The sequence below is a fragment of the Ahaetulla prasina genome, chromosome 3, assembly GCF_028640845.1.
Source record: "Ahaetulla prasina isolate Xishuangbanna chromosome 3, ASM2864084v1, whole genome shotgun sequence".
Lineage (NCBI taxonomy): Eukaryota > Metazoa > Chordata > Lepidosauria > Squamata > Colubridae > Ahaetulla > Ahaetulla prasina.
Genome location: NC_080541.1, coordinates 83,790,585 through 84,078,942, shown reverse-complemented (window position 1 = coordinate 84,078,942; position 288,358 = coordinate 83,790,585). Strand labels below are relative to the sequence as shown.

The 288,358-nt window shown below is 38.7% G+C and overlaps 3 protein-coding genes across 6 annotated transcripts; 1 reads left to right on the top strand and 2 right to left on the bottom strand.

Moving 5' to 3' along the window:
- The first annotated feature begins 56,903 nt into the window (after nt 1-56,903).
- EXOC2 (exocyst complex component 2) lies at nt 56,904-151,427 on the top strand. 3 transcript variants are annotated; one of them, XM_058175030.1, is made up of 28 exons: nt 56,904-57,087; nt 58,362-58,517; nt 61,316-61,492; nt 62,597-62,723; nt 77,047-77,160; nt 78,380-78,504; nt 80,960-81,040; nt 85,125-85,270; nt 85,358-85,439; nt 86,090-86,192; nt 93,568-93,686; nt 108,560-108,685; nt 109,137-109,261; nt 113,521-113,589; nt 114,653-114,810; nt 118,508-118,629; nt 119,527-119,588; nt 120,336-120,416; nt 121,349-121,408; nt 123,087-123,148; nt 123,793-123,859; nt 125,802-125,918; nt 128,902-129,043; nt 138,741-138,796; nt 139,433-139,555; nt 141,133-141,194; nt 144,416-144,475; nt 151,057-151,427. In XM_058175030.1, exons 2-28 carry the CDS (start codon nt 58,406-58,408, stop codon nt 151,148-151,150), a joined length of 2,772 nt encoding a protein of 923 aa, XP_058031013.1. In that variant the 5' UTR covers nt 56,904-57,087; nt 58,362-58,405; the 3' UTR covers nt 151,151-151,427. The 3 variants fall into 3 exon arrangements, with proteins under 3 accessions (XP_058031013.1, XP_058031011.1, XP_058031012.1); XM_058175028.1 differs by lacking the exon at nt 56,904-57,087 and adding an exon at nt 57,138-57,201; XM_058175029.1 differs by lacking the exon at nt 56,904-57,087 and adding an exon at nt 59,696-60,012 and having other exon boundaries at nt 58,387-58,517.
- Nucleotides 151,428-170,751: 19,324 nt separating this feature from the next.
- IRF4 (interferon regulatory factor 4) lies at nt 170,752-199,662 on the bottom strand. 2 transcript variants are annotated; one of them, XM_058175031.1, is made up of 9 exons: nt 199,526-199,662; nt 191,884-192,193; nt 189,116-189,302; nt 186,904-186,992; nt 184,274-184,415; nt 181,129-181,239; nt 178,364-178,717; nt 175,628-175,740; nt 170,752-173,601 (listed from the first exon to the last, which is right to left on the bottom strand). In XM_058175031.1, exons 2-9 carry the CDS (start codon nt 192,151-192,153, stop codon nt 173,458-173,460), a joined length of 1,410 nt encoding a protein of 469 aa, XP_058031014.1. In that variant the 5' UTR covers nt 192,154-192,193; nt 199,526-199,662; the 3' UTR covers nt 170,752-173,457. The 2 variants fall into 2 exon arrangements, with proteins under 2 accessions (XP_058031014.1, XP_058031015.1); XM_058175032.1 differs by having other exon boundaries at nt 181,129-181,236.
- A 47,879-nt stretch (nt 199,663-247,541) lies between these two features.
- Nucleotides 247,542-287,696, bottom strand: DUSP22 (dual specificity phosphatase 22). Its single transcript, XM_058175033.1, has 7 exons — nt 287,420-287,696; nt 278,172-278,205; nt 273,208-273,290; nt 266,651-266,700; nt 259,783-259,857; nt 258,415-258,586; nt 247,542-248,668 (listed from the first exon to the last, which is right to left on the bottom strand). Exons 1-7 carry the CDS (start codon nt 287,438-287,440, stop codon nt 248,537-248,539), a joined length of 567 nt encoding a protein of 188 aa, XP_058031016.1. The 5' UTR covers nt 287,441-287,696; the 3' UTR covers nt 247,542-248,536.
- Nucleotides 287,697-288,358: the final 662 nt, after the last annotated feature.

Sequence of the window (288,358 nt, the reverse complement as noted above, 5' to 3'; positions counted from 1 at the left end):
TTGTGTAAGTCTTATGATTAGAGATTTTTGTTGAAATGCTCACAAATGCAAATGGTTCTTGGTATGAAAGTCACTTAATCAAGCTATTTTCTTTTCACCACTGTGGAAAAACTAAGTGGTTTTCATTATTAAATGGATGAAATATTTTCTGCAAGATAAAAAGTCAATGTCTCAACAGTAAGTACAGTAAAGAGTAACTACTGTATAGCAATTTGGTTTTCTTCTGAAAGAAGCATCATGAAAGGAGACCACGGTCTGGCCCTATATGTATGTCCATATGGTGTGGACATTTGCAAGTAAGACCACTACATTAAGGATAGGAAACTTATGGTACACAGACTATAGTGAAGGATCCTGGGCACCATAGTTCAACAATGTCTGGAAGACTACATATTCTACATTCCTGGTAGTCTTAGCTTCAATATGGATCTCTAAAATTGTTTGGTTTGGATTCCAGCATCTACAAAAGACTTTGTGCATAAAGATGTTTGAGCAGACAAAATCCCTTTTCTCTAATCAGATCTGACTAGATCAGGGGTCTAATTATCTGACTAGATCAGGGGTGTCAAACTCAAGGCCCAAAGGCAGTGGTGGGATTCAGCCAGTTTGCACCACTTCAGGAGAACTGGTTGTTAACTTTCTGAGCAGTTTGGCAAACTGGTTGTTGGAAGAAATGATTAGGACAGAGAACCAGTTGTTAAATTACTTGAATCCCACAACTGCCCGCAGGCCAAATCCAGCCCATGGAATGCTTAGGTCTGGCCCACAGGATCACCCTGGAAATAGCTGAGGGACCAGCCCGCAGTGCCTCTGCCAGCAAAAACAGAGCTCGGGAGGCTGCAACAACCTCCTGCAACATTTTGCCAGGAAAAATGGAGCTCAGGAGGGCCGGACACAGTCCTTCTGAGCTCCGTTTTTGCTGGGAGAGGGTTGCAGGAGGCCGTCACAGCCTCCTGAGCTCTGTTTTCGCTGGCAGAGCACTCGGGCCACCTCAGGTATCCCCAACACAAGTGATGTCGAGCTGGCCACACCCACCCTGGCCATGCCCACCTGGCATCCAAGGTCAAACACAACCCTGATGCAGCCCCCAATGAAATCAAGTTTGTCACCCCTGGACCAGATCCTGTAAATCTATATTTGTAATTTCATCACTAAAGTCAATACAACCCTATTAGATAATCTCTCTCAGGTATGTAATAATGCATGAAAAAGGCTTACGTCCAAGATTTGACAAGCACTACTATATAGTGGAGCTCTTATAGCCTAGAAAATACGCATTGGGTTTTGAAGAGGTTACTGTAAAAAGTGATGTTACACACATTTAGGCAAACAAATATAATGAACAAAAATGCCAACTATTCTTTGTTTTGAGTTTTACGCTTTCATTTTAAACGATACATCTTAAGTACATTTTAAGTTTTTCATGGCTATATCTTAAGTACACTTTAAAGACAAGAGTGAAGAATTGGAAAGCAGCTTTAAAAGAATCCTTGTCTTACCATATCTCATCTTCTGGCTTTATAATATACAAAATAGATGAATATTTGATGATGGGGAGTTAATAATCACAAGGTGCAGCTGCCAAACAGTGTGGATTTGACCAGAAATAACATCTGGCAAATTTGGCTAAGCTTTCTAAGCTACCTCATCTCACAGCTGTTTATTTCCTGAGGTCATTTCATATTCTTCTAGTGTTTCAGTACTATTTTGGGACAGCATCTTGAGAGCACCATTGTCATTTTACCCACCACGTAGTTCTGTGCTGTGCTGATAACTTTTAAACTGCTGGCCTTAAGGAAAAATCCAAAAATTTTACAATACAATAATAATATTAACAGTATGAAATCAGTTAGTCGCCAAAGATGGCAACATTTCGAGAGCAACATTCCTCTTCGTGTGATAATATGATACAAACAGCAAAGGAGGTGAATCAGATGGGCGGAAGGAAGGATTACCTCAGAACCGTAATTTGAAATATAAGAGCATACTGCAGACATTCAAATCAGTACCCAATGCTATGATGTAGCACCAGGAAAAGCCCTTGAACTGATTGCATTGATTTGCTAGAGTGAAGAAACAAATGGCTGAGGCCCATGTTTATTTAAACACATAAACAAGCAAGGTATTAACTGATTCACAAGGAGGAACTCTTTTTTTTAGATGCAACTCATATCTAATTCTATCAAAACTAGTCAGACTTTTACTGGCGATTTCCCATAAACACACACCCAATTGAAATTAATGAATCATTAATGTTCTTAGAAATTAGCCCATTTATATTCTAAAAAATTCAGTCCATTGTAAATGTAGAAATAATTTTTATTTCTATTGCATGCACATTAAAATATTTATAGAATGTACGATTGGTGGAGGTTTATCAACTTCATATGATTCACAGGCACAACTTGATCCTCAAAGAGTGCGATAAAATTGTGGTACGTTTGAAAAGAGAATATTTCCTCAATTTTTTCCATGAGATTCCCTCTCAAGAATATATCAGTAGATTCAACAATTTTGGGCAATTTTTATCCAGCCTCCAACCTCCCTTTTTTTAAGGAAGGTTATTGAGAAGATGTTTGGCCTTATAGCACCTGGAGAATATCCTGGAAGAAATAGATTTGCAGTTTGGCTTTTTGGCTCAGGCATGATGTTGTCAGCCTTTCTCAAATATGGATACAGCCTTTGGTCATACTTGTTGATGTCCTCAGCAGAGGCAGGATAGATATGGTATAACTATCCTAATTTTTCTTAATATTTCAGCGCCTTTTTGTTTTCAAAAACAAAAAACAGCGTGAGCCACACACTAAGCGGTGTGGCTCAGGCTGTAAGATAGCCTGTTATTAAACACAGCTGCCTGCAATTATTGCAGGTTCTAGTCCCACCAGGCCCAAGGTTGACTCAGCTTTCCATCCTTTATAAGGTAGGTAAAATGAGGACCCAGATTGTTGGGGGGGCAATAAGTTGACTTTGTATATAAATATACAAATAGAATGAGACTATTGCCTTATACACTGTAAGCCGCCCTGAGTCTTCGGAGAAGGGTGGGATATAAATGTAAAAAAAAAAAATCATTTACTGCAGCACTTTTATCTTCCTTTCACAATGAAGTGTTGGGCATTACAATTCTCAACTTCAGGATGGCTTACGAATTTTGGTTTTCTACTGTCATATGACAACATTAACATGGCACGACAACATTTCAGTGCCTTTTGATGCACCAAACCTGGTATCCTTCTGGGGCAGCTACAAGGTCTGAGGGGGGAAGGGGCAAAGCGTTATGGTGGTTCTCCTTTCTCCATGGTTGATTCTATTCCGTGTTCACAGATCAGGAAAGTTTCAGCTTGAAGCCCCTAATATGTGAGGTATCTCAAGGCTTGATGCTTTCCCCTCAAGTTTAACCATCTGCATGAAAGTGCAGGGTCTGGTCATCTGTTAACATGAGTCGAGGTATTATCAGTATGTCAAAGACACTTAACTGAACAGCTTTAGAATGTATCAGCTCTACACAATAGACCAGACAAGATACTGTATAGTCCTAAAACTACTTTCCGTAGAACTAATGGAATACTGCACGACTAAATGCGCTTCCTCTCCTCCCTCAGTTATCCTCATGTGAAGTGTGGACTGGATTTACCTTGTAAGTATTAGAGCACTCTCTTTTGCTATGGGTGTAAAACAAATTTGTCTAGTTGTTGAGTTGTTGCCTTGATAATGGATCTTCCCTCTCTCCCTCAAGCCATCCTCTCTGCTCCCTACAAGAAGGAACAGGTTCACATTTAACCCTGACAAGACTGAGGGACCTAAACATTATCTACACAGTTCTTCTAATTCTAGTCAGGGTCCATTTTTGGTTCTGAAAATGTTTGCAGTTCCCTATTCAAAGCTGGGATGCAACTTGAGGCCTTTGGGACTCACAACTCCTGGCCAATGAGAAGATGGCAGCTTTAGTCAGAAAAGCTTCACATTTTTTTTTATTTTTTTTTTAGTATCCCAACTACACAGTTTTCAGCACTAGGAGTCCTTCCTTACAGTTCCATACTTATTGGTCAACTCAACTGCAGTTGGTCTAGTATCTAGTGCAGTACATAGGACTGCCCTTGAAGACTGTTCAGAAGCTACAGCTACAGCTGGCTCACAAGCATGTTATGAGTGGACCTTGATATATTAATGCTTCTGCTTCATGAATGTCAAACATTACCAAAGAACTTCCAGATACAGTTCAAGATGCTGGTTACCACCTGAAAAACCCTTTATGGCCATCTAGAATATATCTGAACTGCTCCAACTTTGCAAGCTTATTTAGACAATCTGTAAACACTTGACTTTTTCTACAGTTGCCGGGATTGGTCAATAATGTCCATTTGACTGGTATTGTTTGTTTCGGCTGTGCTGTGTGTTTTCCATATTACATAATGTCCATTTCCTGTTTATCTTGATTGCTTTAGAAAGACATTGCACCGGTTTCGATTCTATGTTGTGCAGGGCCAATTTGGATTTGAGGAGGATAGCCTTAGGAATCGAACGAATAAATAAATATCCCAAGCAGTCAATTCTCCCACTTGATTAAGCCTCACAACTCTCCCTTATGAAATAGACTCTCGGAACTGATGAGCGATGCCATGCTAAAGATGGAATTATTTAAGTGAACCAGCAAAACAAGACTGCAAGTACCTAAAAAGTAATTTGAGGAATAGCTTGGTTTGCAACGGTTGATTGTTCTTTTGTGACCTCTAGTGGCCAATTCTAGTAATATTTCTTCAAAACGAGATTTTAAAAACTCCTTAAATTTTCAAGTTATTAGTACCTTTTCCTCAGTTGAAAAAAAAAACACGAATGGATCATCATTTTTGGCAAGTCCCTGCACTGTTCATGTCTTCAATTTCATAGGCTTTCTGCATTTTGCAGTACAGGATTTGAACTATCCACGAAAGGTACTGGTAGTAAATCTTTCTTTAACTGTCTTTTTAAAGTTCAGTTGAGTCTTTTTTACCTTTGGCATGCAAATACATATATATATATTCAGAAGCAAGCCCTGGTTCTATTGTCTTAAATAGGGATTACTCCACATTATACATTAATTATATTGCTAAATTAAGATGATATACCTTCAATTAAGTCAGCAGTTCTACAAATCCTAGACTTATTCATCTCCTTGCAATGTGACTGATTATTGAGATAACATTTAATTAATTTTACATCCTGACACTACATATTAATTATGAAAAGTAACATACATAACATTTCATATAATGGTATTAGTCACAGATCTGTGTGATTTCATTGATTGATGTCTCTCTAAGTCAGTCCTTTGCTGAAAATATATGCTGGCTGAAATGCATATAGTCTCTTGCGCAGTTGCAGGATTTGGAAAAAAAAACCCAAGTGAAACTTGAAAGTTATTGGCATATATATATGTGTACACTTGATTTTGGGTAGGTTATGTAATTCCTATATCTACATTGGTGATCAAGGCCCATTTAGGACTTCATACATTTTAAAAGTCTCTCCTTCAGTAGTGAGACTTCCTTATTCTTCAGCAAAGAACTGTGGGCAAGCAAATGAACTCAAATACCCTCCATCTATTGTTGCATGCAGGAGGGTTGAGTAACTTTTGTTCGGCATCCACAAATAGCTGGACCAAGCTTGTAATCTTTAGAAGAGCTAAAAGTAAATGGAAAAAGAAACAGAAGCACCAAGGCAGTAAGGAGGGGTCATGTTCCTGATTGTTACCATCTGGGGTAAGGTTCCACATAAAACAGGAATGGGAATTGTATGTATAAACACAAGTTAATTGGTGAGCAATGCGGAGGAACCTGATCCTGCATTAATGAGGGAGCTGCTGTCAGGCCACCAAGAGACAACTGCTTGGAAGCAGAAGGAAGGGCTAGTCACGCATCTTGTGCAAGTGCCATCACCAGCAAACTGGCCAGGTGTTGCTACAGCAAAGCCCTCCCTCCGATGGCTTCTCAGCTTTCCTTGAAAGGAACAACAAATTAACACTGAGCGAAATATCTGAGAATTGGCAAGTTGCTAAGGACCTCCATGGGCAAACGCTGAAAACACTTGAAAAAATAAAGAACCGTTTCAAATGAAGCATTGCACGTGATCTCACTGGCATTGAGGTGAATGAGGAATAAATACAAACACTTGATGGGATTTGTTTTGAGCCAAGAGAATTTCTAGTAAAGAAACTGCTGTATGGTTTTTTTAATGCTAGCTAACTCCCTTGGACTGCAAGGCGATCAAACCAGTCAGTCCTAGAGGAGATCAACCCTGACTGCTCTTTAGAAGGCCAGATCGTGAAGATGAAACTGAAATACTTTGGCCACCTAATGAGAAGGAAGGACTCACTGGAGAAGAGCCTAATGCTGGGAAAGATTGAGGCCAAAAGAAGAAGGGGATGACAGAGAACGAGGTGGCTGGATGGAGTCACTGAAGCAGTAGGCATGAGTTTAAATGGACTCCAGAGGATGGTAGAGGACAGGAAGGCCTGGAGGAACATTGTCCATGAGGTTGGACATGACTTTGCAACAACAATAACAAACTACCTTGATGCTGTTGCCCTTTGATAAATGGAGGGCTGCACGGGAGAGAAAATAATCCAGAGCTCTCCGCTCCTCCTCCTCCTCCTTCTCTTCCTCCAAAATGAATCTTATCACTAGGATTTTGACAGATATGGCTTTTTAGCCACCTAACATCAAGAGTGCCTCCTTAAAATAAAAATTACAGAACATCAAAAAGAATGGAAATACTGACGTTCCAGTGGAGTAATTGCAAATTAAAGCAAAATCTCTTTGCAAATTGTTAAGGGAGATATTGGACAAGTACAAAAGGTCTCCAGTGACAAAGAAGAGATCCAACATTTTTAGAATTGCGGTAATTTTAAAAGCCCCTTTTTCATCCTGAAAATAGCATGTCAGTGAGACAACCCCAGTTTCTCCTCGAATGTACAGTTCATTAACATTCCTGTTAGATGGATGATCAAAGGATTTGAATTGCTTTGATTTTACATTCTTCTTTCAACATACTCCAAGCCTTTCCAAAAGCCAATGTGTTGTTATTTGTCGACAGACCTTCCTGACCATTTCCCACTAAATACTGAGAGTGAAAAGCAGAATTTCTGCTTTAAAAAAAATTTAAAAGGTTTTGGTAACGCAGTTCATGGGAGGGGGTGAATGCTCAACGTGACTTAGCAAAATGACAAGCTATAGTTACATTCTTCCTCCCAACTTTCCCTACTCCCAAAAGAGGTCTGAACCTGAAATCTTCTAGTTGCTATTTGGTAGACATATTTAATTAAATTGCAAGGACTGTGTTGATCAGGATCTTTTGGCTCCCTGCCCATAGCATTTAAGTACTGTTGCTGAACAGGGTGATCAGTTTGCGCATTGCAATAGATACTCAGAGCTCTGTGAACTAAATCAAAAGTGACAGATTTAGATACTCCGATGTCATAAAGGTAGTTGAACCTTCTGGAACGAGGTTGCTTCTTTCTAAGAAAAAGAGGCATGTGTTCTAGAATTTGAAGGCAGCCCATTTTTGCTTCAAGAAGGTCTCTGGGAATGACGCACCGCTTCCAGATGTGTTCTATCCTTCTCAGAAATAGCACTGCTAAAAATTGGCCTTATACTGACTGTTGAACTAGTGAATGCTAAGGGTGGGGGGAAAGGAGATAACTCTCTGCAATAGCATGGGTGTGGTTCTGAGCTCTTGGAGAAAATATGAAAGATAAGGTGAGTAATTATCTTAATCCTTTTTAATCCATTTAATTGTGATAATACCTGCATGCACAATAGATTAAACCAAATTATATTTTGTTCCTTGCTCTAAATTATCATGGCTACCTCTAAGGTTTTACAGTGTGGCCCCCAATTTGTCACTCCAAAGCATCTGTGGTACCTCCCATTAACAAAAAAAAGGGCAGACCTGTTTGTTGAGTGTGGTTGGTTCAAGGCATTGTTGAAATTTGAATCTGGGAAATGATGGAATAATTTGTGAGCTCTTTTTTTCAGAAAACTGGACAAGGATGTGTGCTTTTCTACAAGGAACCATTTGCCATCCAACTGAGCTTTCCAGACGCAGACGAGAAAAGATATTTTCTAATGAAAAGAGCAATTAAGTTTCAAGGAAGCAGTAATCAATCACTAATCTAAAAAAAAAGACACTATAAAAGTGTTTGGCAACTTTGTATTCAAATTTAAATTTAATTAAATATCAAGCACAGTGATACAGAGCCTTAGACTGCAGTCTTTCACCTATATGTACAAGAATGAAGAAACATACTAATAGTCACGGAAATATTTGCATGTACAAAAGTAATAGCTACTAAGGGAAATTTAAAAGGAAACTTTAATAAAATGACTTATTCCCAAATTATTCTCTGTATACAGGGTTAATTATGTGTATAGAATCCCAATATCAATGGAAGCTAATTTATTTATTTAATTCTACTGAATTGTTGCCCAGAATCAGCTGGAATCAGGCAGTGTCTAAATTTAAATCAAGTAATCACTCTGCACTAATACAAGGATTTTGCTCGTTCTGTAGTGAAAGGTGAATTATAGATTTTCTTCATAGGTTTCCTTCATTTTATTAATACAATCAGAAGTATCCCTGGGACCTAGTATTTTCATCTGCAATGAAATGGAATGGCTCAATAAATGATAGATTCTCTTCTACGGTAAATAAAAGCAGAATGGCAATCTGCCAAGAGGCTATAGTAATGCATTTTAATATAGGGCAGACGGTTGCCTTAAATGATCTCCAAAATCCCATCCAAGCCCTTCATTCTATGAGTCCTGGCACCTTGGAAGCATACTTCAATCAGTGCCATGCCCCTGGGCTCTCTCATGGCAATTGCCTTTATTTGGCTGCTGTCCTGGTTAACTTCCAGCCAAGCTTTGGCTCAGGGATATCATTTAAAAAAAAAGTTTAGAAGCTGTAAGTCTAGAGTTTCAAGGTAAAGTAAGGGGTAGCGTGAACTCCTATTTATCTTGGCTACTTACTTCTCCCTGCCTGCTGAAGCTCAGGGGCTAAAATTCCACACTGCTGCTTTTTTGTTTGTTTGTTTGTTTGTTTTTGTTTTTAAAGGGCCAGAGGGATAACTTTTGAGAAACCCACCTTCCAAGCAACTAGTTGAATTATTATTTTTTTAATTGCTGAACTAATCTATAAGAAAGAAACTGAGGACCTGGAAGAGTGTGCACAAGGCTGGCTGGTCCTGCACTCCCTAACTGGTTTAGGTCGGAGGTGGGTTTCAGCAGGTTCTGATCAGTTCTGGAGAACCGGTAGCGGAAATTTTGAGTAGTTTGGAGAACCGGTAGCGGAAATTTTGAGTAGTTTGGAGAACCGGTAGTAAAAATTCTCACTGGCCCCGCCCCCATCTATTCTTTGCCCCCCAAGTCCCAGCTGATTGGGAGGAAATGGGGATTTTGCAGTAACCTTCCTCTGGAGTGGGGTAGGAATGGAGATTTTGTAGTATCCTTTCCCTGCCAAGCCAAGCCACGCTGCCAAGCCACGCCCACAGAACCAGTAGTAAAAAAAATTTGAATCCCACCACTGGTTTAGGTGGAGGGAAGAGCTCCTGAGGAGTTCTCAATGTTACAAGGACATCAGGAGAAGACATTTGAATAGAATAGAATAGAATTTGAATTGAATAGAATTTTATTGGCCAAGTGTGATTCGACACACAAGGAATTTGTCTTGGTGCATATGCTCTCAGTGTACATAAAAGAAAAGATACGTTCATCAAGGTACGACATTTACAACACAATTGATGGTCAGTATATCAATATAAATCATAAGGATTGCCAGCAACAAGTTATAGTCATACAGTCATAAGTGGAAAGAGATTGGTGATGGGAACTATGAAACGATTAATAGTAGTGCAGATTCAGTAAATAGTCTGACAGTGTTGAGGGAATTATTTGTTTAGCAGAGTGATGGCCTTCGGGAAGAAACTGTTCTTGTGTCTAGTTGTTCTGGTGTGCAGTGCTCTATAGCATCGTTTTAAGGGTAGGGGTTGAAACAGTTTATGTCCAGGATGTGAGGGATCTGTAAATATTTTCACAGCCCTCTTCTTGATTCGTGCAGTATACAGGTCCTCAATGGAAGGCAGGTTGGTAGCAATTGTTTTTTCTGCAGTTGAGTGGCAGCTTACTTGTTGGAGACAAATTGTCATGGCATGGGACGAAGTCAGTTTCTAATAGGAAGCATACATGGGCCTCTAATGAAATACCAACTCTTGGGCCTAACCTCTTGGGCCCACACAACGTTTACCTCAGTTATGATAAGGCAAATCACCGGTGGTCTGCTCAGATGTGAGGCACAGGCTGCCCAAAGAAGGACAGTAACATTAGCATGAAGCCCGTAGCATGGAGGTGTCAGTTTTGTCAACGTCTCCTGCTGTGATTAAACAGAGGGCTATTTTTCCTACATTAATGAAGCTGAAAGATATTTGTTTTGATTCCGTCACTCTCACCTCATTAGGCAAGAGGAGAGCTAACCTATACACAGGGTCAGATTCGCCTGAGGTTCTGCTGACTCTTCCTAAATTAACATGTTAATTCGCTGTAATAAAATTCATGATTTACAAAAAAGATACCCAACACCTTGATCCATTGCATCCCATAATGCTATGGCTTCAGGCTCTGCTCTGTTTACAAAGCAGCTGGACAGAGGACTTAAAGGCCTCCACAAGTCATGTACGATTCCCTTATGGAACACAGACCATTTTTAGAAGTGGGTTGAAGAGAATCACTGGAAATTTCATATCTGACCTCTGGCTTCACAGCTATTTCTGAGAAAATGGATTGAAACTGCACAGCTTGTCACCTGCAAATTAAGCAGTTTGGTAGAGTTGAAAGCCAATTCGAAAAAGAAGCAGGTCTGCTTTTCTTTCTTTCAGTTTACTTGCTTCACTTTCTAGTTGTTTGACAGATTAGCAAAGTCATATGTTTCATCCATTTATTTCTATAAGTTGTTACACTTTAAGGAACTATTAACTGCAATTGCCATAATCCCATATAACAGGCCAGATTGGGTTGGGTTGCAGGGGATTTTAGTCCACAAACATCGGGAAGGGTACGATTTTCCCATCCCTGTTTTAGGAGAAAAAGATATATTTTATGCTAAGATATATTTTATGCTAAGCATCCCTGAACTATCAATACCCAAAGGCCCAGTGGTGAGATTCAAAAATTTTTACCACCGGTTCTGTGGGTGTGGCTTGGTGGTCATGGCTTGGTGGGCGTGGCAGTGGAAGGATACTGTAAAATCTCCATTCCCACCCCTTTCAGGGGAAGGTTACTGCAAAATCCCCATTTCCTCCCAATCAGCTGGGACTCAGGAGGCAGAGAATAGATGGGGGCGGGGCCAGTCAGAGGTGGTATTTACCGGTTCTCCAAACTACTCAAAATTTCCCCTACTGGTTCTCCAGAACTGGTCAGAACCTGCTGAAACCCACCTCTGCAAAGGCCCTTACAAGGACCCCAAATGTTTCACCCCTTTTTCATTCTATCACTCAACTCCAAATTGTAATGCTATGAGTTAGCAACATATCCCATTAGCCAAATATTAATGAAACAGGATAAAAGAAAGTCCAATAACCTCAAATTGGGGCATATTGAAAATAGTGTTTTAAGCCCAAACATTATTTTTCAGAGAATTGAGATATAATAAATATATGGCAAGTTTGTATTCGTTGCTCGCTAAATAAAAGCAGAATGGCAATCTGCCAAGAGGCTATAGTAATGAATTTTAATACAGGGCAGACGGTTGCCTTAAATGATCTCCAAAATCCCATCCAAGCCCTTCATTCTATGAGTCCTGGCACCTTGGAAGCATACTTCAATCAGTGCCATGCCCCTGGGCTCTCTCATGGCAATTGCCTTTATTTGGCTGCTGTCCTGGTTAACTTCCAGCCAAGCTTTGGCTCAGGGATATCATTTTAAAAAAAAGTTTAGAAGCTGTAAGTCTAGAGTTTCAAGGTAAAGTAAGGGGTAGCGTGAACTCCTATTTATCTTGGCTACTTACTTCTCCCTGCCTGCTGAAGCTCAGGGGCTAAAATTCCACACTGCTGCTTTTTTGTTTGTTTGTTTGTTTTTGTTTTTAAAGGGCCAAAGACATAACTTTTGAGAAACCCACCTTCCAAGCAACTAGTTGAATTATTATTTTTTTAATTGCTGAACTAATCTATAAGAAAGAAACTGAGGACCTGGAAGAGTGTGCACAAGGCTGGCTGTTCCTGCACTCCCTAACTGGTTTAGGTCGGAGGTGGGTTTCAGCAGGTTCTGATCAGTTCTGGAGAACCGGTAGCGGAAATTTTGAGTAGTTTGGAGAAACGGTAGTAAAAATTCTCACTGGCCCCGCCCCCATCTATTCTTCGCCCCCCAAGTCCCAGCTGATTGGGAGGAAATGGGGATTTTGCAGTAACCTTCCTCTGGAGTGGGGTAGGAATGGAGATTTTGTAGTATCCTTTCCCTGCCAAGCCAAGCCATGCTGCCAAGCCAAGCCAAGCCCACCAAGCCACGCCCACAGAACCAGTAGTAAAAAAAATTTGAATCCCACCACTGGTTTAGGTGGAGGGAAGAGCTCCTGAGGAGTTCTCAATGTTACAAGGACATCAGGAGAAGACATTTGAATAGAATAGAATAGAATTTGAATTGAATAGAATTTTATTGGCCAAGTGTGATTCGACACACAAGGAATTTGTCTTGGTGCATATGCTCTCAGTGTACATAAAAGAAAAGATACGTTCATCAAGGTCGACATTTACAACACAATTGATGGTCAGTATATCAATATAAATCATAAGGATTGCCAGCAACAAGTTATAGTCATACAGTCATAAGTGGAAAGAGATTGGTGATGGGAACTATGAAACGATTAATAGTAGTGCAGATTCAGTAAATAGTCTGACAGTGTTGAGGGAATTATTTGTTTAGCAGAGTGATGGCCTTCGGGAAGAAACTGTTCTTGTGTCTAGTTGTTCTGGTGTGCAGTGCTCTATAGCATCGTTTTAAGGGTAGGGGTTGAAACAGTTTATGTCCAGGATGTGAGGGATCTGTAAATATTTTCACAGCCCTCTTCTTGATTCGTGCAGTATACAGGTCCTCAATGGAAGGCAGGTTGGTAGCAATTGTTTTTTCTGCAGTTGAGTGGCAGCTTACTTGTTGGAGACAAATTGTCATGGCATGGGACGAAGTCAGTTTCTAATAGGAAGCATACATGGGCCTCTAATGAAATACCAACTCTTGGGCCTAACCTCTTGGGCCCACACAACGTTTACCTCAGTTATGATAAGGCAAATCACCGGTGGTCTGCTCAGATGTGAGGCACAGGCTGCCCAAAGAAGGACAGTAACATTAGCATGAAGTCCGTAGCATGGAGGTGTCAGTTTTGTCAACGTCTCCTGCTGTGATTAAACAGAGGGCTATTTTTCCTACATTAATGAAGCTGAAAGATATTTGTTTTGATTCCGTCACTCTCACCTCATTAGGCAAGAGGAGAGCTAACCTATACACAGGGTCAGATTCGCCTGAGGTTCTGCTGACTCTTCCTAAATTAACATGTTAATTCGCTGTAATAAAATTCATGATTTACAAAAAAGATACCCAACACCTTGATCCATTGCATCCCATAATGCTATGGCTTCAGGCTCTGCTCTGTTTACAAAGCAGCTGGACAGAGGACTTAAAGGCCTCCACAAGTCATGTACGATTCCCTTATGGAACACATACCATTTTTAGAAGTGGGTTGAAGAGAATCACTGGAAATTTCATATCTGACCTCTGGCTTCACAGCTATTTCTGAGAAAATGGATTGAAACTGCACAGCTTGTCACCTGCAAATTAAGCAGTTTGGTAGAGTTGGAAGCCAATTCGAAAAGGAAGCAGGTCTACTTTTCTTTCTTTCAGTTTACTTGCTTCACTTTCTAGTTGTTTGACAGATTAGCAAAGTCATATGTTTCATCCATTTATTTCTATAAATTGTTACACTTTAAGGAACTATTAACTGCAATTGCCATAATCCCATATAACAGGCCAGATTGGGTTGGGTTGCAGGGGATTTTAGTCCACAAACATCGGGAAGGGTACGATTTTCCCATCCCTGTTTTAGGAGAAAAAGATATATTTTATGCTAAGCTCCATCCCTGAACTATCAATACCCAAAGGCCCAGTGGTGAGATTCAAAATTTTTTACCACCGGTTCTGTGGGTGTGGCTTGGTGGTCATGGCTTGGTGGGCGTGGCAGTGGAAGGATACTGTAAAATCTCCATTCCCACCCCTTTCAGGGGAAGGTTACTGCAAAATCCCCATTTCCTCCCAATCAGCTGGGACTCAGGAGGCAGAGAATAGATGGGGGCAGGGCCGGTCAGAGGTGGTATTTACCGGTTCTCCAAACTACTCAAAATTTCCCCTACTGGTTCTCCAGAACTGGTCAGAACCTGCTGAAACCCACCTCTGCAAAGGCCCTTACAAGGACCCCAAATGTTTCACCCCTTTTTCATTCTATCACTCAACTCCAAATTGTAATTGTATGAGTTAGCAACATATCCCATTAGCCAAATATTAATGAAACGATAAAAGAAAGTCCAATAACCTCAAATTGGGGCATATTGAAAATAGTGTTTTAAGCCCAAACATCATTTTTCAGAGAATTGAGATATAATAAATATATGGCAAGTTTGTATTCCGGTTGCTCGCTAAATAAATAAAATATGCCAGTAAGCACACATTACCAGTAAGCTGTAGGCTTTTATTGGCTAACAACTGTTACCATATTGCACCTTGCATTCCAGGGTTTTTCAGGTTATGGATGCCTATGGCAAGTTGCCCCTAAGCATCTGATACCTTGATCCAGTGGTGGGATTCAATTTTTTTAACAACCGGTTCTGTGGGCGTGGCTTATTTTGGGGTGTGGCTAGCTGGTCATGTGACTGGGTAGACGTGGCTGGCTGGTCGTGTGACCGGGTGGGCGTGGCTGGCTGGTCATGTGACTAGGTGGATGTGGCTATGGGCATAGAAACTACTGAGGGCTAAAAAAAGTCATTTTTGACCAGTCCTTGCACTTTTGACCAGTCCTCGCACTTATGACCATCCTCACATTAATGCCCATTGCAGCATTTTTAGCAACCATGTCACTCATTTCACAACTGCTTCTCTTCACCACGGTTACAAGATAGGGCGCAAAATGTAAAATGTGAGGACAGTCGTAGGTGTGAGGACCGGTCAAAAGTGTGAGGACAGGTCAAAAATAACTTTTTCAGCCCTCTGAGTAGTCCCTATGCACAAAATGCTGCAAACAGGCATAAATGATGACCGGTCATAAGTGTGAGGACTGGTCAAAAGTGCGAGAACCTGTCAGAAATCACTTTTTTCAGCCCTCTGGGTAGTCCCAATGTGCATAGGGACTACTCAGAGGGCTGAAAAAAGTGATTTCTGACAGGTTCTCACACTTTGACCAGTCCTCGCATTTACGACTGTCCTCACATTTTACGTTTTGCACCCTATCTTGTAACCGTAGTGATGAGAAGCAGTTGTGAAATGAGTGACAAGGTTAAGAATGCTGCAACAGGCATAAATGTGAAGATGGTCTGTTCAAAGGTGTCAAAACCTATCAGAAATCACTTTTTTCAGCCCTCTCGGTAGTCCCTATGCACATAGGGACTACCCAGAGGACTGAAAAAAGTGATTTCTGACAGGTTCTCACACTTTTAACACACTTAACAGAATCATCAGTGCTTGGAATACTTTACTTGATTCTGTGGTCTCTTCCCATAATCCTAAAAGCTTTAACCAAAAACTTTCTACTATTGACCTCACTCCATTCCTAAGAGGACCACAAGGGGCTTGCATAAGCGCACAAACGTGCCTACCGTTCCTGTCCTATTGTTTTTCTTTTCTTCTTCCTATATATATATATGCTTATACCACCTTATATTTACTCATATATGTGTTTATATACTATATACCGTATATACTCGAATATAAGCCGATCCGAGTATAAGCCGAGGTCCCCAATTTTACCCCAAAAACTGGGGTAAACTGGGGACTCGAGTATAAGCCGGTGGAAATGAGGCACCTACGGTTGAAACCCTCCCTCCCTCAGCTGAGAAGGCTGGCGGCTCCCCCGCCCCGCCCTCTCACTGCACCGGCAGGGCTTCCGTCCGAAAATGTGAAAAAAAAAAAACTCGAGTATAAGCCGTATATACATAGTATCGAGGGCTTAAAAAAAAAAACTCAGTATAAGAAGACCCGGTATAAGCGAGGACGTTTTCAGCACAAAAAACGTGCTGAAAAACTCGGCTTATACTCGAGTATATACGGTAATCTTTTTGTATGATACCTACATTTATTGTTGTGACAAAATAAATAAATAAATAAATAAATCATTTGTGCCTGTTGCAGCATTTTTAATAGCCATGTCACTTGTGTCACAACTGCGGTATTTCATGTGACCAGGTGGGTGTGGCCAGGTGGTCATGTAACATAGCTTCTTTGCCCTAATGACAGTTTGCTGCAATGTTCATAAGTGTGAAAAACGGTCATAAGTCACTTTTTCAGTGCCATGCTTGTTAAACCAATTACCAGAACAAATCCATTCTCCCTCCCTCTTTCTCTCCATCTTTCTCTCCTTAATCTCTCCTTCTCCCTCCTTCTCTTTTTCTCCATCTTTCTTCCCCCCTTTCTCTCCTTCATCTTCATCTTTCTCTCCTTCATTTTCTGCCCCCCTCTTTCTCTCCATCACTCTTTCTCCAAATGGGGTAGGGTAGGCTGGCCCTGCCCTGGTATTCTAACATTTCTTGCCTGAGAATTTCCTGTATATGAATCCTGTTGTGGAGTCTCATAAAATGACACTGTTTTCCCAATCAAGCAGTTATGTACGATTTTTTATTTAAAATGCATCACAGTAATTGTCAATTACACCTGCCCAGAGAGTCATCTCAGTTCTTCCACAATTGTTGTGGCTGAATTTATAACCTGGCCTTTAAGTTAACTCAGTTTCTGAACAATAAATCGGCTGGGTTCACGTCACATTCTGAGCCCCCCAAAAACTACTTGCATCCAGTTACAACTCCAAGAAAGCTAAAGAAGGTGTGTGTTAGCGGGAGAGAAATATGAGCAAGGAATCAAATAGTTCGGGGGGTTAAGAAGAAACAAAGATAAGAAGGGAGAAGAAAGAAAACTCATGTTGCCGGAGGGAGCAGAAGCAGCAGCTGTTTGGGAAGAACGGAAGGAAAGAAATGCAGGAGAAGAGATGCGGGGGGGGCTACGATGGGGACGGAGACAAGAGACCGCAGTGAGTGATGGGTGGCTGAAGCCAGAAGTCGTTGCAAAAAGGGATGCTGCCTAAGGAGCTGGTGACACCGCTGGGCCAAGGAGAAGGGGTGAGAGGAGAACGGGAAAAGTGGGGGGAGGGCAGGAAGACGAGGGGCTGGGTAGGAGGGGGAGAGAAATAGCGAAAGGGGGGCTTCGAAAAGAGGGAGTCCGAGGAGAGGGGCGACGAAGGGTAGAAGAAAAGGGAGGGCTTGGTTCAGGATGGGCGCGGGGAAGGGAAGCAGCGCCGGTGGAGGAGTGCGAGGGGCTTCGCTCCTTCTATGCCCACCACCCCCTCCTTCCTTCCCTCGCTCCCTCTGTGGCCTGCATTCCTCTCCGCTTCCCACGCACCCAGGTCAAGGCAGAATTAGCAGGCCGCGCCTCAGGCTGGCGCCGGCTCCCCCTCCTCCGCCCACCCCCGCCCCCATCACCCCCATCGGCCTTCCCTTCCCTTCTAGGCCATGACCGAGTCAGCTCATCCCCGTCACGCCGAGGCCGGGTCTGCCACGTAAGGAGACGAAGCTGAACGCATCGGCGGCGGGAAGGAGGGAGCGCAAGCGGCTGCTTATGCGCCCGGTGGTGCCGAAAGCTATGGGGAGAGAGGAGTGGGGGTTTTTTTTTACCGTGCTGAGAGCTCACAGCCTAGCGGAGTGTAGAAGCTGCAGCAGCTCCCTGCTTGTCAGGGTGATGGAAGTGGCTGCTAAATTTTGGGGGGGGGAATTGAATGAAAAAGCTGGGATGAAGATGCCCCTCCCCACCATTACTTACCGGTGTCTGTCGGCGGCCACGTGGCGCTTGGATCGGGTGTGCTGGGAGGCCACCATCCAAGCGTCTCTCTAGCCAGCGATTAAAGCGCCTCGCTGGCCAGTGAGGCGCTTTAATCGCTGGCTAGAGAGACGCTTGGATGGTGGCCTCGCAGCACACCCGATCCAAGCGCCACGCGGCCGCCGACAAACACCGGTAAATAATTGTGGGGAGGGGCATCTTCATCCCAGCAAGGGGCGGGGCGAACCGGCAATTTAACAAACGGTTCGGTCGAACCGTCTAGAACCGGTAGAATCCCACCACTGCCTTGATCCAAAGCCAAGAGATTTGACTAGACCAACTTTAGCTTTGGTTCCTTAAAAACCCTCTCATGCAGAATCCTATTTTTACAAAGGGAGAACTGGTGAAAATCAAACCATACTTTTATCATTTTTGTAAGAGTTGTTCAGAAAGTAGGTGTAGCTCCTAGATCAAATATTCATTTATCTAAAAATTTCATTCCTTAAGGCCAGATATCATAGATGGGAGCTTCGTCCTTGACCGAACAAAGCAGTTATCAGTCTCCTCCGTGAGATGGATTTTTCCTTATCACACTAATTTAGTATAGGATAAGAATTGAGGAAAGATGTGGTAAGATGTGGAATCACAAAAACAGGTGATCAACAAGTCATTTGGGATTGTGTTACTATACTAATTGAAGTCTCCTATTTGCAGAGACTTTCTGACTTGGGTGTTTAAGACCCTTCTTGGAAAATACATTGTGACAGACAGTGATTCAGAATGCTTCAAATATCCAAGCAGATGATCTTTCTCCAATCATCCTCTCTGCAATGGAAATCCAGAGTTTATTCAAGAAAAAAAAGAAACTAATTTGATATCTGAAATTTTGCATATATGATAATTGCATTCACTTCGCTACATTAGTTTCCTCAATAAACTCCTTTTTATATTTAGCCGTGGTGATGTAGTGGTTAGAAGGCAGTACTGCAGGCTAATTCTGCCAACTGCCAGCAGTTCAATTCACCAGCTCGAGATTGACTCACCTTCCATCCTTCCAAGGTTGATAAAATGAGGACCCAGATTGTTGGCAGCAATACGCTGACATTGTAAACCATTCAGAGAGTGCTGTAAAGCAGGGGTTCTGTGGGTGTAGCTTGGTGGGTGTGGCATGGCTTGGTGGGCGTGGCTTGGTGGGCCTGGCAGGGGAAGGATACTGTAAAATGTCCATTCCCACCCCACTCCAAGGGAAGAATACATGGATGTATCCATGGAAGGATGATGAAACAGTTAAAGCAAACCTCTTCAACACATTCTTTGGCTCAGTCTTCGTTAACAGTAATGGCTCATACCCGACATTCCTCAGTCGTACCAACAATGAGTACAATGACCTAGCACAAATAGATTTCACAGAAGATAATGTTGAAAAAGCCCTTCGCAAACTGAAACCATCCCTATCTTTTGGACCTGATGGACTATGTGCATACTTCTTAAAAAAGATTTCCACTAATATAGCAGAACCCCTAAGCATAATCTTTGAAAAAGCTTTCATGACCAGCTCCCTTCCCAAACTTTGGTCACTAGCCACGGTCATCCCTGTCTTCAAAAAAGGAGACCCCAGCTTAGTTGAAAATTACAGATCAATCTCTCTATGCAGCGTCACATGCAAAGTAATGGAATCTATCATCAACAAATCCATTACCCTCCATCTAGAAACAAACAACCTACTCTCTAAAAAAAATTTGGTTTCAGAAAAAAATTATCATATAATTTACAACTTCTTCACTGCAAAAACATATGGACTACAAATCTTGATCAAGGCAAAGCAATAGATGCAATTTACATAGATTTCTGTAAAGCACTTGACTCAGTGGTACATGATAAACTTCTCCTAAAACTAAAATTCTACGGCATCTCAGGACCCCTCCACAATTGGATAACAGCTTTCCTGTCAAACAGACAACAAGTGGTCAAAATTGGCAGTGCCCTATCAAATCCTGTTCCTGTCAATAACGGCGTTCCCCAAGGCAGGGTTCTTGGACCAACACTCTTCATATTATACATTAATGATCTCTATGACCATATTATAAGTAATTGTGTTCTCTTCGCTGACGATGTCAAACTATTTAATACCACCAACAATACAGCTACCCTTCAAAAAGACCTTGATTTTGTGTCAGAATAGTCAAAAACTTGGCAACTCCAAATCTCAACCAGCAAATGCTCTGTCTTACACATTGGAAAAAAGAATCTGAACACTAAATACAAGCTCGATGGACATTACCTTACAGATGACCCCCACCCTGTTAAAGACCTTGGAGTTTTCATATCAAATGATCTAAGTGCCAAAGCCCACTGCAACTACATTGCCAAAAAGGCTTTAAGAGTTCTAAACCTAATCTTGCGTAGCTTCTTTTCCAGAAACACTACACTACTAACCAGAGCATATAAAACATTTCCTAGACCAATTCTTGAATACAGCTCGCCTGTCTGGAACCCATACCTCATTTCAGACATTAATACAATTGAACGTGTCCAGAAATATTTTACAAGAAGAGTTCTCCACTCCTCTGATTACAACAAAATACCTTATGCCACCAGACTTGAAATCCTGGGTTTAGAAAACTTAGAACTCCGCCGCCTTCGACATGACCTGAGTTTAACTCATAGAATCATCTATTACAATGTCCTTCCTGTTGAAGACTACTTCAGCTTCAATTGCAACAATACACGAGCACACAATAGATTTAATCTTAATGTTAACCGCTCCAATCTTGATTGCAGAAAATATGACTTCAGTAACAGAGTTGTTAATACTTGGAATACACTGTCAGACTCTGTGATCTTTTCCCAAAATCCCCAAAGCTTTAACCAAAAACTGTCTACTATTGACCTCACCCCTTTCCTAAGAGGTCTGTAAGGGGCGTGCATAAGAGCACAAGCGTGCCTACCGTTCCTGTCCTAATGTTTCCTTTCATTATGTCCAATTAATATAGTTATTACATACCTATGCTTATATATATGCTTATATATCGTATAGTTATTTCATGCTTATGCTTATATATACTGTTGTGGCAAGTAAATAAATAAATAAATAAAATAAAAATAAATAAAAATACTGTAAAATCTCCATTTCCTTCCCAATCCAGGAGAAGGATACTGCAAAATCCCCATTTCCTCCCGATCATTTGGGACTCAGGAGGCAGAGAATAGATGGGGGCGGGGCCAGTCAGAATTTTTACTACCAGTTCTCCAAACTACCCAAAATTTCCGCTACCAGTTCTCCAGAACTGGCCAGAACCTGCTGAAACCCACCTCTGGTCTCCAACCTTGGCAACTTTAAGACTTTTGATTTCAACTCCCAGAATTCCTTAGCTGTCTGAGAATTCTGGGAATTGAAGTCCACAAGTCTTAAAGTTGCCAAGGTTGGAGACCCCTGCTGTAAAGCACTGTGAAGCGATATATAAGTCTATTGCTATTTTTAGATTTGGCTTCCCTGGTTTTGGAAGAGTATTTCTCAATCAAACCTCTTCTATATGCAAGACTGCATATCTATTGTTCCACAACTATCTAGGATTGATACAACATTTGTTCCTTCTTTCTTCCAATATTGTCCAATCAACAGTCTTGCTATATACAACATTTGTTAAATTCTGTATGTTTGAGAGTTGGACTGGAAGATTCAAAGCACCTTCCTATCCTGTTTTCTCACAGCAGTATTAGTCTTTATAGAAGAGAGAAAAATCTTTGAAGTTACCTATTTATTAATGAATAGTATATACACAACAGTTTGAAAAAGCATGTGTAACCCAATCAGGATCTTCATCCTGTGGTAAAAATATTGTTTGTTCCTAAATAAAATAAGAGATATTATAGAATTTTGCCAAAGCAAGTAGCACAACACTGAGGAGAAAAACTATATTTATTGAAATGATTGTTGGGTTGTGTTCCACATCTGGAACAATGGAAAAGCAAAGATTTTTTTTACAGAAGTTGAGGCTACAGTGCAGGAAAGCCTAAGGACCTAATTTGTTGGCCAGTTCAGGGAAAGCTAGGTGGGTCCTTTTCCCTCTACCTGAGGTTATTTTTATTTCTGTTGCTAGGCAAAGCAGCCCTTTCAGGAGAGGCAACAGAGCTGGGGAAGCCCATTGTGAAGGGGAAGGAATGTTGAGGTAATCAGGGCCGTGACACTGATTAAAGTTGGAAGGTTGGAATCTTTCCACAGTATGTTGTAATTCCCTTGTTTGGGCTGCCTTTTGGTTGTGCTGTGAACTGGTTAGGAGGCTTGTATCCTTTGGGTCTCAATGGGATTGCAGAGTGCTTTCAAGGGAACAGAGAGGTTCGGTTTGGGTCTGACGGAGTCAGGCAAAGCGAACAGCTGATTTTGATCTTGTTCATATCCACTGGAAGCAGAGCAGGGGTGCAATTCAGCAGGTTCTGACAGGTTTTGGAGAACTGAGAAATTTTGAGTAGTTCGGAGAACTGGCAAATACCACCTCTGGCTGGCCCCAGAATGGGGTGGGAATAGAGATTTTGCAATATCCTTCCCCCAGGAGTGGGGAGGGAATGGAGATTTTGCAGTATCCTTCCCCTGCCATGTCCACCAAGCCACGCCCACCAAGCCACACCCACAGAACCGGTAGTAAAAAAAATTGAATTCTACCACTGGAGTAGAGGGAAGGGTGTTTGTTAGGTTTATTTTCTTCACAACATGAGATATATATATAAAATATAGTGATCATTGTTACATTACACATATGCTTGTGTTATACACATCGAAATGCTGTTGTCCAGGGGCTTAAAAGTAAAGATCTGTACCCCAGTGTTTTGAGTACTACCATGTGATGGAGTGAGCACCTGTCACTTCCCTCAGCTCCTGCCTACCCAGCAGTTTGAAAGCATGCAAATGCAAGTAGATTAATTGGTACCACTTCAGTGAGAAGGTAACAGCGCTCCATGTTTCACCACATATTCTGCACTGCGGCATGATGTCTCATGACTGTGGAAATTTCTTCAGACAGTGCTGGTTCAATGACTTAGAAACAGAGATGAGCACCAGTCCCTAAAGTCAGCTACAACCATCAGAATAAAACCAGCAGGAACTCTTTACTTTTACCTTTAATGTTATACACAGCAATAGCAATAGCACTTAGACTTATATACTGCTTTCCAGTGCTTTACAGCCCCTCTCTAAGCAGTTTACAGAGTCAGCATACTGACCCCAACAATTTGGGTCCTCATTTTATCCATCTGAGAAGGACGGAAGGCTGAGTCAACCTTAATATTGTAAGGGAATAGATATACTGAAATACTAGAATTAGTAGAAACTAATTGTTTCTTGCAACATATATATATATGATTTATGATGTCTTTGTATACCTGCATGCTGTAAATATCGGTTTCCTGTGACACTGACATATATATTGAGGGGCGTGCATCAGAGCACAAACGTGCCTACCGTTCCTGTCCTATTGTTTCTTTTCATTATATCCAATTAATATAGTTATTACATACTTATGCTCATATATATGCTTATATATTATATAGTTATTTTCATGCTTATGCTTATATATACCGTTGTGACAAAAATAAAATAAAAAAATAAAATAAATATTATACCCTTTGTAGTTATAACACAAACATGCCACATTGACTAACTTCCTGGACTGTTATTGAGGTCTTTTGTGAAAGTATCTGGCATTTGTCAAACTATATGTCCCATCATTTGATCAGAGCTTTATCTCTCCCCATCCTGCCTAATCTTTGATCTTTTGAGTTCCCTCCACTCCAGGGGGCTAAATAGCCAAGTGTGAACACAAAGAAGATGATCAGGAAAGAGATAACATTAAATGATGCTCATTAAGAGGCTCTACCCTGTTTCAGGGGATATACAAACCAAATTCCAGGATACACAAATCAAAGATGCCAGAATTGAAGGTTTATGACGTTCCTAAAGAATATAAAAGGGATTCGGATTCCCTCTCTTGTTTGTAGTTCTTCCCTGCATGTAATTTGTATGTGTTTGGAACAGCTAACCATTTAAGCTTGATCAAGATTAAATGCTATTTTACTCAAGCCTCTGTTTAAGTTTCTTGTTTGGCATTTACGAGCTTAAACATATTAATATTGGACCTTACAATATATACTGATATACGCATTTTTTGTTGTGCCTCGCTCGCCCCCCCCCCCCGAGCCGGGCCCCTCTCATCTCCTGCTATCTCAGCCAGAGGCTGATAGTACAGAAGAATGTCCTGGCATGCCTCCAGCCCCCAGCCTTGGCACCATGCCTGGACAAACCGAACAAACAAACCTCCCTCCGATAGCATGTGCGCCTGAAGCCAGCCACGAGCTGGGATTACCAACAGCTGGAGACGAAACGATGCAATGGATAGATCCACGCTTCCGGAGAATGGAGAGGCGACGTCAGCAAAAGGAAAGGAGGGGCAGGCCTGGATAAGTGCTGAGTCATGGAGCCACACCCCATGGCCTATATAAAGGATCTGCTTTCTGGCATTCTCTGAGTCAGGCAAAGTCTAATCTGGATTGCTGAAGTCACACCTTGGATTCCTACCTGCCCTGAGGACTCTGATAGGACTTTGGCAGAGCTGCAGAGGCACGCTTAATATGGACTTCCCCGACCCGGCCGTCAGAGGAGGAGTGGGACACGACATCTTTTCTATTGTTGTATGTAGCCCTCAGTTGGGACAATAGGTGCATATTAATGCATTGGCAGATAAAAGGGAATAAACATAGGGCCGCGGTGTGGCTCAGGCTGTAAGAAGCCTGTTATTAAAACACAGCAGCCTGCAATTACTGCAGGTTCTAGTCCCACCAGGTCCAAGGTTGACTCAGCCTTCCATCCTTTATAAGGTAGGTAAAATGAGGACCCAGATTGTTGGGGGGGCAATAAGTTGTCTTTGTAAATATACAAATAGAATGAGACTATTGCCTTACACACTGTAAACTGCCCTGAGTCTTCGGAGAAGGGCAGGATATAAATGTAAATAAAAACAAAACATGAATGAACAAGGATTTTTTGTTAATTTACTACAATATGGCTTCCTCCTGTTCTTTAAATGGTAGGCACTTTTTTAAAAAAGGAAAATATATTTGCAATGGACTTGATTAGATCCATGTAGGAGAACAGAAGGGTGTGGAAGGATTGGCATAAGTAAACAACTGGCAAATGGTTCATAATTCAGAATCTGCCCAGTGGCTTTTATGTTTTCACTCCAAGCCTTTTAGAAATTAGAAACTGCCTGCCAGATGTTGTAGTTCTTTTTTTTTTTTTTTAAATGCAATTTAACTGTTAAAAAGTTCAGGGTTATAATATTTTCCTGATGAAAATGTCTGCGTTTTGTTATATGTTTATTGACTATTATAAAGATGTTAGATTTACTGCTAAATGATATTGACAGTTTTGGAATATAAAAGAGGTTGGTTACTCCTCCTTTTTTAAAGGGGATAAAAAATGGGGGAAACATCTGGTAGGAGCCTTATGTGTGGCATTGGAACAAAAAGCACTTTGGCAACATTTCCCTTGAGTGTGTGCTTGTGAAGAAAGGATACAGCTTGTGTAGCCTGTGCGTGATTAAGTACAAGACCGTCTTGCTATCGGAGTAATGTTTAAAGACAAGTCACCAATAAATCCTCTGTGAGGTGGTTTGTGAAGCTAGGCTACCTTAGCTATGAAGCAGCTGTTTCTGAAGCAATAACCCAGCTGTTTGGCCCAGGGAAGAGATCTTGCGAACGTTATTAATCATGGCATTAAAACCAGAAAGCCAGAGCACTAGAGGAAAGCCTGTGTCAGAGGTTTGAAAGGGCAACAACTCCACCACCAGAAGGAGTGTGATATTCATCATGAAGGATATTTTGCACTTGTCAGCAGGATTGAGTTTGCAAGTCTTGATTGAAAGATCTCTTCTGTTTCACATCTTTATTGTAGAAGGCCTGAATCTCCTTTCTTCTCTTTAGGGGATTGAGGAAACCCTTTTCTTCTCATAACATCTTGAAAAATCTTGCCCATTTATGGCAAGTATCTTCCAGGGCCCTGATGGCGAACCTCTGGCATGCATGCCAGAGGTGGCACGTAGCATTCTCTCTGATGGCCTGCGAGCCATCGCCTCAGTTCAGCTCTGCCATGCATACGCAGGCGCCTCGCAGCCAGCCAGCTGGTTTTCAGGTCCCTGTCGCGCATGCACGGGGTGGGGCGTGTGTGAAGGGGGTGCGTGCATATGCGTGGGGTGGGGGACATGCATGTGCAGGGGGCGGGGTGCATGCACGGAGGCCGGGCGTGTGCGGGGGGTATACACACATGAACAGGACAGGGCGCATGCATGGGGCGGGGCGCATGCATGGGGACTGCACATGCACTGTATTTGGGGGGTTCAGGCAAACACACATTCGCACACGTGCACGTTTTGGGCACTCGGTCCGGGAAAGTTTAGCCATCACTGTTCTAGGATCTTATGTGACTGAAATTGTTTTCTATCTCCCTGGCCTCTTGCCTCATCAAGATGAATTCAAATGAGCAGTGGGGTAATTGAAGATTTTCATGTTTGTGGATCTCTCCTGGCCTTATGCAAGTGAAAGACCGGAGGTCTGCTTGCTTCTTCTTTCCATTCTGTCAGGCCTGGAAACCATACTAGACTTTAGGGTTCCAGACGCTGCCACATTTTTCCCCTGAGGGGAAGAAGGGGGGTTGAAGGGTATGGTAACATTCTTCAAGCGGTCAAGGTCGGATGGTGTTCACATCTGCAGGAAGAGTAGCGAGAAGATATTCGAATGAACTGGGAGAATGTGGGACCATGTGACCATCAAAGGGGTCAGGGGGGTGGGACTCTTGGGGTTTGTATAACTGGGAAAAGAATCCGGAAGTTCAGTTTTGGAATTTCACTCATCGTGTGCCAGTTTCCTCATGCTAGTAAAGAACTCTGAAAAACAATGGCTTCTGAGTTTTTTTATGCAGAAGAGGTTTTTCTGGAACCTTGACACATTCAGCATTCTGATTATAGTGTTGGACTAGTAGTAGAGAAACTCAGGTTCCTCTCTTTATCAACAATAAAGCTCACAGATGCAATTGCTTTTTCTCTGCCTAGTCTTCCTCATTCTGAGGACCCTCTATAAGTGCCCTTGAGCTGCTTTAAGAAAAGACAAGAGCTCCAATGTCTGCTCGAAAGTCACTGGCTTAAGCTACATTATGGTTGATCAACCTTTAGTTCTGTAGGCTACCTTTGATGCAAAAGAATAGATTAGGGGTGCCATATGTTTGTGAGGGGGTGTATCTGTGTGTTCACACACGTTTTCTTTTCCTAGACTGAAAAGGACAACAATTTCTTTATTCCAACCAGTTGAGAGTATGCCTCCCAATCTCACCAAACTGCTATCAAGAAGGCTCAAATGAATGTGATAGACCTGGGAAAACATCAAGCTTCTGGCTGGAGGAATTTCTGTTCCAGAAATTCTGATTGAAATAGTTCTTCCCTACTGTGAACTTGGCTATAGAATACAACTGAGACAATTGGGGAAGAGTTATTAAGCCACTTCCACCTCAACTCCATATGGACCAAGATTATTGACCACTGATCTTGAAGAAGCATTTATTTGTTTGTTTGTTTGTTTATAATGAGTTAAGTAACCGACTTAAGATGAACTTTAAAAAGCTAAGCAGGATTCAACCTGGTTAGCATATTAATAAGAGACAAACCTCCAGGATATTCCAGAGCTTTAGACTAGGTTGATAATTTAAAAAAAAAACATTCCAGAAGTCAGTGACAAACCACTTTTGTACTGTTGCCAAGAGAATTATGTGCCTATATCCTTGTAGTCTTTAGGAGTTCAACTTAAGACTGTTTTTCTCTCTTCTTTTTTCAATAAGGTATTGGCAACATCCCACCGTAGAAGCAATCTTATCCCAGTTAGAATTCTTGCTTCTCGTTTATCTGAACAAACAACATTCATTTATCTTAAATCAGACTTATCTGGTCCCTATTCCCAACTGTATCAACTTTCAAAGATCTACAGCGTTCCCGTCCTGCTATGTGAGGTCAAGCGGTTGTTTGTGTGAGACAGTGTGTCACCAGCATCTAATAAAAAATTCTTTAGTTAGATATGCATTAAAACTGTGCAGTTTCTACTGAGTTCCAGTTCCTTGCACAGAAAATAAACATCTGTACTTCTGAATCTTTCTGTTACAAGACTTTGCCTCTAAAATAAAATGGATGGAACACTGTGTATATGTGCAACAGGAATGGACAAGTTGTGAATCCGAATGGACTTCTGTGAAAGAATTCGAGTAACCTGACAAAAGTTTATAATTTCCAATTTTGCAACCCCTCCCACTTTCCAAATTATTCTTCTGAAGTGAAGAAAAGTGTGTGGTAGACTAGGAGATGTTAAGTCTGGCATGGAAGGACAATGAGCTCTGCTCAGGGATGAAATGCTACCGGATCGGATCGGATCACACGATCCGGTAGTGATGGTGACCAGTAATTCAGTGATCCAGTAGCGATGGCGGAGCAAAGCTCAGCCCACCCACCTGGATGTCATTACTTCCCGGTTTTAACCAGGATGTGATGTGTTTTTTACCTTCTGCGCATGCACAGGTTTTGCGCATGCGCAGAAGATCTGTGCGGGCATATGACGTGTGTGCGTGGCGTGCGCATTTCTGAGCTGGTAAGGAAGGTAAGTAGATTTCACCCCTGGCTCTGTTCCTATTTGTTTCTACAAACAAAATCCTGGGATCAGATATATTCTAAATGTATTTGAAATGTATGCATGTTGTATAAGGTTCTGATTAGTGGATCTCAGTATTCTAGGAAAAGCAAAGTCAATCCTGAAATTTTCAACCTGTGTATCCTTGATGTAGAATTTATCACAAGAGTCTTTTGTCTTGTGGATACAGTAGGTGCCAAAATGACTTCAGGCTAATTTTAATCACAGTGATATAAGATATCTTGACTGTCCTCATCAATCTTCTCTCAAATTTATCAAACTCCCATTCAAGTTAGTAGCTATCATATACGTCATGTAACAATGAATTCCACAAGTTAATTATGAACTATGCTTCGTTTTGCCTGTTTTAAGTCTCTTTCCAATCAACTTCAGAGGAATGCTCTGCTTCTTGCGTTTTGAGAGAGGGAGGAAACAGTTTCTCCATGATTTTCACACCTTAATCACGTCTCCCCGGGTTGTCTTTTTCCAAACTAGAGAACTAATCATTTCAGCTTTTGCAACCGTAAAGGATTTAGTATCATGTGTAAATTTGGCCAGCTAACAGCTTACAATTTACACTGAAGCCAGAAGCACTCATGAACTGCTAAAAACACTGCCCAATAGACAGCCTTGGGGAATCTGTATTTCTTACTTTCCTTGAGAAAATGGACAATTTTTCTTACTCTTTGCTTTTTGTTTTAACCAGTTAGCAATCCATAGGAGAATCTTCTTATCCTATAGCCACTAAGTTTACTCAAGTGACTTTTACCAATTTTGTCAGTGTCTTTTTTACAATTCAGATAGAAATGTTAGAATAGAATAGAATAGAATAGAATAGAATAGAATAGAATAGAATAGAATAGAATAGAATAGAATAGAATAGAATAGAATAGAATTTATTGGCCAAGTGTGGTTGGACACACAAGGAATTTGTCTTGGTGCATATGCTCTCAGTGTACATAAAAGAAAAGATACCTTCATCAAGGTACAACATTTAACATTTACAACACAAATGATGGTCATAGGGTATAATTTAAGACTTAATGATAAGCAACAAAAGTTACAGTCATACAGTCATAAGTGGAAAGAGATTGGTTATGTTAGTAGTTTCCAATGTTTTCCTAATACCTACTACCTGTTTGCAATATAAATATACTATCCAAGAGCTATATTTTAACCATTGCTGAAAATTGCATACATTAATTAATAAAGAAACATAATACTGTACTTCTCCACCCCAGGCTGTAGCTGTATTTCTCCACCCCAGGCCACCCCAACAAAGCTATCAAAGTACTGTCCCGGTGTCTGGAAGCCGTACGGGTCTGGATGGGGAGAAACAGGCTCAAGTTCAATCCCTCCAAGACGGAGTGGCTGTGGATGCCGGCACCCCGGTACAGTCAGCTGCAGTCGCGGCTGACTGTTGGGGGCGAATCACTTGCCCCGGTGGAGAGGGTGCGCAACTTGGGCGTTCTCCTGGATGGGCGGTTGTCTTTCGAAGATCACTTGACGACCGTCTCCAGGAGAGCTTTTTATCAGGTTCGCCTGATTCGCCAGTTGCGCCCCTTCCTTGACCGGGATGCCCTATGCACGGTCACTCATGCTCTTGTTACCTCTCGCTTGGATTACTGCAATGCTCTCTACATGGGGCTCCCCTTGAAGAGCACCCAGAGGCTCCAGTTGGTCCAGAATGCAGCTGCGCGGGTGATAGAGGGAGCTGCTCATGGCTCCCATGTGACACCACTCCTGCGCAGGCTGCACTGGCTACCTGTGGCCTTTCGGGTGCGCTTCAAGGTGTTGGTTACTACCTTTAAAGCGCTCCATGGCATAGGGCCGGGTTATTTACGGGACCGCCTACTGCCACCGATTGCCTCCCACCGACCTGTGCGTTCTCACAGAGAGGGACTCCTTAGGGTGCTGTCCACCAAGCAATGTCGGCTGGCGACACCCAGGGGAAGGGCCTTCTCTGTGGGGGCTCCCACCCTCTGGAATGAACTTCCCCCTGGACTTCGTCAACTGCCTGACCTTCGGACCTTCCGCAGCGAGCTGAAGACTTATCTGTTTATTCGCGCAGGACTGGCATAGGAATTTTAAATAGCTTTTAATATTTGATATAAATTTTATGGGGTTTTTACGGTTTTAAATGTTTTAATCTGGCCTTATATCTAATAAGTTTTTTAACTATTGTTTTATTTGTATATTATTGCTGTTTTATCTTGGCTGTGAACCGCCCTGAGTCCTTCGGGAGAAGGGCGGTATAAAAATCCAATAAATAAATAAATAAAAATAAATAAATAAAATATAGAGTACAGGCACTAAGTGGATCTGTTGTGAAGCAAAGAAAAAAGTATTGAATAGCACAAATGAACAACACAGATGAACAATAAGGACAGGCAACTGAGTTCAGGAAGCAAATCAAAATGACCAACTGAAGCAACTGAGAAAAGGAAGAGAAGAAAACCCACTATGATACTTCAGAAAGCAAAGAAAAGTCAGTGATGAAATGGAACAAATAGTATTTGACTAGTTATTTGACTGATGCCATATAATGTAATCAATTAGTAATATGGGTTTGCAATTGGAGGTTGTTGTTTTTTTTTGCAATTGGGGTTTTCATATCCAATGATCTAAGTGCCAAAGCCCACTGCAACTACATCGCAAAAAAGACTTTAAGAGTTGTAAACCTAATCTTACGTAGCTTCTTCTCCAGAAACACTACACTGCTAACCAGAGCTTATAAAACATTTGCTAGACCAATTCTTGAATACAGCTCGCCTGTCTGGAAGCCATACCACATTTCAGACATCAATACAATTGAACATGTCCAGAAATATTTTACAAGAAGAGTTCTCCACTCCTCTGAATATACAAAATACCTTATACCACCAGACTTGAAATCTTGGGTTTAGAAAACTTAGAACTCCACCACCTTTGACAGGACCTGTGTTTAATTCATAGAATCATCTATTGCAATGTCCTTGTTAAAGACTACTTCAGCTTCAATCACAACAATACAAGAGCAAACAATAGATTTAAACTTAATGTTAACCGCTTCAATCTTGATTGCAGAAAATATGACTTCTGTAACAGAGTTGTTAATGCTTGGAACACACTACCTGACTCTGTGGTCTCTTCTCAAAATCCCCAAAGCTTTAACCAAAAACTGTCTACTATTGACCTCACCCCATTCCTAAGAGGTCCGTAAGGGGTGTGCATAAGAGCACAAACGTGCCTACCATTCCTGTCCTATTGTTTTCTTTCATTATATCCAATCAATATAGTTATTACATACTTATGCTTATATATTATATAGTTACTTTCATGCTTATGTTTATATATACTGTTGTGACAAAATAAATAAATAAAAATAAATAAAATAAATAATAAATCAACGGGCAAAAAAATAATTGTTTATTCATTGATTGATTGCACTGATTTTAACATAAAAGAAAAATAAATGACATTTAGACTAGAGTTGCCTTCCTACATCTTTGGACTACCCTAAAGCTGGTTAAGTTGCCTTCTTTTTAACTTCAGTTTTTTTTAAACTGAGGAAACCCTGATAACATTTTTTGTTTTATTTACATTTATATCCCGCCCTTCTCCGAAGACTCAGGGCGGCTTACATTGTGTAAGGCAATAGTCTCATTCTATTTGTATATTTATATACAAAGTCAACTTATTGTCCCCCCAACAATCTGGGTCCTCATTTTACCTACCTTATAAAGGATGGAAGGCTGAGTCAACCTTGGGCCTGGTGGGACTTGAACCTGCAGTAATTGCAGGCAGCTGTGTTTAATAACAGGCTATCTTACAGCCTGAGCCACACCGCGGCCACATTCTTGACACCATCATAGCTTTAAATAAAGTTTGCGTTTTCATTTGCTAACATATGATGTGATATAGATAGATAGATAGATAGATAGATAGATAGATAGATAGATAGATAGATAGATAGATAGATTGTATTGATACATATATATGTATATACAGTGGTGGGATTCAAATAATTTAACAACTGGTTCTCTGCCATAGTGATTTCTTCCAACAACCAGCTCACCAAATTGTTCAGAAAATTAATAACCGGTTCTCCCAGAGAGAGAGAAAGAGATAGAAAGAGAGAAAGAGAGAAAGAGAGGGAGGGAGGGAGGGAGGGGGGGAGAGAGAGAGAGAGAGAGAGATGTGAATGTGTGTGTGTGTGTGTGTGTGTGTGTGTGTTATAATGCTCTATTGTGGGCAATCATTTTCATAAATGTTTTTCATACTTCCAAGACTTACACTATTTTGAGTTCACACATGTGAAATAACAAGTACATCTTGCCAAAAAATATATTCATCAAATGGGGTACATGCAGTAGCTTAACCTGCAAAGTTTTCCTAAATCCCTTGCATAGAATAAATGGCAGCACATGGCCAGAATATGCATATTATATAAACTCATCTCTCCATGATTCTGTTAGGAAAAACTGGTGCATCTGATCTTCTTGTCCAAGAACGTATAATTCACAAATCAAATGATGATTATTCATCTTTCATGGAAGAGTTGCGCTAATAAGGCTTATTGCTTGCTTGAATTTACATCATTGATTGATCTAAATTAGAATAAAGCCTTGTGAATTCAGGGGGCTTCACTTATAAAATAAATTCTTGCTATTTGAATGGGAGACCAGGCCATGTTTTCTAGTAGCTCAGTTCATTGTCACATATGCTGATGAAGGAGATCTAGAGTGGAGAAACTCTTCCAATTGGGTAGGATCCTGTGCACAGGATTTAAACCCTGTTTTATGCACTCTCCTTTGAAGGATATAATGCAGTATGGTGAGACTGGAATACAAGAGAATGGGGGAAATAAGCCAGAATACAGCCTAGGTATGTTTAAATTTGATAGTCAACATATACATATAGTTCCTTGATTAAACTCATCAAGAACTCAAACCACAATGTTGTGTTGAATAAAATTCTCATGGCAGAAGAAAGAACAATATTCATGGACAAGGCAACCTGAAATATAGACACCTCTAGTCTTGCAAGTTGCCACTACATCTTTCAAAATAATCTTCTGCTTTGTTATGCTACTCCAATAGCCAACCGCTAATGGAATATTCATGCAAATAAAGGCTGATTTGTTGTATGTAAGTGGCACATCCAGACAGCTGGTTTAATGTACTTTCCTTCTGCAGTCCATGGGGCACAGTAAACCAGCACTGAGGGACTATCCCCATAATCTCTCTCTACTCTGCCTTGTTAGTGAGGTAAGCAAGTTCTGTTTTCCTGATTGTTTAATGCAGGCCAAGCTAAGGTGCAGTGATTGATGGATGCATTTCCTCTCTCACCTGCCAAACCTGGGGTGGGGGTGGGGAGATGAGAGGAAGTGAGGTTTGACAGATGGCTAGGCTCATGGGTTTTAGGTACCTGTCAGCATCTAATCCACATGATGGATAGGGAATTTCTGCCTCATTCTTTCTTGCTCATTCTTTCTTTCTCCTTCTCTCTCTCATTTTTTTCTCACTCACAGATCTGTCTTTTGAGCTAGTGCTTTGAGCTAACCCTAACCGTAGCTCATCTCTCTCTCTCACTATCTTATTTGCCTGCTCTGTCTTATTATTATTATTATTTTATTATTATTATTTATTTGATTTCTATACCGCCCTTCTCCCGAAGGACTCAGCTGGTCTTGCTGGTCTCTCTCCATCACGGTGTCTTCATAATCGTGTGATCAAAATTCAGGCACAAAGACACATGGCTGCAGTGTCCCAGGCTGTAAATCAGGCATGACTACTCAATTAATGCATCACTTAGCACTAGAGATTTTGATCCCAATTGTGATTCTAAGTCAAGGACTAATTGCATCTATGGTTTTTCTTTGAAATACTGATTTCTCATTTATGTTGCCCAGAGAATAATTGTCAGGGTTCCAAGTAACACCTTCAACCAAAGAAAACTCTGAGGCCTGGGTTTCTTCAAAGTTTCATTTTATTAGAGTTTGTCTTTAGACATAATAACATTCTTCCTGTCAGTTAAGATCAGGTCGATCCTGCATCGACTGAGGACTGAGGGGATTTGTTTTGGGGGTTTTGATTTACTGAGGAAAAACCCAGACCTCTCAGATTTGGGTTTTCCCAGATGTGCCAGTTTACCTATTCTACTAAATGGACCTTTGAAAGATGCTTGCTTCAGAGTTTTAATTGGAGTTGAGGGGTTTTCTGGACCACTGACAATTGGCATATCTGGGAAAACCCGAATCTGAAAGCTTTCAGGTTTTCCCCACCCAAAGGCAAGTCCAAGTCCCTGCCCAGCACCCACATGTCCATCGCATGGTCCAATCACCAGACCATCCCAATTGGAGATGCCTCCCAGTTCCAGCCCTCCAGGTACAGGGCAAGAAGTCCTTGACTCTCTGAGAAAGGAATGTTATTATGACTATATATCATCCTGACTCCATACAATCCCCCCTCCCAGTTTCCCACAGTAGTAAATGTGGCAGACCTGAAGATCCAACAAAAAAGATGGCTTCCAGGTCTGACAATAACTTTGGGAAGAACACAGGCTCATTATAAATAAACATCCTCTTATAAATATTACTATCTTGTTCATTTTGGACCCTGACCTCATGGAAGTCTAACCCTAATCTTAGTTAGGATTTTCCTTCCAAGATAGGGTTTTCCCAGTCATATCACTGAGGGAGTAAATTTGAGAAGAATGGATTTCTAAGAGGATCCATCAACGTCTTCTATAATTATGATGGTGTGGTTTGTTTTTAGACTTGATTTCAAGGAAGCCTCAACCTAACTCTAATCCTAGCTGGGTTTTCCTTCCAGATACTGGTTTCCCATTCATAATTCCCAGGGTATCAATTTGAAAAGAAATGACTTCTCAGTGGCTCATTATCCAAAAACATCCTCTACAAATCTTTCTGTGGTATTCATTTTGGCCCTGAATTCAAAGAAGCATAACTCTAACCCTAGCCCTAACCCTAGCTAGGGTTTTTCTTCTAGATAGAGATTTCCTGTTCACATTATAATATCACAGGATATTAATTTGGAAAGAAGTGACCTCTCAAAGGCTCAGTGTCCATAAAAACCATCCATGAATCTTTCTGTGTTGTTTGTTTTTGGCCCTGACTTCAAGGCAGCTTAACCCTAGCCTTTGATGGAGTTTTCTCTCCAAATGTGATTTTTCCATCTACAGGACCTAAGTTTGGGTAGAATGAAAATTAAGAAGCCAACTATCAATAAACAATATCTTGCACCTGTTTGGGGGGGGGGCATGGAAGTGTGCATTTTTGAAAGATGTTGATTTTACTCCTGCAAAAAATAAAAATAAAAGCAACTTTTAAAAGATACTGTCGAAGTTTTGGAATCAAAATAAGATAATGTCAATACAACTGCACCATTGATCTCCATATTTATTCAGAAGTAAGGATTGCTATGTGAAAGTTAACAGTAAGTCAGGACAACTTTTAATTCTCAGCCTAATTTCCTGTTCTTATGTCAAAAGCCTTCTGCAAACTGTTTTTCTGTAAAGCACACACTGTCTTTTCTTCTATAGTTTAAAGCAACCTAAGAAGACATTCCCATATATGTTGCACTTTTGCAGAGTCTGTCAGTTTACAAAGCATTATAGAAATATGGTAAGAATTAAGCCAGTGGTATTCAAAGTATTGTTTTCAAAACAAAGGGCAAAGATAATACACATCATGTTGCTCCATACATCATTTTCAAATCAGTAAAATTGCATGTTTTTCTCTTTTACCTTTTTTTGTATCGCTCTGTAAGCGTTCTCCCCCTGTTCTTAAAATCACCAGAGGGCTGCGCTGCAATAATGTAACATAAACAAAGGTTACTTTTGACATTTGGAGATTCTGTTTGTCTTTTATACAGTTTGTATCCGATAATACTTCAAATACACTATTACAATGATTTGGCTATGAAGGACTTCTGCATGGAAAGGTCCTTTCAAAGATTTTAAACATGGCTATAAACAGTGAACCTTGATCCTATATGTAATTTAACAAATATGAAAGCTTTTTAAAAGTGCATTTGCTATTCTGATTTTCTATGCCCTTCTTGAAACGCCACTCAGCATAACTGATGGCCAGTATGAAACTTTCAGTATACCCTAACAACACAGATCGAATTTAGATTGGATTAGGCATTATTTTTCAACTTGATGAACTAAACATCAAATACAGAGATAAGATACAATCATCAAATATTCTGGATGCCTGAAGCCCTAATCCTGAGGCAACAAAGCCCAATGGTCATATAAATGATTTGGCATGGCATAGGTCCGGGTTACTTACGGGACCGTCTACTGCCACCGAATGCCTCCCACCGGCCCGTGCGCTCTCACAGGGAGGGACTCCTCAGGGTGCCGTCGGCCAGGCAGTGCCGACTGGCGACGCCCAGGGGAAGGGCCTTTTCTGTGGGGGCTCCCACCCTCTGGAACGAGCTTCCCCCAGGACTTCGTCAACTTCCTGACCTTCGGACCTTCCGCCGCGAGCTCAAGACACATCTATTTATTTGCGCAGGACTGGACTAGATTTTTTTTAAAAAATTAAAATTTTAAATGTCTAAATTTTAGATTTGGTTTTAAATTGGGTTTTATTGTTTATATGTCTATTTTAAATTTTGGCCTATATAATAAGTTTTTTAGATGAATGTTTTACTTTGTATATTTATGTGTTTTTATATGGCTGTACACCGCCCTGAGTCCCTAGGGAGATAGGGCGGTATAAAAGTACGAATAAATAAAATAAATAAATAAATGAATAAAATAAAATAAAATATATATCTCTATATATGGTATCAAAAAAACTATTTTTTGTGCATTGAAATTCCTTGCCCCTTACCCAGTAGTACAACATGTGCAGCCATCTTTGCATAATTGATATTTTTCACCATTTCAATGGTCCCTCAGATTAATTAATTTGTCATTTTAGGTAATAGTCAATGCCTTTCTAAAAAATCTGGACATACACATGCAAATATTCTCTGTTCTATAATGGATGTGTAATACTAAGGAGATCTCCTTGAGTTTGCAGTCCTAAACCTAGAAGCACTTCTGCTGAACTTACTTGTTTCTACTGAGAGTACAAAAAATGGAGACCTACTTACAGTAAATAAATAACAGAATAACAGAGTTGGAAGGGAGCTTGGAGGTCTCCTAGTCCAACCCCCTGTTCAGGCAGGACACCCTATACCAGGGGTCTCCAACCTTGGTCCCTTTAAGACTTGTGGACTTCAACTCCCAGAATTCCTCAGCCAGCTTTGCTGGCTGAGGGACTCTGGAAGTTGAAGTCCACAAGTCTTAAAGGGACCAAGGTTGGAGACCCCTGCCCTATACCATTTCAGACAAATGGTTGTCCAATCTTTTCTTAAAATTTTCCAATGTTGGAGCATTCACAACTTCTGGAGGCAAGTTGTTCCATTGATTAATTTTCCTAACTATCAGGAAATTTCTCCTTAGTTCTAGATTGCTTCTCTCCTTGAGTAATTTTTATCCATTGCTTCTTGTCCTGCCCTCAGGTACTTCAGAGAATAGTTTGACTCCCCCATCTTCTTTGTGGCAGCCCCTGAGATAACAGAACACTGCTATCATGTCACCCCTAGTCCTTCTTTTCATTAAACTAGACATACCCAGTTCCAGCAACCGTTCTTCATATGTGTTGTGTCTTGCCCGCCCTCAGAGCAGCCGGGACCTTCTTATCTGCTCCCGAACACGGAGGAATGTATGCCTCCCGGCCCCAGTCCTGGCTCCATGCCCAGACAAACTGCAGAAGAAGGAGCACCTCCCGGCCCCAGCCCTGACTCCATGCCCAGGCAAACGAAGCAGCTAGACCCCTCCCCCTCCTCCACAGCATGTGAGCCTGAGGAGGGTTTATTACCAACAGCTGATTGGAGTGATCCTCGCATCAGAAGATTGGATAGGTGGAGGCAACAGAAGGAAGGGAGGGGCAGGCCTTAATGAGTGCTGAGTCATGGAGCCACACCCCATGGCCTATATAAAGGATCTGCTTTCTGGCAGTCTCTGAGTCAGGCAAAAGTCGAACTTATCTTGCTGAAGTCACTTACTGGTCTCCTGCCCGCTCTGAGGACTTTGCTAGGACTTTGGGCAGAGCTGCAGAGGCAAGCCTGATTCGGATTTCCCTGACCCGGCCGTCAGCGGAGGAGTGGGACACGACAATATGCTTTAGCCTCCAGTCTCCTAATCATCTTTGTTGGTCTTCTCTGCAGTCTTTCTAGAGTCTCAACATCTTTTTTACATTGTGGAGCCAAAAACTGAATGCAGTATTCCAAGTGTGGTCTTACAAAGGCATTATAAAGTGGTATTAACACTTCGTATGGTCTTGATTCTATTCCTGTAATGATGCAGCCTAGGACTGCGCATAAATAACCTGAGAATGACCTAAACGTAAAAAAATGGATCATTTATTTCCTTATCTGTTTCTGCATATTATGATGCTTGCAAGGGAGGGCAAAGAACTCAGTGAAATACATTTGGAGATTATATAAATCAACTGGAAAAAATTCCATTCAGATTTCTCATGGCTGGAATTCTGCACTAAGAACATACAATTTAATGTGGGCATGGAGGAATAAATACAGGAAAATATGCAGTACTCTGCACGCCACAAAAATAGCGCTGTCCCTTGTGAGTTTTTCCGTTGTGTGTAGAATAGCCTAAAATGGCTCCCTCCCACCCACCCCCATGAAAGGCTGATTGGAGACCAAGGAGGTCTCCAATCAATCCTGAAATGTTACATTGTCCTTTCTTGTTCACAACCTTGTCCAATTATTGCTGTTTCAGGTGGCCAAAAATATGTTCCTGGTTTTTAACTTTGGAAAGTTTAGGAAGCTTAAAGCTGTACAACCTACAATGCAGTTTGAACTCTTCGGTGTTATTCTATCAGCAGAAAGGCACCGGTCTTTGAGGCTTGGCCTTTTCAGAAAGTAAATTCCAGCTTGTAATACCCAGGCTGTATGTTTCAGGAAATCAGCATTAACCTATTAGTATGCCGTTTTCCTTGGAGATGGGCCATCTTCACACTGAGCCTCTATTCCTTGCTGCAAGCTTTCCTGTCACTGTTCCGTGTCCACGACCCAGCCTGAGGCAGCCTTTGACGGCTCTCGAGCCACTTCCTGCATTCTGTTCAAGCACTAATTGAAAATTTGGGTGGCCTTGCTTATTTATTTTCATGGAATGTAGTAGGTTATATTTTCATGGCACTTTCTCAGCAGTGCAATGTTTCAATTTCAAAATCACTGCAGCATGAGGGAAAGCATACATTGATGGTCCTATACTCACTCACACACACACACACAAACACACACTCATACACACAAAAAGAGACAGCGTATCTCTGATTAGGCTTTGCAAATCTTTTTTCATCAGTTGAGGTGGTTTTTAGAGGCCAAGTTATTTCAATGGACATTAGTGCGAACATTAATCTGAATTTTAGTTTAAAAGAAGCAGATGCCTAGAACATAGTTAAAATTAGATCCAGATGATTGATTTTTCAGTTTTTGGAGGCATGAAGTTTTTGGTCAATATATTTTTTCCCATTTTGGTGAAAACAAACAAATAAATATAAGTGAAAAGAATATTAGTGGTAGATTAGGAACGGTCAAAAACCTTTGTTAAATTCCATGATTTTATAATTTTTACTGAACAAAATACTTTATTATTCTTGTTTTTCATCCATTCGATGCCAACAATAATTTTAGAAGTGGACTATGCACCCTACTCGTTTTCTAAAAATTGATATCACTAAACGTTTGTGTTACTCCATGTGGGATTAGCTGAATTTGAAATCAGGATTTCCAGAACAATGTAAAAATGTTTTTCTTTTGTAGAAATCATGTTACTTCTTTTCATTTTAACTAATTTTGCCATTTTATACTGAAATGTGCCATAACTCTGTATTATCAAGAGTTAGATCCAATGAAGCGTCATTATTAGTTAATTATGTTTTGTGTTCCATTATTTTTTAAAAGCAACTCTTCTTTCTTTTGACCACAATAATTTACAATTAAAGCAGCTTCACAGTCCCTTTATTATTGGACATTGTGGGTTAAAAACAAAAACAAGTCTCGAAAGATACCCTGAATCTTCACATGTATCGGCGCCAGTGTTTCCAGAAGCACTGCAGCTTTAAAGAAAAGAATACATTTAAAGTGGAAAAACCATCTATTCCAAACTGTCTCAGAAAAGGTGAAGTTGCTCAGCAGCAGCAGACTATAAGGTGACCAATCGTGCTCCTTTAGGGAGGATAGTCCTTCTTTTGTAAGTTCTGTCCTCTTTCAAAAAGTGTCCTCCTACATGTTCTCCTTTTCAATATTTGAAGACTAATCTGTAAATCTCCGTATTCGATCGATGCCGATCCAATCCGTTGCGTGTGATGCAACGGTAGTATTTGTATTTGACATGACGAATCCTCCAGGCTCGGTACAGTGCGGCGAGACGCAATTATGAGACGCATGTGCTCTGCACAGGAGAATTGTTTTGAGAGAGTGTGCTGCGCACAAGAGTGCGCTGCGCGCAAGTGGCTTTGTTTACTTCTTACAGAAACATGACACAGCACACATGCATGAATTAAACTCACTTCTTTCTCAGTGAATATTCAATCATACACAGGTGAGCACAATAATTCACGTTTTATTAATTCATTATCTATTTAATAATTTCCAAATATGTATAATTTTATTTACAAGTTTATTTATTCAATGGAAAAGTACTCATTTAAATAATAATTAATAGGCATGTAAGCATAATTACAACATAAAATGTTATTGTTACAAATGTTTTTTATTATGCACTTATCATATCAAAGTGTATTCTGTATTATTGTTGCAAGTAATAAAATGTTTCTTTTGTTTACAATATTTTTTTTCTTCAATTTATTTGTGTCCTCCTTCTCACCTTACAGAACAGTAATTGTTGATGGAAGCAAAATGAAATGAAATCCCTTAGAAGGGGGCTGGAAACTTTGCAGCAGATTCTCGTGATGCAATGATTGTTTTAATTATAATATATCCTGCTTTATGTGTGATCTATAGACCAAAGGCAGGTTTTATACTGTTCAGTGTATGGACATCAATTTAACAAGTGCTTATTTGTCAACAGCCAATTATGTGTTAGGTTTCCACAGCCTTCAAAGAATACCACAATACATTTCTATAACTGGTTTCACAGAATACTTGAGGCTGTAGTTTACTTAACATTTTTTTATGAATGATATGCAATTAGTTTTATTTACACAATACATTAAACCACAAATCCTAGTTTATATCCAGAATGGCTGTGAAGGCCAAGCTCCAAAACTACATTTGGTTTACTCTTAAGCATGAACCCATGAACTATCATGTGGCTGTGGACATGAAAGCAATATTAACTTAAATCTGTTTGCTACTTGGAAGCTCTCCAGAGTAAGTAAAACCCCCGATAATAAATTAATTATAAACAATAAAAAAGAAGAAGAAAAGAAACCGTTAAGAGTCATGTTTTCTTCAAACAACCCTGAAATTAGAATATACAAAATAATTATCAACAGGCTTTTCAAGCCAGGTTTCTAGCTGCTTAGCACAGATATTATACCCATTAATTTATTCTTTCTTCTGGATACATTTCAGTTACATTCACATTACTTTGGTTTGTTTGATTTGTATGCATAGAGCCAATTATGATTTATTCAGTATAATAAAATGGGGCAAAATTCATTTAACAACTGTCTCACTTAGCAACAGGAATGTTAGGCTTAATTGTGATTGTAAGTCAAGGACTAGCTACTGTATATACACTATTACTATTACCTTTACAGAATAAGGCATATTATATGATGCTCTATTGCTTTAAGTCAGGGGTGTCAAACTCAAGCCCACGGGCCGGATGCATCATGCGCTGGCCACACCCACCTACCCGGTTTAGTGATGGAGAAAAAATTCGCAATACGTCATGTTATGACAACATGACGCCGTGAGTTTGACACCCCTGCTTTAAGTTATGCAGGAAAAAATTCTCTAAATAAAAGTTTACCTGTTCTAATGCAGTAATTGTAATGCTATAAACCCCACAGCTCTAAGGCAGAGGATAGAAACAGTAAACAGTAAAAACAAAATTTACTTGGCAACTTTCTCCTTTGAAAGTTAAGCTAAACAGATTTAAAAGTTAAAATTAAAAAAAAAGAAGAAGAAGAATTGGGAATATCATTGAGGCATTTCAATCCCAGAACCCTGTAAAAATTGCAGTCTGGAAGAGAATCCTAAATATATTAATTTTTCAGGAGACTGTCTAGGTTCTTAATCTCATTTGTGTTTGCCAAACTAGCCCCTGTGGGAATATGAAAGAAGCCATTTTTGCATGTGTAGGTCAAACTCCTCTAGGTCTGAATTAGACCACTGTGTTCTAAACAGAGCTTTTAATAGGGAAAATGGTTCTTCCAAAAGAGTGGATAAAATTTCTAGAAGACCCAAAGGTCCAACATCACACCAATTTTCAATGCAATGTGTAAAGTGAGGTAACATTTCCATTAGGGTTAGAAATATACGTGATTCTCAACTCTACAGTATATATTGTATAACAAGCATTTTTCCCAAAGTAGTGTTTAAATTGACCCAGAAGAATTGCAGGATACAGACAAACAACATTCTTGCCTAATCTCTATGATACGGTATTTAGTACTGATATTTTTAGCTGTACAGAATAATATGAATAATTTTGAGAGATTTGTTTGGCTTCCAAAAACAATGCCTCTGGGTCAGGAGTGCAGGTTTTCCACATAAGCCTTTCAAGAGGGAAAAACAGAAGTGCTCCACAGCTGACAGATAAAACAGTTGACTAGTGGATGCTCTTTTCTGGTGTTGCAGATAAATTGACTGTGCGTTCTTCTTGATTTGTGGGTTTCTTTTTTTCTCTCTCCTAATGACGTGCCAAAAATAGGTTGCTTCTCTTTAATTTCTAGAAATAGAACACTTTGATTATACTGTTATGGCAGTGTTGAAATCCAATTTTTTTTTACTACTGGTTCTGTGGCTTGGTGGGTGTGACTTGGCTTGGTGGGGGTGGCTTGGGTGTGGCAGGGGAAGGGTACTGCAAAATCTCCATTTCCACCCCATTCCAGGGGGAAGGCTATTGCAAAATCTCCATTCCCACCCCACACTGGGGCCAGCCAGAAATGGTATTTTCCGGTTTTCTGAACTGCTCAAAAATTCTGCTACCGGTTCTCCAGAACCTGTCAAAACCTGCTGGATTTCATCCCTGTATTATGGATGGGGAAAGGGAGTACATGATGTTTCAGCAGGCTTTCATTTCTGTGTTTCCTCAAATTCTAGGCTAGGAATCTTGCCAGTAGATTGCAAATGGCTCCGGTTCTAATGTCAGCAGATGCGGCAGGGAGAAATGAGGCAGAGATTGTGTTCACTACACAATCCTCAAATGTCACAAAATCTACCCACTTTGGGCTTTGGTTCACCCACCAGCAACTATACCTTAATTCCCTTTTCCTGTGGTTTAATGACCTGTCATTGGAAAAATGTTCCTCGAACCTGCTGTAATCCTTTAAAATGTTTTCTCAAGTGGTTTTGATGGTTAGAATGTATTTAATGAACAATCATTAATTATCCATGATACTATCCACTACACACACTAATAGTGCAATTCTATAAATATTTATCTGGAAGGTAGTCCAACTCCATAGAATGGGGCACTTAATATATATTTAGGATTATGCTCTAAGACTGCTACGCCACATATGCTAATTCAATCCAAGGTCTAGGCTCAAGCCAAATGTTATTCAATATAAATAAGTAATTCAATATGGAAGAAAAAAAATCCTAATTTAAAACAATTTCGCATGCATGCTGGTGGGGTTTGAGTTGATGGAGTTTGATCAAGAAAGTGATCTTGGCATCTGTGGAATACATATCAACCAGGGTAAAACATCTGATAGCCCTGAGATCTAGTGACGCTAAAGTGCCTAGGGATATCCTACTTCCCCACAAGGGCTGCTCATTGAGGACAGTGGAAGGTTCCCAGGGTAGTATCATTGACTCTGGAAGATGAAGAAGAAGTGTTCCAGAGATACAGTATGTCCTGCTGGGTTTCAGATGTGGCATGAGCCAAGATTCCCGGAGTGGAGGTATGGCAAATGCCATTTGGAATTCTCTTATGATTTTCAGGAGTGTTGCACCACAGATCACCAGACTGGCTTGTCCCTGGCAGCTGATGAACCTGGATGGGTTTCAGAGAGAGAGTTGAGAACCATTCCTGCTGGTCGGCTGCACGGTTCATCTGAAGGCTTGGTTTGCCCCTTGGTGGCTGAGGTGTTGGATCTGATGACGCCCTTGCAACCTCTCCCTTTTGTAGGATTCCCATCACTCCCTGGTTCATGGAGGAGTTGAGGAAGAAGATGCTAGTGAAAAGAGAGCTCTAGGGTATTGCTGGAATTCAACATGGGACGAATGTGACCAAACACAGGTTAGAGTCACTACTAAGGTCTACTCTGTGTCCCAGAAGACTAATGAAATTTTAAGATGGATCCATTACTGTGATTAATATTCACTCCTGTGCCTTGTGGTTTTACATTTTAATGATGATCATTTTATATTTTTAATAACAATAAATAAAAAGTATAAAAACAATAAAAATTATAAATAATAATATTTTAAGAATTGTTGTATGTCACCCAGAGTCACTTTATGTGAGATGGGTGGCCAAACAAACACAAAAATAAATAAATAACTTTATTTAGATGTATCACACAACCAGTAGTGGGTTTCAATTTCGGCCACTACTGGTTTGCTCTTGGGCATGCATGCACGTTGCTTCTGCACATGTGCAGAGACATCCGGGCAGGTAGGCAGAGCCTCCTACTGCCGCTACTGGTTCACCCGATCCAGGGTGAACCAGTAGCAACCCACCACTGCACACAACCATAACTAGAATATTACATACAATCTTAGCAGTGGTAGGTCGCTACCGATTCTCCCCGGTTCAGGAGAGCTGGTAGCGGAAATCTTGATATGAGAGAGAACCAGCTCGCTCCTAACGTCAGCTGGGCCCTCCTGCCCATCCCCCGCGCTATACCTACCTTTATTCCTTTGTTTTTAGCTCAGCTGTAAGGCGCAGCAGAGTGGATTGCCATGCCTCAGCTGTTATTTTTACTCAATGCGCTTGTGCGAAACAAAAGTTTGGCACTTGTGCGAGTAAAGCGAGCATGCACAAGGCAACCGCGCGCAAAGCGCATGCGTGATGCAACCGGTGGTAAAACTGGTTAGAACCCACCACTAAATCTTAGTCACTGCACTGAAAAATAAGTATTGAATGATTAGAAAAGAAAAAGGAAAGGGAAACACTATTTATTAGGGAACTTAAGCAATTAAGTGTACCAAGATAATACTATGTTTTGGAAAAAGTTATATATAAGGGCTGGAGATTCAACATGTGGCAGCATCTGGCTTGACCTTATCTGCACTAAGGAGGTTAGGACCATTTAGTACTCAGGGGATTCCCAGGGAATCCTAGGGTTAAAGACTAGAGGAAGAAATTAAAAAAAAAAATTCCAAAAAGTGGTAATGGTAATGGTTTCCACACTGGTGGCATACAAAGCTTCAAGGACACTTCATGAAATCACTAGCAACTGAGCTTGATTTGAAGGAAACTATATTTTTAAATTTTCCCTTAAAATAAAAAAAACTAATAGAATAAACATCTCTTGCCAAACAAAAAAAGGTTGCTGAATCTAGAATTGGAGATGCTTTAGTATGAATTCCTATAGAAATGTTTCCTCAAAAAACAAATCTTGAAAAAATAGATCTGATTGGTTGCAAATCAATTATCATGCAAAAGTTACGATAATCATCAGGAACAAAAAAAATGGAAAATGCTGCTAGAAGCTTTTTAGCTGGAAAGATGAGTTTTTGGATCATAATCATGTGTGGCAATGTAATAAAATAGACTGCCTATGACAGACTATTCCTTTCATCACAGCATAACCACAAATTGGTTTACCCATCTGGGTTTAAGCAGGAGAATGTAAAAAGTGTTGATTGGTTTTACTCCTCATTTTAGCTTAAGTTTGTTTAAAGCTTTTTGCATTTTGTACAGCATTTAAATCATTCACTGTTAGACATCTTTAGCATTCCCTTGAGTTGAAAGGCGGGATATAAATCACCTAAATAACAATAATAAACTTAATTTGTCTTTCTGGTTTCTGTCATGTTCCATTAAGGAGAACAATGATACGGACATAATTTTTTAACAGAATTGGTTCCACAGCCATTGGAAATAAACAGGGTAGGTTTTAAAAAGCCCCTTTGCACTGAGCAAATAATATTGTTGAGATCCTATTAAAAACAATGATTTTGTCGTGACATCATCACCTTAGTCTAATCTTTGAATGGATCTTGTGGGGGCTTGTAGGAAAAAGATGGAGATAGCATATTTATTCATTCTTTACTAAAACACACAGCCAAGATATTTTATTGTATGAAAGCCATCCATTAGACTTGGTACTTTTTAAACAACGCCATGGATTTAATTGTTTTCTGTTCTGATTAGTTTATTTTGAAATATCCAATTCCAATCATTCTGATTTTTGCAGCTCTATGAAAAATTATTTATATTTTCACCAAGACATATCCTTAATATTGTATTTAATATATTTCCCTTTATATGATGGCTCCCTTACCAAAAAGTAATTAAAACTTATTTTAATCACAATAAAAAGAATTGGGTTAAAATACTTTAAAAAGGTAATAAAATATTGTGACAAATTGTCTTATATAGCTTAAGGCTATTTTGCTTTCATTTTTCTTTATCTTTTCATCAAAACATTCTAAGTAAACAAATGCAGGCCTGTAAGCAAAACAAGCCACATTATATTTATACAGTATATTGAAATGTAATTACTTGCTGTCTAATGCATATCTATAGGCAGGGGTGGGCTTCAAAAATTTTAGCAAGGGGTTCTCTGGCCGGTTGCTGGGTGGGCGTGGCCATGGTGGGCGTGGCCTAGTCGGCCTCCTGCACCACAGCAGGGAGGGGTATTTTTGCCCTCCCTGGGCTCTGTACACTTTTTTCGAGCCTCCAGGAGGGCGAAAACAGCCTCCTCGGGCTCTGGAGGCCCTCTGGAGTCCGGAAAGATCTTCATGGACATATTGATGCAAGGATATGACTTGTTTGGAGGTCCTGTTCGTATGAGTAAAGGAAGCACAAGTAGCATTTTTCACTCATGTAAAATACACAGATAATAGGACCAAGAGACATTGCTGTGAAGGCACCCCAGTGTACAATGATTTTTGACTGAACACCTCTACAGGTAGTCCTTGACTTACAACCATTTGTTTAGCAGCTGTACGAAGTTACAATAATACTGAAAAAAGTGACTGATGACCAGTCGTTGCACCTACAACCATTGCAGCATTGATCCAAATTTGGGCGTTCGGCAACTGGCATGTATTTACGACTGTTGCAGTGCCTTGAGTCGATGTGACTACCATTTGTGATGTCCCCAGCCAGCTTCTGACAAGCAAAGTCAATGGGGGAAACTGGAGTCACTTAACAACCGCAGGATTCATTCAACAACTGTAGTGATTGAGGGACCATGGCAACCATGGCAAAGAAGGTTGTAAAATCAAGTGTAATTCATTTAACAACTGCCTGGTTTAGCAACAGAAATTATACTCCCAATTGTGATCCTAAATAGAGCACTTACTGATTTTGTCACAAATCCAGAGTCTGAAAATGTTTTCTTTTTGTTAAATATATGCAAACACACATGCATACTGAATGTATTGAGATTATACATATTGGGATTATTCCAACATGCATCATAGGGTCAGAAAAGGTTAACTTACTTCACCTTTCTGAATTTCACTGGCTATGAATCTCATCACTTCTTCACTGTCATCACTCTGATCTCACCACCTCCATTTTTCACACCTCAATTCTCAGGGGCAGTTTGAAGCAAGTTTCTATTTGTCTTCACAACTCCTGCCCTTGAATCATCAAGGAAATAATGAGCCAGCCAGTCCTCCATCCAAACTACATTTATTTATAGGTTCTGTACATTTCATTGAAGATTTCCAAAAATTGAACAGTTGTTATTGGAGCATGTACGGTGGATGCAAAGAGAGCATTTTTCTACGGCACTTTAAACTCCTAGGAAATCCTGGTACAGGGAGTCCTCGACTTACGATCACAATTAAGGCCAAGATTTCTACAGTTAAGTGAAACATTTGTTAAGTGAATTTTGCCCCAATTTATGACCCTCCTTCCTACAGTTATTAAGTGAATCACTGAGGTTGTTTCGTTAATAACATGGTTATTAAGTGAAATTGATTTCCCCCATTGACTTTGCTTGTCAGAAAGTCACAAAAGGTGATCACATAAATGATCATAAATATGAACAGTTGCCAAGCACCTAAATTTTGATCACATGACCGTGGGAATGCTGCCATGGTCATAAGTGTGAAAAATGGTCACAAGTCCCTTTTTCCAGTGCCGTTGTAACTTGAAATAGTCACTAAACGAACAGTTGTAAGTTGAGGACTACCTGTATCTTATATTATAAGATATTATAATAGTTGAACTTTTGTAAGGGAATGAGTTTCAACAAAGTGAAATTGTTCAGATATGGCTGGAGATGCACCATGCCTGAATTAAAATAAATGGACTCAGTTAAGAAAGAGAGACAACAACATGAGATCAATATGTGCAAGTTAAATTCAGCAGCAGAAGAAAGCCCACACATGAGGCTGGAACCCAGTGATTGTGAGTTTTTAAAAATGTATTGGCAAGTATTGTTTTAAAGTGTTACGGATTGGGGGTTGGATGTTAGTTTTTATTGTTTTCATGTTATGACTGTTGCTGTGAACCGCCCAGAGTTAAAGCACATAACATCGGTAGCTATACACATCTCTTAAATAAATAAGCATAAATAAGGAGGTCTCTCTTTAAAGTATTTATTTCATAGTTAACACCAGCATAATTCTGGTTAGTACTCAAAGGATTTTGCCCAAACTAATCACTGTTCGGGGTGGGGTGGGAATGGGGGTTTACAGGTAATCCTGATCAAGTTTTCCAAAGGCTTGTCTGTGTTTTCAGCAAGGACCAAAGGACCCCCAGTTTCTTCTGCAAGCCACACAGAACTCCAGCCAGCTGCAAAGATTGGAGGGGGAAGGCGACAAGCAGCTTTCTTAAATACACACACACTTTCCCACCCCCCATCATCCCAATAACTCAGCTGAGTGACAGCAGCTCCATGTTGCGTGCGACTGAGTTCAGCTGGCGCTGTGTGGTCTGGGTGTGTGGTCTCCAGCTTGGCCGAGAGGCTGCTAACAGGGTGGATGAGAGAGAGCAACACTGTTTACTTTAATTTATTTCGGATGCCGGAACTGTGCCCAGGGTTTCTCCTGAGCTTGATTCCACAGTTAGTGGCAGCAATCCCTCACAGCTGCAGCACAGTCAAAAAATATGCCCTGAACTTCTCGATCAAGTGCTTTTGTAGCATCTGCTTCAAGTCCAGACTGCTAATCCCCTGTGACTCAAAAATCTTAATGGCACTGCTGAGTGCTGCGATTATTTTGGTTTTCCTATGTCAAAATAGGCTCTCTCTATATCCTGGATGCTGAACTTGGGGGCAGGGGATTATTTAAAAGGGAAATTAAGACATTCGCTTTATGGGAATTATACAAATTTGTTACAGCGTTTAAGATTTTAAATATCTGCTTCAGAGCCAAAGACATTTCAATTTAGATGCTATCACTTTTTGGATCACATAATGGAACAAGGCCCATATTAGAGCACGATATTAAATTGGGTGACCTCAAATCCTTATTCTTTTTAAATAATTTTTCCAGTTTTTGAGGTCACGTATTCAACTTCCATAAATTGGTTCGTGAGATCTTGATTGTCTCTTTGAGCACAAATGTTAGACTCAAATTGCAGTAATATACAATTTTATTATATTTTTACAATGTACTTGGGGAATATATTATATTATTTTTATAATATACTTGAGTTCTGATTAGAAATTAGAAGGATTGCACTCTTAGAAAAAGGTACTGAAATCAACACATCAGTCATTTGCAACTATTACCTTGACACAAATGTAATTTATAAGAAGAGAAATTAATTCCAGTTATTTCTTTTCTTGTACTATAATTACCTCCTATTTTATTTTTTCATTTCAAGTAGTTTAGAGCTATATAGAGGGTTTAAGCGAAATTTAAGATTCATCACCAATTCTGATTCAAAATGACAACTTCCCTTACTTTTTAAACAAACATGCAACCCTCATAAAATGACTTGGAAATTCATCATTGTTTAGCTTATTCATTCCAAGCTTCTGCTGGACAACGTGTAGAAATAAATTTATTATGCAACAACAAGATTTATAATATTCATAACAGCAGGGAAAGCTGTCATGAATCTGGCTCTACAATTCTTTAGAGGGATTAAAATTAGATTTTTCAGATAACTAGAATTGCAGGCTACCTTGACTTATAACCCTTTGTTTAATGGCCATTCAAAGTTTACAACAGCAGTAAAAATAAGTGACTTACAACCAGTCCTTGGATTTATGACCATTGTAGCATTCCCAGAGTCACATGATCAAAATTTGCTTGGCAACTTGTATTTATTTGTAATGGTTACAGTGTCCTGGAATCATATGACCATCATTTTCAACCTTCCCAGCCAGCTACTGACAAACAAAGTCAATGAGAGAAACTGGATTTACTTAATAACCATGGTTTCACTTTAACAACTGCAGAATTAGAACGTTCTCCCTTTTAGGGAATTTAACGCATGTATTTTTAAATTCATTTTCTTTGGAAATTCACAGAAATTTGTATCATGTTCTTTGATAGTTAGCATCTGAATTTTGGTAGCATGATCTTGGAGGGCTGGGAAGTCTCAGTAGAAAGCTGCCTGTAGTTATTGGATTTCCAGTGCCTGGAATACAAAGATTTAGATTACTATGTCCTGTTTTTTCTCCTCTAATAGGGGACTATTAATATTTATTTAATATTAAAGCTGGGCATTAATTATTAATTAGATGAGTTAAGCAAATTCCCTAATGCATTTTATATTAATTAATTTCACACAATAGCATCTTCTTTTACCCCATTTTCTTCATCTCAATAAAATATTTTTAATCTAGCTTTTTGAAATTCAATTACTAAGCAAACCTATTTAGGAAAGAAAGCTGCAACCTGGGTGGCACAGCTAGGAATTTCTGCTGGAAATATCCAAGTTCCTGTTACAAGCCTCTGCTTCCTGCATGGTTAAGGAGAGGGTACATTGATAACAGAAGCAGCAAAAAGAAACTTTGTGATCAGAGGAGAGGACAAGCGAATCAAAGTGAATAGACATAATCAACGGGTATAGGAAATTTACTGCAGGCGAAAAACTTTTGGCAGCTTTTGACACCTTAAATAATTATAGAAATAAAATCAAAATCTGTATGAATACTTTTGCAGACAAAGGTTGTCCAAATGTTTCATGTTTATTTTTTTTAAAAAAATACCAATCCTGTTAGCTTATCAGTTTCAAAGAGTGGTCAAACCAAAACCCGTAATGCTTTAAGTCTGCTTCATGCTCATCATTCCAGTGGGATTTTTTTCGAGTGTTCTGAAATAAGCATGAAAACAGTTGATTAGAAATAGACTTTGAGAAGCTCAACATTTTTATTACATGTATCCATATCATAATGGAAAGACATACAGTCTGCCAATTTTTAAAATCCTCTCAAGTGTACTGCTATTAGCTCTAATATTATTGTGTAGTTCCATTTAATTCCAATGGTTATCTGCCCTAAATGCCTTGCCAGCACAGGCTAGAGGAGCATGAAAAAAGAATGGAGTGAATAATACACACACACACACGCACAAACCCCACATACTTATGTATTTCCTTGTTATTTATTTTTTAATCCACCAGATTTGTAGTCTTTTATTTGTTTTATGGTACTATAATTTCATTCCAAATATTCAATAATCTTCCGATGGGCACCTGTTTTGATGTAATTAATGTCTCCAGTGTATTGTGTTGCTGTATTTTATTATTCTCAGTAACATTCCTTGCTTTATAGATGTCAGAAATATATAGAGGTTTTCTTGTAATATAGTTCCATTATTTTCTTATACATAGGTCTTCTACTAAAATTTTAAACACACATTTTGTTGAAGCATTTTTCAATCAGCAGATACTTGAAAAATATACTACTTTCCTACCCCAAATATTAATTCAATGCCAAATATCTGAATAATTTAATTTTAGTTGAATTCTATTTTACTATGTAAACCCTTTATCATTCTGCACAGCTATTTTCATGCCATTTTTTTCCCCAGAAGCATTAAGATGTTTGCCAAGCAAACCAAATGGGGATGTCTTGCGTGAGATTTTTAAACTCTTCTTGAACTCTTCTTCTAAATCGGAAAAAGCAGCCGAAGGAATGAACAGCACTTCACCATCACCACCATCAATTAACAATGTAAAAGGTCATATATTGCTAAATATTGTTTACAGGCCACTCTTCTGGTAATTCAGTACTAACTGCTTTCATCAGCATGCAAAATGATGACAAACGAATTCTCCTCCAGAGATCCAAATTCCAATTTATCCTAAGTCATGGAAGTATACTGGGTGACTTTGAGCAAGTCATCCTCTGTCAGCCAAATGTACCTCATAGGATTATATTGGACATACAACACAGCAACAAAGAGAAATATTATGTATGCAGCCTCAAGCACTTTGACTGTAGGACATAAATTTAAGTACTACATTAAAAAAAAAAACATCTGCCAAAATGAATGTGCACTTCATTTTTTCCAGACTGTTTTTCCGAAGCATAGATCAAGGGTTACAGGAACTGGGCATGGCTAGTCTAGTGAAGAGAAGGACCATGGGAGAAATGATAGCAGTATTCCAATATTTGAGGGGCTGCCACAGAGAGGAGGGGGTCAACCTATTTTCCAAGGCACCTGAAGGCCAGAGAAAGAATAATGGATGGAAACTGATCAAGGAGAAATTCAACCTAGAAATAAGAAGAAATTTTCTGAGTGAGAACAATTAACCAATGGAACAGCTTGCCTTCAGAACTTGTGGGAGCTTCATCATTGGAAGCTTTCAAGAAGAGACTGGACTGCCATCTGTTAGAAATGGTGTAGGGTCTCCTGCCTGGGCGGGGGTTGGACTAGATGACTTACAAGGTCCCTTCCAATTCTGTTAATCTGTGATCTGTAATCATGTGTGATTTAAAAAAAAAAAAACATGGAAAATTTCTACAGATATTCTCAGACATCCGGGTTATGGTTGTCCCAAAGGTGCTTTTTTTCAAGAGGCACCTGGACTTTCTGGTTTTTCTTTGAAGACGTTTCACTTCTCATCCAAGAAGCTTCTTCAGCTCTGACTGGATGGTAGGGAGGGGAAGGATTTAAAGCTGTCTACAAGGAGTATAAATCCTTCCATTCCCCACCATCCAGTCAGAGCTGAAGAAGCTTCTTGGATGAGAAGTTTCTGAATTGAAGAAATTGGGTGGAAACTAATCAAAGAGAGAAGCAGCTTAGAACTAAGGAGAAATTTCCTTTTTAAAAAACAAACAAGTTTTTATTGATTTTTTAGTTCCCCCCCCCTACACACATACATAATTTATGAACAGAGTACCGGCCATATCGTATCTTATACAATTCAATATATTCAAATATATTGGGCTGCGGTGTGGCTCAGGCTGTAAGAAGCCTGTTATTAAAACACAGCTGCCTGCAATTACTGCAGGTTCTAGTCCCACCAGGTCCAAGGTTGACTCAGCCTTCCATCCTTTATAAGGTAGGTAAAATGAGGACCCAGATTGTTGGGGGGGCTATAAGTTGACTTTGTAAATATACAAATAGAATGAGACTATTGCCTTACACACTGTAAGCCGCCCTGAGTCTTTGGAGAAGGGCGGGATATAAATGTAAACATATATATATATATATATATATATATATATATATATATATATATATATATATATATATATATATATATATATATATATATATATTTTCTGAGGTTTTCGTGTTTGTATGTAGGTCTTTGGTTATTGGGTTTTCTCCCATAAAATTGGAAGTGTCTTGGCGACGTTTCGTGAAGTCTCATTGTCATCTTCAGGCTTTAGCTTAGTGCTTCTGGGAGCAATGGGTTGCAACATTGCTCCCAGAAGCAAGCTAAAGCCTGAAGATGACGAATGAGACTTCGTCGAAACGTCGCCAAGACACTTCCAATTTTACGTGGGAGAAAACCCGAATAACCAAAGACCTATATATATATATATATATATATATATATATATATATATATATATATATATATATATATATTGCTTAGTTGCATTTTTTGTCGAAATATTTTTTCATAGTTTTTATTCATTTCCTAATATTTCCTTGCTCATTTTATCAAGTCGCATCTTCTTTTGCCCTCGAGTTCTAATTTCTCCATTTTTATTCTTATTCATTCCCTTTCATTCTTTTTTTAAACTATTTCAATTTTTATCCTAATATATTCAAATATATTCGGGGTTGTCTTTCTTCCATTTTATCTTTTCCTTTTCACAGCAGTCCTTTCTTCTCCTTTCGCTTCTTTCCCTCCCTCCTTTCTTCCTCCCTCCTTTCTTCTCTCCTCTCCTACTCCTTCTCTACTTCCCCTTCCTTTCTCCACCCCCCACCATCTACTTCCTCCCTATCTAACCTTTTCTCCTACTCTTATTTCCCCTAAATTGGGTGGAAACTAATCAAAGAGAGAAGCAGCTTAAAACTAAGGAGAAATTTCCTGACAGTTAGAACAATTAATCAGTGGAACAACTTGCCTCCAGAAATTGTAAATGCTCGAACACTGGAAGGTTTTAAGAAGAGATTAGATAATTATTTGTCTGAAAAATATATATATATCTCAAAATACCTTATTCCACCAGACTTGAAATCCTAGGCTTAGAAAACTTGGAACTCCGTCGCCTTCGACAAGACCTAAGTTTAACTCACAGAATCATCTATTGTAATGTCCTTCCTGTCAAAGACTACTTCAGCTTTAATTGCAATAATACTAGAGCAACTAATAGATTTAAACTTAATGTCAACCGCTTTAATCTAGATTGCAGAAAATATGACTTCTGTAACAGAATCATCAGTGCTTGGAATACTTTACCTGACTCTGTGGTCTCTTCCCATAATCCTAAAAGCTTTAACCAAAAACTTTCTACTATTGACCTCACCCCATTCCTAAGAGGACCATAAGGGGCGTGCATAAGCGCACAAATGTGCCTACCGTTCCTGTCCTATTGTTTTTCTTTTCTTCTTCCTATATATATATATGCTTATACCTCTTTATATTTACATATATGTGTTTATATACTATATAATCTTTTTGTATGATACCTACATATATTGTTGTGACAAAATAAAATAAATAAAAAATAAATAAAGTGGTGTAGGGTTCCTGAGTAAGCAGGGGGTTTCTAAGGCAGGGGTCTCCAAACTTGACAACTTTAAGACTTGTGGACTTCAACTCCCAGAATTCCTCAGCCAGCTTAGCTGGCTGAGGAATTCTGGGAGTTGAAGTCCACAAGTCTTAAAGTTGCCAAGGTTGGAGACCGCTGCTCTAAGGTCCCTTCCAACTCTATTATTCTATTCTATACTGAAGAAGCTTCTTGAATGAGAAGTGAAATTTATTATATATATAAATATAATGAGAAGTGAAGATACTATATCTTCAAAAAAAAAACAAGGAAGTCCAGTTGCCTCTTGAAAAAGCACCTTTAGGGCATGGGAAATTCTTTTTTATTTTATGGTTTTACTCTTGAAATGATAATAAAGAAAAAAATAGCACCCATGTCGGCCCTCTGGATTACGATTAACGAATTGACAGTTTTCTAAAATAAAATACTACGAAACCACCCGCTTCGCCTCAAAAAAGCAACTCCCGCCTTCGCTCACCGACCACCCTCTCCCTTTCACTCTACCGCCCTCTCCGTCCCTAGCTAGAGAAATGGGAACGTCCGCTCACCTTCCCGCCCCTCTTTTGCCAAGCCACTGGCTGGAAGTCACTGAGTGACAGCTCGGCCTCAGCCAGTTACAGCACTTCTCCTGGAGTCTCATCGCGTGCGCTCTCGGGTTTTACGCGGAGGCTTCGCCGTCTTGGGCTACTTCCTGTCACGTGCCCTTCCTGCTCCGCTCGGCGGGTTGGGCCAATCTGAAGTCTCCGCCCCTTCCGAACGCTGGGGGCGTAGTGGGGGGAGTCAGGCTGCCTCCTTCGCTAACCGGTAGGTCGGCTTAGGTGGGAATGCGGGGAAGGGGGACGGGGGGGGGGAGGCGGGTGGCGTGAAGGGAGAGGCTGGGATGGTGTTGTGTGGCGTTGCCATTGTCCTTTTTTAATGGTGAGCCTTTTGTCAGCGAGGCGAGAGTGGCCGTCGACTGAGCTTTATTTTGCCTTAAAGACACTTGAGGGTGCCGTATTTTGCTTTATAAAGAAGGCAGGGGACGCTTTTGTGCGTACCGTAGTAAACGATTAGCTGGCTCGGCGCCTCGAAAATCGATTGCCAGCTCTTGGACCCAGAGTCATCTTAGAAGCAGGAATCGTCTTCATAAATCCTGTTTTAAATCTCACGGAATCAAGTTAAACCTGTCAACAAGCACTCGAGCAGCATCCCTGCAACTCCACCCTTTGATTTGATGATCTTGGGGTTGGAGAGGGTTTGACATAAAACAGTCTTCTCTGGAAACAGCTGAAGGGGTTTTAAATGTTATACCTGATCTCTCTCCATTTATTTATTTATTTTTAATGGTACCAGGCAATTTTGCAGATAATCTTTATGGTTTGAGGTGCAGAAGATCATTTGGTCCTAGTTTCATGTTTAAAATGAAGTTGCCAGTAGTCTTAATAGTCTATATAGGAGTGCTGGAGAATCTGTGAACTTTTGGATTTTGTTTGGACCTACAACTCCAGTCATCCCCAAATGGTAATTTGGTCTCATGGGAGTTGGAGGCCAACATCTGGAGGTCACAGGTTATTGTTCTGAAAGTACAATATCTCCAGTTGGAAGTGAGCAGACCATAGAATAATGATTTTTAAAAAAAAATCTAAATTCATATAATGATGATGGCTTTAAAAAATGTCCCCTTGATATTGTAGGAATCAGTGCATCCATATCAAGTTAACTTTCATGAAAAAAAACCCCAATTCATAGAGAACTGGTACTATTTGTATCATCAAATATAATCTGGAATAAAGATCTTATGTTTGGGCTTTTGTTAAAAATTGCATTTATTTATTTATTATATTTATATAACATCAAAATTTTATTAATCTTATAATATCTATAGGTTTTCTGGTTTAGTGATTGAACTGTAATTTTACATGTACTGTTAATATTTTAATTTCCTTTTATTGTATGATCCATCAATGGTTATCGGATTGTATCAAGGTAGAAATGCAACAAATAATTGCAATTTAACAAACTATATCAATTGAGTGTTTTATGTATATTATCAAGATGGTTTATAAATAGCTTATGTATTCTATGTTTTTGCTAATTAGTGTGTGGAGTATTTGCATCTTTTGATCAAAGAAGAAAGACAACTATGTCTCGTAAACCTCCCCTTGTGACGGGCATTTCTCCTAATGAAGGCATTGCATGGACTAAGGTCACAATTCGAGGAGAAAACTTGGGAACGGGACCAACAGATCTGATAGGTAAGTTTTTTCTTTTGTGAAGATTCATTTTGTGTATCAGGAGAGCACAACTGCTCATCTTGTCTTTGGATTATCACAGTGTGCCCATATGGAGATGGCTTTGAAAACCACTACGAAGTTATGACTGATCCAGAATACAATAGAGTCAGTAGTTATTGGCATGACTCAATATCACATACTGGTATTACACTTCTTCATGAAGTACTCCAGTGGGCTTCAAGGTGCAATACAAGATGCTGGTAGTCATCTATAAAGCTGTATATTACAACATGGATGAAGACCTGGATATTTGCGGAACCAGCCTTCTCTGACTATTTCTGTTCATCATGTAAGATTGGATATTGTCAACATAATCCGGATCCCATCAATAAAAATATATTATCTTTAGCTACCTTTGGAGCACCAGATCCGTTCCTCAGATCTATGTCCCTGGCCTTAAGAAAGCATAAAAACAGTTCTTTCCACAGGCATCAGCCTAGTGTGATGGATGAATAGGCTGAATGTTGCATATGTCTTTTTTTATTGGCAGCTTTTATTATTATGATATTATTTTTAATATGATAATATATTATTCTGTAAACCACTTAGAGTTGCCAGGTAAGATGGCAACTTAAAGTTGAAATAATAAATAAGTAAAAGTAGTAGAATTCATTCCACCCTGCTTCATCAGCGAGCACCAATTACCATTTTTAATAATTGTGTGTTAAGAATTTGAAGAAGTGTTGCCATTCATGGCAACTAAGCTAATCATAATAGATAAATAGTCTTTGGTTTATGACATTAATGGTAGCAAAATTGCCCTTGCCTAGTAATGTGCTCTTAAAGTTTGATGTCACATGACTGCATGGCTTTGCAGTGGTAGTTCTGGTACTTTCTCTCTATATATGCACAATACTTTTTAAACAAAAGGAAAAAAAGGTTTAAAAATCCTCAAAATAGAAAACACAACTGAGTAAATAATATGAGAATGCTGATTTTGAGTTTCAAGTATTCCAAAGATACAAAAATCAGCACACTTTTTCTTCCTTAGGTAACAAAGGGATCTCAAAACTTGTTCTTTGTTTCATCCATCCCTCTTTTTCAGGTAGATGGAAGTAGAAATTCATGCTAACTGCTACATACTGTCCAATGCAGAGAAAGTTTAAGAAAACAATTTCTCTTTTTTTCAAATTTCCCAGATCAAAAGGAGCAGCAGTTTAAGCTTTCTTTTGCTGCCTGATTTGCTTCAACAAACAGAATGGAGCCCAGCAGAGAAACAAAACAATGGATTCACTTTAAAAGTGTTGCCCATGAACTGATTCTTCCTCACCCTTTCTCCAATCCTGTCCTTCCAACCACTGACCACAAAGATGGAATCTGTTCTTGAAAAATTTATTTACATGTTATATATCCAATGTCAGATATCTGATAGCATGCGGGCTTGGAATCTGTTAATCCAAAAACAAAATCTCTGAATTCTAATGAGCAAGGTTAAGAAGGCTAATTCTTAAGCAAGGTTAATAATATAAAAAATCCAGCAAATGCTTTTAAACTGTGGAACCTTTAATATATAGGCAAGTTAGGGAAGGAAAGTTCTTGGGTGCCCTCCATGTAAGGGAGGGAGTGGTTTTTAGGTTTTTTGTGAAGGAGAAACAGCCCAATCTGTTGATGGTTTTGGAATTAAACTTTGCACAGATCAAGGCACCTGCCATTACAGGTAGTCCTCTACCTACAACCATTCATTTAGTGACCATTCAGAGTTACAATGATACTGGAAAAAATGACTTACTGCCATTTTTTCTCAAGCTATACAGCATCCCAATAGTCATGTGATCAAAATTCAGGTGCTTGGCAACTAGAATATATAACAGGTGCACTGTCCCAAGGTCATGTGATCATCATTTGTAACCTCAGCTGGCTTCTGACAAGCAGAGTCAATGCAGGAAGCCAGGTTTGCATAACAACTACATGATTTACTTAACAATTAGAGTGATTTGCTTCACAATTATGGCTGTTGTGTCTGCGCCCCCCCCCCCCGAGCCAGGGCCCCTGCCAGAAAGTGACTCGGAAAGTGAGGGGGAAGGGCCATCAGGACTTACCTCTGGAGCACTGGTTTCTCTGGCTCAGCTCCAGGAGCCAGAGGCAGGCCAGGTGGAGGAGATAACGAGGCCTCCGTCCCCTGTCTCTTTCCTCCCCCCCCAGGCCATGCCTCCAGACCCGGCTGATGGCAATCAGGCCTGGCTAGACCCTAGGTTTCGTAGGCAGGAGAGGCGGGAACAACAGAAGCAAGGGTGGGCAGGCCTAGGAAGTACTGAGTCATGGAGCGACACCCCACAGGATATAAAAGCAGCAAGGGCTGCTATACCTTTGTGGCAAGCAAATCAGCTGCTTAACTAGAGCTGAAGTACTGTTTGTTCCTGGGTGACTCATCGGTATCAAGGGAGATAACAGAGTCACTTGGCAGATGCTCGCTAGTTTGCTGCCAGAAGCTGATAGTTGCCGGCTAATTAAGTCATCGCTCGGACGGAGGCGAGGGGGACAGAACAATGGCAAAGAGGCACTTTTGACTTTTTACATGTTTATATTGTGTCTTTAATTTCATTTTCAGGTGGTGAGTAAAGCTGAGCAGATCTAGTTTTTATGTGTAAAACATCCCCTAAGATTCATTTAAATTATATGTTAAAAGTGTATCTATAAACATAATATTAGTCTCATTTGTAAATAAAAGCATTTCAGATATATTGGAGATAATGACATTTTTAAAATTCTCATAAACAAATTTTGCTTTTCTTCTTTTCTCTGAATCTTCATTAACCAAGGCTTGACAATCTGTGGACACAATTGCCTTCTCACTGCTGAATGGATGTCTGCCAGCAAAATTGTGTGTCGAGTAGGTCAAGCAAAGAATGACAAAGGAGACATTATCGTAACTACGAAGTCAGGAGGGAAAGGGACTTCTACCGTTTCTTTTAAACTTCTGAAGCCTGAAAAAATAGGTGTGTATAAAAATACATATATCCATACTTGTATATAATTTTTATAACACTTAATATGTTAAGCTTTTCAAAATTAACTATTGATGAGATCTGGATGTGTGATTAATTCAATAAACAATTGAATTGAATTGAATTGAATTCTTTATTGGCCAAGTGTGATTGGACATGCAAGGATACATGTCTTCGCTGCATAAGCTCTCAGTGTACATAAAAGCTGTAAGTGGTAAATCATGATCAGAATCATAAAAATACACTTATAAATCATAAGATACAACACTTAGCGATAGTCATAGGATATTAAATAAGCAATTTGGCCTTTCTAGGTTTCTTGTTTGAAGTTCCCTGAATGAATATATTGGAATTAAACCCAAGATTGTGTAATGTATTACTTTACCATATAGTTTGAACCCTTCTCTGAGAAAAAGGCTTAAATTCAATATAAAGTTATTGATCATGATTTAATTAAGATATTTTTGAGAGGCCAGGAGTTTGGGCGCCTGCCTGTTCTCAGGCTAATATCATAATTCCCAGATTTATGAACAATTAATTTTGATAAATTCAGATGAGAGTTCCAAATAATAATGCTATGATGACACAACTTAATTGTATGTTTGCTCCTATATCCTATTTGTTATCCTATCTTGCGCTATTTGATTCAATTTGTGATATTGAACAGTGGAAAAAGGAGAAAGCATGCAGCTTTTTTACCTGTGAGTTAACTTTTTTCCTTTTACATTTGCATTATAGTGGCAAAAAAACCCCAAATTAAATATCTGTGGAGATTCTCAGTCATCCAGGTCATGGTAGGCCCAAAAGTGATTTCCAAAAGACAACTGGACTTTGCAAAAGCCAATTGGCTTTTGAAAAAGCACCCTTGGAGCAAAAATAAAATAGTACAATGCATGTGAAAGAACTATTTTTTAAAATAAAATCCATTAACAACTGTTTGTAAGATTGTATCCAGATTAGATTCTTCCTGTTTTTCCCAAGCTATTATATATAGACATATATTTTAGATTTTTTTAAAATTCATTTCAGCAAATCAGAACCTCATGAGACTGGGCAGAGTTTATTGTTATAACAATGTGTGTTTGTTTTATTTAGGTATCCTAGATCAGTCTGCTGTCTGGGTGGATGAAATCAACTACTATGACATGCGCACAGACAGAAACAAAGGGATGCCCCCTTTGTCTTTACGGCCTGCTAATCCTCTTGGTATTGAGATAAACAAGTGAGTACTCAACACTTATGCATATTCCTAGGAATTTTACCTGCATGAATTCCATAAATTTTAGAATCTGGGATTTGAGGAAAATAATATAGTTAGGGAATTTGATTTAATCATGGAAAACATTTCAATTTCCCATTTGATAAAAGATGAAGATGGCAAACTATTTGGAAATATATATTCAGGTAAATTTGTTTGCCATCTGTTGCCATTTGTTGCAAGTCTAATACAGTGGAGAGTGAATGATCTTAGGCTGTAATTTATTGGCAACATATCCCAGACCATAATCAGATTTTGGTTTCGTATCCTGGTTTATAAAGTGTAGACTACCTTTAATTTTCGGGTTTTCCAAGTTTGGAGGTGATTAAAATATATGATTTCAGACACCATGATACCAGCATTGATTCTGAGAATATTGAGTTAGAATTGAAGAAGGGCATTGCATTTTTAAAGGTTAATTCTAGGTCACTTTATTGGCCTAAGATTATAACATCTGAATTAGGCTTCAGTATCAGCTCTTGGTTTGTTTTGCATAATCTGCAGAATGGACCCAAAATAAGGCTAATAAGTTACTAAAATACCATAAAAATTGGAACATGGGTAGGAGTTTCACCTTAGTATAACAGCTCTGTAAGTGATAACCTTGCCTAACACTAATACTCCAATTTTTGCATTGTATTTTTAATAGATTATATTTTATAGTAGAATATATTAGATAATTAATATTTTAGCATTACATTTCAATCAGTATGCATTTCTAGCGATGAAACATATTTCTAGCCATTATGTATTTTAGTTTCATTGAAATCTTAATGGTTTTCCTAACCATAAATGCTATTGTTCTTGGTAGTGTTCATGTTAAATTCCTATAAACATTACGACAAAGTTTCAGTAGTGACATTTTGATAAATTAGCACTGATTTGTTGTTTTGTTAAGATCTGCTTTCATAGTATAGATAGGAATAATAAACCACCGAAGCTTGTGAGCTAGCCATAGTGTAACAAGTCTTGTCATATATGCTGCAATTACAAAGTAACTTAAATGAGAACTGAATTATGCTATAAATGTTGCACATTTGCTGGCACTATTGTTTCTTATAAAATAAAATGAAATCCTATCTCCAATAATATTATTGACTTAGTATTTTTACTGCCCGTTGGAATAAATGTTAAGCATATATGTAAATTCCAACTATAGCAACTTTCACTATTTCCAGTATGTGGCTCACCTGTGTTTTTATAAGTTCCTTTAATTATGATTGATGTTTTAGAATTGCCTTCCCATTAAAAAAGATTATTGTTAAATCTTTGATACGTCAACACTTTTCTACTAATCTCAATGGATTATAAATTATTTAGGATTCAACTAAAAAAAATTGCATCTTTTATTGCAAGCACTATAGCACTGCAACCCAAATACCCTTGGCTATTTTACAGTTTATTCTGGAAAATAATTTTATATGTAACATAGATGAAGAAAATAATTAATTTTAAATGAAGGCAGTATGTTTTCGTACTGTTGTGTTTGTTAGCTTAATAATGGGATTGTTGCCTTGTCTATGAAGTTACAATTATAATAGGAAGAAATGAAAAGATCTGCATCCACAGTAAAAAGTGGTCTGTTTTAATACAAAGTTACATATACAAAGCATATATGTAAATTCCAACATTGGCTTTTTAATTTTTGTTCATATTCTGGAATATACAAACTTTTCAGTATTCTGAATGTTTTTTATAAAGGATTATGATCCTCTCTAAACTATTTTGGTGGGGGAGCTCTTTACTTTAGCCCTTCAGTAGCAAATTTTATTTTATGGCCTTAAGAAACCAAAAACACGATGATCTTATTTTTATGAGGGTATTTCATTCTTGATTAGTTTATGCAGTAAATATTTTTGGGAAAAAAAGCTTAACTATATTCATTGTGGGAGATTTCTCCCCGGTTCCAAGTATTTTATTATAAAGTTGAATATTTTATACTGAAAATATATTCATTGGTCATTTATTTGGTGGAAACCCTTTAAAGATGTGAGAGGGCAGACAAAATAAACAGTTGCTTTGAATGGTCAACTGCGATTTTTTAAAATTTATTTTATTTAAAGTACTGAATGAAATCTATGGAATGGATCTTTACCATCATTTGAATGTTGCTTGCCAGGCTCTGTTGCTTGTCAGGAATTCTTACTGTGAGCTGCTCAAATAAAAAGATTGTGGATGTAGCTGAGATTTATAATCAGAGCCAGGTGATATGTCTGCTGCTCTGTATAGCTTCACATTGCAACTGAAGGATCAAATGCTTGGTCCCTTACATAAATTTCTTTTCCTTATATTGCTATAGATATATATAACTACATTCATTAATATTTTGGGAAGAGGATTCTGATCTTTAATTATTTCAATGTATTTATGAAAATTGGTGCATATTTTACAAAAATTCAGATTATGTGAGTGTGATCTATGAATTTATGTATTTGAAAGCTTAACTTGTTCAAAGGGAATACATAAATATTTTTTTTCAAAGGCATATGAAAAAATATATTAAAGACAGTATTTAAAGACAGGAATTAACTTCACCTTGGCATCTTCATCTTGTAATTATTCACAGTGGAAAATAAGATAGGATACCCTACAAACAAGTGAAAACAAGAAACAAGAAAAAAATCTTAAAAGATATATAAAATATGTTTGCACAGTTCTTACAGAAAAAGAATATCTTGATAGTCTGTATCAAGATATTATTGAAATATCTTGATACAGAAAGGAAGGGAAAAGTAAATTTTCTTAATTAATAAAATACAAGGTATTTAGAGCTGTTTTAACATGTTTATTAAATACACATGTTGCCTGACTCCCAGCAATTCTGAGAAGTTTATAAAATATTAAAAACATTAAAAGAAGGTAACATAAAAAAGAACAAAGGTGGCAGAGAGAACAAATCCAGATAGGCAAAGAAGAGGAGGAGGAGGAGGAAAAGAAGAAGAGGAGGAAGAGGCTTCAATCCTGCTCACAAAAGGCTAGAGTGGACATCAAGACAGTAGGGTATGGGCTATTGGATTCTTAGAAGGAACTTCATTTGAGACCGCAGTTGCTACAGGGAAGGGGAAGGGGAAATACCCAAAATTAAGTTTTAATTCTAAGATAAATAAAAAATAATTAGTCAAGTTTATCTATTCTTCAGCAACTTCCCACAAAGCTTCTTCCTAAGGAAAAAAAACTGACTTAGATAAGATTATAAGATAATTACCTTCCTTTGGTAAGGTAAGAATCAGTCTAAGAAAAATCTGATCATGATTAAAAGTAATGTGCTTTAGCAATATCTGCAAAGGTTCTTTGCTACAGTAATAAAGTTACTATATAGCCTCAGAGCCACAAAAGAAAAAGGCTATTTCTGCAAGCAAGAAGCATCTTCAAAAAGGCCTCTCCTGCTAATCTGCAATCTCCCTACCAACAATGCCTCTACCTTGTCTGGATCTAACTTCAAATGTTTTCTATTATCCAGTCCATTATCAAAATTCAGTAATGTTCAAGAATGCTAACTGCTTCAAGCAGAAGAGAAAAGGAGTAAAGCTAGATCTCATCAGTATATCGGTGTTATCCCATTTCAAATGCCAAAGGATCCCCCTGCCCCTAGCAAATTTCTGCCTGTTAAATAATGTTTAAAACAAACAATCAAAATATTTTGTAACACCACAAGTCAATGACCAAATAGTCAAACAGTAATTCCCCAACACCACTTCTTGAGCATATTTGATAGGAAAAAATAGCACCTGTCACAACAGTGCCACCAAGGCTAGGCTTGCAGGACAGCCTACATATTATGGTTTATGATTAGAGTAGCCCCCGGCAAGATAGGTGGCAAACAAATTTAACAAATAAATAAATACGAAAGGTCATTGATGAGAGATTCAAAAAGAACTAGCAGGGCTGTACCCCTCTTACCTAGTTTCCAGTGTAGATCGTTTTTCAAGCCATCAAGAAAATCCTGTCCTCAACGAAACCACGATTAAAATGGTTCCATCAAAAACATTTTACTCTAATGCACCACAGGCTATAATGTTACAATTTTCTCATCACCTTTCTGAAGAATGGAATATCTGAGATTGCCCTATAGTTAGAGAAAATATCTGGGTAAAGAGAAAATTTTGTCAGTAAATATTTTAAAATACAAAGACACATCTCACTTTCAAGGAATGGTTAATCACATCCCTTAATTATCAACAATGCTAAGAAATCAGGCTCTATTGAGTAACCAAGCTCCAGACTTTTAAAATGTGCATTTCATACACTTAAGAAGAGTAGGACCTCAATTGCCTAATTTTGCCTGCCATTTTGACCTAAGTGGCATACAGCTCTTGCAGACATCCACCTGTCGAGTTTAATAAGATAGGAAAGGCAAGCATTGAACAAACTAGTCATCATGCCCCCTGTCAAAACCCTCAAACTCTGAAGGTGAGCAATAGCCACATGACTCTAACTCTAATTGGTCTAACAAGCAATTGCTGAGGTTACTTAAGCTCTGGAACTCCAAAGAAAGTAAAACTGATGCAGGTTATATGCAAAAAAACAACAAATGTTTCTCACATTGCACCAATTGTTCTGTCTCCCTTGCTGCAATTATGAATAGAGATGAAGTACAGAATAAATAAGCATAATTGACCTGATTTATACAGATAAAATGAAGTAACACCTCCTTGCTGCACCGTCATAGAGAAGGATTTTGCATGAGCCTGAAAGAGGGTTCTATTCCATTGTGGCTCTGATTTGTCACGAAAGTTCCTCCATTTGTGCTCCAATCATTTATCTGGATGTTTTATTGGTCTCCAGTTCCTTGGTAAACCAAGAAGCCAGGTGACTTGTGCCAGAGGGAAGAGGTGCCTACTAAGAACGTGCTCTGTCTGCATTCCACTGGTCAGCCATGGGTTTCAATAGTCTCCTGACATATGAGGTGGGAAATTCCCCAAGTGCTTTCAGCCGTTCCATCAGTACCCTGACTGGATCATTTTAACCAGTCTTTAACTCCTGGAAATATCATAGCAACTGCTAATATAAAAATTACCAGGGACTGATTTATTCATGACAGCATGAGTTGCGGAAAACTTAAGATCACCAGCATCTCACCAAAAAGTCCAGCATTTGCCCTGCTGCTTGCATAGGGGCACATACTGATTGGAACATGCCAATAGCTATCATGGCAGCCATAAACGTCTGAGCTAATAGGCAGCCTCAGCAGAAACATTGAACTCTCTGAAGATAAGACTCACCCAGAATTAAATCCTCAGTAAAATACATTTCTCTAGGAATGTGTTTTAACTTTAAAAAACAGGACCTTTAATTTGAATGTTTCACCTTTGCAGTCTAAAAGAAAGGCTAGATACCAGCCTACTCTCCTTTTCTGTCACATTGAGATTCTATCTTCTCACTCTGTTTCCTCATGTCAGTACTACTGTAATGTTCATTTCAGGCCAAACACACACAGACACACACTATCTTCCTCTCTCCCCCACACACACAAATAAGTCAAGATTATGAACATATCCCACACATTCTTCCTCCTTTTTTCCCCACAACAACAACCCTATGAGGTGAGTTGGGCTGAGAGAGAGTGACTGGCCCAAAGTCACCCAACTGGCTTTCATGCCTAAGATGGAACAAGAACTCACAGTCTCCCACTTTCCAACCTGGTACCTTAATCACTATACCTAATTGGATCTCTCCCACAATTTCCCTAACACATTCCATAAAGCCAGCAATTAAAACACCATTGGGTTTTAATTCCTTAAAACCCAGGAGTAAGGAACAATCATAAATATGCTTCATCTGTCTAGAAATAGCTAGTGAATTCTTTGGGATTATGTTACTTTCATAGCAATAACTATGAGAGAAATGTAATTGCAGTGGAAGTTTGTATTTTATGGCTAGCTTAGTTTCTTCAAGGCCTAATTTTACTGATCGTGCACTGCCACCTAATGGAATAGTAGAATCCTTTTAGTAATGACAGAAAAGTTTACTCTTGGGTAGAGTAAACTTTTTTTTACTTACGCATGCATGCGCACATACACACAGTTATTCTTGCAAGTTCAGCTGAGTTGGTGCAAATTTCAATTGATTGTTACCGATTTAGAATCAAAATACAGTCACAAGGGCAAAATATTTGCCTACATAAGACCAAATATCATTATTGTTTAATAATATTGATTTCAATAGAAGAAGTTCCAATGAAATGAAAAGCACAGGGATTTTCCCAGTTTATAAACAGTGCAAATATTTATTAACTATTTAAGATACCCAGTCACTTTTCTGTAATTTCCTGCTGGCTGTAGATTTATTTGGATGCATTGAAGTGATGTGTCATATCAGTGTTTTACTTAAGCTTGGTCCAGATTTGCTATTAGTTACTCTTCCAGAGAACATCCTTGTCTTCTGTCCTAGAACTGGAGAAAGTCCCTGTTAACACCTATGGGTTTGTCCTGTTTAGTCTGCCCTAGCATCCTTTCTGTTGGTCTCCTGCATGCTTGACTAACAGAATACAGCTGGTACAACTTTTGCTCCATGGAGTCTGGCTGATACCAGACAGGGGGAATGTGTATGGTAACTTGGTTTGTTTATGGTGGTTGCCATTCAGAGTTTATTTACTTAAAATGGCTCTTCTTGACCTATAAAATCCTCTAGAATCTAGTTCATGCTAGTTTTTGCTAACAGTATCCAGTAGAACTGCTTACTTTGAATTTTAAATAAAGTTTACAGAATCATGTACCCAAGAATCATTATCTTTACTTGATTAAAAGCTATATTTATGAACTTTACATTTACATTTCATTTTAAATGAAAGCACGTAAAGGTATCAAAAACTACTTTATAAATAATTTCCAAAGGAAGCTCCAATATCTTTTAAAACACTTGCTTATGTTGAATATTTTCTTATAAAATGTCAAAAAATGTTACCGTAACATATTATTTGTACAGGATCTGGTCTGGACTGCTTTGGCTGGTATTGTAGATGGATGAACCTTCTGGACCATATGAAATTGGCTTAACTAGTGCTATCCAACATAGGCTCTACTTGGGTTATGTCTGAACTTGCTCATTTCTTAAAGGCACTGGGCTAGAAACTGAGACAACAGAGTTCATGTCCCACTTTGGGCACAAAACCAGCTGGGTGATTTTGGCCAGTCATACTCTCTCAGCCCTAGAAAGCAGGTAATGGCAAATCGCTCCAAAATCTTGCCAAGAAAACTCCAAGCACATTTTCCAGATAGTTGCCAGGAATCAGTACTGAAAATTTACTGTGAAGAAAATGAAATATAATGTACACATCTGGACTGAAATGGGGGAAGTTCTTGAGGTTTACAAGAATTATGTGATTTAACACTTTAAGGAGTAACAAGATTATTTAAATTAAACTAGGAAGCAGGTAGCCACTATAATTAATGAGTGAAACATTCCAACCCTCAAATTTCATGGTTCTGTTTTATATTCCTTTCCCCCACTTCCAAATGTCCCTTTATTATGAATTAGACAACCTGTGCCCCATTGGGTCATTTCAGAAATATTTCCTTACCTAAGCAGAGAATAGAATAAGCAGAATAACCAAAGTAAGGCCAAAAAAAAAAAAAAAAGCAATGGCCAATCTGTCTTCCTGCTGATTTCCCCATGGAGTTTCCTTGTGGGAATTTGGCAGGGAGCAGAAAACTTCCTTTTCCTTCTCATAGGTAAGTGGCTGCTGCTGGGTGGGGGAGGGAGAGAGAGAGATGGCTGAGAAACGGTAATAGAATGTTGAAAATGAAGCAAGCATCTATTTCCCAAGTTTTGTTCTCTCAGGAATCATGGGTCATGAATTTTGAATGCATTCTATAAGTAAGCCCATTTGAGGTAACTTCTGATGTCACAACTCCTGTGATACACTCAGTTAAAGATCATGACAACAAGAGTTATGGTAGTATATAGATGAAGTAGTAGTAATCACATTATAGAGCAGGGTATGTCTAAGAACATGTATGACCCAAGCTCCTCTTTTTTTCTTCAAGGAACAGGTTACAACATGTAACTTGCTAAAACTAGTAAACATAGTTGTTACTTGAATATACAGGGGGAATGAAGGGTCCATGGGTGGCACAGCGGTTTAATGGACTGCTAATGGACTGCTAATGAAATCCAGCAGTGGATTTCTGGACTGCTGACCAGAAATGGTTTATACTCTAGTGGTTTGAGCCTGGCTCCATGACAAAGAATGAGCTCCCATTGCTTGTTCCCTGGCTCCTACACACCCAGCATTTTGAAAGCATATTGCAAGTAGATAAATGGATACCGTTCGGTGAGAAAAATCTAGAGGTGTTTGTGTGTGCAAGAGAGAGAAAGCCAGCACTGGATCTGGCCGATGCAAGGCAAGGTGAACCCGACAGAGGAGCCCAGAAGAGCCAGCAACCCAAGTGCCACTAATTAGCTGGTGTAAAGCTAGTTTTCCCCCCACCCATGCACCAAGAGTAGGTGTGCAAGTGACAAAAAGAATGAACTAGCAATCTATGCTGCCAGGACTGCATTCTGTCTAGCATTTGTAGATTTCCTTGACATTGTATGCTGTACGCTAAATAAAAATAAGGATCTAGGACCATCCACAAACCTGACTCCTTCCAAGTAGATCTTATTCCAGCAAAATACATCTGATTAATATCACCAATATCACCAATTATATAAGCCAATACTGAATTTGTCCCATTGCTTCGATTACCTAGGCAATATGATTATGGAAGGTATAGTCATGCATAAAAGTTTCTTAACAACTTAATATTTATTAAGCTAAGAACGTTATATATGACATAATCCTTAAAACAAATTGCCTATATATCCCAATGTTACCTAAAATATAATATTTTCATTTTTATTATATTTTAGAATGTTTTAAGTGGAGAACTTGTATAATGATAGTTGCAAGTTATATTTAGCTAGTTAATTTCTGAAAATCGTTACTTGATGGCAACTGTGGCAACTGTAAAATCATTACTTGATGGCAGATGTTTCTGTGGATGAACTATGAAAAAGCAAAATTTCATAAATACAATTAATTTTGCTGCAGTGTTTTTTCATTGAAGGCAGTTCAGACAGTCTGATATAAAATGTTGAGAAATCATTTGATGATAAATCTAGTAATTTGTGTGAATATGTGAGCAAGCTCTTTACAAAGTGTTTTATGGGGCAATTTACCAAAATTTTAAATGACTTTGACTTTTCATATATTTTCAGTGGAGCTAGCAACACACACATACACACACACACACACACACTCTCACACAAAATTTAGGATTACATTTTTCTTGCCATGACATTTTTATTTTGCTTTAGAATGACATTTATCAACATAGTTTCCTTTTGATTACTACTTTATGTTTGTCACCTAGTATTTCTTCTTACCACCGAAATAAGATTACATCTTACTTACCCTAGACTTGCTATTCTCCTGGTATAGTGCTTCAGTCAGTAAGCAGTTATGTGGAAATTGATGTGGCAATGAGATTTAATGAAAACATAAGACACTGCTGAATAGAGTTTATCATCATATTGCCAGCCAATCTATATGGAGGCTAAATTTTTGATTATCACCTTTAAAGCGCTCCTTGGCACAGGACCGGGTTACTTACGGGACCGCCTACTGCCACCAATAGCCTCCCATCGGCCTGTGCGCTCCCATAGGGAGGGCCTCCTCAGGGTGCCGTCAGTCAAACAATGCCGACTGGCGGCCCCCAGGGGGAGGACCTTCTCTGTGGGGGCTCCTGCCCTTTGGAATGAACTGCCTCCGGGGTTGCGTCAACTCCCCGACCTCCGGACTTTTAAACGCGAGCTCAAGACTTTGTTATTCCATCTTGCGGGGCTAGCCTAATGAAATTTTAATGGGAGCTTTTATGATGGTTTTTACCCTAGTTTTAATTTTTTGGCCAAATTTTAGAATTAGTTTTTTAGTATGTTTTTAACTTTTGTTTTGCCAGAAAATTTGAATCAGTTTTTTAAGGGTTGTTTTAATTATGGTGTATGTTTCTGTTTGTATTTTATTTGCCTGTTCACCGCCCTGAGTCCTTCGGGAGAAGGGCGGTATACAAATTAAAACATTATTATTATTATTATTATTATTATTATTATTATTATTATTATTATTATTGTTTATTGCTATGTTGTTTTTATATTGGCTGTGAACCGCCCTGAGTCCTTCGGGAGAAGGACGGTATAAAAATTGAATAAATAAAATAAAATAAATAAATTATCGAACTAGTTACTAGATTGTACTTCTGGTTATACTCTGGAACTTCTTTTTATAGTTTTTATTCTCTTCAAGATGATACTTTTTTGATCATTATTTATTTCCAAATGCACAGATAAGGTGCGTTATGACATAGAATTCAACGTTTTTTAAGACTGAGGTTTCATTTTAAAAAATATATGTCCTTGGAACAGTATTCAAGTTCATAATACTGGGCTGAGTATTTTTGCTTACTTACACTTTCCTCCTTACATATAATTAAAGATTTTTTAAAATATAATTTTAGGATACATCTTTCTTAACTTAAATTATCCCATGAAGTTAAATTTATTTCACATTCTATAGCTCACACTGAAGATACAGTACCATTTGGCACAGATTCAATCTTTTTAGCAGTATAGTTTGCATATCTAAAAGGTTTACTTTTAATGCCTTTGAGAAGGATTTGATTTCATGTTTTGTATTTTATCCCAGTTTTTAAAAACCTTTAAACCAAACATTATTGCTTTTAAAGTATTTTTGAATAATTTTGTAACTCTTCAAGGCAGCATTAGGTAGAATGCTTAGCATATATATCTTGTTCGTGAAAAACAACATAACCTTTGCATATTTCCTGAACAGTTATTTCTCATATGCATTATTCACTTCACTGTTTTATAATAGTTTTATCAGTAATGTTCTTCATTATTTGTGCTGAGTGAAATGGTGGAATAAAAATGAATATTATCCATCCTTATATTGCGGGTATGTATGTTTCCTACTTCGCTATCAGTAGAAGCATTGATCTTGTTTCAATACCTAGAAGGATATAAATATTATCTGTTACCTGAAGAACCACATGAGAGATTTGCAACCTAAATATTAAACAAATATGTGTAGCATTGTCACTTAATGGAGAAGGATTACCTTTTTTCTTACATTATTCTATTTTGCATCTCTTCTTGCTGGAAATTGTGGGTTAAATAGAGTGTGCCATATACTATACTCATTCCACTGAGATCAATTTTTTTTGCCCATTAAAATGAGCTGTCATGTCTTTGATAAGAGGAAAGGAGTTGTGCATCTTCCATGCTTTTTCCTCCATAGGTTTATTTTTTAGAGTAAAAGTAGTCCTCGACTTACGGTCACAATTGAGCCCAAAATGTCTGTCGCAAAGCAAGTTGTTAAGTTAGTTCTGCCCCATTTTACAATCTTCCTTGCCACAGTTGCTAAGTGCTATAAACCACTGCAATTGTCAAGTTCATATAACATGGTTGCTAAGTGAATCTATCTTCCCCATTGACTTTACTTGTCAGAAGGTTGCAAAAGGTGATTTCATGACCCCGGGACACTGCTGCTTTTGTATGTATGGGTCAGTTGCCAAGCATCTGAATTTTGATCATGTGTCCATGGGGATGTTACAACAGTCGTAAGTCTGAAAAACGGTCATAAATCACTTTTTTCAGTGCCATTGTAACTTTGGTCACTAAACAAACTGCTGTAAATCGAGGATTACCTGTAACTCAAATATTACTTCCAGCTATGTAATGTTTCTTCTTATCTTTCTTGTAAAGAGCTTCTGAGCTACATTCATTTGCATTTGTGATATTAACCTCAGTATTATCTGGGTACAGTAACATGTACTGTAATTTGATGTGGGAATGGCCTTGGGAGACGAGGAAGAACCTCAGACTGGATAATCATTATCTAAAAGATATCTCAGAGGAGGAGAAGATGGGGAGCATTTCAGAAGGGACCCTCCCTAATTTTCTGAAGAGTAAAAGGACAGGACGGGAGAAATACTTTCAGCTTATAAGATTCTATTAATGTAGCCATACAATAAATATACAGTAGAGTTTGTACACATAGTTGTGTTTCTTGGCTGGATTACCTCAAAGAATAACATTTGTTATGATGCTTCCCTTGCCTCCTGTTAGTGGATGGATGGATTCTGGATCTAGTATCTCACAGTTTTAATTCAGTAAGGTTTTCCTTGACCAATTTTCTCCCTAAAACACTATGCTTTATTCCCAGTTTAGAGGGATATACCGTAGATCAGAAATGCATGTATTGCATCTTATGTCTACATTCCAAAACAATGACAAGCAAATGTGATTGACTTAATTATCAATGTAGATATTTGAAAGTCAGTGGGAAATAAAGTGGTTCTAAAACAAGTTCTCCCTTCCATTTTTTCCATTGCTATAATGCAGTAGAATATAAAGGAGAAATTAAATTCATATTTCATAAACAAAGATTATGAGAGCTATAGTTCAGAAATGTCTCACTTCTTTACTTCATTCCCTTTCTCAAGGCCATTATTATTTTTAATGAAAGAGGAATACATACACACATACACACACACACACACACACACACACACACACACAGGAAAACAAAGTGATGTGGTTCCCTTAGAGTACACTGATCTCTTCCACATGATCTATCATCACTCAAGCCGATAGCATTTAAATGCAAAGCCTATGAAGGGCTGGTGATTAGAATACTTTCCATTCCTCAACAACACTTTAAGGAACATGTATAAAAACTGGATGGAAAGAGAATTATGCATTTATTATTCAGTAAGCTCTTTTTTAACCGTACTTTTCAGAGTATAAGACACACTTTTTACCCCCTAAAAGAAGGTGGAAATGTTGGTACGTCTTATACACCAAATACAGCGATTTTTGGTCTCCTGAAACCCTGCCCTGCACATCCCATTTTTGCCAAAAACAGGCCCATTTTTTCATATGGGATGTGCAGAGGGTTTGGGAGGCCTGCAGAATGCTCCTGGGGGCTGGGGAGGGCAAAAATGTGATGCATGAGGGGTTTGGGAGGCCAAAAATGGGCCCATTTTTGGCCTCCCAAACCTCACACATGTCATGTTTTTGTCCTCCCCAGCCCCCAAGAGCACTGTGCAGGCCTCCCAAAACCTCTGTGTGTCCTGTTTTTGCAAAAACGGGATGCACAGAGGGTTTGGGAGGCCTGCAGAGTGCTCCTGGGGTTTGGTGAAAGCAAAAACCGGATGCGCAGAGGCAAAAACTATTTTTTTTTCTTGTTTTCCTCTTCAAAATCTTGGTGTGTCTTATACTCTGGTGCATCTTATAGTCGGAAAAATACAATATGTCATATATAACAGTGCAGCCTTTCTAATGATATATATATCCCTCAGTGTTAGAAAGGCACTGTTGCATGAATAGATTGTTGCTGAATTTCTAAATCTAGAGTTAAAAATAGGTATATAAGTAATAAGTATGAAATCTGTAATATATATATGAGCAATTTCTTGGGAAGGAGCTGTGAAGCTCTCTGATTGACATGCAGTTTAGATTATAGCAGTGGTTTATAATTATGTGGAACTGCTTTGCAATACACTGAAAATTTTCATTTGGTACATGTACTACATTCTTAAGTGACATTTATTAGACAGAATACATGTTGCCACTTCTTAATGGTTCATTTTAACCATTAAACTATAACTGAACATCTACCTTCTGCATAAATACACAAAATCATTTCTCTGTAATCACAAAAATTTCATTTTTTTTGCCAGGCCAGGAACTTTTGTTTTATTTTTTGCACTGTAAAATGAACATAAAAATAATTCATTACTATGTTAATTTATGACACAAATGGCCAATCCATGGGCCTCAGATAGAGCCAGTCCTTCTGTTCATAGCCCTCAAACTTTTCCAAGTGGGACTTTTGTTTTTGTTTTTGTTTGCTTGTCTGTCAAATGGGTGCTTTAAGTTTACAGAGGTGTATACCATACATTATGCCCCTTTAATGCCCTTTAAAAATTCAATTCCCCCCAAATCAGCTCTGTTTTTCCAACTCTTATGTAAGGTGTACTTAAATCCAGTGATATTTGTGTATATTGATCTGTGTATGAGAATGCAGCCTTAATGTTTTGATATTTTAATTTTAAGGAATGAATATATATATATATATATATATATATATATATATATATATATATATATATATATATATATATATATATATAAAAATAAATAAATAAATTTGGTGAGTGTCTCTCCCTATGTACTGACTTATCTTCAGATCCATCATTTAGTCTTTGTTTCTTATTGACTTGTCTAGAGGAAAGATTCCGCAGAAAGAATTAGAGACACTGTTTCCTGGAAAGAGTGCTGATTTTACAAGTGAAAACTTTTCTGCTGCTTGGTATTTAATAGAGAACCATTCAACAGCAAGGTTAGTGTGAATTTTGGGCTAATATTTCTTTTTCATGTTTAAGGAATGTCACCAATACGTTTGGGCAAAGAACTGTGGGTCACGTAACTGCAAGTCAGTCCCTCTGAAACGGATGAGACTTATGATCTGGATGAACTTTGTTGCATTACTTTAAGCGGAAACTACATTTTTCTAATTTAATCTGGATTCATGTCTCTGCTCATAATTGTTTTTCAGTGTGGATTTATTATAAAACACCAAATAAAGAATGCAGTTTTTTAGAAATGGACATTTTTACAATAGGCAGTGCCTTGATATTAGCACACTTTTAAATAGCCCTTCAATGTTTTACTGCTTATTTAGGTGAAAAATTGTGTTTCCTATTTCACAATTCCATTGTAACATCCATTAGTCCAAAATTTCCCATATTTGAAACAAAAAGCTTTTTTTTTCTCCTGGAATTCAGTCATCTAGACAGTAGCCATAATTCATAGTTGGAGTTCATTGTTATATGTTTACTCATTTACATTGAATATCTCTTCTCTTGGCATGTTTGCTGAACTAAATGCATTTGTCATTATGACAAGAATAAACAAAAGTACAAGGATAGAAAAATTAAAAGGCAAAGATCCAATTATTGTTTTAAACCAGCAACAGCAACAAGGAGATGACAGATTTGTATGAATGACATTTCAGTCTGCTATATCGTTCAGCTGTAGGCAATTTTGTTAATTTGTCTATTTGTCATCTTCCTATTTTAGGGAGAGGGATTCTCAATTTCTCTCTCTTTCTTTCTCTCTCTCTCTCACACACATACGCCACACACAGTCTCACTCACTCTCTCAGGCAGAAACACATAGAGTAAAAAAACATATTAATGACCGATACAATAACTCTGGTTTCATGCTCATTTAGCGGATACTATACAAAGCTTTTGTTCGCATAGAGACCAACAATATTCTGCTTTTTCTACCTTTCCTGAATTATTTCCATGTATTCCTTATCTTCCTGAAGGTGAAGTTTTCATGCGTTACCAAACTTTGAGATATTCTTTCAGTTTGTATAAAAAGAACATACTGGGATTAACTGGCTTCCACTGGATTGGTGGATTACAGCAACTCGTCCTATATTTTCTCTAAATAGAAAACTGTTGGTCTTGATATTTTATTAAGATAAATATGACCTGTCATTTCATCTTTATTGCCTGAATACCGTCTGTCTTTTTCTCTTTTGGTTTTAGTTTTGATCAGCTTAAAATGGCAGTGATAAATCTGAGGAAACAAGCCAATAAGAAAAACGAGGGCAATCTGCAATATGTCAAAGGAGGTCTCAGCACTTTTTTTGAAGCACAGGATGCCTTGTCAGGTAAGTCTCAGGACTACAAAAGGAATCTATGAATTCTAATGGACTGAAGAAATCGTAAGGGTTTAAGTGATCTAAACCACTAACAGCAGTGAAAATATCTGATATCATCTATACAGCTATACATCAATTAATAGAAAAAAAAGTATGATGTTTCATAAGTACCTCTAATTTACCATTAGTAAAGATGCAGCTGATTATATTTCAGTATCTGTTGATTCTACTGTGGTGATTGAGTCCTCTGCAATACTGAAGTATGAATCAGATGTGTATTTTCTGTAATTAAATACATAACTAATCCCAACTATTCTACTAAATTTTACCACAGTTATATCACATTTCCTAAGCAAAAGATCTTTACATTCATTTATCTTAGTATTCAATCTGAATGATACAAGAACAGCATAGCATTCCACAGTTTTAATCTGGCAGTGCATAGAATTAAGAGGACAAATGTAAGATAATAAAGCAAGAAGTTGAAACTGAACCAATAGTTTTATTATGTTATATATATACTGAGTCCTTCGGGAGAAGGGCGGTATACAAATTTAAATAATAAATTTAAATAATAAAATACTGAAATGTGAAAATGATTCCTTCGCTCATTGGGTGAGAACTACATTTCACAAAGGAAAGTTTATTCTTTTCAACATTTCCTTTTTAGATGTAGTATTTTATTAGATATCAATACTGTCAGTTATACATAATTTTGTCTTTTGCTTTTCATTACATTGCATTTCTTTGCTTGCCAAGAATGCTCTGTAAGTCATGTGATCCATGCCTTTTTTCTTATAAAATAGGCAAATAATGAACAATTTAAATCATTGCAGCTAAAATATCTAAAATTGAGGAAACTTAGATTCAAAGATTTTTTAAGATAAAATAGAATGTTTATAGTTAAATTTCCATCTTTGCTTGAAATTTTGTTTATAATTCTTTGGGTTTGATAATGTAAAGATGTTACTGTTACACGACATCAATTTTACAATATAGCTGAAGAATTTGTAAATGTATTGAAGATTTAACAAATGCTTGATAAGCATTAAGTCTTGGATTGCTCTGTCATTAATGCAGCAATTTCTCAGTTTGCAGAAGCTCATTTTCCATTTGAGATTTAAAACAGTGTTTTTGAAGATATTTTACACTATAAATTGCTACAGTAGTTTTAAAATAGGAAATCAGATATGAGATGTGAAATGCAGTACAAAAAAACATAACTTTTTGGCATATTTTTGTTTTATATAATAATTTTTTATTCCCAATATTCTTTGGCAATCAGGTTGAAAATGAGCCCTGAAAAACAAAGCTCCCATTTTCCTGTAACAGAAATTAATGAAGACTTTAACACGTCTTTGGAGGGAATGACTTCCATTAATATTCTTGCAGTGCATTGTAATTGAGTACAATAGTGCAAGTGACTAAACTAGAAGTCAAGCAAGACTTCCATTGAGTAAACTAGATTGTTACAATGTTATTTCAGTATCCATCTCAAAGACATAAACTACCTATGGAAATTCATGAACAGAATTCCATTCTTCATACTACTTCAAATTTCCCTGTCCACTCCTGCCCCTAAATTGTACTACAGAGTAGCCAAGGGAAATATATTTAGTAAGAACCTGAGGAGAAAGGAAGCAAATAATAAAAGTTGGAATTATTTTCATATGGAAGTTACAGTGCAAACGATTCCTTCCAGGATTTTTTGATTGTTTGTACATGTACCCTGAGGTAATGTAGGAAGGCCCACAGAACATCCAAGCCTTCAAGAAGACATGGCACCTTGATGTTTCAAGTGCTTCCAACACTTCCTAATCCCCACCATCAGATGGTTCACAGACCTTAGGAGCTACATTTGAAAATTTATCATAAAATAAAAACAAATAAGTAAATACAGCTAAGGAGTGGAAAATTGCTAGAGTTAAGACAATGTTCCCAACTACTGTTCGTGTAGACCAGTGGTTGAAAAAAGAATGGAAGGGGAAAATATACAATAGTGAAATAATAGTTGTTTGATTTGTCATATCCCAAAATGTCATATTGGTATTTCTGACTCTTTCAGATTAGGCATATATGATCATGGCTTTGCCTGCATAATCTAGTATAAAAGGCATTTGCTTCTTCAAAGTCAAGTAACCAGCGACCTTTTAGCCAGTGTAAAACTAGAGCTACTTTAAGTTCCACACAAGAAAGTGAAATATATAGCAGAACTGCCATGGTAATTAGAAGACTAAATAAGAGAACATACTCATGCCCAGATGATTAACTTTACTGCCAAAAATCATAGCATAAGCTTAGCAGCATTGTGAAGTTTAGAAGTCTGGAGGATCTGGCTCTTATCATAATGCCTGTGTCACTAGATCACAAATTATCTTGTAACAAATATGTGCTGTTTAAATCTATGACTATAGCTCGTTCATCCATTAAAATAGTTGAAATTTAACAAGTAGTTTTATTTCAGCTATCCATCAAAAACTAGAAGCGGATGGAACAGAAAAAGTAGAAGGATCCATGACGCAAAAACTAGAGAACGTTCTCAACAGTAAGTTTTGTACAACTATATATATACTTCAAGGCTACTTCTTTTATTTTAAAAATAATAAAAATGAAAATTTCCCCAGCATTTGTTTCTAAATTTTAAGACTATGTAAAACTTGATATTTTACTACTTGAATTCTGACGGCAATGCAGGACTGATGCTTGAAATTTTTAAAAAAGCAAAAAATGTTCTGATGCCCTGTAGTATTCTGTAAGCCTTTAATAACAAAGGGGTAACGTGGGTCTATTTGTTTAAACCCTATCATTTAAATTGAGGAAATGGATTTAAATAAATGGTGAGTTGAATCTATGTGACTGGTTTTTAAAGTGAAGTTTCCATAGAAAAGGGTTAAGTTTCAAGCAAGATATGATCAAATGCAAATTTATAGGGCAAATGGGAGTCTAGAAGATGAATTCAAAATCATCAACCATTTTATTTCTTTAGCCTCATCTATACTGAATTTCAGGTTTCTTTTTAAAACTAAATTAAAACTTTTTAATTTTTGCAGCTTTCTTTGTAACTTCAAGAAGTTTTTATATCTGACTAGTTATTTAACACATTTAATTCAGTTATTCTTGTAGAATTTAAGATTTTCATATAGTGTTGTTTGTTGTTGTTGTTTTTTTGACTAAGCAACTCTTCCGTAAATGAAAATAAGAAATGTATATTTTTAGAATGGCATTTTGCAGATAGATATTTATGACAGACTTTAAAACATTTTTTCAAATTAGTATTTTTTTTAAAAAAATCTATGGAGAGTTAATCAAATAACCTCAAAATGACAGATCTGAAAAATATAAGAAAATAGCAATAAAGTCTTAGATGTACCAGAAAATACGTTTTCTCTAATTTACTGTTTTTCTTTGCATAGCTTTGAATATATTAGCTTTCTGCTCAGCTTGAATAAAAGCGGCATGCCTCACTCCCAGAAAGAGAAGTGGCTCATTAATTTTGCCTATATCTTTAGTAATTCCATATTGCCTCCAATACTGATGCTTTGGACCCTATTAATAGATTGATTAAATTCAGGGAAGTAAAATACTAGTGGATAAAAATACTCTTCATAATAGTAATTTGAGTTCCAGTCTAAAGAAATGCAGAAATTAGCAGAGTTGTGCTCATGTGCAAGGAAGTTGTTTTGGATCTAATCTTCATTTCTTTGTATCCCTCTGTGTTATGAAATACTGTGCAGAAGGACTCGAGGATCCTCTAAGGAACATGTGAAGTCCTGAAGGGCTGCAGGATGAATGAGTGAATTGGCACCAATCCCTGCCTGCCCTGTCCTTTCAGCAGAGAGCATGCCCCAGACCACTTTTGGCTCTGTGAATAGCCATTAACTTTCAATTGAGGCATTTCTTTCAGTTTCTGGCAAGGAAGAAAAGTTATCTGGAAATGAATTTTATTTTTCGTGGGTCTTGGACTGACTTGATCTTTCTTAGGAAATCAGGTTAACACTATAGAGAAAATGTATACAATACATGGATAATAGATTCCATATAAATTAAGCGATTGAACTATTTAAAGTAGGAGCGGTATGTAATGTTGGATTTCACTTTGCCAATTTAAGAGACATGAATGCATCTAAAAGAAACAGAATGTGAAGGGAACTGCACTTGTTTAATTTCAAGAGCTGCTCTCTCTCTCTCTCTCTCTCTCCCTCCTTCCCACCCTTCATCTCTCTCTCTCTCTCTCTCTCTCTCTCTCTCTCTCTCTCTCCCTCTCCATATACACATACATATGCACATAAACACACACTTTTTTTACAGAAAGAGATTTCAGTGCAAGAAAATGCACATTGTGTGCATATTCAGATTATTTTGTTAATTTTTTGTGGAGGGAAAATCCCAGAGAAGCTATTTTCCTTTGTTCTGTTTGTATCGTGATCTGAGGATTCTTTCCCTTAAAGTGTTATTCACAATTTTAGAATATGAACATAGTCTGTGAAACATAGAGAGTAAGAGAGAAAGGTGAAAATATTTTTTATCCATAATCCTACTTTTTGTGTCATTATATGTATTATTTACAGCTTATAAATAGAATTACTTCATCTCAGCTATACAAAATGTGTGTGTGTTTGAGATAAATAACTAATTTATCTCAGTATTTAAATGCTTGGGTGGGAAGGGCACATACTTTTTACTAACAACAATAATATGCATTTTATTAATTTTTATAGAAGAATAAAAGTAATAATTTTGAGAATTCTATAAAGATGAGGTAAAATTGCTAGTATAAAATTAACTGAACTTTTATTATACCAGTCCTTTTGAAAGAAAGTATATGTGTGTGTGTGTGTGTATATACACATACATAAAATAGCTGTTAATAAAAACTAGAAGAAGCTTTATATTATCTGAAAGCAACAGTAATTTTTACCCAAAGCATTTTGAAAAAGAGACTTTACTTAAATACACTGGGAATAGGGTGCCGTAGGAAAGTGAATTTTTATAGACTATTTTTTCTTTGTGAACATCATTTTTATTTTCAGTAAATCTGATAGAATATTTTTTTGCCTAGTTCCTGGTTCTTTTTACTGGAATGGATACTTTATACTATTATTAGAAGGGTTTTTGCAGAAGTTCTTTTTAAAAGCAAGTTCTACGTAGCTTGTAGCCTTTGAAACAGTTGGGAAAAAAATAAAAATTATCCTAATGCTCTTGAAGATTCCCAAGTACGATTATTCATGGTTTAAAATTTTTTAAATTAAATAACCAAAATATATCAAATTTGAAACAGGAGACAAATAATGCCATGAAATTACTGTTTTTTATTAAATACCTTTTTAAAAGCATTTCTTGAGCATTTCAATTATTTTACTATTTCCTTATTTCCTAACAATAGGAAATAGTTCCTTCAACTATTCATGTTTGCTAATCTTTTTAAATCATAAGACATTGAAAATAAAATGATTAGCAATATCATGTTTGAATATGAGATAATTTTGTCTCCCTCTTCCTACCAAATAAAATGTAGTAGGACCAATTCTCTTGACAAAACAAAGTTTCTTGCATTAGGGTCTTGAAACATCAACAGTGTTTAAACACTATTTAGATATAACAATTATTTTACAAAGGCTACTTTTAACATGAGCCGGCCACCCACAGTGTTGACGAGAGAAAATGGCATGCAAGCCACCCAGTGAGACTGATGTAATTTTTTCATCTTTGCTTAAATTATAGTCACTAGACCAGATAATGTAGAAAGTTTTACAGGCAGCCATCAAAAGGGATAGAAACATTCACTTTTTTTCTGGTAAATTAAAGATAAGTCACAAGTTGGGGAAAATTAACATATTTGACACATCTTTATTATGAGAAGAAAAAGCAAGGGCTTTTTTTTTAGTAAGGTTTAACTCTGAAGCATGCCCATCCAGTTTTAAAGACCAAATGCTCTTAAATGTAACAAGTAAATTTTTGAATATTTTATTTGAATAGCTTAATTCAGAATTTCTCAGTCCCTGGAATCATTCTCACATTCCTGCTTGAAACCATACAATGTTGCTCAAAATCATGGAATTTGTTATAGAATAGTGTCAGAATTTGTGATATGACTGATGGTTTAAATCGTTATTTTAATGAAACGTCCTAATGGAGTTCTTCAGTGAAAAGAAAAAAGTCTCTTTCAGACACATTTTGCTCAAAAGTCACAATATTGGTACTCTGTCTTTTCTGTACTCAGTGAATTCTAAGTTACACTGTTTGTATCAGTAAAATTAAATTCATGCTTATTTCATTGTGTTCTGTTACAAAGGAGAATATTAATAATGATCAAATTGCCTACAAGACATAGCTGGAACCATATAATTCAGTTCTGTAGCCAAAGGAAACTCTAAAGTTACGCAATGAATTTCAAGCATTTGCTGCAGGAATGGAAGATGTTTTAAATGCACTTCGGTTTCTACCGCGCAAAAAATCTAAGCAACGAGTAGTAAATATTGTTTCAGAATATTTATAAGCCAAAACATTTATAATATAAACACTTACCATTGTTGATGTATGTTTAATTTATATTAAAAGCTTGACAAATTTTTGATTAAATTTAGCAAGAGCTGCAGTTTATCTACTTCTTTGTCTCCTTTTCTTAAAAGGGGCGAGTAATACCGCAGATACATTGTTCCAAGAAGTTTTGGGCCGCAAAGACAAGGCTGATTCAACAAGAAATGCCTTAAATGTTTTACAGCGCTTCAAATTTCTTTTCAATCTTCCATTAAATATTGAAAGAAACATTCAAAAGGTACTAACATTACAAAATGCAAGTTAAAGTGTTTTGCCCCAAATTTCCGGTACAAATTTCTTAAAACTTGTTTTTTATGTTTTTAAGGGAGATTATGATGTTGTCATTAATGACTATGAAAAAGCAAAGTCACTATTTGGAAAAACTGAAGTTCAAGTCTTCAAAAAATGTGAGTTTGACATTTTGTTGAATTTGATTTTAATTTTAGTAGGGAAGATTAATAATATGAGAGCAAATTCAGAATTCCTATTTTTGCTGAGTAGTTTTATCGTCTGCTTATATAGTATTTGTAGCATTTGAAATACTTTCTTAAACTGTGTGTGGCAATGCATCTGCCTCGGAAATATTTTGTACTGTGCATAACAAGACTTGAAGCTGTTTCATAAGGTAGATTGACTATGTGGATGTCTTTTAAATGAGTTCAAAAATTGCAGTTTGCCATTTATAAAATAGTTTAATGCATATTTACTTGGAATAAACTTAAAACTGAAATTTCTTAGTCTCAAAACAGACAAAGGGCTCTTGTTATTCTGAAAGTACAGTATGTATTTCCGGAGTGATCAATTAATAGTTACATGGACATTGAAATGAATCGAATTATAATATAAATTAAAATTTTCTGTCTAAAAGATCAGAGAAATTTAGGAAGACTTGAAAGCCAACAAATTCAAATACAAGACAATGATATAATAGTGATACTGGAGTAATTTCTTATAGTCTGTTCATTTGAATTATAAAGCTTATAAAAATAATTTTATACTTTGGTAATTAATGGCATTTATTCTAGGGTTGATTATGGCATTGTGTTTTAAATTGTAGATTATGCTGAAGTTGAAACACGAGTTGAAGCGTTAAGAAAACTTCTTCTTGATAAATTACTTGAGACACCATCAACATTACATGACCAAAAACGCTACATAAGGTTACCTTTTTATTTATTTATTTATTTATATTTCTCTATATAGGCAGAAACATTTCCTTGTTATTATATAAGAAAACATTCTTTTAAAGAGCAGTTAGATATACCGTATATTTTGTATCCAGAATACTTTTCTGCAAAGCGAAAAGTTCTTTTTATTAATATTGTAAAGAGAACCAACAACGGCACAAGCTTTCCATTTCAAAGAAGCAGTTGATCTGGCAATTTTAGCTTTTCTTTCCTATTCATTCTCAGACTATAGCACTACCTCAAACATTGCTTTCAACACTATAAGCTATAACACTATTTTTATTTTATTCATTCCTGCAGATTTTGAGCAGTTTCTAGAGGCTGTACTACATTACACTGCAGAATTTCATTTTCTGTGCATGTAGGATATGGTTCACTGCTCCATTGTCCTGTATAAAATAGAAATAACATTTTCATGTTTAAACTGTTTAAGAGAATTTGGAGAAAATCATTTTTGAAAATGTGCGAAAATTTGAAAGGTTTGAGAACTTGGCTCCCTGATATAATACATTCCTTTAATATGAGCCAGACTGGAGCCATTGTATGTTCTATGAAAGTATAGAGCATTTGAATGGTATTCTCTACTTCAGTCAGTTATTCAGTGCATCTCCTGGTATGGGAAAAGAAAGGGACATTCTGGTCTTTACTCCCTATTCTTCTGGTTGTAATCCTATTATTAAAAAGAATAATGACGTATGGATTACTGCATTAATCAGTGTCTCATTGCCATTTAACCTGTATACTTCTTCATGCCGGGCAATCCTAATGCTAAGAAAGCATGCCAATAATAGGTTTGCCAGAGGAGATAATATTTAAAACCATTGCAGCAGAAGTGGGAATTTGTATGAGGTTTGAACTATAAGACCTTCTGAAGCACTTTTGTGTATACCTCATCCCATATCTCCTGAAACCTCTTTATATTTTATATATCTGACAGCTCAGAATATACACTTTCATGCTGTCCTTCTCAAAATTTATACTGTAAAGAATATTGTAGAAGCCAGTGCTGGTTTATTTGAAATTTGTTCCCTATATATGTTACAAAATCTGCAGAACACAAACCTTTTTCACAATCAAAATCTTCCCCTAAAAAAAAGCTGTTTCTTCACTTTTCAAAGCTATAAGGACTAATATTGTAATATAAAATGTCCAAATTGACATTTGTTCTCTTTTAAAAATCTAAATCCCAAAAGTTTTGACTTGTCTATTTATGGATCTTTCCTTCAATTATGTACATGTAGGACAGTTTCCCCATGCCTGACTTGATTTCCAAAAAGGGGAGCTTTGCTTAGTAGTATACAGGTTGTTTTTTTTTATTTACATTTATATCCCGCCCTTCTCCGAAGACTCAGGGCGGCTTACAGTGTATAAGGCAATAGTCTCATTCTATTTGTATATTTACAAAGTCAACTTATTGCCCCCCCAACAATCTGGGTCCTCATTTTACCTACCTTATAAAGGATGGAAGGCTGAGTCAACCTCGGGCCGGGCTCGAACCTGCAGTAATTGCAGGCTTTGTGTTCTAATAACAGGCTTCTAACAGCCTGAGCTATCACGGCCCCTTACAGGTAGTTCTTGACTTACAACCACAATTGAACCCAAAATTTCCATGGGTGAGCAAGTCAGTTAAGTGAGTTTTGTCCCATTTTTATGACTTTTTATGTTATTAAGAAAATCATTACAGCTGTTAAATGAATCATGCAGTCGTTAAGTGAAACTGGCTTCCCCCATTGGCTTTGCTTGTTGGAAGCCAGCTAGGAAGGTTACAAATGATGATCACATGACTGCGGGATAATGCAACTATCATAAATACATGCCAGTTGCTAAGTGCCTGAATTTTGATCATGTGACCATAGGGATGCTGCAACAATCCTAAGTGTGTAAACTGCTCATAAGTTACACTGTTGTAACTTCTAACAAATGGCTACAAGTTGAGGACTGCCTATAGTTTTGAATCTCAGTTTTAGGCATCTCCAGTAGAGGAGTAAAAGAACTACTGTAGGTTAGAATAAGTGCTGAGTAGATGGTCAAAAAGTTTGATCTGGTATAAAGTATATTCTATTATTGCTCTTTTAGGGTAAACTATCTGAAGGATGAAATCAAATAAAAACGACAAGACTAAAAATAAACAAATGAGTAGATCCATGCTACTCATTAAGAACTTTCCCTGAAAGTTCTTAAATGGGTCAAATAAAAATTTGATTTTTGAATAAAATTTTGGTCCTAAATTTTTTTTTTTTGTACTAGGACAGTGGAAAGTAGACAGTTAACATCTTTAGAAAGGAGGTGTAACATTCAGGAAATTGCAAACAATTTAATCTATTGTCTCTTTCAAATCAATTGTGGAAAAGATTATTGAAAACAATAATAAGCATTTAGGAATGTTACTGAGGTGCTGAACTAAAATGCAACCTGCATTGTTAATTCTTGTCTCACTATGCCTTTAGACTAGAGTGTCAACAGGTAAATGAAAGCAAACAGCTATTGAAAAAAGTGCCTCACTAAGCTCAATAATCATGAAGTATTTGTTTGAAATTGACTGAAGACAAGAAACAAAAAGTTTGAATAAAGTTCTTAGTTGAGTCAGATCAGACGTTTTGGTCCTCCCGAATGGGAACAAGTGCTTCCTTGGCTAGTTTATAAGTTATCTGGAATTAGGATGAATTGTGTTGAGAGTGATTTAGAGTGATGAAGTATAAAGCAGCTGCAAAAAAGATATCATGAATGAATATACAACATTATAGCAGATGGAGTTCAGTCAGAATTCCAAAGTAATCCTTACTGGCACAAATACGGTATTTTTATCTTCATATTAATATCTGAAGAAAGAAATTTGATAGCAAGTTTTGAAAACACTAAGTGTAGAGAAATCTCAAAGAGAAGAAAATAGTAGCTGTTTTTGTACACAATTCTGTACAAATCAAAGGCAAAAACTGCCGACAATTGCAGTTGCTGTATTTGAAAACTGTATTTGGAATTGTGAGGAGGCTGAAGCAGTTTGCCTCTGAAAAAAAGAATAATCTTTTTTCCCCATTGTAAAAATGGTAGCTCTGATAAATGCCAAGAGCTGAAAAGCAAAACTTGCACATTAATTGGTGCCATAGTAGACATGCCTAGTCACAAGTATGCCAGAAATCAAACTGGATTGTGTATTTTCCCTACAACCAATTTAATATTAGGGGCATAACAGCTATTTCATTTATTTTCAGAAGTATTTCAGGTTACTTCTAGGCAGATGGTCACATTTTTAAGTTAAAGAAATGTAGCCCTCCATAATATTTCTTTTATAAGAAATGGGGCCCCATGTATATGTGCCCACATGAAGCCTTATAAAATGTTATAAATATTTTGTACCTATCCTTAATATCCTTGGGAATATTAATTATATGGGCATCTGAGTCTTTGCAGTCTTTCAGTTTTCCATTTGTTTACTCACTTTTAATTTTAAAAATCTAAAAAATTCTTATGAAAGTGTTGGTTCCAAAATTGTGATTACGTATGTGAAGTTGAACTATTAAGAAAAGGACAGTAGGGAGGACTAACAGGGTCAAAGAAATGTTTGGAATATTCTATAAAGAACTATGGGCTTTTGCTAAAGACTAATCAAAATAGTAAGCATTTGCCTATGAAGCCAGTAAGGATTGGGATGGACTCAATGACACCTAACGTAAGAGATAGTGGTAGAAAGAAAGAAAAAAATTTGCTTACTTTTTTTTTTTTACAATTTTGAATGAACTAGAGAAAAGAATTTACAGAAATCAGTGAAAAAAATTGCATGTTTTATTTCTCTAACATCAGTCATGGTTACTAGTTTACATAATAGAAAATGGGGAGGGAGTGGTTAGCTCTGATGTCAGTGTACACCTCCAATATAGGCAACAAGAGATGCCTTCATGACTTGTGGGTAATTTCCCAATAGCATCTGCTTAAAATTTTTGTTTTTGTGTTCTAAAGCTTCTTTAAGGAGCCACATTTAGATGTTATGCATTGCTTAGAAAAATACTACCTTATCAAGAAAGCAAAATCAGCATTAGTCTAAACTGACAATTTGCTTCCCTAAGAGATACGATTTAACATGGGGAGAGATTACAGCTCAGTTACATCAGGATTTGAAGGAACTTTGAATAACGAATAATAAAAAGGTGAGAGGATAGTGGCATAAGTATAATTTATTGCTAATACAATCACGTAGAACTGCAAACGCTTCTTTATTAAGGATCACAGGATCACTTGAAGATTCATATATTGGCCTCTCATTCTCTGTGACTGTATATAAAGCAGTGAGGATGAGACAAACAGTGCCATCTCTTGTAACTTGTAACTAGTTTGAGAAATTTACTTGCTTCAGACCCAATAGTAATTGATGAGCAGCAGCACTCATGAATTCTATCACTGCATTTAGTGACCTTGTATATGAGTGTGTGCAAAATTGTCAGGATTAAACAGTTTTTGGTGAAAGATCACTTATTTGGCCTTCCTAACATTCAGATTTGGAGACGTATGCTTGTTTTTCCAACAAAGAATACAATTTGCCCCATCTGAATGAGGGTGCTATGTGTAATTTTTTCTCCTATGTCATCTTTCAAAAATGGATAATGAATAAATCTTCTACTGATAAACACTTTCTAACTGAATTTTCTGAATGAACTGGAGCTGTTCCAAGAGCTTGAAAGAGAGTTGGGGCCTTCTCCATTTTTATAAAATATAGAAATGAAGTGGTGCTAAGGCAGAGCAGACAGTCGATTCAGCTGCTACTCTGTGCTATTTAATGGCATAGGTTATAACTATGCCACTATTTCTATCTTTAAAGGAGTAACTACATCAGTTTGTATTGACTTTTTAGCTTTCTATTGCAAAGACAAAATCTTGAATATGTGCCAGTCTTGAATGAACATGGGCTGGCTTAACTATATTAAATAACGCCAAAGCCTCCAAACCACATAGAATGAGGGGACTTAATGAGGCTTAAATGATTAATATTGCCTTGATATGTTATTAGGATATGTCACATAAGCCCCTCCTATGTTAAAACATTACTTATGCATTGGTAATATGGGTTTGTCATTAGTTTAGGTCCCACTGGCTGCTTTGATGAACATCGTAAACATGGCATGCAATATTAAGAGAACCATAATAAACACAGCAGGTCTGGGTCTGATTAGCGCCTGGGTGGAAGCATAAGCCAGAACTCCATCTGTATCAGCTTCCATTCCATGGAAGAAAGGCAGGATATAAATCTAATAAACAACTGCACTAGGATAAGGATGTGAAAGCTACTTTACTCTTGGAAAACAGCATACTGGTACACTTGCCAATTGAACTGTTGAAACAGTTTCCATGTCACAAAGAAAAGATATATCTAATTTAACTTTAAAAAAACAAGTTCGTGAAATGATGGGGCTTGTTTTCATAGCTATAAAAGGAGCTGCCTGCTTTTTGGGTGCCTTTTGTTAAATGTGACCCTGACAAACATTGGATAATGAAGGCCACACAACTCGCATTTCAACTATGTTTCCCTAACTACAGTATGTGCAGCTCTAAATGCGGAAACTTATTTCTGAATGCAAAAATTAGATAAAATACTCAGACATTAAAAATTAATCACACTTTGTGAAGAAACAATTTCAGATTTTTGGCTGTCTTTTTAAAGGAGTATCAGAGGTGAAAGGAGGAAAGAAAAACAAAGTTCCTAATAATTAGGGAGTAATCTCAGTAAAACCTAATCATAAGTCTTGTACATTAAAAAAAAAATCTGTTTCTACTTTTTATCCACCCCTACCCCCCATGTATGAAAATAATGAAATGGAAATGGCAGATTAAGTAGGTTTATGCAAGTTCATATTAAGAAGCCCGAATGAGTTTAAAACAGTGCAATTTAAAACAGTGCAATTTAGCAAAATAAAGAGAGAAGCATATTAGTACTACAAGATACATAAGAAATGAAAAATGTTTGAATTTTTAAATCCAAAATCTAAATTAGATAGCAAATTATGAAAACACCTGCCAAGTATTCTGATCAGTTCCAACTGCCTATATAAAAGCAGTTCTTGACTTACAACCATTCATTTAGTGACTATTCGAAGTTATATCAGCACTTGAAAAAGTGACTTATGACCGTTTTTCACACAGCATTACAGCATCCCCATGATCAAGTGATCAAAATTCGGACGCTTGGCAACTGGCATGTATTTTGGATGATTATAGTGTCCTTGGGTCATATGATCCCTTTGTGCAATCTTCTACCTAGCAAAAGCCAGATTCACTCATCCACCATATTATTAACTTCGTAACTGCAGTGATCCATTTAAAGTTTGCAAAATGGGGTAAAATGCATTTAACAACTCTCTTGTTTAGCAATGGAAATTTTGTGCTCAATTGTGCTCATAAGTTGAGGACTACTTGTACCTTATTTTTGATATAGAGGAGTTAAATAGAACAGTTTCCAAAATGACTCATGGACTCCAAATTGGACCAAGCTGTGAATAAATATTCATAGATTTTCACTGTTGTTAATGCATCAGCTTATGTATAATTAGAAGATGACACCCCAGATAAATTGCTGGAAGCAAATTTAAATAAGTGCTCATATTAGTAATTTCCAAATAATAGTCATTTTAATCTGTTGCGGCTGTAAACGGCCTTGTAGTCATTTAAAAGATCAGCAAATTTATTCAGGCTTAAGGTTTTGTGGGCTAGAAGCTCAATTCATTAAGGGTTGACCTAAACTACATGTAGATAGATTGCCTGGTATTTTGCAATGGTGAAGTTGAGGGCAATGCCCCCCCCACACCCCTGTGCATGTGCCCCGCCATCTGTGCATGTGTGCCCCCGCCCCCACACATGCACACATGCCCCCCTTGCATGAGCCTCACCCCCCGTGCATCCATGGCAGAGACCGGAAGACCAGCTGTCTGGTTGGAGGCGCATGCGCATGCATGGCAGAGCTGAACTGGGGTGATGGCTCGCGTGCCGTCAGAGAGGGTGCTGCGTGCCACTTCTGGCACACATGCCATAGGCTCGTCATCACGGTCCTAGTCTAAGCTACAACCCTGGAATTTCCTGTGCTCTCCCAAGTACTGGAAAATCTGACCCTGAGTACTGTTTTTTATCCCTGCTTATTTAGATTAACCAGGGGCTTCTATTTAATGGGGATTAACATAAAATAGTGTTAATAAATAATAAATGAAATCTTATCCCATACTTAATCTTTAGAGTTGTGTTTCTAAAAACAATTTTATACTGATTTTCCGAGAAGTAAGCTCAATTGCATTTAGCAGGAGCTAGGAAACACAAGGCCTGCCATATGTTGCATTCCAAACCTCCTTTCTTCAAAATTACAATGTTATAGATACCTTTCGGACCTCCATGCAGAGGGAGACCCAGCTTGGCAATGCATTGGTGCACAACATAAATGGATTCTGCAGCTTATGCACAACTGTAAAGAGAGCTACATTAAAGAACAAAAAGGTAATTATATTTTTGTTTAGGGAAGTATCTGATCTTACAGTGCAGCATTTCTCTTCATTCAGTGTTTTTTTTTTTCTGTAACATTTTAATCATGGTTTGCATTTGAACTGAACTTTATAATGTTTTTATGTTTCCTTTCAAACCGGTAGGTCTTGCAACCTTAATTATTTTTAAAATTAAGAAGATCATTCAAAGTTAGGTTTACCACAAGAAGAAAGGAATTGGATCTCTCTGTATGAGAAGCAGGCTGAGATGTTTTCCACTGCTGTTTCTCTTACCTTTCTTTTCCTTCTACTGAAAAAGATGAGCAGTGGTAAAGAGCTTGTGTGTATCAGTTGCTTCTTTTGAGTTCATCCTCGGGTTTTAGTTCCTAAATACTGTTGGTAGAAAGTGAATTTGACTTATTGCAGTGTATGTGAAGTTTATCATCTTGAAAAATATATCTTCATTGAAAGAGGCTTTATCTAAGTATCTAAAATGAAACTGTGAACAATTGTGCAATAATGAAAGCTGAATCTGTTTTAATTTCGTATCTTGATAAGTCAGCATGTTTCATTTGCATCTCCCCACCCCCCATGCAAGAAAGAGGGTTGTTTTTTTCCCCATTGTTTTCAAGCTAAGGAACAACCCACCCCACCAGTTGTGTTTGAACCCCTGGTTTCAGTGTTCAGAAAATCTGTTAATGCATTTCTGTTGCCAGACTTTTAATAATTATAAAAAAAATATGGCTCAATTTATTGTTAATTTTTACTAGATTCTTTTATTTATGGTTATTATGTTTGTTTTTTGTTATTTATTTTTTTAGCCTCCTTAAATATTTACCAGAGTGGAATAATGAGGTATTAAATAAGTTGACAACCTGCAGTTTTTTCGACTTACACTCTAAAATGGAAAGGGAGGGGACAGGATTGAGTGCACAGGTACATGAGTGGTTTTTTGTGGGTGAAAACAACAAGTGTGAAAACAGCATATCAACAATTACACTAACTAGGAAAGCTTTATGCTACATTAAGCCATCATGTGACTTTATTCCAGCGTAATGGATTTATAAAACCATCAACTAGTTTTGTACATAATTTTTTTTCTTGGAATGAATCTACATGTTATGGTAAGTCTAAAACAAAATGAATTACAATAACCATAAGAGTACTGTCAATCAGAATTCCCCATGCTGATTAATGTGATAAAACTACTTCTTCCAGTTTGGGAAGAATTATAATATGACATGATTGCTTGGTCTGTAATTTTTGTTGTTTTCATTTTTCTACTGGTAATAGAATAAGCAAAAAGGTCTTCAGGCTAGCTTCTCCTAATTTGTATATTATTATAAACATGTGGATAGAAGGGCTGTATGATTTAGATAAATAATTGGTGAGATTATTTGTCAAGAAAACTTGAGTTAATCCTATTATTAATTATAAAGGAAAATCATAATTCCTTTACAGTGTGTTGCATACTTTTATATTGCATACTTCTTTTTTAAAAGGTAGGCAAATGTTTCCGTCCTTCTAGTAAAAAAAAGCTTTATATGAAATTACTAATAGTTATATCTAAAGACTAGATAATCAGAATACAATATGACCTTTTCTTGTTTTATGCAAGATTTATATTCACCTTGCAATGTATGGTATATTTTTATTTGATCAAATAGACCAACATGGTCTGTGTTTAAAAAAAGCTTTTAAAATTTGTTATCCTAGCAGCTGGTTCTGTTGTCTTTATATAGTGTGCATATGGAGGAAGCGCTTTTACAGCTGTGGGGTATTTTATGTCTAACCACTACCCCCCCACTCCTAATAATAAGAATATAAGAATATTTTTGTAATACGTTATGATAAGAAAAGCCTTGGCATGGTATCAAAAAATAACATGTTAATTATTGAAATGATTGGCAAAGCTGGTAAGTCTTCATCAAATTTAGCATAATTTTAAAGACTCTTGAGATGATAATTTCTTTCTTTTAATTTCATTTTAAAAACAATATGAACCTAGCCATGGCTGCTTCAGTATAAATCTATGAATGTTAAATGCATAATAAAGGGAAAGCTAGGGAAACTCCTGTACATCTTAACTAGGAATTTTGTCTTGAACTTTCTCTGTGGAGAAATACCTCCCTAAATCCTGTTTAAATTAATCCAGTTCCAACTACTATGTAGATCATGCAAATGTTAAGACAAGCATTCAGCAGTCAATGCTTCTGTATAACTTCACATGTTAAATGTGATAAATGGTTTCATTTTAAAACTGGTAAACTTTGCTTCTCTACTGGCATCAAACAAACATGAAATCATACACTCACTACAACTTTCATAAATGCTCTTAGCAGTAATTGCAGTTGGATTCAGAATATTTTCTCATCTCTTAGAGATTGGAAACAGGAGGAGAAAATTAATATGCTGAGCAACTAGATCTTATTTTCTAATCGCAACGATATCATTTGGTCCCAACACATTTGGAGGGGGCCAGGTTGGGGAAGAGTATTATGGTTCCTATCTTCTCCACCATCTTTGAGATGCAAAGCCAAAGAATTGGCTTCTTTCACATCAAAAATGTCATTTTCCCAGTGCAATTTAAAAACTCCCAATCAGATCTGAATGAATAGATAGGAGGGCTTGTTTGGCACTATATTATTCCCTTAAAGCATTAAGAGAAGCAACATAAATATTAAGAATAGGCTTTATTTCCTCCTTTCATAAAAAAAAATCTCATGAATTTTTTTAAAAAATTCCTTTATTACTACAGATACTTTTAAGCCATTGGATTGATACAAATTTAGTTATAATTAACAAAGAATGACTTAAATATAGGTTCATTTAATTCTTGGGTGGGAGGATTTCCAGTGATGTAACTTAATCTGAATCAATACAGTTTGTTCAATATAAAAATGAAGTTTGTAATTTTAAATATATGTTAAAAGTTTTTTTAAATGGAAATAATCCTTAATAATAGCAGCAAACAGCATAGTGAGACTAAGTAGCCCTTTTAGTGTGCATTTTTAATATCTCTCAGTGTTCTCCTTTAGGTTTGAAACGATGCGGGGTTATAGGGATATTTTAAATGACATATATATATATATATAAAATATATATTAAATGATACAGGGTAGGGAACAAACCAGCATTCTAAAATGTATTATTGCTTCCGATTAATTTTAACGGAACCTCCTTAATTTCTTGCTTCTGAAAATTGAAAGTCTTCCATTTGAAAGGAATCCTATCCTACTATTGTTGATGTAGACTTTAGGCACTGCCTGTTTGGTCAACAAGCAACAGTGGGTGGTCAGGCTGCAGCATGGGACAAGGGCCTGCTGTGCTTAAGAAAAAAATGTTCAGAGGTGGCATACAAAGGCAGTAAGGAAGTCTGCTACCCTTTAGAGAATCCAGCAGCTACAGATCAGTTTTTCTTCTTTGTATTGTACTCTTTGTGAATGCTCAGGATACAGTGCACAAAGAGTAAATATTGTGATTTTTCCTATCATTTTAATAGATAATTTAATTTTATTGGAATGGAAAATTATTCTTCATTTATTTTATGGAAAACAAATTTTCCATAAAAATCATAGTGCTCCATTACATAACAATACATTATCTAATATACTGCGATGGTATTTTCTTTTTATCTGATGGGTTTTTCCTCATTTAAATGAAGATATTCAAACCAGACTATCACATAATGGAAACAAAATGTAATAATTGCTTTTAATGAATGGCAGATAGTATCTCTTAATATTAAACCTTATTCATCAGCTCTCTTCAACCACTTTCAACTGTCTCATTTCAATACATAATAAAACTGCTGAATTTTAATGAAAAATAAATGCAAGCTAAAATGTTCTGGGGGGAAATGATTGTGCAATCCTTCTTTTAACACTAGAAGCACATGGTAAAACTACTTTTAATAAGCATATTAGTAAATACAGTCAAACTTCTTTTAGAGATAGTGGCAATGTTAATCACAATTTTTAAATTTGTGCCTATTAAAATAACCTATTAAGTCAATCTGCATGTTACATTCAGAGATGTTATCATGTGTTTATTTTTCCAACACATTTGCATAACTAATAGCTCTACGTTGGTTGAAAATTGCAATCTCAATAAATGTCATTGTAAGTAATATAACAAAGTGTTAAAAGAAATTATATCAGGGTTTCTATTCACATTTCTTAAAATCGTCTTGATTAGAGCATTGTTTGTAGACATACATTCTTAATTTTACATCTGTGCTCGATTACATTAAGTATCATGAATACATTTTTATATAAACATAGCAAGGTAAGAATATTCCACCCAGAGTGAATATCATACATTTTTGCATATATTATAATTGCCAAGATTTTCCTTTTGTTTATGTCTAGAACATCTTGTATGGCTCATCCCAATAATATCTTACAAATTAGGGGAAAAAATCCAACATTTCATCTATATTCAGTGCTTTAAAAAAAATTCCACTTTTACTTGTTTTGAGAGAGAGAGAGAGGAGAGAGAGCTGTTTTAGGACCAATTTGTGCAGCAACTCTTTCTTTCCATATATATATATATATATATATATAGTCCTGAAGCGCTATCTTCTGGACAACTTGGTGTGTGTGGGGGGAATCAGCTTTGCTAATGCACTCCAGATGTTCATTAGTCCTGAGGGTATATGTGCTTGTTGTACTTCCCTGCTTCTGTGTTGTACTTTCTTGTAATGCTAGACAACCAATTAAGAAATTAGTTTCATGTTAAACTTTCTTTTCCTGATACCACTGCGAGCTGATGATGTGGTTTCTAGTGGAACAAGGGAGTATTCTTTGCCCTGTTTTTTGTTACTAATGAATAAACAAACCATTGGGGGTTTTGTTTTTGATTTTTACTGCCAGCGTAGCCATTGACTGGATTCATACTCTCCTCCTATTAGTATGGCATCAGACACATTATTTCAAATGACTCTGAAGAAACAGTCACATTTTGAACTGGGTTCCCCCCCCAAAAAAAATTATTACATCTCTATGTTAAACTTACTTATTTTTGAATTCTTAATCATAAGAAATAGGTTCATGTAATATACAAATCAAGTTTTATGAGGTGCACTAAACAACACATCCATTTTAAAATCAGTAGCGTGCAATCTTGTTCTCTCATCTAAGCTACTAAATTTCTTAGAAGCTTAATAAAAAAAAGCCTTTTTGAAAGCTACTATTGAATTGGGTGCTTTATTTTTAATGAGAATATGCAAAGGGCATGTATGCGTAATGTATGAAATAGTGTGTTTCAATTGGAAAAACCCTTGCTAACTGAATAATTTTGTTTTGTCTTGTTAGCTTTTTTCAACAATTTCAGGAAATTTACAGATTATTTGGCTAAACTTTTGCATACTGAGCCAAACCATATATATGTAAAGTGAGTGATTCAAAGCATTTAGAATTTCAGTGAGGTTTCTAGAATACCCATGTGAATTCTGGGCTGAAGGGGGAAACTATAATTAGTATGCTTTCCTTTTTTTGTTTGTTTGAGTTGGTTTTCCTGTTTAAGAGAGGTTTGGTTAACACTAATTTAATTAGTTTAAAAATCATTCTGCAAATATTGGTTGGCTGGCCAAACTCTCAATAAATACATCTGCAGGGGTAGATGTATTTTCCAAATTATTTTCCAGATTATTCTCTTTTATTTTTTTCCTTTACATATTTGGGGCTGTGTTTTCTCTTAACTTTTTCTTTGTTCAGTGTTACTATTAACCATAAAATAGAGGATGAAGTCCTGAACCATCTTTTACTTTATCTTGCTATAAATACTAGTTTTCTAGGTACAGCTGTGATACCAAAGCAGGATTGGAAGAAAATTATATAAAGTGGTGCAGAGTAGTATGAGTAGGTGATGAAGAGTGGTATTTCACTCTATTTAATACATATAAAAGATGAAAAGACAGTCCTGGATATATGAATAAATGTTCATGCAATTCCATCACTTCCAGTTCCAGATGTTTCTGCATATACATGTATAATGTCTTGTTACAGAACAAAAGGACAGGAACATCTGTGTTGAGGTAAAAGTTTTTTAAATCATTTCTAATACATTTCAAAATATACTGTCCTGCAAATTATTAACAAAGGAAATTAAAATATAAATAATACCGACATTCTTCAGTATCAAGTGTACATGAGCACATGTACTGCATGCCAATCTAAAGCAATTTAAAATATTTGAATAATCCAAAGAGCCCACATTGCTGATATTTAAGCCTTTATGGAACTCAAATCTTTCATGTTCTCTTCAAACCAGACTATCACATAATGGAAACAAAATGTAATAATTGCTTTTAATGAATGGCAGATAGTATCTCTTAATATTAAACCTTATTCATCAGCTCTCTTCAACCACTTTCAACTGTCTCATTTCAATACATAATAAGACTGCTCAATTTTAATGAAAAATAAATGCAAGCTAAAATGTTCTGGGGGGAAATGATTGTGCAATCCTTCTTTTAACACTAGAAGCACATGGTAAAACTACTTTTAATAAGCATATTAGTAAATACAATCAAACTTCTTTTAGAGATAGTGGCAATGTTAATCACAATTTTTAAATTTGTGCCTATTAAAATAACCTATTAAGTCAATCTGCATGTTACATTCAGAGATGTTATCATGTGTTTATTTTTCCAACACATTTGCATAACTAATAGCTCTACGTTGATTGAAAATTGCAATCTCAATAAATGTCATTGTAAGTAATATAACAAAGTGTTAAAAGAAATTATATCAGGGTTTCTATTCACATTTCTTAAAATCGTCTTGATTAGAGCATTGTTTGTAGACATACATTCTTAATTTTACATCTGTGCTCGATTACATTAAGTATCATGAATACATTTTATATAAACAGCAAGGTAAGAATATTCCACCCAGAGTGAATATCATACATTTTTGCATATATTATAATTGCCAAGATTTTCCTTTTGTTTATGTCTAGAACATCTTGTATGGCTCATCCCAATAATATCTTACAAATTAGGGGAAAAAATCCAACATTTCATCTATATTCAGTGCTTTAAAAAAAATTCCACTTTTACTTGGTTTGAGAGAGAGAGAGAGAGAGCTGTTTTAGGACCAATTTGTGCAGCAACTCTTTCTTTCCATATATATATATATATATATATATAGTCCTGAAGCGCTATCTTCTGGACAACTTGGTGTGTGTGGGGGGAATCAGCTTTGCTAATGCACTCCAGATGTTCATTAGTCCTGAGGGTATATGTGCTTGTTGTACTTCCCTGCTTCTGTGTTGTACTTTCTTGTAATGCTAGACAACCAATTAAGAAATTAGTTTCATGTTAAACTTTCTTTTCCTGATACCACTGCGAGCTGATGATGTGGTTTCTAGTGGAACAAGGGAGTATTCTTTGCCCTGTTTTTTGTTACTAATGAATAAACAAACCACTGGGGGTTTTGTTTTTTATTTTTACTTCCAGCGTAGCCATTGACTGGATTCATACTCTCCTCCTATTAGTATGGCATCAGACACATTATTTCAAATGACTCTGAAGAAACAGTCACATTTTGAACTGGGTTCCCCCAAAAAAACAATTTATTACATCTCTATGTTAAACTTATTTATTTTTGAACTCTTAATCATAAGAAATAGGTTCATGTAATATACAAATCAAGTTTTATGAGGTGCACTAAACAACACATCCATTTTAAAATCAGTAGCGTGCAATCTTGTTCTCTCATCTAAGCTACTAAATTTCTTAGAAGCTTAATAAAAAAAAGCCTTTTTGAAAGCTACTATTGAATTGGGTGCTTTATTTTTAATGAGAATATGCAAAGGGCATGTATGCGTAATGTATGAAATAGTGTGTTTCAATTGGAAAAACCCTTGCTAACTGAATAATTTTGTTTTGTCTTGTTAGCTTTTTTCAACAATTTCAGGAAATTTACAGATTATTTGGCTAAACTTTTGCATACTGAGCCAAACCATATATATGTAAAGTGAGTGATTCAAAGCATTTAGAATTTCAGTGAGGTTTCTAGAATACCCATGTGAATTCTGGGCTGAAGGGGGAAACTATAATTAGTATGCTTTCCTTTTTTTGTTTGTTTGAGTTGGTTTTCCTGTTTAAGAGAGGTTTGGTTAACACTAATTTAATTAGTTTAAAAATCATTCTGCAAATATTGGTTGGCTGGCCAAACTCTCAATAAATACATCTGCAGGGGTAGATGTATTTTCCAAATTATTTTCCAGATTATTCTCTTTTATTTTTTTCCTTTACATATTTGGGGCTGTGTTTTCTCTTAACTTTTTCTTTGTTCAGTGTTACTATTAACCATAAAATCAGGGGTGAAATGCTCCTGGTTCGGACCGGATCGACTGATCCAGTAGCAATGGCAGCAGGTGGTTAGGAGAACTGGTAGCAAAAATCCCATGTCCAACTGAGACACGCGATCGTTAGAGCCTCTTTTTTTTTTACTTTTAAAAGCATTTTTTTAACATCCTTTTCAGCCAAAAAGGTTGTAAAAATGCTTTTAAAGGGTTAAAACAAGGCTCTGACAATCCCACTGAAGTGCCTGCTCGTCAGAGGCTTTTTTTTTACTTTTAAAAGTATTTTTTAAAAGAGAAAAAAGCTGAAGCCTTCTAGGCAAAAAATGGGGGTGTGCTTATTTTGAGAAAGAGAGAGAGGAAGGAAGGAAGGAAGGAAAGAAAGAGAGAGAGAGAGAGAGAAAGAAAGAAAGAAAGAAAGAAAGAAAGAAAGAAAGAAAGAAAGAAAGAAAGAAAGAAAGAAAGAGAGGGAAAAGGAGAGGAAGGAAGGACTACAAACCTGACACTAGACACAGCTTCAGAGGATAATCCAGGGCTAGAAGGGACCTGGAGGTCATCTAATCCAGCTGGCTGAGGAACTCTGGGAGTTGAAGTCCACAAGTCTTAAAGGGACCAAGGTTGGAGACCCCTGATCCAACCCTGCTCCAGTAGGACATTGTTAGTGAGTTTCTGTCTTTTGATCCCCCAGTCACATAGCCATGCACACCCAATCACATGACCCCCCCCTCACCAAGCCACGCCCACAGAACCGGTAGGAAAAAAGTTTAGATTTTATCACTGCATAAAATCCAATTTTAAAATCTGTATGTAGTATTAAATGCATATTAGTAATATCTGAATAAATTAAAGGGTCACTTTAATTAAACACTTATACTTTGAATATTATAAATTCACTCAGTCAACCCCAAATATAAATGAAATTTTCTCCTCTGAATGACTAGACTAGAATATATTCAAAAATCTATTAGTGTCTTAAACTTTCTCTCAAAGCAAAGGCTTCATATGCCTGATAGAGGGAGTCATAGAGTTGCTGTACAAGTTTACTTGTTGGCAGAAAATGTACATCCAGCCAAGGAATCTTCTAGATGTGATATGGTACATATGTGTTTCATTCATGTCTTTATAAATGTATAAAGCAAGGATGGGGTTTTTTTTTACTTCATTAAATAGAGGATGAAGTCCTGAACCATCTTTTACTTTATCTTGCTATAAATACTAGTTTTCTAGGTACAGCTGTGATACCAAAGCAGGATTGGAAGAAAATTATATAAAGTGGTGCAGAGTAGTATGAGTAGGTGATGAAGAGTGGTATTTCACTCTATTTAATACATATAAAAGATGAAAAGACAGTCCTGGATATATGAATAAATGTTCATGCAATTCCATCACTTCCAGTTCCAGATGTTTCTGCATATACATGTATAATGTCTTGTTACAGAACAAAAGGACAGGAACATCTGTGTTGAGGTAAAAGTTTTTTAAATCATTTCTAATACATTTCAAAATATACTGTCCTGCAAATTATTAACAAAGGAAATTAAAATATAAATAATACCGACATTCTTCAGTATCAAGTGTACATGAGCACATGTACTGCATGCCAATCTAAAGCAATTTAAAATATTTGAATAATCCAAAGAGCCCACATTGCTGATATTTAAGCCTTTATGGAACTCAAATCTTTCATGTTCTCTTCAAACCAGACCTATCAAAACTTTAGAGATGGTTCTTCCAACATTTAGTTCTCTTTTGCCAAAACAAATTTACAAAGGAACTTGAAACACATCATATTGAAGTCTTCAAATTTTCATTACCACTGTACTCAGTTTACCTTTTGATGGACAGGGAAAAATCCAACCTGTTAAAGAAAACAGTATTGTTTCAGTGCATTAAAGCAGGAGCTGCTTTAATTTGATGAGTTTGGTAAATAGACTTTCAATTTCCAAATCTTGATTCTCACTTTGTTAGAAATATTAATCCCCATGGTTTCATTCATTCTGTACTTATAGCCAAAATTTACATATTCAACAGATACTTCTTTTGATTCATAAAGAGCACTCCTAAAGTGCAAAGCTGTTCTTTCAAATGACTACAAATTTATTGAGACCCAGACTCAGAGATTGGTTTCATGTTGGCCAACGTGTTGAATTTCAGCTGCTTCTCTTTCATATCTTTATTGAATAAGATGTGGTTCGGCTTTGAATAACTATGCTACTAGTTTTGGAAAAACTTTTTTTTTTTACAATCTGCACTTATCCTCATTTTTGTGTGTGCTCAGTGTAGCATAGAATCTTTAGTAAAGTAATATTCTATTTTGTGTGTACCTAATCTCACAGATATTATTCTAGGATATATGGAATTCCCTCCCAGAGTTGGTGGAGCTAAAATTGTTGGACGCATTTTGAGAGAATTGTGAATTAAACAGACAAAAGAGGTTTCTTAAGCTTTGCAGAGACCTGATGTCAGATTGTATTCTGAGATGCACAGTACACATTTCTGGAATGAAAGATGGTCCTTGGTCAAGTTATAGAGACAGATTACCCCCCAGCCTCTCCTCTGCTAAAATTTAGAAAGATTTGGTCTTGGTACAAAGGATAGAACTCAGCAGAAATCCAAGTGGAACAGTTTTGGTAAAGAGCAGGATTTTCTGTCATCCCAGGAGCCTGCAGTTAACATACTGAAATCTCCAAGGAACCGGAAAATGTAGATAATTGAAGCATTGGCTTCAGGAAGCTTCTGTTTCTTTGAAAATAGATAAATGCATATATTCCTAATTCAAGTCAGGAATTTGTTCAATTTTTGACGTTACTTTGGTGTGTTGAGCTCAATCTAATGTCTTTTATTTCTCTGGACAAGTTATGGGATTGGTTACTTAATGTCCATCCACAGTCAAATCTCAGACTGTATTTATGAAAGTAGAATTTTTATTTAGAAACTTCTGGTAATCTGTAATAATAATTCAATAGTAATAACCTGCCCAGTATCCCTATTCAGAGATTTGTCAGAGAATGCATCATTTGTAGCACATTGGTGCCACCTTGTGGATTTCCTTTACATTTTTCTTTTTTAAGAAAATTTTTAGCTGATGTTTTGACTACGGCCTAACCCTACGTTGATATGTGTGGAAGCTAGTGTTTTAACTAAGGCAATTTCCTCCATGATTCATTGGGATTACGGAGAAGGAGAGGTAATGCCCAGTGAGGCTTGAAAGAGGCTACTCTTGGGTAGATCAGATCAGGAAACTGACTCCATGGGAAAAACTTATGATGGATGGATGGATGATTGGATTGAATTGAATTGAATTGAATTTCAGGACCCTGTCAGAGTCTCTTCTGAACATGATCTTCCTTCCCAGGACTTAAGAAACGTTTCCATTCTCTTTGCTTATCTAACAGCTTGCTTATTTCCTTCAAGGCCGATTCTCCCTGGTTCTCTACAATCTGCAATTCATCTTTTTCCACATTGGATGCTTTACATTTTGATAGCTGCAGTTAGAAAATTACCTTTCATATTTTTAAAAAAATAAAGCTTGATTTTGTTTGTCAGATACTGCTTTATCTTCCAAAGTGATAAAAGGAAGCACTCCACTCACTATGTTCTGGCACTGTTGAAATTAGTTTACTTCCCCCCCCCCCAATTTGGTCTTCTAATGGTCAGTTTGAAAGCCTTAACTCTCTTATACTTGAGAGTTATAGACAGTAAGAAAGATGGTGCCTAGAAGATAGTTGGTAAGCAGCAGAAACTATCAAGCTACTGCCTCAAAGCTGTAGGTAGAGGCACTAAACAGGCTTTGGGGAGAGAAGATTTTAGTCTTCTAGCCACCTACTATTTGGGCCTCAGCAATTTATTACAGGTAGTCCTCGACTTGCGACCACAATTCAGCCCAACATTTCTGTTGCTAAGGGAGACATTTGTTAAGTGAATTTTGCCTCTTTATGACCTTTCATGCCAGTTGTTAAGTGAATCACTGCACGTATTAAATGAGTAACACCGTTGTTAAGTGAATCTGACTTCCCCATTGGCTTTGCTTGCCAGAAGGTCACAAAAGGAGGATCACATGACCCCGGGTCATAAATATGAGTTAGTTGCCAAGCGTCTTGAATTATGATCACGTGGCCATGGGAATGCTACAATGGCTGTAAGTGTGAAAAATGGTCATAACTCACATTTTTCAGTGCCGTTGTCACTTTCAATAGTCACTAAATGAACTGTTGTAAGTTGAGGACTACCTGCACAGCACTCTGTAAAAAATCCTCCACAGTTGGATTGATTTTTCTAGTTGGGAGGTGGGGTATAAAAGATCAAAATAACCTCGGGGATTTGATTTGATCCTATTTTCCATAATGATGTCCTATTATTACCACCATACTCTTGTAATCCTTGGAAAAGTCAAAAGCTCTTATTGTGGTCCCCAAACAGACAAAAATGGCTCATTCAGTAATTCACTTTAACCTTGCTTTAAGTTTCATTGATTGATATTTCAAGGAATTCCTTGGTATCCTTATCACCTGTTTACATTATGGGACTTTTTAAAGTACCACATGCAAGAACACTTGTATTAGATTGAATCACCTAATTCAACTTCCAGTTTCCATTAAATCAGGCAAATGCTCATTAGAAATGGACAAGCAAGACTATGAAGGCAACTATTCCTCTCAGTACTTGACCTTCTAACACAGAGAACAGTAAAGATTAAAGGGTTTAATGTTTGTTTCATTTTTTTTATATCACCATGTGAATTAAATTATGGGACTTTCATGCACAGGTATGTATGTTATATGGAGGTACTATAGAATTACATCTTGTACATTTTAATTACAATTTGGTCTTCTAATGGTCAGTTTGAAAGCCTTAACTCTCTTATACTTGAGAGTTATAGACAGTAAGAAAGATGGTGCCTAGAAGATGGTTGGTAAGCAGCAGAAACTATCAAGCTACTGCCTCAAAGCTGTAGGTAGAGGCACTAAACAGGCTTTGGGGAGAGAAGATTTTAGTCTTCTAGCCACCTACTATTTGGGCCTCAGCAATTTATTACAGGTAGTCCTCGACTTGCGACCACAATTCAGCCCAACATTTCTGTTGCTAAGGGAGACATTTGTTAAGTGAATTTTGCCTCTTTATGACCTTTCATGCCAGTTGTTAAGTGAATCACTGCACGTATTAAATGAGTAACACCGTTGTTAAGTGAATCTGACTTCCCCATTGGCTTTGCTTGCCAGAAGGTCACAAAAGGAGGATCACATGACCCCGGGTCATAAATATGAGTTAGTTGCCAAGCGTCTTGAATTATGATCACGTGGCCATGGGAATGCTACAATGGCTGTAAGTGTGAAAAATGGTCATAACTCACATTTTTCAGTGCCGTTGTCACTTTCAATAGTCACTAAATGAACTGTTGTAAGTTGAGGACTACCTGCACAGCACTCTGTAAAAAATCCTCCACAGTTGGATTGATTTTTCTAGTTGGGAGGTGGGGTATAAAAGATCAAAATAACCTCGGGGATTTGATTTGATCCTATTTTCCATAATGATGTCCTATTATTACCACCATACTCTCTTGTAATCCTTGGAAAAGTCAAAAGCTCTTATTGTGGTCCCCAAACAGACAAAAATGGCTCATTCAGTAATTCACTTTAACCTTGCTTTAAGTTTCATTGATTGATATTTCAAGGAATTCCTTGGTATCCTTATCACCTGTTTACATTATGGGACTTTTTAAAGTACCACATGCAAGAACACTTGTATTAGATTGAATCACCTAATTCAACTTCCAGTTTCCATTAAATCAGGCAAATGCTCATTAGAAATGGACAAGCAAGACTATGAAGGCAACTATTCCTCTCAGTACTTGACCTTCTAACACAGAGAACAGTAAAGATTAAAGGGTTTAATGTTTGTTTCATTTTTTTTATATCACCATGTGAAATTAAATTATGGGACTTTCATGCACAGGTATGTATGTTATATGGAGGTACTATAGAATTACATCTTGTACATTTTAATTACAATTTTTCCCCAATTCTTCCTGACTATAAGAAACACACTCAAATATCAGCATATTAGGATATATTGGAGTTCCTGATTTGGGATAAGTATGTAGGGATATGTAAAATCAATCCTGTTTGTTGTAATCAGTGGCAGAGATACTACTTTTATCTTAATCTGTGGGGTTTTTTTTTCATTTGGCAGATAAACTAACTCAAAAATGTGTGAACAATAAGGCGCTCACACTATGTGCAGCCCTTCTGACAATTAGAAATTGAAAAATTGAAGCAATTTCAACGGTACCAGAAGCATAGATTATTAGATTATTTCTTGTGCATTTTAGTAACAGACTTTTTTCTTTATTTTCTTGCTGAGTATAAGAAATTCAATCAAGTAGCGTATTAAGATACATTAGAATTCCTGAGCTGAGTTATATTAGGGTATGTATATATGATTAAACAAAACCAATCCTGTTCGTTGTAATCAGCTGCAAGAATTATTTGCAAGTTTTTTTGTTTAGTGATAAGAGCAAATTATAAAGGATATTAACTGTGTATTAACTAACACCAGTAATTAATATACTCTCCCATTTAGTCAATCCATTGATACATAGTCCACTGCTTGATCTGGATGGTGAAGTTCGCCCATCTTCACTTGGCCATCTTAGTCGGAGTGCCTCGTTGAAAAGAGGCAGTAGCACTCAGTCCAGTCGTGATGAAAGTAAGTCCAGTCGTGATCACTTTGCAGTTTTGTGTGCTGGATTTCCTTTCCTTTCCATTCTGCAAACCATGGAAGAATATTTGCCTTGCTGGCGTAATACATTAGGTAAAACTTTGAATTAGGAGGTCGCCAGTTAAATGTCTGTTCTCATTATCTCAGTCTTAATTTGGCTGTATTTAAGTATATTGACATCAGATTTTTAAAGAGCAGCTAATTGGATTAATTTATTTTGAATCACAAATGTCAGTCAATTAAACGCTTACTATGAGCACTTCTGTGATACTTAAATTTGCAAAGTGAAGCAGTGTGGTGCCAAGTCTTATTTAACCTATTTAGCATATTTATTTCTTTAGCATTTATGAATTACCACCCTTAATGTCAATCACAAATACAATTCCTCTTTAACAATGTTCTAATAATGAATTTGTATCTTGTATTGTACCTTTTTCAGATTGGCGATTTAAAACTCCTCAGCAAGTAGCATTTGTCGAAAAGTTAACTAAGCTTGTAGTAAGCCAGCTTCCCAACTTCTGGAAACTTTGGATTTCTTATGTGAATGGAAGCTTATTTAGTGAGGTAAGAGTATTTGCATTTGGTATTTAACATAACATAACATAACATCAGAGTTGGAAGGGACCTTGGAGGTCTTCTAGTCCAACCCCCTGCCCAGGCAGGAAACCCTACACCATCTCAGTCAGATGGTTATCCAACATTTTCTTAAAAATTTCCAGTGTTGGAGCATTCACAACTTCTGAAGGCAAGTCGTTCCACTTATTAATTGTTCTAACTGTCAGGAAATTTCTCCTTAGTTCTAAGTTGCTTCTTTCTTTGATCAGTTTCCACCCATTGCTTCTTGTTCTACCCTCAGGTGCTTTGGAGAACAGCCCGACTCCCTCTTCTTTGTGGCAGCCCCTGAGATATTGGAACACAGCTATCATGTCTCCCCTAGTCCTTCTTTTTGTTAAACTAGACATACCCAGTTCCTGCAACCGTTCTTCATATGTTTTATCCTCCAGTCCCTAATCATCTTTGTTGCTCTTCTCTGCACTCTTTCTAGAGTCTCAACATCTTTTTTACATCGTGGCGACCAAAACTGGATGCAATATTCCAAGTGTGGCCTTACCAAGGCATTATAAAGTGGTACTAATACTTCACGTGATCTTGATTCTATCCTCTGTTTATGCAGCCCAGAACTGTGTTGGCTTTTTAACAGCTGCTGCACACTGCTGGCTCATATCTAGATGGTTATCCACTAGGACTCCAAGATCCCTCTCACAGGTACTACTATTGAGCAAGGTACCACATATACGGTACTGGTGCATTTTGTTTTTGGCCTAAATGTAGAACCTTACTTTTTCACTGTTGAATTTCATTTTGTTAGATAGCCCAATGTTCAAGTCTGTCAAGATCTTTCTGTAACTTGAGCCTATCTTCTGGAGTGTTGGCTATTCCTGCCAGCTTGGTGTCATCTGCAAATTTGATGAGTTCCCCATCTATCCCTCGTCCAAGTCATTGATGAAGATGTTGAAGAGTACTGGGCCTAAAACAGAGCCTTGGGGTACTCCACTGCATACTTCCTCCATGTGGATGTAGTTCCGTTGAGGACTACACGTTGAGTGCGGTTGGTCAGCCAGTTACGAATCCATCTGGTGGTGGTGCTGTCTAACCCACATTTTCTACTTTATCTAGTAGTAGGTTATGGTCTACTTTATCAAATGCTTTACTGAAGTCCAAGTAAATTATATCAACAGCATTCCTCTGGTCTACTAATTTTGTCATTTTGTCAAAGAATGCGATAAGATTAGTCTGGCATGATCTGTTTTGACAAACCCATGTTGGCTTTTGGTTATTACTTTGTTTGCTTCTAGGTGTTCGGTGATTCGTTGCTTGATTATCTTTTCCAGAATCTTCCCCGGTATTGAGGTCAGACTGATAGGTCTGTAGTTTCCTGGATCTGTTTTTTTTCCTTTTTTGAAGATGGGAACTACATCAGCTCTTTTCCAGTCCTCTGGCAGCTCCCCTGTGCTCCAGGATCTTTGAAAGATATAGTTCAGTGGTTCTGAGATCACGTCTGCCAGTTCCTTCAGAACCTTGGGTTGTAATCCATCCGGTCCTGGTGATTTGAACTCGTCTAGGGTAGACAGGTGTTCACTTACCATTTTCTTCCCTATTTTAACTTGTGTTTCTAATCTGTTTTTTGTAGTGCTGTTTTTGATAGGTTGGATTGTTTTTTCCTTTTGTGTAAAAACAGATGCAAAATATGAGTTAAGTAGATCTGCTTTCTCCCTGTTGCTTGTCATCTTCTTGCCACTTTCTCCCAGCAATGGGCCGATTGTTTCCTTGACTTTTTTTCTTGTTTTTAACATGTTGGAAGAAGCTTTTTTTGTTATTTTTTACTTTTGTCGCTAGCCTTTGTTCATTGTGAGCCTTAGCTTTCGTCACTTCATCTTTGCAGGCTCGGGCTATTTGCTGATATTCTGCCTTAGTTATTTGCCTCTTTCCACTTTTTATATTTGTCCTTTTTGTCTTTCAATTTGTCAGATAGTTCTTTATGCATCCATGCTGGTTTCTTTTGAGATCTACTATTTTTCTTCTTCATTGGTATTGTGTTAGACTGTGCTTTTATAATCTCACTTTTCAAAATTTCCCAAGCTTCTTGAGTTGTTTTCCCCCTGAGGATTCTCATCCATTGAATCCTTCTCAAGCTCTCTCTAAGTTTATTGAAATTAGCTCTCTTAAAGTCCAAGACTCTAGTTTGACTTTGTTCTACTACTTGTATTTGCTTAATGTCGAATTCCAATATTGCGTGGTCACTTGCCCCCAAGGTTCCTGTAGCTTCAACTCCTTCTATCATTTCATCTCTGTTAGTGAGAATTAAGTCCAATATGGCTGATCCCCTTGTCGCCTTCTCTATTTTTTGGGAAACAAAGTTGTCTGCTAGGTTTGTTAGGAACCTGTTGGATCTTCCACTTGGTGCAGAGTTTGTTTCCCAGTTGATGTCAGGGTAGTTAAAATCCCCCATTACTACTGTGATGTGCTTCCTACATACCTTAGTTAGCTGACTAGCAAAAAGTTCATCTACTTCCTCTGTTTGGTTGGGTGGCCTATAGTATAGACCTATGGCAATATCGTTTTTCACCCCTTTTATATTGACCCAAATACTTAGACAATATGCAGTTTATGGGGCCTATTCAAACATTCTTTTGCTTAAAGATCAAGTGTGATTTAATCTCTTGTTATAATTTTTTGCTAACAAACCAGGTGTTTAATTTTCTGAAAACCTAAGGAAGAACTAACTGGTCAGAGAAGTTGGAGCGGGTGTCTCGGATTCAAACTTCTATAATCTTCACTAGATGTCCATAATCCAATCCGCATCTCTTCACCTGTAATTGATTTGGGAATTGCAGGCAGATTGAAATATGAGAAGGAAAATAGAATATAAATATATTATTGTTCCTTTATAGATTGCTTCTGCAATTCCTTCTGCATCAAAAATGACACTAAGCAGCTTCCAGGTTTTATCACTCTTACTTGCCTTCTCATCCTGTATAATACTGATAAAACAGGACTCTCCTTTATTACCAATCTGCCAGCATTTATACAATCACCTAAAGAATGACAACTCTTCTACCCAGCCATTTCTATCAAGTGTTGAGAGTTGAATGGTAGTTGCACAGCAGCAAATTCAAATTAACTGCTTTTTCTACTGTGTTTCTGTCTGGCAGATGAAGAGGCTAAAAAAAGGTGCGTGCCTTATTGGTGGACACCTGGGGCTAAGGAATTGGAAGATGACTGCTTTTTATATCCAATTCTTTGATATCCAGGCTTAAGTTCAATATTCAAACTTGTTTTAAAGATTTAAGGTTGTTTTAAAATGTTTCCATGCTTGGAAGTAGTGCAAAAATATATAAATGTTGGATTCCATTTTGGCCAGCTGTTTCTCTTGTTTGTGTTACTTTAAAAGTAAGAAGCCACTTGAACACAGACATAATGGTTCTCATAAAAGTTGTGTTCAACATAGGATATAATTTAGTCATGGAAGTAATGAGCAATCATGGAAAAAACCAGTAATAAAGAAGCTGAATGACTTAGTCTCACTACTCGTAAAGATGACCTGCATATTTTTAAAAATCAGTTAAGGATTATCATGGTTTTACTAGATTTAGAAAGTTAGTAACTGAAGTGAAGAGAGTTGTTTATAAATGTGGTGAATGTTCAAGTTGTAACCGTTGGGCTTACCTCAGAAATTTCTACAGGAAGGGGTTAACCTATTCAACAAAATTGAAAAAAGTGTGAAGAGGGGAAATAGTTTGGTGAATATATTTATAATGTTCCTAGATTCTGTAGATCTAAAAAGAAACAAAGATCATCTAATCTAATCCCATATTTTTAAAAAAATAACTTCAATTAACCAGTCCCATTCTCCCTTGATTCCCCTAATTAATGACCTGGGGTCTAGCTTTTGTAACACAATCAGGAATTCACCAAAATAGAGAATTGCTATATATTCAAAATGTATCTTCCTTTGCTCAGCTAAACATTTCTAAATGAAGAGGATATGCTTTGGTTTATTCTTAGTAGGCAGACTACATTTAGTTCTTTGGAAAGCTGAAAGGATGGTTGGTACTGTATATTAAAACAATATTTTTAATATACTTTGAACTTATTAAAGCATGCTAGAACATTAATCTTGTTTTAAAGACTCTTTTCAACTTGCTGCAAAATCCTTACAGTAATTAGACCCTTGTAGGTACTAAAATTGAATGCATAGAATAGTTCATGTGTTCCTGATAATACTAATGTGGTAAAATTGGCATCTCTTTTTCTTTTATAAGACTGCTGAAAAATCTGGCCAAATGGAAAGATCAAAGAAGAATGCCAGGCAGAGGCAAAATGATTTCAAGGTAAGGGAGCAGGCATCCATTTATTAGATGGTTTTTGAAAATCAGAAATGATTTTAAATATTTTTAAACTAGGAGTGAGCCTTGTGTGTTAATATTTTAACTGCATTTGAATGCAGTGGCCCTTAGGGCTTAACCTCAAAGGATGTAGAAAAGCCTGAGGGGTGGGGGAATTGATGAAGGACCCATCCAGGACCCAGCAGAACAAGTGAATAAAAACTTGCAATCCAGATTCCAATCAGGATGTCCCTAAACGCCTTCTATATTCACTGAGTGATGACAGCAGGTACAGATTTAGTATGCTAAAAGGTGCAGAAACATCAAGAATATAGAGCAGGGCTGTCAAACTCCCCGCCCATGGGCTGGATACATCACACACTGGCCACGCCCATGCCTAGTTTAGCGAAGGGGGGAAAAGTCCCGATACGTCACGTGATGCCACCGTGATGACATGATTTTGACATTCCTGGTTTAGAGTGAAGGTTGTTTGTAGTGATAATCTACTGAGCAAACCTGTTGTTCCCAGATACACATGGAATCCATATTGAGCTTTATGGCATAGGCTTAAAACCTGCAATACCATTCTGGTTAATGGGACATAACGCAGTGCTGGATGTGTCTTCATGTAATGTGCTCCTGTGTCCAGCTGTTAGAGCCCTAGTCTTGTTCCCTAGACCTAACTTGTACCTTAGCCTCATTGGTTCCCGGAACCCTATTATGTGTGAGCATTTTTTGTTAACCTTTGCCAATATAAATCCTATCTCTGTTTCACTTCTTGGCTGCTGGCAGTTGTCTGATTATAGAATGAAAACTTAGCAAGACTAATTTCCCAGCCAAAAACTCTTCTGTGGTAACACAGCATTTAAACAGATTGACTAATATTAGATTGGCTAATAAAAAAACTACCCTCCACACATTAAGTTATTCAAATTGCTGCTACCTTCACCCAATCCTGACAGAACTTAATGAACTGTTTTATCAAAGAAAATGTTCCTTTGTTTCCATATACAATGGTTTATGTACAACTATCATTGCTCAACATGATGTCTTTCCTTTTCTGTCCTAGATGATGATTCAGCAAGTGATGCAATCACAGGTCAAACTGATACGTGGCGCTCTGCTTCCATTCAGCCTTGAAGAAAATGAACTAAAAGAATATGGTGGCTGGGACATGAAACCTGAGCTTTCTAGTCAGTGGTTACCCCATGTCATTCAAACTGTTAGGTTAGTTTGATCTTAAATCAGTATCAGTTTTGGTTTCTTTCAGCAAGTCTCATCTATTCTGAACCAGTTTTGAATATTCTGTATGACCCAAATAATTTGGAGTTTATGAAACTACAGATCTGATTGAGACAAAGTACCCACAAAAATAGGATGCCAGAATTATAAAAAGACATTTAGGCAATTGTGTCCAATCTCCTTCTCAATGCTGGAATCAAAATTAAATCTTCTGACAAACCTCCACTTGAATGCATCCATTGAAGATGATCTTGCTATCTCTCTTGATAATTCATTTCAAACTTCACTATCAAACTGCTCTGACTATTAGATAGATTCCTTTTAACCTCAAACCATGTTCTACATTCTGAGATAATTAAAACTGATCTTTATTTTCTGTGTGATATCACTTCAGATTCTTAACAAGTGCTGTTGTATCTCATCCTCATCCTTCTCTTGTCAAGGTTAAACATAACTAATCCCGTCAGTCTTCTCTCGTGTGATTTAATTTTCAAACCACTGATCAAATGCATCTGTTACGATTCCTCTGAATCTTTCATTCATGTAGTGTGAGAACTGAGCACAGTACTCCAAGTTGGAGCTGACCATTATATAATATATGGAACTATATTGTTTAGGCAGAGCAAGAGCAAGTTCTGATAGTGATCTAGTCATAAGGGTTACACTGAGGCAACACAAGATGTTTTAGGCTTTGCTTGGATAAGTTGGTTTCTCCAAGTAGAGTGCAAGTCACATCTCAGAGTGACCCTCAGACATTTCCAAAATTTTAACTCCCTTCAAATGTGCTTATTATCACCCTGAAAAGTCAACTTCCTTAGGAATCTCTGTTCAAGAATATTAGCTAGGCCAACAAGTTTGCAAATAAGCATTTACCTCCATAATTTCATTCAAGTCATGAATAGAATATTGAAGAGTACTGAGCTCATTAGTACCTGGTGGTCTAGGGCTTCCTGCCTAAGTAGGGGGTTAGACTAGAAGACTTCCAAGGTCCCTTCCAACTCTGTTATTCTATTCTACCTCATAGCTGTTTGATGAAGTATTGACAGTGTCCCTTGAGTATCCATCTGTGGGTCCATAGTTAACTAATTTGCTAATCAGAATATGTTTTACCACTTAATTCCCACGGTCTACTAAAATCTGTATTAAAATCTGTATTTTAAGAAATTAAAATAGAAACAAATCAGAACTGGCTACATTGTTTTTATGAGCTTATAGATCAACATCAATCACTTGATGATGTTCCCTAGCATCTTCCCATGATTTCTTATCACATTGTCTTATTTTGGCTTCCAGGGTTTTCCTTTTTCTCTGTTTTGCAGGTAAATGCCAGTCAGAGTTATAGATGCAGGTAGTAAGGAGGACACAGACAAAATGAATATCATGACCCAAATTCTGTCACATGTGCTGCGATTTTGCATGCTCCAAAGAAGTTGAGTTTGTGTCATAATATCATGATGCTCATTTTATTATTCTAACAAAACTATCAAATTCTGCAGATGCCTTTGGTACCAATCAAAGTACAGGTAGTCCTTGACTTACAACTACAATTGAGCCCAGAATTTATGTTGCTAAGTGAGAAATCTGTTAAGTGAATTTTACAATTTTCCTTGCCACATTTGTTAAGTGAATCACTGCTGTTGTTAAGTGAATCTGGCTTCCCCCATTGATTTTGCTTGTCAGAAGGTCACAAGAGATTATTATATGACCCCGGACACTGCAACTGTCCTAAATGTGAACCAGTTGTCAAGCATCTGAATGTCAATCACGTGACCATGGGGATGCTGCAATGGTCATAAGTCACTTTTTTCAGTGCGTTGTAACTTCAAACAGTCACTAAATGAACTGTTGTAAATGGAAGACTACCTGTACTTTATATATTCTGTGGTGTTTCTGAAAAATAATGTGTAGAAATTAAGTCAGATTATTCACATATTTCCTAATCACTGCAGGGCTCAGTTTATATTTCCTAAAGACAACATTCATCCCAAATCAAATAGTATTCCTCAGCTATGGTTCTATGAATATCAGTCCTTCATTCAGCTCTTCACAAGGCTCATCCTCAAAAAATAATTCAAAATTGGAGTTGAGTAGTTCTGTTTTTCAATGTTATCTATTACCTGATTTCCCTATTTGCTTTGTAGCTGATGTGCTATTTCTTTTTTTTCTCTTCCTTTTATTTGAACATAAGGTTCCTACCATTCAAATTGTAGTCTTTATGTATGTACTCCTTTTTCCCTCGGTTAAATGTTCTGTTCAGATTTCCATAACATCTTGGTGCATTCTGTTAACTGCTTCTGCTTTCTTTAAATTTCTATGCTTACTATGCTTTTAATGCATCTAAAATCCCTTTTTCCATTAGCTTTTATTGCCATGTAATCTTACTTAGTATTAATTTATTTTTGTTAAAATATGCTTTGTTGAATTCAGACTATACATTTTATTTATTTATTTATTTAATTAAACTTTTATACCACCCTTCTCCCAAAGCACTCAGGGCGGTGTACAGCCTACATTAAAACAATTAATATACACACTAAAATAACAATTAAAAAACTTATTCAATAAAGGCCGAAATTAAAACCGTCCAATTGACTATATAAAATACCCAATAAAATTAAAATTGAAAAATTTAAAATTGAAAAATTTAAAAATCAGGCCAGTCCCGTTTGGATAAATAAATAAGTTTTCAGTTCCCGGCGAAAGGTCTGAAGGTCGGGCAATTGGCGTAAACCGGGGGGAAGTTCGTTCCAGAGAGTAGGTGCTCCCACAGAGAAGGCCCTTCCCCTGGGGGCCGCCAGCCGACACTGCTTGGCGGACGGCACCCTGAGAAGACCCTCTCTGTGCGAGCGTACGGGTCGGTGGGAGGCATGTGGTAACAGCAGGCGGTCCCGTAAGTATCCGGGCCCTAAGCCATGGAGCGCTTTGAAGATGGTAACCAAAACCTTGACTACTGTCAACTTTAAATTCCCATACCAAGCATTTCCTCCCAAAATTCCTCTACTATTCCTCACGCTTGAGTCAAGGAAGTACTAAAAGACAGAGTTTGAGAATTGCAGCCTGTCAACATCTACTCAAGACTATATGGCAAAGGTGACCAATCCAAAAATATGATAAACATTGTGAGAACTTGGGAACTACTCGAAAATACGGTCCGTCCTGCTCTCAGCGAAAGTTGGCTTTTAGTCCTGTCATGCAGCTATGGCAGAAAGCAAAAGTTTGTGCACTCAAAACATTAGTGTTTTCACTACTAAATTACTTGAAACTAAATCATAATATGCACTCATAGGAGGAAAAGGTATGAATATCTCCAGAGTCTGAGGGTGAGATTACTGGCACCATCTTAGCCTGCTGACAAGATAGTGATACTATACTGTTTATCTATACATGGGGAGAGCTGTGTCATAAAGAAAGTGGCCATTTTCAGACCTAGATTTCACTTCACGCTGCTGCTGTTCTTTTCTTGTTTCCTATTTTTTTGAGTTACAATTGTATTAAATATCATTGGGACTTTTCCTAGGCGTTTGGCATTGCTGAAAGAAAGGGCTCCACTGGAGGAGGTACTAAGATGATTTTTTTTTCTATTCACACACATATTACACACCCCATTTGAGGATATTTTGACATCAGAATCGCATAATAAACAAGTGGGCTCATTATAAATTTCTTTTCTTTGGCTTTCCAGACTTAGCTATGAATCTCTTACTGCACTTGAAATACCAAATGATATGCTTCAAATCATCCAGGATCTCATTTTTGACCTGAGAGTCCGTTGTGTAATGATTACATTGCAACATACAGCTGAAGGTAGTTATTGGTTTTTTTGAAAATTTCTTATCAGTGGTGATCTCTTATTGGTTTTTCTTTTAATTCTTTCCTGTGATTTTATTTTCACATACAGATAGTCCTTGCATACTGATCGCGATTGGGACCATCCTCTCCATCACTAAGTGTAAAGTGGGTTGTACAGTGAAACATTGTGTGACTTACAATGTCAGTTCCAGTTGCAGTTCTTAAGTGAATCACCACAGTTGTGAAGTGCAGTGTCATTTGATTGCAGCTTGCAACTTCCTGCCAACTTCCCTGTTGATTTTGCTTGTCGGAAGCCAGCTGTGATAGTTGCAACGGGTGATTCTTGGATACTGCAACTCTTATAATGGCATACCAGTTGCCAAGCACATGAATCGGGATCATATTACTGTGGGGACACTGGAGCTATTCCCAAGCTTGAGGACTGGTTTTAATTCTCATTTGGCACCATTGTAACTTTGAAAAATCACTGGCTGAGTAGTCAGTAAACAAGAACTATCTGTACCTCTGAATTTACCTTAGTGATGGTTTTGTTCTATAGTCTTTCATTAAAGAGTATGTAGAATATGGAAATCGTTCATTTCAGTAATGGTTTTGCTTCTTAAAACATTTTCAAGTAGAATGAACAAGATACATTATTATTATTTCATTTTTATTCTGTCTTTTTATGTATAACTCAAAGTAATGAACATAACTAAGGTATTATAACAATTAATGCACAATCTTTCCAATACAGGTTGAGTTTTCTTGCTGTAAGCTTAATGTATAAAAACTGTTGCCGTTATTTTTTAATATAACATTGACAACATTCTTAAATGATAAATCATTTCAGTTCGTAGTGTAGGTATATGCTATGCTGAAGATAACAGTTTTGACATTATTGCTTTTTTACAGATGTGAAAAAATTGGCTGAGAAGGAAGATTGGATTGTTGATAATGAAAGCTTAACCAGTTTGGTGGGTAAATTACCATTTTTTTTCAGATATTGGTATTATATGATGTGATGTTAAATTTGGGTTGGTATGTCTGGAAATTGAATATGAAAAAAAATCAAGTTCCATCTATTTAAGAAGACCAAACTAATGGCAGCACTAGAAGCTGTAGGCTCAGAGCTACCACACCTGAAAGAATTGGGGAACATCACAGGAGTGAAGAGCTAGAATATCATACTGAGAAAATCTGGAGTCAAATCCCAGGTCATTCACCTTTACCGGCTGTTTTTTTCTCATGGTTGGCCATAATTTTAAACTAAATCACAGAATTGTTAAAGGGAATAGTAAAGTGTGTGTTCCCATTGAATTTGTAGTATATATTTTATAATAGGATTATAATTAATGAGCACTTTCTATGAAAGCTAATTTATGAAAGTTACCCTTAATGTAATCCTCTTTAAATACATTGGTTCTGCTGGATGAAGAATTCTGAAAAATAAAAGGCACCATATTGGAAAAAGTTTGTTAAATTATTTCAGAGACCTCGATGACATTATATTATTAGATTTACACACAATTTCAGATATATTATTGTGTACTCGAACATTCTAATAAGTAGTACACACTTGAGTTCTTCATTTTTAAGTGGACAAATATTTGAAAGTATAATTAATTAAAAAAATATGATACAGTGATTTTATAAGCAATTAAAAAATTATAATTTATAAATGATTTTATAAGTAATCAACAGTTTCCTCTTTCTCCTTTTAGCCATCACAGTTTGAACAATGTGTTATACATTCTATCCAGTCACTTAAAGGAGTTTTGGATTGTAAACCTGGGGAGACTAGCGTAAGTAATGTTTAAGACATTTCTTTTGTTCCATTTAATGTAAATAATATAAAGCAGAGTTTAAAGGTACACTTTGCAGGTGAAACTTGGTGCAGTCTACTCATATCGTGTCAAATAATTAAATATTCAGTAAACGTTTACCTTTTTTGCAAATTAGAATAACTTGTTCTTCAAAATAAGTATTTGATTCCAAGACTATTTCAAAATGAGAAACCACTAAAAAAATATGTAGGTAACTGGTTCTCCTTCCAGGTCTGTGTAGCATAATACTTGAAAGATGTGGTAGAAATTAAATCTAGTTTCTGGTTATTGCTTCTTTTAGAGAGTGATTTGCACTCCCTATTTAGAGAGTGCATTGTGTAGCTGCAGTTTGTTAGTTAAGAGCAAGACAAATGCTTGGCTTTTTCACTCAGTTGTTCCAATTATTGCTACCAACTTGCCTTCCATTGAGGACCTGTATACTGCACGAATCAAGAAGAGGGCCGTGAAAATATTTGCAGATCCCTCGCATCCTGGACATAAACTGTTTCAACTCCTACCCTCAAAACGACGCTATAGAGCACTGCACACCAGAACAACTAGACACAAGAACAGTTTTTTCCCGAAGGCCATCACTCTGCTAAACAAATAATTCCCTCAACACTGTCAGACTATTTACTGAATCTGCACTACTATTAATTGTTTCATAGTTCCCATCACCAATCTCTTTCCACTTATGACTGTATGACTATAACTTGTTGCTGGCAATCCTTATGATTTATATTGATATATTGATCATCAATTGTGTTGTAAATGTTGTACCTTGATGAACGTATCTTTTCTTTTATGTACACTGAGAGCATATGCACCAAGACAAATTCCTTGTGTGTCCAATCACACTTGGCCAATAAAATTCTATTCTATTCTATTCTATTCTTATTGTTTTACTTTAGGTTTTTCAGCAGGCAAAAATACAGGAAGATGTGTGTCATCTGAGCATTAATATCATGCAGGTAATGTATGGCTTAAGAGAAGGCTCTAAATTAACAGGGTCTTCATCCGTCTGAGGTCGGTAAAATGAGGACCGAGATTGTTGGGGGCAATATGCTGACTCTGTAAACTACTTAGAGAGGGTTATAAAGCACCATGAAGCGGTATATAAGTCTTAAGTGCTATTGCTATTGCTACAGTAATAGGTTTGTTCAGTTACATGTGCTTGAGAAGTTACTGTTTATAAATATCATCCGTTTCTTGTGCCACTGGTACTGAACTTTAGTATTAACAAATTTGTATTGAACAGAATAACTGAGGATAACTGTAGATAACAATACAGTTATCTAGAACTATAGAGAATAATACAGTTAGCTAAAACCAACTACTAAAAAAACTGGGTTATGTTTTTTTTTTAATGCATGAAGTTGCTAGACAGCTGAGAACAGATCCAAGGTGATGATTTATTTTTTGTTCACTATGTAAACAGTATCTAGCTGACCTTGGCATGCCTAGACAAAAGAAAACAATAGCGAAGTATTTCTGTTTTTACCAAGCAGAGTACATGGATGAGTCAGCGAAAAAGAACAGAGTGTGGTAGCACCTTTCCCAACTAGAAACGTTTTCTTAAAAGGCATAAGATTTCATTAGCTACTGTTCACTGTATCAGATGCAGAGTGGCTAGACAAATGTAGGATTTAAATAGCATGTGAGGAAGATGGACAAGAATGGAAGGAGAAATTAGTTTAGTTATACAGATTCGAGGTACACATAAGGCCATTACAAGTACCTTATCAATTTATAGTTGTAGTGTCTTTAAAAAAATCATTCAGTTTGTGGAAACCTGAACATTAGATCTATGCAGTGCTTAAAATCCATAGCCAAAAATTTTCCTCACAGCATGCAGAGAAATTAATGTCTCTGCACCTTTCTGCAATTCCAAGGAAAGAAGCAGATGTTTTATAGAGCTGCAGACAGCTGTTAGAAGGGAACCTCTTGTACACCAAAGCATCTCTGCCGTCAAATCCAAAATACTATATTTTTCTGTTAACATTTGTATTTGAGATTTAGAGACATATAAAATAAATATTGGGGTGGGGTGGGGGACAAGAAAGAGGAAGTTATACGACATTTCCTGCTATTATGAACTTCCATTTTTCTGTTTTCCATACCTGTTTCTGGTTTGAGGGCAGGGTTAGATGAAATCCATTTAAATATAGATGGAGAATTGGTGAACTGAAGAAAGAAATACCTATTAAATATTATATAGTTTGTCTTAGAAAGAAAAAATAAATTAGGGAATACATGTTTCCAACATATCTTCCCATTTCTTTTGGGGGACACACACGTACACACACACACACACACACACACACACACATGTTTGTATAGGAAAGCAATGAAAATCATCACATTGTTTGAGGTGTAGTGACAATAAAATCTCCATTTTGCTTGTGGATTGATGTAATCTTTAAAGCCATAACTGTTAATTTTATTCAGTTTACCAAGAATAAGAGGTAGAATTAAAAACAAATAAGATAATTAAGTTCAGCCAAAATTAAACTGTTTGAATGAAATAGAAAATACTCTGTAGAGGTGAAAAGGTTGGAAAATACTACTTACCGGTAAATTCCTTAGCTTCGTTAGCACTACTTGTAATAAATGATGGTATCAGATATATTGATTTTATTTCTTTTGCAGGTATTCATTGATTGCCTAGAGCAACTGAGTACGAAGCCTGACAGTGATATAGATACTACCCAGTAAGTGAAATAATTTGGTGATGAGTTTTTTTGACAGTAATTAATTCTAGAATCTGGCAAACTTCCAGTTTTCAGTCATATTTCACCTTGAAATGATTATTAGGAACACGTTATTCATAGATCACTAATTTTAGAGATTCTACAAACAATTTGTATCATTTATTTGACATACCTAAATAATTTAACAACTTTCACATTGAATCAAACTGACCAAACCATGTTTAGTACAGTATGATGCAAACAGTCTATGTTGTTAGCTTATGGTTCTTATTACCAAACATTTGGAAAATTATTGTTTAAATAAGGCTTGACAAATCATAAACTGTAATTTCCATTTTTATTATATAACTATATGTTTAAATTCGCTACCCAGCTCTAGTGAATTCCTGTTCTTTGATACAGGAAAAATGCAAAGTGCAAAGGAAAAATGACCCTACGTTAACTTCAGGCCTCTTTTAAAAAAAGAATTAAAAACTTTTAGCATGGAAGATAAGAGCTTCCATCTATATATTTAACTGTTTTTTTTTAAAGAATCCATGTCAGTTAAAACTCATTTATTTATTAGGAAACAAATATAAATTTATAAGGCAGGTTTATTCGCTTCCAAGATGGGTTAATCACTGACTACTTGCAAAATCCCTTAGTCTTCCAGGTGACATCTCATCTTCAGATTTATTTGGAAGCATCCATGAAGATTTTAGTTTATCTGTAGTAAGTATTATTGCAGTTCATTAAACCCAAATTAAGAGAAATGATTTCAGCAATGTGTTATAATTCACTTAGAGGTATGTTCTATTGTATATTGTACTAATTTTATTTCTTTTCAATATGGAAATATTACAAGCAGAGCATATTTTGCAAACTGTAATATAATAGAAATTCATGGTTGGCTAGCCAAGAATTTAGATGTCTGCTTTAGTTAAAAGCTTGTGCAAACACTTAAATTGGCTCATAACTCCAGATCAGTTGATTTATTTGCATATACAGTTGTACACAGAAGTTTAGGCATCTATGGTTAAGTTGTCTGTTTGATCAATCCCTAAATGGACAGAAGCTGATACAACCACTTCATGGTAGAAAGTTAAATGACATCTTCCTGCACATTTGAATCCATATTAACTATTTATATCCTATCATTTGTTGAATGGGAAAAAATAAATGCGGCAGATGCAGAAATTTGATCCCGTTTGCAGTTAATTGGTTCTGCTATTTTCAAAGCTGAAGGTGGTAAAAAAATAATTGATTCATTAAGATTAGCTAGCTAGATACTTTATCAGGTGAACAAATACTGCTATCTTTCCCTCTCCGATTGTGGTGGTTCTTCTGTCTACTTTGCTCCTTCTAAGCAACGTATTTGAAAATCACACTTAAAAGTAGGAAAAAGCTGCAAAAAACCAAAACGCCTTCTGCAATGGAAAATCTGGAATACCAAGTAAAATCTCTGCTAAAACTGTCACACAACTAGTCAGATCTGTAAAACAGAAGCCATGAATCATTGGAAAGAACCTGCTGAAAAATTTAGCTGACACTAGAGTAATTATCTCTAGGTCCACAGAAAAGCATTACATGTATAACCATGATCTAACCTTTTCTTTGAAATCATCACAAAATAAATTATCTAAACTATACCTTCCCCCTCAGAAAAAGCCATTAAGCCTGAAACATTTAGGAATATAGTTCTTTGGACTAATGAAACAAAAATTGAACTATTCAACCATGGCCACAGCCACACAAAAATTTGAGGGGGGGGAGAGGAATGTGAAGCATTTGAAGAAAAGACTTCAGTAGAATAGCATTAGAATAGTCCTGTCTTTTGGAGGTTTTCAATGTCCAGGAACACAAGAAATATTTGTGAGGCTGGAAAGAAGAATAGACTGTAAACATCAACTTGTACATGATAGTATTCAGTACTCGATGAAGAAACCGAAGTTGAAAGGTTAGATATTTCAGTAAGACAATAATCCAAAGCATACTTTAAAATTAATCATGAAGTATTTATAGGAAAGAATGATGATTGTTTTGAAATGGCTTTCAAAATATTGAATGTTGCTGAAAATCTGTGGGAATATATAAAGTATGCAATGCATACAAAGAGAGCCAAGTATATATTTGAGCTAGAAGAGTTATGCAAGGAAGTGTGGGGGGGAAAATTCCAAAATAAAAAAACAACGAAACAACCCACTCTTAACTGGAAACAGGAAGCATTAAGAAGCTATCACTTCCTAACAAAGATGTTATAAAGTACTGACTGGAAGATGTCCAGATTGCATTGCCATGCTCACTGTTTTCTTTGTTTGATCGGTAAGCAGGTGTGCGCTCAAATTTGATGTTTCAAATCTCAAAATACATTTGATAAATGATTCCTGTTATATTTCTATATAAGAAGAACGATGCAGCTTAAGTAACTGCTCCCTTTTGGAAGAATAGTTTTTTATATAAATTCAGTGATGTTATATACTCTGTTGTAAATATTTCATGTGTCAAAGGTTCTGGTTTTTCTGGACATATAATAAAATTAATAAAGATGTTAAAGATCATATTTAAACTTTTAACTGGTTAGCATTTGCATTTTCTTATACCATTAGGACAAACTGTTTGGTATGTGCATTTTCTTCTTAAAGGACTTCCCTTCTTGAATCCTTTTTTGATTTAGGAACGAAGGCTTTTAATTGTCCTCAGTAATTGCTGCTATTTGGAACGCCACACCTTCCTTAATCTAGCTGAACACTTTGAGAAGCATGGTTTCCAAGGAGTGGAAAAAATTATTCAAGTAAGTATTTTCTGACTACAGATGAACAGCATGATGGCCTAGAGGTGAAGACGCTCACTTCCCACTCAGAAGGTTGAGAGTTCAATCCTAGGCAGCGGCAGATGTTTCTCTATCAGAGCGCAAAGAAAAAATATCTGCTGTGAACTCCACGTAGGTGTCAGGAAGGGCATCTAGCCAATAAACACTCAGTTTGACTCAGTTGCCCCAACTCCACCCTAAAACAAAGGGATTAGAGGATTCTGACTACAGATATTCAGATGAAGTAAATTCATAAGATTAGAAGAATTTACAAAAAATGAAGCCATTTTAGAACGTTCTCATTTTTAAAATTGCCATACAGGTTGTCCTCAACTTATGACCAGAGCTGGGACCAAAATTTCTGTTGCTCAGCAAGGCAGTTGTTAAGTGAATCACACCTGATTTTACAGGTTTTTTTTGCCATTGTTGTTAAGTGAATCACTGCAATTGTTAAGTGAATCACACAGTTGTTAAGCATATCTGACATCCTCCATTGATTTTGCTTATCAGAAGTCAGCTGGAAAGATGGCATTCACGTGACTCTGAGACCATAGCAAATACATGCTGATTCCCAAGAGGACGAAATTTGAACATGTGATTATGGGGATGCCAGGGCTAGTCATAAGTCACTTTTTTTCAGTGCCACTGTAACTTTGAACAAATGGTTGTAAGTTGAGGACTACCTGTAATGACTTTTTAAAACTTTAATTATACATTGGTGATTTATGCATTTTCATAGAAAAGCAGGATTTACAAATTGTAAAATGAATCAAGAAATAAATTGATCCCTATGCTGTAATTTGTTTAATGAAGAAGGGAGGGGCAAGAAAGGGGACAAAAAATGTGGGAACTAGATTTGATCAAATACTTTTCAGGATAAAGGGATGGAATAGATGTTTTGATAGAAAAGGGCGATAATAAAATTTGAAGAGGGGAAAGGGAAACATTGGATAAAAGATACAATGAGGGGGTGAAATTTGAAATTTGTTTAATTATGTACCCGACTGATATCTTGTTCAACAAAGATTTGTATGTGGTTTTTTAAAAAAAATATATAAAAAAACTTTTTTTAAAAAAAGAAATAAATTGATCCCAACTGGTAAAACTTATTATTCACCTATTTTCAAAATACATTTGTTAAGAATGGAAAATCAACAATTATGATTCAGTTTGGTATCCTCCACACTAATCACATTTAAGTCTGAAGTTTAACCTAGCCTGGGTATAAAGTCTTCAGTACACAGAACCTCAAGCAAGACTGTATTATGACATTTTTTGTCTTTGAATAGCAGTAGCATTTAAACTTATATACCGCTTCACAGTACTTTACACCCCTCTCTAAGCGGTTTACAGAGTCAGCATATTGCCCCCAATTACCTGGGTGCTCATTTTGCTGACTTCAGAAGGATGGAAAGCTGAGTCAACCTTGAGCCAGTTACACTCAAACTGCAGGCAGCCAGCGGTCAGTAGAAATAGCCTGCAGTACTGCCTGCACAGCCCTATTATCCACTGTATATCAGTGTCAGAGATCTGATTACTGTTATCCATCTTACTTCTGGAAGAAAAACATACATGGCAGGGCTGTGAATGCTTCAGAAATAATTTAGAAAAAAGAACTTGAGCAAGCACAGCATCACTAGGAGACACATTTTTTTTCAGGCTTTCTCACAAGTCTAAGAAATGTTTACAGTGGTACCTTGATACACGATTGTTTCAAAACCTGTTGTTCTTGAAGCATTTTAATACACGGATTTGTCCCAGTACTCAGCCTTTGTCTAGTATTCGATGTCCTGCTATAGGAAGAGGAGGATAGTTGTGTGGAACGGACAGGATGTCAGCCACACTGGGAAGGTCGCTGCAAAAGGAGGGGGATGGCCACAGAGGGTGAACAGGAAGTCAGGCGTGCTGGGAAAGTCACTGAAATAGGAACAGGGACAGACAGAAAATTCTGCCCAAAATTGGTTTGGGACTCATCCTTTCTAATACCTATTGCAACTCCCAGAACACCAAGTATCAAGGTACCACTGTACTTTCAGAGTTGAATTAATGATGCTGCTGTTTTTAATATTTTGATTCATTGAAAAAAGCTACATCATTTTATTTAAGGATAGATCAGCTCGCGAACATTGCCCTTATTGGATGCCTCTGCCTGTCACACTGGAATTTAATGTTTCCCATTGTGAAGGAAAGTAAACATGACTTTGCCAGTGAGGAAGGAATGAGTGAGCTGTTAAGGGAGTGACTTTAAAAAAAATTAGTCTTGAGAAAGAAGCAAGCAAGCGAAATTTGAATTAATTTTGTTTGGCATTAGATGGAAAAAACAGAAACTTTGAGAAGTTTTCAAGATTCCTTTTATTATATCCTACAATAATCAAATACCATTTCTAGTATGTCTACAATTCCTGTTCTGCCTACCTTGCCAATTTTGAAGGAATGACAGCCATAAAGGTTTTTCCAGTGTCGTGTGCTTCAAATCATACTAATAAAATACACATAGCACATTATTTCAAATGCTTTATGTCACTTTAGTCAATCAAATTCAAGTGGTGTAAGGCTATGAAATACTAATTGCTACACCATGCATCTTGCTTTATGCTCTGCTGGGTAGTCTTACATTGGAAAACATTACTTTATCTCTTCTTCTTGGGTATCATTTTCTAGATGGGAATCACAAGCCCAAAACAACAGTAACAATAAAGAAACAGACAAAATCTTTGTCCTGTTACTTGCTTTTCCTGTATACTAATATAACTTGATGCCTTTTGCTCATTGAACCAGGTTGAATTTTGGGAAAATTGCCCAATATCTGTAACAAGTTAGTTTGGTTTATATACAGTCAATATGTTTTATATTGATTACCAAAAAATGCAATTAATCTAACTAGTACACTTGTAAGATTAAAGGATGTGACATATAAATTCTTTGTATTAATATTATTAATGTCACTGTTATGTCTCTATTTTAGGTTAGTATGGATTCATTAAAAGAATTAGATCTGCGGCTATTTGAAATATACATTGAGCTAAAGGCTGATCCCATAGTAGGTTCATTGGAACCTGGAATTTATGCTGGTTACTTTGATTGGAAAGATTGTCTTCCTCCAACAGGTAAGTATTAGTAGAATTTTTGGAATAAATAATATGGGTAAATATGGTTTAACAGTTTCAAATATTCTGCATCCTTGAAATCTCTATACAGATTTATGTATGTATCTATGCATTTTTATTACAGTACTCATTATTTGAGACCTCATAGCTCAATGTCTGGACTGGTTCAGGGTTCATAGACTGACTCATATTATAAGAATCCTGATTCATTTTTACATTCAAAGATTCACAATACTGCTGTTGGCTGAGTGAATTAGACATGTAACTGTTTCTGCACATATAAACCGCTTCAGTCAGTTCTGCAATTCTTAAGTGTAGAAAGTTACTTAAGATAGAGGGATAAGATAGTTCAGAAATGAACTAAGGAACCTGAGATACATAGATCTCCTGATGATTTAAAGTAAATTAGCAAGAATCTCCCAACTTCCAGTTGTTTAAAAACAGCAAAATTAGATCACATCCTATGTAGATGCTCAACTTCTCCAGGCTATGATAAAAATAATGGGCCAGTCGGCTAATAGAGTGACATTTCTGTTTTGAGTTGTAGTTCTCAGGGACATTTGCAGACTTAATCTGGATATGAGTAGACACCTTGCATGATCAGGAGACCTAAAAATTGGCAGTCCTTGACTTATGATTATAATTATAATAGAGCTGATCCATTACAATCGTAACTTGTGACGGTTATAAAGCAAGTCATCATGTAACCCACCTGATTTTACAACCTTTTTTGCAGTAATCATTAAGCAAATCACCATGGTCATTAAGCTGCCATTGTTAAGTGAACCCTTTTTCGACCATGGCACATTTTTACTAAAAACCAAAAGTAAACGCCACCATTCATCAAAAACAATGTAAATCACAGTCATGTGCATGAGACGTCACAAATGGCGTAAATACAGATCAATTGCCAAAATGTAGTCACATGAGGGGAGGGCGTGCAACCATTGGAACTTTGGAATCAGGTTATAATCAGGTTTTGTAGGGTCCTTGTAACTTTTAACAGTCACTAAGCAATCAGTTGTAAGTGGAGGACTCTCTGTGGAGCTAGCTTATATGTTGCTGTTCTGTCCCCACCAACCGCAACCAAGCAGACACGCGAGCTGACTATATCTGCCAGCAATTTACTCCGACGACAGATATCAGTTCTGGCAACAAACCTGCGATTTTCTGCCAAGTTCTCTTATCTCCTCAGACCAGCGTAATTGCAGTTCAGGAATAAATAGAAGCCAAAGTCTTAATCTCAAAATATTGCAGCCAAAGTTTCCAAGAGTCAGTTTTTGTCCGTCACAAGAAGCTATAGAGCAGCTCCTCCTGTTTTTATACCCTGTGGGGTATGGCTCCGTGACTCAGCACTCTCTAGGCCTGCCCCACCTCTTCTTTTGTTGTTCCTGCCTCTCCTTTCTGCGATGCCTGGGATTTAATCAGGATGGATGGTCAGCAGCTGAGTCTTGAGGCATTTCCTGGAAGGGGGAAGGTGCGGGAGAAAGAGGCCTCGTCATCTCCTCCACCTGGCCTGCCTCTGGGACCTGGAGCAGAGCCAGAGAGGAAGGTCCTGCAGAGGGAAGCCCTGTCGGCTCCTCCCCCTCACTCTCTGAGTCACTCTCTGCCAGGAGGCCAGGCTCGGGGGCTGAAGACACAACAGTTGCATAGTATTTTCTATTAATTTTTTAAATAAAACATGAGTTTAAATCTTCCTTCAGGCCCCAGGTTCCAACCATGATTTTGATATCTAGCCTGTACTCTCCCCAAATTTCAGGATTTTTATTTTCACAGTGAATATATTGATATGTCTTGTTAGAATTTCTGGGCTGTAGTTGCTCACATTGGAGATTCGAATTTGTATATACAAGCTGGCTTGTGAATAATGAAATTCAGGAGGTAATTAGTTCTGTCACATAAGGTGTCCCCATATTGTATCTCTTTTCACTTTATGGATCTTTAGTTTTATAAAAACAGAATACTTTCTTTTAGAAGACAAACCAGAATTCTGCTTTCCCATGTTATACCTAAAAGCAAGACTATTTTAGCTTTGACAGAATCAGGCAAAACAGGTCGAGTATGCAATGTTTGTTTCCAAAGCAAAGCAAAGCACAACAGGATGACTTGGCTGTATGTACAGTATTACAGCACATTTCTAATGCAAAGATTATGGTAAGAAGCACTTCAAAACGTTATTAACATTTGGCTGAGATTAGAGTTTTGCATTGAGATTATAAAAAATATTCTTCAAAATGTTCAAATCACTAACTGTTAACAGGTAAAAAAACAGGTAAAAAATTCTTCTGTTTCCAATTCTCTATTTCGTTTATAAGCTTATTAGACAAGTCTGTTAATTTTTTAGCTATATTTATCTCATACAAAAAAAAATACAGAAAATATTTTATGTTGCTTTTTTAATATTCAAGCTGATGAGTTCATTTGGGTGATAGTTCTTTAAGAGGAATGGAGAAGTTTATGAATGACCAGGAACACTCATAATAATGTCCAAAAGACAACACAAATAAAATATTTTGTGTTTACAACAGTAGTTAAAATTAAAAACTCCTTCAGGATAGCCTCTGCTCATCATGGCTCTATTGACATGTCCATGTTGTTTTTCCTGCAACAATATGGAAATGATTTGCCATTATCTTTTTCTGGGTGTTTTTAATTTCCCGGTCTAGTCTTCGTTTCTGGGATTTCCTGATGGCCTTCCAGCCAAAACATGATCCTAATCTTTTTTTCAAGATTGGTTAATGTCAGCTAAAAACTGCCTCTCAATTCAGATATAAATGTATCTATTGTTCCTGGCATTTAACTCATTGTTTATTTCTCTTAGACTTGCTGCAAATGTACTCATCTAAACTGAAAGGTTTCCTTTCCAAAAAAATATAATCTTTGACCACCACCCTTCAATAAGTTTTAATTGACCTCCACAGAAGTATGCATATTTTCCTGCATTTTATATAATCTAGAAAATAGATGGGGGATATTATTACTACTTGATTGCAAACAGTAAATTATTTCACAATTAAAATAAAGCAGCAGATTCTCACATTTATTATTTTGGCCCTCATTTAGCAACTGCCTAAGTACCCATTCACAAACATGACAGTAATAAATGGTAATGAGAAACACTTTCTGACCAATGCTCTCATATTGCTTATGATAATAAAAGCCTTTGGTGTGAAACTGATTAAGTCTGGTCAGTTTCAGACAGAATTCTAAACAACTAACTGAATTCACACAGCTGGGCTTTTTAGGAAAGTATGTCACTGCTGAAAAAAGCAGTTCAGGAATAGATCGATTGTACTGGTCTACAAGGAAATGGAAGTAGCTTAATTTTACCAGAATTGGGACACTAATAAAGGAAAATTAAATCCTGAGTATTAATTGGCTCCAGTTTCCAAGATACAGTTTCAGGTCAAAATTGCATCAAAATAATTCAAAATTATGAGGGGATGTGTGATTATGCTCCATAACTTTTCTGCAAAATGTGATATAGCAATGAGGATGGTGCCATAATACCAATCATCATAAATGTATCTTTTTACTGATACCAATAACATAACCTTCCATTCATTTATTGGTTTTTAATGTAACATTTTCATGCTTTTTGCAAGAAAAACTAACAAGCTCTAGCATCAGATTAAACAACAAGGTTCCATCTTTATTTGGTATCTAAACTGCGCTGTTTGGCTTTTCTCTTGTGAACTGCAGTAGAATCATCCCTGGGGAGATTCCAGCAGTAATCGGCAAGCATGAATGGACTCCATTTCCCTTAGTAACTTTTCTCAATGCCTGCAATATCCTGATAGAATCTCTCTCCATGCTCATCACTCACAGTTCAAAGGGAAATAGTCTAAATGTGAGTGTAAGAAGTGAATTTTCAGTGACATGTTTATACCAAGTGCTTTATAGGACCTAAGCAAATTTTCCACATGTTTTTCATTGTCATTTGCCTTGCTGTTCTCAGAGTAAAGATAAATGTATACACTTACATGTGGTACCATTTTCATTGTTGTACCATACTTTGTCAAGAAATTACGAGGCCTCATGATCATTTAGATACCTCCCTCCCTTGTAGGCAAATATACTCGCCTGTGTATAAATCTTTATTGTGAAATACCTTGAAAACTTTAGCCAAGAGCACATTTATCTCCTGTTTTGTAATTCATTTAATCAAAATATGTAAAATTAACACATTTTATCTCGGAGGTCGGTAATTTCCCAAAATTTGTAGACAATTTGTAGATTGTAATGTTATTCAAGCAACTCTCTGCCCTATGAGTGGGCAAAAAAGGGGAGAAAATGAAGCACAGATATAACAGAACTTTATCTGATTAGAATATTTGTTCACTTAGTGACCATTTTGCTTAACCAATTGTTGTAACAATTGTTGTTGGAGTTGTAACCAATTGCAGTCACTTAACAAGGAGTACCTATATGGCCCAGTGCTTAAAAAGCATCTTTTTCATCTAATATGACTAAGTATCATTAAAAAAAATCCTATGATTACAAATCGAAACACTGACCCATTCTAATCAAGTGGTTCAATTATTTCCCTGTTGTTTTGGGGTTTATTATGAGTAAATTACTACGTTGCACTGTAGAGAAAGATGAAAGCGCTGAATTTATTTATTTTATTTTATTTTATTTAATTTTTATACCGCCCTTCTCCCGAAGGACTCAGGAATGGCCTGATTGGCTCTCTGACTAGTAATTATTTATGGGGGGGACTATATATTTGGTCTTAGTTTTCATGGCCTTATTCATTAAATGAAGATGAGCACTCCTTTAACTGTTACTTAATAAGCAGACAGTCTTCTGACTATCTTGTTTATGATTAGTTTGAAGAATAAAGCAAATACCGTGTTTCCTCGAAAATAAGACTCTGTCTTATATTTTTTTGAACCCTGAAATAAGTGCTTGGCCTTATTGCCATGCGCTCAAAAGCCCGATTGGGCTTATTATCAGGGGATGTCTTATTTTGGGGGAAACAGGGTAATATTATGCAGAGAGAGAAGATTAGTTAGCGAATGATCCAGGTATTTATGATTGGTTATACAATATGCTGTCTATATCTTTGTCAATTTGGCATTTTATGGGAAAATTAGAATATATTTTAAAGTTAATTGGGCTTCTATTATCTCCGTGGCATTCCAGGTATTTTTGTCAATGTAAGCCTTTCTCAAATCAGCAGATTCCCTTTTGCATTTTCCTTAAAAGCTCTAGGATAATATTCATAAAGTTTGAGTGACAAACAAAATAAATTCATAAATCCTACATATCTTAAAGTCCATTTTTCATTTCAAAATAGCTGTCATTTCATCTTGCGAAGACAATGACAGGCCATTATTAGGGCAATCGCAGGTTTATGGACATATATCATATTAAACTATTTGGTTTGTTGAAGAAATTGGTTTAATAATAATAATAAATCACATTTATGCAAAGCAAAAGTATAAATTAAATTTATTCTGTATTTTTCAGACTTTTTCTTAGAAGTCTGGAATGACTGAGGAATTGCCTCCAATTATATTGAGATTATCTGTACAAACAAGTACAATTTATTCATCTAATGAAAGCTTGGTCACTCCTTTTTTGTAGCCATTACTGGTCCCACAGTGGACTTGCCATTTAATTATTTATTTTATTTTTATTTTATTTTATTAATCAAACTTATATACCGCACCATCTCCCGTAGGACTCAGGGCGGTTCACAGGCATATTAAAACAGTATAATAAATAAACATTAAAACCCAATTAAAACTAAATATTATCATGGCCTGATCACTAAAACAGTAAAACCTATAAAAACCTCATTAAAATATGCTAAAACCTTCTATCTTAGGCTATTGAGAAAATTGGTCTCATTGTTAACATTTACATTTTTTTCAAGCAAAAATTAACATTTGAATTAATTTTGATTTTATATTTGATTTGTAAGCTACATCTGATATTCCAGTAGTCAGCCCTCTACATATGTAATTATATAGAAAATAGCATGTCTTTCTAACCATTTTATTTTTAACATATAAAGAGGGGGAAAACCCTAAGATATAAATAACCCACTTTCTGAAATTTATTTTTGTCAGGCAGGTAGAGCTCGTGCTAAGTTAAGGGGTTAAAAACAGGAAATGTTATTATAGGTGGGTTGTCCTTATGAAGACTTTCCAGAACTTGCCTACACAGTTAACGTTTCTTCTGACAACAATATCGAAGCAAAATTGAACTATCACTTCTTCAGATCCTTCTTTGATTAGTGGTGGAAGATTTCCAATAAAAGCAGGAAATTACTCACACTGAAGAGAAAGAAATGAACTTCTTACATGCAGATGATCATCACTTCCAGCAATTGTTTTTTTCTCTGCTTTAAGTAAGCCGTATTTTCTTCATACGAAGTAACACATGTTTGAAGTTTTAAATTTTAAATTGTAATACAAGATTTCCTATACAGATTAGTTTGGGTTGTGCAGGCTAGTACATTTTTGTCTCTTTGACAGTATTCTTTAAAGAATAAATTTACTATCTTAAGGAGTTGCTTCTTATATTGTAGTTAAGCACAAATGTATTAAACACTCTATAAATGAATCTGCCTGCTAACTGCTAATGTTGGTTATTACAAATAACTGCTCTATTTTTTAAAAAAAAAACTTCTTTGGAGTTTTTCACAATCAAAAAGCTTTGAAGAAGGTGTTGAACAGGGCAATGTAAATGAGATTAGCAGTGCTGGCTTAGATTTGATAAAGAGCTTCCTCTTTCACTTCCCATTGAAATAGCATCCAATTGTAGGGCATTTCACAGAGTTAAATGTGATTTCAGTGGAAATAAATGTGGCTTTAAGTTCTGCTCTCTCTGACACATGTACTCCACATATTAGCTGCTCAGGTTCCTATAAGCATCAAAAGTCCCTTCAATCTTTCAGTATGGTTCGGGAGGTGCATATTTACTAATCCTGGTTCGCAGATTCCTAATTCCACAGATTTGGTTTAACACATTTTGGCTACATCGTCTGTGTTTGTGAGGGAGTTCAGCACAGTATAAGTCATTTTATGCCAGTAGACCACTTGCATAATTTTCAGTTGTTAATTTTGCACTCTTTTTTGCAATTGCTTATAAAGTGGGGAAGGGAGGGGTCTTCGTTCCCAACTAGACAAGACTTGAAGAGATTGCTTACTTTTAAATTACATTTTTGAAGACATGAATGCACCCTGATTTCACCATCCAAATGTGATTTGAGGGGAGGAAAAGGGCTTAAGAAAGAGCACAGTGGAACGTTTTAGAACTGAGACTCTTCCCAGTTCTTCTAATGGCAATGTGGAAAAAAGATAGATTAGTATTACTAGTATGCCCAGATAGAAAGATTAGTATTACTATTTTAAGAAATATTTTTGTTTCATGTACACTTACATCTAAATGCAGGACTCTGCTTTTTATTTCATTTGTTTTTCTGTTTTCAGCATGAATAGATTTATGCTTAAGCCACATCATTTGAAAGAGACCTTTTTCTAGATAAATACTGACCAGTCACCATTTTCATGCTTTCCTGGGCTTCAAATGCTCAAGACAGACTTTTGCTGTCTTGTTCCTCTCCACCCATTCAGCAACCTGCCAGGACGTAAACACTAATACTGTTCCTATAAAGTAGCCTGCGGGGCCGTGCATAACTTTGCAGTAGCCTTTTTAGCAACCGTGGTTTGACACGAGTACTTTCATTGTGCCATCCCTTTTCTACTGCATTAACTTCGCTGTACTAGACAAAAATGGCCTCCTGGCACAAGCATTGCAGAAAACACTTTCCATCAAAATGAAGCAGCTGTGGCAGATCCACTCCGCTTCAGTGCTTGTGTGAGATTGAACACTCTTGCCTCCAAGAGGCATTTTGTCTTGTTGAGATGGAACAGCGCTTCAAGGGAGATTAAATCCTAGATGACCAAGTGGCCACCTTATCCCTCCTTAAAAGTATCTGGTCAAAGGGAACATTTGATTCCGAGATTTCAGTTTCCAGAAATTATTTCAAGATCCTTCTCCAGATCCCCAATCCACTGGGGTGATTTGACTTTCCTTTTCTCTGGTCACGGTTCTCAATGGCCTCACCGTTTGCTACGCAAATGCAACTGTGGATGGACACTTTGGTGGCATATCTTTTTAAAAACAAGACCATGAGCAGATACTTTTCTCATGCGGTTACGATATCATGAATGCATTTATTTTAACCAGTAAATTTGTCCCCGAGGTTTTCCAAGGATATCAAGATGGCTGTTAGAAAAAGAAGCGGGGGAAGCTGTTCTTAATCTCCCTAAGCAAAGCAATTGCTATATCCTGCTAGACTTCATAATTCCTTCCTTTTATCCAGTTGCTCAGTGAGGTAATCATGTCTGCTTAATGCCAGACAGCATATTCTGTGCGTCCCTGGGGAATTTCCAAGATAGAGTTCTGCCTTTTTTACTAAGTGAGTCAGGAGGTATGTGGGTGGGGACAGTTCTCTTGAATGCCATGACATCATGTGGTGTCTATGACTGTCTTAGAGGTTTATGGTTTTTTTTATAAACCATCACTGACCTGTAGAATAATGGCAAAATATTGAATAAGTAGAATCCATAGAAGCACGCATTCAGGTTTAATAAGACTATTTCTGTATGAAATACTGCACTCCTGTTTAAAATGGATAGGTGTAACTCTGTATCTGTGTAGCTCTGTGTATCTTTTTTGAAGGGGCAGAGACAAGGCAAATGTCTGCAAATGAATGTGATGATTTTATTTTTCTTGAACTGCTTTAGCTGGTCTTTCCCAACGGCAACTCAGTCCCATTTCTCATACCTATCAAATATAATAGAGCTTCACTAATAATAAATAGTCAAATGAAAATTGTCATGTTGAGTTTACCTTCTACAACAACTCACTTTGGACAGACGTTTACACATAATATATTCCTCTGTGTAACTTAGTGTAGCAGATTATTTTCAGAATTCAAGATTTCATTTAGTTAAATGTTCTTGTGCTGTAGTTTGATCATGCAAGACCTGATCACTGATTTAGAAGAACAGTGTTGTACATGCTGGTTTTCTTAAAAGTTGAATTATATTAGAGGTAACAGCATTTGGGAACTTTGCAGTAGCTGTCATGTTTTTTAAAAAAAAACGGAGGAATTGTCTCAAATAATATATTGGGCCATTCTTTGAATGCAGTCCAAAATTAACTGCACTACAAGTTTCTAGCTATTTTAAACGGAAATATTTTAAATTCTCAGTATAGATATTTTAATTGCACAAACTATTTAAATACTACCAAGAGTTCCATCCTATTGAAATCTGTGTGTCTCTTTTATTGCCAGAAATTCATCTCATAAAATAAAGTCACAACCAGTTGTAGCTGCCTTGTGGTTGTGTATTCCATAATTGACGATGAAGTCATTAGAATCAAAGCTCTCTATTATTGAATATTCATATACATAAACATAAACAAAGTGTTTTAAAGAAGGAAGGGAAAATAGTGCCAGACGAGACTAGGAACTTATGGCTAGTAATCTTTGCAATAAGGAAATGTGCCTTTCCCCATTTTGTTTTCAAAAAGGAAATAAATGTGGCAGTGTGGTTGGAAGAAGCTTTCACTTTCTGTATGCTGATACTAATTTTGCATTTTTATCAAAGAAGACAGCATGGTACAAATAAATTGAACAACTTTTTATGTGTTTGTCCTTTTTTATTTACAGGTGTCAGAAACTATTTAAAGGAAGCTTTAGTACACATAATTGCTGTACATGCTGAGGTGAGACTAATGCAACTTATCCACAATAAGTGCCAAAAAAAAGCATAAATTACCTTTGTTTTCCAGTGCCAAAAAATAGAGTTAAAAATGTTACACAAAAGGTAATTGATTGGTCTTCAGTTGGTAGTTATGACCCCTTGTTTCATTTTCACCAACACTGCAACTATCTTTTAGAACAATTTTTCTCAACCTCAGCAACCTTAAGATGTGTGGACTTCAACTCCCAGCATTTCCCAGCCAATGGGAATTCTGAGAGTTAAATATAGTAGAATATAGTAGAGATAAATGAGGGACAAATCCTTTTTGTTGTACATTCCTGCATGTTTAATTGATTTTTCAATTCTTTGCCAGCTTTATCCTTTTAAAGATTAAGTAAGAGAAAATAATGGTGTCTGATTTTGTCCAAATTTAAAACCAATTTTAAAATCCACAGCAGAACGGTGCCTTTAGAAGAATCAATTGAAGGTATATAAGTGTGTGCAAGCTTTAGATTTCTTCAGAACTTTATCAGGAAAGGGGTTCTAAGTCATAAAGCTTACCTTTTTAAAGCTGCTGTCCTGATAGCAACTATAGGAAAATACAGAGAAAGAAAAATAAATGCAGAATTTTACATTGTGTTTCATTTGAAATCTGCAGGTATTCACTATCTCAAAGGAGCTTGTACCCAGAGTTCTGTCAAGGATTGTTGAAGCAGTTGCCGAAGAACTCAGCAGACTAATGCAGTGTGTTTCATCCTTCAGCAGGAATGGTGCTCTACAGGTAGTCAAGTTATGGGATGTTATTGTTAACAAATGTGTATTTCTGCTACAAGCTTGAGCACTTCCAGACAGACAATTCTTTTTGATGCATTTTTCCTAAAATCGCATGGTTGTAGCTGGTTGAATTCACAATAAGTGTGAAAAAAAATACCTTTGAGTTAACCCAAAGGTGCTTTTTCTAGAGGCAACTGGATTTTCTTTGAAGACATTTTGCTTCTCATCCAAGAAGCTTCTTCAGCTCTGACTGAATGGTGGGGGATGGAAGGATTTATACTCCTTGCAGATAGCTGGTCATTTGCATTCTTTTAGCGAGTCGTTAAGGTCACCTGGAGATTTATCTGTGTCACCAGGGTCACTGAGTGGTGCAAATGGGTAAGGAGCTTTCTTGGAACTATTTTGGAGGTTGTAGATTGGAGATAGATGATCCGTATCCCTCCCCCTCTGTTGAGGGAGGGCTTTTTCAATTTTGACATAGATGGCCTCTTCTCTGTCCAAAATGTGGACTTTGCTGTCTTCACCCATGGCCTGGATGACTGAGAATCTCCAAAGTCATCTTTTGAGTTAAGATCTGCATCAGATAGCTAAAAGAAGCAAGCAGGCTACCGTAATTGTGCAGGAACAAATTCTTTTAGTTCCACATTGTTCTACAAACATTAATACGATAGCAGCCAAATGCAGTCAAAGAATAATTACCTTAGCACTTTTAATACTATATGAATTTTCTGAAGCTGTTCCATAAATATATAAATTGTGATACCATATATTTGGTTGTAATTCTTCCTTTGAAATCTATTAACAGGGATCTGTAATAATTAAAAAAACACCAGACTCTCCTTAATCCAAGGAATAACTTTTATGGTAGTTTATTCTATCCACGAGTCAAAAACCTAAGATGACTTTTTTCCAAAGAGCACATCCTTTGAAATTGGATGGTTAAACTTTTGGATTTGAATTTACTTTCAAAACCCATTGTACCACAGTAATATGAAATGGGTAATCTATATATAGTGGATGCACCTTAAAATCACTCACCTGAAAAGTGGGAAATGTTAGTTTTTCCCCACTGCCATTTTCCTTGGCCTAATTAATAGCCTCTTGGCATTTTAGTCTCAACATAAAGCTAGGGAAGGCTACTGTAATGGGGGGAAAACAAATCTTCCTGCTTCTCTTTAGGCTTCATGCATGCATAATCATATACAAACACAGGTTCCCCTCCCTCCCCATGAAAACAAAATGCAGATTTTACTTGAACTTCCTTCCTCTTTGGTAAATGATGTATTAAGAACCCGTATCATTTCTGGGTGCAAAAAGATATTAAGTACAACCATAATCTAAATATGGAAACTTTATATATAATATTCAGATTTACTTTAATTGATATCTGAATGTCCAAATCTATCATTGCCCTTAAATTTGTTAAATGAGATCATATAGCAAAAAAACCTTTTTTTTTCAGAAATTAAGGCCTCTTATTCGTGCTTGCTGCTATAAAACTATCCCTAACATTTATTTAGTAGATCCTAAATGTTGTAAAATCAGATGCTGAAGATGTAACACTGGAATATTTGTATCCTGCAGGCTCGACTTGAAATTTGTGCCTTGAGAGATTCTGTGTCTGTATTCCTCACCTCTGAAAGCAAGTAAGTAAGAAAAAAAAGTGACAGCATCAATTAACATATTTTTTATTAAAAAATATTAAAATATGCTCCAAATGAAAAAGCCCTTTGTAAAATGTTTTAAAATGGGTTACTTGAGATTCCCAATATCATGTTTGTGACCTCTGGAACTACTTCTAATCAAATACAAAAAATTATTAGAGGCTTCCTGTTAATTTTGAGGAGGAAAATACACACACACACACACACACACACACACACACAGTGTGTAAGGCTTAATGGAGCCTCACTATAATGGATAAAACTTTTAAAAAGCTTCGACATTACACACACACCCAAATGGAAGAAAAAAAAATCTTGATTTTTACTTATTTTGCTGCAGTACCCTGATCCATTACTTTCATGGTCACCACAAAACATTAAGTTGAGCCAGGGGTGAAATGCTCCCGGTTCGGACCAGATCGCCTGATCTGGTAGCGATCCTGGCGGGTGGTTTGGAGAACTGGTAATGATCCCAGCGCGAGGCTCTACCCACCCACCCAGTTGTCGTTTCTTCCTGGTTTTAACCAGGAAGTAATGTGTTTTGTACCCTCTGCACATGCAGGGATACATGCTGGAACTGGTAGTTAAAAATGCTTTAAATTAAAAAAAAAAAAAAGTTCTGACGATCGTGCATCACTCAGTGATTGTTGGAACTTTTTTTTTTTTTTTTACTTTAAAGCATTTTTTTACTACCGGTTCGGGAAAATAAGTAGTAAAAAAATGCTTTAAAAAAGTAAAAAAAAGGCTCCAATGATCACAGCTGTGCCGCGCGATAATTGGAGCCTTTTTAAAAAACTTTTTTAAAGCATTTTTTTACTACCTGTTCACCAGAGCCAGTAGTAAGGAGGAGGATCACAATCGGAGGATCACAGCTGTGGCGCACAATCGTCGGAACCTTCTTTTTACAGAGGTGGGGGTGGGAGGGTCCACTTTTGCTTCCAACAGGCTTCCCTGAAGCCTGCTAGGGCAAAATGGGTTGTGGGGGGGTCCATTTTTGAAAGAGAGAGAAAGAGAAGGAGAGAGAAAGAAAAGAGGGAGGGAGGGAGGGAAGGAAGGAAGGAAGGAAGGAAGGAAGGAAGGAAGGAAGGAAGGAAGGAAGGAAGGAAGGAAGGAAGGAAAGGGGAAAGAAAAAAAGTGAGGAAACAAACCTGGCACTAGACGCAGCTTCAGAGGATAATCCAGGGCTGGAAGGGACCTGGAGATCATCTAGCCCAACTCTGCTTCAGCAGAACATTGTTAGTGAGTTTCTGTCTTGATTTCCCCAGTCACATGGTTACATAGCCATGCCCACCCAGTCACATCAGCCCACCAGCCACACCCCCAGAACTGGTAGAAAAGAAATTTAGATTTCACCACTAAGTTGAGCCCTTGTAATCAAATGAATTTATATATTTCCAATTCAGCTTAAAATTGCATATGACTTGGTAATTATTTGATAGCTTTGTTTAATTTAAAAAAAAGGATGGGGTTAGGGGTGAACCATGAGTTTGGTATGGGATTAGACTACATCCCTTCCTTAAAATGTCTGTAGGTATTTAGATTTTGCAATCATTCCCTTTCCAGTCCTAAAATCATTCTACCCAGCCTGTTGGGATTGGAAATGAAGTGTCAGCCTCCACTCCAATCTTCGTATACTTTTGTACAATTTATATCAGTAGATAGAATGTGAAATGTTATTTCTGTATTATAAAACAGTTAAGGAAATGAGATGTATCATAGCACCATATAGGGTAAGGGAAAGGGGCCTATTAAGAGTGTCGGCTGACATAACAGTGTGGGAGGGGTGATTAACGGCTGAGTGTTAAGAGCGCGGGCTTTTCCAACAGAAACGGCATTCCTAAGATGATTGACAACTAGAGACCTGTGGAAGATTACCATGAGGGGCCGAGAAGGAGTTGGCATTGGACCAGACCAGCCTGACCTCCTGAAGGAGGAGGGACAATTGGGGGGATATGATATGTTAGCCATATTTTGTCTCAGATCCAACTTTACTAAGCTGCTATCAAGACTGTAACTAGTAAAAGTACTTTTCTTTATTGCAAATGAAGTCAAGGTGAATTCTTTCCTAGTTATAATCAGAGGCAGTTTGACATGAAGTGCCAATATATATATAATGTATTTAATTCAAGGTAGTGAATTAAACCTAATGGTCCTGCTTTCTATGCCAAAGGAAGGCCCAAATCTCACAGTCTCCTGATTTCTAGCCCAGCACCTTCACCATTACACCAGACTGGCTCTCATGAATGGTATCATGACTACTGACTAACAACCGACAATTCATTTGCTTTCTGTTCTCAGGAGTGTGTTTTCTTGACTATTGTGAAGCCTTATGATATATGGAAAATCAGTAGAGCGAAATTTCATGTCTACCTATTACTAGTGGGGGGAAAATAGTGTTTATTATAAATGGATAGGTTTTTATTTTTTAATTATTTCCTTCAGTGAAAATTCATTAGTGTCACAGGTCCATCTGGATTTCTCAGGAAAAATCCTTGAGCAGGGTCTTAGCCAGTTACAGACCTTCCTGAGTAAATGGCATAAATGGCAGTAAAAAGGAATATTCTTCCTATTCTAACCAATTGCTGTTATACTGGAATAGTCCTTAAATTATTGGCTAAGGGTTAAATTTCATCAGTGTGCATGAGGCTTCTTAGATGAGCTTGAAGGCATATCACAGATGTTTAGCACAGATTAAACACATTTCAATAGAAGCATTCCATTTGTTTTCTGTCACCATGAGGAGAGACCAGTAAGTCACACGAAAGCCACACCTCTATAATATAACATCTATTTTCATATAAAAAAGACTGTCTTTTTTATTAAAGGATAAGGTTTAGAAATATCCACATAAGGAAGATAGTTTTAGAAGACAAGATAAAATTGCAAAGTCAAAATGAAACTGAAAACAGAATGATGATTCTGTGGAATAAAATGAAGACATTGCATGTATATATGTGCAAATATGTATGTGTGTCTATTTGTGCTTATGCACATGAACTCTGACAGCTATCCAGAAATCATTCCTGTAAGTGGCTCTTAATTTGTATTAATTTTAATGGTAAGTATTATGTAGGAATTTGCAGGTTGCGTGTCTAGCTTCAAATGCAAACACATAATAAGGCACACACTTAAATAACATAGAGAGACTGGAAATTAATAATTTTGATCAACTTGTGTAAGGGAACTATCTGTTTAATTTACAGCTCAAGCTTTAAGCAGGCTCTGGAAGCCTTGCCTCAGCTGTCAAGTGGTGCAGATAAAAAGTAAGTTGGTATCCTTTATGATTTAGAAGGTGCATTTTGCAAATATTACAGCGGTTGAAGCATTCATTCCTTGAGGAGAAACCTATTTTTGATCCAAGGCATGGCAAATACAGTGATAGTGGTAGTGTTTCCATTACACCATTTTCCATGCACAGACTACATATGGACTTTAATGTGATTTATCATTATAACAATTCTGCAAAGATTACAAACGACTGACTTTTTGAAACATCAGCAAGACACTGGAGAGCATGAAGAAATTTGCTCTTGGATTATCAATGTCCAAAATAGAACTCTTTATTTAATTCATTACAGTTGCCTTGAAATATTCCCTTATTTGATCATTTCCCCTAAACTGAACAAAACAGCAAAATTTTCATGTCAGTATTCGAAGAAGCTGGAATCCGAATTGCTTCCAACTCCTCAAAGAGTTATTGATACGTTAAATAATAGTTTTCTCCCAGAATGCAATTTATCTGCTAAAACACACATATGTTCTTGTTGCTTCTGCAAGATCAAATTGCCTTCCTTTTTTTTTTAGTTGGTGTATTTTTGTCAGGGGCACTAAATTTTTGGATCATGATTTATGATTATCAGAATATTTCCTGAATGCTGGATTTAACCAGTGAAGTAAACAAACAATAAAAGGAAAACAAGACACTAAAGTGAAGGGCAGACAAAACAGTTCAGTTTTGATTGTGCAATACAGTTTGTATATAAAGCAACATTAACTAAGATTCTGAATTTAGGTCACATGACCTAAATTTTCTTAAATTATGCCTGCCCTTTAAATGATGTTAACCTCTCAACCTCATATATCACGGGTGTTAAACATGTGGCATCACATTGCCATGATGTGACGTTTCACGACGTTTTTCCCATTCGCGGAGCTGGGGTGAGCGTGGCCTATGCCTGCGGGCCGCCAGTTTTACACCCGTCATATATGCTTAATGTGGATAAATTCTGCAGCATTCAACAAGACTCATTTCTTAGGAAGCACTAAGTTCCACTTAAAAGCTAAGAGCAATTATCTCCCCGTACAGTATATTAATCTACATAAAATTATTCTCAAGGATATCAATATCTTTGATTATTAGGAAAGAGCTAAAAATATTTGTATACAAACTATTATGTTTTGTATCTACAGTTTATTTTGAACACATAAAAGGCTGTTGAAGTTGTGAATCTTATTCCACCAGGACTCAATCTGTATAAATGCACTTGTATTCCTCAGGAAACAACAAAAAAAAAGGCATAAGGTTACACACCTATAAATAATGCATCTGCCTATATGTAGTCTTATTGATAGCAATTTCTCACATCTTGGAAAGACAGGCTAAATATTTTGGGAGAAGTGTTTGTAGATTACTCTGAATTACTGAGATTGCCTGATAGAGAACAGGTTTGTTAAAAAACAGGTTGCATGGAAACCAAATTTAAAGACTAGAGACCACGCAAGGATATTGTTAACAGTAACACAGATCCATTTTACAAATAGTCTAAACTCAGCATATCATTTCATGTGTCTGATAAAATGCTCTGTAGTTCTCAGGAATCTATTTCCCCTCCTACCACCCCCATTCCTGCCTCCACCTTGTGTGGTAGAATCAGTGGCAGACAGGAAGGAAGCTCGGTAGAGGAAGTTAAAAGATATTCCAGCGTGGACTCCATAGGTGGGAGGAAGCACATGAGATCAAACACTGAGGTCTATATCAGGCTTTCCCAGGAAAAACAGGCAGTCTGGTGAGATTGTTGCGAACTGGGGAATCAGCAACAAGGATATTTAGGCTCTGCGCATGCGCGAGAATGGTGGCGGTTTAGAAGAGCTCGAGTCGGCGATGGTGGCTTTCCCAGGAAATGGAGACTTCGGCTGACTCACCAGGCTTCTCCGGTCCCTCGGTGTGGGTATGATCTATCTGGCTGCCGCTGGAGAGGTTTGTGGCCTCTCGGGACATACGGCAGCCGAGAACGGGCCGAGGGCGGAGGCGGTCGGAAGGCGGCCATTTTGGGCGGCGAGGAGGAGGCGAGAGAGGCGAGGAGGCCTGCGGCCTGCGGCTTGTTGCGGGCTCCGGCCTTGGCTCGGCCCTGCCCCAGCGGTGATTTCGGCCCTGCCCCAGTGGCGAGGAGGCGGCGAGGCGAGGCGAGGAGGCCTGCGGCTGGTTGCGGGCTCCGGCCTTGGCTCCGGCCCTGCCCCAGCGGTGATTCGGCCCTGCCCCAGTGGCGAGGCGGCGAGGAGGCGAGGCGAGGAGGCCTGCGGCTTGTTGCGGGCTCCGGCCTTGGCTCCGGCCCTGCCCCAGCGGCCCTGCCCCAGCGGTGATTTCGGCCCTGCCCCAGCGGCGATCCCAGCGGCGATTCCAGCGGCGACCCAGCGATCCTGGCCAAGTTCCAGCGGCGGAGATCGTCGGCGGCGGTCCAACCTGGCTCTGACAGCTTGGGTTGTGGATTTGAATCGACCCGTTTTCTGGCTGTCAGTGGGCCTGCCAACTCCGTTGGCGCCAGTTCCATCGGCGCCAGTTTCTTGATGCTGGTTGGGCCCGGCGAGCCTTGTGGACTGCGGCGCCTGCCAGCGCCCTGTGTGCAGTCCCACCAATGGATGGGTGTGGTGAGGCCCTGGTGGGAGAGGAGGCGGATCCATGGCTGAGGTTTGTCCCTCTTGTGGCCTGTTTTGCGTGTCATCAAATGGCCCTTGGAGGCCTGGCTTGCTCCATCATATTTCTACCTCCCTTCCCCCTCCCATACCGGACTTTGATCACCTAAACTGGTCGGTCATGCATGTCCATCTGCGGGTTATGGAGAGGATTGGACTGGATTGGAATAGCTTGGACTGGTCTATGGACCCGGACAGACCGAGCCATTTCTACTTGACTAAGACCTTGTAGAACTATTCCCCATAGGCACACTATGGAGATTGCCGGCCTGTCTGTTCCTGCTCTGTCATCGCTATCCGGTCCCTGCTCCATCTGTCCTTTTACCAACTGGACTCCCGCTGGAAGATTCACCATTTTATTTCTTTGGGATTTTACCATCTTAGCATCCCTCGTCGATTCGCACTTTTTCTATGCGCTACACTGTACATGAACTCTTGCGCCTGCAGTGCCCCGCCGCAGGAATGGCCCATATCGCTACCAAGGGCCGGCCTCAATGACGGGTCTTGGGACCCACAGAGGTGGCATGCGAGAAGAAAGAGCCTTTGGGGGTTTTTAGACAGGGCAATTTTAAGGGGTGGGAGGGGTAGGGCGGGTGATGGGGGTAGCCCGTCGGGAGGGAAACCAGTTCCAGCGCATGCTCGTGGCGACTGTCAATTGGGTTCGGAGGTTATGGGGAGTGTGTTCCTTTGTGTGAGGTGAGTCTATTTGCACGGTAAGTGGGAGGGGCAGATATGGCGGAAGGGGATCGTATCGATGCAAGGGGTCACGCGTTCGATGTATGCAGGCGATCGCGTGCCCCGATCCCCCTGACTTCACCCGTTTCCCGGATGGTCAAGACTCTCAGAGCCTGGGCCTTCGTCTGATGTTATACAACGCACGGTCCGTGGCCAATAAGGCCCCCCTAATATATGATCTGATTCAGGGGGGTGCCACGGATATTATAGGCGTTACGGAGACCTGGTTGGGTACTGAAGGGGGCGTGCCCCTGGTCGAGATGTGCCGAGCGTGTTTCCGTGCATTGCATCAGCGGAGGCCCAGGGTAGGGGTGGAGGGTGGCGGTTGTTATTAAAGAGAGTCTAGAGCCGAGGAGACCACTGTACCTCAGATTGCCGGGTGTGAATCCCTCTTTGTGAGGTGGGGTCGTAGATGTCAGTTGGGCTTGCTGGTCGCGTACCTGGCTCCTTGCTGCGTGACAGCTGCCCTGCCCGAGCTTCTAGAGGTGCTTGCCGGGGTGGCAGTGGAGACCCCCAGACTTTTAGTCATGGGGGACTTTAATCTGCCATCTGCTGGCTCGTCATCGCCCGTAGCTCGGGAGTTCTTGGCTTCCATGACCTTGGACCTGACTCAAGTAGTGGATGGCCCCACTCACATCGGGAGGCACACTGGACCTGATTTTTGTCTCTGGTCAGTGGTTGAGAGATCTGGACTTAAAGGAAATAGTCATTGAACCTTTGTCATGGCCAGATCACTCTCTCCTTCGCCTGGACTTTCTGACCGCTACCCAACACCGCAGGGAGACGGAACCATTACGTTGGTACCGTCCCAGGCGCCTAATGGACCCAGAGAGGTTTCAGACGGAGCTTGGGCCACTTCCTGAGGGTCTGGCTCACGGCACGGCAGAGGAACTAGCTGCAGCCTGGGGGCGGGCTGCGGCGGGGGCCTTGGCCGGTGCCGTGCCTTTGCGGCCTCTGACCCGGCGCAGACCCCACCCGGCCCCTTGGTTCTCCGAGGAGCTGAGGGGGATGAAACGCCGGAGAAGACGCCTAGAGAGTTCCTGGAGGTCCAGCCGTTCAGAGGCTGATCGGACACTAGTTAGATCCTATACTAGGACCTACCTAGTGGCACTGAGGGAAGCGGCGTTGCTCGCCTCCTCCCTCATTGCGTCGGCAGATAACCGCCCAGCTGCCCTGTTTGGGTGACCCGCTCCCTCCTTCACCAGGGGAGCGGGATGACCCGATGCAGGGGCGTGCTGAGAGTTTAACGGTTATCTATACGATAAAATCGTTCAGCTTAAGGACGGTCTGGACCAAAATTGTGGCGATTCGGATGGGGCGTCCGAGGCGGTCTTGGTGATGTTGTCTGGGATGAGTTTGACCCTGTGACTCCGAGGACATGGACAGGTTGCTGGGTAGACTGAATGCCACCACGTGTTTACTGGACCCGTGCCTCCTGGCTGGTGCTGGCCACTCGGGAGGTGACACGAGGCTGGCTCAGGGGATTACAGTGCTTCCTTGTTGGAGGAGTCTTTCCGGCCGCCTTGAAAGAGGCGGTGGTGAGGCCCTCCTCAAGAAGCCTTCCTGGACCCGGCTGTTTTAGGTAATTATCGTCCGGTCTCAACCTTCGCCCGGCGAAGGTTGTAGAGAGTATGGTGGCATATCAGTTTCCCCTGCACCTGGAGGAAACTGTCTATCTAGACCCGTTCCAGTCCGGTTTCCGGCCGGTTACAGCACTGAGGCGGCTTTGGTCGCGTTGGTGGATGATCTCTGGAGGGCCAGGGATGGGGTTGTTCCTCTGCCCTGGTCCTATTAGACCTCTCAGCGGCTTTTGATACCATCGACCATGGTATCCTGCTGCGCGGTTGGGGGATTGGGAGTGGGAGGCACCGTTTATCGGTGGTTCTCCTCCTATCTCTCCGACCGGTCGCAGACGGTGTTGACGGGGGCAGAGGTCGACCCGCGGCGCCTCACTTGTGGGGTGCCGCGGGGTCGATCTCTCGCCTTCTGTTCAACATCTATATGAAACGCTGGGTGAGATCATCAGTGGTTTCGTGTGAGGTACCAGCTGTCGCTGATGACACTCAGCTGTACTTTTCCACACGGGCCACCCCAATGAAGCTATCGAAGTGCTGTCCCGGTGTTTGGAAGCCGTCGGGTCTGGATGGGGAGAAACAGGCTCAAGCTCAATCCCTCCAAGACAGAGTGGCTGTGGATGCGGCATCCCGGTACAGTCAGCTGAGTCCACGGCTGACTGTCGGGAGCGAGTCACTGGCCCCGATGGAGAGGGTGCGCAATTTGGGCGTTCTCCTGGATGAGCGGCTGTCTTTTGATGAACACCTGACGGCCGTCTCCAGGAGAGCTTTCCACCAGGTTCGCCTGGTGCGCCAGTTCGCCCTTTCTGAACCGGGATGCCCTATGCACGGTCACTCACGCCCTTGTGACGTCTCGTCTGGATTACTGCAATGCTCTCTACATGGGGCTCCCTTGAGGGGCATCCGGAGGCTACAGTTAGTCAGAATGCAGCTGCGGGTGATAGAGGAGCCTCGTGGCTCCCGAATGACACCTATCCTGCGCAGGCTGCACTGGCTGCCTGTGGCTTTCGGGTGCGCTTCAAGGTTTTGGTGAACGTCTTTAAAGCGCTCCATGGCATAGGGCCGGGCTACTTACGGGACCGCCTGCTGCTACCGAATACCTCTCACCGACCCGTGCGCTCTCACAGAGAGGGACTCCTCAGGGTGCCGTCGGGGGGACAGTGTCGTATGGCGGCGGCCAGGAAGGGCCTTCTCTGTGGGGCTCCCGCCCTCTGGAGCGACCTCCCCAGGACTTCGTCAACTTCCGGACCTCCAGACCTTTAGCATGAGCTTAAAACTTACTTATTTATCTGCGCTGGCCTGGGTTAGTTTTTAAATTTATGGGTTTTTAAATGGGTTTTAGTTTTAAATTTTAATTGTGGCCAATTTTAATAAGTTTTTTAAGTGTATTTTAAACTGTATTTATATATTGTCTATTTTACTTGGCTGTGAACCGCCCTGAGTCCTTCGGGAGAAGGGCGGTATACAAATTTAATAAATAAATAAATAAATAAATAAATAAGCCTCTTGACCTAACCTGAGAGTAGTTCTGATTGCTTGTGACTGACAAATTGGCTCTTCATTGTTCTTGTAACGCATCTAAACTCTTCAAGTCCGTCAATATCTTAATTTATTTTTTTTTACAGATTGCTGGAAGAACTACTGAACATATTCAAGAGCAGCATGCAGTTTCAGCTCACCTGCTTTCAAGCTTCTTCTTCCACAATGGTGAAGACCTAATTCTGAAACTGAATTCTTTTCATGAATAGGGAACTGTAAATGCCATCAGTCTTGTTCTCAAGTAACTGTACTATTCTTTTCTGTGACCTCATTTTCTTGAATCAAAATTCAGAGTAAAATTATTAATAGATCTATTGCTTCTAGAAATAGCAATCCCATTTTGTTTTGATGAGAATTTACTCTGAAACATTTTAAACAGCAATATATCATAGTATGCTTAATAGCTTGGCAAGCTGGTTGTATTTATTATCCTAATAAAGGTTGACAAGTGATGCCACCACATTCTTTAAATTTCAGAGCATATTTACCAAAATGTTCTACAATTCTCCGTATCAGTAGAGATGTTTGGATCATTAAATGATGGCATGTGTACTTGTATCATCATCTATCATCACGCACAGACCTGAATATCCATTGTTGGCCTCTATGGAATGAATTCTTTCAATCAGATGTACACAGTGGTATGTGGGAAAGACCTTGGTGAGTAGGCCAAGAGACACTGCCAAGGGAATGATCAGATAAGAGACAGTAGAGCCCATAACTAGATAATGGGCAGGACAAGAAACTCAGACGAGACCCTCCCTACTTTCTCAAGCTGTAAAGGAGATTGGGGGGAGAGTTAAACTTTGAAGCTTGCAGGGTTCTGTTAATGTAGCTTTACAATAAAGTTGAATTAGCTTATCTACTTGTAATTTGTATCTAATTTACCTGTCAAGGCTAACAACATGCTGCATTGCAGTAGACCTCTTATCAATGAATAGATTTTGTGACATCAAGTCACAATTGATTCTTAGCAACCATATATAGATAGATCTCCAGGTTGATCCAGTGGTAAAATTGAGTTTATCCACTTTTCTGCTGGTCATCCTCCTCTTCTCTTTCTTTCCATATTTCCCAGCACTTGCAGACATCTTCAGATCGCTGGGTTTTCACATAATGTGTCCAAAATATCATAATTTGAGCCTTGAGTGAGAACTCTGGATTGACTTATTCATTTTTTTTTTTTGGGCTGGCCATAACATTGTCAGAGTTTGTCTCCAGCACCAGCATTCAAAGGTGTCAATTGTCTTTATATCCTGCTTCAAGTTCAGTTTTTGTTTGCATAGCATCACAAGCTAAACCACTGACTAAACGATTCATCAGTAAATTACCATTGAGATGATGCACAAGTTGCTTCTGTATATATCCTTAAATATGGCATTCCAGAATATTTTTGGATGTATTTTTGCTGTTTTAATCTGGAAGACAGTTTGTGAATCTAGGAAAAATAAACCAAGCAAACTAAATACATTTCGTTTCTACATTCACATAACTGAAGTTATATGCATGTTTACAACTATTAAAACCTCTTTTACAAAAAAGATTATAAGATTTGTAGATAAACACACAATGATGTATTCTAAAGAACCTGAAAAAGTAAAAAGGATTCCATTTTTACTCAGCTTTTCAAAATGTTAACAAAATGTTATGAATCACAGTACTAAGGAAAAAAAATCCAGTCATCAAGGCCATTTCTATCTTTCAAATGGATTAATGTACATCAAAAACTTATTTCAAGCCAGGCTGCTTATTATTACCTTTACAAAGTAATCATTCAGGTTTTGAAATTGCTACCTCAAATTCAGACTTGGAAGCCCCAAATGTGTATTCATAAACATCTGCTTCAGTATTTTGCTTTTCATTTATCTTGTGGCCTTAACAAAGTGAAGTCAGTTATCTTGATAACAACATTGAAAATAATACAGGTATTTTCATTTGTGAAGTATTTAGCGAGAAGTTAGAACTTGAAGCAATGTGTCTTTCTCATCAAGTTTTCCTTTTTCTCCCATTCCCCAAGTGAAGCCATTATACAATAATTGCTGAGCAAGGATGATTCAGTAATTGTTATTACATACACCATGTTTTGGCACCTTTTATCAATCCCTGTCATCGTCTCCTCACACATCCCTTCCCCCCTTGATATTTATATATGAATTCATACAACTGCTGAACTCAAATGTTGTGTCCCTGGACAGTGTACAAAAAGATTTTAAAAAACCCCGCTGCTAATGCAAACTAAGATAGCTCATTTATACAATAAAATGACAGACAAATTTGCAAACCCACATTGGAGATCCGGCTCAACCTGACCCTAAAGCGAGGGGAGGAGTCAGGTCTTCACCACCTTCTTGCAGGCTTGTAGAGTTGTGGCCAACTGTTTATATCTAGGGGAGGATAGGGATTGCCCCAGAGAAGACAGACGTCCTGGGTCCCATAAGATACTGTTTTAATGAAGGGATCCAGAGTGTTTACCCTTATTGGAAAGTGTTGGATGGGCCTATACTCTTAAGAGTGAGTAATCCTCTAGAAAAACATCCTATGTTATGTAAGACTTTTGATGGTGAAAGTCCAACTAATTTCTTCAATCCAACAGGGATGGTCTACATAACACTCTGGAAAAACTATAATAATAACGATGGCATTCTTTGAAAGGAATAATACATATAAACATCTCAGTTTGCTACACTTATCGTCTGACTCTCCTTTTCTTTCTTACAAAGACAAGTAGTCCTCAATGAACACATTAGAATGAGCAACTCTGTCACTATATGCCATGGTGTTAAACAAGGTCTCACATGACTGCAATTTTACTGCTGGCTTTTCCATCGACTCTGCTTCCTGTGGAAGCCAGTTACGAAATGCACAAATGGCAGTCATGGGACTGTAGGACACTCCAACTGTTGAAAATGCCCATTGGTGGAAAAGTTCTTGAATCTTGGTCACAGGACCATTGGGAACTTATCATAAAGTTCCATTTTAGCACTGTCTTGATTTTGAATGATCGCTAAAGAGGGCAAAGATTACCTGACTGCAAGTCATAGATCTAAAAGGAAAAGAAAGCAAACCAAGATCTGTCAGCTCTGCTTTCTGGGATTGTGGCTACTGTTAACTAAATACTATGACAGGGGTCTCCAACCTTGGCCACTTTAAGACTTGTGGACTTCAACTCCCAGAATTCCTCAGCTAGCTTTGCTGGCTGAGGAACTCTGGGAGTTGAAGTCCACAAGTCTTAAAGTGACCAAGGTTGGAGACCCCTGTACTATGAGATTAATAAGTGATGTCCACTCTGATGGACATGTAACAAAGCAAAGAAATATTGGAGTAGGATTCACATCTTAATATGGAAGATTCTCAAAGTGAATATAAAGATAAAATCAGAAACTTTTCTTATGGATTTAATGGAAAAAGACTTGGAAAAGAATTGGAAACTCTGATGTTATAAATGTTGATGGCAGCAAGATTATTTTATGCACAAAAATGGAAGCATATTTTGATTCCCACAATGGATGAATGGCTGCAGAAGTTGGAGTTAGTGGAGATGGTTAAACTGACTGCTTTTATTAAAAGACAAAAACACAACTACTTTTGTTTCTACTTGGAAGCCGCTACGGGACTCGAGATAGAAAAAAAATGAAACTTTGATTTTGGGTTTTACCGATTAGATAGGTTTGTTGGTACAGAAATGGCTAGTTTATACTATTACGTAAAAGTAAAAAAATTGAGATTTGATGTTATTTTATTGCACCAAAGGGAGTCGGAAGTCAATGCCTTTCCTTTCTTTTTCCGCTTTTTCCTACATTTTCCCTTCCCTTTTCTCTCTCCTATCTTTCCTACTATTTTCTTTTGTATTTTTGTATTTTATAGTATGAATAAACTAAAAAAATTAAATAATTGACGTCCATGCATGTATATACATATAGTGACACTATGTATAGCATTCACAATGCATTTCTTTTTCATCTTATTTCTCCTTCAGCGAATCCTGGAAAATATAATTTAGCCTGATTTGTTTCTTCACCAAGGTTGCCACAATTGAGCTAGCATTTGTTTCTAGATAATATCTTAGTAAAAAGGTTAAGAAAATCACTTGCCATTTACCTGACCTTCAAAAGTAAGTGACAGTTTTTGAAGGGGGCTTTTCATGCATTTTTGAGAGGGAAAGCTAGTTCTTTTTGATCCCCATTTGTGAGGAAAAAAATCCTGGTTGGGGCCCTTAATGATGAGAGAGAAAAAACCTAAGGAAAGCTGAATATAAATGGCTGGAGATCTGAGCTCTAGATTTGTAGGCTATCTTTTTAACCAGAGTCTTTCTCTTCAGTAGAGTTTATATCAAATTGTTAAGGAAAACCACAGAGGACTACTTAAGGGGCAAGCCATGAACTGAGTACCTCAGTACCAAGTGCATGTATAGTAAGAAATACGGGAGGGAATGTATCAAGCCTAATTGGAGTAGTATATGTGGCAAATTGTAACTGGGTAGCCATGTGATCTGCTTCACGGAAAACAGCCCTGCCTTTGCGTTTCAGAGGAAAGTAGCACCAAGCTTACTATTAATTGAGATGGAGAGAGTCATTAGGATGCTGATACAACAGCTATGCTGAAATAATTTTCAATTCCTAATCTAGTAAACTTCTGAACATGCAATAAGGAGACATGCCACCATTTTGGATAAGCAGTTGGCCCTGAGCTACTTCTACAGGACTATCTCTTGTCTGAAGACCTGAGCAGTTCACATTTGATTTAAAAATGAGGAGCTCATTGTGTATGAAATGGAACAGATTTCTGGAAGATTCCATTAGCCCTTTCTATGACTTTGATTCAGTTGTTTCGACAGTGGTCTGATATTTTTTCTAGAAGTTACTCCTCAACTGTAAATTAAATGCAATCACCCATATACAGGATTCTGGACAAAATGGAAGCAGACCATATCCAGAATACCACAATCCAGATTTACTTTAGGAAATCATAATCTTGCCACTGACAGTTGAGAGGAAGGAAGGAAGGAAAGAAAAGGGAAGGGAAGGGAGGAAGGAAGGAAGGAAGGGTGGGTGGTCCTGCCATGAGGATGATCATATTTAGCCTCCAAGCAGAAATTCAGAAATTGGGATAGGATAAATATTAGAATGGTTGGAATTAGATATGTCTAGTCTATTGAAGAGAAAGACTTAAGGATGACATGATAACAATCTTCCAACATTTGAGGGGTTGTCACGGAAAAGAGGGCGTTGACTTATTTTCCAAACCATCTGGGGGCAAGACAAGAAGTAATGGGAGGGATCCTGTTGTAACTTTGCTGGATGCTACCATTTAGAATATACAATCTACTGTAGAAAAGCATGGTTAATTTAAAAAAGAAAGACATTGTTCAGGAAATTTTCTATGCTTTTGCTGAACCAAGGAGACAACACTCCCAATATTGGAAATGTATTTTCACATAAATATTGAGCAATTAAATTAGCTCTTGGACATCTAAATAAAGATTGAAATCCAATCAGTTATGATCTCTGAGGGAAGATTTTAATTTATTCATTAGTTGTGCCATCATATGCCAAAATAATAGTTAAAAAAAGAACAGCAGTGGATAAAAAGAAGAAAAAATAAAAATAAAAATGTGTCTTTGTGTGTATACACAAATATTTTTTTATTTTTTTTTGCATTTATATCCCGCCCTTCTCCGAAGACTCAGGGCGGCTTACACTATGTCAAGCAATAGTCTTCATCCATTTGTATACTATATACAAAGTCAACTTATTGCCCCCCAACAATCTGGGTCCTCATTTTACCTGCCTTATAAAGGATGGAAGGCTGAGTCAACCTTGGGCCTGGTGGGACTTGAACCTGCAATATTGCAAGCAGTTGCTGTTAATAATAGGCTGCATTAGCCTGTTGCACCACCAGAGGCCCTGATATATGCAGACTTACATGGGAAAATCAATTTTACTATATTAACTAGTATGTCAAAAACCGTTCTTGACAGTACTACGACTCTAATCACAATGGCACAGTATTTCCTGACTTTTATAGATATGGCTGATCTCTCAATAGGAAAGATACAAAGTCTGAACTTCTGCTAACAAGATAGAGAACAGCTATAATCATAAGGTACAGGTAGTCCTCAACTTACAACCACAATTGAGTTCCAAATTTCTGTTGTTGAGTGAGACATTTGTTAAGTGAGCTTTGCCCCATTTTATGAAATTTCTTGCCACAGATGTTAAGTGAATCACTGTAGCTGATAAGTTAGTAACCTGGTTATTAAGTAAATCTGGCTTCCCCATTGACTTTGCTTGTCAGAAGGTTGCAAAAAGTAAGCAAATGACCCTGGGACACAGCAATGGTCGTAAGAATGAATCAGTTTGCCAAGTATCTGAATTTTGATCACATGAGCATGGCGATGCAGCAAAGGTCATAACTGTGAAAAATGGTCATAAGTCACTTTTTTCAGTGCCATTGCAACATCGAATGATCATTAAATGAATCGTCGTAAGTCAAGGACTACCTGTGTTATTTATAAGGCAGCCCAAACAATCTGACTAGATTCAAAGCCCTTCTTGAAAAGCAGAATAAATGGATTCAAATTTCTATCTTCTGCTATAATTCACTGTCTTGCAGACTGCTGAAACATTGCCTCAAGAGCTCCCAGGATAGAATAAGGTAGATCTGAGTTTTAAAATTGCTCATCAGTGGTTTTGTGTCTTCTCATTCCCAATCAAAGGCATCAGCTTAGCCTTTCAGGATGTGTGTCTTTTTAATTCTTTGAAGCTGAAAAAATTCCCTTGTCTCTTAAGATCTGAAATGAGAGCCAATACCGCAACATCAACTCTGCAACATCAACCTTACCAGAGTGAAAGGGTTTCTAAAACCTTTTGCAGAATTCTTCAGGGAAACAATGAAGATTCATTCCTTCTGAATAGCAACTGGAAGTTGCTGCTAAAATCTTGACAATTTTGGACATTTATTCTTATGACTGTGAACAGCCTCAGGAGTAATTGAACTCAGGGCTAAGAAAAAAAACAACCTGTTTTAATCGTTCAAAAGAAATGATTTAATGCAATCCATCAGTTAAACCAGCCTTATTGGTCATGGACTTGTGGCCTACGGAGTGATGTTTCAGTTCCATTACCTTAACATTCCAGCACAAGGATCGTCTGTGTTGTTTTTGTTGTTTTATTAGAGATTCTGGACTTACTTCTCATTGAGGCTTAGAAGCATTCTACTTAGAAGTAGAAGCTGAGAGCATTTATTTAACTTTGAAGAAAAATCCCCCCCCCCAAGACTCTAATTATCTCTCAACTTTTGTTTGAACCACGCAGTGATCTTAAGTAGATTACCTTCATCTCCGTGAAAACATCACAGTTGAAATGTCATACCTTTCTCTGTTTTGCTGGTTCCTGATAAAGCAAGAGTTGAAATGACCCTGCAGTACTTACTCAACTTCAGCAAAAGGCCAGGATTAACCACAAGAAACCACAGCCTGAAAACAAGCTAAGTCTTCGGGTACAGCAAATGCCAGTCAAGAGATCAAGTTCAAAAGAAATAACTGAAGCCCAAGAGTTGGTTTGCAGAAGGAAGGCACAGCTCCTCTCTTGACACAAGGATACTCTTCTCCAAAAATGCCTTCTACAAGCTGATTTCCCGAAGCCCCAGGCTGTAGGAGGCGATGGAATAGCTGTTAATATCAAACAACATTAACTATCTTTTATTTTGTTTACATATCAGCTCCCATACAGTAATAGCAATAGCTCTTAGACTTATATACTGCTTCACTTTGCTTTATAGCCCTCTCTAAGCAGTTTACAGTCAGCATACTGCCCCCAACAATCTGGATCCTCATTTTACCCACCTTGGAAGGATGGAAGGCTGAGTCAACCTTGAGTGACCTTGGTGACATTCGAACTGCCAAATTGCAGGCAGCCAGCGATCAGCAGAAGTAGCCTATAACTTTGGTCCCTTTAAGACTTGTGGACTTCAACTCCCAGACTCCCTCAGCCAGCAAAGTACTGCATTCTAACCACTGCACCACTACGGCTCATTCTTTAAGGCAGTGTTTTTTAAACTTGGCAACTTTGAAGCAACGTGAAGTATGCTGGCTTTGGAGTTCTGGGAGTTGTCCATCCATCTTAAAGTTGCCAAGTTTGGAAAACACTGCTCCAAGGTCTCCACCAATCTTTCATTCTTTTGATTATTCATCAAAAGACCAGTAATCTAAAGACAACTTGCAAAAAAAAAAAAGCTGCATTCTAAACCTTCACCAACAAGATAGAACCTAGAGATGATAAGGCTTCCTTCCTCGGGTTGAACCTGAGATCCTCCAGCTGAGGTGAATTTACAGTCTGGATCTTCAGTAACCTTTGGCCAGTCTGCCTCAGCTGATGGAAGGCAGTTCAAAACTTTGCAGAACACCAGATTATAAAAGGCAGTGATAAACAAGATGGAAACAGGGTCTACAAGATCCATAGAAAAAATCTCCAAATCTCAAGACTGTAAGCAAGGACAGATTTCTTGAAGGCCCCCAAGATGATGAAAATCATAATAGGTGTGACTTTCATAATTTGAGGTCCAGCACAGAAAATGAGCCTGTGGAGATTACAAAAGGCAAAGGTCTCAGAAATAGGCAGATTTATCAGAAGACTGGGGTGGGGTGGGGATAAGTGTGTATGATTTCACCTCTTGAAGGACATGCTCAAATGGGTGTATTTCTCCTTTTCTTCTTTTTACTTCTTTTTTCATAGTACAAATTTGTCCAGAAATCAAGCTAGAACTTGTGTCCAGTCCTGGCATTGCTGCCTCTGAAATTATCACAATTTTCAATCACTTCCCTAATGAATATGCAATAGTTTCTTTTCTTGTTTAACACAATCAGCCTGTAAACTGCCTCATTGGTGATGTCTAGATGAGGTGAGCAGCTTGTAATATAAACCCAACAAATAAGAAAGAGAGAAGAAACACATCAGTGAAGTGTGTGTGTGGGGGGGGAAGAACCCTGAACACCCAAAGGAAAAAGAGCCCAATCTAGCACTCTGACTCAACCTTTCCCAGACTGGAAGCAGCAGCAGCTGTTGAAATGCGATGCACAAGCACAAAGAGCCATCTTAAAGTTGTACAGGAAGCTTTAAATAAAAGAGATACGGAGTTTAAACATTCTCACATCTAAATGGATGAGTGTCATCTATGCAACAGCATGTACAGTAATGTTAGTACATAACTGGGATATGTGACAGGAACATGACATGGGTTACCCTACTTTATAAAAACCCTATTTTTTCAACTATTCAATATGCCAGAATGATGCAGAAAGGACATGTGCATGCTGCTATTGTGATGCCTGACATCCGATACAAGCATGTGTGACACACTATTTGTGTGATGATGTTTCATCATTTGCCCCTTGTGGACATACATGGACACCAGAAATAGGAGCCTGGCCCTCCGTGAGCAGTTGATGCTTCAAAGTGGGCTATGTTTTGACAAAGGAAGCTCTTGTTATGAAGTATGGTAGCATTTAATAGAGGCTTGCTTGCCATAAACTCCATTCCAATTATTCTTCAATCAGCTCAAGCCCACAATATGCTTTAGAGACAAGTTTGCTTCAATTACATTTTATTGCCAGGATTTTGTCATCACTCACATGGTTTGTTTGCTTTTATTTCTTGAGTAGCCATGAAAATTTGCTCGAGGGGGTGAAACTGCTGGATTTAAAAGAAACTATTTGAGAATGAGAAAAACATTTCTAGTGAAAAACCTACTCTGCATTTAATAGTGGATTGCTGATGGTTTTAAATGCTCTCCCCAGTCTTCTCTTGCAAGTTGTTTTAAATAACAAGATTTTTGAGAGTTTCCTATGAAAAGAAAAAGAAAGCCACTGCAAATGTATCTAATTACAAATAAGTTAAATGGGATTTCCTTTTCTCACCTAGGACTATTTTCAAAATCCCCCAAACATTTCAACCAGTACATGTCAAATTAAGCAAATATAAATCAAAGAGCATAAAGGATTGTCATACTGAACTGAAACATCGTAATTTCCTTCAGGTTTAGCAATATAACCTAACTCTGAGTATATTAAACATAATCTCTCAAACATCTACACAGTACTACTAATCCTTTCAATTGGGAACATATGTGAATACAAGACTATGTCATAAGCATGACTGCAGCACAATCATGTATGTTTTTATTTATTTATTACATTTATATGGCTGCTCATCTCACACTTCTGATGCTGGGTGGCACATGCAGTGAGAATAACAAACAAAAAGCCCTTACAATGCAACAATTAAAATTTTAAAAAAACCAATTAAGACAGTTAAAAGCTCCCATAACAAAATTGTAGGATAGTATATGAAAATCCCACTGAAGTTAATATGTCTGGAGTCTTTGAAATTTTGCGTAATGCTGCAATGCATGAATTATATCAGATATATATAGTCATAAAAGTTAGGGATTTTCCAATCCCATTGGTCTAGATAGATAAGTTTAAACTCATGTACAGTCTCCAGTGGAACTTATTTATTCAAAGTATGTCCTGCACATCTTAAGTGCTTAAAGCATTCTGCACTTGAGGTAAGATAGTATAATAACTGGGAAGAAAACTCTAAAACAAAATAAAACCTTTATCGAATGACAAAAGTTGTCTAATTCTAAGGATCAGATAAATCAAAACAGTATTTCTTTTTGCCCCAAATATATCCTAAATGGATGGATGAAATGAATGTTAGAAAGCTATCTTAAAGGAAAAGAAGAAACCACAATCGATCAATTGATCGATCGATCAACAGATCTATCGATCAACAGATCGATAGATAGATAGACAGACAGACAGATGGATGATAGATGATAGAGATAGATAGATAGATAGATAGATAGATAGATAGATAGATAGATAGATAGATAGATAGATAGATAGATAGATGATAGATAGATAGATAGATAGATAGATAGATAGATAGATAGATAGATGATAGATAGATAGATAGATAGATAGATAGATAGATAGATAGATAGATAGATAGATAAACAGGAGAAGAGGAGGAATGCCAGATATGGCACCTTAGGTTAAAAATGAACTTTATTTCGCATTTGGTTCCAGTTCTGGGAAGCAGACTTATGGAATTGGAAAAATATATTATCTTTCCACCTGCCTTCTGTTGAACTTCCTTACACGATTTTAAAAAATCCTTGTTCAGTCCAATCTAATCTTTATTATGGTCATAGACCAGCATAAGGAGGATGTGGTACAAGTCAGTTAAAAATCATAGAAGATACTGGACTTCTGAAGAAGAAAGACCAAAGACAGGTCCAAAAAACAGGGCTGACAACCAAGGTGGAATGGAGAGCCAACGAGTTGTCTGGCTCTTTGATGACTCCTCTCCAGACAAGGACACTACAAGACAGTGAGCTTCAGTGGGTTTATTACAGCTCTGAGAGATGAGAGAATAGCCAAATTACTCAAGCTGCAGACAGTGCCTTTGGAAGAACACTGGGTTTGTATACTTCCTTTTCTAATCACTTTTAGAAAGTGTTCATTAACTGCTTTTCAGCTACTAGGAACCTTTGGGTTGACAAGTTTGATGGCACTGGGCAAGTTTCCCTCAAATCTTAGCAAAAGAACATTTTAACTAGAAGTTTAAAAACGTTAAAAAATGAGAATAAACAGCAAAGGCGTGATTAAAACATTGCTTTTAGAAAGCTGTAAATAGTCTGAGGTCAAACAAATTTGAAATAAGATTTAACTGCAAAAAATCTTTCCTGTAGGAAAATGCTTTCGTTTTGATTTTTTTTAAAAAAGATATGACATTTCAAAAACTGGATGCTGGTGGGAACTAGGAGGAACTGAAGATTACAATTACAATTAAACTCAACTTACAATTAGATTTATAAGCAAAATGTTTTAACAGAGTGGAGTGGAGTGGAATGGAATGGAATGGAATGGAATGGAATAGAATAGAATAGAATAGAATAGAATAGAATAGAATAGAATAGAATAGAATAGAATAGAATAGAATAGAATAGCACTCCAGTAGTTCCCTGAGGATGGGCTCCAGCACAATTCTGAAAGCAAGGAAGACTAAACCTCTCACCCAGTGGCCGGACCAAATTGGATCCTAGAATAGAATACTTTATTGGCCAAGTGTGATTGGACACACCAGGAATTTGTCTCCAGTGCATAAGCTCTCAGTATACATACTAACAATGAAGTAACATATTCATAAGATGTAAATAGGAGAAGGTAGTAGAAAAGATGAAAAGAATAATAGTAATACAACTATATTACATTATTTTATTTTCTCATTTTACAGTATTTTATTCTCCTTATGAGCACTGAGAACATACACACACTTGGCCAATAAAGAATTCTATTTTATTCTATTAAACATCCTTAGAAATAAGACAGTAATGTGGTAATCAGATATTCAGCAGAATAATGGCACGAGGGGAAAAAACCTGTCTTTGTGTCTAGTTGTTAAGAGATGTTGAAACAGTTCAGGAGTTGAAACATTGGACATATGGACCCAGAAGTTAATTTTAATAGCATCTACCTCTATAGATAGTGTCTAAAAAATGTTATGGAACAAGTTCTACCTGACAAAATCAAAACTGATATACAAGGGATATAGAAACAACAAACCAAGAAACAACAACAAACCTGGATAATTTTCTTATATTGGATTTAGAAAGAAAAAAAAAGCTTTTCAAAGTTTTGAAGACATTTGTGAGATGGGACAGAAAAAAATAAAATCAAGCTATATATTAATAACTTAACTAAAAGTTAAGATTGTTTGAAGTAAACAAAGGACTATAAAGTTGTTGTTGTTTTAATCACAGTTAAAATGGGTATATTGTCATCTCTGGTAACCTTTAAAGGACTTTTGCTGACATCAGGATGAACCAGTGGTGGGTTGCCCCCAGTTCGGACCGGTTCTATAGAACCGGTAGTAAAACCGGTGTGAGGCTCCACCCACTGAACATCATCAAAAGCGATTTGCACATGTGCAAAAGAGCGCATGCGCGGGCACAATGCGAATCGGTAGTAAAGGTAAGTAGAACCCACCCCTAGGATCAACATGGTAGTGCTTTATAGTGATTTGTTTATAGACAAGAGATAGGGTATAAGAAGAGATCAAATGTTATATTTTAAGAAGAAAATTATATGTTATTAAAATTGTTTATATAGGTAGTCCTCAACTTGCAACAATTGAGCCCAAAATTTCCATTTTCCGTTAAGCAAGGCAGTTAAATGCCTCCTTGCCCTCCTGTCCATTGTTAAACCTTTATTCTCATTCCTTTGTAAGACATTTTACTTGTAAATGTGTGTGCATCCGCCTCCCTTAGTGCTTTTTAAGTTTCATTTTTAAAAAAGTATCTTTCAGGCATGAAAAGGGGAAATATAAACCGAGAGAATAAAGTAGCTCTGACTTTGTGTTGTTTTGAAAGTCTGAAAACATTTTATGAAGGTAAGGAAAAACAGCATCATCCACAAAATGAATTTAAAAATATTGACATTTTCGTTTCTGTTTTCTAAGATGAACTAAAGAGTTAAAGAAGCCATAAGGAAAATTGTGTGAGTCCATTGCAGCAAAAACAAAAGTATTGTGGGATAGCCTTAAAAAAAAGATCACAGCAAACACTTGAATGGACTTTATCTGTGTCTCTTGCGCTTTGTATCTCTCCCATCTCAATACTGACACATTTTTTTGATTTATATCCCTCCATTTGAGCGCTTGATGAGGCATACATAGCATTCTCCTGGTTTTTTTCTTGCAACAACAACCCTAAGAGGTAGATTGGGCTGAGAGTGAAACTACTAACCCAAAGTCAACCAGTGAGCTTCTGTGGCTAAAACTGAACTTGAACCTGGGTTTCACTATTCCAGAGTTGAATTTTTATATTCATAAGATAGGAGTTTGTTGTTTATTCAAAATGCAGCATTAAAAAAAAAGGCCGATTGCTGCTTAAAAAAAAAATAGGGGACATATCCAAAGCACGTGGGGTGGTCAAACTACATTTTGAAGCTGAATGTCAAAAGATTATGATCTGTGAAGAGGATGGGATTTATTCCTAAAGAAAGAGCCTTAATTTGGCTCTTCGTGAATATGAAGAAAAAACAATATTAGAAAAAGAGGAAGTGGCTTTTCCTGTGAATTCATGGAAAGAAGCAAGGTAATATGCCGAACAGTCAATGAAAACATTTCTTCTAACAGGACTGTAAAGTAAGCTGATTTGTCTTTCATTTAAAGGAATTCACATTTACAATCTCATTCTAATATATACTCTGTAGGCAGTGGTTTTGTTTTTTCTTCTTCTTCCCTGAAAGCTGTTTGAAGAGCCCTGATGGTGTTTCCCCCACCTCCAGGGCGGTGACAACTGCTGATGTAAATAGCATATCCATTTGAAAGATCAAAGAAAACCTTTACTCTTGCTACAATTTTCTTATTTGAGGTTAATACTTGGGAAATCTATTGCTCATAAAGAGTACACAGGGCCACGTTAACATCATATCTGCCTTATTACATATTTAATTGCATGCATAGGCACTTACGTTTCACTGAAAGAAAGAGCAAGCTTTGTCTGGATACCAGCCATGATGGCCAGCAATGGGTTTGTCATACAACCACATATATTTATACAACTTACAGTATTGGTTTCTTCTAAGAAATTGTAGTAAAATGTTTGATCTGGGCAAAGTTGTTTACTTCGACCAGATAATGTGTACAGGGGGAAAAAAACTGCTTAATTTTCATTACACAATGCTTCAACCAAAAACTGTCTACTATTGACCTCACCCCATTCCTAAGAGGTCTGTAAGTGGTGGGATTCAGCCAGTTCGCACCACTTCGGGAGAACCGGTTGTTAACTTTCTGAGCAGTTTGGTGAACTGGTTGTTGGAAGAAATCATTAGGGCAGAGAAGCGGTTGTTAAATTATTTGAATCCCACCACTGTGTAAGGGGCGTGCATAAGAGCACAAGCGTGCCTACTGTTCCTGTCCTATTGTTTCCTTTCACTATATCCAATTAATATAGTTACATACTTATATATATGCTTATATATTGTATAGTTATTTCATGCTTATGCTTATATATACTGTGTGACAAAATAAATAAATAAATAAATAAATAAATAAACTAATCCTCTACTTACGGCCCTTTGTTTAGCAACTATTTGAAGTTATCACAGTGCTGAAAAAGTGAGTTATGACTGATCCTCACACTTATGACCATCACAGCATCCCCATAGTCACACGATCAAAATCTGGATGCTTGGCAACTGGCCTGTATTTATAATGGTTGAAGCCTCTCCGGGAGTTCTCTCTGAGGTTACGTGATCAAGATTTCAGCTCTCCCACGACTGGCTTGTATTTAAAATGGTTGCATTTAAAATGGTTGTCTGGGCTCATGTGATTCTCATTTATCACTTTCCCAAGGAGCTGGGCACCTTGAATTATTTATAACAGTGATGGCTAACCTTTTTGTCCTTGAGTGCCGAAAGCGTCCGCGCATGCCCACAGCCATAATACAATGCGCGCACAACACACACCCCTGCATATGCATGCACCAGCCCCACCCCCTGTATGCGTGCGCGTGTCCCACGTCCCATTTTGGGCCTAGCAGGCCTCCCTGAAGTCTCCTGGACCAAAAATGGGGCACGGGGTGGGGGTGGGGGCGCCACATACCCCCGCCCTCCCCCGCATGCCTACGCTGTTACAGGTGTTATATGTGCCTTGTATGCAGCTTTATTCCTCTCTATCATTCATCTCCATTGTTCAGTGATGCATTTCCTGTCTCTCTAGAGAATATCTACTCTATCTACTTCTGTGAGGCACTTCCTGTTCCTGTTGGATGTATATAATTATATTCTTGATGGCTTATATAGTGTTTTAACTGCATTTTGATTAAACAGCTGCAGAGACCCGAAAATCAGGTGGCTGGCAGACCAGGGCTCGCGTGCTGGCAGAGAGGCCTACACGTGCCACCTGTGGCACATGTGCCATAGGTTTGCCATCACGGATTTATAAAGTAATAAAGGCAGGATAAAAATTCAAAGTCAAAGTCAATGGAGGTTGTTACTTAACAACCATATGATTCACTTAATGACTATGATGATTTAACAGAACAGAATAACAGAATTGGAAGAGAGCTTAGAAGTCTTCTAGTCCAACCTCTTGCTCGGGCAGGGACCCCGATACCATTTCAGACAAATGGTTGTTCCATCTCTTCGTAAAAACTTCCAGTGTTGGAGCATTCACAACAACTGGAGGCAAGTTGTTCCCCCAAGTAATTGTTCTCACTGTCAGGAAATTTCTTAGTTCTAGGTCGCTTCTCTCCTTGTGTCGTGTCCCACTCCTCCGCTGACGGCTGGGTCCGGGAAATCCGAATCAGGCTTGCCTCTGCAGCTCTGCCCAAAGTCCTAGCAAAGTCCTCAGAGCAGGCAGGAGACCAGTAAGTGACTTCAGCAAGATAAGTTTGACTTTTGCCTGACTCAGAGACTGCCAGAAAGTAGATCCTTTAGATAGGCCATGGGGTGTGGCTCCATGACTCAGCACTCATTAAGGCCTGCCCCTCCCTTCCCTCTGTTGCCTCCGCCTATCCAATCTTCTGATGCGAGGGTCACTCCAATCAGCTGTTCTTGGGAGTAAACCCTCCTCAGGCTCACCTGCTGTGGAGGAGGGGGAGGGGTCTAGCTGCTCCGTTTGCCTGGGCATGGAGTCAGGGCTGGGGCCGGGAGATGCTCCTTCTTCTGCAGTTTGTGGGGGCATGGAGCCAGGACTTGGGCCGGAAGGCATACATTCCTCAGTGTTGGGGAGCAGGTAAGAAGGCCCCGGCTGCTCTGAGGGCGGGCAAGACACAACACCTTGGTTATAGTTTCCATCCATTGCTTCTTGTCCTGCCTTCAGGTGCATTGGAGAATAGTTTAACCAACTCTTCTTTGTAGCAACCACTGAGATATTGGAACACTGCTATCATGACATCCCTAGTCCTTCTTTTCATTAAAGTAGGTGTACCCAATTCCAGCAACCAAATTTTTAAGAAGAGATTGGACAACCATTTGTCTGAAATGGTATAGGGTTTCCTGCCTGAGCAGCGGGTTGGACTAGAAGATCTCCAAGCTCCCTTCCAACTCTGTTATTTGCTTAATGACTATGGCAAGAAAGGTCATAAAATCAGGTGCAACTCACTTTAATAACCACATCACTTAGCAGTGGAACTTCAGATCCCAGTGTGATCATCAGTCAAGGACCACCTGCATTTAATCAAAAAACCAACTACTCAGAGTCTAGATGGGTATTTGGTGAACCCCCAGATTTCATTTCAAAGCCAGTCTTGCACAGTTCAATAACACCTATGTCACAGAATCACCCAAGAGTCATGATTAAGATGTTATTTTCTTCCAACTTTCTGGTTAGAATGGGGAAAATGAGGTACATGTTTAATTTTTCAACTTCACTTTTCTAGACTTAAATGACTAACAATGAAAAGCACTCTTAACCATTTCTCATCCAATTAATTCAGCAATACAGTTGAGCTGTATAATGCAGATTAGCCTTGTACAACTTGTCAATCAAAGCAGGCCATATTCAGCATGTTTAATTGAATGGCATTGCTAAGATGAAGTCACTCTTACAGTTACTTTCTCGAAGATTGGGAATGAGGCTGTAGGACTGAAGTTGAGAAGAACCACTGAGCCTGAGTTTCCTCCTACATAGTACATAAATGACTGCATTGTCCCTAGTATATTAACACAGCATTGTTTATCTTCCTGAGAGCTGTACCCAAAGGTGCTTTTTCAAGACGCAACTGGACTTTTCTGGGTTTTCTTTGAAGATGTTTCACTTCTCATCCAAGAAGCTTCTTCAGCTGAGAGCTGAAGAAACTTCTTGGATGAGAAGCAAAACGTTTTCAAAGAAAAACCAAAAAGTTTAGTTGTCTCTTGAAAAAGCACCTTTGGAACAACCATGACCTGGATGACTGAGAATCTCCATAGACATTCCTGAGAGCTGCTTCTGCATAAGATGCCTGAAGGGAGAGAACTCTGGTAAAAGCTGGCATATTATTACTATATGCTTAGAGAAAAATCCATGATCACATGGTGTACGTAAATCAAAGTATTCTCACAGATATTCACATCCACTTTTTGAAATACCTCATATTGTTCAATATTAGAGATTGCATGTTATCATACAGCTTAAAATAAATTCCTCATGAGATCAAAACTTTCCCAAACTGTTACGGCCCTGATGCATTTTTCTTCCAAAATCCATTTTCTCCAACAACTTTCTTCTTGCAAGATTCTAGGTATGAGTTTAGTCTCACCCAAGCAGAAAGTTTTGTTGGGGGGAGTGGGGGGACCAGCATAACTTGGTTAGCAGGAGAAAAAATAGCTAGCAGTTGGGGGAGGCGATCATACTTTCAAGGCTCCTTTGCATTTTAAAAAATCAAGAAATATGTATATATAGTTTTCATTTTGAATTTGGAAATAGCTAATAAGATAAGGAAAGCAACCATATGAACGGTTATTATGAAAACAGTTGGTAACTGTTACCAACTCTATTCATAAGGGTGCTTTTCTTGCCCAGTAGTACTAAAAATGCATTTTTAAATTTTTTATTAAAAATAGAAAAACAATTCCAAGTATTTTGGTAATTCTAAAAAATTTTTTAAAACATTTTTGAAACACAACTATAGGTAATCCTCGATTTATGACCATAATTGAGCCCAAAATTTATGTTGCTAAATGAGACATTTGCTAAGTAAATTTTGGCCCATTTTACTACCTTTCTTGCCACCGTTAACTGAATCGCTGCAGTTATTAAGTTAGTAACATGGTTGTTAAGTGAATCTGGCTTCCCCATTGACTTTGCTTGTCAGAAAGTCACAAAAGGTGATCACATGATCCCGGGTCACTGCAACTGTCATAAATATGAACCAGCTGCCAAGCATCTGAATTTTGATCATGTGACCATAGGAATGCTGCAGCGGTCATAAGTGTGAAAAATGGTCACAAATCACTTTTTTCAGTGCTGTTGTGATTTTGAACAGTCATAAATGAATGGTTGTAATTTGAGGACTACCTGTATTCCTTATTTGTAGAAACAAGCAGACTTTAAAAGCTTTTTCCTCATTTACATCCCTTGGAAATGCAACTTAATAATTAAAATTAAAATTAAGCTCAATAATTAAAACAAATGAACGTTACTGCATGAAATAACAGTTCGTGTTATTTCTGTGTATGTGTATTTGGGCATGCTGAAAAATGGTTTGGAAAAATGCTACAGGCCTCACATGAATACATCACTTCTGTTCATCAAAGCACATACCACATTATTTTAGGCTTCTGCACATACCTGGGGAAAAATGTGACTCATATTAAAGACACAATGCTTTAACAATTTGATTCATTTAAGCAACATTTGATTTCACATTTATATGAAATTTCCTCATCTATGGTTGCCAGGTCTGGGCTGGAAAAATCTGGATAATGATTACAAAGCAGCACAGAGCAAGAGTTTTGAATTTTTATTTCTTTGTGGACATCTAGTCTGAATTTTTCCAGCCCGTGGATGGTAGTTCTATGATATCAGAAAAATCATGTGTACTTTAATGAACAGCAGAGACGTCCTGTACTTATGTGAAGCACTTCCTCCAATGGTTTTCAAGTCTACAGTACAAAGCCGATATAAACCCATCAACAATATTCTCAAGAAAGTGTGACTCAGTAATAGGTTGCATTGAAATCAATAGAAAAACCTTCCAAATTTTTTATTTTAGGTCAACATTTGTTCTAGTTACATAAATCTCTCTTACATATAATACAAAGTGTGATAATCAAACCCCTGAAACTATAAACAGTCTGAGCTTGATACTTGGCATATCAGGTATCATTCTGATATATAATTACATGAAGCAGCCAATATGAGAAACTAAATGCCAAGACCACAAGAAATATTGTAAGTATATAGGCGTATAGGAATAAGGCTTGTAGCCTAAATGGATTAATAATGTATATTGACATATCAAAGAAACCATCAAACAAACAAACATGAAAAGATTCAAAGAGCTATGTGGAGTTATCATTACCATTTTCCAAGCTTAAAAAGAATTAATAGTGCAACCTATCCATGTTTATTGAGATATAACTTCCATTGAATTCAATTTGTTTACTCCCAATATGTGCTAAGGCCTGTAACTAACTATATCCAGGAAAGAATGTGTCAGATAATAAGGAATTTTCTGGGAGAAGAAAGAAATGGATATTATATCCCAAGGCATCATGCATCTTTAAGATGTATAAATTCAGGAACCTAGTGCCAACTGACTAACGAACTGTACAATATGTCCCTGATTAAATATTCAAGTTCAGTATATTTTTAATTACAAGGTAGAAATCTTTCAGTAGTGGATACTGAAATACCTGCCACTATTTTTAAGAGAATGAGATCATATTGAGTGTTCTTCCTTGATCCAAAAGTTATCTTTGCTTTTCAAACTGTAACCTCAGTTTTCCCACCCCAGGGGCGATAAGAACTCTAGTCTAAATCAACTGAGCCCAACAGATTGAAGAAGACTGCTGAATATGTACCTCAAAAAAACCTAAAAGTCCTTTATTTTTAAGTAGAAAACAAGTTCCATCTATTCTTCTATACACCATTTAGAACAGTACACAAGTGGTCCACAATTACTCTTTACATCTGCACATTAACCCTCCGAAATAAGGTCAACTATGTCCAAGCACTGTTTGACTATTCAGATTAAAGTCCCCTATAATATGTTTAAATTAGTTCATCAAGCTTGTTCAGACCTAAGTCATCATGGGGTGGTTTGTTGTGGTTTGGCATAGGCATGAAGCATAGTTAATGAAAAATGTGGTTTTCTCAATAAACTACAGTTAAGCAAAACATAGCACAATGTGCAATCCTATTAAAGCAAAACATAGCACAATGTGCAATCTCAATTTAACTTTTTTTTTAATTTTATATATTTTTATTCTGCCATTATTATTTTTACACATAAGTTAAGATGGCGTACATATCAAATACTCCTTCGTCCTCCTATTTTCCCCACAACAACAACCCTGTGAGGTGGGTTGGGCTGAGAGTGTGTGACTGGCCCAAAGTCACCCAACCGGTTTTCATGCCTAAGGTAGAATCAGAACTCATGGTTTCCCACTTTCTAGCTTGGTGCCTTAACCACTAGACCAAATTGGCTCTCAGTTTTTACACATTCACTCTTTACTTGTGCAAACTTAAATATTCAAATATAAGTCTCAATGCACTAAATTGGTCAACATGTCTAATACGTTCATTTTCTCAGCCTGAAGACTGCTAGATGGATAATACTGTCAGTTCCATGACCTCTATACAGCATTGTAGGAGGCAAAGTTAAGTCCAGCTGAAAATCACTCTCTGGTCTATATAAGAATGAAACCTCAGCGTAACAGTTGCTATGAATAAACTTAGCCTATTGAATTTAATACAAATTAAATGATGTAATGATATAAATATTGGACAATGATATAACACGTTGTCCTGGGAAGATTTCTGATAGACTCCACAGAATTTAGTATCCATGCGCATTTCAGAAACAGCAGCAACAGAAACAGCTTTTTTAACATTTATGAGGGGGGAAAAAGTCTGAAATTAACTTTTCGACATACACAGCATTCAATATTTCAATTGTTTGAAGCTTTTTTTAAGAAAGTATACTTATCCCTTTTTTATGAATAATATACATTTTTATGGCCTTACACCATTGTAAACTCTTACTTAGGTTTAGAATTTCCTGCCCTGAGATTTCAAATCAAATAAATAACAAGAGGCTTGAAATAATTTCAGGTTGTCTCTAAGACACTGTCCTTATTTAAGAACATGTAAACATATCAGCCATTTTTTCATTAATCCCACAAGCAGAGGACAGCTTTCCAAAAGCACGGCAGAACTCTCATTCGGGATTCTAGATTCTTACGTTGACTGTATCCATTGTCAGCTTTGGAAGCCATACTAGGCCGAAGGCTTCCGCGCTGCCACTTTCTCCTGTGTGGGAAAGTAGGAGGGGGGATTTGGTAGAAGGGGCCATTAGAATAATATATAGAATACATAGAATTATAGTAACATTCTTCCTGCCGGTCAAGGTCAGGCCGAGCCTGCATCTGGAGAAGGAGTAGTCGGAGTGATGTCTTGAGATGGGACGGTTGGCGATTGGAGCATGTGATCGGCAGAGGGGTCGGGGTGGTGGTTTTGGAGTGTGTTTCACTGAGGGAAGACCCGGATCCCTCAGATTCGGATTTCCCCAGTTGTGCCAGTTTACCTATCCTAGTAAAAGAACTTTGAAAGATGCTTGCTTCGGAGTCTTTACTTGAAGAGGGGGTTTTCCGGAACGCTGACATCCATTCCGTGTACATTTCCAGTTGGTGATGATTTCTCGGGAAAATTTGAAGCACTGATTTGCATTCTTTTGCCTCTCCAAATGTAATTCAAACTTCCGTGTTCCTGTGTTTATTCCTGAACAGAGGAATGGTGGATGGATCTATGATAATCTTCTGAAGTAGTTATCTGTTCTGATATATCGTAGCCTCTCAGAATAGGTCCGGTGTTTTGCTGTGCAAAATAGTACAGCTGCCTAGCAAACACTGGTTCAACCTTAACAACAAATCAGAAAATTAATGAGTTTAAATGGTGAATAACATTGGAATAACAATGTTCTTTAATTAGAGTGTTCTTAAATTTTATTTTATCAATTTTATAGCAAACAGCAATTCATAAAAATCTCACCATAAGTATGCAAACAAATAGCTTGCCAAAACAAAGAGAATTTATCCGCTATTATGATAGTAAGGTGATAAAGTTCTGGCAAATTTCAATATACAAGACAAAATACATAGGGTTAAGAAAGCAATGTGGTATATTTTTTTCTCTTGAATATTCCTAATTTGATATAAATGAATGAAAACAATAGCAAATGATTATCTGAGATAAATGCTTATAGCTTATAGTTAGAGTGTATTTATTTTTCAAGGATATGACCTAAGGAGGAGGAGAATTTGCAATGCAGAGCCATTGCCATCCTCTGAAGTAGGGTGAGGGACAAATGGTGAAATACAACTTGTGATATCTTGGGGGGGGGGGAACCCTGTAATACTTGCAACTGACATTGGTGTGCAAGTAAAGGCTGAGTTTTGCAGATACACTGTAGCACTATTTCCTCATTGTACTTTGTTCTTGGTACCTATAACCAAACTGTTCCACAACAATGTGTCTGCTGTTCCATTTTGTTTTTCTCCCTAGTTTCCTAGGATAGACTGGGGAGTAGTTTACAGTGACATTTCTGGAGTGAAGGATTAGCCTCCTTGCAGCCACATATACATGGTAGTTCCAGCTCAAGTAGACTCATTTCAAAATTTGGGGGGGGGCGTTGATTTTGCCATTTTGTTTTTAATGGAAGTGCTCAACAGTGCAAAGAATGCAGGAATATTGACCAAAGAGGATGAAAACAACTGAACTATGGCTGTCATTAATCTATTGTGTTAGGGGTTCATTTGCTGAATGACAGTCTTAACTGTTGCCAAAAGATGCTCAGTTTGCTACACAATCATAATCATGCACCCTTAACATATTGTTTGAACTCATGATTTGTAAAATAGAATTTATATCTCAGCATGTTACAGGAATTCAGCTCATAATTAAATAGAGAATTCACTTTTTAATGGCTCGTCGCAGTCACCCAAGTGTTGAGACTGAATTTGGCATTTTTATCCACCTACTGAGTCCTTCTCAAGGACTTGGGATAGGCAAATGTTGATGTTTTATGATGTTAGAAGTATCGTTGCAGGATGTAAGCTGTTCCAAGTAAAGCTGCCTTTTGCAATTGACTGGTGGTGAATTTGTCAAGGCCAATGATGTTCAGCTGATATTTCAGTTTCTTGGGGATTGCACTGAAGTCACCATATTATTATTTTTATTATTACTATAACATTAGGGAGCACATCTAAACAATCACCTGGATTACAGTGAAATTGTTTAACCTGTTTGCAAATTGCAAAATCCCCACACACACACCAAGGGTCAAGTGATTCTAAAAGGATTGGCTTGGTATTGTGACCTTATATAGTCTTTATTAAGCTATTCATTATTATTATTAATTTATTATGCTATTCAAAATTCTTTTTAGGGAAAATGTTAAAAATAAATTTGGTGATTTCCAGTAGTGCCGTTTGAATCTGTAAGTAAATTAGCTGCAAGCTCAGACAGAGCATGGAATATACGATAAGTTTCATGTAAGGAGGTTGCATTTTTGCTGCCGATTTATTAACTGAAATTTCAAATTGTTTCTAAACATATGTTTAGCATTCACTAAAAGTGAAGATATCATTGTCAATTACATAGGAATTAATATTGTATATTGCGTGGCAGTATAATTAGAGAAATTGTAATTATATTGTCAAGAAGTCTTAGTTATTTACATCTGTAGCTTTGGTTTCAGGTTGATCTGATGGTTTAGGAAGAGCTGAACGTTCCTGAAACTGAAAATCATTTGTATTCTACATATTGATTGATCAAGCATTTGAATATCGTAAATCAATTTCATAAAGCATTTATCTACTTTCTTATTAGCCATGGCTTTAGCATTTATATACTGTATTACATAAATCATTTAGCATATGCTTACATGGGCTGTAATTTGTTTTCTCTGTCTTTGTGGATCAGGAAACTCTTCTCCAAAACATAACACAATCTGGAATCTAGGTAATGGACGTCCATGGTGGGCAAATATTTGTAGTTCTAGAAAACAAACAGAAATATTATACTTTGGAGGCTACATTTAGGACAGTGGTGCAATAATGCATGAAAAATCATTTTACCTAAATTCATCACATTAAAGATTTTTTTTTAAAGAACCCTATTATCTACCTGGGTTTGAAACAAATAGATAAACCCATTGTCAGTTTGCTTTTCCTTCTATCTTTAAAAGAAAAAATTACAGTTCCTTTCATCTAGTATGATTCCAGGGCAACACTTTTTGTTTTATATTGTACTTCCTCCCTTTAATAAAAGCAGAATAATTTATAAAAAGAATAAAACATCCTAAAGTGCTTACAGATAGATAAGACAAAATTAATAAAATTTTTAGAGAATACAACAATTAAAACAATTTCATTCTTTAAATTCACTGATTTTGATTTCTTCAAAATCACTATTATTGCCAGTTAATGCATAAAGTTCTAGGCTAAAGGCAAGCTAGAATCAATAACACTATTTAAAATATTACATAACATCCAACAATCACACTGATGGCCTTTTTTAATAAGGCAGTCATAAGAACAGAGCTCAAAGTAGGTTATGAAGTAGGTACCAGGCATATATTTTCAGCAAGGTATCCCAATTCTTTGTGACTCTGATAGCAAAGACAACAAGAATTCAGTAATTTTAATAATGGACTTTATACAGGAAGAGAGAGCCTTGTAAATATGTACACTTTTAAGAGACTGAGATTCTTGAATTTAGTCAAGAATTAATAGGTAATCCTGGGTAATTGGTTTAGAATTATGTACTTCAGTTACATTCTTGGCTGCCAAATTATGTACTTAGGTGAAGTTTATGAAAAATGTTCACCAGCACTAACACATCACAATAAACTTCAAATTAACAGATCATGAATAATCAAGACTTTAACTCTAAACACAGCAGTAGCTAGCAATCCACCATTGAATTTAACTGGGCTTCTAGTAGCAAAAATTGGATTTAGGAATGTGCCTAAAATATGAATTCCTCTTTCAAGAGAAGTGTAACTCCATCTAAAAACAGTGGAACTCAGATGCTACAAATCAAATAACTCTCTATTTGAAGTCATATTCTCATCAGTATTCAGCTCAGAGGCAGCTGCAGATGATGGAGGACAAGTGGAGTGAATGACAAAATTATTAACACACTATTATGACCAAAATATTTCCCCTTTATTTCATAAATTCTGATGTCACATTTATGTGTGAAAGGGACAGAGCTTGTATCCTGATGGCATCATGCTGCTATTGTAATTTTGATTAAAGTTTTCAACACTGTGGACTCTTTAATTTAGCTGTATTGTTTTGGCAGTCATCTGGTCCAGTACTCAATATGGGCACTAGTCTTTTTCTTTTTAATAAATTTTAGATCAAAGCTTTATTTAGAGCTCCACAAGGTAGGCCACAAAGTGGTGGAATTCAATTTTTTTTACTACTGGTTCTGTGGGTGTGGCTTGGTGGGCATGGTGTGGCTTGGTGGGCGTGGCAGGGGAAGGATACTGCAAAATATCCATTCCCATACCACTTCAGGGGAAGGATATTGCAAAATCTCCATTCCCACCTCACTCTGGTGCCAGCCAGAGGTGGTATTTGCCAGTTCTCCGAACTACTCAAATTTTCTGCTACCGGTTCTCCAGAACCTGTCAGAACCTGCTGAATAGCACCCCTAAGGCCACAGCAGAAAATCAATTTCAAAGAAGGCTAAGATTACTTTTATTGAGATTGGTTATAACAGAATCTTGAAAGTCAGATTGTGCTACACCTCTTCTTAAAATTCAGTGAATTATAGAGGTGTCTGCCTGAGATACTTCCAGATATTATCTCATAGATCTGGGCTTAAAAATGGTTCACACTCCTGCCTAGATAACACTTTTTGTTCATCTCCATTAAGGTCATTCTCCTTGCTCTCAACATTTATGCATTAATCTTGGTAAAAATAACAAATAATGTGAATTATAGTGAGAAATACAGAACACTATAGGAGAAACGGGAGCTTGGCTGTATTAAATTTCACAGAAAAGGAAGAAAATGAGGCCCACCACAATTATTTTTCTGCGGTAGCTATGTGTTCATGTAATAAAGTTTTAGCTAAATCAAAAAGACTATGCTCAAAGAACATGTCTAATATAATATTTATCAGATTTTTAAAAATGAAAGTGACAACATATTTTAAAAGTTCTTGTGTAAACTAATTAAAAATATATAGCTATCTATTGAGCATTAAAATGGAAGAAGAGCAAGTAAAGGAGATAATGATAGTATGGGCCAAAAATTTTGGCTACACAATAAGGGAAAGGGAAAGGCTCCCCTCGCACATATGTGCTAGTCGTTCCTAATTCTAGGGACAGTGCTCATCTCCGTTTCAAAGCCAAAGAGCCAGCGCTATCCGAAGAACTGTCCGTAGTCATGTGGCCGGCATGACTAAAAACCGAAGGTGCACAGAACGCTGTTACCTTCCCACCAAAGGTGGTCCCTATTTTTCTACTTGCATTTTTTATGTGCTTTCAAACTGCAAATTCTATGTGTGGTTAGTGGAAACCAATATTTGAAACAACAAAAGAACCAATTTTAAAGTCAAAATCTTAATTGCAAACACAATGGTAACTTATATTTTAAAAAATTACCTGATAAAAATTTCTGAGTATCGAAAAGCTTGCACGTCTGCTCTCTTTCCAGTTTGTTAGGCCGGTCACTGCAGAATGCCAAAGGCCCATCCCAATATATCCTGCTTTGACAAAGTCTCTTAGCATAGAGGCCATCATGGGTCATCCAGAGTATTACTCCTCTTTCCAGGTGAGAAAGCAATTTTTCAGTCGTTTTTCTCTGGTTATGGTCTTCTGGATAAGGGAACATAACTTGGTCCATGCCGCTGATCTCATAGCTATGACCGTGAGATATCCTACAGCCCTCAGGACTTGAAGTTGTGACTTCTTTTACAAGAGTTTCATGATAATACAAACAGATGTGCAATCGACAATCTGAAAACATATTTATGCAAAGTTATTTTTAACATTTGGTATTGGACAGCTGCATTTCCTATAGTTTAGCAGTATAATGGACTTGAGAGATAAGTTTTCATCCATTCCTTATTTACTGAATAAACATTATCAGAAACAGGTCCCATTCGGTTCAATGGAAATCTGAGAAAACCAAAGGCATATTCTGAATCTCAGGTTAACATTTACTGTGGAAATTATAATTATTGATCCTTCAAAGAGGCTATGATAGAGATTATAGCGGATAAAAAATAACTGAATTCAAACATTGCATAAAGTAATATTTAGTTTTGGCATAATGCATTGTGTGAACTTAAAATACTGTGGCTTACTCAACAAATCATTGTTAAGCATACTTTACCTTAGCATGAATCCAATATATGTGCATGTGTGTGTATATAACTACATGTTAAAATAGATAAACTATTCTATACAATATTTATATTTTACAATACAATATTTTACTTCTCAGGCCAATTTTTAAAATAAGTTTTTTAACTGCATTTTAAATTTGTATATTGTACCGTTTGTTTTATTCTTGCCTGTACACCGCCCTGAGTCCTTCGGGAGAAGGGCGGTATAGAAATCAAATAAATAAATAAATAAATAAATAAATGTAATAAAGCTAACCACTGCTAAATTCAGTAATGCCAATAGGCCATATTGTGTGATATTGGAGTATAATTTCTTGGTTTATTAAGAACCAGCTATGGGCTCATTTATAGCACAGATGAAAAACTACTTAGCACTATCATAGCTTAAAGAAATATAGCCAAAGAAAATATGAGTAATGTGAGAATAATCATAGCTTTAAATACTGCTACAAAGTAAACGGCCTAATATCCCTGAAAAATGATTTCCTGCTCATTCACCAACTGAAGTATTCAGTAAATATCAATTTTCCCTGTTAGGCAACAGCGTAAACAGCTATGAACCATATTCTGGGGAATAAGAAAGGATCTGTTTGTAAATTAAATTATGAAATTGCCAAGCAAAAGAAGATTACATTAGCTGAATTGCTTCAAAAAACTATGGTAATCTCAGCGTTCTGGACAAAATTGCATACCTAAATAGAACCTTTACTATCTGGTAGACTACAGAACAGCATTTGTATTTAATGAGATAATCAAAACATTATTTCTAATATTATACACTTTAATCAATTTAATATGCATCCTGTGTAAATAATATTTATTTATATATTTTTTCATATTTTACAATCCACTTGCTCCTAGTAAAATCAGCTTGTAGCAGTTAACAATATAAGACAGCATTAGCAGTAAACTCTAACAATTACAAAATAATAATTACATTCATAAAATGTAACATAAAACGGACCAATAATATCAAATAATAGATTTTAAAAAACAAACAAACTACAAGCACAATCCAACCACCATCCATAAAACCATAATTCTAAATGGAGGTATACAATAGATTTTTAGCCTCTTCTTGAAGGGAAGTAGGACAGATAGGAAGTGATCAGTATTATAAGTGGAAGGGAATTCCACAAAGCAGGTGCCACTATGAAAAAGGCATTTAGCCCTGTATATTCCAACCATTCTTTGAAGTATTCTTTCTGGCTATCAACCACAAGGAACCTTTTGAAGATTCCTGGCACTTCTAATTTGTAATATAACATAGTGTAATAAAATTCTCAAATAACTTAATCTATAATTAACTTAATCTATAATTAAAATTTTCCCTTTACCCCCCAAATTTATTCATTTGTATCCTATCTTTATTATTTTTATAAATAATTCAAGGCAATGAACATATTCAGCACTCTTTTCTCCTCTTACTTTTCCCCATAACAACAACTCCGTGAGGTGGATTGCGGTGAGAGAGAGTGACTGCCCCAAAGTTCACCCAACTGGCTTTCATGGCTAAGGCAGGATTTGAACTCCCAGGCTTCTCGTTTCTAACCTGGTGCCTTAACCACCAGACCAAATTTATTATGCATTCCTTTCTAAATTCTATCTGACATACAGAGTGACTCTATGGCAGTTTTGACAATTTTAGAGTCAATTTGGGACTCTAACAGCTGCCTGGACTAGCCCCTGCAGTTTTTTTGGCAAGATTTTGGAAGTGGTTTGCTATACCTAGCTTCTTAGGGATGAGAGACTGTGACTGGCCGAATGTCACTTAGCATATCTCCTGCTTAAGATGAGACTAGAACTCATGGTGTCCCAGCTTCTAGCCTGATAACTTAACTACTACACCCTGTTGGCTTTCTTTCAATTAAATGTGCATGTATTTATATACAGAAGAACAAATGCAGATGAATATTGACTTTTTTTCCTTCTGGGTTCATAGAATATTTATGAGCATTTTTTTCAATCAAAAGTTCGCTGTGATTTATTAGATTTATTAGATTGTGACTGTATACATACCTGACAAGGGAAGAGCTTCACTAGTTCTGATGTTTCCCTCTATTGGGATTCCAGAAGTCTGTGTCTCAGGTGGCGCACAAGCATAAAAAGTCCCAGTTACTTGACAACCTACTTTCATACAAAAAAAATTTTTTTTTTTCACAAAGCAAAATGAACACGACCAAACAGCCAATAACATTCAAAACTGCTAGAATTATCAATATGTAATACTCTCACTCCTTTAAATATTTTTGATTGTTCATTCTTAAAATTGATATATTTTCCTTATTAAATCATAGTTTCTTTGGTGAATCATCTGAAGAACTTCCCACTAACTGACTGTGTGAAACTTCTATAATAATGCTTTTATCCCATCTGAGCCATACTATGAACATAGGAACTGGGGAGCCGGGTGAGGGGAAGAATAACTAAATAGGGGTTTAATACTAACTCACATTAGTATTACATTCATAACAAGATTGGATGGATCTTCTCATTTTCTACTTTATCACAAGTAGTGGTTTTTTGACTGACTTAGACACAGAAGGAATTTGTTTCTGGTGCGTAAGCTCTCGATGTAAATACAACAATATAGATCATTTACATACTCATTGTAAAATTCATTCATCATAAAACATTAGATACAACTTTTAGTGATAGTCATGGATATTGAATAAGCAATCAACGTAAATCATACTATGATACTAACTAAACAATATAAATCATAACATATAAATCGCAATGTAGGGTTTTATAGAATTATATTCCATTCATTCTGTGTTTTTTTTTTCTAACTCTACAAGCAAGTAGCTGGCCAAATTTAAAGTAAAGACATCCTGGCTCAGTTTATACAATACGAGACTAAAATGGGATCAGGTATTGGTTCATATAGGAAAGGAAGCATTTTGGCACATTGTGTAAACATGATAACCACATTTAGTCATATTTTATTGTTGTGGCCTAGCATGTTACATGAATGTGCACATTCTTGACATGGCTTTAGAGTTTAGCATATTGTATGAAGTCAGCGATTTTTTTATCTAGTGTTGGCTGAGCACCATGGCTGCCTGTGGTCTTTCGGGTGCACTTCAAGGTGTTGGTTACCACCTTTAAAGCGCTCCATGGCTTAGGACCAGGTTATTTACAGGACCGCCTACTGCCACCATTTGCCTCCCTTTGACCCGTGCACTCTCACAGGGAGGGATTCCTCAGGGTACCGTCAGCGAAGCAATGTCGTCTGGCAGACCCCAGGGGGAGGACCTTCTCTGTGGGGGCTCCCACCCTATGGAACGAACTTCCCCCAGGACTTCGTCAACTTCCTGACCTTTGAACCTTCCGCCGCGAGCTGAAGACATATTTATTTATCCGCGCAGGACTGGCATAGAATTTTAGATATTTTATTTGGTTTTAATTTTACTTAGTGGGTTTTATTGTCTTAAGGGTATTTTAATTTGGGCCAAATTTAATAAGTTTTTTAAAACATTGTTTTATCTTGTATTTATATTGCTTTGTTTTAATCTGGCTGTAAACCGCCCTGAGTCCTTCGGGAGAAGGGCGGTATAAAAATCTAATTAAATAAATAAAATAAATAAATGATGTTCACCTTAAATTATCATTTGTAGCTTTCAAGTATTAAAGTGAAATTCCCAGAAAGCCTTGATTTTAATTAGATAGATTGTAAATGCAGGGATTGGTGGCAAAGTTTCTTTTCATCACCATTGTAAGTGTCAATGGCTGCTAAGCAAGGCAATTGCTAAAGGAGAACTACCTGTACTTGATGGGTAATATGCAACCACTTTTCTCCTTGCAATTCTTTCTTCTAATCAAAGGAATCTCCATATTTGGGAAATCAGAGTGATATTAATAGGTGACAGTTCCATTAATGACAGGAGAAGATTTGTCTTATACACAAATTTATGCTTTGATGCTCTGGGTGATAAATTCAGACTGCAAGTGTCCATTTTCTCCCATAATAAAAGCAGATCATAGCATCATTTCCTTCCAGAATCCAGGAAATCTGTACCTTATCCAATCACCCATCAAGCCCTTATCACAAAATTTGCACAGGTAGACTGCAACCATAGCAAAGTGCATAAGTATACACCATTCAAAAAGAATTATAATGGTTCATTAATAGTCAAAAAATTGACATGTAATTTATCAGTCACTAAAATCCATGCAGTTCAGAATTGCTTAATTTTTGTTTTGCTGTGCCTAATGCTAGTTTATTTGTACTGCATTAAAATTGATCAGGTCTATTCATTAATAAGCATATAGAGAACAGACAAAGAAAGAAAGCATTATCTTTTGTCTATTTAGTTTTGTGCAACTTTTTAAGTTTATGAAGGTAAAGAATAAACTGTTCTCATAGTAACTAAAAACCTTGAATACATTCGTAATCAGAAGTTGGCTGTTCTTCCTTATCTGCTTTGTTTTCTCTTTTATTTTAGATTTGCACAGTACAGCACTCCAATTTTCATTGAGAACATAAAATTTGTTCTATGCATTTAGATACCTGCATAATGTAAACCACACTTAACTGTTTTTAATAGATTTCAGGAGTGCTAAACTATTCAAGTCACTTTCCTTTCCCTGAAATTTGATATAAAAGCAGTTTCCTTAGGTTGTATCATAATGTTCTTCTTTATATTGTGCCAAAGTTTGGCAAATATAGGAACTGTCAGACACATAGAAAGTTCTGTCCTTGACAGAATTACCTCACTCATTTTAGTAGAGATGAAAACTACATGCAAGCCAAAGCATGCGTGGCGTTCTACCCTCTGCTGCAGTAAACAAATCCATTTTTTAAACATTTTCCTTTTCTTGGGTTGGATGGAATCCTAAATCAGGAATCATCCACTATTTATTTATTTATTTATTTATTGCATTTGTATACCGCCCTTCTCCCAAAGGACTCAGGGCGGTTAACAGCCAATTTAAAAGATACAATAAATATACAATAAAAACAAAACTAAAAATTTATATAAATAGTGGCCAAAATTAAAAACTAAGTAATATAAAAACTAAAACCCCATTTAAAATTACTTAATCAGGCTAGCCCAGCTCGACGGAATAAAAGAGTCTTCAGTTCACGGCGGAAAGTCCGAAGGTCTAATGTAAATAAAAATACCCTGCAACTCTATTGAACACAATAAAAATTGCTTACCATTCTGACATGACGGACTTTGCCAGTGATGATTACGAGGTGGAAAAGAGACACTTGTACACTGGTATGAAAGATCAGGATGGGACTGGTCTGGTACATATTCCCTCCAGTTACGGTCATGAGGTACCATGTAGTTTGGAACCTGCATATTTTATTAAAATATAACATCTTATTTGCAGCCATTTACTAAATTAATCAGTGCCAAGTTGTTTTCAGCTTTCTAATTATATATCCCCTTCAGTTATCTGTAAAATGAAAACTCGGACAAACATAGTAATTGAGCTTGCTTATAAGTAATAAAGAGTTTCAGGAGAGACACAGCTATATATCTCATTAATATACAAGCTTATCAGTGTCTCTTCAAAAATAAATCCCACTGAATTCAGGCACCTTTCTTCCTGGTAAATAAAATAGGGTTAGAATTCAATTATTATCCTTTTACTTCTATCAGGCTTAAACACCCACAAACACACCCAGCCAGAGGTGGGTTTCAGCAGGTTCTGACCAATTCTGGAAAACCGGTGGCAGAAATTTTGAGTACTTCAGAGAACCGGTAGTAAAATTTCTGACTGGCCCCGCCCCATCTATTCTCTGCCTCCCGAGTCCCAGCTGATCGGGAGGAAATGGGGATTTTGCAGTAACCTTCCCCTGGAATGGGGTGGGAATGGAGATTTTACAGTATCCTTCCCCTGCTACACCCACCAAGCCATGCCCACCAAGCCATGCCACGCTCACCAAGCCACACCCACAGAACCGGTAGTAAAAAAATTTGAAACCCACCACTGCACCCACTCCATTGAAACTGAATCCAGTTAATATCTAATATATCCAATGCAGTGAAGACTCAATAATTCCCGAAATTCTTTATATGATTAGAGAGAATAAACCTTTATTTTCCAGATGACAATGTTTCATGTCCTTCTTGAATGGTTATTCTTTCTATGAAGGCCCAGTTTACTGTAGATATATTTGTAAAGTACAGGTAGTCTTTGACTTGCAACCACAATTGTGCCCAAAGTTGCTAATTAAGACAGTTGTTAAATGAATTTTGCCCCATTTTATGACCTTTCTTGCCACATTTGTTAAGTGAATCATGGCAGTTGTTAAGTTAGGAACATGGTTGTTAGGTGATTCTGGATTCCTCATTGACTTTGCTTGTCAGAAGGTTGCAAAAGGTGATCACACTGCAACTGTCCATAAATATGAATTAGTTGCCAAGCCGCTGAATTTTGATCATGTGATTATGGCGATGCTGCAATGGTCTTAAGTGTGAAAAACAGTCATAATCATAAGATCATAAAAATCATAAAATCATAAGAGACCTTCAAATTTCTAGGTTCTACCATATCGCAAGATCTAAAATGGACAACTAACATCAAAAAAGCACAACAAAGAATGTTCTTTCTGCGCCAACTCAGAAAGCTCAAACTGCCCAAGGAGCAACTGATCCAGTTCTACAGAGGAATTATTGAGTCTGTCATCTGCACCTCCATAACTGTCTGATTTGGCTCTGCAACCCAACAAGACAGACACAGACCTCAGAGGATAATTAGAACTGCAGAAAAAACAATATTTATTCATTCATTCATTCATTCATTCATTCATTCATTCATTCATTCATTCATTTATTTATTTATTTATTGCCTTTCATTGAGGACCTATATACTGCATGAATCAAGAAGAGGGCCGTGAAAATATTTGCAGATCCCTCGCATCCTGGACATAAACTGTTTCAACTCCTACCCTCAAAACGACGCTATAGAGCACTGCACACCAGAAGAACTAGACACAAGAACAGTTTTTCTCTGAGTGCCATCACTCTGCTAAACAAATAATTCCCTCAACACTGTCAAAGTAGTTACTAGGTCTGCACTACTATTAATCTTCTCATCGTTCCTATCACCCATGTCCTCCCACTTGTGACTGTATGACTGTAAGGATACAGTCACAAGTGGGATACCTCCTTATTGGTGGTATCCTTAAGATTTATATTGACTGCTTCCCTATGACCATCATTAAGTGTTGTACCTTATGATTCTTGATGAACATATCTTTTCATTTATGTACACCAAGAGTGTATGCACCAAGACAAATTCCTTGTGTGTCCAATCACATTTGGCCAATAAACAATTCTATTCTATTCTAAGTCACTTTTTTCAGTGCTGTTGTAACTTTGAACAGTCACTAAACGAACTGTTGTAAATTGAGGACTACCTTTATATGCAATGTTTCATAGAAATACAAGGGACTCAGGGGAGACTTTAAACTTATAATGTATTGAATATATAAAGTGATAGCTGCTGACAGTGAAGAATGTATTGAAGCAGTCGAACTATTTATGCCATGAATACAACTGCACAAAGTCAGTGCTATTATTGAAAAACAAAAATAAAATACTTCAGTTATAGTTCTCTAACAGGAGAAATGAAATGAAATGGTAATAGTTATAATACTAATCAATAATACTATAACAAGAACACCGATAAAATCCTTTGAAAATATTAGGTTATATTGGATATTTGGGGGGCATTTGTTTTCATTATTATCCTCTTAGTACAAGGAAACAAACATGTCATCTCTACATTTTCATTCTCCAAGATACAAAACTAAAACAAATTCACGGGTCACACCTGAGGCTGTAGTGCAGAATATGATGAATTCAGAGTGAAAGCGTTGTTCATAATCATCTGTGGATCTTCCATGCTAAGTTGTTTTGATCCTGTAAATTATTTGTAGACAGAAACAGGGGAATTTATGTAACTTTGTAAAAAAAATAGTACCTTGGGAGCATTTAAAAATGAAATCCCTACAGTTAATTTCTAGCAGAAATAATAATTCAGGCCACTTTGTATTGTTACAAAAAAAGGCAGAAATCTAAAAGTGTGCAATGAGAAAACCTATATATATACATCAGTGGTGGTTTTCAACCTGTGTTACCACTGGTTCGCTTCATGCACTCTTTGCGTGCACATGCTCACTTCTCTCGCATGCACACAGAACTTGAAGCGCATTGAAATTCAGAACAATCCGCTCTGCCGCGCCTATCAGCTGGGCTAAAAACAAACGAATATAGGTAAGTATAGAGGAGGGGTGGGTCGGAGGGCCCAACTGACAGTGGGAGCGAACCGGTTCGCTCTTACCTCACCATCTCCGCTACCGGATCGCCCAAACCGGGGGGCGGGAGGGGAACCAGTAGCAACCCACCACTGATATACATAAACATAGACATACATACATATATACAATTACTTTCATCATATTTGACAAAAAAAATCTGGTTGAGTATTCTTAGGTTTTGAATCCTGAATTTAATAAACTCTGTTCACTCTTTCTTTCCCCTATATCCCTCCTCACATGCAAGGAACTAGTAGTCATGTATGTCCCCATAATGTCTTAGGGCATCCAATTATCTTGGAAAGCTAACTTAATTAACTAGCAGAGTTAATTGGCTGACCTCCTGTTCCACTGCAATATTTTACAGTGCTTTCTGTGATCTATGAATTTGGTAACTTTCTTCTCTTGGTAAATCCTGCTTCCAGAATTCTTTCTCCTCTCCTTCTTCCAGAAGCTGGGGGTTCTCCCCACTCTCTCTGATCCAAAAAACCAAACTTGTTGAGATGAAAAGCAAGGATGTGGGCAATGTGTTGGGTGACTTTTGGTGGGTTTTTTTGGACTATTGGATATCTGGCTGGCCCAAGAAGATGAAATTCAGGGGTGGGTAAACAGTGGTAGAGCACTGTATAGTGGCACAGATATTATTTTTATGGTGAGAGAGGTAAAGCTGGTGCCCAAATGGAAGAGGACTTGGAGTCTATGGAGATTCTCAGTCGTTCAGGCCATGGTTGTCCCAAAGGTGCTTTTTGAAGAGGCAACTGGACTTTCTGGTTTTTCTTTGAAGACGTTTTAGTTCTCATCCAAGAAGCTGGGCCGTGGTGGCTCAGGCTGTAAGATAGCCTGTTATTAAAACACAGCAGCCTGCAATTACTGCAGGCTCGAATCCCACCAGGCCCAAGGTTGACTCAGCCTTCAATCCTTTATAAGGTAGGTAAAATGAGGACCCAGATTGTTGCGGGGGCAATAAGTTGACTTTGTAAATATACAAATAGAATGAGACTATTGCCTTACACACTGTAAGCCGCCCTGAGTCTTCGGAGAAGGGCGGGATATAAATGTAAATTAGAAAAAAAAGAAAGAAAAACCAGAAAGTCCAGTTGCCTCTTCAAAAAGCACCTGTGGAATAAGACTCCAAATTTGAAAGGGGGAAAGCAGGTATTAATGTAACAGAGCTGGAAGGGATTTTGGAGGTCTTCTTGTCCAAACCCCCTCCCTCCTCTCAAACTGGAGACCCTGTACAGTTCCAGACAAATGGTTGACCAATCTCTTCTTTCAGACCTCTGGTGTTGGAGCACCCAGAACGTCTGGAGCACAAGCCATTCCACTGATTAATTGTTCCCGTTGTCAGGAAATTTCTCCTTGGTTTTAGACTGGATCTCTATTTAATAAGTTTCCACATGTTACTTTTTTTGTCCTGCACACAGGGGATGGAGAGTAGGTCAACTCCCTTCTCCTCTGACAGCCCCTCAAATGTTGGAAGATTGCTATCAAGTCAACCATAGGCCTTCTCTTCTTTAAATTACAGTTCCTACAACCATCCATTGTATGTTTTATCGACCAATCCCCTAATCATCTTTATCTCTTCTCTATACCCTTTCTAGATTATCAACAGCTTTTTTGTAGGTCTAGGCTATTAACTAGTGAGGAGTATCATAGTCAAATCCCCAATGAAGGATAAACAGTGATTGTCAGATCACTTTTTAAGCTCAGTTTAAGATGCTTTCCTACCTTTTTTTGCTCCTTCCGGTACTATTCTATATACTTTATATGGATCTGATATGTCCAGTTGGCTTCTTTCAACCAGTTCTTCAAAATCATTGCTCTTGTTCAAAGCACAACGGAGTCTCGTCTTCCAAGTGGGAGGATCTGGTTTATCAATGCCTTCTTTGAACTTCCCTTTAAACAGAGCCCAGGCCTGAAAATATTTGCGGAAATTGATCAAAAAATATATATGAAATTCTCCAGAACAGCTTGTGGCATTAATAACAATGATATTAATATCACAATAATAAATATATTCCATATTAAAAAATTCCTAGAACTATCATGGGGCATGTTATACGATTTGTACTTTCCTTCTGGTAGTTCTGTCTAGATAGAATCTAATTGTCAGTGTAGGACAACCCTTGAGAAAATTCAACAGTAAGGTAATTAGACACAGTTTCAAGATTCATTATATCTATTTCACTTCTATAAGAACTAGATGGTGTGACGTTTTTTCAAAAACTTAATATTTGTGATACATCCTTAACCATTTCAAATTTTCCTTGCAGGGATATGGCCACCAAAGCAGGCACAGAAAACTTACAACATCTCCTATAAGCTGTGTAACATCTAAACCAACCTTGAACCCAAATGGCAGAAAGTAAAAACTGTAATAGAGAGAAAGCAATGTGTACTCAATAAACAAGTGTACTAATGTTAAATGTGATGGTTGAATAACTAAGCAGAAAGATTGTGCCATATGAATTCTACCAGTAGGGTATAGAGTCGCTTTAAAAAAATACTTACTATTAAAAGTAATTAGCTGAACTCATTTTAGAAGAAATTTAACAGCATTGCTTCAGGTAATACTCCTCAATAACAATATAAACAAGGGAGTTTTAGAAATAAATTCTTACTAAACAGTTATGGCGCTTGCTGAAGTTAATGAAAAAGTCTGCAATCCTATTCAAAATTATACACAAGTCCAATTGATATCTATGGGATTAAAGTATATGCAACTGTGATGAGGCTTGCAGACCTAATGAATTAAGCCTTGGGGCAATTAATCAAATGAGAAAAAAAGAAATTATACAGCGTGGTAGGAATCTGCCAAGTGTGACAGAAAAGCATTTTAGTTCAGCAACATCTTGGATGTAAGTTGAAGAAAGAAAATAGGATAGTATTGTCAGTAATTTAAGTTAAGGGTGAGATCTCCCAACTGGAACTATATGCAAAATAGCAGCTTAGAAATAGGGGTGGATGCCCACAGAGGATTAAGGAGCAAGGCAGTTCTAAGTGCATTGCAATCCAGGAATCTGTTTTTAGCAGCAAAACTGAGCTCACGCCACATTCATACAAAACCCATATCTAGTCCCCTTCCCTCAAGCTTTACTCATTAAAACATCCTGATGTTGAGGGTGATGGATCTACTATAAAGCCACTTGAAACTCAAAAAGCCCCTTTTGATCTACTGCAAATCTTATTTTATCTTTTTCTTGTGATTTCTTTTGCTTGCAAGAATTGCCCTAATTTTTTTTTTAAAAAGGTGTTTAATTCTAGTGAGATTTTGTTTTTCTTGTTCTAATGTGTACTCCTGGATAGGTTGTAAATACAATTTGTGACAATTCCCATTTTAAGCCTACGGCTTCAGAGAAGGTTTTGTTATATTGGGAAATTAATCTCAGGACTTTAGTGGATGGCATCTGGAATTCGACTTGAGAAACCTGGATTCAAATCCCAGACAAGTCATCTAATTTATAAGGTATCCTTTGTTAGTGAATCTCGTAGGTCTTCTATCTTGTTATGTACACAAAAACTGGATTCATTCTTTGGGCACCCTGAATTCACAATATGCAGGTTGAAATGAATCCTAGGTTTCAAGAACTAATTCTGATGATCTCACCATTATTACCAAGTTCCATCTTACCACCACTGCCAAGTAGATAAAAGCTGCAAGTCCCATAATCTCATAGGTGGTTTTTTTCTCTCCCATAGAGTTAATAAGTAAAGCAATCATAAAACCGACTGGCCTTGTCGATTCCAACTAATACCAGAATACCTTGCTTTTCTCTAGCACATTCATTTTTAGGTGTAGGATGTACAAGATCCACTTTGTGAGGGGAAAATAAAGCATCTGATTTTCCAAAGTCTGTTGAAGGAAGACCATTCACCTAACATGGAAATTGTTCCCAACCAGCTTTCCCAAATGGACACACCACCTTCTTAATGCCTCTCATTGCCTCCAATCAGAAGGAAGGTGAGGAGTCCTACCACAGTGAGGAGTAGTACTGCTATTTCTTTGGGGCGGGGGAGTGGGAAGGGAGAAATCTGAAGCAGGTTCATCAAGACAAAAAAAAAAGGGGGGGGGGAATTATAAAGAAAGGAAAAATCAAGACCAAAACCCAGAAGATAAATAATTACATTAAGCTCAAGGGCAGCTTTTTGGATTATTATTTTTTTTAAAAAAAACTGTGCTTCATAATAAAGAGCACAAGGTCGCTATAAAGGTAACTGAAGAGAGGAAAGCTTAGAGAAGAAAGCTGGGGGGGAGAGAGAGAGAGAGAGGGAAAGAGGGAGAGGGAGAGAGAGAGAGAGAGAGAAAGATCTTTCTGAGGGATGTTGCCTCCAACTCCTAAAAGCAGGTGCCACCCGGCTCCTTCAACCAGCTTCCCGAAACCCTCAGGTCGGGCGGCTTGGGAGAGCGATTGATTGACGCCTTCGCGCGCCCCCTTCCCACCCACCCACCCACCCACCCCGCACCACCCCGTCCCCGCCCCTCCTCTCCGGCGTACCTTGAAGAGAGCGGCGTCTTCCTCGCGGTTGTAGTCCTGTTTGCCCGCGTGCTTCCAGGGGATGCGAAAGATGCTCTTCTCCTCGTTCTCCCATATCAAGCCCGGGTATTTAGCGCTGTCAATCTGCTCGATCAGCCACTGGCGGAGTTTCCCGTTGCCGCAGCTCACCGAGCTCATGCCGCCGCCTTCGATGCTGCTGCTGTAGCTGCTGCTGCTGCTGCCGCCGCGGCCGCTGCTGCTGCTGTTGTTGCCGCTGCCTTCTAAGTTCATACCAGGCGCCCCGCCAGCCTCGGCTCCTCCTGCTCCTCCCCTGGTGAAGGAAGGAAGGAAGAGGTGGGGGGGGGGAGAGGAGAGAGTGAGCGGCCCCGCTCGGTCACGTGCCGGGCCTCAGCCCGGGCGCGCACGTCAGTTCCAGACAAAGTCCGCTGCGCTTTCCCGCTCGCCGAGCCTTTCTCCACATCGAGGAGGCGGGCGAACCTGCCGTCGCCGCCGACCGCGAGGGAAAGCCTCGGCGTCCCCGATTTACCGTTTCCAGGAAAAGCTCCCCGCGCTCTCTCCGTTTCCTCCCTGGCCCTGTTATTTGCTGGGCCGCCTCTTCTCTGCAAACGCGGTTTCAGTTTTAAAAAACAACAACACACACACACACACCTCGCCACACCAAAACCTCGCTCGCTCGGCTGCCGGGCTGAGGGCACTTACTTAATGGGCGGTGCGGTTGTGTGTCTGTGTGTATTTGAGCTTTGGGGTTCGAGCCCAACAGGCTTCCTCTACCTGGAATAGCCTTTGAGCCGTTCGGGTTGGTGTTTACGGGACAAGCAGTTGCAAACGCCCGTCGGAATCCGTGCGCCTTCAACAAATTCACTGACCGCGGCTTTTCGGGGCTTCCAAGCCAGTCTGGTGGAGCTGTTCAAGCACCAAGCGACGTAAAAACTCGGGAGGCCGCGAGTTCTAGTCCCGCTTTAACAACTGGATGCTAATTTGGGCCTCTCTCTCTCTCTCTCTCAGCCTTAGAAAAAAGGCAATGGCAACCCACTTTGGAAAATCTTGCCAAGGAAAACTGCAAGAGACGAATCCAGGCAGTCGCCAGGAATAAATATTTTTTTTAAAAACCCTGATTTAGGCACCTCCTCTCCCCCAAAAGCCAATCTGGAGAAGACCAACCCTTGTGTAGCTGCCCCCGCTAAATCACTTTCTATAGATCGCCTGCTATACCGCCCTATGTAATGAGACGCGTATGCACGCACAAACACATAACAGAAGTCTTCAGATTAGTTGGTGGTTAGTGTGTTTTTCTTTTCGCTATCCTTTTACACTACAGCAAAGCCGCCTGCCCCAATCAATCAATCACTGATTCCACCAGCATCAACCGCCCTCCTCATATTAAGTTTCAACGACTAGACCCATAGCTGTTTCTCTCCTCTAGGTCCCTTCTTTCAAAGACTGCAGGACGACGGCCTTCCTTCAACCACCGGCTCCATCCCTACCTTCTCGCTCTGTAGGACTAACTCGCCGTTTCCCGAACCTTCGCTTTCTTCTCCGCATTTGCTTTCCCTTCCCCTCCCTCCTCTCTTTCTCTTCCTTCCAGTACGAGAAGCAAAAAAAACCCTTATAGTTGCAAAGGTTGTGCCCTAACCCAAAAAAGCAGGTTCTGCCTTTCCGGGCACTTTCTGCTGAAATCCAGCGTACTCCTCGTCTGTTAGTATTTTTGTCCCCCATAGGGCGAAGCACTACGCATACAGTTCCCTTCTCTCCTATACACACATACAACTTCCTCTCGACATACCTTGTTTGAGCTAATTCTCTCCAGAGACCTGTGGTTGTTCCTTTTTACCCCCAGGAGCAAAACACCGCCCCTCTCTTTCTAACCCACCCATCTCGCCATGTTTCAGTTTCTTGCCTCCTACTCTTCGCCATTCCTCAGACAGAGCCCAGTTTCTTTCTCTCTTTCTCTCTCCCCCCGTCTCAATCTCTCTCTCTCTCTCTCCCCCTCCCTCCCCTCTCTTCCTCTCCCCCTCCCTTCCCCCTCTCTCCCTCTCTTTCTCTTCCTCCCATTCTCTCTTTTCCTCTCATTCTCTCTTCTTCTCATTCTCTCTTTCTCTCTCTCCTCTCATTCTCTTTCCCCTTTCTCTCTCTCTCCCCTCCCTTCCCCTCTCTCCCTCTCTTTCTCTTCCTCCCATTCTCTCTTTTCCTCTCATTCTCTCTTCTTCTCATTCTCTCTTTCTCTCTCTCCTCTCATTCTCTTTCCCCTTTCTCCCTCTCCCTCTCCCTCTCCCTGCCCCTCTCTCCTCTCATTCTCTCTCTCCCTCCCTCCCTCTCTTTCTCCCTCTCCCCTGCCCCCCTCTCCCTCTCTTTCTCTCCCTCTTTCTCTTATTCTCTCTCCTTCTCTTATTCTCTCTCTCACACTCTCATTTTCCCTCTCTTTCTTTCTCTTTGGCTCTCCTTCCTAGATTTGCCCTTCTCTCTTTTTCACCCACCAACCCCAGCCGCCGAGTCTCGCTACCTTTCCCTTCCCACGTACCGGCGCCCTGGCCTCTCTGAGGGGAAACTCCTCACATTTACCCGCCACAATGCCGACCGTCAATGCCTTCCCCTACTCGCGTGGTTAGGAAAGGGGGGAGGGTGGCGGCGTTTCTGCCCTTTTTACATTGCACACCTCCCGAAAGCGCCTCCGCGAGTTTCTTCCCCCTTCAGGACTCATTTCCCCGCAAGAGCCCGAGACTTCGGGGGATTCTCCGCTGCGGCTTTAGCGCCTCTACCCCAGCAAGGTTGCCCTGGGGGCATTTCGGCCCCCTTCGGCCGAATTCGGCAGGATGAGTATCAGGACTCGCTCCGCTGCAGGAAAAAGTGATCAGGCGCCTACCATCCGGAGCGCATCTTTGCTGAGAATGTGTCAAAGGGACAGTCCAGAAAGGACCACAGCCCCCACTTCCCACCCGTAGACTCCAAGCACGAGGTTAGGGGGGTCGCCAGCCTTTCCCCTCCTGCTCCTAGACCAAACAGGGTCAAAGTCTTGGCGGGACGGCTGAAAGGGAAGTGAATTTGCTGTCTCTTCGAGGGATTTATAAAAGCCTGCATGGCTACGACTGCAGTTTATAAAGCAACAAAACCAGGAAACAGGGTTGGATTTCAAAGCAAAGCCCATTTCAATGGGCATCTAAGATACTTCGAAAACCTCGGTCTCTCTCCCCCCATCCCACGCCCGAGTCCTTGGGTGATAGAAATTTCTATCCGTGGACGTGGGAGGCTGCTCAGATCAAAGTCATAAGACTTTGGCCATCTGAGTTGCCTGTGCGCTTTGATAGAGCCGCCTAACCTGAGCAGACGACTTGCGCCATCAGGAAACGAAGCCTCTATAGGAGGAGACGCGTTCAACTTCACAGCGAAGATCTTTGTACAGTATTAAGGGAAACCATTCTGGAAGTGGGAATAAATAGGTAAGAAGAGACCGCCGTCCTGTCTTTGTCTTTCTTTTTATTCTAAACTCTCTGGGCAAAATGTGGGGAGGGGAAAGCAGAAAAGTCAAAGGCACCCCTAATGATGCTGGTTTTGGGGTATTCCAAAGCCTTTTCGGCTCGCCGCCTTCCCCACCCTGGAGGCTGCAGGTTGTGCATTTCACCTTCACTAATCCCAGGCCTGACCCCTGGTGAATTGGGGCCCCCGTTATTCATTTGTCGGTAAGGAATTCAAATGGCCGTGAATTCCATGTAGGACCATGGTCTGTGAGGCGCTTTAGTGTGGATCCTTTCAACCCAGAGTTCTTTCCTTCTAAAAGTTTTAAGTTCGCCCTATTCTTACAGAGAGGGCAGAAAAGTTTCTGCGGCAATCCAACAGAGCTCTCTGAGATAGAATCAAAACTTATTTGGTCCAACTTCGAGTTACTTTACTTCAGAGGTTCTGTTTCATGCATACCACCTTACCTTCTAAAATAACCTCCTCGTCCCAGCATCTCCATATCTCCCACATGGACAGAGCTGGGGTTGGGGAACATAGTTCCAGCGCATTTTTGGAAGACTTGGAGATAGCAGCGCAGCTCTGTGTATCTATGGATTTTCTTCCAGTTCAAAACTTTTCTCCAAAGGAGCTCACATTGGGCTTCTAAGAACATCACCCCTCATTTTATGCTTTCGTGAAAAAGAATGACCCCCCCCCCAAAGTTATCCAGTGAACTCCATGGTCCAGTAGGAATTTGAACCTGACTATTCTGGACCCCAGTGGCACGGAAGTAAGGAAGTATGGATTTGTTCTGATTCTCTACCCACACTTCCTACATTTAGTATCTCTTTCTGCCAGACATTATCAGACCACCCCAGGTGTTTTCTGGAAACCTATAAGCAGGGTTGGAAACCATTTGTTCTCTCCCACTGTTTCAAGTGACCAATGAAGCCCAACATTGGACGAAATTAGGCATATATTCCATGAATTCATAGAAGTCCGTTGCAAAGCCAGCGCTAGCCCTTGATCAGACTGATGCAACGATAGCTCCTGGCAGAAACTGCCTCAAAAAACTGCCCAGACCTTACTTCCTGGGGGAAGAGAATAATCTGTTTGCTGATATTTCTGCTGCAATTTCTGCTCCCAAAGAACCATTAAAAAAAAACTATCTCAACCAGGACCGACGCCTTTAAAAAGCAACTGGATTCTCAAAGGTATTGAAGAGACGACGCTGTTTTATCACCTTCACCAGGCTTAATTATTGAGGAGTGTTTCAATTTATTTTCAGAAAAAAAGTTGGGAGATTTGAGCTCTCTCATCAATATTCCTGAGTGTTGTCCCCCGCCTCTTTCCCTGGTCGGAAGTAAAGTAGTGGAGCTCTCTCTTGGCTTCTTCCATGAAGAGTGGCTAGCCCCCGGCTTTGCAACGGAGTTCGGTAAATTCATGGCATATATGCCTAACGAAATGGACCGTCCAACTTTGAGACAATTGGTTTCCAACCCTGCTTATAGAAAATATCTGTGGTTAATTAATGGGTGGCCATCTGGCAGAAAAAGATACTAGATGTAGGAAGTTTGGTAGAGAGTCAGGTACAAATCCATACTACTTTCCTTGCTCCGGTAGACGAAACCAAGCGAGATGTAAACCCAGATAGTGACACAAGAGAATTCCAGATTAGAATTCACCCTTTCCTCCAAGAAGCCTTACGGGCATACCCGGAGAGGCTGAGAGCAAAAGAGAAGTAGAAGAGAAAGATGGGAAGCGCAGAAGCGATTAACAGAGGCTCTTCTTTCAATGAAATTTAGTCCTCGGCAGCGACTCGGTTATCAATAGTACGGACCTATTAAGGGAGGCAATTTAAATACTGCTTATTAAGTTTTAAATTGCTGTCGATAGGTCAACCCCCACACCACTTCGTCGCTGTGCAGATACATCTGCGAAAGGTAATGACTCAGAAGCAGTAAAAACCCTTGAAGATCTAGTTTCCCAGAAAGCGGAGATGGGGTGGATTACAAGGCAATGCTAGATCCTTCTTTGGGCCAATCGGGTTAAGTTTCAGCCTAACGCAAGAAAATGTGGAGCACCCCGAGCGCCTCTTTCAACGGGCAAGGGGAGCTTTTGCGTAGCAGAGCATGCAGCGCACTATTCAAACCTGTTCCTTTCGCGGGATTCTGCCATTGTGGCTCAGAAAACTTCAGGGATCCCGAAAGGATCCCGAAAGTCACTTCGCCAACACAGGAGTTTTAAGCCAGTTGTATAGATCTGGCCATAAATGAATATGTGTGCGTGTGTCTGTTCTCCCATATTCCCCTCAACTAAACGCGGGGGACGGGGGGGGACTTATTCTGCACATTACCATATAGATTGTGCCGTGCCGACCTAGCTTAGTGAAGGGTTAATTTTGTTTCTCTACAAACTAGCAAGTTTCGGAGTAACCTAGAATAAAATGTAGCCCAATTTCTTATTTTTCCCCCCAAGGAGTTTTAGAATCACCCTGCTTGCCTTTGAGAGAACAAAAAAGCAAATCTTTGCCCTGATTAAAACTCCATCCCCCACCCCACCCCAACCATATACACGAAAAGAAATAAGTCCCATTATTTTACGGGACTAAGTTTATGGGCTAACTCGATTGAAATAGGCGTGCAAAGTCTGAGAGAATATTTTGCAGGCACATTGCTGCAACTTTCCTGATTCTGTTAGGTTTCAAGTGTATGTTCAATTTCCCAAAATTCCTAACCAGCAAAGTTGACTCGGAAGATCTGAACTCTAAAACATCCTGAGGGGGACAAATCAGCAAAATTATCTTAAAAGAAAAGGGGGACCCAAACCACCACTATCATGAACAAGGTTCCGTTCTGCTTGCTGAAAATTAGATTTAAAGCTCAGCAGAAATCCACCTCCAGGGGCGCAGATCTATCCACACTTGGACCAAAGGGGGACTTCACTTCGCCCCCAGCTCTTCCCGCCGGCGCCCCTTGCCTTCTTTTTAAATAACTCCCACCATCAGGTACGGCAATCTTGAGGTCCCCAACTCCAGCAACCTGGAGCGCCGTCTTTCCACGCGACGCGGATTCGTCAGAAATATCTACTTCTCGGTTTCATTCATAAAATGCGACGTTTGCTGCCTAAGATGGGGGAAGTGAGCGAAGCACTAAAGAAAGGTGTTCAACAACCTCGTAGGGGACGCACGAAAGAAGCCGAGGTTATTTCAGAATTTGGGATCTGGAGCCAAACGGGCCGAGAAAATAATTTCACAACCCCGGTACGAAATTAAACGGCTGATTATTATTATTTTTTGGGGTGGACCACAGCAGATCTATAAGTATGAATCTGTACACCGCCGAACAATGCTCTGTTTTAGACTGTTTTAGACCGAGATGGGCAGCTGTAGAAATTGAATAAATAAATAAAACGTTCTGCACACCAACTTCTCTGTCTCTCGTTTTTATTGCTCATATTATTATTTTTTCCCCCACCGCTTGAAGAAGGGGAAAAAAACGGAGAAACTCGAACGTTTGCGACTATTTTGGAAACCTTCGGCTGACTCTCCCCCCCCCCCCACACACACACACACTAGTAAGGATTTTGAATCGGGCCAAACTTTTCCTTCCTTTGAAGAGTAAGGGGAATGGTGAGTCAATGCCTTTGCTCGAAGAAATGGAGCAGGACCTTCTCTTTTACGACCATTACCTGAAGTTAGGAGACTATTATTGACAGGAATTCCCGCCGTCCCCGGGGGCACTTTCCCAAATTCAAGAGGGAAGAGTTCGGTTACCCTCACCAAGTTTTTTGCCTGATAACAGGTGAAGCCGCTAGTTCAATTCTGGGAAGAGGATGGGGGTGGGGATAGGGGGACAGATCCAGCAAAGAGATCCACAGTTACAGTATGCTCTTTCTGGATCCGATAGACCTTTTGGCCCACGATTGGTTTTTCTCTCTTCAGACACTAGTTCGTCCCTTTTGAGCGTTTTCCCAATGCTGGGATACAACTCGCTCCTGAAAAAAGGCACCGGGATATTCCTGTGTTTCCCCAAAGAAGCCCCTTAGCATCTCAGGAGGAGATAACTCTTCGCGTCCCCCCCCCGCCCCTCTATATATCAACCCAAGTCCTCATTTTGGCTGCTCCCGTCTCCGGCTCTTCTCAAGAGACGATTTTCCCCGGTTCCCACTTTCCCGATCCGAAATAGCCACAGAAAGTGAAGTCCCTTACCTCCGTCCCTTTCGATCTCACACACTCTCTCTCTTTTTCTTTCTCACTTCCTTTCCAAATTCCGGGAGGATCGTGCAGCGTAGCGCCGCTTTCTTAAAACGATTTAAGAATGGGGGGCAGAGAGGATGATGGGATCGGGTTTCAAATGAGAAAATGAGTTGACGAAGAAGCCCAAGAGGATCTTTAAAGTCTGAAGCGACAACGTCGAGAGGAGGGACTTGGAGGGGGAGGGGCCTGGAGGGGGGCGGGGCTTGCACCCGCCTTCGGCCCTGAGGGGCTAGGAAGCGCCGGAAGGGTGAGGCGGGGTCGGTCTTTTGAATGGGATCGGGACTGAGGTGGGATGCGCTCGCCAGATCCTGAAGGATGGCAAGAGCTTGGTTTTCTAGAGGAAGGAAATCGCAACGCTCTTAATTTAGGCGAGAGGTTTGAAACGGAACCACGCGCATACCGACAAAAGGGGTTCCTTCACGCAATTGTCCAACGATCTTTCCCGCACCCTAAAAATAAGTCAGATTTTAAGAATAATGGCAAACGGGGTTAATAATCTGTAGAACGCACGTTAGAGGGCGTACCAACATCATCGGGTGCCAGGAAAGGCGAGAAGCTCATCCAACCCCCGGTCAAAACGCCGGAGATTATCTTCTCTCTGGAACAGGGGTCTCCAACCTTGGCAACTTTAAGCTTGGAGGACTTCAACTCCCAGAATTCTGGGCCTCCCAGAAAGTCTGGGAGTTGAAGTCCGCCAGGCTTAAAGTTACCAAGGTTGGAGACTCCAGGGCTCTGAAAGATATCCCATTTAAATCCCACCCCCAAAAGATGGGTTCCCATATTACTGTCTTGATGATAGTGCTATACTACTGTCTTGAGACCATCAACTGCCCTGGAGCATCTCAGGTGAAAAAAAAAAAGATTTAACTTCGGGCAGCATGATTGACAGCAGAATTTAGTCCCCACTTTCAGCCGACTGAATAGAGCAAAAATCTAGCGTGAATATCCGGAGATGTCAATCTGCTCCGAATTAACGTGAAAACTGGGGGGGGGGGGATCTCAACTGTCTTTTAGAGCCCAGTCGTGTTGCTCGTAAATTTTTAAGGGTTTAAATTGGTCACATTTATTCTGAAGAAGAAGAAAAAAATCCTCAAAGCACCTGAACTGGAACGGCCACCTTGCAGGAAAAAACCCCTCGCCCTCTGTATTTAAGTCAGGTGGAAAATTGAGGGCAATGGAGTTTTTTTTTTTAAAAAAAAATTAATACACATCTTCTGCATTGTGCAGTAATGAGTCCCTCAGTTCTGCACAATTTTTCTAATTTGTGTGTGTGTGGGGGGGGGTAGAAACAAGGAATATTAAAGTTATAACGTAGAATCGGTCTTCATCAGTAAGAGAAATATTCTGGGAAGGTATCAAATTCAAAGTCCCAATTTGTCCATCTGAATCTATCAACAAGAACATTTCTTTTGAGCTCGACCTGCCTCTTCCACATAAGGTTTCTCAGTCCAACTCATGTCATTCCTAGCCAAGATTGCCCTGCTGAAGTTGAAGTCTGGAATATTATGGGGGCACAAAATTGTATTGGGTGGGGACAGATTTTGATTCCATGCAAGGGAGAAGGTAAATTGCTACAGCTCAGAGATGGGGAGGAAACTTTTGGCACTTCAGGTCAACAAGAGCCCCATTCTTAGTATTGGTCAATTAAAAAGAGAAGTGGAATTGAACCAAATGCTTCTATGGAGGTAATAGAGAGTGTCTAAGTGTTTACTCTGAAATGTAAAATAGAGTCAATTGTGCATAATTTGAATCAATTAGTTTGACCCTTTAAATTAAAATGGTTTTATTCTCTTAATCTTTCTTCCATGTATTCATTGCACATGATTTCATAGCCCCGAGTCCCATGATCTGCATAGGATGGTGTCATCTATTCATCTACATATATGCAAACTGAACCATTCAGCTGACTTGGCTGCTTTCCAAACCAGACAAATCAGGTTTTCCAAGCCATTGGGGGATATGCAAAGACAGAAGGTGAAGGCCACGGAGGGTTACAAGATAGTTCCCCCTTAACGATCTGATTTGTGTTCATTTGTGTTCAGAATCAGAATGACTTGAGAGTGGACTGAGGAACTGCAGAATGAACCACATATAATGCAGCCCACACACACACCAAACTAAATCCAGGTGGGTTTGGGCTTTAACACCAATCATTGGGAGTCCAGCACATCTAGAGGGCACCGTGCTGGAGAAGCCTGGCCTAACCTGATCAAAAAGGGGCACATGTTTTCAAAGCAAAGGCCATTCCTATACATAGGTCTGGAGTTGTCACTTCTGACAAATGTCCTGACCTCAGTGCTGAGTTGCTGAAATCAATGATGGGCTCAAGAAGTGGACTCAGAGAAACAAAAATGTGAATCTTTCACCCAAACCAGGCATTTACCTGATCATTATCTGGAATCTACTAGATTCGGCATAAGCACCTGCCATCTACTGTACCTCTATGTCTCTATATATTTATATCCATCTTGTCTTCATCAGCTGAAAGTTGCTTATATGTGGATCTCCCTCTATTTTAGCTATCCAGTTCTATGGCCCAGTCTGGACACAAAGATGAGTCTCTGGAGTTTTTGTTCCTTATTTTTATCTCTAAACCAAACTGGCTTTCTTAAGCCCTTCATCTTTTATCAGTTCCCCAATTCCCTGAGTCTGAATGTGGGTTCTTGAAAAAGCTCCACCTGTCCTTTTTTTTTTTTTTTTTTTGCTGGCCCATCAGTTTAGAATTATTTTATTGCCTTAAAAATCACAGAGGCAGCTGCCTTGTATTGAATCCAGTCCATCCTTCCATTTAGCCTAAGAGTGACAACACAGGCAACTGATCCACAGGCAAGAAATCTTCCATTTCTATCTAGAGATGCAATGAGTTGATCTTAGGACTTTCTTCAGGGAAAGCATATACCCTACCTTTGAAGACTAGTCAAATGCTGCAGCATGATTATAATGCAGAAGCACAAAGAATAGTGGGTGTATTTTAATCCACCCATGTAATTCTTCTGGTATGTAGTCTGAGCTAGTTCCCACTGGGCTTCTAGGCACAATTCAATTCATTATAAAGACCTTTGTGGAATAGGACCTGGATATTTGCAGGACTACCTTTCTCCAATTGTCTCTGCCTGCCACATAAGATTAGACAGAGTTGGCAGCCACCTCTATCCATTTCATTTTATGGGACTCAGGAAATGTGTCTCCACTGCATGACCCTCACTCTATCTCTTCAAAAGAGCCTTAATGACTTGACTCTTCTCACAGGCACATGGCGAGAGGACATTGTGTGTGAACTCACCACTGAGGTTCTTTGTTCCTTTTAATTTTTTTTTAGGGTTTGTTTTTCCCAGTGGTGATATTCAGCCGGTTCTATCCGGTTCAGGCAAACTGGTAGCAGCGGCTGTGCCCAGATGTCATCACATCCCATTTTGGATGCTCTGTGCATGCGCAAAAGGTCCTGTGCATATACGGAGGTGTTGCACGCAAGCGCTCACATTTTTAAACCGGTATGGAAGGTAAGTGACTAATACCACTGGGTTCCCCAAACACACACAGCAGGGTCATTTTTATTACTGCTTATTAACTGAGCATATTGGTGGCTTTCAATCTCCTAATGTGTGTGACAGGTCCTATACATGTGGGTGGTTGTAAAGTTAACTTAATTATTAAATATTGTGGATTGAGTGCATCATGGAATCATGCTTGCAGGTGTCGCATTGTTTTCTGCTACACAGCAGCATCTAACCACTTTGGCGGAGGTAAGCAGAGTTGGACTTGGGAGATCACCAGAAGAAAAGTTGAGAAAACATCTTGGGGGTGGGGGGAAAAGCGATAGCAAACAATTCCCAGTTGCTTTCAAGAAAAGTACATAAACCTATTGTTGTAGTCACCAACAGTTAAGCTTGCTCAAGTGATGCTTTTTACCTTTAGACTTGCCTCTTCTAACAAAAAGTCAAAATACTAGACTTTCCAACAGAAGAGGATTGGTCATACCTTTGAAGGAAAACAACCACCAGTTAAAAAGTCAAGGGAAGGGGAATTAAGCAACACACACACACACACACACACACACACACACACACACACACACACACACCATTTTATGTGATTAACTTAGGGTACCGAATATGGCTGGAATTTCCAATTGAGTCTCTTTGGTCTCTTTGCGTTGAGCCCATTCTCTATTTCTTAGGTTTGGAATATTAGAAACATTTAAACATGTTGTTATATAGCGATCTCCCTCTGCCTCCAGGACTCTAGTTTTGGTAGTACTAAATAATAATTTCAATCATTACCATTTCCAGGAATTGGTTGCAGGCTTTTCTTTTAGTACCATCAAATTTTCCAGTGCAGTGACACTCTAGGGCAGGCTTATTCTAAAGCAAGATGGGAAACGAAAATATTAAAGAGCCCACCTCTTGAATTGGTTTAAAGGAGAAAATAAATAGGTCTGGTTAGGGTAAGTTGTTGTTTATATGTACAAGTGTTTAAATGAGAGATTTGTGGAGGAAAACCCACTGTGTGGTTTTCTTATAATCAGACTGTTAACTACTAATATGCTTGCCAGAAAACAGTTAATGTTTCTATTGCTTTCGTGTTTTCAGAATGCAGCATAATGAGTTAGCAAGTAAAGAAGAGTCAAGTTTGACTGGATTCTATAACCCAAACCACAGGCAAGAATTCAGCAGGTGTCACTTTCCCTGCCCCACCAAGTGGGAAGCTGCACCTATTGATTTTGTGTTTCTTTCAGTTTTTAAAGCCAGAAGAGATTCTTCCCAGAATTAAAGAACATAATATCTTGTTTCAGCCTGTTGGATTTTTGCTATCATTTTTAAATTCAAACAACTAGAAAAAGAAGATGAAGCCATCCTTTTCTCTTTTTTTTCTTCTAAATTTTTAATTACTTTTTAAATTCATTTTTTGGGAAGCCACAAAGCCTGGATAGGCTGTGCTTTTAGAAACTTTTATTTGCCTGTTATTGATTGCAGCTATAAGATTGCTATTTGACATGAAATATCAGAGCAACAAAGGGGGAAAAGATATGTTTCTCCCTTCTGGTTTCCCAGTCTCCAGAGTTAATTTGGAGAGGACATAACACACATCCCCCCTCCCCAGTTTAGATTATTAGCTGGGGGGGGGGAAGCAAAAAAGGGGAAAGGATTTCTGCATAACTTGTTGGCCATTTCAACTCCTGCCTTAGCAGGTGTGTAATTTACACATCTTGAAAACAACATATGTCAGTGCAAAATATAGCTGTGCCCCTTTGCAGAACCAGATTAAGCTCCTCCCCACCAAGATCACCAATAAATGGCTATGGATATTAATGGGCCCAGAGCAAGGGTGAAATCCAGCAGGTTCTTACAGGTTCTGGAGAACCGGTAGCAGAAAATTTGAGTAGTTCGGAGAACCAGTAGCAGAAATTGAGAACCAACAAATACTAACTCTGGCTCGTCCCAGAGTGGGGTAGGAATAGAGATTTTGCAGTATCCTTCCCCTGCCACGTCCACCAAGCCACACCCACAGAACTGGTAGTAAAAAAAAAAATTGGATTTCACCACTGGCCCAGAGTATTTCTTCCAGATTGCCTCCCATTTCTAACTCTTTAGTTAGTGACTGGTCATTCCAGAAGAACTTCGGCAACCACAATGTTCTCAGCAGTCCAAATTGCTACAGGTCCCAACGGTTGGGGTAGGATACATGTCCTTCTGGGTTGAAGGCCCCTTGAAAACACATAAAGGACTTTATGGTAAAGAATATGAGGTTCTTTTCTTTTAGTGTGCTTCAACAAAAATCAATCAAACTATCTGTCCACTTATCAAAGGCCTTTTGGCAACAAAGGCATTAATTATACCTATGAATGGTTGATTATTAGGCATGATGTAAGCAGTTATTGCAATGGACTATCGTCATCATTTTCTAATGTGCCTAATGTTTTATCTTAAAGACCAAAAACTGCCTGCACAGGGTCCTCTCCTACCACCAGTTGCAAACACACACACACACACACACAAACATCAAAACATTTGCTAGACCAATTCTAGAATACAGCTCGCCTGTTTGGAACCCTCACCACATCTCTGACATCAATACAATTGAACGTGTCCAGAAATATTTTACAAGAAGAGTTCTCCATTCCTCTGAAAACAACAAAATACCTTATCCCACCAGACTTGAAATCCTAGGCTTAGAAAACTTGGAACTCCGGCGCCTTCAACAAGACCTAAGTTTAACTCACAGAATCATCTATTGTAATGTCCTTCCTGTCAAAGACTACTTCAGCTTTAATTGCAATAATACAAGGGCAACCAATAGATTTAAACTTAATGTCAACCGCTTTAATCTAGATTGCAGAAAATATGACTTCTGCAACAGAATCATCAGTGCTTGGAATACTTTACCTGACTCTGTGGTCTCTTCCCATAATCCTAAAAGCTTTAACCAAAAACTTTCTACTATTGACCTCACCCCATTCCTAAGAGGACCATAAGGGGCGTGCATAAGCGCACAAATGTGCCTACCGTTCTTGTCCTATTGTTTTTCTTTTCTTCTTCCTATATATGTTTATATGTGTATATACTATATAATCTTTTTGTATGATGTTGTGACAAAATAAATAAATAAAAATAAATAAATAAATCTCAACAGAGGATATTTTTTTGGGGGGGGGAGGCTTTTCTTGATTTGGAATAACTTGATCACATTTTCATAGCATTCAAGGAACTTGTAATGATGATGATGATGGTGATGATAGCAGTAACACTTAGGCTTATATACCGCTTCATAGTGCTTTTATAGCCCTCTCTAAGCGGTTTACAGAATCAGTCTATTGCCCCCAACAAACTGGGTCCTCATTTTACCCACCTCGGAAGGATGGAAGGCTGAGTCAACCTTGAGCCTGGTGAGATCTGAACTGCCAAACTGCAGCTAGCAATCAGCTGAAGTAGTCTGCAGTACTGCACTCTAACCACTGCACCACCTCGGCTCTTTGATGATGATGAAGTTCTCCATTCAGTCATGTACAACTCTTGGCAATTCTGTGGGCCAGGTCTCTCCACATCTTCCAATCTTGCACTACTTCTTTGACTTTTTGTCAGCTTTGATGGTATCCAGCTACCATTTTCTGTGGCGGCCTCGTTTCTTTCACTGTTAACTTGCAAAAGCTTTTCTAAAAAGCTTTGGGAATTCATCAGTGTGAAGCTGGCAGCATTTGAAATGGTTTTACGAGGTGTATAATTTATTTTGTTCTGTAATCTGTGTTACTATATTTGATTCACTTTGGATGTTGGACATCATGCTACTAGCTGGAGACCCGGTCAACTGAGGCAATAAATATATTTCATAAATACACATATACATATATTTGTCTTCATTCACAGTATTCTTTGTGAAGACTAGGACTTATTCATCAAGTCAAATTCAGAGAGGGATAGACAAGCAGCACTCTTGGTTTAATGAACTTCCTGATTCTGTCACCTGTCTAGGACTATTAAAAAAAACAGGAAGTTTGCAAAAGCACCTGCCAACCTGGCCATGTGTAGCTGGAAGAATCCGGTTGGTTGGCAGATCCCCACCATTGCACAGATCTGGCAAACAGGCGTGAAAGAGAAATTTCCCCAGGAGTTTTATACTTTTCCCCATGATGTAGACATGGCTTTCCTTAGAAATTTGGGTGATTTCAGGAAATTTCACCTATTCCTCTTTCACATATTTGAAATGATTGGTGTTTTTTTAAAAAAAAATATTTGCACACATTATCTGGCAAAACTCCTACAGTTTTGCCAGATAATGTAGAATTTCTGCTTATCCATCATATTCATGATGAATATGCTTTTGGAGGAAATGGAAATAGTAAAAACTCTGCTGAATTTGATAAATATCTATCTAGTACAGGGGTCTCCAACCTTGGTCTCTTTAAGACTTATGGACTTCAACTCCCAGAGTCCCTCAGTCAGCAAAGCTGGCTGAGGAACTCTGGGAGTTGAAGTCCATAAGTCTTAAAGGGACCAAGGTTGGAGACCCGTGATCTAGTACACCTTCCCCTCAGCAGTTGACAACAAGATGCAAAGGGTTTGCTTCATTGCTTTGCCTAATAGTTAGGGCTGGCCTCAAAATCCATCTCAATGTTCTTTCCATATGATTGTCTTCTACAAAAGCCAATTTGGTCTAGTGGTTACGACATCAGGCTGGAAAGCAGCAGATTATGAGTTTAGATCAGGGGTGTCCAAACTTGGTCCCTTTAAGACTTGTGGACTTCAACTCCCAGAGTCCCTCAGCCAGCAAAGCTGGCTGAGGAACTCTGGGAGTTGAAGTCCACAAGTCTTAAAGGGACCAAGTTTGGACACCCCTGGTTTAGATCCTACTTTAGCCATGAAATCCAAGTACCGTATATACTCGAATATAAGCCGATCCGAGTATAAGCCGAGGTCCCCAATTTTACCCCAAAAACTGGGGTAAACTGGGGACTCAAGTATAAGCCGAGGGTGGGAAATGAGGCACCTACCGGTTGGGGAAACCCTCCCTCCCTCAGCTGAGAAGGCTGGCGGCTCCCCCGCCCCGCCCTCTCACTGCACCGGCAGGGCTTCCCCGCGCCGTCCGGTAAAATGTGAAAAAAAGAAAAGAAAAAAAAACTCGAGTATAAGCCGTATATACTCGAGTATAAGCCGAGGGGCTTAAAAAAAAACAAAACTCGAGTATAAGCCGTATAGACCCGAGTATAAGCCGAGGGGACGTTTTTCAGCACAAAAAACGTGCTGAAAAACTCGGCTTATACTCGAGTATATACGGTAGGTGACTTTGGGCCAATCACTTTTTCTCATCCCAACCTACTTCACAAGGTTGTTGCTAGTGGGAAAATAGGTGGTTTGTGGGATATGTTTGCTGCTTTGAGTTATTTGTAAAAATAATAAAGGCAGCACAAAAATAAACATTTTTGCATCAAAATACAAATATCTGCCTAACAGCGGCTCTCCAGATATTTGACTTACCACCTTCATAACTGGTCTGAAGAGATAAACTAGAGAAATCACGGAGTGAATTTGGGATTGTCTATATCAGCGGTGCCAAACTCAATGCCCGCAGGCCGGATGTGGCCCATGATGTGGTCAGATTTGACCTGCAGGGCCATCCTGGAAAATGTAAGGGGGACCGACCCACGTCTATCCATATCAATTTAGCCTGGTCTACCCATGTTGCTTTGGCCCAGTCTACCTGCATTGCTTCTACCTGGTCTACCCATTGCGAAGAGGAAACATTGGGCCAGCATGGCTTCGGCCTGGTCTACCCAATGCAAAGTGGAAATATGCCAGCAGTTTGGGGAGTGGTGTCAAGCGGGCCACGCCCACCCAGCTGGCCACATCCCCAGTTGGCCATGCCCAGCAAGTAGTGTCAAACTGGCTACGCCCACCCAGTTGGCCACGCCTGCCCCCCCCCACCGCTCCGAGATCAACCACAGCCCTGATGTGGCTCTCAATGAAATTGAGTTTGACACCCCTGGTCTACATGTTCAGTAATGGTTTAGTGTTCAGCCAGGCAACTCCTTTCACCTTTCATACTTTTTACAACTTTTTTTCGGGGAACTCAAACCTTTTCTTGATACCCTTCTAGCATCTCCACTTCATTGTAAATAAACTAAGTCACGAGTTAGTGTCTAGCAGTCCAAAGAAAACCAGTCAGTTTCATGTTAAGAAAGGATCAGAATCTAGATTTCCACCCATCTCATCAGATCTAGTGCAAAATTGCTGGGTATTTAAATATTTTGTACTATTTCTGTAACACCCTACCTCGTCATTACCATAAATGACTTTTTCAAAGGTTTTTTTTTTTTGTTTGCTTGTTTTGCTTTTTTTTTAAGAAAAGAAGAACATCTTCACATTTATTTATTTTTATTTTATTTATTTATTTTGTCACACAATATACTGTATATAAGCATAAGCATGAAATAACTATACAATATGTAAGTATATATATATAAGCATGAGTATGAATTAACTATATTAATTGGATATAATGAAAGGAAACAATAGGACAGGAACGGTAGGCACTCTTGTGCTCTTATGCACGCCCCTTACAGACCTCTTAGGAATGGGGTGAGGTCAATAGTAGACAGTTTTTGGTTGAATCTTTGGGGATTTTGGGAAGAGACCACAGAGTCAGGTAGTGTATTCCAAGTATTAACAACTCTGTTACTGAAGTCATATTTTCCGCAATCAAGATTGGAGCGGTTAACATTAAGCTTAAATCTATTGTGTGCTCGTGTATTGTTGCAATTGAAGCTGAAGTAGTCTTCGACAGGAAGGACATTGTAATAGATGATTCTATGAGTTAAATTAGGTCATGTCGAAGGCGACGTAGTTCTAAATTTTCTAAAACCAGGATTTCAAGTCTGGTGGCATAAGGTATTTTGTTGTATTCAGAGGAGTTAATATAGATTTAAAGGAGGAATCCTGCAGTGTTATCAATTCAGTAATAGCATTATGCTTTTGAAATTGCTGATCTTTATGAAAAGAGTTGCATTTTAAAAATCCCAGATAAACAATACGTATACGTACCACAACTTAAGCATCTCAATGAGGTCATCTGCTTGCACGGAGTCAGGTATCACCAGAAACACCATTGTGGAAATCCCAAAGGTGCTTTTTCAAGAGGCAACTGGACTTTCTTGTTTTTCTTAGAAGACGTTTCGCTTCTCATCCGAGAAGCTTCTTCAGCTCTGACTGGATGGTGGGGAATGGAAAGATTTATATTCTTTGAAGACAGCTGGTCATTTGCATTCTTTTAGAGCAGGGGTCTCCAACCTTGGCAACTTTAAGACTTGTGGACTTCAACTCCCAGAGTCCCTCAGCTAGCAAAGCTGGCTGAGGAACTCTGGGAGTTGAAGTCCACAAGTCTTAAAGGGACCAAGGTTGGAGACCCCTGTTTTAGAGAGTCCTTGAGGCCATTTGGAGGTTGATCTCTGTCCTCAGGGTCACCTGGATAGTGCAAATGGGTGTGGGGCCTTCTAGTTGCCTCCTGAAAAAGCACCATTGGGACAACCATGACCTGGATGAATGAGAATCTCCATAGACATTTGTGGAAAGGAAGGGTTTCTCAATTATGACTTTACTTGGATTGGGATAATCTGTCTTCTTTCACTTACATCTTGATCACCCCCTTGTTTGGGATACTGTAAATTGGGACTACAGCTAGTCCAGGCTGCAGTGGTTGAGGTTATTATGGGTGCCTGTTTGTTTAATCATATAACATAATTGCTTTGAGGGCTTACCAGTTTGCTCCAAATGCAATTTAAGGCAGGGGTCTCCAACCTTGGTCCCTTTAAGACTTGTGGACTTCAACTCCCAACTCTGGGAGTTGAAGTCCACAAGTCTTAAAGGGACCAAGGTTGGAGACCCCTGATTTAAGGAGCTGGTAATCATCTTTAAACTTTGGGACCACCTACTACTTCTGATGCTTTCTGCCCATTTATTAAGATCCAGGAAAGGAAGAGTCAAACAGGAGCCTACCTCTAAAGAGTGTCATCTGGAGGGACCATAGGAAGTGCTTTCTCAGCTGCTGCCTCTTTCTCTGAAAAAACCAATTTCCTACACAACCCAAGGAAATCTTCTCTTGGAGATGGTATCAGCTTCAACACTCTTGAATTTTCAAAAAGCAATCAAGGCCTGCTTTTTTCAGGGAATATATGATGGCTGGTGTGTTTGTTTTGAGCCATCTACAGAGGGTAAGGAAAAAATTGTTGTAGAACTGTGCCTTGGACAGCTTGTTATATGTTTCTGTATATTAATCATAATCTTCTTCCTGAAATTGGGTATGTACGCCAGAGATGTGTTTCAGCAGGTTCTGACCAATTCCGGAGAACCGGTAGCGGAAATTTTGAGTAGTTTGGAGAACTGGTAGTAAAAATTCTGACTGGCCCTGCCCCCATCTATTCTCTGCCTCCCAAGTCCCAGCTGATCAGGAGGAAATGAGGATTTTGCAGTAACCTTCCTCTAGATTGGGGAGGGAATGGAGATTTTACAGTATCCTTCCACTAGAGTGGGGTGGTAATGGAGATTTTACAGTATCCTTCCCCTGCCATGCCCATCAAGCCACGCACACAGAACCGGTAGTAAAAAAAATTGAAACCCACCACTGATATGCACTAAGAGTTGGTTATAATTGGAACTATAAATAACCGTTGTGAATACCAGACCATACTAGTTAATAAGGATATGGAAAGTAACCAAAAGTTAGATTTTAATAGAACTATTGATTTTGGTAGGTGCACTTAAAATGTTATGTGTTTTAGATGAGAGTTTAGATGAGATCAGTAATCCTTCAGTGGTTGCTAAAGATTGCAAATAACACAAGATGCTAGTGATGACATATCATTAGCAATAGTTGGACAGCTCTACATTATCCATCACTGATCTAAATCTTCACATATTTTTTTACTATGATTATTCTTGTTTCTATATTGATTTACAATTTGGATCCTCGTTAAACTCTGTTGGCAGGAGCATTCAGTCAATGGACAAGTCAAAGGAAGAGGGGGGCCACAAAGACTAACGCCAATAGTGGAAAAAGTGGCCCTTGTCTTTGCAAGGGAGACTTTCTTGTGAGTAAGGGAAAATAAGTGCTGATCAAGAAAATATTTTTAAAATACATTTTCTTTATTTTTTGGATTTGATTTTTATCCCACCTTTATTTAGTCCTTCCACTGCCTGTTACACAATATCCACTCAAAATTATACTCCAGCCCCCCTCCCAGTTTGCTGCCACAAATACCTTGGTCTTTAGTTTCTATGATCTCCAATCAATACAGTCAATATCTAAATTTGGAAGCAACAGCTAAAGAAGATTTCAGCCCCAACAGGCAAAGGAGACAGGCCAGTATCTTTACTTTCATATTACAATTGGTATGTTTGGGCCTTTACATTTTTGGAGCCAGTGATCCATCTGCAATTTTGTGATTATACATTGAGTACTCATATATACAGGTAGTCCTCGACTTACAACCACAATTTAGCCCAACATTTATGTTGCTAAGTAAAAAATTTGTTAAGTGAGATTTGCCCCATTTTCCTTGCCACATTTGTTAAGTGAATCACTGCAGTTGTTGAATTAGTAACACCGTTGTTAAGTGAATCTGACTTTCCCATTGACTTTGCTTGTCAGAAGGTCACAAAAGGGGATCACATGACTCCAGGACATTGCAGCCATCATAAATATGTACCAGTTGTTAAGCATCCGAATGTAAGTCACGTGACTGGAGGGATGTTGCAATGGTCATAGGTGTGAAAAATGGTCATAAGGGCCTCTGGTGGCTCAACAGACTAATGCAGTGTGTTATTAACATAGCTGCTTGCAATTACTGCAAGTTCAAGTCCCACCAGGCCCAAGGTTGACTCAGCCTTCCATCCTTTATAACGTAGGTAAAATGAGGACCCAGATTGTTGGGGGCAATAAAAGCTGAGTTTGTATATAATATACAAATGGATGAGACTATTGCTTAACACAATGTAAGCCGTCCTGAGTCTTCGGAGAAGGGCGGAATATAAATTCCAAAAAAAAAAAAGGTCACTTTTTTCAGTGATGCTGTAACTTTGAATGGCCACTAAATAAACTGTTGTAAGTCAAGAACTACCTGTAATGGTTGCTACAGTAGATGTGGCCTGTCACAAAACACCCATCGACCATGATAAAGCTCTTGGTGCAATGACACAATTTTCTAAGAAAGCCTCTGGGATCCATGCATACAGTTCATGCCTGAAGCTGCTGCTTAGCTTTCTGCCATGCTAAACAAAAATGGTTAGGGGACCAGAGGCTAAAACATATGAAGAACGGTTGCAGGAATTGGGTATGTCTGATTGAATGAAAAGAAGGACTAGGGGTGACATGATTTTGTTCCAATTTTTAAGCGTCTGCCACAAAGATGAGGAGGTTAACCTATTTTCAAAAGGCTGTACAAGAAGTAATGGATGGAAACTAATCAAGGAGAGATCCAATCTAGAACTTAAGGAGAAATTTCCTGACAGTTAGAATAATTAAACAGAAGCTGTGGATAATCCAACAATGGAGGTTTTTAAGAAGAGGTTGGGCAACCATTTGTCTGAAATGGTGTAGGGTTTCCCACTTGAGCAGGGATTTGGACTAGTCCAGGGGTCTCCAACCTTGGTCCCTTTAAGACTTGTGGACTTCAACTCCCAGAGTTCCTCAGCCAGCTTTGCTGGCTGAGGGACTCTGGGAGTTGAAGTCCACAAGTCTTAAAGGGACCAAGGTTAGAGACCCCTGGACTAGAAGGCCTCCAAGGTCCCTTCCAAATCTGTTATATTGGTAGTCATCTCCTTAAAATTAAATATCCAGAAACATGTTGATAGAATCATAATTGTGCTCAGGCTACAAGTTGCAAACTCAAGCTCTACAGCTTGGCTTAACGGCTGAAAAATACAGCAATTTGAACTGAGGACTTTTTTTCACCAGTCACACCAGTGTTTAGCAAAAGGATTAGACATACTGTTTCTTTAATCTTAATTCAGGGGCTTCCCCACCTCAGCTTCAACTACCTATAAAATCCCCAGGGAATTGAGGGAAGTTCTCAAGCTTATATGAGAAGAAACCCATATACGAATCTTTCTATTTGTCTTTGCATTAAAGCGCTTTCGTTATTGGTTTTATTTGTTTAATTTAATGCTACTATTTATTCATTTTTAAATTCCTATATACCCTGCTTCTTCAGCAAATTTTTCTATTGCTCCTTAAGATTACAATATTATGATATTAATATTCTGAAGCAGGTATGTTTTACTCTTCGTGTTTTCCTTTTTCTATCATTTCATTCCTTTTTATTTTTTTTAGTGTTCTCTCAATAACCACAAACTACACCTTGTTTTTACTTTGTCCCAATTTTTCCATTAAATCTAAATCTTTGAGCTATTTTGGACAGTAAACAGAAGGGATAAAAATTTCCTCGAGAAGTAAAGTTAAATGTAATGGTATAGACTAGAGCAACCATTGATGTCCTGGATTCATCTGAGTCAAAATCTGATCTTGCATTAACTATGTCACAAATATAAGATAAGATAAGATAAGATAAGATAAGATGATAAGATAAGATAAGATAAGATAAGATAAGATAAGATAAGATAAGATAAGATAATGTAGAGTAATATATTGTAATGTAATATAATATAATATAAGCAGTGGTGGGATTCAAATAATTTAACAATTTAATTTTAATGACCAACTGGGTAGGCGTTGATCGGTGGTCATGTGACCGTCTGGGCGTGGCCAACTCAACATCACTCCCGACGATGGGCGCTTCGCCTTAGCTGTTACAATGTAATAAGGGTTAACCAGAGAGGCAGTTTCTGTAAGCAGGGCAATAAAGATTAGGCTAGAAACAACACCAGAATGTTTCCTTCCTGCCTTCCTTACAGGATTAGCCCTATAAAATGGAAAAAAACAAAATAAGATTTCTTCCAACAACTGGTTCTCCGAACTGCTTAGAAAGTTAACAACCAGTTCTCCCAAATAGATGTGAATTGGCTGAATCCCACCACTGAATATAAGCATTAATAATATAATATATATACTAATAGATGCAATCCTGTGTGTATAGCTACATTAATACATTTTTCTTTCTTTTTAGATTGTTAGATTGTATTATATTGTCAGTTTGTTTATTCAGTACTTGTGTTTTTCACATAATTTGCCAGAGAATATTTGGAAAGATCTAAACATAAATACAGCCAATTTTGGACTATGGGTCCAAACACTGACAGTTACAGGCAAACATTTTGCATGAAGCTGACACGATCTCTATGAGGAATAATGGTAAACACTTTATCTTTATGCAGGCTTGAATGCATGCTTACTATTCATGTACGGTACAGCTGTTTACAAATTTAAACTAAGGTACCAAAGCAGACAAAGGCATTATAAATATAAAACAGAGAGCCTTAAAGGGGTTTGATCACTTCCATCTCTTTCAATCCTCTTATCAATATATGAATATTCATTATAATGCTCATCCCAGTTAGTATATAATATTAGCTGAGAAACATTCTGTCAGTTTCAAGCCAACTTCCTTTTGCAAATCAGTTAGAAATTGGATTTTTGCCACCATATGTAAGTTTAATAAAAGATACCAGGCAACCCCAGAAGGATATATGGGTAACTGGGAGCAGATTGCAGTAGAATATGAGACCTAAGACAATGAAAGGCATTGGGTAAATGCCTCAAAGAATTACGGTATATAAGGCATGTTAGGGGAAAAAAATGAGGTAAATTTCCTTATGTAGAAAAGCTTCTCCTAACCAGCATCTTTTAAATATATTGGACAACATACTCCATTATCCTCTAGCCTATATCAGTGATTTGGTGAATATGAATTTATTGATTTATTTGAATTTATTAACTATCCAACTCCAATGGACTCTAGTTGGAGAAGACTAAAATAATTAGTTTGTAGGAAATTGGAGAAAGCTCCTGTAAGATATGTTTTCTGAAGAGAATAGAAGCTATAGTCCAATGTAACCTTTGTGAGCGTAACTTTTGTGAAGATTGTCCCAGGATCTTCAGTCTTTCTGTGAAAACTCACGAATGCTATTAAACAGCCGAAGATCATCATTTTAAGAACAGAAAAGTGTGTGAGGTAGCTAGTGCCAGTACTGTTTCCACTCAGATATTTTGACCCATTTTCTCCGGCCACAAGACATTATTTAATTATTATTTTTTTTTAAAAAAATCACCCTCTAGCAATGGTGGATCTTCTTGGCCCTGATCTACACTCGCTCTCTGATCTAACCTTCTGCCTTTTTCTTAGTAAAGCCTATTACTGGAAGGAAGAGATCCCTATAACTTAGAGAAATGAACCTAATTCACTGGGGGAGTGGGTGGTGTTAACATGTATAAAAACCAAACTGTGGAACTATGCAAAAAGAGAACTCAAGGCCATCAGCGACCATTTCATGTGTCCAACGCCTTCCAGAAAATGATGAGTCACTTTTCAACAACTCTGGGGGAAATGGCATGTTTATACCAAAAAAAAAAAAGCTGCAAAGTGAGAGGGGGCTAATTGTGCCCTATGTGTCATAATGGGTGTCAGGGACTTTTATCGTTTTTGGTCTATAGGCTGAGGCGAGTCAGAGATACAGCATCAGTTGGAGTTAACTTTCCTAGGGGAAAATGGGCTGCCCATTTTAAAGAACGGACTTCGCTTTTTTTAAGGGTTTCAGCAACCTGGTGGGAAAGCTGATGATTAATTAACAAAAGTAGTCCTTTAAAAAAAAAAATTTTTTTTAAAAAAAGATTCCAATTATTTTCCAAAACGCTGAAATAGAGCAGGCTTATAAGTAATGATTCATCCAAAATTTATGTGTATCTGGATCAAGTATGTAAGTACTTTCTCAACCTAAATGGGTAACAATCATATGTTGCAGAAAATATGACTTCTGTAACAGAATCATCAGTGCTTGGAATACTTTACCTGACTCTGTGGTCTCTTCCCATAATCCTAAAAGCTTCAACCAAAAACTTTCTACTATTGATCTCACCCCATTCCTAAGAGGACCATAAGGGGCGTGCATAAGCGCACAAACGTGCCTACCGTTCCTGTCCTATTGTGTTTTTTTTTCTTTTCTTTTCTTCTTCCTATATATATATTGGTGCTTATACCTCCTAATATTTACTCATATATATGTTTATATACTATATAATTCTTTTTATATGATGTTGTGACAAAAATAAATAAATAAAATAAATAAATAAATAAATATGTATTCTTATAGACTCCTGGAAGTATCCCCATGGAATTCATTTCTTCCTGAGGTTTATAAGATTACAGACTGAATTTGCAACACGTGGCTTACACTTAGGCAAGAAAAACCAAAAGTACACATATAGACTGGGTGAAACCAGGCTTAATAGCAGTAACTGTGAGAGGGATGTCTTAGTGCAGGGGTCTCCAACCTTGGTCCCTTTAAGACTTGTGGACTTCAACTCCCAGAGTTCCTCAGCCAGCTTTGCTGGCTGAGGGACTCTGGGAGTTGAAGTCCACAAGTCTTAAAGGGACCAAGGTTGGAGACCCCTGTCTTAGTGGATAACCAGTTAAATATGAGACAGCAGTGGTGCGGTGGCAGCCAAAAAAGCCAATGCAATCCTAAATTGCATTACCAGAGGGATACAATCAAGATCAAGTGAGGTACTAATGCCATTTTATAAAGCCTTAGTAAGACCATACCTAGAATACTGCAGTTTTGGTCACCACACTATAAAAAAGATGATGAGACTCTAGAAAGAGTGCAGAGAAAAGCAACCAGGATGATTAGGGGACTGGAAGCTAAAACATATAATGAAGAGTTGCAGGAACTGGCCATGGCTAGTCTAGTGAAGAGAAGGACCACGGGAGACATGATAGCAGTGTGCCTATTTGAAGAGGCACATATCTGAAGAGCTGCCACAGAGAGGAGGGGTTCAATCTGTTTTCCAAAGCATCTGAAGGCCAGAGAAGGAATAATGGCTGGAAACTGATCAAGGAGAGATTAATGCTTGGAATACACTACCTGACTCTGTGGTCTCTTCCCCAAATCCCCAAAGCTTCAACCAAAAACTGTCTACTATTGACCTCACCCCATTCCTAAGAGGTCTGTAGGGGGCGTGCATAAGAGCACAAGCGCGCCTACCGTTCCTGTCCTATTGTTTCCTTTTGTTATATCCAATTAATATAGTTATTACATACTCATATATATATGCTTATATATCGTATAGTTATTTCATGTATGTAATACATACATAATACATACTTACAATACATACTGTGTGACAAAAATAAATAAATAAATAAATAAAAAAGATTCAACCTAGAAGTGAGAAATTTTCTGACAGTGAGAACAATCAACCAGTGGAACAGCTTGCCTTCAGAAGTTATGGGCGCTTCATCACTGGAGGCTTTCAAGAAGAGATTGGACTGTCATTTGTCAGAAATGGTGTACAGCAGTGGTGTCCAAACTTGGCAACTTTAAGACCTGTAGACTTCAAATCCCAGAATTCATCAGCCAGCAAAGCTGGGAGTTGAAGTCCACAAGTCTTAAAGTTGCCAAGTTTGGACACCCCTGGTGTAGGGTCTCCCGTTTGGGTGAGGGGTTGGAATAGAACTAGATGACCTACAAGGTCCCTTCCAACTCATAATCTAATCTAATCTAAATGTATATGTTTCAATAAACAACTGCAATGCTTGCAATTCATCTGCAATCAGACTCCTATCAGTGTGGTAGTGATAAGAATAGACAGGGAAATGCAGAATCAGATTTGGTTTTTATTGCCTGGTAAAAAGCCTATTGAAGCCAAGCTATAAATATCAGTGACTAAATCAGAACGCACCCTGCCATCTCCAAAATGTTATTATGATAGTTATGCAGCTCAGTACAAAAGAGTGTTATGTCCTCCTCACCTCCGTCTGAACAATGGCTTAATTAGTCGGCTCTTATCAGCTCTGGCAGCAAAAGAGCCAGCGTCTGCCAAGAGCCCTCATTAGCTGCCAAGACGCTGGTGAGTCACAACCTTCAGCTCTAGTCAATCCGTGGATTTGCCTGATACAAAGAGACACACCAGCTCTTGCTGCCTTTTATATCCTGTGGGGTGTGGCTCCATGACTCAGCACTTCCTAGGCTGCCCCTCCCCTGCTTCTGTTGTTCCCTTCTCTCCTGCCTACGAAACCTGAGATTCAGCCAAGCCTGATTGCTGTCCACTGGGTCTGCAAGCATGGCCTGGGGGGGGGGGAAGAGTCAGGGGAAGGAGGCCTTGTTATCTCTTTCACTTGGCTTGCTTCTGGCTCCTGGAGCTGATCCAGGGAGGCCGGTGCTTCCGAGGCAAGTCCTGACGGCCCTTCCCCCTCACTGTCCAAGTCACTTTCTGGCAGCAAGCCCAGCTCCAAGGCACTTTCGGGCATGGGGCCAGGTTCGGGGGCGGGAGCCACAACAGAGAGACTGATGGAAAGTTTTGACAATTTTTCCCATGAAGATTACTCAAGATTTTCTGTTGAGTCTTTTCTGTCTTAGTGTATATCCAAACCTTCCTTTGTAATCTTCTTCAGAGGGCATGTTCAACATTCAACAACAACAACAAAAACAACCCCACATAAGACTGCTATCCCAACTGAGCCACGGTGGTGCAGTGGTTAGAGTACAATACTGCAGGCTACGTCTGCTGACTGCCAGCTGCCTGCAATTTGGCAGTTCAATTCTTACCAGGCTCATCCTTCCATCGTGGGTAAAATGAGGACTCAGATTGTTGGGGGCAATATGCTAACTCTGTAAACCGTTTAGAGAGGGATGTAAAGCACTGTAAAGTGATATATAAGTCTAAGTGCTATTGCTATTGCTTGTGTTGGTCTTCTCTGAAGACTGAACAGGGTTGGGAGAGTTGTGACTTTACATCAGTGCTGGGTTTCAATTTTTTTTACTACCGGTTCTGTGGGTGTGGCTTGGTGGGTGTGGCATGGCTTGGTGGGCGTGCTTGGTGAGTGTGGCAAGGAAGGATACTGCAAAACCCCCATTTACTCCCAATCATCTGGGACTTGGGAGGCAGAGAATAGATGGGGGCAGGGCCAGTCAGAATTTTTACTACCGGTTCTCCGAACTACTCAAAATTTCCACTATCTGTTCTCCAGAACTGGTCAGAACCTGCTGAAACCCACCTCTGCTTTACACATGTTCTAGATTCCAATTCCTATCAGCAGCAATCAAGCTGGCTGATAGACTAAACCTCTTCCTCCCCTACAGGGCCACAGATTCCCCTCACTGCATTACTAAACCTCCTGGGAGTCCCCGGTCCATCAGTGGTAGCCAGTTTTGTAAAACAAGGACTTGAAAATATTTCATTTCATATTTTTATAGGATAAATCACATTTGGAGGGGGAAAAGGAGGCAAGAACTGTCACTATATAGATATGAACCAGTTGTCCAGCATCCGAATGGAAGTCACATGACCATGGGGATGCTGCAATGGTCGTAAGTATGAAAAATGGTCACCTTTTTCAGTGCTGTTGTAACTTCAAAGGGTCTTTAAATGAATTGTAAGTCGATGACCACCTGTATTTTTAGACTTTATTTTTTCAGATTTAAGTGTCAGAGAAGAATTTTAAAATTAACAATATAAATTTGAAGAATTTTTAAAAGTTTCTTTTTTAGTATGATTAAATATTGTCTTATTACAAAAAGATATATTTAAAAAGGGGGGAAAAATCAGTGTGCTTGTTTGTTTCAACGGTGGCTGTTAGAAGTTAAGAAATGAGCAGAAAAAGTGTGGTTAATATTTGAGTAAGAGATTGATGCCTGATGTGGTTACTTATACTTATTATCTCTTGAATGGCTGAGGTTCTTCAAAAAAAAATATTTTTTTGGGTCTGGCCTGTTTCCACATTAAAATCGGCAGATTTTTGCAACTGTAAACAAACATAACTGTGGTCTCCAGATGTTTCTGGTCCTTAGTCTGCAGATATGAAGCAAAGGTTATTTTTCCATTCACCAACCTTGGCAACTTTATACTTGTGGACTTCAACTCCGAGAATTCCTCAGACAGCTCATGCTGGCTGAGGAATTCTGGGAGCTGAAGTCCACAAGTCGTAAAATTACCAAGGTTGGAGACCCCTGCTCTAGTATAATATAATGGTCAAGTAAAGATTTGCTTTTCTTAAGCATCAGACTATAAATTCATATAATGATAAAATATAGAAACATAGACTTCATTGTAGCTGCAATGACTATGAAGTTGTGAAAGTAACTACCATATTACATCGCTGCTCCGTAGCCTGCACTGGCTTCCTGTGGTCTTTCGGGTGCGCTTCAAGATTTTGGTTACCATCTTTAAAGCGCTCCATGGCTTAGGACCCGGGTACTTACGAGACCGCCTGCTGTTACCTTTTGCCTCCCACCGACCCGTACGCTCTCACAGAGAGGGTCTCCTCAGGGTGCCGTCCGCCAAACAGTGTCGGCTGGCGGCCCCCAGGAGTAGGGCCTTCTCTGTGGGGGCAGTGATGCTCTGGAATGAACTTCCCCCTGGCCTGCGTCAAGTGCCTGATCTTCGGACCTTCCGTCGTGAGCTCAAAACATATTTATTCATTAAAGCGGGACTGGCATAATTAGCGATGAATTTTAATTGGGTTTTCTTAATATTTTAAAATTTTAAATCTAAATTTTTAATTATCAGCCTTTATAATTTGCTTTTTTTAAATGTTGTTTTAACTGTATATATTTCGTTTTATTTTGGCTGTACACCGCCCTAAGTCCTTCGGGAGAAGGGCGGTATAAAAATTTAATAAATAAATAAATAAATAAATAAATAAATAAATAAATAAATATTAGACGCACCTTTTCCCCCCCTAAAAGAGGGTGAAAATTTGGGTGCGTCTTATACACAGAATAACATGGTATTTTCTCCATTCAACTGTTTATGTCTCAAACCAACCTGTAATCCAAAGATTTGCAATGGTTGCACTCTCAGAAAAGAGATGTCCTTAAATGATATGTGGATCAACTCTCTGAATCTGAAGGTATGATAGATTGGTTATAGCAGGTAACTTGATTTACTGTCAGGGGGGACCTGAGAAACAATACTCATACCACAAAAAAGCACAATTTGAAAAGTAAAAATAGTCAAAAGATTTTTTTTTAATTTAAAAATCTCCAAGAATGGAGAAATGATTTAATCTTATCTTTGATATGGGAGGAGTAAAGAGAAGTGAATATTTCATGATGAGAAAGGTTCAGTTGTCACTTACAATGTCAGTGTTCCAGAAAACCCTCCTTACAGAAAAGCAAACATCTTTCAAAGTTCCTTTACTAGCAGAGGTACTCTGGCACAGTTGGTGAAAATCTGAATCTGGGGATCCGTGTTCCTCCCTCAGTAATACAAACCCCAGAATCCCCACCCTCATGACCCCAAAGCTTCCAAACCTGACATATAGTAGTGATCATGGAGAATTTGGCTACTTTTCTAGAATTTTTGTAGATGCATCAGCCGATAAGAGAATCAACTTTCACCTGATCGGGCCTTCTCAAGCAATTCTTCAGCAGAGGAATTATTGGCTATACTTGCCAGGCTATATAAAAAGGGGGAAATGAGAATAGAATTAGAACAGAACAGAACAGAACAGAACAGAACAGAACAGAATAGAATAGAATAGAATAGAATAGAATAGCAGAGTTGGAAGGGACCTTAGAGGTCTTCTAGTCCAACCCCCTGCTTAGGCAGGAAACCCTACACCACTTCAGACAAATGGTTATCCAACATCTTCTTAAAAATTTCCAGTGTTGGAGCATTCACAACTTCTGGAGGCAAGTTGTTCCACTGATTAACTGTCAGGAAATTCCTCCTTAGTTCTAAGCTGGTTCTCTCCTTGATTAGTTTCCACCCATTGCTTCTTGTCCTGCCCTCAGGTCCTTTGGAGAATAGCTTGATTCCCTCTTCTTTGTGGTAGCTCCTGAGCTATTGAAACACTGCTGTCATGTCACCCCTAGTCCTTCTTTTCATTAAACTAGTATGTTTATGATCCAATCACCCTGAAGACATACTAAGCATACTTGAGCTTTCTCTACATCCTCAGTCCTTAAATGATATGCATGGGAGAAAAAAAAATACATTGCTTTAGAAATCAATGACATTCTCAGCATTCTTCTTGCTGTGTCGCTGAAATAAAGTTCTCTGAGGCTGCTACAGGGGAAGTATGCCAGTCAGGGCAAGTGCAGTGAAGAAAACAGCAAGGAGCCCAATCTAGATTCCCTCCCCCTATCTAGCAAGCTTGGGGGGGGGAGGTGGGGGAGATGTGGAATTCTGATGAAATGCAGCAACAGAGATTAGTTATAGGGAGGGGTACCTGGCAGAACACTGTTCACAAAGTAAATATTCCAACCAAACTCAAGGATGAGAAAAAGAATGAGGAGAAAAAGGGAAGGAAAAGGAGGAGTGGGAGGGGAGGAAGAGGAAGAGAAAGAAGAGAAGGGAGGAAAGAAGGAAGAAGGAGGGAGGGAGAAAGGAAGGAAGGAAAGAAGGAAGAAAGGGATAAAGGAACGAAGGAAGGAAGGAAAGAAAGAAAGAAAGGAAGGAAGAAAGAAAGAAAGAAAAAGAAAGAAAAAGAAAGAAAGAAAGAAAGAAAGAAAGAAAGAAAGAAAGAAAGAAAGAAAGAAAGAAAGAAAGATTGATTGCTGCTAGGAAGGTTTTGTGCTTTTGGCAGCCAAGGCAAAAGTATTCATAGAGAAGGGTGTTCCTGCATCAGACTACCTGAAGCCTCCCTTAGTTTCCTCCTCCAGGTGAATCAAAATATTTTCAAAGGAAGACTGTTTTGCACTTTCAAATGGAAAACAACATTGGATCAGATTGACATGATGATCTCCACAGATTGTTAGCAGGCCATCTTGGCACAAGAACGGGGAGGATGAAGTGGATGAGGCTTTGTTTCAGTTTCATGTTGGCCCCACTAATCCTGGGTAAAAATAAACACTGGATTGAAATGCCGAAGTATCTAACTTCTAATTCAATACTTTTTTTTTCCTAAGAAGATTCAAAACTACTCCAAAAGGCTTCGGAAGCCACACATCTCTCATTAAATATCAATATTGACCAGAATCATAACTGATTGAGCCTCATATGAATGTATAAAGAAGCTAGTCAGATTTCAAACATAACTTGGGACTAGATAGATTCCAAGGAACTCAAAATCTTGATTTTAAGATTCTGGATTAGAACTCTTCAAAGACTATTGCATTTTGGAAATACAAATCTTGGAGCAAAAGTTTCTTGCTTGAACTTTACAGACATTTATAGAAGCGGCTACATAATTATTACCTTTGCTACTCTGCAAAATGCAGAATGGCATTAGTGGTCCTATGAGCTGATCAGTAAAAGCTTTTATTCATTCCAGCTGGCAAAAAAATAATTTCCAGATTTTATTCTCAAATATTTCAGTTTGTTCTATGGATATGTTATTTATTTGCCAGCAGTAGATGCAGTTAGCAAAACTTTTTTTCAAAGTTTTTATTTTTGACTTAGAATGATTAATGATAAATGTTTCATCCTTAGAGCAAGAGCTTGAAGGCTCCACTTTAAATCCTGTTGGATTGAGAAGAGAATAGTGGTAGGATAAAAGGAAACTGAGTTAGGCAGCTCAATAGGTAGGTAGACAGAAGATGATAGATAGATAGATAGATAGATAGATAGATAGATAGATAGATAGATAGATAGATAGATAGATAGATAGATAGAAAGAAAGATAGATAGACAGATAGATCGATAGACAGATAGAGAGACAGAGACAGACAGACAGAGCTAGATACAGGGGTGCTATTCAGCAGGTTCTGACAGGTTCTGGAGAACTGGTAGCAGAATTTTTTTTTTTATTACTTTTTTCCAACAAACAAAAAAGAAAATACATTATTACACCCTTGTGCTATACATAAAAAAAAGGAAGATTTGGGTCTTCGGATATGTCCTCATAATTGCCAAAATCCACGTTCTCGAGGTACAGGTACCGAAGCGTCCAATTTTCCAAGCGCATAGTCCACGAATGGTTTCCAAGTCTTCCAGAAAATATCTGAAATGTGGAAATTAGCCTTAAATGATAAAATGACATGTGATATTAAAATTAGAAGTGGTGTGTATAAAGAAGATATTTTCTGGTAGCAGAAATTTTAAGTACTTTGGAGAACCGGCAAATACCACCTCTGGCTGGCCCCAGAGTGGGGTAGGAATCGAAATTTTGCAGTATCCTTCCCTTGCCATGCCCACCAAGCCACGCCACAGAACCGGTAGTAAAAAAAGTTGAATTCCACCACTGGCTAGATAGCTAGATAACTAGAGAGATTATAGATGGATAGATGGATAGATGGATAGATGGATGGATAGATAGCTGGATAGATTTGATGATATGACATTATTTCTTGTTGGAAGATGATTGGCATAAAAAGGCATTCTGGAGAATGCTAAATTGCATAAAATACATGATGTTTTGTGATCAAAAGAATAGAATAGAATAGAATTTTTTATTGGCCAAGTGTGATTGGACACACAAGGAATTTGTCTTGGTGCACTCGGTGCACATAAAAGAAAAGATACATTCGTTAAGAATCATAAGGTACAACACTTCATGATAGTCATAGGGAAACAGTCAATATAAATCTTAAGGATACTAGAACAAGGTTACAGTCATACAGTCATAAGTGGGAGGAGATGGGTGATAGGAACGATGAGAGGATTAATAGTAATGCAGACTTAGTAACTACTTTGACAGTGTTGAGGGAATTATTTGTTTAGCAGAGTGATGGCGTTCAGGAGAAAACTGTTCTTTTATTTATTTATTTATTTATTAATCATACTTATATACCGCACCATCTCCCGTAGGACTCAGGGCGGTTCACAGGTTCTTGTGAGGGTAGGAGTTGAAACAGTTTATGTCCGGGATGTGAGGGATCTGTAAATATTTTCACAGCCCTCTTTTTGACTTGTGCAGTATACAGATCCTCAATGGAAGGCAGGTTGGTAGCAATGGTTTTTTCTGCAATTCTAATTATCCTCTGAAGTCTGTATTTGTCTTACTGGGTTGCAGAATCAAGCAGATCATTTGAAGTACTTTGCCCAAAGCTTATCTCTGAGAGTAGAATGCCGCCTTTAAATCAATAAAAGAAACATATAGAGCAGTGGTCACCAACTGATAGTCCGTGGACCACTGATGGTCCACGAGAAAATTTGGGTGGTCCACAGAAAAATTATTTGCATTTTTTATATTGCACTAAATGCTATTTATCTTTTTAAAAAATTCATATTAGTGATCCGTGGGATTTAAAATTATGAATTTAGTGGTCCCTGAGGTCTGAATGGTTGGTGACCCATGATATAGAGTACTTCTAGATCTTTTCTTTTCCTGCTACGTGATTTATCACCATGAATGTATCAAACATAGGTTATTCCTTAGCCAATGCCTTTCCTGATCAGCCAACCAGTCAGCATCTGTTACAGATTTCCATCAAACAGTTCCATAACTCAAGCTGGGAGAGTAATAGGATAGAAATTTACCAGATTTGTTTTTACTTTTTGAAAGACTCAAACTGTTCCTGAAAATCACCTCAGTCACCTGTAGGAAAAGTTTATGAATCTCAGCAGAGGATATATAGGAGGACAATCTAGAAGTGAGTAAAGATGTCTCAAGAAAGTAAACAAAGCCTGGAAATTGCAGACAAGACTTTGGGGAAGAATTGATCTAATAGGCCAAAATAAGGCTTTTGGAAAGAAATTAACTACATTACCAGAACTAAAAAAAAAAAGGTAAGGAGTTCTTGACCATCTGGGCTTGTTTCCACCGGTTGTATAAATGAATTTTTTCTCTTTAGCAGCAATTTATAACCCGTTTTGCAATTAAACTCCTGGCTCTGACAGGTGGTGGACATTATTAGCTCTATAAACCCTTTCAGCATTAACTTAATTCAACTTTGCTATTGTAATCTGGAGAATGGGGACTGTTTCATAATTACACAGCAACCCATATAGGTTTATGCCAAGCTGATATTTGCTTTGAGTCATAGATCCACTAAACCCAGTAGAATAGTTAGATAAACAACATAACAACAGAGTTGGAAGGGACCTTGGAGGCCTTTTAGTCCAACCCCCTGCCCAGGCAGGAAACCCTACACCAGGGGTGTCCAAACTTGGTCCCTTTAAGACTTTAAGACTTGTGGACTTCAAAGCTGGCTGAGGAACTCTGGGAATTGAAGTCCACAAGTCTTAAAGAGACCAAGTTTGGACACCCCTGCCCTACACCATCAGGATAGTCCTTCAGCAAATGTCTTGCTTTCCGAAAGCCATTGTCCTTTCACAGTTATCTAGTATGAAAGATAATAATACATAGTATAGAAAGCTGAATTGTATAGGAAGCTGAAGAGATACCAGAGCAAGTGATCTGGCCTTCAGCATCATCTCATTTCACAAACAGCACCAAACCATTGCATCGGGGGTGGAAAAGGGTGCAACATGAAGAGAGGAGTAACTCCTCCAAACTATGGCCATGTCTGATATACAGCTAGTCCTCGACTTACAACCATAATTGAACCCAATGTTTCTGTTGCTAAGGAAGACAGTCGTTAAGTGAGTTTTGCCCCATTTTACAACCTTTCTTGGTACAGTTGTTAAGTGAATCACTGCAGTTGTTCAGATAGTAACCCTGGCTGTTACTTGAATCTGGCTTTTGCATTGATTTTGCTTGTCAGAAGATTGCAAAAAGGGATCACATGATCTCGAGACACTGCAATCGTCATTAATATGAGTCAATTGCCAAGCTCTGAATTGAACATGAAGATGCTACAATGGTTGTATGTGTGAAAAACGGTCAGAAGTCACTTTTTTCACTTTTTTGCCATTGTAACTTCAGACTCAGGTCACTAAACAAATCAAGGTCTACCTGTGCTATCTAATATATACTATAATAGTATGTATACCTATCTGTTTTGATTTTATTATAATTGCATGGCTTACAATTAAGCCATAGACAATATAATATTGTGTCTCTCTTGCCTTGCTGCAGGTGTGCAGGTATGTATGGAATATGCTCCCCTAAACCCCAAGCCAAATTAAAAAAAGAGTGGCTTCATAAATAAGAGAGGAATGTGAGTCATATGAGAACAGGGTGGGCTACAACTTGCCAATAGGTCGGAGATCCTCACTCAGTCTGTGATACCGTTTTACCACCACAGTATATTCCAGCCATAGCAATAGCATTTAGACTTATATACCGCTTCACAGTGCTTTACAGCCCTCCTTAAGTGATTTACAGAGTCAGCATATTGCCCCCAACGATCTGGGTCCTCATTTTACCCATCTCGGAAGGATGGAAGGCTGAGTCAAACTCCTGGCTGTGTCAAACTCCTGGCTGAGTCAAACTCCTGGCTGTGGGCAGAGTTAGCCTGCAAAATTGCATTCTAACCACTGCGCCACCACGGTTCCATGAGGTGTCTAATGTATCCATCCGAAACCTATGCATGTGTACTCTGGGTTTGGTCAAATCAACCTCAAAAGATTTCTTTTGAAATACAGAAAGAGTAGGTCCTTGTGGAGCTGCACCATTTCACTTCAGTTTACTGTAGGTCCTCAACCTGTAAAAATCAGGCATTCTTTCGTGGCACTTTCGAATGTCATAGTGGACTTCTTCCCTTCGACTGACCACTTACTTTGCTGGAAATGCCGGCAAAGATGTTTTTTGAGCTAAGCAAATACAAGCATGGAAGACCACCAAAAGTCCTTATGATGTAAACTCAACCCGGTCAATGCTCTGATAGGTACAAGGCACTGCCAAGGGGCTTTCAAAAGTCAAAGGGAAACATCTCTTTGCGAATTTGCACATCTCTAGCAAACAGTGGTGAGGATTGAACCTTGTTCTAGTCTTTCAATCTTACTGTGGAAGAAATTCATAAATAGGTTCTGAACAGATTGTTACATTTGTCTGACAGTTAATATTGATGCACATTTCCCCCCCTCTCTAAATAGCAGCTGCAATAACTGTTGACAGCTGATAGAATCGTAACTGCATCTCATTAGATCCAACAGTGCATTGCCTTTGTCTTTTCACGAACATGAACGCTGCCTGAATGCTTGGCTGCTCCTGCGAACAGGAAGAATACTTGAAAGGCTGAACTACGAGCATGGCTGAGCATGGCTCTCCCTCTCTCTCATAAAAAACACACACACCATAATGTTTATTTATTCTTTTTTTAAAAAAATAAGAGCATAACTCTATGCACATATACATAGAGAAAATACAGTAAACAACTAATGGGAAGTGGAATCTTGTCAGATTTTCTAACAATGAAAACAGGCAAAAATCAATTTCCTGAAGGAAAAAAAAAACTATCAAAAAAAAACTGTGAAAAGGGCATCTACTTTTCTGCCTTACTTTCAAGATACTTGAATGTTGAATGCAGGTTATTGCAAGAGGGGACAAATTATTACAATTGGTTTGTCCCCTATTATGTCCCTCTCTGTCACTCTGCTGTCTTCCCAGCTACCCACGCATCCTGTTCTGAAAATTATTGCATGGGGGGAGATTCCACCCTAAATGTCTTCTCTTGAGGCAGGATGATTATGCACAATAGTTACGATAGATTTATTTATTTCGCACGTCTTTACTCAGGCAATCACAATTCCATGGAGTTCCTAAAGCAGGCTCTGCACCCAGACCTGTGTAGAAAGTAATCTGGGATCTGGGTCCACTCATTACAATAATTTCAGCTTTTACAGACAAGGGAAAAGGGGGAATTTGCTGCTATCTTGTTTTTCCTTCCCCCCCCCTCCACATTGGCTCTGCAGCAAGCAATGATAGTTTATTTGTTGTATTCATAGGCTGTTTGGTTGCCAAAAGCAAAGAAAGTATAGAGGTAATAAAACGTCATAAATACAAAGCCTACTTTAAAAGGCACAGAATAAAAACAAAATAAAGTCAACCCTAGCCCAAGGACATGAACAAAGTACCAGCTCATTTGTTTTAAAGACAGGACCAAAAACATGATTTTGATTGTCAAGCTAGTCCATGACTCAAGGACTAGCTTGAATAAGGAAGGAATAATTATTCCTCTATTTTCTCATGCAGGAGAAAATAGTCTACTATAATCAATGGGAAAAATAATAAGATCTGGAAATTCATAGTTCTTCCATTCTTGGATCGGGATTGTACCTGACCCTTCTATTGTTGCATTTTCTTATGCAAAGGAAAACAACATTTTCAGACACATAAGTTATCACATGTGAACAAAATATACTTTTGACTACACAGATCCCCTAATAATTGTTGACTGTTATGCAAATAAGCTGATTTTTACAGAGATCACATAACCATCAGCTGAGTTAGGAACGTTGTAAATCACTTCCTGAATGCACAAACTAACAGACTTTGTGGGGTGGTTTTCTTGTACCCTCTCTATGGCAAATTTTCCATTCTTCAAACTTTCCATGAGGTCTTTGGAAGTGTATAGAGCTATAACTTTATTGATAATTATAGATAGGGGGGTGTGCATGCTTATAAGCCCTCACACCATATACTCTTGAACCTATTTCTTTTCCTTTCTTTTTTCTTTTTTCCTTTTTTTGAAAAAAGTTATTAAAACGATACATCTTTTCACTTTTATAAAAGAAGACTGCTGGGTTTAAGAAGGAAAAATGCTTTTGCACTTTACTGATAACGGAAACTATTCCATGCAAAGAACATTTTGATGAAATGTGGCAAACCCTCACAGAATAACAACTTGCCTGTACATTTCCGTACTACTTTGTTACTATTCAGTGAAACTGAATTATGGCATTTAACCTAAACTAAATCCTAGCCTCCTAGGATAACTTTCACCATCTAATGCCGTTGCTATCCAGGAATGAAGGAGTTTGTAATTTTCAGGGCACTTGGTTGGAGGATGTTTTATTTATTAGTTTGTCAAACATGTACAAGATAGCAGGTATGAATATGAACATGGACATGAACGAAGGAAATGAATACAAATAAATGGGGACAGTAGGACAGGGACGGTAGGCACGCTGGTACACTTATGCACACCCCCTTTACAGACCTCTTAGGAATGGGGTGAGGTCCACGGTAGACAGTTTAAGGTTGAAGCTGTGAGGGTTTGAAGATGTAACAACGAGTCAGGTAGAGCATTCCAGGTGTTGACCACCCTCCTGTTGCTGAAGTCGTATTTTCTGCAATCGAATTTAGAGCGGTTTACCTCGAGTTGGTTGCCAGCAACCAACAAAACCAATTAGAAATTAAAGTTCTAATCCCTGTTCTTCCAATAACAATATGATTTTTGGCCATCTGTGTGTGAAGCTTATCATAGTTTATCATTTCCTTTGAAATATCTATTACCTTTTCCTCTGCTTAAGACATAAGCTATAATAGCATCTTGGCATCTGGCTACCCTCTTTTTGATATTTCTAGCAAGGCAAGAATTCATAGCTTCTTGTGTGGTTTATCTCTTTACTAGCCACATCCTTTGCTTTCTGTCCTGTGCTATATTATATTATATTTCATCAATTTCTATCCATCGGGCTGCCCTTAAATACAGAAACAATAGTAGCAATGTAAAAGTCAGCAATTAATAAATACTAGAATTCAATATGAGCACAGAAAAACTCTCTTGCTTTGGCTGAAGGAAATGTTGCAGGAAAGAGGAAGGGATGATCTTATGGCATTGCCTTGGTATATTAGATCATCCCATCAGCATCAGAAGTATAGATTGGAACAAATTGGCCAAACAAGAAATGGACAATTACATGAGCACTGTACTCAGTTTTATTCTGCCCCTAGACTAGGGACAAAACTGGGAATAGTTCATGGGCCAAAACAAGATTAGTTTGGTTTACTGTTTTGTGTATCTTGGAACTCTGAGCTCCAGGAGTAACTAATTAACAGATTAACAGAGTTGGAAAAGACTTGTAGGTCATCTAATCCAGTGGTCACCAACTGGTGGTCCGTGGACCACTGGTGGTCCATGAGAAAATTTTGGTGGTCCCCAGAAAAATTATTTGCATTTTTTTATATTGCACTAAATCAGGGATCCTCGAACTATGGCCCCTGGTCTGGATATGTGCAATGAATGTTTGTGTTTCTGCAGAGAATCTCTCACTTCGGGATCTTTTTGTGTGAATCTGAGGGAGGCAGAAATTCCAACTTGGGGTCTGCTTCAACTTCCTGGTGCAGGGCTTTGGGCAAAGACTGGAGGGAAGTGCCACTGGTGGCAAAGAGCTGGAGGGCCTTGTTCCAGTGGGACTGCATCATGGCCTGGAACTGGCTGACCATCTCAGCCCACTGAGCTGCTAGGCACCAGTACTTGGCCTTGCACTCCTGCAGGTCTTCCCTCTATTTGGAAAGTCTATGCTCCTAGTCCTCAGTGAGGTGCTTCTGCTGAGCCTCCTCCTCGTTCAGATCCAATTTGAGATGAGGCAGCTGTTTTGCCAACTCTTTCACATGGTGGCTGCTTAGCTCCAACAACTACTTCCCATTGGGACCCTAAGGAGCCCAAGCGGGCAGGTGGGGATTAGCGAGTAGAGGCTGGCAAGATGCCCCTCGGCATGAGTGACATTGAGATGGCCACACACCCCCAGTCACATGACCACCTTGCCACGCCCACCCAGCCAGTCATTAGGCAGATCATATTAGTGGTCCATGGGATTTAAAATAATAAATTTAGTGGGCCCTGAGATTCGAAAGGTTGGTGACCCCTGATCTAGTCCAACCCTCTGGCCAAGCAGAAGACCCTACACCATTTCTGACAAATGGCAGTCAAATCTCTTCTTGAAAGCCTCCAGTGATGAAGCTCCCACAACTTCTGAAGGCAAGCTATTCCATTGCTTGATTGTTCTTACTGTCAGAAAATGTATCCTTATTTCTAGGTTGAATCTCTCCTTGATCAATTTCCATCCATTATTCCTTGTCTGGCCTTTGGGTGCCTTGGAAAATAGTTTGACCCTTTCATCTCTGTGGCAGCCCCTCAACTATCACTTCCCTTGGTCCTTCTCTTCACTAGACTAGCCATACCCAGTTCCTCTAACTGTTCTTCATGTTTTAGTCTCCAGTCCTCTAATCATCTTGGTTGCTCTTCTCTGCACTTTTTTTTAGAGACTCATAATGATAACATAAAGATACTGCTAGCAGAAAGATCATCATCTTCGCAAGTCTCAAAAAGATGGAAGTTGGAAAAAAATAGCAAACGCAGACCCAGCTTTCTCTACAAACAGAACTTTCTTTCTGTGATTGATCATTATTGATCATTATTGATCTTCACGGGAACAAAATGATTAGGGCCGGGATAGCTCAGGCAATAGAGAAGCCTGTTATTAGAACACAAAGCCTGCAATTACTGCAGGTTCGAGCCCGGCCCAAGGTTGACTCAGCCTTCCACCCTTTATAAGGTAGGTAAAATGAGGACCCAGATTGTTGGGGGGGCAATAAGTTGACTTTGTAAAAAATATACAAATAGAATGAGACTATTGCCTTATACATTGTAAGCCGCCCTGAGTCTTCGGAGAAGGGCGGGGTATAAATGTAAACAAAAACAAAAAAAAAATTAGAGGCAATCCTCAACTTACGACCGGTCACTTAATGACCATTTAAAGTTACGACGGATGCCCTCAAAACCTACTTACAACCTGATTTCGAAGTTCGAATGGTTGCACACATACCCTGCAGTCACATGATCAAATTTTGGGCGTTTATACCTCTAATCCCTTTATAAATGTTTACAGTATCCTGCAGTCGCATGACCATGATTTGTGATTTGTTTTGTTTTGTTTTCAGCCATTTACATCCAGTTTCCAGCAAACATCCATTGAGGAAAAATTGATTTGCTCAACTGCTGCAAAAAATAAATAAATCTGGGCCAGTCACGTGATGCTTCAACTTACAATTTCAGTGACTTACTACCATAATTCCAGTGTTCAATTACGGTCATAAATCAAGGACTATTTATATTTTAGATTGAAAAAGAATTAGATTTTTGAGAGACTTGCAAGGTAGAGAGAGCCTTTCCCCCCTTCTTTTGTAACAAGGTGGCTTGATTGCCCATCTTCCATTGTCTTAAGCTGCTAGTCTGATATAAGCACCTTTCTCTGGAATTATCATGTAGGTGGATCTCCGGAACATGGCTGATCCTGCCTTTGAACAGGATAACAACATGATGATGCTAATACCCTATAATTAACCTGAACTAATTTGGACTCCCAGATCAGACCAACGTGATCCTTATTGAGCCTTTTTCATATGTGTATTTCAGAACGGGCATTTCTACAATTTTGCTTCTCCACACTTGATCAAGGAACTGACCTCTTTACAGAGAAGGTAGTCATGAAACAGACTTTTATGCACCAAAGAATAAATATTTTCACTAGGGAACCCAGGTTGAAGAAGGAACAAAAGAGGGGACAAAATTAATGCACCTTTATTAGTTATGCAGAAGGGGAATTTCGTACCAGCTGCAGACCCAATTCCTCCTTGGCCCGCCAAGCTGCGCTGGCATAATTTTCCTCTTTTATTGCACATTTTGTTTTAAAAAACAGCATGCCGCACTATCTTTTGCATTGATATATAGAGAGAGTTAGGGTTGCAAATTCCTTTTTAAAAAACCATTCTCTGCATTTATCAGCAGCTCACTACCTCCAACCCTGATCCTGTGTCATCTTAACCTTTATATGTTAGCAGATGAAATTGCTAAATCGTTTCAAAGTTGCAAAAACCTTAGTCTGCTGAGTGTTGTTAATGATAATGAAGTAAACAAACCTCCCCCACCAAATTTAACATTTTTGCCTTGATAATTTGGGAACCCTATTTGGATCAAATTGGATATTGATAAATATGGATGCACGGCATTAAGCCACAGTAATTTGAAGCCATGTTTATTGAGTCTTCCTGGATTAAAAAAACCAACTAAAGTTAAAATAAACCATGATTTACAGGACATAATGGCTGGGTATATACACACTGAGGTAAGCCAAACAAAATCATTTTACACCCTATTCTCTATGAAACTTTACACATATTTGAAAATAAATCTGACACTTTGATATTGCCATGTTGTCTATTGAAGATTGCTACCTTAACTCAAATCTAAGTATAGTGTTAATTTTTCAATGATCCTACTTCAAGGATAATAAAAATACTTCTTAAAAATACTTCTTCTCAACTGACCCTTGAGTTGTGTGCCGCAAACTGCACAAAGTAAACAACCACAGTGTTTCTTTCTTTGAAATCTAGCTAATTTACTCCGCCACAATAAATTTCTTAGTCCTTATCTCATAAGTAATAGCTCTTTACTATTCCCCTTGTCTTGTTGAATTGTACAAAGTTTCTTTGGGGAGACAGTTTTAAAAAACAAAACGAAGACAGCCACTGGGGGGCCTCCATAAGCTTTCACTGAAAAGGCAAAAATAACACAGCTTTGGTAGTTTTTAGAAGCTTCTTTGCTGCTGCCTGTGCTACTACTCATAAGGCTGGGTAATTCTGTGCACTGAACAGAATTGAACTGAACAGCAGTTAAGACATAACTACTGTATTTAATAGAAAACTAGACTAGTAAGGAAAACATAACACAAAGGCATTCACAATACCAAAGCCCCAAAAGTTAGATGAAAGTTATGAAACAGTTATAGATTTAAACTTAAAGTGAACCGCTCCAATCTTGATTGTAGAAAATATGACTTCAGTAACAGAGTTGTTAATGCCTGGAATGCACTACCTGACTCTGTGGTCTCTTCCCAAAATCCCCAAAGCTTTAACCAAAGACTATCTACTATTGACCTCACCCCATTCCTAAGTGGTCTGTAAGGGGCGTGCATAAGAGCACCAGCGTGCCTACCGTTCCTGTCCTAATGTTCCCTTTGATTGTATCCAATTTGTATGGTTATTTCATGCTTATACTTACATATACTATTGTGTTTGACAAACAAATAAATAAAATAAAATAAATAAATAAATAAATAAATAAATAAATAAATAAATAAATCTAAAAGTCAGTTGGCAGAGGAATGTCTAAATGGGATTATGGGTAGTCCTTGATTTACGGTACAATTGAGCCCAAAATTTCTGTTGCTGAGTGAGACATTTGTTAAGTACCCTATTTTATGACCTTGCTTGCCACGGTTGTTAAGTGAATCACTGCAGATCTTCAGTTAGTAACATGATTGTTCAGTGAATCTGGCTTCCCCCTTGACATGGCTTGTCAGAAGGTTGCAAAAGGTGATCACATGACCCCAGGACACTGTCGCTGTCATAAATATGAGTCAGTTGCCAAGTATCTGAATTTTGGTGGGGTTGCTGCGAAGGTCGTAAGTGTGAAAAAGGGTCGTAAGTCAGTTTTTCCAGTGCCGTTGTAACTTTGAATGGTCACTAAACGAACTGTTGTAAGTCGAGGACTACCTGTATTAAGGATGGATGGGAATCAGAATAGATCCCTATGATCATTATTATTCATTCATTGCATTTATATTCTCCAATAAGTCCTTTCCTCCTCCCTTTCTTTAAATTTACTCTTCTATGAATAAATTGACTCAAATTATTCTGTGAATAAATCCAGCTGGCTTTCCAGACTGCTAAGTTTAAAGTTGACCAGCCTTTATCATCACTGCAACCAACCTAAAAATACAGTGCTAATGCACTGGGGAGCACAACTAGTATCAACTAAACCAGGGGTGGGTTCTACTTACCTTTACTACCGGTTCACAGCGGGATCGCGCATGTGCGCTTGCTTTGCATGTGCATGAGTGTGTGCTTGCTTCCGCGCAAAAGCTTCTTGATGATGTCAGGGTCGGTGGGCGGAGCCTCCCCCTGGTTTTACTACCGATTCGCAAGAACCGATCTGAACTGGGGGCAACCCACCACTGAACTAACCCTCCCCAATTAGCATTGCTTTGATTTGGAAAAAAAATAAACACCATTGTGGCACAGAGGGAAGCGCCAAAAAAGCCTCCCACCTTATACTATCTTATACTCTCTGCTCAATCGAAATATTTATTTTATTATTATTTATTTATTTTATTTGATTTTTATACCGCCCTTCTCCCGAAGGACTCAGGGCGGTGTACAGGCAAGATAAAACAATACAATATACAGATTAAAATACCGTTTAAAAAACTTATTTAAATTAGCCTGAAGTTAAGAATTTCCATACTAAAAAACCCCGTTTAAAAAATTGATAAAATTTGGCTTCCTGGTTGACTAACTGTACTCTGGACTCGTTGCTCCTGTGAGTGCCCCCTGGTGGATCCGGAGGAAATTACAAGGATACTGTGCCTGCCTGAGGATTTTGTATTTTTTTTTTTTTTTCCTTAATGGCAAAAGGTCAGAGACCAACTGCTGGAGAGATGGAGAGAATTTTGGAAAAGTTATCTAATATGGACAAGAAATTGGATGAAATAAGAGCAGAAATTGTGACTATCCAAAAGGATTTAAAGGATACTCAACAAGTTTCAGCAGAAAACAAGCAGAAAGTGGAAGGTTTGGAGGGTGAGATGCGGGCAGTGCAGAAAAGAGAGGAGACGACAGGCAATGCTGTGCTTGGACTACAGATGGATAAAATGTCTTATTTCCTTAGGTTTCAAAATTTGGAAGAAGTGGACCAAGAAGACTTGAGAGATGTTGTGACTAAATTGTTGGGAGAATTTCTTGGGAGAGGTGTTGATTTCATGAATTGGGATGTGGATCGAGTTTATAGAGTTAATTGCAATATGCACGCATGCAGTTCCCAGAGAGGTTCATGTCAAATTTGTGAGAAGAGAGACGAGAGATGAAATTCTTAGAAAACATAGGAGTGGGGCACTGATTTACAGGGGCAGGAGATAGCCATTCTGAGGCAGATTCCCAGACAGGTACGTGAAAAAGAAAGAAATATTATTTTTGTCAAGCAAATTGTACCAGAAGGAGTGGGCTTCAGATGGCTGATGCCAGAGGGATTGATGATTTTCCGGGAGGGCATTACGAAAAAATCAGTACAATTGCGGAGGCTACGGCCTATGTGGAGGAACACAAAGCCTCCTGGAATCAGATGACCCAGGAATTGAAGAAGGGGAGGTTATAGATCATGGGGCGGAAGCGGCTGCCGCTGTTGCGGCCCTGGAGTTGGGTCAGGCTGAACCCAGAGTTCTGAGATCCAAAACTAGGAAGTGATAAAGATATTTGGGATTGTGTTGGTTTTCCTTATTCTCTTTTGTACGATATTCTGTTTATTCTTGACTCTTCTTTATTACGTATTTAAAATTTGTAAACTTAGCTACTTCGTGTCACCTGCTTGCCATATGGCTGTTGTATGTGTTAAAAAATTTGAGTAAAATTCTTATTTTAGATAAGAAAAATGAAAATTTACCATACCTGAAATGTATTTGTATAAACCTTTTTTGACTAATAAAAACTTTTTGAATACAAAAAAAAAAAAAAAAAAAAAAAAAAAAATTGATAAAATTTCACATTAAATCTAATTCAAGCCAGCCCCGCGCGAATAAAGAGATGTGTCTTCAGTTCGCGACGGAATGTCCGAAGGTCAGGTATTTGACGTAAACCCGGGGGAAGCTCGTTCCAGAGTGTGGGCGCCCCCACAGAGAAGGCCCTTCCCCTGGGGGCCGCCAGCCGGCATTGTTTGGCGGACGGCACCCTGAGAAGTCCCTCTCTATGGGAGCGTACGGGTCGGTGGGAGGCGTGTGGTAGCAGAAGGCGGTCCCGTAAGTACCCAGGTCCTAAGCCATGGAGCGCTTTAAAGGTCATAACCAACACCTTAAAGTGCACTCGGAAGGCCACAGGCAGCCAGTGCAGCCTGCGCAGGATCGGTGTTACTCTATAACCCGTGCAGCTGCATTCTGGACTAACTGAAGCCTCCGAGTGCACTTCAAGGGGAGCCCCATGTAGAGAGCATTACAGTAATCCAAGCGAGAGGTAACGAGCGCATGAGTGACTGTGCATAAGGCATCCCGATCAAGGAAGGGGCGCAACTGCCGAACCAGGCGAACCTGGTGGAAGGCCCTCCTGGAGACGGCCGTCAAATGATCTTCAAACGACAGCCGATCATCCAGGAGGACACCTAAGTTGCGCACCCTATCCTTTGGGGCCAATAACTCGCCTCCGACAGCCAGCCGCGGCTGCAGCTGACTGAATCGGGGTGCCGGCATCCACAGCCACTCCGTCTTGGAGGGATTAAGCTTGAGCCTGTTTCTCCCCATCCACACCCGTACGGCTTCTAAACACCGGGACAGCACTTCAACAACTTCATTGGGGTGGTCCGGGGTGGAAAAGTACAGCTGGGTGTCATCAGCGTACTGCTGGTATCTCACCCCGAAACCACTGATGATCTCACCCAACGGCTTCATGTAGATGTTGAACAGCAGGGGCGAGAGAATCGACCCCTGAGGGACCCCACAAGTGAGGCCCCTCGCGGTCGACCTCTGCCCCCCTGTCAACACCGTCTGCGACCGGTCGGAGAGATAGGAGGAGAACCACCGATATACGGTGCCTCCCACTCCCAATCCCCCCAACCGGCGCAGCAAGATACCATGGTCGATGGTATCAAACGCCGCTGAGAGGTCTAATAGGACCAGGGCAGAGGAATAACCCCTGTCCCTAGCCCTCCAGAGATCATCCACCAAAGCGACCAAAGCTGTCTCCGTGCTGTATCCAGGTCGGAAGCCGGACTGGAACGGGTCTAGATAGACAGATTCATCCAGGTATTGGGGTAGCTGTCGCGCCACAGCACTCTCTACAACCTTCGCAACAAAGCGAAGGTTGGAGACTGGACGATAATTACCCAAAATAGCTGGATCCAGGGAGGGCTTCTTAAGGAGGGGTCTCACCACCGCCTCTTTCAAGGCGGCAGGGAAAACCCCTTCCAACAAAGAAGCGTTGATAATCCTCTGGAGCCAGCCTCGTGTCACCGCCTGAGTGGCCAGTACCAGCCAGGAAGGGCACGGGTCCAGTAAACATGTCGTGCAGTGAAGCCTCCCCAACAACCTGTCCACGTCCTCGGGAGCCACAGGGTCAAACTCATCCCAAATGGGCTCAACAAGACGTGCCTCCTCTCCCTCGCTTGGATCATCCCAAATTCGGTCCAGACCGTCCCTCAGCTGAGCGATTTTATCGTATAGATAACCGCTAAACTCCTCGGCTCGTCCCTGCAAAGGGTCATCCCGCACCTCCTGATGTAGGAGAGAGTGGGTCACCCGAAACAGGGCGGCCGGGCGGTTATCTGCCGACGCAATGAGGGTGGAGGCGTAGGAACGCCTCGCTTCCCTCATTGCCACTAGGTAGGTCCTAGAATAGGACCTAACTAGTGTCCGATCAGCTTCGGAGCGACTGGACCTCCAGGTGCTCTCCAGGCGTCTTCTCCGGCGGTTCATCTCCCCCAGCCTCGGAGAACCAAGGGCCGGTCGAGATCTACGCCGGGTCAGAGGTCGCAAAGGCACGACCCGGTCCAAGGCCCCGCCCCCGGCCTGTTCCCAGGCCACGACCAGTTCCTCAGTCGTGCCGTGGGCCAGTTCCTCAGGGAATGGCCCAAGCTCCGTCAGGAACCTCTCGGGGTCCATCAGGCGCCTGGGACGGAACCACCGTATAGGTTCCGTCTCCCTGCGGTGGTGAATGGCGGTTCGGAAGTCTAGGCGAAGGAGAAAATGATCCGACCATGACATTGGTTCTGTTACTAAATCATCTAATACCAGATCATTTAACCACTGTCCAGAGATATAAATCAGATCCAGTGTGCCTCCCCCCGTGTGCGTAGGGCCATCATTTACTCGAATCAGGTCCAAGGCCGTCATGGAAGCCAAGAACTCCCGAGCTGCCGTCGATGACAAGCCAACTGATGGCAGGTTAAAATCCCCCATGACTATAAGTCTGGGGGTCTCAATCGCCACAGCAGCAAGTACCTCCAACAGCTCAGGCAGGGCTGTGGTCACGCAGCAAGGAGCCAGGTACGCGATCACCAAGCCCAACTGATTCCTATAGCCCCACCGCACATAGAGGGATTCACAGCCGGCAATCTGAGGAACAGTGGTCTCCCTCGGCTCTAGATCCTCCTTAATAACAACCGCCACCCCTCCACCCCTACCTTGGACCCTCGGCTGATGAAATGCTCGGAAACCTGGAGGGCACATCTCAACAAGGGGGACCCCCCCCTCTGGGCCCAACCAGGTTTCCGTAATGCCCATAAGGTCCGCGGACTCCCCCTGAATAAGATCGTAAATCAGGGGAGCCTTATTAACCACGGACCGGGCATATCAGTGTTGTGCCTCGCCCGCCCTCCTCTCCTCAGCCGGGCCCCTCCCATCTCCTGCTATCTGAGCCAGAGACTGATAGTGAAGAAGAATGGCTTGGAATGTCTCCAGCCCCCAGCCTTGGCACCATGCCCGGACAGACTGAGCAAACAAACCTCCCTACAGCGTGTGAGCACGAAGCCAGCCACGAGCTAGAATTGCCGGCAGCTGAGCAGGAAGACGAAAAGACACAGTGGACAGATCCCCACTTCCGGAGAATGGAGAGGCGACGTCAGCAAAAGGAAGGGAGGGGCAGGCCTGGATAAGTGCTGAGTCATGGAGCCACACCCCATGGCCTATATAAAGGATTTGCTTTTTAGCATTCCTTGAGTCAGGCAAAGTCTCATCTGGTTGCTGAAGTCACACCTTGGATTCCTGCCTGCCCTGAGAACTCTGACAGGAATTTGGTAAAGCTGCAGAGGCTTCGTGGCCACGCTTGATAAAGACTTCCCAGACCCGGCCGTCAGAGGAGGAGTGGGACACGACAATCAATGTCATGCTGACATGAAGCTAACGTTAAATCACCACCAAACTGCAATATATTATTCTGCCTTTTTTTTTTATTTTACTTTTACTGTTGTTTTAATACTTTCATTTGCTGGTCTGTGACCGTAATAAAGATTGATTGATCATCATACCAAGCATTCCGGCTTTGGGAATAAGGGCAGTTGACATCCAATGTATCTTAAAGGCATCCTGGCAGGCAAGGTGTTGCTGCCATTATTGTAAGGCATGATTTTCATGATATGCATCTTCATAATATAAGATAACCAAATTACTATCTCTTTCTCTTTTTTTTAATAATCCAAGACCAAAATATCCAAGACATTAATCCTAAATAAGTGAAGTCTCCTTTGAATTGACACCTACAACTTCATAGATACATCCAGTAGTTTTGTTGGCAGCAATACAGCAGTAGTTTGCCAATCCTGAAACAATATTTTCAATTTTTCAGGGTAACCTACAGTCTTAAAATTCCTCAAGGATTTCCCATCCAAGTACAAACCAGGCCCAGCCTGCTTAGTTTCCCATGCCTGACAAGGTGAGCTAGTATTTCCATTTCTAACACTGAATAGAATTAGAATTCATAATTCCCTCCACTTCCAATTAGTATTCTTCATTGTGGTTTACCGATAATGGCAAATTTGATAAAGGCAATTAAGGCTAAAGTGGCTCAATAAAATGCCACGGACTGTTCTGTTCAAACAAGTTACCTCAGTGTTACTTCATCTCCAATCACCAATCAGTATCTTCCACAGCCATTTTATCCTGCAGGGCAGGAAGGAAAGAAAGTTTGCTCACCCGTCTAACAGGGATAGGCTGGATATATTTTTTTTAATTTTTCCTTATGGGTTCACTAAAGGAATCTTTTTGTGAATCTTTTTTGAAAGCCAAATTTAGGAAGAAGTGAAATTAGCAAGAGTTTTCCCCTTATAGGTTAAGTGCGAGGATTAAGAATAAAGTTTTGTTTTGTTTTTTTTAACAACTTCACTAATGGAAGGGTAAAATGGTACAACTTTTTTTTTTCACCAGGAGAAATGGACAAGGGTTCTCGTAGGTTCCTCTTCCAGTCCAAGTCATAGAAATAATGGAAAAACATTATTATTATTTTTACTAGTCCATTGGTAGATGCATTGAATGGGAAAGTCTCAATTACAAAGCTTTTTCAGGGGAAGGCAACACACCCATGCAAAAGAGTTCTATCAGTGATAATCACATATCCTCACACACTCATTTGTGGAAAGACAAGTGATTACCTAACATGGTAACTATTGACCCTAAGACTTGCTATCAAAGATGCCTGAATGATACCAGCTTGGGGAAGTATATTTCCTTACTGGAGCTTTACAGAAGAATCCTGTACTTATCAAATACAAAGCAAAATACTCTTAGATAACAAAGTAGAGCTTAACTGGGCAACTACCAGATAGATGTTAGAACTGGCATTCTCAGAATTTCCAATTTTCAGAATCAGTTTTAAAAATATTGGGAATTTTATATCTATAGACCCGTAGTGAAGGTAGAAGGCTCATTAATAAGAACTTTAGTAATGGGGGAAAGGAGGAGAAAGAAGAAAGAATAAAAAGTAATTTTCAGTTACATGAATTAACTTAATTAATTAACCTCTGCAAGGTCCCTTCCAACTCTTGTTATTTTGTTATTTGTTATCTTGGAATGTCCCTTAAATCCACTGAAGCATTGGCAGTAAACTTAAATCAGTTTACGTTAAACCATCAGCATGAAGCTGACAAAAGTTAGAAATGCTTCGTGCTGTGAGAAGACTTGAAAGAGGGAGGAAGAACATGGAATTTTTGAGCATAGACCTTAGACCACCAATGACTGTGATCTTTCAGTTTCCCTCATGTTCTTTCTCAAAGCATTAACCATTGTCATCTACGTATCTTGAATGACTCGCTGACCCAACGCCTGCTGAATCATTAACTTGTTTTTCATTTAATTTGATCATCATATGTGGGGTGATTTTTCACCCCACGTGGGTACAGCTGAAGAAAACTGTGGGTTGATCCCCATATATATTGTATATATATATCACAAGCAACTATTATTCAGAAGTCAGAATTCTATGCTACATCCATAGCCACCTGAAGTTAAAAAATCTGCTAGGGCACATCAACATGAACACACAATTTCTCAATCTTTCTAATCCAAGGTCTCACTGAGTTGGGTTGCAGTTTCTATTATCACCAGCCCACATAAAGTTCTGGATGTATCATAATTCCTCCTCCTCCTCCTCCTCCTCCTCCTCCTCCTCCTCCTCCTCCTCCTCCTCCTAATACTACTATTACTATTACTACACCTAAACCAATTTGAAAGAGATAGCTCAGCAATGACTTCGTCTGTTTATAATTGTTCGAATTTTGATTCTGCAAGAATTTGCTTGGCTGTCTTACGATGGTCCTATAGGTCAGTCCTCCTTCCCATTTGGAACATAAAATAACAACTCTAATGTGTCTTACTTGGCTACCACATGTACTTTGAATCTTGAGGCACACTAAGTGGAATAATAACTGGGACACACAATAAACTGCTCCTACTGTATTACAAATCCAGCAACTAGTCATGCCCTTCTTCAAGATGCTATGTTCCATTCAAGTCCCTTCTCCTTAAGAAAAATATTCAGTGATCAGCACAAATATTTATTCACCCTGGATTGTTCTGTTTGTAGAAACCTCTCGTATTCCTGTGGATACTGCTGAATCTATACTTTACAAAAAAGAACATATTGCTAGTATTAATTACTAGTATACATTATTAGTATTGTGGCCCAAATAGTTTTCTCAGGAAATTCTAGTTTTATTGATCTCTAGAACTGATTTCCCATGTTTCTGGGCTTCAGAATTTTAGATGATCACAATGATCTGAGATGATATTTGAAGTGCTATTTGTGCCAAATGATTGGAAAAATATTCTTGTATCATCCACAAGTCCTGTTTGTCCCATGCAAAGATGTTGACTAATTGATGGTCCAGGATAGGAACACCTAATGTCCTCGACCTGACCGTTGCCCACTGAGCAGGTAGCTTCTTTCCTCTTTCAAATCAAAAGTATTTTCTAACTTCTGCCAGCATAAGCAGTGTGGTTTGAGCCAGTTAATTTCATTGTAGGTAATGCCCCCAGTGGGCCTGTTGGCTAGTGCAGAGGTCTCCAACCTTGGCAACTTTAAGACTTGTGGACTTCAACTCTCAGAATTCCTCAGGCAGCTGGCTGAGGAATTCTGGGAGTTGAAGTCCACAAGTTTTAAAGTTGCCAAGGTTGGAGACCCCTGGGCTAGTGTATGGGGCTGCCTGACCCTCTTCAGAAGGAATATTCCCATCCCATCCCGACTATGCTTCACTTTGTGAAATATCTTGGAGCATGAGGAGGATTCCATTTACACCTGGAAACACCAGTATTTTGAGACACCAGCACAACAGTCTGTCCTGGTAAGACACCAGTGCACTACCAAATGAAGGTGCTATGAGCGGCAATGGGATAGCTGCTTTAACCTGCTTGTCCCTGTTTATCCCGGCAGCGAAAATGCAATGTAGCTGGCAGAGCTATTTTTCCTGCTCTAACACCTTTTTGCACAATCTCTGGGATACTTCTGGGTGCAGGTGCTACGGCCCCTTGCTGCCGTATATGGGTTTGAGATATTTGGAAGGCTGGATGAAATTGACAAATGTTCTACCAGTTTCCCCTTCTACTTCAGGGGACAGGATGATGGTAACATTTTCTACAGGTCTTCTACATCTGCAAAACTGATAAATGTGAACAATGGGGAGCTTCATCTTACATCACTTCTCTGACCCGCCAACCTGTCAGTTGGGTTGTTTTTGATATAGGGTTACCAATGTTGCAGAACACTAATTGGCTCAAGTTACCCTGAGGAACTATCTCACCCCAATGGGATTGGCCTATCCCACTCAGTCCAGAAAAGGTTGAAAAATTTCAGATAGCAGGATCTAGGATAAGAGCCTTTTCTGGTTTGTGTCCCAGTGGTGGAATTCAATTTTTTTTTACTACAGGTTCTGTAAGTGTGGCTTGGTGGGCATGGCAGGAGAAGGACACTGCAAAATCTCCATTCCCACCCCACTCCAGGGGAAGGATACTGCAAAATCCCCATTCCCTCCCCAACTCCTGGGGGAAGGATATGGCAAAATCTCCATTCCCACCCCACTCTGGGGCCAGCCAGAGATGGCATTTGCCGGTTCTCCAAACTACTCAGTTTCCGCTACCGGTTCTCCAGAACCTGTTAGAACCTGCTGGATTTCACTCCTGGTATGTCCCCCCCACACCTTTTGAACATTGCTGCTAGAAGTGAAATGCACCCCCATCCTCTTGGACTTCTTGAAGGATCTCCAAACTTGGCTGGACTCTAGCGGGGGAATTTTACACGGGTGGTGGATGGTGGAGTAAGGGAAGAGCTCACTTTTATACTGTTCATGTACCTAGTATCTCGTTTGATCTAATTCTTGTTGATCTTAATTTTTTTATATTCATTCATTCATTATTTTCTATAGTCATTCACCTCAGTCAATGACTGTATGTGGGACTGTCCTTGAAGACAACTCAGAAGCTACAATTCATCCAGAATGCAGTAGCATGAGTCATTATGTCCATGTGACACCATTACTTGGCCAGCTATACTACCAATAGGCTTCCTGGTGCAATGCAAAATGCATATAAAGCCCTATGTGGTCAAGTGATTTGCAGGATGTACCTTTTCCCCAGGCTATCTGCCTACCCCACATGCACCAATAGGGTGCACAGTGGTCCCTATCTTATGGAATGAAATTCCTGCTGACCTTCAGTTGACTCTGATCACGATGGCCTTTAAAAGACATCGGCTCTTTGGATCATGATATGTTGGTATCCCCACTGGATGATGGTGCATTGGCTAACCATTATATTACTTTATATTTAAAGTAATTTGTACGTTTAGTACTCATGTTTTGTTAAAGCTGGGCAGCCATACACACTTTAAACAAATATATAAAATTTAAAAACTTTGGATGGAACATTTTATGTGAATATAGAATTGCAAATTGGACACTAAATGTGATAAAAGCAGTCTATGAAAGAGGTAAAACATGCACAGGACTATATTAAAGGCATGGTGTATGGTTCAACATTGACTATGGAGTTTTAGCAGGAAAAGGTAATGCCCCCTTGGTTTTTAGAATGTATTTGGGAATGTGTGTGCTTTCATAAAGAGGGCATTGCTGTGCTCTTGGCTGAGAATCCAAATGATCTTCAGAGAATGACAGATTCTATGATGTAATCCAGGGGTACCCTGGAAACAGCAAAGGACACAATGCCTCTGCCAGTGAAAACAGAGCTCAGGAGGCGGTCCTCCCGAGCTCAGTTTTCACTGGCAGAGCACTGCAGGAGGCCGTCGCAGCCGAAAACGGAGCCCACCCAGCCACCCACCCCAGCCGTGCCCACCCAGCCCCTGAGGTCAAACACAACCCTGATGCGGTCCTCAATGAAATCAAGTTTGACACTCTGATGTAATGAGAACCATGGATCTGAATGTATTTTTTTCCTCTTCTAGTATGGGATATAATTCTCAGACTTAATTATATCCAAGACAATCTCCAGCCTTTGCAGAACACTTAGAATATTCTCTTCTGTTTGACCATTTAACATTTTCTTTATCACAATTATTGGTAACCTCTAAAAGTGATGACATACTTTCACACTATTTTTTAAAAAAAAACATCCTGAAGCTTTTATTGAATATATTCCACTGAGAAAAGCAGTCAAACATGACACTTCATCAAGATACTTAATATACAATAAAATCTTTTTGCCAGTAGTATTTGGGGGGAATTTTTGACATTATTATAGCACTGTAGCCATTATTAGAATTTATTTAAAGATTAAGACAACGTCTTAATCTTTAAATATATTCTGTACATTCCAATATACTTTCAGTAGTCCTCCACTGTTGAAGTATTAAAAGGATTAAAGAAAAACAATTAACAGCTTCTCTGAGAGAAACACCAGGGCAATAAATACTGCAACGTCGTCTATGATATTTTTCCATCAGTCGATTCAAACAGACGTTAGAGAGGAATCTCTTTTAAAAATCATTTCTAAACGAAGATACACGCACGAGAGCAGCAACCATGCATATCATCATAGCCTGGCTTAATTTGGGTGCAACATTTTCTCACTGCTGAAGAACAGCGCTGCTATTTTAAACAGCCTTCTTCTGTTGCTGCGGGCCTGGCTGTAGCGAAATCAGAACTCCCGTTGAGTACAAGTCGCTCCCCGGGGTACACATTCTCTCCCCACCACCACTTTAGAAAAACCCTACATAATTTGAAAAGTGCAGCTGTGCCAAACTCTTGTCTTTGCAGGCGGCCTGAAGAATAGGAATCTGCAGAACTGTATGTGGCCATGAGAGTGCGGCCTGCTCTTTTTGCACTGCAGGGAAAAAGAGTAGGGCCTTCGCATAATAAAGGCAAGATCAACCATGAGTATAACAAGGTTCATGTTCTGGAGTCCCACTCCTCAAATATTTAAAGTCAGGTGTATTATAACAACCCAAATAGCCCCTGCGCCCTCCCCTCAATTATTCCTTTCCAAGCAATCCTTTTTCAGCACGTGCAGAAAGAAGTGAGTGCAAGTTACCCTGCTTAGTTGTGACTATATCCTGAACGTTACAATAAATGATCGGCAGTCACCGAAGCAACACTATCATTCTACGGCCTTCCAGACATATTTGTAAGGATCTGCTGCATGGAGTCTGTGCTGCTGCAAAAGAGCCTCGGCATCTTGTTTGTCTTGCAAAGGGTTTTCGCCATACTCTGCTTTAAGCCAATCTCGATACTGGAAAGAGGGAAGCACAAGAGACAATTCAGGAAGGTTTAAAGGAAAGTGGGTAAGGACAGTTGACACATTAAATTTTGTCTAAACTTTGAAAAAACAAACACTCGAGTTAGTCCAATTATGTAGGTAAATGTTAATAATGCAACACACATAAGAAGCAATACAAGGCACATAGAACAGGAAGCTGGCTGGGAAATTCTGGGAGTTGAAGTCCGCCAGGCTTAAGGTTGGAGACCCCTGACATAGAAGACATTACATCACTTGCAGTGGATTTCATCTTATACAGGTACACTGGACTTCACCTTAGTCCTCAACTTATGACTGCAATGGAGCGCAAAATTTATGTCGCTAAGAGAGACTGTTGTTAAGTGAGTTTTGTCCCATCTTACGACTCTTCTTGCCACGATTGTTAAGTGAATCACTGCAGTTGTTAAGTTAGTAACGTGATTGTTAAGTGAATCTGGTTTTCCCATTGACTTTGCTAGTCAGAAGGTAGCAAAGGATGATCACATGACACAGCAACCGTCATAAATACGTGCCAGTGAATTGTGATCACGAGATCATGGGGAGGCCGCAACGGTCATGAAAAAAACTGTTGTATGTCACTTTTTTCAGTGCTGTTGTAACTTTGAACTAAACAAACTGTTCCAAGTTGAGGACTAATTATATTTGGACATCCCACGGAACTATTGACGTGTGGGGATGTAACTATGATTCTGATGCATATAGAATGAAAGTTTCGTGCGTTTTAATAGATTCAAGTAAGATATTTAGGGACATTTAATTAAGAAGAACCATGGACAGAAACAGATATTTAAGTCTTTTCTATACATGGTACTTTTCTTCTACAAACATATATTGCTTACCCATATAGTAAAACACTGAAGCCTGTGTGTCTATCATCAAAAAAGCAATTTTTAAGTAAGCCAAGAAGCCTGTGGAGGCTATAATATACAGAAATGTTAATCATGATCATTGTTAGCCGTGAGACTTGAATCCTCTGAAAACAAGTATAAGAACAAGTGCCAACCTGGGTCCTCATCAGGGCTGGCATTTTCTATTCAGAACAGCAGCACAAATGCAAAGCTTTTTTTAATCGTGCTGACCAACCCTCCTATATGAAACATTGCCAATCATTTCATTTCTAATTAACACAAGTTTAGCACACTGAAGATTTTTTACTCAAATGTTATTCAGTGTCCATTTGATATTTTGGCAAAATGAGCTGTGTCATTTATGCAAACACAAAAGAAAGTTTGGGCTGAAGCCCTTCATGGAATACTAATACTGGAAATGCTGTTCTTGGAACATGAGCATTAGAAATGGCACTAGAGCCGTGAAAGAAATATATAACTAAGTTACAACTTCTCCCAGAAAAGGATTAAGACATTTTCCTGTGTGGGGCAGCAAGAAATTGCTCCAGTGCCCGAGAAAGAAATCTAACATACTTCCCTATGTTAGAAAAATATAACTGAAAACTTACTGCATATTCAGTGATATTCCAAATCTGTCTTAACGGTTAAATGAAATGGCATGACATGTAGCACATTTCATATGACTGTGGTCAAATGTCACATGGATGGCAAAATTCAAAATGACTAGCAACAAGCAAACAGGCAGACAATTTCTGAAAGCATCAACTGAATTTGCAGGAAGTCAAGAAATTTTGCTCATGTTAGCTACCTTGGCCAACATTTGGCTTTGTTTTTTTGTTTTTTTAAGAATGACATTCTCCCAGATTTCACCACTACAAAGCTAGGTTCACACATTGAACTGCTTTAGAAGAATGAATAAGTCACAACTGGCTTATGTGACTAAATCAAACCAAACCAAATCATGCTGTAACATAGAAAGTGAATCCAGCCATTGTGCATGAAGCTGCTTTATATCAAAGCAGTTTATCTTAGTATAAGATGAGACTTACTTATCTTGCATTGAGATACGTGTGTGTGTGTGTGTGTGTGTGTGTGTGTGTGTGTGTGTGTGTGTGTGTGTATGTGTCAGTGGTGAAATCCAATTTTTTTTACTACCGGTTCTGTGGGCATGGCTTGGTGGGTGTGCTGTGCTTGGTAGGCGTGCCTCGGTGGGCATGGCAGGGGAATACTGCAAAATCTCCATTCCCACCCCACTCCAGGGGAAAGGATATTGCAAAATCTCCATTCCCACCCCACTCTAAGCCAGCCAGAGGTGGCAAATGCTGGTTCTTCAAACTGCTCAAAATTTCCGCTACCGCTTCTCCAGAACCTGCTGGATTTCACCCCTAATGTGTATATGTATATATGTATGTATATGTGTGTGTGTTTGTATAAAACCTAGCCTCATTAAATTGCTAGTGGTGGCTTTTAAAAAGAATATTTCTACACTACCCTTACTAAAGCTGTTCAGAGCATTGCAAAGCACCTGGAAAAAAACTTTAGCCATTAAAATATCTAGAAGCTATTTTCCAGAAGAAAAGCATATGTCACATGTCACATAATAGGCACCAGAGATCAGCTGAAACAGCAGCGCTGTTCTAGAAATACATTAGTCATCCCCCAAACACAATGTTGTTTTAATAGCTAATAGTTTTATTAACTTCTGTCTGTTGATTTATATCACACCATCTTGCTGACATTTGTGGAAAGGCAGTCCAGAAATAACTGTAATAAGAACACTTACATAGCCATAGAACAGTTCTAGAAATACATTAGACCCCCCCAGCCACAATGTTGTTTTAATATCTAATATTTTAAAAATGTCTGTCTGTTCATTTATATCATATAATCTTGCTGATATTTATGGAAAGGCAGCCCAGAAATAATCATAATAAGAATAGCTACATAGCTGGAATTGCAATGGGAAGGTCTTATGCAGTCTTATTCTAAAGATCTTTCTTGTCCTGAGATGTCATTAATTGAACCCAGAACTCTACAAAAAATGTTTTCTATTTGGTAATCAACAAGAGTTGATTGCATTTTTTTAGTCCTTTTGCAACAGCTACAGCTATATCTAGCAACACCTGGCTTAGTGAAACGATCAAGTGGCTTCTATAAAATGAATGTAAAATCTACATGGAAGCCATTCTGTTTCAATAAAATTTGATACAATCCAACAGAAAGAACAATGGTATGATCAAGACGTCTGACTTTTTCTCCCCTGAATCCAATAATATGGAAGATAAGATACTATAGCAAGAGAAGAGAAAATTTGGACCAAAATCAAATAAAAGCAGATGTCTATGGAAATTCTCAGTCATCCAGGTCATGGTTGTCCCAAAGGTGCTTTTTCAAGAGGCAATTGGCCTTTCTGGTTTTTCTTTGAAGATGTTTCACTTCTTATTGAAGAAGCTTCCTCAGCTCTGACTGGATGGCGGGGAGCGGAAGGATTTATACTCCTTGCAGACAGCTGATCATTTGCATTCTTTTAGTGATTCATTAATGCCACCTGTTTTATCTGTGTCATCAGGGTCACCTGAGTGATGCAAATGGGTGTGGAGACTTCTTGGAATTGGAGATAGAGTTATTATTTTATTATTCAAATTTTTATTATTCAAATTTGATGATATCGTATCCCTCCCACTCTGTTCAATTTTGACACAGATGGCCTCTTTGACCCCTCTTTCAAACCAGTGGTCCTCTCTGTCCAAAATGTGGACTTTGTTGTCCTCAAAAGAGCGGCCCGTGACTTTTAAATGCAGATGGGCTACTGAATCTAGTCCTGATGGGTATGTTCTCATCACAACAATCAAGTCCAGTTGCCTCTTGAAAAAGCACCTTCGGGAAAATAAAAGCAGACTTGGTCCAGATAAAAACATGAGAACAAAGGAAGTGTGATTCCAAAACATGGGAAAAGACAAGATTACCCCTACACCAGGGGTCGGCAACCTTAAACACTCAAAGAGCCACAAAGGTCCTAACCAGAGAACCGGAACGCTAAAGCTGACCAGAAATCTGGTTCCCCCACTACAGAGTCTCCTCCTAGTTCCCCCACTACAGAGTCTCCTTTTTCCTCTAGCTGTCCTAACTGAAAGCCCTATCAATTGTGGAGCTGACCGGAAAACCCACCCCTTGCCATTAAGTCTCTTCCTGGTGCGTCATGCTTTTTATCCCCATAACCGGAAGCTCCTGTCAAAATTGTGGCAGTGACAGGGAGCCGCAGCAGAGAGATGAAAGAGCCACATGCGGCTCCAGAGCCACAGGTTGCTGACCCCTGCCCTACACAGTGGCTGGCTTCACACAACATGAAGTTATGTCTTGTACCAATGAGGTTACCTAGCTGGGTAACGAAATGTCTGTAAGTAAACACTCAAGCTCAGTGAGTGCCAAAAACTCCACAGTCCAACCCTGAGCTATAGGTAGATATTCTCTTCTATTGCATCCCAGTGTCTTGTGGATCTTAATTGATTGTACATATTGTATAAGCCTATGTACATATGCCCAACATGGTATTTGTTTGGACATAGTTAATTCAGTTTAAGATTTAATCGAATTTCATGAGATCGGCTAACTATTTTCTGGATCATCCAAACTATAGTTACAACTGAGTTTTGGGGAAGAAAAGGGAAGGGGCTCTTCTCATGGTATATTGTTACACAGCTCCTCAGTTCAATATAACTTCAAGTTCTGAATGGGGTTTGTGTAGTATACATGCCTTCCAGCCACATCAGCTGCTCATCATACCATTTAAAAAGTAGATCAGTTTGTCTTCCTTAAGAGAAAATATTTGTAGGTTTTCACGGGTATAGATATCATATTCGGGTCTTTTCCCGTGTAAGATTGAGAGTATATTGGCGACGTTTCAAGACAACACAAGACTCAGGAGGTCACATTCCCAGAACTCAGGACATTTTCACACAGCCCATTACCACTACAGAAGATCACATTCCCAGAACTCAGGATGTTTCCACACAACCCATTATCCAGGTCGTTACAACACAAAAGACTAATGGGCACATAACTAGGACCACACCCACACAGGATGCTATGAAACAGCCGACTAATGTGCAAATACCCACTCCACCTACCAATCAAGATGCAACCACACAGCCAACCAACCCGCTTACAGCAACAAAGCCAACACTCCACACTTCCCCACCAATATTTATAGAGAGACGGCAGCTTTGACCATGCTTTGCTCGCACAAGCACGAAGCCGTAAGCACCAGCCTGAAGATGACGAGTGAGACCTTGTCAAAACGTTGCCAAGATACTCTCAACCTTACATGGGAAAAGACCCCAATATGCCAATACGCCAAGACCTACATATATATATATTACATATATAGTATATACATGCACATACATATACATATATACACACACATATATATACATACATACACACACACACAAATATATATATATATGTCTTTGGTTGTTCGGGTTTTCTCCTGTGTAAAAATCAATTTTACATGGGAGAAAACCCGAACAACCAAAGACCTATATACAAACACCCGTGAAAACCTCAGAAAACAAATATATATATATATATACACACACACATATATATATACATATATATATACATATATACATATACATATACATATACATATACATATACATATACATACATACATACATACATACATACATACATACATAGTTAGTAAAAACATGGTCATTAAAATGAATCTGGCTTCCCCATTGACTTTGCTTGTAATAAGATTGCAAAAGGTGATTACATGACCCCGGGACACTGCAACTGTCATAAATATGAGTCAGTTGCCCAAGTATCCAAATTTTGATCACATGACCAGGGGGATGCCACAATGGTCGTAAGTGTGAAAAATGGTTGTAAATCACTTTTCTTCTTTGTCATTGTAACTTTGAAGAGTCACTAAATGGACTATCGTAATTCGAGGACTACCTGTATGGATGCGTTATATATGGAATGACAGGGCAGCTGATGAAGTGTTTCCCGCCACCCCTCAGGAAATCAGGGCAACCTGGTCTACCCAATTATGGGATAGAGCTTCTGCTTTCGCCTTCCTGCCCCAATCCAGAAGCCTTCGCAGGCAGTCGCTTTCGCGACGAACTATTTTTGTGTTGAATTTATATTTATTGATATTTGTGTTGCATTTCTTTGTTGATACATATAAATTCGACAGGGCTGATGACCTTTCCAGTCCCATCCCATTAAAGAGAAAAGGCAGAAGCTTCCCTAGTTTCCTTTAAGAGCTGTTTCCATACTAGGATCCTAAATTCACAGCAGTATATTTTTTTCCGCTAGGGAAGAAGGATGTAAGTCACCTTGTTTGTTCTTTAGCGGATACAAACAGGAAATATCTCCCTTTGTGGGACTGAGAAAAATATCTTCTGAAGGAAGAATTAAAAAAAAAGAATTAAAAAAAGATCCTTGTTCTGAAATGGCTCAATACAGCTTCAAAGGAAAGCTTGGTCCAACCTCCTTTTCATTGAGAGCATATCTGTGCAAAGCAAAGCAGCAAAAGAACTGTGCAAAAACAATCAAAGCCCAACAAATCATTTCAATATGTTTGTGCTGACAGATTAAACAGGATCCCATTGACAATCATATTATCACATCCACATCCCATCTGGTAGATCAGGGTTACACAATCAAATTTAGGAGTAGGTGTACTCTCCATCTATTTTTTCCTTTTAGCACAGTGAACAATCACAATTTAGCAGTGATTGAGGGCAGAGCAGGAGCTGCAACTGAAGCTAAGTGAGACTGCAAGAACTCAGGATCTTCAGGCTCTGTCCCTCAGCAATAGATCCCCATTATCATCATGTTACATACCATGAGGAGAATAGAATAGAATAGAATAGAATAGAATAGAATGGAATGGAATGGAATGGAATAGAATAGAATAGAACAGAACAGAACAGAACAGAACAGAACAGAACAGAACAGAACAGAATAGAATAACAAGAGTTGGAGGGACCTTGGAGGCCTTCTTGTCCAACCCACTGCTCAAGCAGGAAGCCTTATACCATTTCAGACAAATGGTTATCCAATCTCTTCATAAAAACTTCCAGTGTTGGAGCATTCACAACTTCTGGAGGCAAGTTGTTCCACTGGTTAATTGTTCTAACTATCAGGATCACTGGGCATGTCTCTAATATGGGGGAGGCAAAGCAATCTGGGTTCAGGAGCAGAAAAGTCATAATTAAGCTGCAGTTTTAAAATATACTCACACATGGACTAAGCTGGTTAAGTGATCATGAATTTTCAGGGTCTATATGGCTATGTTAAGCTAATACCTTTTTTAAAGTCAATGTATACATTTGAAGACAAGTGAAGAAATTATCTTATGACACTGAAATTCAACGAGGGAGGGAGAGAGGGAGAGAGAGGAAAATCCACTGATTTTCCTAAAAGGGTATTTATGAAATGCAAGGGCATTTTATCAACTATCAACTATAAAATTATTGCAAAGGTTGAAAATTATTTTTTTTAAAAAGTTTTTAATTTTTTTTTAGATAAACAAACATACAATATATATGTTTGTTTGCCATTCAGTGTATCACCTCTAAGGGTCTCTGGTGGCTCAGACTGCTAAGACAGTCTGTTATTAACAAAGCTGCTTGCAATTACTGCAGGTTCAAGTCCCACCAGGCCCAAGGTTGACTCAGCCTTCCATCCTTTATAAGGTAGGTAAAATGAGGACCCAGATTGTTGGGGGCAATAAGTTGACTTTGTATATAATATACAAATGGATGAAGACTATTGCTAACATAGTGTAAGCCGCCCTGAGTCTTCGGAGAAGGGCGGGATATAAATGCAAATAAAAAAATAAAAATAAAAAAAAAATCACCTGAGTACATCTTTTGTGTTTTCTTCTTGCTCCTCCAATATTTATTCTATCTTAATATTATCATTTCATCTATTATAACATTTTTGCCACATTTCTTACATATTAATACATTATATATATATATATATATATATATATATATATATATATGTATATATATATATATTCTCTAACCATTGATAAAATTGCCCCATACCTTAAAATATTCTGATTCCTCTTTTTCTTTAATTGTCAAAGTTAATCTATTCATTTCTGCACATTCCAATATTTTCCTAATTACTTCTCCCTTTGTTTCTCTGCTTTCCATCTTTGCCACCACCTGTAATTGCTTTACCATAAATTGCCAATTCACATTATCGAACTTCTGTGCATCTAGAAATATCATCCCCATTTGTTTTTCTGGGTGTATTTCATAGTATTCCAAAATATTCAAAATTGTCCTCATATTATCTCTAATTTGTCTTTTAGATAAAATGCTATTTTGGTCCATATGAATAAATTCATTTAACAACCTCAAAGCTTGGAAATTAAAGAGGGAGATATCCAGATTGGAAATTCCCTTAATGTCCCTAGTCAGTAATATTTCCATTTACTCTAATTCTCAATAAAGTGCAATGGGTTACAGTTCTGAAAAGTAAATATTTAGTACTAAAACTGCTCAAACTTACAAATACTAACTGAGCATCAATTTATTAATATTATTAAAAAGCTAAATATGGCTTGAGTCCCAATTTTGGATAACAAACTTGATAAGTGAGGAATGAGGATCAGTTAGAGAAGGTTTTAGATTTATGAGCTGAGAGCTGCAACAATATTGGTCTGATGGCTAATCTATTCAGGGTGTTTGATCCAATAGCACACTTGGGCACTAGGGAAATAGAAGTGACAGATCCAGCTGTCCCACATGAAGAACTGTCTATGGCAGGAGTGTCATACTCAAGGCCCGCAGACCGGTTCTGGCCCACAGGTGCTTAGTTCTGGCCTGTCGAGCTACCCTGGAAACAGCAAAGGACTGGGTCGCGATGCCTCTGCCAGCAAAAACGGAGCTCGGGAGGAACAAGCAGGCCCTCTGCCCGGCTCTGTTTTTGCTGGCAGAGGGCTGCAGGAGTCTGTCACAGCCAAAAACAGGGCCTGGGAGCCCGTTTTCACTGGCAGAGTGCTTGGGCCACCACAAGCGCCCCTGACACGAGTGACATCATGCTGGCCATGTCCACCCCAGCCACGCCCACCCCAGTCCCCCAAGGTCAAAGAACCATGATGTGACTCTCAATGAAATTGAGTTTGACACCCCTGGTCTATGGAGATTCTCAATCACCCAGGTCACTGTTGTCTCAAAAGTGGTTTTCCAAAAGGCAACTGGACTTGAAAATATTTCACTTCTCATCCAGTTCTTCAGTTCTGAAGAAGCTTCTTGGATAAGAAGTAAAACATTTTAAAAGAAAAAAAACCAAAAAAGTCCAGCTGTTTTTTGGAAAAGCACCTTTGGGACACATGGAAAATTAAACCAAGGCAAGGGCCTAGTCATATGAGCCACCACCAACTGTTTTATGGTGCCTATATTCCATCCTTCATCCACATTTTGGCACTTGCTAACATACTGCCCTACCAAAAAAAAAAAAAAAGTAAATACCAATTTCTCCAAAATTCTAAAGATTGATTTCAGAAGGTCATGCACAACGGAGTGTATTCAAACAATGTGGGCACTTCAGGCCCCCAGCCTATAAAGGTTATTGGCATCTGTACAAGATAAACCACTTCATGAAACAGCCATCTCTTGTCTGAATGGAAGCAGGGATCTTGTGAATCAAATCAACATTCTACATTGAGCAAAACTCATTCTGATCCCAGCCATGAAAATAAATTATGCAGCTCAGCAACTAGCTTACAAAATCCCTATTTCAGAGCAAACAAAAATAATTATTATAGTAATGAGAATTGATTCATGGCGTCTAACTTAAACTGGTGATGCCAAGGATCTAAGAACTTACCTGGGCCACTTCATTTTTTTCAAAGTTTTCAAGCTGTTGCTGGAAGCCCGTATTTGGACTGGCATATGATCTTGACACTCGGACAATGGACAATGCATCCTCCCAGCCAAAATCGGTGATAGTCATTATATAGGCCACAACCAAGGTTGCACTCCTGGAAACACCGGCAAGACTGCATCACCATGCCAATACAAGAGAAAAAAAATGTAAAGTGAAAATATGTAGTAAACTGAAGACCATGGGTGGATAGAAAAGAAACATGGTAAACTTTCCAGGAGAATAAACAAACCAACATGAGAGATGAATGAACTAACGTTGAAAAGAAACTTTAGTTCAGTGACAGAGCACATACTTTGCATGCAGAACATCCCCTATTTAATCCTTGGCAATTCTAGGTAAGGCTGGAAAAACTCTGCTCTATAATTGAGGACGGCAGCTGTTAGTCACCACCAGCAACAAACTGAATACAAAATACGCTTTGAAACCTCAGTGTTTAAGTTAGGAAAATTTAAGTGAGGGAAACCCTACAAAACATCTCGACTTTATTAATTTAATTGACGCAGACTCCAAGAATTCTTATCATGATATCGATTCCTGCTTCAGTCCTTAAAAAAATATAGTTCTCCAAGTACTTTAGTGGGAGAACCTATCCCACTAGGAAGATTGACTTTGGGAGCAGCTTAGCCAATTTTTTTTTTCTAAATGATAGGTTTTTTTGTACAAAAGATAATCTACAGGGAGAGTAACACTGTAGTGTCACAAAACAGAAATGCAACAGCTTCAAAGGGAAATCAATGTATTACGGCTAGCCCTCAACTTACAACAGTTCATTTAGGGACCGTTCGAAATGAGAACGGCACTGAAAAAAGTGACATTACCATTTTTCGCACTTATGACCACTGCAGTATCTCCATGGTTATGTGATCAAAATTCAAGGGCTTCACAACTGATTCATCTTTATGATGGTTGCAGTGTCCTGGGGTCATGTGATCACCTTCTGTGACCTTCTTACAAGCCAAGTCAATAAGGAAGCCAGATTCACCTAATCAACAATCAAAGTTGTTAGTCATTTAACAACTTTGGCAAGAAAGGACGTAAAATGGGCCAAAGTCACTTAACAAATGTTTCACTTAGCAACAGAAATTTTGGGCTCAATTGTGGTGGTAAGTCAAGGATGACCTGTATTGTGTATCCATAAAAATGAAAAGAATATAATTTAGAACGGGGGTCTCCAACCTTGGTAACTTTAAGCCTGGTGGACTTCAATTCCCAGAATTCCCGGGGAATTCTGGGAGTTGAAGTCCACCAGGCTTAAAGTTACCAAGGTTGGAGACCCCTGATTTAGAACACCTCTTGTTAAGTACATACCAGTGGACAAGACAGCCTTCACCACTAAGCCGACACTCGTGGATAAAAGCAATGCTTTCTTTAAAATGTCTTGCTCTAGAAAAAGAAGAAAGTTTACTAGTAGAATTATTTATTTATTTATTTATTTATTTGTCACAACAGTATATATAAGCATAAGCATGAAATAACTATACGATATATAAGCATAAATATAATCATAAGTATGTAATAACTATATGAAATTGGATACAATCAAAGGGAACATTAGGACAGGAATGGTAGGCACGTTGGTGCTCTTATGCACGCCCCTTACAGACCTCTTAGGAATGGGGTGAGGTCAATAGTAGATAGTTTTTGGTTAAAGGTTTGGGGATTTTGGGAAAAGACAACAGAGTCTGGTAGTGCATTCCAGGCATTAACAATCTGTTACTGAAGTCATATTTTCTGCAATCAAGATCGGAGTGATTCACATTAAGCTTAAATCTATTGTGTGTTTGTGTATTGTTGTGATTGAAGCTGAAGTAGTCTTCAACAGGAAGGACATTGTAACAGATGATTCTATGAGTTAAACTCAGGTCATGTCGAAGGTGGTGGAGTTCTAAATTTTCTAAACCCAGGATTTCAAGTCTGGTGGCATAAGGTATTTTGTTGTAATCAGAGGAGAACTCTTCTTGTAAAGTATTTCTGGACATGCTCAATTGTATTAATGTCCGAAATGAGGTATGGGTTCCAGACAGGCGAGCTGTATTCAAGAATTGGTCTAGCAAATGTTTTATATGCTCTGGTTAGTAGTGCAGAAGAAGCTGTTTCTGGAGAAGAAGCTAAGCAAGATTCAGTTTACAACTCTTAAAGCCTTTTTTGCGATGTAGTTGCAATGAGCTTTGGCACTTAGATCATTTGATATGAAAACTCCAAGGTGTTTAATGGGGTGGGGGTCATCTACAAGGTAATGTCCATCAAGCTTGTATTTAGAGTTCAGATTCTTTTTTCCAATGTGTAAAACAGAGCATTTGCTGGTTGAGATTTGGAGTTGCCAAGTTTTTGACCATTCCGACACAAAATCAAGGTCTTTTTGAAGGGTAGCTGTATTGTTGATAGTGTTAAATACTTTAACATCGTCAGCGAAGAGAACACAATTACTTATAATATGGTCACAGAGATCATTAATGTATAATATGAAGAGTGTTGGTCCAAGAATGCTGCCGTGGAGAACACCATTATTGACAGGAACAGGATTTGATAGGGCCCTGCCTATTTTGACCACTTGTTGACCACAGGAATGCTGTTATCCAATTGTGGAGGGGTCGGGAGATACTGTAGGATTTTAGTTTTAGGAGAAGTTTGTCATGTACCACAGAGTCAAAAGCTTTACAGAAGTCTATGTAAATTGCATCTATTGCTTTGTCCTGATCAAGATTTGTAGTCCATATGTTTTTGCAGTGCAGAAGTTGTAAATTACAGGATAATTTTTTTTCTGAAACCAAATTGTTTATTAGAGAGTAGGTTGTTTGTTTCAAGAAGTTAAGAGCGGTTTGTGTTGGGACCAGTTTGGTGCAACAGTGAACGTAATGAAATTGACATGGATGGACTTAAAAAGATATTTCAATGAATGTGTAAGTGTATTTCCTATATTTCTTGGACGTGCAAGTTTGACAGAACCCTAGTGAAGATATTTTGTTAGTTGCCAACACCTCAGTTTTCTACACTTAAGCTAAATGTTCCAGTACGTAGTCTGTGTTTTAGAGAAACAGTTAAAACTGCTGAAGTAGATCTCTGTTTTACATAAACTGCAATATAAATAGAAAATATACGTAATAGATCCCCGCAAAATGTAAATGTCTTATATATACATTCCCAAATAAACTTTCTTTTATTATACAAGGTAAGAAAGCCCTACAACAGGGGGGTCAAACTCGATTTCAATGAGGGCCGCATCAGAGTTATGTTTGACCTCAGGGGACCAGGGTGGGCATGGCCAACTTGCTGTCACTCGTGTTGGGGGTGACTGAGGTGGTCCGGCTCTGCCAGCGAAAATGGGCTTCCGAGCTCTGTTTTCGGCTGTGATAACCTCCTGCAACCCTCTGCCATCAAAAACGGAGCTTGGTAGGGCCGCCCACAGCCGTCCCATGCTCCATTTTTGCTGGCAAAGGCACCGCAGGCCAGTCCTTCGCTGTTTCCAGGGAGGGCCTGTGGGCCAGATCTAAGCATCCCATGGGCCAGATTCAGCCTGTGGGCCTTGAGTTTGCCCTACAATAAAAAATCATTCTGAAATGAATTCTGAAAAAGCACTATACAGCATGATATTCAACTCTCTAATCCCGAACAAAATTTGGGAAAGCTGCTCTAATAATTTCTAAGTATTATTAATAAATCCTTAACAAAGTGATCAGAGCTTTCAATGGACTTTTGGGCAGGGAAGAAGAAAGGAACAGAGAGGAAACAAGGGGTTCACTCTAATTCCACTTAGCTCTGGCCGCTCTCAGCAGACTCCAGTGGTGAAATCCAATTTTTTTTACTATTGGTTTTATGGACGTGGCTTGGTGGGCGTGGCTTGGTGGGCATGGCAGGGGAAGGATAACGCAAAATCTCCATTCCCACCCCACTCTGGGGCCAGCCAGAGGTGGCATTTGCCAGTTCTCCAAACTACTCAAAATTTCCGCTATCGGTTCTCCAGAACCTGTCAGAACCTTTCACCCCTGGTAGAATCACATGGAATGTGACCCTCAAAAAGAAAAACTTCCCCACCTCTACATAGCCAAGTATTTTGAGATTGGCCATAAATACAACTCAACTAGTTTGGGCATTTTTCAATTCAATTACATAATTAAAGTAAATATACATGTCACAGTCAGTCACTGCCAAACAATCTAGGATGTCACAAAGAGTATAACACACCAATTTAAAACATGTACATGTATCTACAATAAAAAGAATGCAAGTGCTAGTATATGAGGCAGGTAGGGATTATTGGAATTAAACCAGTTCCATGCTTAGCACTCCACTAAAGTACAGTTTTCACTGTTTTTTAAAACACAAGTGGGGGACATTTACTTTCCCCCTTCTCTTAGTCTGGAATAAACATTTTCACTAATAGTGGGAAACTTCTCAGCCTTGGTTTCAGAGGGTAAGCTTCTATAAAGGCTAGAGCACACAACGATAAGCCAATACCATACATGGAACAGAATTCGATAGAAGATGTGTGGATGTTTTTTTTCCTAGATACAGGATTCCCACATCTCTGCCTTTGGGGAAAGTTAAAAAAACAACTAACTAATTCAAATCAAGCAATTCAGGAGGACAAATTGTAAGCAAGATCCATAAGGAAACAGTCCACAACCAGAGTGAAATCTTTCAGTACTATCCACCAAGGAGTAGAACTGATGTCATAAAAAGTTATTTCAAAACTGCCTGTTTTCAAGACAATGAATCAGCTAGGGTTTGTTTGTTTGTTTACAATACTTCTGAAGGTAACGCTATCTGGATGTTCTTCAAAAAGATCGCAATTCACTTATCCTTCAAATAAACAAACTACGGTGTGTGTGTTTTTTCTTAATTAATAAGTGGCCCAAATTGAATTCCACAGCTTTGGAAAAAGGGCTAAGAATAAAAGTTGACTTCCACACTGGAACAACTAAAACACATCAATCCAACTCCATCCCAAGCAGCTGCTTTAGAAGCATATCGTGGATGATGGTATTAAAAGCTGTTGACAGGAGAATAAACAATGCTGCATTTCCTTCATCCTTCTATTGGCCTAAGGCAACTAAAGGAAACTCAGAGCCAAACTGAAATGGATTTATATCCTCAATGTCATTTGCTTAAGTACCTTCACCGCAAAATGCAGATAATGTTTGATATAATCATCAATCTTCATGAAAAGTTTATTTTTGTACATGACATAACAATGGGCAAAATAGTTAACTAAATAATTGAGAGAGGCTCAAGGTCAACATTTCTTCTGCGTACACTACAAAACCAGGATCGTGAGTAAAGTACAATTATTTTGAACAGATTTTCATTTAGAAGATGGATCTGAACCTGCTTCATTTCACTTCTTGGCATCTATGGAGATTCAGATCCAAAATGTTTCTGTAAAGGTTTCTTGCAACAAATGGAAAGCGCAGCTGAATATAAATACAAAATATATTCTGTTGCATATAAAAATCACCATGGTGGGAAAGTGGGTCTATAAAGATTAAATGACAAACAGACCTGGCTATAATCTGACTGGGCTCTTGTAATTGGGCTACTGCTGATTGTCCTGGAAACAGAACTGGATGGATGGAGAAATTACATAGGAATAAAACCATCCCCACATTTCCTGTTCTTCTCTTGTTTAAAAAAGAACATCATTTTTTCTGATACTCTTTTCTGATCTGGGATACCAAATCAGGTTGAACTGCACCTAGAACAACCCTGAAGACCATAATAGGCCATTTACAGAAGTCTAGATCAGGTTGATGAAGCAGATCAGGTGATCTCCAGAATCCCTTAGAATAAAGTTTACATAGCTTGTTTCTCAATTTCATCAACATTGTAGAGAATATTCTCTGTAAGAGGGATTTGAAACTCCCTCTTGAGGAAGGCTAATTTGGCCCCTTTGTTATTTCACTTCAGACAGCTTATGACAAATCTAGCATCCCTAATAAAGCTTAGCATTTCAACTATTTAAAATGCACTCTCAGTTTTAAATTACTTCCCTCCTATTTCTCCTATTCGTTTAGCACACTATTTGTAAAGCTGGGGAGGGGGGGGGAATTAACAGTTCTTTGGTCCACAAGCTAACTAACATATCTTTTAGGAATGAGTGACTTATCAAAGGTCTGATAAGAGTTATTTTGGGTGCCTGATGAAATCAGAAGACAATATTATAACGCCTCCCTTGAAAATTAACAGTAAAGGGAAAAATCCAACATGTCCTGCAAGCCAATGGCTATTAAGTCCCAGAAATCATTGCCCAATACATTTGAAGAGCAGAAAAAAGAGGAAGGTCCTGGCACGCCTTGCATTGCTTATATGTAAGAATACGTGTAGAATTCTTTATTGGCCAAGTGTGATCGGATACACAAGGAATTTGTGTGCATAAGCTCTCAGTGTACATACAAACAACATAGTGTTAAGTCATAGATCCTAAAGCATACAATACATTCATAAATCATAAGATACGAACAACAGTTGATAAATCATAATATACCAATTGGAGAACTTAGTAGGAAAGATGAGAGGTGAGGCAGATGAGAAGAGCACTCTGGTTTTGGATTTAACCACTGGCCCCTATGGAAAAAGCAAAAATGTCTCCCATATGGGAATATTGGGATCATCTTGAGAAACTGATGCAGTGGGCAGTGTATTATGAACCATCACTTGGGAAAAGATTGGAAAAAAACATGAGTCCTGCTCGTATCCAATGAGCTGAAATTGTCAACTGATGCAGTTGCAACTGGAAACTCACTGTTCTATGAGAGAAGCAAATATGCTAAAAATAATTCTCGAAAGCATCGGGTGAAAGAGGCAGCACTCTGTTCGGAGCGAAAAGGCAGCAGCTCCGTTTCCTTCCGTGGGCTCCAGGCAGGCCCTTTGAAACTACTTTTGTTTCTCTACAAATCAAGATTATCAGGAAGTGCCTCTCCTCTCTCCCCCCCCCCTTTTTCCTCTCCTTTACCTCTCGTCAGTACAAACAGTGAAGGCTACCCCAAAGCGCAGCTGTCGCTTGAATATTCTTGGGTAGCTTGTATCATTCCACTCTAGTTGCAAGTCTGAGCAGCTCTGCCGTGAAGTAAAAAGCCTTTTGAGAATAGGCCCAGCTCATCTGTGATTCAGCAAAAAATGCACACACCGAAGTGCCAAGTACTATGGTCGTTCAAGCTTTTAAGTAGCTGGCAAAAGGCTAGCACAGGTTCAAAAAGAAAGGGAGATCACTGGACATTTGAGGGGCTGCCTCAAATTCTGCTAGGTCATCACCTTTTTCTAACAAAAAAGTCAGCCATAGTCTCTATTTCTTATTCATCTATCCAGACACCTAACCAGAAGAAACAAGGCAACTTCTTTTTAACCATCGAAACACCAACACCAATTAGAACCAGTTTAGTAAACTCCATTAATGCAAAAGTTTTCCAGTGCATCAGATTAAAAGTATCCCCCCCCCCGTAAATAAACATAGGAAAGATTCACAGATATTTTTGTTCTTAACTTTCCTTAATACAGAGAGAGCACTACTTTTAACTACTTTGTTCATGCAACCTTCAAGAGCACAGCTTTCTTTTTCAGACTGATCTTTCACAAACCCATAGGTTGCTGTGCGCAAGTTTTTTTCCCCCCTCTTCCTAACCAAAGCCAGATGCTAATAGACTCAATTCAGTACTGCCATTATTAATGTGATCCTATAGATTTCCGCACATGAAATCCGGAGCCAATTTCTTTTATAGTTGTAACAACTAACGTACCGAATGAAATTTTACAACAGAGATAGGGACTTGTATTCTTTGTGATGTTTTCCCAAACACCTGTAACCACATTATTATTATTTTTATTATTATTATTTATTAAATTTTTATACCGCCCTTCTCCCGAAGGACTCAGGGCGGTGTACAGCCAAAAATAAAACACAAGATATATACAATTAAAAACAACATTTAAAACATAGCTGATTATAAAAGGCTGATAATTAAAATTTAGATTAAAATTTTAAAATATTAACAAAACCCCAAATTAAAATTCAACACTATTATGCCAGTACATTATAGTAGAAAGACTAGACTGTTGTTTCCAAAGAAGTCAAGGAGTTAGATATATTTGCAAATCCAAACAGATATATTTTGCTTCCATTAAACAATGCTGGACTATTATCTAGATAATAGTGGTGAATTTGAGCATTGTTTTAAATACTTACAGATTCTGTGAGGGTGAATCTGCAGCAGGGATACACAGATATTTTATTCCCTGTAAAAAAAAAAAGGCAAAAGGAAAATTGTAGTGAAACTTATTCGGAGATAGGAACCTATTTTTCTTCTGGGTGGTGTCCAGAAAGAATTTTAAGATTAAGGTTCATCAACCAGATTTTATGCAGCACTGAATTTTTGCTGGAATGGAAACAGTCAGCTTTTTTGTTTTATTAATCACATTTTAATGTATCTTTTTAATTCTAAAGCTATAAGCTACCAACTCACCAGGGGTCGCGGTGTGGCTCAGGCTGTAAGATAGCCTGTTATTAAACACAGCTGCCTGCAATTACTGCAGGCTCGAGTCCCACCAAGGCCCAAGGTTGACTCAGCCTTCCATCCTTTATAAGGTAGGTAAAATGAGGACCCAGATTGTTGGGGGGGCAATAAGTTGACTTTGTATATAAATATACAAATAGGATGAGACTATTGCCTTACACACTGTAAGCCGCCCTGAGTCTTCGGAGAAGGGCGGGATATAAATGTAAATAAATAAATAAAAAAAACTCTTTGACATGCATTTCTTTCTTCCTTCCTTACATAAATTTGGAAAATAAAATGCATGTGTCCTTTTGGGGAAGATGGTTATTATTTTCAGTGCTATGTATAATTGGTTGTCATTATATTTTAAAAAACAAACAAAAGTCTACCATGGGCTTTTGAAAATAAGACACTTTCCTTTTTGAAGATTATTACAGTACTGTACCGATACTATCCTAAAGTCTTAAATCATTTTTAATAAGCTGCATTCACTTTTTTTGGTCAGTCCTTACCAAAAACTATAAAACAGAAGGAATGAAAAGTGAAAAACCATGTAAGAATTGTCTTGCTGGATTCAATCAACATCGTCAAACTCTTTGATGCTTTCTCCATGTAAAAGAGAACCAATGGCTAAAGGTCAGTGCAGTTATAGATCATTCTGTCTGTCAACATTCATATATGAAAGGTCATAGATGTTCAAGATTTCATTACATATAAATCTTCTCAAAGAGTACACTCTTGATTTGGCAAATCCCCACCTCCATAATATGGCAATGGAAATTTTGCAATATCCTTCCACTGGAGTGGGGTGGGAATGGAGATTTTTCAGTATTCTTACCCTGCCACGCCCACCAAGCCACGCCCACTAAGCCACACCATGCCCATCAAGCCACGCCCACAGAACTGATAGTAAAAAAAATTTGGATTTCACCACTGAAACATATTATGTATAAATTTTGTTGCAAAACCATCATCTTCACATTATTCTCCCAATTAAGCATTAAGCAGGAGCCAAGACAAAATCTAAAAGACATCTGAGCAGCCATACTTCAAAAAGCAAATGTTGCCAAGATAAAATCTAAATGTGATTTAATTGATTAAAAACAATTAATTTGATTATTCCCCCTATATTTAATAATTTCCCCTTTCTGTCATATTCAAAATTACAATTCAACCACAACCTTTGGATACTACTAAGGATACTCAAAGCATTGATGGGCTGCACCCTGTATACTCATTACAGAATTATTCCCCTCACGTACTAGCAAGTTAAAAGCTACTTTGTTAACTTTTTACATGTTACTAGTCGAGTTTTACTCCATTTGGTATATGTCTCCTTGGCCCACAATAATCCTTTGAAGTGTACTGATTTCCACTCTTGTCCTTATGTTCATTAGCAAAATGAACCTGCTTCATGTAGTCTGTTCCTGTACTCAGAAACCCTTTAAGAGAAACTATCATGGAAATCCTACTTTTGCTACACTCAAAAAAACCCACCTTAAATTCAGCTTTCCACAACCATAGAAGTACATTTCTCTGTATTACTGATTCTCCAATACTTGAAATCCACTGACTCTTTCCCAATACAGTTTATTGACTGATGTAATTGATGTGTCATATGCATTCACTTTGCATCAGGCAATCAACTTGTATAATCAATGTTTCTGGCCTACATCTATTCACACAAGTCTCTATGACAAACACCCAAGTAGGCCTCTTGATCTATTTTACCTTAATTGTTATCTGTTTTTATTTGGAGACTAATCAGGCATTCATAGCATCCTGCGGTTGTTCAATCTTACTTCCCTGATAATTTCAGTAAGTAGAAGGGGCAGAATTAGGAATCATTTTGATTTGAGTCCATCCTTAGCCATGGAAGTTCATTGGAGCCTCTGGACCAATATAGCCCAGAAGATTGTTGTTGGAAAAATGGGAGATAAGAATGCTATGCTTTGAATTTCTGGAAGAAATCTAACAAACAAACACATGACAGTTCCAAAACCTGCAAAGTTCCTCTCTCTAATTTTTTTCTTTGTTTTGACTCCCCAGCAAAAACAATTTAATTGCAGGATGAATCAAGGTTAGCTGGTACATAAAATGAATTTTAAAATGTATTTCTCTCCCTGTCCCAATTCTAAGTTAGAGTAATCCCATATCAAATCATTTGTGTTAACTAGAAACACATGCATTTGAAATTTATATACTTATTGTCTCCATGCTGTTCTGCTACTCATGCAATATTTTTTTGTCAGAAGATACTATTCTGCCTGGTACCACCGATTCAATAGCATCTTTGCAGCATGTTGATGTGTCCAGAAATGGATGGAAAGTAGACTACAAAGGAGTTTGACTAACCATCAGAAATCAGAATATGGTTAATAAATAATAGTGTAGATACTCTGAAAAGTGGCAGCAAACACAGCCCTGTATGCATGCAAAATCATCAAGCAAAAGTAGTTTCACACTCATTCTCTTCAGGCAGCACCTGTGAGTAGGAATTTCGTGAAATGGCAATGGAGCACATCCTACAAACAAGCACACCAGAAAATCTGTTACATCATGATGTTGGAATAATATCCAGAGCATAGAAAACAACATGTAACTAAATGCAGTTTCTGGCAAAAGCCAGATTCTAGATACATTCTTCCAAATTCCAATGCATCTGAGTATGCTTGACAGAATGGGAAGCCAATAAATTCATTTTCCTCTCAGTTTTCTATTTCATCAGAGAAAAGTTAACCACAAGCATAAACCTTTTATTTCTCTTAGGCCCTGAAAGTCAAGAAAACAGTTAAACCGATACAAAGGGAGAGTTAACAAAACTAGCGCAAGTCTTCTGATTTCAAGATTCGCTTCTTTCAACTTTGGCAGTCAATTCAGCCAAATTTCTAACATTTGTACTCACTGCCTACAAAATGGTACCACATCAATAGACCTTGGTGAACTGTTTGAGGAAAATTTTCTCAAGACTCAAAACTTCTGTATTGGAACTAATATGTTTAATTATTATGTTCAAGAGTTTCAGATTACACATATATTGAAATATACACATTATTTAGAATACAACAATGACAATATTTTAAGATAGGTAATTTATAGTTCACATGAATTATATTTACCGGATTTTTAATCACAAATTATAGATGTAAAAGAAGTTACTTATTAAAATGAATATGTATATTTTGTTAAACATTTAAAAAAACATTTTATTTTGCTTTGTTAAGGCTATGGAAGATGCAATTCCATTTTGGCTACAACATAATCACCATTCTTTTCTACAGTTAATCTTGTTTTTATCTGTTTTGTTTTAAATCTCTTCTTAGTTTTTAGTTGCAACCTGAGTGTAAATTCTACTTAACGGAATGGATAAACGGTACAGTTGTTATTTTTAAAAGAAGGACTTGAGAAAGGAAAATCTAAATGTCAAAAATATGAGATCATGACATTCATTCATGTTTTATACGGTTCAAAGAATGCCTAGAAATTGCTGTGCCTAATCTGTTAAAAAAAATGAAGTAAATAGGAAATCTTTTAGTTTCAAACAATCACAGATGCACAGATGCAAACAAGTCACATTAAAAACCTTGAATACTTCATTTCATAAGAATTGTTTTTAGTTGACAAAGTGTATTACTTGATTACATAAAATTAATAATCCACATGCTGAAAATGTGGCTATCGAATTTTAAGCAAATTCTGTTAAAGACATTTTCTATGATCGTGATTTAGAATTGGAAAATACATTCTTTTGAATGACACAACCAATTTATAGGAACTTGGATGTCCGTTTTGCAAATTCTCTTAAGATACAACAATAACTTTACATTTCAGTTCTCTATCCATTTACACATCAACGAACCACTACTTGTTTTTTTTAAATTTAAAAAGTAATAAAGCAATCTTTTAAACTGTCTGAACCACAGCACAATTTTCTAGACCAAAATAAAAAAGCGGGGGGGAGGAAGGGGAGAGAGGGAGGAATAAGCATTACATTATTTTTGGCGTTGCACTTCTCGGTATTAAAATTTATGTAAATTTTTTCAACGATGACTTCCAAGAAATATTTTTAACAGCCAAAAACAAAACTTCAGGGTACCTAATTGTGAAGCCAGATGCAAATACGAAGCCTCAAACACCTGGCAAAGTTCTTTCAGGTTAGCCCAAAAAGCCCCCATATGTTATTTTGACATGCCACATCAACAGATGAGGAATGGATACTCTTCTTTCATGAGGGACATTTTGTCAGAAACGGCCCAAGTAGGAAGCAGTTGGTTTCTCATGGTTTTCTCAAAACTAAAACAACAAGAGGTTACCAAGAGTTCTGGCCAGCGCAACTACAGGACCAAATAGGGCAGGTGCGGGAAGAGTAATTTTGTTCCTTTGTCCTTTCACAGTTGCTTTAAAGAGTAGAACTTGAGCCTCTTGACTCATTGCATTATTGAAAATATTCAAAAATTCCAGCAATAAGTGAAGCCAATGTACCGTTACTTCACCACTGAAGATGAGGATCCTACTATATGAAGAAAACAGATTGTTACACACATGAACACACACACACCATGGAGGGTTGAAAATTATGCAGTACGTTACTGCTCTGAATATATTACAAAGTTTGTTTGATCTTGACATTAGTGAAACAATTGCTGAATCATACTCTTCAGGGTGTATTTGCTTTTAAAAATTAAATTAATCTCTGCAGTTTAAATTACATTGAAATTGCTATAAAGGTCATATGATATCACTGGAATATTGTACCAAAGTAACTAGAAAGCCAAAGACTCAAAGCCATTTCAGAAAAAAGTGTTCACATCAATGAAACATTGACACTTCTCCAAAAAGATCAACAACAGACTTCCCCCTGGAGATCAGTAGACTTCTCCTAGTTATCAACAACTTATTTTCAGATATTGATTTTATTTGACACCTTAGGGACAAAAAAGATGGAAGAACTATATTTAGTTTGGGGAACAGGATTAAAATTCAAATGGGCTTGCTAATATAGAAGATACATATAGAAGAGTTTTAATGAAAACATGGAAACATTTAAGATTTAAATGCTTATGATATATTATTTATGAATCTGCAGACCGTAAATTTGTGTTGGCAAAATAGTAATTATGGTTCAGGTTCTGGTGACAATTACAGCAATATTCCCCGTAAGACTACGGTTATGAAGTTTTAAATTATTTTTAAAAGTCCCTTTATTAATATTAAGAATATTAAGGACTATCTAAATGAACCTCATTTAGGACAGCTACACTTATTTTTTCTGGTGAGATAAGAGAAAATAAATATTTCATCTTATATATTTAAGATGAAAAAAGTCCTTAAGTTTTAATTTCAATTCTTATGTGTTTTAAACAGAAGTAAGCAAAATGTAATTTGATCACTGATGTTTAAAGAAAAGTCAGTGAAATTTTCATTTGTCTGAAACAAATGTGCACAAAGAATGTATATTCTCAGCCATCTTAGTAGCTACTAGTGAACAATGAAGAACATTGACTTAAAAACTTTATTTCCAGCTTGTGGCAAAATTCAGCATTGGTAGAACCCAAGGTTACTCCAGACCTCATAGCGCTCTCAAACAAAGAACAATGAATAGCTGTGAGATACTTGTGTGATGCTCTCCACCAGAAACTGTTACTGATTTCTGGGAAGTAGTAGCTGAAGTCTTCTTTCTCTTTTACTAGTTTTTTTTTAAAAAAATCTTCTACGTTAATCTATTTTTAACTCGTATTACTATATTTATGGGAGTTAGATCTGTGAAGATATGAGGGCTGTTGTAAGCTTGCTGTATCTTTGATATCCTCTGTTACTGGATTTATAAACTTATTTGCATATAAGCAACATTTAATGACCACAGGCTGGAGAAAGAGACCTCACACTGATAGAATCACATCACATAAATTGTAGGGATTGATTCTTAAAGGCAGAGTGGCATCTCTGTATTTTAACTTTTGATATGCCGGATTTAAACCTCACATGGAAGTTAGACAATACTAATTTATTATGACGTGACTATGACATTAGAGTCATTTGAGCATATTAATGGAAAAACGGTAATCAGAGTTCTGGAGAAAAGGTCCTCTCCGTGCACCTACACAATTATTCTTTAACCATTTCCTCCTTCCTCTTGTCCGCAGCCCATTACAGAAATAGCCCTAAGTCAATATTGTACCAATAGCATTTTCCTTCTTATTTCTACTGAAACCACATTGGTTCAAGTTTTGTAAGTTTCTTCTCTTACCTCCAACATGGGCCGAGCACTGTCATGGATTGAAAGAATGTGTGTAATGTTATTCTGTTTTAGTTGTTCGGTGTCACGAGCATCTGCAACGAAGAGGAGACAAGGAAATAAAATCATCAGCTGCACTTATCTTGTTTCTTGTAAGCATCCAAGAAATATTGAGATGTCTCTCTCTCTAGTGTAACCCACCGCTTTGGATTGTTATGAAAGTAAAATATGGAAGTATCATGCTAGCCTATTAAGGTCATGGAAGATGAATTCAAAATATAATTTGAAGGTGTTTTGATTTTTTGATTCTATGAAGTTAATAGAATCAGAAAACATGATTTATTATAAGGTTTGCCACCATGATGTAGTGGGATTCTAGCAGTATTAAAGGTTACCCGAAATGTTTTGAATTTCACATACTTACTTGCAAACTATTCTGTGTTTTATAAAGCTCAAAATTTAGTTAATTGAAAAAATACATTAACAGCTTATCCCTCCATCACACCTCTCTACAACAGAAAAAGCTGCTTAAACATAGTCAGAGAATTTTTTTTCTGCAAAGGGGAAAATCCCAAACTTCTCCCATTATGAACGACTAGCACAAAACAACTGGCTGATGACCCCGTTAATCCCTGAAACAAAATAATCTGTTTTTATCTTTTTAATCTTTGTTATTTTTTTAAAGAGTAACATTTATTTTCAAAATTAGTATCGTGTGAATTTTATGTCTTGAGGGGAAAGTAAATCTAGATTAAGACCCAGTGTAATAGCTTGCCTGGTGTAGCTATTGGAGAAAAAAAAGAAAACTGTATCAACATTAATTCTAAAGAAATTGGAAAGTTTCCCCTGCAATACTTTAGGGCATTATTTCTCAACCCCAGCAATTTTAAAATGTGTGGACTCTAACTGCCAAAATTCCCCCGGCTGGGGAATTCTGGGACTTGGAATTCAGACATCATAAATTAGCTGAGGTTGAGAAGCATTGCTTTAGAGGTTGGGATGGGTACAGCTTCTGTAGGAATTTGTTTATTTATTTACTAGATTATATGTCAATCTCATTATGAACAATTCTGAGCAGCCTAGAGAGCTAAATATAATCATACAGTTACAGCACAAATCAAAACAGAACTCAGATTATCAGCTCCCTTCAAACCTCAAGAACAGCCCAAGCTATTTCAACACCACTGTTCTTCCCAGGAGGATCCATTTTACACATGAGATCCAGGGGCAGGTTTCAAAACCTGTTGCTACTGATTCGCTCATGGGCACTCACTCGACTCTTCTGCACATGTGCAGAAGCATCCAGGTGGGTGGGCGGAGCCTCTCACCGCCGCTACCGGTTTCCCCCCTACTGGTTCACCCGATCCGGAGCGAACTGGTAGCAACCCATCACTGATTAGATCCCAAGGACTTGCTCGAAGCCTTAACTGCTTTTGAAAGAATGTGACTCACAAAGAATGGGGCTGGCTTGGTCTTCAGGGGAACATTATAGAAAAGCATGCAATAGAGAGAGTTAAGAGAAGGCCCAAGGCTCCTGCAGATAGAATTCTCTCCAGGCAGGAAACCAGAGGGAGCTTTCACAGTTTCCAGCTCTTACTAGAAAAATATAACACACTGGACAGTCCCAAAGATAAGCGGAAGAGATTTAAGAGCAGTATTTTGAATTGAGCATGGAAACTAACTGATAAACAGTGCAGTTCTTGAAGTAACTGTGTTACATTGGCAAAACATTAGTATTCATAAATGTCCAAGCTGATGCATTATGGGGCAGCAAGAATAGTCTTCAAGGACGATGCTACATGCAGCACATTGCAGAATCCAAGGAAAAAGTAACTAAGGAATGAATGATCATAAGCAAAGTTTTCTGATCTGGGAAAGGCTGCAACCGGCACCAGGATGGAACTGGGCAATAGCCCTTCTAGCCACAGCTACTTGTTCTTTAAGCAAAACTCTTCAGGAAGCATCCAAAATACAGAAAAGTCTGCTCAGGTGTGACCCATCGAATCCAAAAATGGAACACAGGTAATTCTTGACTTACCACCACAATTGAGATTAAAATTTTGGCTATTAAGCGATGCAGTCATTAAATGAGTCATCACATGACCAGATCCACTTTTATTATGTTTTATCCACGGTTATTAATAGCAATAGCACTTATATACTGCTTCATAGTCCTTTACAGCCCTTTCTAAGCGGTTTACAGAGTCAGCATAGCCCCCAACAATCTGTTTCCTCATTTTACCTACATCGGAAGGATGGAAGGCTGAATCAGCCTGGAGCCAGTCAGGATCAAAGGAATCGAACTCCTGGCAATGTGAGCAGAATTAGCCTGCAATACTCCATTCTAATCACTGTGCTACCACCGCTCTATGTTAAGGGAATCACATATCGTTAAATGAATCATGTCGAGTAAATTTGGCTTCTCCAATTGACATTGCTTGTTGAAAGCTGGCTGGGAAGATCGCAAACCATGATTACGTGACTGCAAGATGCTGCATCCATTATAATTGCAAGCTGCCTGCCAAGAGCCCAAATTGCAATCATGTGACTGCAGGGGTGGGGCAATGGTTGTAACTCTGAGGATGGGTGGTAAGTAACTTCAAACTGTTGTTGAATGAATAATCACAACTGGAGAACTGTCACACACAAAGCTACACTGTCATGGTGGGATTGAATTATATATAGACCATAATAGCTCCACTCAATGGGAGAGAAAGAACTTTAATTACAGTTCCAGTTCAATATGTGTACTTGAGCATCATCAGTATATTTAATTTAAACATTAAGAGTAAACTTCTATTTCATATAGATGTGCAAATAGAATACTAATTTTAATATTCAAAAAGAAATTATGTTAATTCTGATATTCAATACTGGACTGACAAAACAAATAACTTATCCATATATTGGCTATTGGGGGGGGGAGGCGCAAAAATATTTTATCTTTACTTTTAAGTTATTTATATATTACCTCTGTAGGAATGGCTCAGAGTATCTCAAGGGCCATTTTATACAAAAAAATGAAGTAGCAAGACTGGAGAACTTCATTAAGTACTGACTTTTGCTAATAGCCACAAACACTTCTTTAAAAAAAAATGTTAAGCTATATTTTGGCCTTCGTAACTACAGAAGGAAAGATTTAAAAGAACCAAAATGAGAAACAGATACCAGGTCTTGGTTTCGTGATACCGAGTGCCTCTGACTTTAAGCTCATATTGCCAAGCAAATTTCTTCACAGTATGATTCTACTAAGTTTCAGATGAGATTGTATGCATCAATCCATTCTCTGTTTTTACAGACACAAACCTTCATCTCCCCTCTGTTAATAAATCCAGGTTACCTCTCATTTGATGCAATGTTTTAGCTTTAGAAAAGTGGTCGTTCACGTTATTTTCCATTCTATTGTCTATATACTCTAACGAAGGCCTAAGCAGAATTCTTAATGAGAGGGGAAGGCCATGATTTAGCAATTATGTTAATCATTCTGATGTCATGCATACACAATGTAATGCATTTGGGGGTTTCTGATGAAAGAGGAACACAATGTCTAAGTATGATCAGAAGTGGTGCACTCTTTCACCCGACCTGAGATGCACCCTTCAACAGCATGGAATTGTGCTTTTCAAAGTAACAACCTACAATTCTATCTTTTCTCTTCATTATGTGGTTAACCTTCAAAGGCCTGCCACTCTAACACACCATTTCTCTGATGTAACATTGAACAATTTTTCAGCAAAGTAGGATAAAGGGTCTGTCATTTCTTTTTTGTCTCAAAATCGAAAAGAGAATGCTAAACCAAAAAAGAAAAACTTCTAGATGTCATCTTTTAACAGACAAACAAAGCATACAGGACCAATTCAAATTATGAAACCACAACTTAACTGAATTAAAGTAGTTTTGGTCCCTTCACCTTCTCCTACAGCTTTCGCTTCTATTTTCAGTCTGGATGAGGAGTCTGTCAAAATCCTAAACCATGCGGAATATTAAATATGGGCAATTAAACAAACTACTTTCATAAGCCAAAGTTTGAAGTTGTTTTACTTGAGTAAATGATATTTAAAATTAACCAATCTTGTCCAGAGTTTGGCCATAAAGGACATTAAAAAAAAAACAGCATTCCTCAGAGATGGCAGGAGAAACTGAAGAAAGACAGCATGTGAAATCAAGGCTGGGCAAGATGCATTTTCTGGCTGCAGTGCTGATATTCACAGAAGAAATGAAACTGATATGATGTCCCCCTTTAACTCTGAAACTAAAGTTTAATGGAAATTATAAAGTGAAATTATTTTCCTTCTTACATAACTTTTGTGATGGTGCAATGTTCAAAGGAGCTAACAGAATGTGGGTTTCTACTTATTTATATTTTTTCAGGTTCTGGAACTAAGTGTGTAGCCTGGAAGTGCCAAACATCCCCTAGGGAAAAAAAAGTTAAGGAGAAGTGAGTAGCTGAAATAATAATGGATCTATTTTGAAAAGGAAGTAAGGGCAGTAAGTGTTCTAGATAAGGGAGAGCAAATGGCATTTCCCTGGTCCAATTTTTCCTTCTTAAGAAAATCCACTGTACTGTGTGCAGATTGCAAAAGGTCTGACTTTTTAGCAAAATCAGACTTTTGCCTATAGAATAGATGTCTATGAACTTGGCAACTGTAAGACTTGTGGACTTCAACTCCCAGAATTCTTCAGAAATCTGGAAGATGAAGTCTAGAAATCTTAAAGTTGCCAAGTTTGGAGAGCCCTGCTTTAGAATATTAGCTCTGGAAGCCAAGATCGTTTTTAATTTTAATTTTTGTTATTTAAAACTGCTTGCAAAACCAATCAGAAGGGCACCCATATATTTTTCAATTAAGTCAAACTGAGCCACTGTCCCTTGGGAGGAGTAAGCAAAACTTCTAAGGGGACAGAGTTGTAAACCCACCCTCCCAGTGTTGGTGATGCAATGCATAATACTTTGCAAAAGCCAATAAAACTCATCTTACCTTTATAATTTCCAAGGAACAAACCAGGAAGTATCTGTGAGAGGAACAAAATAATATCAAATGTCAATCTTTTGTGGTAATATGGTATGACGCAGGTCAATTTGCATACAGAATGGAACACTATTCAAGCACAGTTAAGGTTTACATACTATATCTTGTCACATTCCCACACTGTCTTACACTTAAATGGCATGTTTTATACCTTTCAATTGCAATGTCCTGTAATTTAAGAACAGTAAAAAGAAATAATTTTCCAAACATGGGTATATAACCCGATGCCCTCTAGATTGTAAAAGGTTGTAAAATGGGCCAAAACTCACTTAACAAGTGTCTTGTTAGATGTTCTACAGTTCAAAACATCTGAAGGTTAGAAGAATACCAATGGAAGAGAATATTTGTAGCTCAGGGTTCAACAGTTAGATTAACTGCTCTGCCTTTAAACTGACATATGTTATTTCTAAATTGGTTTGCTTGTATACAGTATTTCTGGACTCTATACAGTATAAGAATTCTTAGAACAAAACAAGCAGAGGTAGCTGGGAGCTCCATTACCAGTTTTATTCTTGGTCTTATCCACCATAACAATCATTTTGTGAAAAGACAAATTGCCTCATTGTTCATAACACTCACAAAATTTTAAAGGAGCCCACTGACTCCAAAAGGTTGCAATCCATAATGTGAGTCAAAAGAAAGGAGCTTCCAATTTTTCCAAAATACAGGTAGCCCTTGACTTACAACCTTACAACTGAGCTCAAAAATTCCATTGCTAAGCAAGACACTTGTTAAATGAGTTTTGCCCCATTTTACAACCTTCCTCACCACAGTTGTTAGGTGAATCACTGCCATGATTTACGTTAGTAACAAAGCTGTTAAATGAATGTGGCTCTTCCCTCACTGACTTAGCTTGCGGGAAACCAGCTGGGAAGGTTACAAATGGTGACCACATGACCCTGAGACAGTGCAACACCATAAATACTTGCCACTTGTGAAAAATGGACATAAGCCACTTTTTTCAGTTCCACTGTAACGTCGAACGGTCACTAAAAGGAATGGCTGTAATTCAAGGACTACTTATATCAGGGGTCTCCAGCCTTGGCAACTTTAAGACTTATGGACTTCAATTCCCTGGCTGAGGAAGTCTTGGAGTTGAAGTCCAAAAGTCTTAAAGTTGCCACGGTTGGAGACCCCCGATTTATATCATCTGGAAATCTAGCATGCTGGATGCTGCTTAGAAAGGCCACCCGAAATAACATTGGAAGATGTGCCCAAGGCACATTGAACTTATTGATTGATTGATTGATTGATTGATTGGACTTGTATACCACCCATCTTGCCTAGAGGTTACCACATTCCGATTTCTGATTTTGAAATGTCGGCAGACATGGAAAGGTCTGAACTCAAAGGGAGACCAAGGACAAAAAAATCCCCCAACCTTCAGCTTTGCAGAGATCTCTCCAACATACCAAAAAGCCTACCAGCTTCCACAAAAACCACTGTCAAGATTTAGCTTTCCTAGGTCGGCTCCTTTGACAATGGGAAAGAAGGAGGCAGGAAACTTGCTCATCATTTCAGGAATGCACCCCATACAGGATATCTGAGGTAGAACGTTTGCCGGGAATACTATGCCTTGTAGATTGTGATAAATCAGCAACATGTGGCAAATGCCTGTGTTAAAGCAGTAGGAGATTTTCTTTGGTTTTACTTTGTTGTCGTTTTTTAACAGCTACTAAACTGCCAGCAGAATAGTTCCTAGGATTGTCAGCTATTCGGCTATTTAAAAAAATCTCTCTCTGAGGAGGTCAACAAGCATATAATGAATGACCTGTTTATTTACAAATAGAATAGAGTAGAATTCTTCAGAATAGAGTAGAATTCTTCAGAATAGAATAGAATTCTTAATCGGCCAAGTGTGATTGGACACACAAAGAATAATAATAGAGAGCCATTTAGCCCTCACAGCTGTCATCTCTACTACCACAAAAACAACTCTAAGACTGGTCCCATCATACTTTTAATACAAAACACTGCTAAAATATTTGGGACACAGATTGTTTTTAAGAACCTTGTTACCAGAGGTGGTATTCAGCAGGTTCTGACCAGTTCTGGAGAACTGGTAGTGAAAATTTTGAGAAGTTCGGAGAACTGGTAAATACCAGATAAAGGTAAAGGTAAAGGTTGCCCTCGCACATACGTGCTAGTCGTTGCCGATTCTAGGGAGCGGTGCTCATCTCCGTTTCAAAGTCGAAGAGCCAGCGCTGTCCGAAGACGTCTCCGTGGTCATTTGGCCGGCATGACTCAACGCCAAAGGCGCACGTAATGCTGTTACCTTCCCACCAAAGGTAGTCCCTATTTTTTCTACTTGCATTTTTACATGCTTTCGAAACTGCTAGGTTGGCAGAAGCTGGGACAAGTAACGGGAGCTCACCCCGTTACACAGCAGCACTAGGAGGATTCAATTTTACTACTGATTCTGTGGGCATGACTTGGTGGGCATGGCGTGACATGGCAGGGGAAGGTTACTGCAAAATCCCTATTTCTTCCTGATCAGCTGGGACTCGGGAGGCAGAGAATAGATGGGGGCAGGGCCAGTCAGAAGTGGTATTTACCGGTTCCCCGAACTACTCAAAATTTCAGCTACCAGTTCTCCAGAACTGGTCAGAACCTGATGAATACCACCTCTGGTAAATACCATCCAAATACTGGGTGGGGTGGGGGTGTTGGCTGTCCCAATTCAACAGAAGGGATACAAATAATGTGGTCATGTATAGGACTTTGCACTAGAACTTCTAATCTCTTGTGATATCTCTATATTACCAAACCAAACCAGGATTGGCCAAATCAGAGATTGATCATACTGAAGAAGATATCTACAGTAGGTGGTTGCTAAAAGTTAGCATTGACTTGGTGGCACATAATCAAATCAAACTATAAAGATTTAACATACTAGGAGTCCACCATTATTTAACCCTGTCAGGTTTCCTGCCCTATCTGACTTTAAAAAAAAAAACAGCTGTAGAACAGGGATGTGAAACTCAAGGCCTGCGGGCCAGAAACAGCGAAGGACTGGCCTGTGGTGCCCCTGCCAGAAAAAATGCCGTTCGGGAGGGCCGTGCGCGAACCAGACAGCCTCCTGCAGTCCTCTGCCAATGAAAACAGAGTGTGCGGCCCCTCCGAGCTCCGTTTTCGCTGATAGAGAGCTAGCAAAACAAACTACTGGCAAAAGTGGATCCCCCCCAGCCTCACCCAGGTCCCCACAGGTGCCCCTGACACAAGTGACATTGAGCTGCCCATGCCCATCCTGGACACACCCAGTTGGATACGCCCCACCCAGCCCCCTCCTGAGGTCAAACACAACTCTGATGAGGCCCTCAATAAAATCGAGTTTGACACCCCTGCTGTAGAATGTTGCAAAATAAAGTACCAATCTCCCATATCACTTTATTTGCAAAGAATGTGTGCCACAGAAATTCTTGGAAAATAAAAAAACCATGAGTGGCTGTAGGCCAATGCTTGCTTGGATGTGTGCCTACCTACCCAGGTAATTTTTATGCAAATGTAACATGGGGGTATGAGAAAGCATCCTGGGCAATTGTGCAATGTAGAGAAATCACATTTCAAACTTGGATTTACTCAGAAGTTTGAGACATTAAGTTCACTGAGAATAAGGCAAGTGGAACTAAAAGGATTATTTGAGATGTTCCTTCCACTGAAGAGCATTTTTGCTACACTAACCCCTTTTCCAGCTCCTGGGTTTAAAACCTTGAAAGAGAAATGCTAACCTGAGACCTCTGCAACTTCCTTTCACGCAAGATGGATAGCAAAAACATTAACAAGAATTTTGTGTGTTTTCTATCATGAAAACAATGAAGAAGTTGTAAACTGCTCAGTTGTGTTCTTTTTTTTCTTCTTCAAAAGGAATGTGGGTGAGATTTTTTGCTGCTGCAGGACCCATGGCAGTTCAAGGTGGGACAACTGATTTTCCCTTATTCTCAAGTATTGCAGTTGAGCTTCAAAATGTTTTTGATGAGGGTTCAGGAAATGAAAATGATGATGGTATGGAAGAACCCTTACGTCTTTTAAGCACAATAATTTGGGTGGTATGTATGCACGTATTTCCTGCTTTTACATTACATTCGAAATGGGAAACATTTATAATGTGCTGTCATACTTAATATAATTTAAACCCTGTTTGTAAGTAAACACTGCCACTAGGAAAATTTAGAGAATAGAAGAGGGTGATTTTGGCTGGAAGCTATGAATCACTTCTAAAGACAGCAAAATACAGATAAGAAGATGCCCACCTCAGAATGGCAAGAGGAAAAAAGAGAGTGATGAGTTAGTTTGAAGAGAGAGATGACACATGATTTAAATATCTAATAAATATTTGTATATAGGACAACTGGGAAATGACAGTAAATCAGTAATGTTTCACAATTTGGTACATAACATAAAACAGCCCCAAGTCTGATGCTTGCTTGGAAGCCCCATTTTCCTTGGTTTACGGAAGTTGCAGTGCAAAACCTGGCTATTGTTTTTTGTGCCAAGAGTGCCCATGTAAACCAAAGGGAAGGCACCAAGCTGCCTTTGACTTTGTATCATCTTAGTGGGCAAGATGAGCTATACCATCCTCTGGAATAAGCAGGAAGCAATCCAGCCGAGCCTGTGATGCTAAAGAGCATCTAATCTAAAATAAGGCTAAGAAAAAACAACCTGGAGACAAAAAGAGAGTGTGTGAAGGGAAGAATGTGAGTAAATGTCTCTCATTCCACTCTATGTAGGTTTCCAAGAGCGGACATGCTACCTAGGGTGGCATTACCAATTGGTCAGATCCAAGGCAGGAACAAACAATAGCCACATGATCCAAGCACCAATTGTGGCAACAGCAGCTGTTTGCAAGCTCTGGAGGCTGTCCTGGTCAGTAAGGGGAAGGAAGTAAGCCTCTCCGGCTTAAGAACAAAGGGAGTTTTGAAAATTGAAGTAATCCCACCAGCAGATTTCTCTTCTCCAAACCATATACAGCTTTGACCAAAAGACAGATCCAGTTGACCAACTAAGGCAACTTATGAAGGTCAAATCAGATCCAGGGGCATATAAATTTGCAGTTTAGCACCTGATTTTCATCAGACCTTTGCATGCTGTCTTGGTGCCAAGCCAAGCTCTAGCTACTGTCATTGAACAAAAATATGTCCAAGCCCCCTCACTCAGCAAGGAACTTCCTTTTCTCATTCCAAGTTGACCCTAACTACAATAGGGCAACTGTTAAAACCTAACCTTTATTCTTGTGCCAAGACAGCCCATGTATTACAAAGGGAAGTATCAAAGTGCAAAGTGGATGGGGTTTGTTATGGTCACACCCACTTCCCCTATTGTGCCCCACACACACCTTGCAATGAAGTCATCACAACAACTGAGCTTAAACAGGGCTAAACAATAGACATTCAAGCTATTCCCTGTTTCCTCTCCAAATCTTATAGGCTAATCAAATTATAATTGCATGGGCAAGTTGAAATTTAGAACAAATGAGGATTTCTTGAAAATCTCTCCCCTCTTATCATCTGCATATATGTAGCTCAAACCTCATTTCTAAAATTTGTGCATTTAATTCTGGAGGAGGAATTCATTTTCTACCCAACCTTACAGCCAAATCAGTTACATTATTTTGGTATTTCATCCATTTGTATGTGATAATCATGAAATTAATGGTATGTGCGGGGTTTCACCTTCATAAGTCTGCATCACTAGCTATTACAAGTTCTATTGTACAAACATCAGGAATTTCATAAAATGAATAAAAACTCTAATATAAGAGACATACCCAATTTTAAAGACAAAGGCCACTGTTAAATATGATATTCTATTTTGCGTCTTGATATAAAATCGATGACGAGGGTCAGTTTGGTATAGTGGTTAAGGCAGTAGGCTAGAAAATGGGAAACTGTGAGTTTTAATCCTGATTTAGCTTTAGAAAGGAGGCAGTGGCAAACCACTTTTGAAAAACCTTGCCAAGAAAACTGCAGGAATGATCCAGGCAATCTCCAAAAATTGGACACAACATAATGGAAAGAAAATCAATCAATCAATAAAACTGATCGTAGGGAGGCAGGTAAAAATCTAAAACAGCTGTTTTCTTATCTTGAAGGTCCAGACTGGATAATTATGTTTACAAATTAGCTAATTTGTGATTACATGGTATAGAATTTTAAAAACTGATGGTGCTTATACACAATGAATAATACATATAAGTAAATAAACAATGAATATACATAAAAGTAAACAATCTGGATTCATATAACAATCTGAACATTTAAGGTTGTAGGAAACATGAAACACATGTTTTAATTGCAGAAACCTACAAATGCAGCCAATGCTTTTAAAAGCCTTAAAACAGACAAATCAGAAATGCTGTTTGTCGCCAGACTATTTTCTTGGGAGGTAAGAAGCGCATCCTCTCTCAGAAAAAAATTGATGCATTGGCCCAAAAGATTAACTCTGCAGGTTGATGGTTCTCCTCATCCTAGCAGTAATTCTGTTTTAATACACAGGACTGGGGGGGAATGCCAACACATTGGAAGAGATTCAAGATTCAGAAGGAATCTTGACAGACTTAAGTGTTGGGCCCTATCCAACAAAATGCAGTTCAGTAGTGAGAAATATAAGGTTCTGCACTTAGGCAGAAAAAACCAGATGCATAGGAGATGCCTAACTCAACAGTAGTAACTGTGAGAGGGATCTAGGTATTCTGGTGGGTCCCCAGTTAAGTATGAGTCAGCAGTGTACAACAGCTGTCGAAAGAGCCAACACAATTTTAAGCTGCATCAACAGAGGGATAGCATCAAGATGATGGGACCTGAGAGCTATAGCACTTAGATTTATATACCGCTTCACAGGGCTTTACAGCCCTTTCTAAGCGGTTTACAGAGTCAGCATCTTGCCCCCAACAATTTGGGTCCTCATTTTACCCACCTCGGGAGGATGGAAGGCTGAGTCAACCTTGAGCCTGGTGAGAATCCTGGAGTGAGCAGTGACTTAGGCTGTAATACTGCACCACCACAGCTCTGATAATACTACTTTATACTGCACTGGTGAGACTATTACCCTTGGAATACTGCATCTAGTTATGGTCACCATAATTCAGAAATGATGCTAAGGCCCTAGAAAGAGTGCAGAGAAGAGCAACAAAGGGGGCTGTATCATATGATGAACGTGGGCACTAGGTATGTTTAGCCTAATGAAAAGAAGGCTCAGGGGAGACATGATAACAATCTTCCAATACTTGAAAGGCTGAAATAGGGAATTCTCCATAGCACCTGTAGACAGGACAAGAAGCAATGGGTGAAAGCTTGTCAGAGGGAGAATCGACCTGGAAATGAGGAGGAATTTCCTGACAGTCAAACAATTCACCAATAGAACAGCTTGCCTACCAGAATTATTGGTGCTCCATTTCTGGAGGTTTTCAATATTTGACAACCATTTGTCTGAGGTGGTATAAAGACTTTGGTATATGCTACCAGATTTGGGGAGGCTGATTTACAGCAATCTTCTCCAACTAGGGGACCTCCAAATATATAGCACAAAAATTCCTACTAACCTCAGCATCACAACCACTTTGACTAAAAATTATGGAAATTACCTCTTGGGGATATATTTCATACCTTGTGGAAACCCAAGTTAGGAATTTCAAATGTATCGTTTTTGTTAATTGTGACTTTATTCATTCAATTCAGATTCAATTTCAGCATGCTATTTTTGATTGTTTTATAACTCAAGCATTTTAAGGACCACCTTCAACTTCCTTCAGGTACCCCTGCCATTCTAAACTCATGGCCTTTGACCCCAATTTATGACCTTTCTTGTCACAATTGTTAAGTGAATCACTCCAATTGGTAAATTAGTATCACGGTTGTTAAATTAATCTGGCTTCCCCATTGACTTTGCTTGTCAGAAGGTCACAAAATGTCATCACATAACCCCAGGACATTTCAACCATCATAAATATGACTCAAGCATCTGAATTTTGGTTAGGTGGCTGACCATAGGGATGCTGCAATGGTTGTAAGTGTGAAAAACAGTCATAAGTCTCTTTTTTCAATGCGGTTGCCACTTTGAATAGTCATTAAATGAAACATTACAAATCGAGGACTACCTGTATGTGCAGAAGCACCCTCACAAAATCAGCTTCAAGTTATTTCACTATTACAAACGGTCAGCTCTCATGCCAGTACGATGTACAGATAGTCTTTGACTTACAACCACAAGCCCAACATTTCTGTCGTTAAGTGGAACATTTGTTAAGTGAAGTTTGCCCCCATTTTATGACTTTTTTTTGCCACGGTTGTTAAGTGAATCACTGCAATTGTGCTTCCAGAGCTGAAGAAGCTTCTTGGATGAGAAGCGAAACCTCTTCAAAGAACAAAAAAAAACAAAAAACCAGACAGTCCAGTTGGCTCTTGAAAAAAGCACCTGGCAAAAGCTCCCGAGTTATGGGAGCGATTTAAAGCACCCAGGAGGCCTTGCCCAGCTGCTGACTAACCCAGCTGCAAGATCTTCGACGATCTCAAGCATTTCCGGCTTTCTAATGCAAATGACAATACTCAACGGGGAAGAGGGAGCCGAGTTTTAACTTTGAAAAAGGCAGATCTCGAGGCTGCCGAATAAAGCTTGCGCGTCGGGGCAGCTTTAATGGGTGGGTGGGTGTTTTGTCTTCTATTTTTACGACAACCATTTCTCCTCCCCTCCCCTTTTTCTAAACCAAGCTATTCTAACAGAGGCGGTTCAAAGGCGTGCTTTCCAACTTTTTAAGATCCACCGATCTCCGTGGATGAATCGGCCCCATTGAAAACTAACATTGGAGTCACTTTTTAGCAACCGGTTACGACGGGGCGTGAATAAACGGCGAGCCAAACCCACCGAAACTCGGCGCAACCCCCTTCCGAGTGCATTACGGGCGTCGGATCTAGCTGCACGTGTGGATTCACGCAGAGGCGGACACGCGTCCCATATTAACGCGAACACTCCCGGGCTTTGCAGCGAAACGCTAACCGTAGATTTGTTGGGTCCTTTTACATCCTATCCAAGATGTTCTTCAAAGTGTTTACTCAAACGTATCCCTTTGGTTCCGATCAAAGCAAGGATCCAGCGGGGGAAAAGGGGGGGGGGGTTCGGAAGGGTTCTTTTTCTGTGGGTCCCCCCTAAACCCCCGCATGCGAGCACGAATTTTTTTTTTAAAAAAAAAAAGATAAGCAGTTTACCTTATTCATCCCATTCCCCATGGCTCTAAAACGATCTGAAACTCTTAGCACCAGAGACTGGAAGCAAATCTATTGAATAGGAAGCTGCGAAGGATAATAATTTTTTAAAAAAATACTAGGGCGGGGAAACAACGGTATTTATGTCTGTATGATTGAGCAATCGAATAGAGAAGCGATTATATTGTTAAGCTATTTTTCACCCTAGCAGCTCTAAAAAAAAATAATAAAATCTCCCGTCCATCAGAATTAACGGGGACTTTCCTCTGCAAAGTGTTTTTTATAAGTGGAATCCGCCCCTGGGCTTCTCTGGATGAAAACCCAAATGAACTAGTTGCAAGTTTATACTGCCAGGAATTACGTCTCGGTCAATCCGACCTTTCTGATTTTACCACTCCCACGTGTGATTAAACTCCAGGCGCCGTGAAAATTGCCCCAAATAACAGCGCGAACATTTCTGGGATTCGTAGTTTTATGTCTATTCGGTGGCTGGCTTAAAGTGGGAGGAAGAAACTACCATTCCCGGCATGCCCAGCGACAAACCTTTGCTCCACCTTCCTGAGCACGTACACAAAGTGTGGGGAGCTCCGCCCACTTTCATTCTTGGAAGGATGAGTAAGCGCCGGCGGCTTCTTTGCTAGCAAACTGTGGAGGCGGCGGGCTGTGTTTGGTTTCTGGGCAATGGCAGCCGTCTAGTTAACGCCGTGGATTTTTCTATATATAGTTTTAGTAATCGCTGCTTATGCAAATATATATATATATTGTGCGAAAACAGCCCTAATTAAACGAGCCTTTTCCAGTAAATGGCTGTCTGCAGAGTTGTTTTCTAGAAGCCTATTTCTAGAAGCGTATTTCCATTTTGATGTTCCAGTTACAGCAGCTGTATCTATATCTTCCAACGGAATTGGGGGGAAATATTTTTGCTATTGTTTTCCTTTTGGT

Coding starts and splice junctions, on each gene's coding strand:
- EXOC2 (XM_058175030.1), top strand. CDS start 58,406: ATGTCTCGTAAACCTCCCCTTGTGACGGGCATTTCTCCTAATGAAGGC. Junction 114,811..118,507: donor CATGTCATTCAAACTGTTAG/GTTAGTTTGATC, acceptor TTGGCTTTCCAG/ACTTAGCTATGAATCTCTTA. Junction 123,149..123,792: donor AGTGATATAGATACTACCCA/GTAAGTGAAATA, acceptor AAAATCCCTTAG/TCTTCCAGGTGACATCTCAT.
- IRF4 (XM_058175031.1), bottom strand. CDS start 192,153: ATGAACTTAGAAGGCAGCGGCAACAACAGCAGCAGCAGCGGCCGCGGC. Junction 186,993..189,115: donor ACCGGAAGGAGCAAAAAAAG/GTAGGAAAGCAT, acceptor AATAATTTACAG/GATCAAAACAACTTAGCATG. Junction 181,240..184,273: donor AAGTCCGTCATGTCAGAATG/GTAAGCAATTTT, acceptor TTTGTATGAAAG/TAGGTTGTCAAGTAACTGGG.
- DUSP22 (XM_058175033.1), bottom strand. CDS start 287,440: ATGGGGAATGGGATGAATAAG. Junction 273,291..278,171: donor GTTCCTTGGAAATTATAAAG/GTAAGATGAGTT, acceptor TCTTCGTTGCAG/ATGCTCGTGACACCGAACAA. Junction 258,587..259,782: donor GAAGGCTGTCTTGTCCACTG/GTATGTACTTAA, acceptor ATGGTGATGCAG/TCTTGCCGGTGTTTCCAGGA.